The 272,481-nt window shown below is 43.0% G+C and overlaps 1 protein-coding gene across 14 annotated transcripts; it reads left to right on the top strand.

Annotated features, from left to right (window-relative positions):
* The first annotated feature begins 97,132 nt into the window (after positions 1-97,132).
* On the top strand, positions 97,133-268,095 carry SCMH1 (Scm polycomb group protein homolog 1). 14 transcript variants are annotated; one of them, XM_032877443.1, is made up of 15 exons: positions 97,133-97,298; positions 129,848-129,928; positions 147,328-147,396; positions 147,822-147,845; positions 156,853-156,923; positions 166,595-166,829; positions 185,036-185,124; positions 189,447-189,690; positions 225,318-225,550; positions 229,124-229,250; positions 247,379-247,579; positions 249,292-249,483; positions 258,859-259,053; positions 265,815-265,957; positions 266,907-268,095. In XM_032877443.1, exons 2-15 carry the CDS (start codon positions 129,904-129,906, stop codon positions 267,030-267,032), a joined length of 1,974 nt encoding a protein of 657 aa, XP_032733334.1. In that variant the 5' UTR covers positions 97,133-97,298; positions 129,848-129,903; the 3' UTR covers positions 267,033-268,095. The 14 variants fall into 14 exon arrangements, with proteins under 14 accessions (XP_032733334.1, XP_032733335.1, XP_032733336.1 ...); XM_032877444.1 differs by lacking the exon at positions 97,133-97,298 and adding an exon at positions 137,970-138,099 and having other exon boundaries at positions 129,845-129,928; XM_032877445.1 differs by lacking the exons at positions 97,133-97,298; positions 129,848-129,928 and adding exons at positions 131,754-131,807; positions 137,970-138,099.
* Positions 268,096-272,481: the final 4,386 nt, after the last annotated feature.

Raw genomic sequence — 272,481 nt, 5'->3', positions numbered from 1 at the left:
ACCTGTCCTTGGGTTAATACTTTAGTGAATCAGTGCCCCAAAAAGAGTCCAGCTGGAAAGCCCAGTGACTTGGGTCGGTGGGTCCTGCAACTTGCTCACTTTGCCTCCATTGCCCTGGGACAGGCTTGAGGAGCACAGAGGGTGGGAAGTCACAGAGTCTGGTGAGGAGGCCCGTGGGGTAGGTTCCAGGAACCCAGAGAAAGCACAGTTAGGTGAATTGGCCTCCATGGAGGAGGGCTGTGACTGGTGACCCCTCTGGAGACACGGGAGTGGTCCCAGCTGCCTGAGTATCAGTTTCAAGGTCAGGAGGCTGGTCCCCTGGTGGAGTTTGGCCCTGTTCTCCCTGTGGAACTTGAGACAGAGTCATGAGGACAGGACCCCATGCTCTCAGATCAAGAAGGAGCCTTATCAGGCTCATTGCCTGAATAGGAACTGAGTCCCTTGGATGGTATGAGGCACCCAAGTAAGGGTAGAACTGGCCACAACTGAGGCATCACAATTCCGAGTGGGAGATTTTTCAGGTTCCCTGCAAGGCCTCCCAGGGAGGAGGGGAGAGGTAACTAGAAAGGACATGAGACTTAGAGACAGACAGACCTGGTTTTGGACATTGATGCCCACCCTGTGGCACCCTGGAGACTCGAATCTTCCGGGAAATGGAGACCATCCGAAGGGCAATTGTGAAAACTGGTGACAAAGCAAAGAAATAGCCAAAGAGGTCCCCAGGTGAGAGTGGGACTTGACCCATGGTGTTAGGTGGGGGTGGTGATGTCCTTATGAAGAGGAGGGAGTTATGAATGGGGACAAGGGTGGTTGGAGCTTTGGACTCTGGCCCTTGGGGCTGTTGGCCTGATACACCTCAGAGAGGGCTGTCTGCACCCATCCGGGCAAGAAATAGCAGGAGAAGGTCGCAGTCAGATGCAGGTGTGGAGTCAGTACTTGATGCAAATTCCAGTTTCCAGCTTCCTCACTTTTAATCCTGTGACCTTTTTGGCCCTCAGAGTCTTCATCATTATGATGGGGGATAGTAGCACCTACCTCTCAGGCTTGATATGGGGATTAAATAAAGTAATGCATGTAAAGTGCCCAGTACTGTGCCTGGAGCAATTTGGGGTGATAAGGCAGAAGGGCTGAGAGAAAAGGATCTAGAGTTCCTAATGGACCTTAGGTTATGGCTAGAAGAGCCTGTCTGGAGGAGGAGGTGTGTGGCTTTGGCAACTACACTGTGGCGTGGGTGGAGGGGTGCAGCTCTAGAAGGATGCGAGCAGGATGCCAGCATCCCCACTTCCTAGCTGTGTAACTCGAAACAAAGTACTGCGCTTCTCTAGCCTCAGTTTCTCTGTTCAGAATAATGAATTGCTGAGCCAGCCAAGGCTCTCTTTTCACCTCCTACTTCCCTAGCCCCTGTTCCTGCTCATAGTCTCACCAGGAATGGGGCACGGGGCTTAGAGTCTCAGAGTCTTGCCTTTCTACCCCAGAGCATCGCCTGTCACCTGGGTGACTTTGAGCAAAGTACTGCTTTTGACATAATCCTTGTTTCCGTGTCTGGGATCCAGGAGAACCCCCCTTCTCACAAGGCTAGGGGGAGTAACAATTGAGACAATATATGTGAATATGCCTCGCCCAGGACTTGGAGTAAATATTCACTGTAACCAAATCTTCAGTCTTTTTCTGGGTGGATGCCTGCATTTTACAAGTCATTTTAAGGAGAACTTAATCTTACTCTCTTTAAGCAGTCGATCACCTTGAAACTACACATCGAAAGAGCACATGCACAGAGCCTGGCTCGAGCTGTGTGGACTTGGGCAAGTGACTTCCTCTCCCAGAGCCCCAGCTGTCTTAGCTACATAGACTGACACTGCCTTTTTCACAGGCTATCGTGGGGATGATCATGACGATAAGAATCATTATTGTAACTATAACAAGGACAACCAACATGGGGAGGGGCTGTACCCTACCTCACCACAGTCGGTCACAGTGGGCCCGCTCTGGAGAGGCTGATACCTAGACAGATGGAGGAAACCCCTCACAGACCACCACCTTCAGACACACCTGGAAACGTTGCTTTCCCAGGGAAGGAGCACGCTGGGGGCTGCACAGCAACTGCCTCTTGAGGGAAGGTCAAGTTCAGCAGGAAGGAGCTATGGTGAGATACCTCCACACAAGGAAGCAGTCTGGGCTCCCAGTTTGCCAAGCCAGACTCACAGAGAGAGCTGGACCCCTGTGGACGTCTGGGTGGGAACGACCACTGTGCACCTCGGCTTGGCGTGAGATCAGCTGATTTCCTTTATGAATTTAGGCTGTTGAAAGACCAGAGGCTGAAAGAATGAACCAGCACTTGTCAAGGGCCTACTATGTGCCAGGAACATCTGCTACCTTGCCCAGACCTTGTCTGCATCTGGAAAAGGGGGATAATAACAAAATCCTGGTGACCTAGGTGGTTGATGGAGGATCCAGTGAGAGCAGTGGAAGGACCTAGCACGAGCCTGTACTCTGTAAGGCCATGAGAAATAGTAGCCTGTGTTATCAGAAAGCTGGGGGAGGGGCAAATGGGTGGCTCAGTGAGTTAAGCCTCTTCCTTCAGCTCAGGTCATGATCCCAGGATCAAGCCCTGCTCAGCAGGGAGCCGACTTCCCTCTGCCTGCCTCTCTGCCTACTTGTGATCTATCAGACAAATAAATAAAATCTTAAAAAAAAAAAAAGGAAGCTGGGGGAGTCAGGAGGGGTCACTGAGCCAGAAACCCCAAGAGGGGGTGGAGCTACACAGGAGGAGGGTGGACTCTGTTTGGGGTGCTGAGCGGGAGGTGCCTGTGGGAGAACCAGGGAAGACATGCATCCATACACAGCCTGGAGCTCTGGGGAGGGAGCTGCGCAGGACATGGGAATCTGGGAGTCCATGGTGAGGAGCTGGTGAAGCCATGGTCTTGGCCACAGCTAAGACCCCAGAGGAGATGTGGAGAAAGCAGAGTGCCAGAGGGTGTCCTGATTCTCCTACATTAAGGGGAGCAGAGCAAGGTGAGACTGCAAAGGAATCTGGGGAAAATAGCCAGAGTACTAAGAAGGAAAGGGGGTTCATGAAAACCAAGAGAAGAGAGGGTGAAAGAAGGAGGTACTGGGAACAGCGCAGGTGGCACAACCAGGTCAAGGAAAGTCTTCCTTGCGTCAAGGCAAGGTCAAGGCAAGCCTGTGCTACAGGACCCAGTCCCTCTGCAGGGAGGCCCTGCCCAGTCTCTACACAGCTCTGGGCCTCAGCTTCCTCCCCCATGAGAAAGGGACAATACCCAAATACAACATCGGGGCCGGGTAAGAACTGCGTGATGCCGTCTGCAAGGCATTGGTGCACAGAGAATGCTCAACGAGAGTGAGTGCTCTTATTCCTATTTTAATATAAAAACATCCATCTGTGATGACGATCCTGAATCAAGAAAAAGATAAATTCACATCAATTATCCTCATTTGGGGGACACAGGGAAGGGTGCAATATATTTTAGAAAGATTCACAATAGAAGTCACATCTGTCGGGGTGCCTAGGTGGCTAAGCGGGTTAAGCCTCTGCCTTTGGTTCAGGTCATGACCTCAGGGTCCTGGGGTAGAGTCCCGCATCTGGCTTTCTGCTCAGCAGGGAGCCTGCTTCCCTCTTCCCCGCTACCTGCCTCTCTTCCTACTTGTGATCTCTCTCTCTCTCTGTCAGATAAATAAATAAAATCTTAAAAAAAAAAAAAAAAAAGGAAGTCACATCTGTCCGGGGGCACCTGGGTGGCTCAGTCGGTTGAGTGTCTGACTCTTGTGTCCTGGCTCAGGACTTGATCTCATGGTTGTGAGTTTGAGCCCTGCATTGGGCTCCACGCTGGGTGTGGAGACTACCTAAAAAAAAAAAAAAAAAAAAAGTCAATTGTCTTATTTTTGAAGATGGTTGGTCTTGGTGATGAAATGTCCCAGGCATGACCGCCAAGACCCCTCCAGCCCTGGCATCCCATGCTCTCAGCAGAGAGAGTGGTCATCTGTGGGTGATCACTCTCCTCAGAGGACAGTGGGGAGCCTGCCTGCCAGGCTAAGAAGGCTGGCTGGCTAGTGAAAAGGACAAAGCCGTACAGAGCCTTGTAAAGTAGACCAGGCAAGGTCCAGTTTGGAAGAATAAAGCTAAGTCTTCTTAAAATGACAAGCCAATATTCAGTCACAATTAACATTTCCATAAAGTACCCAGCGAGGGCCTTTCACATATATTGACTCAGTCATTACTCTCATCAACCTTGTGAGGAAAGGGAGAGTCTGCCTTATCTCAGACATGGAAGTGAAGATTCTGTCAAGCAAAGTGATTTAGTTGAAGTCACACAGGTGACAGAAGATGGCTCTGGAATTAGAAGACAAGTTGGTGGTCAGGGTGAAGTCAGCCAGCCTCAAGGATTTGGGGAAGAAGCAGATGGAGGGAGGGAGCCTTGAGTGAGTTGATGTCTGATGTGCTCCATACATCCCCATGGAGCAGAAGCAAACATAGGGAGGGGCCAGGACCTGCCCTTAGGCCCCCACTGTGATGGGACAGCGATGGAGAGAGAGAGCAGATCCCTGAGCAGATGGAGCCATTTTCCTCCAGCAGACCTTCACCTGCACACACTGTATCCACCCGGCTGTGCTGCCATCACCCGCTCTTCATCTGTTAATCTGGGAAGGAATCACAATAAGGAAGAGACAGGATTGAGGGCTGCCTGCCTGAAGTAGCCCCACTGGGATCCATGGTGGCCAGGAAGGCAGGAGTGGCCAGTCCCCCCACTGGGTAAATCGGCAAACCCCTAACAGGAGGAAGAGGTCAGATCTCTGAGACTCCATTTCCCCACTTGGGAAACAGAGATAAGAAAACCTACATCATGGGCTGTCCTAAGAAATGCCTAAGAGAACCTACAAAGAGCACCTTCGAGAGAGTTCCTCATATTTGTTAGATGAGGAAACTGGGGTCTGGAGAAGAGCCGTGACGTATCCACAGTCACCAGCAGAATGAGCTGGTAACAGAACCCAGTGTGGGTTCCAGATCTCCCAACAGCCAGATGCCCCAACCCTCCTGAATCAGAGCCACATGTTAGCCACAATACCCAAGCCAGTTCCTACCACACGAACAGAGCCAGAGTCTAGAAGTGCCTCACACCCGGCCAACACTGTAGCCGCTACGTGTGGTCCCTGACCACTTGAAACGTGGCTCATCCCAAAGGCTGTGACGTAAGTGTAAAAACACACCTGATATTGTAGCGGGAAAAAAAAAGTCGGGATTTCTCATTAATGATCTTTGTATTGGTTATATGTCAAAATGATACTATTTCAGATATATTGAGTTAAATACAATATAGTTTGAAGTTCATGTTGCCTATTTTTTAATTTGTATGAATGAAAGGTTACTAGAATATTTAAAAACACACACAGGGCTGGCGTTATCGTGTTGTCAGACAGGGCAGGAGCATGTCCAGAGAGAGTGGGGGCAGTGGGAAAGGGGCTCGGAAGGAGCTCATAGCATCGCAGGACTCCAGGGCACCAGAGCTTCATCCCCAGGACCCCATAAACTATGCCCCGGAAGGGAGCCACGAAGGACCTGGACTGGTTCCACCTGGAGAGAGGCATGGTTGCTGTCTCCAAAGATCAGAGGACAGTCCCAGGGCCCAGGGAGCAGACCCGTTCTGGGCGACCTGAGGGAGAGCTCCAGGGAAGCCAGCTCCCACTCCAGGGCAGGCCTGCACTGTCTCTGTCGGTCCCTCTTCTGGGGGAATGGAGTGTGGTTGGGGCCCCACAGATCTGCCTTACGAAGTGTCACAGGGAAGGAAGAAGTGTTGTTAGATTGTCCGCAGTGGAAAGCTCCTCCCAACCAGATCCTCGGGAACTCCTCTGGATTGGGTGTCTGCCCCAGCGGAGGTTCAGGACGGAGCCGTTCCCTCAGGTTCCAGACTAATGACAATAAAACTGCATGACTGACTTACTGAGCATCTATTATGCACCAGGGGACCGGAGACGTATTATGGCTCTTCCTCCCACCCACCACTACTGCTTCCTCCATTGCTGAGTGGGGCAACTGAGGCTCAGAGAGGAGGCATGGACTGGGAGCCTTGTCCAAGGCTCCCCAGCCAGGATGAGCCGGGATTTGAACCCAGCCTGGCCGAGACCAGAGTCCAGTGGCGTGGGGTGGCCTCCTCAGGGAGCCCGAGGGGCAAGGGCCAGCTGGAGCCCCGGGGACTGGCTTGTTCTTCACGGGAAGCCAGGGCCCCACTGGGCTCTCCAATTAGCGGGAGCAGAGAAATCAGAGGCAGCAACAAGTTCTGCTAATGAGCTGCCACATTAAACAATGAGTCACACTTCCATACGGTGCCGCTCCAGCCCTAACCCGGAACAAACAAGCTGTGAGAAACAGTTTACAAAACAGCGAGGTGTGACTGTCTCCCTGCTGCCGCCCGCCGCTGCCACCGCCACCACCATCGCCACCGCCAAGGCAGCCCCCAGCGTGCCCGCCGCCCACGGGCAGACGCAGGCGCAGAGGCCAGCCGGCCCCGGGTGGGTGGGGGGCTCAGAGCCAGTTAGGGAGAGCCGCCGCCCAGGGATGACCCCCGGTGCCGCCTCCACCACCGCTCTAGCCATCACTTGGGACACGGAGGCTTTGTCATCTGGTCACTCTGTGACCCAGAACAAGTGGCTCAATCTCTCGGAGTCTCAGTTCCCTTGTCTGTATTACAGGGATAATAAGACTATCCGTCCTGTTTTTCAGTGGTGATGACTCAGTGGGATGGTCATGTATAGTGCTTGGTATACAGAAGATCCTGGATCCCTACCTCTGCATCCCCCTGTAGAAGATCCAGCCCAGAGCCAGCCTTGGAGGAGCTCCTGTTAATAGTGACTGTTTTCCTTTTCCTGTCCTCTGTTATACTCATGAGTGTCCCGGCCTCCCCTTCTACCAGGGGCTAGGAACTTACACATGTTCATACATCCAGGCCCAGCACAGGGACGCAGCATGGTGACTGGGGGAGAACAACAGATTTGGGAGACAGAACATGACGACTCTGGCCATTATTAGCCATGGGATCCTGGGCCCTAGGAACCATTTCTTGAACCCTGAGCCAGAAAGCATGACAGGCGCTTCACGTGCATGATCTCATTTCATCCAATGAGGGATATTATTATCCCATCTTACAGAGGAAGAGCTAGATTCTCAGAGCAGATAATTGGTGTGGTGTGACTGTTGTCCCCTCGGCTCAGCTGAACTACATTTCCCAGAATTCCCTTTCCTGCACAGCCATGGCCGGGATCTCCTAGCATTCTGTGTCTCTAACCGAACGCTGACATGGTGAAGGCTTTACAAGAAGTTAGTGGTGGAGCTGGAATTCAAAATGAGCTTCCCTGCCACTCAGCTCTAGGTGTGTCAACTAGTCTACCTTCATAATAATAACTAATACTTACATAGTAACTGTATGCCAGTTACATATTAACTCATTTAATTCTCATAACAACCCTTTATCGGGTAGTTTTTATTATTACAGTTCCACTCATACAGGTGAGGAAACTGAGGCACAGAGAGGTTAAAGAGCTTGTCCAAGGTCACACAACTATAAAATGGGGAATCTGAGAGTCAAATCCAGAGGTTTGGCTACACAATCCATCTTTTTATCTGTTAGATTATTCTGTCTCCCAACACTACTGTAATGTGTTCTTTGAGCCTCAGTTTTCCTCATCTGTAAAATGGGCATAATCATTCCTAATATATAAGATTATAGTAATAATTAAATACAAAAATGCAGCTATGGGGCTTCTGAGAAGTGGAAAATACAGGGAGTCAATTTACCCTCTGTTCCGAGCAACTGAAAACCCACATAAAATACATGAAACAACAGTGTTCAGACATTGAACATCAGGCAGCACAAAATAGCAACCTCTGAGAGGGGAGAAACTAATGAGGTGAGCCCTCTGATTGCTAGCTTCTGCCTGGGGAGAGTTTCCAGGCTGCAGCACAGAGAACGGGATCCCAGCTGCCTCTCCGCATAGAGAAGACGGAGCAGGGAGTCTGGGAAGGCCAAAGCAGCTACAGTTCATAAGGTAGAAAACTGAAGAGAAGAGAGCCTTACAGAGAGATGGCTTCAAAGATCTACAGAGAGTTCTCCTCAAGCCTTCAACTGAATATTGAACAGCCCTTGTATGTGAGGAAACTATCTGAGTTTGAGGAAAGAACATCCCAAAAGAGCAGAGGAAACAATTTGCAAAGTACACACAAACAACGGTTTGTGTCCCTGCCGATCAGAGTGAGAAACCTCATAAGCCATGGGGCACCAGATTGATTCCTTAAAAGGGTATTGCTTCAGTACTGGGGGAAAAAGGTAATGGTTCCACCTAATAAAGTTGAAAAGAAAGTCTCAACAGAATCAAACTCTTTTTCAAGTAAATTGCATCCTAGAACAAAGCTTGAGAATAGTTACAGAAATATTAAAATGGCCAGAACACACAGTAAAAATCACAATGTCTGGAATCCACCAGAAACTAACATGCATGAAAAAAAACAGGAAAATATAGCCCTTAATAAGCCAAAAAGTTATTCAATAGAAACAGACCCCAAAATAACACAGAAGATAGAGTTAGTATATAAGGTTATTAGAACAACATAACTATATTCTATATGCTCAAGAAGCTAAAGTAAAGATTGATCATGTTAAGTGGAGAATGGGGAGTGGGAGGCCAAATTCAACTTCTAGAGTTGAAAAATACAGTGTCTGAGATGAAAAATACATTAATTGGGATTAACAATGGATTTGATGACACAGAAGAAAGGATTAGTAAATTTGAAGACATAGCAATAACAAGATCCCAAATACATAGAGAAAAAAAAAATTTAAACATGGACAAATCATCAATGGGCTGTGAAACAACTCTAACAGGCCTAATATATATGTAATTGGAGTCCCCAAAAGAAGAGGGGAGCAGAAATATTTGAAGAAATAATAGTAAAAATTTTCCATATTTGACAAAAACTAAACCAGGGGTTAAAAAAATCTCAAAGAACATCAAGCACAAGAAACATGAATAAAACTTCACCAAGGCAGTTTATTATTATAACTTTATAATAACAAAATTGCTTAAAACCAGTGATAAAGAGAAAATCAGAAAAACAGCCAGAGAAAAAGATACACATGACATACAAAAAAATAAAGTAAGAATTACAGCAGGCTTCTTATCAGAAACAATTCAAGTCATAAGACAGTGGTGCAGAATGTAAAAAAATAAAACAAAAACCTACCATTAATCTAAAATTCTATACCCACTGAAAATCTATTTCTAAACAAAGGTGAAATAAAGACTTCTTCCAAGATTAAAAAAAAGCTGAAATAATCACTATCAAAACTGCATTATAAGAGGGGCAGCTCGGTAGCTCATTTGGTTAAGAATCTGCCTTTGGCTCAGGTATTGATCCTGGGTCCTGGGATCAAGCCCCATGTTGCACACCCTGCTCAGCAGAGGGCTTGCTTGTTCCTCTCTCTCTGCCTTTCCCCCTGCTTGTGTGCTCTCTCTCTCTCTCTCTCTCATTCTCTCTCCATCAAATAAATAAGTAAAATCTTAAAAGAAAAAAACTGCACTATAATAAATGCTACAGGAAGTCCTTGAGGCAGAAGAAAAAATTATACCAAATAGAACTTTAATCTACACAAAAGAATGAAGACCTCCGGAAATGATAACTATGTGGAAAAATATCAAATACATTTTTTCTTATTTAAAAATATATTTAAAAGAGAATTTATTTGTTAAAGCAAATAAAAAGATAGCAAGTATTCAGGATTCATAACGCATATAGAAGTAAAATGTGTGACAACAATAACATAAAGGCTGGGGAGGGGGGAAGTGAAAGCACATATTATTGTAAGATTCTTATTCCATACATGAGGTGGTTTAATGTTACTTGAAGATAGATGGGGATAAATTAAAGATGTATACTATAAACCCCAAAGTAACCATAAAAAATATATATATAGCTAGTTGAAACAATAAAGGAGGTAAAATGAAATTTTTAAAAAACTCAATCAGAAAAATAGGGAAAAGGGGAAAATGAACACATGGAACAAAATAAAAACAAATAACAAGAAGGTAGATTTAAACCCATTCGTATTGATACTCACATTAACTATAAATGGTCTAAAACCACACTTAGAAGGCCAAGATTGTCAGATTGTTTATCCAAAGCAAGATCCAACTACATATTCCTTGCCTACAAGAAATCCACTTTAAATATAAATTTAAATACTCTCCAAAACTGATAAAATTGTAAGGATAAATGAGAAAATCCCCAATCATAGTTGATGACATTTCAATATCTCTTCTTAATAGTCAATAGAACAGCAGGCAGAAAATCAGGAAGAATAGAGTAGATTTAAACACTATCAACCTACTTGGCCTAATTGACATTTTTAAAACACTTCACTCAACAACAGTGGAGTACACATTATTAATATGCACATAAAACACTGACCAAGACCATAAAACAAGTTTTAATAAATTTAGTATTAGACAAAGTATGTTCTCTGACTATGATGGAATTAAATTAGAAATCAATAATAAAAAGATATCTAGAAAATCCCCTAAATATTTGGAAACTCATGAAGTTACTTCTAAATATCCCATTAGTTAAAGAAGAAATCATAGAGAACATTAGAAGGTATTTTGAACTGAATGAAAATGAAAATACATTATATCAGAATTTGTGGAATGACACTAAAAATGTACTTAGGAAAACATTTATAGAATTAACCATATAAATTAGAAAAGAAGAAAGGTGTCAAATCAGTGTCATCCACTTCTATCTCAAGACCTTGAAAAAGAAGAGTAAATTAAGCCAAAGCCAGCAGAAAAGAAAAAATAACAAAGACTAAAGCATAAATCAATTACATAGAAAATAGAAAAATAATAGAGAAAAATCAATGCAATCAAAAGTTCTTGTTACTGTTTTTAGATCAAATGACTATTGGGAAAACACCAAATGAATAGGATGCAGCAAAGCACGAGTTTTGAAGCCTGACAGGACTGATTTCAATTACATCTTGGGTATTATTTATTGTGTGATATTGGACTATCCATGCCTGAATTTCTGTATAAAATAAAGATAATAGTACCTGCCTTGCACTTTCATATATCACATGTTATGAACCTCATATTAAGAACCCCACAGCCAAATCTGTCAATATGTATCAAATTTTAAATGCATTTACCCTTTTACCCAATAGTTGCAGTCCTACAACCCTACTATCCCAACAGTTTTTTTGAGATATAATTCTGATACCACATAATTCACCTGTAAAACTTAACCTATACAATACAATGACTTTAATTTATTCACAGAGTGGTACAATCTATTTTAAAAGATTTCCATCTTCTCCAAAAGAAATTCCATATCTGTGGCACGTGGGTAGCTCAGTTGTTAAGCATCTGCCTTCAGCTCAGGTCATGATCCCAGGGTCCTGGGATCAAGCCATACATCAGTCTCTCTACTCAGCAGGAAGCCTGCTTCTCCCTCTCCCACTCCCCCTGCTTGTGTTCCCTCCCTCGCTGTCTCTCTCTGTGTCAAATAAATAAATAAAATTAAAGAAAAAAAAAGGAAGTTCCATACCTATTAGCAGTCTCTCTCCTTTTCTACCAATTCCCTAAGCCCTAGACAACGAGTCTAATTTCTCTCTCCATAGATTTGCCTATTCTGGAAATTTCATATAAATGGAATTCATACAATATGTGATCCTTTGTGACTGGCTTCCCTCTCTTTCCCTCTACTTTCTCTCTTCACTATGTTTTCAAGTTTCATCTATATTGTAGTATGGATCAGTACTTCATTGCTTTTATTGCTTAATAATATTCCATTATATGGACATACCGCATGTTTACCCATTCATCAGTTGATAGATATGTGGGTTGTTTCTATTTTTGGCTGTTATGAATAATGCTACCATGAACACACATGTACAAGTTTTTGTGTGGACATATGTTTTCATTTCTTGTAAGTAAGTACCTAGAAATAGAATTTCTGAGTCAAATGATATCTCCATGTTTAACATTTTGAATGACTGTTTTCCAAAGTTGTTGCACCATTTTGCATTCCCACTGACAAGGTATTAGAGTTCCAATTTCTCCATATTCTCAACAGCTATTATGAACTGAAAGTTCTTGTGCCTCCCAAATTCATATGTTGAAACCCTCACCCCCAACATGACTATATTTGGAGATATAGCCATGAGGAGGTGAAAGGTTAAATTAAGTCATAAGGGTGGGGCTCTAATCTGATCACTGCCCTCAGAAGAAGAGACAGGAGAGCACTCTCTTCTCTCTCTGAATGTGCATGAAGAAAAGTCCACTGAGTACACAGTGACATGGCAGCAATCTACAAGCCAGAAGTCTCACAAGTAACAAAATTGGCTAGCTGCCTGGTGGCTCACTTAGTTAAGCATCTGCCTTCAGCTCTGGTCATGGTCCCAGCGTCCTGGGATCAAGTCCCACATCAGTCTTCCTGCACAGTGGAGAGTCCACTTCTCCTTCTGTCTCTGCCATGACCCCTGATCTCTCTCTTTCAAATAAATAAATAAAATCTTTTAAAAAAAAATCCTAGACTTTTCAGACTTCAGAACTAGGAGAAATATATTTCTGTTGTTTAAACCAACCAGTCTGTGGTGTTTCTGTTTTAGTAACCTGAGCAGACTAAGACACTCACACTCCCTATTTTTTGTCTTTTTGACCACCAGCCATCCTGGTGGGTGTGAAGTGGTATCTCATTGTGGTTTGGATTTGCATTTCCCTAATGGCTAATGATGGTGAATATCTTTTTGTGTGTTTATCAGCCATTTATATATCTTCTTTAGAGGAATGTTTATTCACGTACTTTGCCCAGTTTTTTCAATTGAGTTATCATTTTATTATTAAGTCTGAATGTACTCTTGTATCACATAAAAGTATACATATCAAGCATATTTGTTGCAATAGATTGGAAATAACCCCAGTGTGCATCATTAGGAACTGTGTAGTTCATTCCCATGTTGGAATGTTATGCAGCTGTAAAAAAGAAAGAGAAGGATCACAGAGTACTTTATGGAAAATATACCAGAATATATTGTTAAAGGAAAACAGACAAGGTGTAGAAGATATATATATTATAATACTATATGATATAGTGTATGTGTATATATATATATACAGTATTCTTTCTTTTTTTTAAGAAAGAAAGAAAAATAATATACATATTATTTTATTTGTTTATATTGCCATAAAGAACCATTAGAAGGACCCTTAGGAAATGTCTTAAAGTGATTATCCAGGGGCATCTGGGTGGCTCAGTCAATTAAGCATCTGACTCTTTTTTTTTTTTGTCTCAGGTCATGATATCAGGGTTGTGAGATGGAGCCCCACATCGAGCTCTACAATGGGTGTGGAACCTGTTCAAGATTCTCTCTCTCTCTCTGTTCCTCTGTTCCTCCTGGCCCAAAGATAATAGATAGGTAGACAGATAAGGTGCTTATCCATGTGGTGTGGTGGGAGGTAGGTAATGGGCTTGACAGGAGCAGGTATAAAACTGAGCCTTCTTATTGTATAGCTTTCCATATTATTTTGATTTTTGAACAATTTAATTCTGTTACCTATCCAAAATACTAGAAACTGAAATACGAAAAATTTTAAATTTGGGTAAAGAATCTGGCCCACAGTAGGTGTTCCCTCTGTGCCTAAGTTTCACTCTGTCCCCTGCAGAATGAAGACCCTTCACAGCAGGGGTAGAGAGGGGCATGACCACAGCAAGTTTCAGGCTACATCATTCTGGATCCCCGAAGAAATGGAAGTATCTTCTCACCCAGAATTCATCAATGAAAAGCCCAAGGAAGGACTCTAATTGGAGTCTTATGTTCATTCCCGGGGCAAGAAGCAAGAACCATGATTTGATGCCCCATTTTGCATCCACACCAACAAGATATGAGAGTCCCAATTCCTCCACATTCTCATCAACAGTTATGGACTGAATGCTTGTGTTCCCCCTCACCCCCATTCATATCTTGAAGCCCTAACCCCCTGTGTGACTGTATTTGGAGATGGGCCCTGTGAGGATATGAAAGGTTAAAGTGGCCGTAAGGAAGGGGAGGGAGAGTGGGAGGGTCCCTTCTTCCCTGTGAAGAAGATGTTGTTACGAGAGGGACAAAGGATGCTGCCCAGATCAAAACAACAGGCATCTACCCGAGCAAGAGGGACAGGCAATATGAGAGGACAAGTCTTAGGGGCCCTTGGGAGGCACAGTCTGGTTAAATGCCCACTCTTGATTTCGGCTCAGGTCATGATCTTATGGTCCTTAGATCGAGGCCCACGTTGGGCTCTGTGCTCAGTGGGAAATCTGCTTGAGATTCTCTCTCTCCTTCTCCCTCTGCCCCTCCCTTCCACTCGCTAAATAAATAAATATATAAATAAATAAAATCTTTAAAAAAGAAAAGACAATTCTTAGAGTGGGGTGCATGATACGACATGTGTAGGCACATTGTACTGTGGGGGGCCCAGCCAGGAAGGCTTCTTGGAGGTGGTGATGCTCTGGCTGAGTTTTAGATGATGAGTAGGAGGTCGTCAAGGGGAGGGGAGGAGAGGAGGAACAGAGGAATTCTGTCTGTTCCAGGCAGAGAGAAAGGCCACGTGAGCAAACACCCAGATAAGGAAGATAGTATTATTCGGTGAGTTGTGTCCCCCATAAAATTTGTGCATCAGACGACTAAACCCCAATCCCTCAGAAAGTGGTGGTATTTGGAGAGAGGACCTTTAAAGAGGTAATTAGGGTTGAATGATGTCATATGAGTGGGCCTTCAGTGGATCTGACTGGTTTCTTTGTAAGAAGAAGGAATTTGGACACACAAAGACACAGGGATGGGTGCACACATGGAGGAAAGACTGTGTATCTGTAGGCCAAAGAGCGAGGCCTCAGAGAAACCAAATCTGCCAACACTTTTCATCGATCTTGGACTTCCAGCCTCCGGAACTGCGAGAAAATAAATTTCCACTGTGGAACCCCCCAGCCTATAGTCTTTGTTATGGCAGCCTGAGCAGACCTACTTACCAATATAGATAGCAAGACGTGTTCTGAAATTTCTGGTCCAGTCTGCCTGCTCATCTGCAAGGCAGGAGGCACAAGTGACAGGTTCTTGTGCTGGGCGGTTATCAACACTGCGGGTAGTTTAGTGGAAATAAAAATAGCTCGTTTCCTGGGTATCTCTTCTGCCAGATGTTGTCTCAGTTCTTTATGGGAATTCACTGGTTCAAATCTCACCACAATCCTCTTAGTGCCATTACTATTCTCTCCTTCAAGAAAACTGAGGCACAGAGAGGTTAAGTGACTTCCCCAAGATCACACAGCTGACAAGTGATGGAGCAGGATTAGAATCCAGGTCCGTCTGATTCTGGCCACGAGGAGAAAATAGACTCAGAATCTGGGGTCTGCCCGAAGTGGTGTTGGAAGGGGGCCAAGGAGGTTTTGAGCCTGGGTGCCCAGCATGTGGTGGTGCCACACTTCAGAGACCCAGCGGGGTGGACTTGTGGTTGGGGCAGCAGTGAGACTGGAGCCGGTCAGGACATGAGGCTTGGAGCCAAAACCCTGGGTTCAAATCCTGGCACTGCTTCTACAGGAGGCCTTGGACAAGTACATTTGCCTTTTTAAACCTTGATTTTCCCATGCAGGTATAATATTGTATTTCTCTGAAAATACTTGATCAATGATAACTAATATTAGTATTTTTCTGAAAATTGCAATCATTACAATCACGGGCAGGGTGGGAGGATGGAGGTAGGAGTTGATGCTCTTTTGGATGTCCATCTGACCTCCAAACATATTTGCTGGCTCTTCCTGGGGCTCTTCCCTCCAGGCCCCTCCTGGTGGCAATCTCTCCATACTTCAGGGCTCACCCGCTTCCTCCTGGAAGGCCTCCCTACTGCTGTTGCTCAGGATCCTCGGATACTTGTGTAACTCAGCTCTGAGCAGCTGTTCTGCCCCCATGGGTTGGCTGATGCAGAGGAGGGAGAGAGAACTCCATTTACCTCCATGGTTTTCCTCCCTCCTCTTCCCTCTACCCTCCCTTCCTCTTCCCTCCTTCCCTTCTTGCTTGTCATTTTTCCTCTAGAAATCCATGGCATTGGGCGCCTGGGTAGCTCAGTCAGTTAAGCGTCTGCCTTCGGCTCAGCTCATGATCCCGGGGTCCTGGGATTCAGTCCTGCATCGGGCTCCGTGCTCCGCAGGGAGTCTGCTTCTCCCTCTCCCTCTCCTGCTTCCCTTGCTTGTGTGCTTTCTCTGCACCAAATAAATAAATAAAATCTTAAAAAGAAAAGAAAGGGAAAGAAAGGGAAGGGAAGGGAAGGGAAGGGAAAGGAAAAGAAATCCATGGCATTCTTGCCATCAGTCCCCTGCAATGTTACCCTTGGGTGACAAGAGACCATGTCCTCACTTCCAAGCACCTTCACTTACTCAAAATCCAGCATCAAACTGGAGTGAGACAGAGCAATGGGTATCAGCTGTGGGACCTGAGCTTCATACCCTCACGTCGAGCTGCCACATTAGCCATTTCACCTCAGCTCAAATAGCTTCAGCCATGGCTTCTTTCGTTTCTGGGGCCTGGCTCCTGACCCACAAGGGTTCCCCTTTCCCCCATGTAAGGACCAGGCTGAACCAACGTACAGATGTTTCTAGGGTCTGCCTCACCCTCTGCTAAAGAACAGGGCCAGTTAAGCCCCTGCTGAGTGTTGGGCCCAGTGCTAAGCATAGTGGGAGAGAGATGAGAACTAGGTGGTCCTCTGGCCCCTGGGGGAGTCAACCCATCCCTTCGGGCCTAGGGCAGAGTAGGGAGGCAGGCTGGACCCCAGGGAATTGGTTCATCCCCCTGCTGCCTGTCTCCATAGGGCAAGGGACTGAGAGGTAGCTCCCCAGCCTGAGGCCTGGGGTGGCCCCACAGGGTGACATGTGGGAGGGCTCCCAGCCACCCACACCCTCCTCCCTCTCTCACCCTCTCACACGCTGTCACACTTATTAAATGAGATAATCTGAGCGGAGCACTTAGCGTCCTGCCTGGCTAACAGCAGGCACTTGATAAATGGGAGCCTGTGCTCGCACCCCCTCCCCCATGCACTTCCACATGCAGTCTGCCTTGCACACACCTCGCACACCAGTGCCGCCAGCAGGTTTCTGAAATGACGTGCCATTGATCACCGATGCACCTGTCATCCTTCACCTTCCACAGACAGACATGTGCTCTCAGGGTGCCCTCATCACCCCCCAGACACACCTTCCAACCTACCCCACTTTTTCTCTGTGCCGAAGACCCCCTGGCAGGCTCCTGGATATGGGCCAAGAGGCCAAGTGACAAGGGCAAGTCAGCGGGGAAAACTCGCCCCCCACCATGACCCAGCCCCACCACAGAGGCCTGACTCTGGAGAACACTGGAGAAGGGTCCTGAGGGGGGAAAGAAGCCAGGCGATGAGGAGGGCAGCCAGGGTGACTTCCTTCTGCTCACAGGCATAGGGAGCAGTCTGGAGCCCAGCACCAGCCTCTGAGGGAGACACTGAGGTAGGGGATCAGAGGAGGTTGTGAGAAGCCAAGAGAACCTCTACAGGACAGAAACAGGCTGGGAGCGAGGCTTCCGAAGGCCCCCCCAACCCCGTAGACCCGCAAGGCCTCTCCCACCCCAGTACTCTAGCCCGAGTGGTCTCAAGGCTGACAAGGGCCCAGACGAGCAAGAAGGCATGGGATCAAGAATTTGACCTCTCCCAGCTCCCCCTTCAAGTGTCATGTGCAAGAAATAGGCACACATGATGTAGGGTGCAAAGGTACAAACACACAGACACACATGATCTCAGGGACACACACATACACACACACACTTGTGCCCAGACATGCAGACTCTGCTAACCCCACTTGGATAGTGGTGGGGTTCTCCTCCCTTTTCTTCCCACTGCCCTTCCTAATTTCCCTTTCCATCCTGTGTGTCTCTTCAAGACTGACCAGGTCAGGACCCTTCAGTCCTCAATGCTCCTTTCTTCCTGGCCTCCTTTTTTCACCAAGGATTCCTATGCCCATGAACATGCACGTATATGCAGGCCCCACACATACACCCCTGCAGGGTCAAGGGGTGTCCTGGGGAGAAGCCTCAGGCCAGAGTAACTTCCTCTGTCAATTTGGGCACCTGTAAGGCTCAGGTTGGGCATTTCAGCAGGGTGACCACCCTGACCCCAGGACGTGGCCTGATGGTTCCTTGCTCAGCCCCCCTAGAAACCCTGGTCCCCCTGTGTTCCTCCTACTCCTGATACTTCTTTGCTGTTCCAGAGCATACCTTGCTTTTCCCTGCACCTTTGTGCTTGCCCGTGCAACTCCCTCTGCCAAGAATGCCCCCTGCACGCCAGCTGTTAGAGGTTCTCAGATTTTGGAACTACATCAACCAGTGAAAAACTTCAAAAGAAAGTTTGGGGAATGATGGAAGGTTGCCAAGTTTTTATTTCATTAGTAAGGATGTCTAAAATATAACTACTACCCCCTACCCACCACCATTTCATAAAAAGAATGCTTTAATGCCAACAAAGTAGGAAGGACAGAATCTCAGGATAAAGAGTAATCCTTTACATTGAATGTATCTAGCTTCCCCAAACCCCTCACCGCACTGTCCTTTTTCTCCTTTCACCCATAAGCCACTGGAAACTTCATCACAGTGTTTGGAATCAATGAGTCCTCAGCTCACACTGCATCTCCTCCAGGAAGCCTGCCCCAGCCGCTCCCAGCCTCCCCCAGCAATGGTCTCACTACCCATAGGACTCCACAGTCAATGTTGGGTAGCGAGGGCCTATTCGGTCAAGTGCGACCAGAAGCTTAACACAGATGATCTCATTTTATCCTCATAACCCTGAAAGGTGAACATTCTACAGGCGAGAAACCATTAAGTGCCTTCCCCCAGTCCTACACCTCCAGCTGGAGACAACTGGCAGAAGGTCGCAGCATGAGGTTGGTGGAAAGAACTTCCAAGCTGGGTCTGGCTGAAAACCACCAGGCTCTCTGCTTCCTGGTTATATGACTGGGACAAGTCACTTCAATTTGAGCTTCATAAACAATGATACCTACTTCACAAAGTTGTCCTGAGACAGTGCACGTAAATGTCCAAAGATAGCACCTGGTACATAGAGACACTAGTCAATGTGACTTACTTTCCTCCCATGTCTCACATCTCCCTTCTCCTATCCCCATGACTTTCCCTGTACCTCATTCTCCTGATTGTCCTCTTACCTTTCTTTCCAGGATCCTGAGTTAAGCCCTACTGCTTTTCTTCCCTCTAAAGGTAAGAGTGCTCCAGAGAATCATCTTTGGCCCTCCCTCCTTCCTTCTATCTACTTCCTCTCACTGGGTGATCTCATCCAGTCCCATGGCTTTATGTATCATCTCTACACTGACTCCAAAATTTATATTTCATGTCCTTGATCTCTCCCCAGCATCCAAATTTATAAATTTAACAGCCTATTTGACATCTCCCCATATAGGCCTTCTGGGTCTCTTAGATTTAATACATATAAAATAGAAACTCAACACATTTCCTCTTAATCCATTTCTCCACCAATTTTCCCATCTCATTAAGTCATACCAGTAGCACCCAGTTACTCGAGTCAAAAACACATTTGGTTCTTCCCCGTCTGTCACCCCTCACCTACAATCATCTACAAATTTTATTGCCTTGGTCTCCAAAATATAGCCCAAACCTTTCATTTCTCTCCATCTCCTTTATTCTCACCAGAGTCCAAGTTCCCATCTTTTCTTGTCTGGTCCACACTAATAACCAAAAGTGGGTGCACCTTTAAAGGACAACATTTAAAGTATTTTTTTTTAGATCAGCTAGGATGAGTCCTTAAACTTAGCTCTTTTTCAGAATTATCTTGGCTATTTAATTCCTTTGAATATTCCCATAAATTGCTGGGCTTTGATTGAGATTGCTTTGAATCTAAAGATCAATTTAGGCTCAACAGACACCTTAACAATATTGAGTTTTCCCATCCATAAACATGGTCTATCAGTCCATTTAATTAGGTCTTCTTCAATGATTTACAATATTCAGTACAGAGGTTTTTGCTTTTCTTTTTTCCGAAACAATTTTCTAAGTATTTTGTGCTTTTTATGCACAAATATAAAAAACTTATTTATAAGTTTTCTAAATTTCAATTTTCTAATCGCTTACTGTTAGTGCATAGAAATACAATTACTTTTTATATATTGACTTTGTATCTTGCAAACATGTCAAATTCTCTCATTAGTTTTGGTGGTTGTTTTAAAAATCCCTTAGGATCTACAAATAAAAGCAGTTTTACTTCCTCCTTTCCAGTTCTTATACCTTTTATTTCCTTTTCTTGCCTTATTGCACTGGCTAGGATTTCCAGTACAATGATGAATTGAAGAGATGAAAGCCAGTTTCTTTGCTTTGTCCTAAAGTGGAGAAAAGTATTCAATTTTTTCACTAGTAAGTATGTTATTAATTGTAAGTTCATCACAAATGCCCTTTATCTCTTCTATTCCTAGTTCGCTGAGAGGTTTTTTGTTTTTGTTTTTGTTTTTAATCACAAATGGGTGTTGGATTTTGTCAAATGTACCTTTACTGCATCAATTGAGATGATGTTATGCTTTTTCTTCTTTATTCTGTTAATATAATGAATGGAATTGATTTTTTTTATGTTAAACTTTGCATTTCTAGAATAATCATGTTTTCTCTGTTTTATATGTTGTTGGACTTGGTTTAATAGTACTTTGTTAAGAAGTTTTACATCTTTGTTTATGAGTGGTATTGAACTATAATTTCCTTCTCTTGTAATGGTTTTGTCAGGTTTTGTCATCAGGGGTGTGTTTGATTAAAGACTGCCACAAATTCTCTGCTACTTTCCATTGAGAGATGGAGTCTCATTCTCTTTTTTTTTTTAATTTGTGCTGTCTCAAGGACTTGCTTGGTCAACACACGTGTCCTTCCAAAGCTAGGCCATAAGAAGCTTTGCAGCTTCTTCCCAGGCCTCTTGGAATGCTCACACTTAGAGCCCCAACCTGCCATGCAGGAAACGAGACTACCCTGCTGTAGGGGGACCTACACTAACCAAGAGGCCATGGGGAGAGGGAGAGAAAGATTGCTCAGCTGGCTTCCAATTGTTACAGCCTCTAGACATTTGAGTGACCCCAGCCCAGCTGAGGCCCCAGATATTACAGAGCACAGATAAGCCAACCCCAGGGTGGCTGTCTAAATCATGAGATATAATAATAATAATATTGTTCTGAGCCACTACATTTAGGGATAGTTGTACAAAAATAAGTAACCAGTAGAAGAATTGGTGAATGTTCCTTTTTCTTCTAGTTTCTGAAAGAGTTTGTGTACAATTGGTATTATTTATTCCTTAAATATTTGATAGAATTTACCAGTGAAACCATCTGGGTGGGAAATTTTTATATTATAAATTCAATTTCTTTAATAGATATAAAGCTATCCAGATTTTCTATTTTTTTCTTACAGAGCAGTCTATTAAAATGTCAATAAATCATATCATTTCCCTTATGAAAACATCTAATGACTGCTCTTTGCACTAAGAATAAAATCCTAAGTCCCCTCTATAATCTATAAGGCTTTTTGTGATCTTGCTCCTGCGTACTTTTTAGATCTTTTTTTTTTTTTTAAGATTTTATTTATTTATTTGACAGAGAGATCACAAGCAGGCAGAGAGGCAGGCAGAGAGAGAGGAGGAAGCAGGCTCCCTGCTGAGTAGAGAGCCCGATGCGGGGCTCGATCCCAGGATTCTGAGATCATGACCTGAGCCGAAGGCAGCGGCTTAACCCACTGAGCCACCCAGGCACCCCTACTTTTTAGATCTTACCTGGAACCACATTCCTGGTATTTACAAGTATGATTTCTTTCTTTCAACTAACTAACTTTCTTTCTTTTCTTTCTTTTCTTTGTTTCTTTCTTTCTCTCTCTTTCTTTTCTTTTCCTTCCTTCTTTTCTTTTTGTTCCTTCCTTCCTTCCTTCCTTCCTTCCAAGTAATCTCTGCACCAACATGGAGTTCATACTCACAACCCTGAGATCAAGAGTTGCACGCTCCATGGACTGAACCAGTCAGGCACCCCACAAGAATGATTTCTTAGTATTATTTAGATTTTTAGGCCAAGTACCACCTCCTTACAAGGTCTTTTTGACTAACAAGTCAAAATAATCTCAATTGCTCTATGTCATATTATCCACTAAAAAACTTCAAAACATTTATCACTATTTGACATTATCTTCTTATTAGTCGACTCATTATTTCTAGGTGGTTGCCACACTTTCCTAGAATTCCAGGTCTTTGTGGCAGTGACCTTGTTGGTCTCATTCACCGAAGGTGGTAAATATCTACTTACTAAACTGGTGACTTGTTGTCCTGGAACCCCCAGTCTGGACCTGTGTGTAGTTGTTGAGAAAATGTTGGGAAGGAGGGCTTGAAGAGTCTTGGCCTCTGCTCTGATTGGTCCTTGGAGATGACCAGCAGCATCAGGTACAAGAAGAGGTAGTTTCCAGTGGCCACACCTAACCACAACTTTTCTTTCTCCTACGAAGATCTGTCGCCAGCCTGGTGTTCTTTTCCATCACCAGCAGCCAGGAGGTATCTTGAAGTCCACTTAAGAGCAAGGATCCCGGTAGAGCATTTGGGAGCAAAGACGTGGCTACACTGCATAGTTTTGGTTCACAAGCCCCTCAGTCTGTGTGTGTCTTTGAAAAAAAATCACTTCCTCCCTCTGGCTCTCACTGGATGCACCGTAGATGCTCAGTCATTCTTGAATGAAGGTCCATTCTAAGCCTACATTTCTACGGTTCTATCATACCTCCCATACCGTTGTTACAGATGAGGAAACTGAGACACAGAGAGGCTAAGTGACTCCACCGGTGCCGCAGAGTAAGTTACCGGCGGCGCGTGAGCTCATAGATTTTCCCCTCGATTTATGATCCTACCAACAAGGGCATCAATTTCAGAGATTAACAGCTGCAAATGATGGCTTCAAGTCGCCTGCCCCAGCAGCTCTCCAAAGTGCATCTCCAATTCAGGTTTATCTTCATTAAGCAAGTAATTCATTACCGGGCGGTAAGCATTCACATCAGAGCGAGAATATTAAAAAAGTAATTATATTTTTCACAGTGCAGCTTTCTGGGTAAATTGTATGTAAATTACTGTCTAAATCAGGCTGGCAGATCCCATGTAGGTCTTGGTGCTCTTTGGCGGCGATATTTTGGAGGCTGGACTGTCCCCCTCCCCTCATTTCCATGGGTGGCCAGAACAGGGTCTTGCTTTCTGCCAAGGAAGGCTCAAAATAGGAGCAATTATTATCCCTTAACTCCCTCAAGCCTCAGTTTTCTCATCTGTAAAATGGTCTCCTACTAGGACTGAATAAGGGAGTGGAGAGAACAATCTGTACACAGCATCTGTTTGGCACGGATATGGGAGGCATGTGACTTCAGGCTGCAGCAAGACAGCTTCTGGGAGGCCCGTCCAAAGTCCCTGACACCCACAGGTACAGAGAGAGGGTGGGAGCAGCTCTCGGTGGGGGGGGGCTTGAGGGGGCACTGGTGAGGGGTCAGGAGCTTCCTTCTCATCCTAATGCTGCCACCAACTCACGGTATGATCTCAAGTTCACGACCGTCCCCTCTGGTCTATGCTTAATACTCAGCCATAATAAGGATTACCCAACAGGTGCAACAATCCCTAGACTGTACTGACCTCCAGCCTTTAGGACTGAGATGGTCCAGGCTGGAAGAGGACACTTAAAAAGCGAACACATCAATTCTCAGTTTAAGGTGAGAACTGAGGCTCAGGGAAGGGGTGCAAATGATTCGAGGTCACATATCAGGTAAGCGATGGAGTCAGAGCAGTTCCAGTACCTACTGTTAATACCCATCTATCAAATGGGCATTTTAAGGCCTGTGTTGGAAACTGTAAAATATAGTTTGCACATTTGGTATCATCAGCTTTATCTCAGGGTTGGGATATACTCCTGGGATTTGATCTGGGGCAGGGTACCTCTTGTCTGAACTTTAGCTTCTCCGTTTGCCAAATGAGGCCATTGGAGGAGACAGCTCTAGGGAGCCCTCCCGTGAGACCTAGTAGGGAGGATTTTAGTGACATCTTTGCCCTTCCTCCATCTGAGAGAAGCCCCGGGAATGCCCAGGGACTTAGAGGCAAAAGCATCTGCGCCTGCCCAAGGGGTCTTGGTACCAGTTCCCGGCCTACCCGGCCCACACACTGCCCAGGAGATGATGGTGGTTTAGGAAGAACCCCAGTGTCCCTTGGGATGGAGCCCCAGCAGCTCAGAGTCCCAGGCCATAGGGCCAAGGTTCCCTCAGGGACAGTGTCAAGTAGAGCCATGCAATTCCACACAAATGTGGCTACGAGGGGACCCAGGGCTCTGTTAGGGGCCATGGCTATGCCTGGAGCGACATTCACTAAACACACAGCAGCAGCCAAGTACAACTCCGGCTAGCGCACACAGCTGCCCCCATGGGATGCTCAGGCAGGAACAGGTGTCCCTCCTGGCCCAGCCAGCTATGACTGCACCTGCTAACACCTTCACTGTGCCTGAGACACAGCCCGACCAACCTCAGACTGAGCCAGTCAGGCTTTCTGCCTCCTTCGCAGACGCTGGGATTGGGGGTTCAGGGCTGGTCATAGACTTCCAGAGCTTTCTCCGGGCTGCAAAAATCCTCCCAGGCTTTGGGAATCTCCTCTCTGGCCATCCATTCTTTAACTCATCTGTCTGGAAGAAGCTCAAGGTTCCCACGGAAGCCTTTCATGACCAGGCCTGGCAGTGCTGTCCCTTCCCGCCTGCCCCCAGGGTTCAGACATGGTCAAGCCTTGACCCAGGAGCCCATGTTCATAATCTTGACTCCTGTGCTAGCACACTGAGTGACTGTGGGCCTGTCTCATCTTCTCTCTAGACCTCGGTTTCTCCTTCTCCACCATGAGGGGATGGGGCGGGGTAGGATGGAGAGGATAGAATTGAACTTAGCTCAAAAGGCTCCTCCAGTCCCATGTGTCTCCATCTCTGCTCTCCCCAAACTAGGGCTGGTGACTGAGGCATTCGGGACCAGACCCCAGTCTCCTGACACCCGCTCTAGTGTTCCTCCCCACTCTGGGCCCCCAGCCAGGGTAGAGCAAAGCAGTGGAAAGAGCAGGGCCATCTAAAGGAGAGAGAGGTGTGGAAAGACACTGTACTTCAGGAGGGCAGAGATTGCAATCTGTATCTGCTTCTTTTCCTCCAGAGTCTGCCCTGCAGGTCAATCCGATCCACTGCTTCCTCCTCCCTAGTCAGGTAGCCTTGGGGTCTCTGAGCCTCTCTGCCCTCCCCTGCAGGGGGAGGATAACCGCTCGCTCCCGGTCACAGGTGGCATGAGGATTCTGCAAGGTGTTCCACGTGGAGCACCTGGCCCAGCCCCTGACCCAGGGGGGCCCCCACCTGTGAGCACCCCGTCCCCTGCCAGCCTCCGCTCTCACTAAGGAGTGGGACTGCCCCACTTGGGGAGGAGAGGGCCGGCCACAGGAGCAGGACAGGAAGAGCCAGCAGAGGAGCGGCCGTGCACAAGAGCATCCTGGCCAAGGACCCTGGGCTGAGGGGAGCAGCTTGCTTTTTACTCTCGCCTCTGGGAGGGCACCGCAAAGCACTAAGCCCGCCGCTGGGCAGGGGTGCGGTAGGGGAAACAAGGAGAGAAACCCACTCAGCAGCTCACCCACAGGGAGAGGGAATCCTAGCCCCAGAGGCCATTCATTATAAGGCGGCCTCTAGGGAAAAGAAGGCCATTCACTCCAGGCCCAGCAGCCTTGGCTGGGGACGAGCTGCTCACTGCCTCCCAGGGCTGTCCAAGCCGTGGCCCCACACCTGCTAAATGAAGCCAGAAGATTCCCTCCATGGGTCCCAGCTCTGCCCTCCAAGGCCACCCAGGGCATCTCCTCCTCCTGCTTCCTGACAGCTCCAGGACCTGCCAACCAGCCCGGTGCCCCACCCCCACGCTTCACCTTCTAGACCTTCTTCACGGGAGAGACAGCAATTCCGCTTTTGCTTTTACAACATGGATCCGAATCTTCTCACCTGTTCAGACACATCCCTGTGTATGGAGGCACGTGCTCATGTAGGCACACGTGCGCACACTCACATGCACACACACTGCCCCCCCCCAGGATCCAGTCCATCCCCGAAGGGCCCATCACCCTTCCCCCATGCGGGGTACTGCTCCCCTCTTCTTCCATGGCTGCTGGTGCTGGCCTGGAAGATGAGGAGCAGGGAAAGGTGGAGGGACCTGAGAGGACTCCTCTCCCACTGGGAGCCCTTCCTCTTCCCCCACCCCCCTGCCTTCTGCCACTTTCCTATGTCAAGGCCACGCTGATGACACCAGAGAATCCATCAAATGCCACCCCCGTGTCAGGTCATGTCACAACATAATTAAAGCATTAGATCTTCGTGATGAAGCCGTTGCCATCAATTCTGAGAGTGACTGATCCAATCTACAGAAAGGGGAAATTTCTCTCCGCCTGCTGCAACTGCCACACCTGCCTTCCCCTCCCGAGAAGGGCGCCGCGGTGTTTGTGCGAGTTCTGTCTCTGGACTTCAGGCTGAGCCGTGGGGGAGGAGGGCCTGGCCTTGGGGGGTGGGTCCCTCCTGCCTCGGGGAGGGCCGGGGACTCCTCCAGGCTCAGTCACTACAGCTCAGTGCTCCCCAGCTCTGCATTTCAGTGCCCCCCTTCTATGAATGGGATATGGGGAGGGGGGCAGTGAGAGGGAAGGGAGGAAAGGGACTGATCTCTGAGGACCCTAGGGGTGGAAGAAGCAGGAGCACTGGAGTCAGAAGACTTACAGGTTTGAATCTGGACTAGCGATGCAGCATGGTCCAGTGAGTTCTCTCTTCTCCTCCCCCTCCCCCAGAAGAAGGGAAAGTATTCCTCCCTCCTGAGGTTACAGTGGGGATTAAAGGAGACTGGGGAACATGAGAGCCTCAAGCCAAAGATCTTCCAACCCCTCAGCGCCCCTATCTCCATGTTCTTATGTCCAGGATATTGGTCAAGGGACTGGATTGAGACCTAGTCTTCTTTGCCCGGGACTAAGGAGCATGGGCACAAAAGAATATGGGGCCTGAGGTGGTAGAGGGCCAACAGAAAAGATAGAGCAGGAACCAAGGTGCACCGTTAGGTTGCTTCTCAGATGACATTGCCATCCTGAAATTTGACTAGAAGGAAGAGGAGCCAGGGTCTTGGGAACAAGGGGTTGGGATGACACAGGGGAGATGGAGAGGGGTGGAGGGGTCGAGGCCATCACTCTGTGCTTGGCATGTCAGGAGAGGGGTAGGGAAGAACCAAGCAAGGGGCCAGAGCCTCAGGTAGGGGCAAGGGCAGAAGCAGGGAGACCAGAGTGAGGCCCCTGCTGTGATCCGGGCAAGAGATGATGGTGGCTCATACCGAGTCTGAGCAAAAGTTGAGGGATGACTCCAAGGTCTTGAGGCTGAGCAACTGGAAGAGTTATCATTTGTGGGAAAAAAAAAAAAGAGTTATCATTTGTGGACTTCCCATGTATCAAGTTTGAGTAGCCTATGGGGGCAAAAGGTTGGGGGTGGTAATCAGCAGTTTGTTTAAAGTATAAGAGGGACATCCCGGTGGAAGTGTTGAGCAAGCAGGTAGATACGCCTATCTGGAATTGAGGCTTGAGAGCGGTCAACAGATACATGGTATCTAAAGCCTTGAACTTGGAGGAGGTCCCTTGGGAAATGAGATTGGGCAAAAGGAAGAGGCATAAGGATGGAACCTGGGGTTCTGCAACATTAAGAAGTTGGGGAGATGGGGGAAACCAACAATGGAGACAGAGGAGGAGAGTTCAGGATGGGAAGAGAAAAGCCAAGCCAGGGTGGTGCCCCAGAAGGTGAATGAAGGAAACGTCTCAGAGGGAGGATGCGATTGTTGGTGTTAGAGCAATGTCAGCTCCAGTGAGATGAAGACCGAGAACGGACCAATGGTGATGTGGAGGGGATGTTTGCTGGATGAGTAAATGGGGAATAAGCTGAAATTCCATCAATGGAACGGTGATGTTGGATGGGTTCTGGAATAGGACCTGGCCTCGTGAACAGCAAATGACATGATGCCAGTTAAGCATGGCCAACACATCTGAGGGTCAATTGTCCAAAGGCCAGGGCAGGCAGGATTGGTCCTGGGAACTGGAAGGGGACCCACTGCAGTAAGTCAAGTGATGGCAGCTATGTGCCTTGAAGGTCAAGTCCAGACCACAGATTCAGAGGCAGAATTCAAAAGCCATAAAAAGCCTACTGAGAATGTGTTATGTGCCAGACACTATGCAAAGCCATAGGGGAGACCCCAAAGGCATAAAATGTTTTCTTTCCTGGAGAGACTCCCCATCTAATGGGAAAGACACCCAAGTGGGTGGATGGCCAAGGGCATGACAGACAGAGGTAAGTGTCAACTTTTTGTAGCTCCTTTAAGTGCCCAAACAAGCTCCCGGAATCCAGATCCCATCAGGGCCCCTAAAAACTTCACCTTACTTCCAAAGGGCTCCTCTGGGCCATGTGGGTTTTGAGTTTCTGGTTTCTGACCTCACTTCATTCTCTTGTTTTGGGTATCACCTTATAGATATGACCTTGGGGTCTACTTAAACTCTCACTCTTCAAGGCAGCCATCCATGCAGTTCCTAAAGGTGGGCTGCAGACCCCAACAGAGCTCCGGGCCAGAATCCCAGACACCTCTGGCTTGTTCTGAACCTGTTCCTAGGCCAGTCCTGTTGAAGTCCTTATTCCTTTGTACGAGGTCTCTCTGGGCCACAAACCCTACACTTTAAGCAACTTTACCCAACAGACCCCAGTGTACCCAGCCCCTTCAGACTCAGTCTGCAGGCCCCAACTCACACCCTATTTGAATCTGAAAATCATATTCCCAACTATGCCCTTGACTCTACTCTAGGAGGGGCTGGTTCCCCTTCCTAGCTACTAGACCTGTCCACTTAGCCCTGGGGTCCTTCTGCCCCAACCTGCCTTGAGCAGCATGAGCGCTCTGCCTACCGCCGCCCCTCTAGAGGAAGACAGATGGCACGCATTCTAGCACAGGAAAACAATGCCTGGGGGAGGAACAATGGGGGAAGGATTGATTCTAGCCCAGGGCTTCTGAGGTTGCATGATGCAGACAGGTTGAGAGGGTGGGTTTTGGACAAATGCAGGTACCCCTGGGGAGAAGGGGAAGACATCCCAGATGGAGGGGTTAGCATGGGCAAAAGCACAAGGTCTGAGAGACTGGGCCCCCTGGGGGAAAAGATAGAGTGAGATGTCCTGCAGGGTGGAGATGGGTGCCCAGGGAGAGGGGGCTGAAAGAGCAGTAGGTTATAGCCACCAGTTGCAGCCTGGGGGAAGTCCTCAGACTCTTCCAAAGTCTGCCCTGGGACTGATCAGTTGCCTAGTAAAGATCATTCTAGCTGCCCAGGTCTGGTGACCTACCGCTTTCCACCCAGGAAACACCCAGGTCCGTCTCCAAAGGCCCTGCCAGGTCTCTCAGAATCAGATGGAAGCTGAGTCTCTGAATAATGGCTGGCTTACTATGCCAGCATCTATCTGCCCCTGAGCCTAGAGTTAGGGTCTCAGAGGTTTAGGGAAAGAGATTGAAAGCATCAGCTTAAAGATGCTCTTGGAAGAGAAATCATGCAGAAGGAGAAATGGGATGTCAGGACTCCTGGCTTTTCCTGCATGAAGAGTGGAGTGAGGAAGGGGGTCATTGGTGGGGAAGGGGTTAGGGGAAGATGACCCAAAGGACGGTGGGGCACAGAGTTGGGGTTGGGATGGACCTTCCGGGCATCCAGTTCACTCCTGTGCAAGGCAGGAATCCCTCCTCATCACCCTTGCCAAGTGGCTATCCAGCGTCCATGTGCATGCCTCCACTGACAGAGTGCTCACTCCTTCCTAAAGTAGCCATTCCGTTTCACAGCTCTGGGTTTTCCCAAGTCTAAATCTGCAGTTCCACCCAAGGTCAAGTTCTATACTCTGAGACTCCACAGATACAGTTCCATTTCCTCCTTCATGAGACAGCATTGCAGCAATTGGAAAATGGAGAGCCTGCCCCCTGCCCCCTGAAGCCTTTCTTTCTCTGAACCAGCTCAGGGGCCATCCCTTGGGCTTGCAGTAGAGTCTTGCCTCCCAGGTCAGTCTCCGGAGGGATGTGCAGAGCCGCGCCCTTGGATGTGTGTGGCTGTGCCCAGATGTTCTTGTGAATTGTCCTGCATGCACACTTGTGGCTGGGGGTCTGCAGGGATGCAATCTAGCTCTGTGTCTGTGCGTAAGGAAAAGCATGACTTCCTACATGCCTGGGCTGCGGTCATGGGTAAGCACGTGACCATGTGTGTGTGTCTCTGACTATGGCTGTATGTGGGCAGGAGGGCTCCTGAGGTTTTGCCAACAAAGGGCTGCATGTCTGTGACCAACTGTGATCACAGGAGTGAATCTGCCCGTGAAGGGCTTGCTGGGGGCCTGGACGTGGACATGACCTGCCGGGAATGCATGGTTGCCCCTGAGTGTCTGGTTGTGACTGCAGAACGTGTGTGTGATATGTCGCAAATCTCTTGCATATGTGAGACTGTGTCGGTGACAGATTGTTATTTAATGTGTGTGTCAGAGCCTGGCCGAGGCCGTGAGTGTGTGAGAGGTGGTCCCACCTGTGCCTATGCACCTGGGCACGGGGATACGGTTGTGTTCGCACGCTTGGATGCATCGGTGTGGCTGTGCATCAGCGCTGATGGCTGTGTGTGTGGCTGTGGCTCTGGGTGTGATGCCATGTGTGTTTGTGACTCTATTCTGTGTGTGTGTGTGTGTGTGTGTGTGTGTGAATGGCTGTGGCTAAGTATGAATGAAGGTGCCTGTGTGTGAAGGCAGAGGTGGAAAGGGTGAGGACAATGCAGGATAGAAAGGGGACTTGCTCGAAAAGGTCTCCCCAACCCCATTTTAATCAGAAACGGAGCAGCTGTTAGTCTGAATAGACACTGAACAACGGCAGACGTCTTAATCTCTTCTGCATTGTGATTCACTTGGCGAAGCCCTATTACTCAGCTTTTGATAGGAGCTTACTTGTCTCAAGTGTTTTCATTATTGCCCTAATACTATCTATTAACATACTGGAGGGAGCTCGCTGCTGTCTGGAGCTGGCATCACTGGGCTTTTAAAGATTATGGGCCTTGCAAATACATAACATTTTACTGCCTTGCAGACGTAATTCATTGGGAAAAAAAAAAGGCTCACGTAAATAGATAGGTAAATAGATGACCAAGGAAGGGAGAGAGGGCGCTGGAGGGAGAAGGAGAATCTATGATCCAAACAGGGCTGTCATCTCCAGCTCAAATGATTGTCTTTTGGGAGGAAGGGCCAGACAGACATCTGTCTCACTGGGGGGCAACTGGAGCCTCAAATCCTTCATCTCTGGGTCTCCTGCGGTGGGGGTGCTGCCTGGGCCCACAGCAGACGGTAAGACCCTGGGCTTCAGGGAGGGATGCTCCGAAGTACAGATTGGGGCGAGATGCCAGGAAGCGTGTGGTGGAAAGATCGCGGGAGGAGGTGTCAGGAGGCACGGGGTCCAGCCCCAGTTGTGCTGCTGATTTGCCGGGTGACCTTTGTTCCCGCCTCTGTGCCTTGTTTCTGAAACTGCAAAATGAGAACTCAAAACTAGATCATACAAACAGCCAGTTTCAAAGGTCTCCATCCTAGACTCAGCTGGGTCTTGAGCAGAAATGGTCAGCGTGAACTCATCAACCTGGATTCCTGAGGAAGAAGAGCGCCAGCACGATTTCAGAAATAGCAAACAGCAAAACTGTCATCTGGTCCAGCCACCACTTCTCTGCCACGTTCCTGCCGCGTGAGTGCCCACCTCCAGAGATAGGAATCCCACCACTCGTCTTTTCTTCTTACAAAATGAATGCACTTTAAACTCTTTGGCTTTTTCGTGTGGTTCAAAATGACATTTGAAGCACATATGAACCCTTCCCGTCATCAAATTTCACTGAAATAATAGAAAGACACATAAAAAGGACACATTCATATGTGCCCAAGAAAATGAGAAATTATGACTCCAGTAGAAACGAAAAATTTGAAGACTTTCTAGAAGACAAAAAGCAGACAGAATCCAATTTATGGAGAAAACCAGAGTGGTTAAATCAGCACAGTAGAAACTGGCTGAAAAGATGTAAGCTGTTCTCTCCAACAGAACCTTGGGGAGACTCCCAGACAAGCCATGGTGCAAATATTGGGTAAAGAACTGTTGAATAAACAAAGAGCCAACAGCTCCTTTTTCTCTCAATATGTACAACATGATTGGTTGTAGCTTTTGCTCCTGATCTGGAAGCCTGGTGGTCTGCCTCCTACATAAAAGGAAAGATCTACCTGAGAAGGTATGATAAACTGACACAGAGGTGTCAGTGTACCAGCCCTCTTGGTATTCACATCCTGTGGAGTTACCTACACATTGGCTTTGGACTTGGCAAGGTAACCTGCTTTGGCCGGTGGGATATTAGAAAGCCTGCTGTAATTATTGGTGTTTGTCTGCTTAGAACACTACCCCTTGGAATGGGACCATCATTCTGTAAGGAAGTCCACCCTATTCTGGACTAAGAGGTTCTGGGGGATAAAAATCCATGTGAAGAAAGAGCCCACTTGGTGGAGAAACTAGGTGTTTTACAAGACAGTCAGCACCAAGTCCTGAGACATGAACATGAAGGCTTCTTGGGCCTTGCAACACAGCCCAGCTGCCAAATGAATGCAGCAACATGAGTGGGTCCAGCCACTGCCGTGTGGAGTAAAAGAACGAACTCAGGAAATCCATACAACCACAAAAATAACAAATTGCTGTTTTAAGATGTTAAGTCATGGGATGTGTTTTGTTAGGTGGCATTAGGTAACTGATATAGGAGGAAATGACTACGTAGGTATTGAGGCCAATAAAGCAGAACAGAACTAAATGTTTGCAATGGGCACAGTAAGGGGAAAAGAAAGAAAAGACAATGCAGCAGTCCTGCTCAACAAAGAAATATATTAAAGTATTTCACACACAGAATAAACTCTCTCTCACTTCAGCAATCATGACAGTCCCCAGCCTGCCTATGTGTGGTCCCTTCATTCTTTCTAATGGGACTCCTACAGTGAGCAGCTCTTCTGGCTCTCTCCTTGACACAGAGCTGCAGGCAGCCTCCTTTCTGGGAGAAGGTCCATCCTGAAAGTGTACCTACACAGTCACGAAAGAAACTCATACCAGTCCCCTGAATATATTAGTCAACCTAATTTTAAATTTGTAAACCTGAAATGATCATCATGGACCACCTTTGAGGCAAATAAAGAGTATGAGAAAGAATGAGATGAAAAACCCAAATAATTCATCCTATAGCAAATAGAGATAATGTAGGAACAGACAGGAACTTTAAAAGAATTCTAGATTGCATCCCCAGAGAGATCCAAAAGAATTTTGCTTTTTATAAAATAAAAGTAGGGGCACCTGGATGGCTCAGTTGGTTAAGCGTCTGTCTTTGGCTCAGGTCATGACCCCAGGGTCCTGGAATCAAGCCCTGCATTGGGCTCCCTGCTCAGCAGAGAGTCTGCTTCTCCCTCTCCACCTCCCCCACTTCCCCTTCCACTCATGCTCTATCTCTTATTTTCTTTCTCTCTCAAATAAATAAATAAAATCATATATATATATATATATATATATATATATATATATATATATATAAAATAAAGATAGATTTCTATGGAAAAGAAGCAATAAAAAAGGCATTATCCTGGAAAATGAAAAACATGAAGATAAAATCAAAGTAATCCCCTAGAAAATGAAGTGAAAACATGAAGAGATACAAAATATGAGAAAATACATGACCTAATATTTACAACATTCTAGACTGAGATAACAGAGACTAGAGGTGATGAAGTAATTAAAGATATAATTTTAAAGTATTTTCTAGAGCTACAGAAAGAGCTGAGTCCTCAAACTATAAAAAGACCCACCAAATAGTAAGCAGAAAACACCAAAAGTCAGACATCCTGATGGCATTTTTAAATTAAAAAATGAAAAAAATTCTCAGTATTTCCAGATTATTTTGAAACTAAAATTCCATACCAGCCAAACTATCAAGCATGAAAATAAATCCAAGATATTTTCTGATAATAAAGAACAAAGAAAATTTACTATTCATTAACTCTTTCTGAATGAATAATTATGTACTATAGAAAGACCAAAAAAGGAATTCAAAAAGGAGAATGTCATGGATTTTTAAAATGTTTTAAAGAAAAGAAACCAGTAAATGTCTGAGAGTCTAAATAATAAATGAAAATGAATCTATAAGAATTCAATTTTAAAGAAATGATTTATTTTAAAAGTATAGAAATAAAGTAAGATAGTAACAGTTGGAACTGGAGTTTCAATAAAATATGAAAGATAGGAAGAGATTTAAGATACTTGAAAGAAAAAGTGCTTAAATAAGTTTATTAAAAATTTAGAGCACTAGGGGCGCCTGGGTGGTTCAGTTGTTGGGCATCTGCCTTTGGCTCAGGTTGTGATCCTGAGGTCCTGGAATCTGACCCAGCAATAGACTCCCTGCTCAGCGGGAAGAGGGCTTCTCCCTCTCCCACTCCCCTTGCTTGTGTTCTCTCTCTTGCTGTCTCTCTACCTCTGTCAAATAAATAAATAAGATTTTTTTTTTAATTAGAGACTAGAAAAATAGAAATAGTACCTATAACTTGCCAAAAAATAGAAAAAGAAATAAAGGAAACTGATCAATCAAGCAGAAAGTGGAAAGACAGTCAAACATACCAAAATCACAATAATTGTGAATGGGTTATACTCTCTTATTATAAATGACAGAGACTTTCAGTCTGGGTAAAACTATGGGTAAAAGAAATCTCAACGATGTACACACATAAATGTGTATACACATATATCCACACATAATGCAATTATTTTAAAGAGTCACATTTAAAACAATATAATACAAAAAAGATTAAAAATAGAAGAATGGAAAATGAATATATGCAAACAAAACAAAATGAAAGCATAAAAATATTAGTATCAGATCTGAGAGAATTCAAAATAAAAGCACCTATAAAAGCTACAACCTACCAAGAAGATATGACATCAAATATATTTTGTACTAAACAACTGAATATCAATATATAGAAAGAAATAGTTAAAACTACAAAGAGAAATTGTCCAGCTTGTAATGTCATTTGATTTTTACATGCCTCTTCAAAAGCTGACAGATCTGTAAACAAAAAGAAGTAAAGCTGTAGGACAATATGAATAATATAATTTAAAAGTTTGATCTGAGATTTACATAAGAAAATTTACCAAGCTGAGAATACACATTTACATGTCTTTTTTTAATATCTAGAGTACAAACAAAAACTGACCACCCATTTAAGTTGGCTAGAAGAAAAATCTTAATTCCAGAAAGGGGAAGCATATAGGCTATATTTTCTGACTACAATGTTAAAAAAAACTAGAATCAAAAACAAAACGGTAGCAAAACAATGTGACAAAAACTCAGCAACTTGGAAACTTTAAAATAGTATTCTATATAACTCTCAGGTTAAGGACAAACTCAAAATTGAAATGATTATTTAAAAATTAATGACACTGAGAGCACCATATAATGAAATCAATTGTTAAGGCCAATGCAGTATTTATGGAAAAATGTATAGCCTTGAACACATTTATTAGAAAGCAGGAAAGAGAGTTGAGCACAAGCAATTGGGAAAAAGAAAATTAGAGGGGAGAAAACCTTCATAAAAATAAGGAATTAGTAGAGATAAAAAGCAGAAATTAATGAAATGAGAAACAAATGTAGACTTGGTAAATAAAACCAAATGCTGCTTCTTTTATTTATTTATTCCCTTAATGGCTCAAGAAGAGGTAAAAAAAAATGCTAATTAATATACATAGAAGAAATTAGATCATCAAAGATATACTTCGAAAAACAGCATCAGGCCCAGAATGGATTTAACAGTGAGTTATAGCAAACCTTCAAGAACAAATAACTTGTGCTGTTTAAATAGCTATAAAGCAGAAGAAAACAAAGATGGAAAACTTCCCAATCCATTCTGTTGGGCCAGCACTCTCATAGGCATCTGCAGTGTTTGTTCCTCCGTGTTCCATCATCCTTCTAGTAACCACACCCTGATTATCCTCAGAGGGAGCCCTCTCCACCCTCCTCTGTGTCTGTGTTCTTCCAGGGAAGGTGACACCATCCCCGGTTTCAGGGCTGGGCCCCCAAACCTGGTTCAGCTTTGCTGTCTCCCACCAACGGTGTGTGGCTGGGGGATGGGCACATGATCCCGTCAAGAGTGCTGAAACGCAAGAGATTTTTCAGAGACTTCTGGGCTCTAGATCCTGGAGCAGCCATTTGCCTGCCATGTGGAGCCCGAGATGAAAGCAAACACAAGGGAAAAAGCAGAACCAGGAGATGGAGAGAAAATAAGCATGGTTTACAGTATCTGAGCCCTGATGGCAGCCATGCCCTCCCCCCGTACCTTTCAGCTCTCTGAACCACTCTTTAAATCAACGAAGGTAGAATTTGCTGTCATTTTCAACTGAAGCCACTAATCCCAGTCTACCAAAGCTGAACAAAGACAACATGCACAAGAAAGTGGCCCCATCGCAATTACATAGATGCAAAACTCATAAATAAAATGGTAGCAAATTTAATCTAGCTATATAAGACCCATCCACCTTGAGCAAATAGGTTTTGTCCCAAGAATCAAGCCTAGATTCTAACATTACAAACTGATCTTTATTTTTTAAATTCACTATAGTGATACAGTAAAGAAAGAAAACCAAACGACCATCTCTAATAAGATGATAAGAATTTGTAATACACTTCCATGACCCGATAAAGCGTCCTGCAGTGGCCAGTTTTATGTGTCTACTTGGTGAGGCTACAGTCCTGGGTTAAGCACTCCAACACTAATCTAGGCGTTGCTGTGACTGTATTTTGTAGTAAGATTAAAGTCCATGATCAGGTGACTTTAGTTAAGGAAGATTATCCTAGATAAGCTGGGTGTGCCCTGATTCAACGAGATGAAAGGCTTTAAGAGCAGGACTGAGACTTTGCAGAAGAAGAAATTCCACCTGTGGGCCACCACTTTGGCTCCTGTCTGAGTTCCAACCTTCCTGACAGCCTGCCCTATGGATTTGGAACCTGCCTTCCTGGTCCCCACAGTTGCAATAAACCTGTTCATACCTGTTTCCCAGCAGTTCTGTTTCTCTGGTAGAGTCCTGACTGATACAGGTTTCTAACTGCAGGGAACATCACTCATACCTGGGGCTCACAGGAAGTGTTTCCTCTCAGGCGGGGACAAACAAGATGCCCACTATTCCAACACTTTAAAACGATGAAAGGGGAGGGTCTTATGAGGAAGGTGCAGTAGGCAGAAGAATGCCCCTTCCCCCTAAAGATATCCACACCTTAATCCCAGAACTTGTGAATGTGTTAGGTTACAGGGCAAAAGGGACTTAGCTGGTATGATGAAGTTCACGGTCTCGAGGGAGATGTTTCTCGGTTATCCAGGTGGCAGTGATGTACTCACAAGCGTCCTTATTGTGGGGGGGTGTGGGGCGGGGGGGGGGGGGGGGGTGAGAGGGAACACTTCCGGTGAGGCGGGGGGGGGGGGGGGGTGGGGGGGGGGGGGGGGCGGGTAGCAGGAGATTCAGAGTCAGAGAAGGAGAGATGAGAGATGTAGCCATGAGCCAGAAAACCTGGGTGGTCTCTGGAAAGTAGAAAAGGCAAGAAGAAGGATTCTCCCCTAGAACCTCCAGAAAGAATACAGCCCTACCAACATGTTTTGGAATTCTGATCTGCAGAATGGTAGGATACTATACCTGTTGTTGTTTTAAGCCCCTAAGTTTGTGGTCATTTGTTATAGTCACCATAGGAAACACATACAGAAGGTAATATTTGAACAATAACCTGAGCTTGGAAGAGAGGGTGTAAAACAAATGTGTACCTGGGGGAACTGAGTTTTAGATTGAGGGAAAAGCCAGAGCAAAGGCCCTGTGGTAGGCAAGCTACAGTAAGAGCAAAAAGCCAGGGTGTGTTGAGCAGTAGGACTCAGAGGGAAGGGACCCAGAAGATAGAGGCACAGAGGAGTGGTGGGGTACCAGAAGTGATTGTAAGGATTTTTTTTTTTTTAAGCCAAATGAGACTTAGAGCCTTCTGCCTAGCAGAGGGTTCCACAAGGTTATATATTTTACAGGGACCTTTGTATCTTCTGTGGGTGACCACCAGCTTTCTCATAAAGAACTCTGCACTTGCCTTGGTCCCTTCTAAAACTCCAAAAATTCATTCATGTGAGCATACCCTTTATAAACCTTTGCAAAAGTAAGATATTATAACCACACTTGGTTAGGACCACCTGATCTCTTTCTTGGATTTTTCTACCATAGCAGCTCTCAGGGCTAGAATGGCCACAGGCATTTTTGTGGTCCAGCTAGGGAAAATTGTGCTGGGATACCTTTAGTGGGAGTTCAGTGGGATATATTTGGTTCACGGTTCTTTCTATGTTTTTAGAAGTTATTGCCAGTTGTCCTGGAGCAAGGATGGTTTTTAGGAATCCGCCTACCACCCACTGTGCGGTTGCCCAGGACTATGATGAGAGCTTTAACTGAGTGCTGTCAGCTCACAGAATTTTTAAAAATTAGTCACTTCACAAGAAAATTTGAAAGGCCCAGAAATCTTACAGTTCACATATAAAAGGAACTTCACAGAGCTTCCCCAAACTTGACAGTTCTAAAAATTTACCATAACAAGTTGTATAAATGGAGGAAGCTTTTTTAAACTATTAATTAAAAAATTAATCAAGTGCAGTAAAGAAGACTTTTGTATTCTTTCTGTGAAACAACATATGAAAAGGTATGACAAAGAATATGAAGCCCCCCCCAAAAAAATAGGGGAGAAAGTAATGTAGAGGTATGCCAGGCAATTAATTGATAGAAAAGACTGTGTTGTTTCTCTGATTGGTGTCATATATCTGTGGTCTGTACCGGCCTGTTAAAAATTTGTAATTTGGTGGCGCCTGGGTAGCTCAGTCGTTAAGTGTCTGCCTTCGGCTCAGGTCATGATCCTGGGGTCCTGGGATGGAGCCCCACAACGGGCTCTCTGCTCAACAAGAAGCCTCCTTCTCCGTCTCCCACTCCCCCTGCTTGTGTTCCCTCTCTGACTGTGTCTCTCTCTGTCAAATAAATAAATAACATCTTTAAAAAAATTGTAATTTGCTGTGATTACTTTTTTCATCTAAATACTTAATTTCATTCCTAATTTAGTATTTCTCATCTTTTAATTTTTTTTCCCTTAAGTTGCCTCTGCTTTGGGTCCCACAAAACTTGGATCTGTCCTGGGGGTGAATAGACCATGGGGGAGGGAGTGAGCTAGTCCTTGGCATCTTTACCTCAGACCCATTTCTCACTGTCCCCCTGCTCTGCTCTCTCCAGAGGGGGAGTGACCCTGCAGGCTGTTCCCCAGGATCCTGTTGTCAGCTGACTTCCGGGAGGACCCAGCCAATGAGAAGGCCCAGGGGGAGATGAGATGTCCAGGAGGGAGAAGCCAGCCCTTTGTCCTTCTTTTGGAGGCAGCACTAACCTCTGCTCTGTGTTCCTAGCTCCTGCCAAACAGGCCTCCCTCACTCGCAGCTGCTTTCAAAGTAACTCTGACCCCCCGGGTGTGGGTAACACCACCTTTTCCTGTCGCCCCTACAGTCTGCAGGTGGCTGCAGCTGCTGGCTGTTGGTAATCTCCGGGCTGCCTCCCGCTCCTATTTGCCTTCTCAGCTCTCTATTACCTGTGTAAGAAGCTTCTAGTATTACCTTTCCTCAAAGAATGGTTTCCGTTGTCCTGGGTAGATCCTGTCTGAAAGAAGGAGGTCAGAACAGAAACGGGGAGGTCTGCTAGGAGGCGAATGGAATCACCCAGTTGAGGAAGGAAGGTGGCTGGCTCGAGTCATAGCTTTGGAGGTAATGAAAAGTGATAGAGATGAGTGATTTGCTTATAGACAGGTGGGGGAAGTGAAAGGAAAGAAGTCAGCAATTACTGGGAGCTATAGGGCTTGAGCACATAGAAGAACAGGCCATCCCTTTCTGAGGAGATGCAGACTGAGGGGAGGGGAGAGGCAAGGAGACTGGGGGACATCTCGAGTTTGAGATGCCCATTCAACATCCAAGTGAGTAGATCGAGGTGGCATTTGGCTGTGTGGGGCCTCTCGAGAGAGATGAGCAATGAGGATACATTCGGGAGTCGTGAATGTATAGGGAGAAAAAGCTGAGAAACTCATCAGTATGGCAGTGGAGTGAGTGTAGGTAAAGAAGGGCCTCGAACTAACCCCTTGCGGCACCCCAGTGTTTACAGGGAGAGAAGGGGCTGACAAAGGAGTCTGAGATGCATGTGCAGGGAGGTCGGGGAACTGGAAGAGTGGTGCCCTGGGAGTCAGGTGAAGAATGTGTTCCTAAGAGGAGGGTGGTACATGTCCAATCGGCCGACAGGTCAAGGACAATGAGGTCTGAGATGAGCTGCTGCCTCTTGGGGTAAGGATATTACTGATGACACTAACAAGAGCAATTGCAGGAGGATGTTGAGGACAGAGAACTTGGAGAGCATAAACTTTTTTTTTTTTTTAAGTTTTGTTATGAAGAAGAGAAATAGTATAACAGCTGTAAATGACAGTGAGGTCTAGAAAGGAATACATTAATATGTATTTACATGTGTTTATCTACACATACGTACACATGCACCCATGCACATACATATAATAACTTTCCATTAAAGTATAACACACACAGAAAGCAGTGCACAGATCATGAGCTTAAACTCAGCAGGTTTTCACAAGTTCATTTATCCATGTAACTCCTACCTAGATCAGGAAAGAGAACATGGCCAGCACCCCAGAAAGTCTGTCGTGCCCAGTCATGACCTGTTTCTTTGTCCTCAAGGTAGCCACTCTTCTAAACCATAAATTAATTCTGCTGTTTTTGAAAATTACATGGTGGAATCCTAGAGTATGGCTTCTTCGACTCAATATCGCTTGGGAGACATTGACGTAGCAACAGCCCATTCATTTTCTTTGACCTATAGTATACCCTTTATGACTACATCCCGAACTCTGTATCCATTCTATTCTCATGGATGGCCATTTAGATTGTTTACTGTTTTTGCTATTATACTTAACGTTACCATGAATAGGCTTGAGCATGTCTTTTGGTGCACAAGAATGCACATTTATGTTAGGTACATACAGTAGGTGTGAAATTTCTGGTAATAGGGTTAGCCTTTATTCCTCTTTTGTAGACATTATCAAGTAGTTTTCCAAAGTGGTTGTACCAATCTACACTTCCACCAGGAAGGCAATCGGGTGTTCTGTGTCTTTGTCAATACCTGGTGCTGTCATAGGTCTTTTTAATTTGATCCATTCTGATGCATGTGTTATGGTGCCCCACCCAGCTTTTAATTTCCATTCTCCTGATGACTGATAAGGTTGAGCACCTTTTCGTATACTCAGTGCTCATTTGGATATTTTCTTTCTTTTTTTTTTAAGATTTTATTTGTTTATTTGACAGAGAGAGATCACAAGTAGGTAGAGAGGCAGGCAGAGAGAGAGGGGAAGCAGGCTCCCCGCTGAGCGGAGAGCCCGACACAGGGATCGATCCCAGGACCCTGAGATCATGACCTGAGCCAAAGGCAGAGGCTTAACCCACTGAGCCACGAAGGCGCCCCTGGATATTTTCTTTTATGAGGTGACTGTTCAAGTCTTTTGAGGAGGGATGAGAAAGTGTTAAATGAGACAGTAGGAGAGCAAGTGACTTAGGATACTTGCCTTCACCTGCAACACCTAGAGTCCACTTGAGCTTAGTGGCCATGAATTTAAAATGAGATTGGTCAGCATGTCACATTTTTCTCCAGACCCAGAAGCATATGGAGAACAGGGCCTAGCCAGCTGCCCCGGTGAGTAAGGGTCAAGGACATTGAGAGAGTTACAGAGATGAACCATGGGCTCTGGACTGGGCAGGGGCCAGAGTGAGGATGGTGAGAATATAGAAGGGTCAACAGATTGTAGGTCCTGGTGGGCTGAAGAATTATTGGCAGAAGAACAAAAGGAATGAGACAGAAAGGTTAGAAGTGGTATTCAGAGAGTTGCTTAAACTGAGTTATGGGAATGTCACACTGTTATCTGTCATGATTAGTTCTGTGGCTCGAGCGTGGCCATGAGTGGATGAGAAACTAGATCTTAATAGAAATCAAGGAACTGAGAGACCAAGGTATAGGGAAAATGACCTATCTGAATGTTGATGTCACCAAGAATTAGGATAGGATTATGATCGGAGAGAAACCATTCTAATTCACCAGTATTAGCAAATAAATAAATAAATGTACAGAGCAAAGGGTCCAATTAAAATTGAGAAACAGACCTGTTTGTATATGGGAATTTACTATTTATGTCAGATGATAATTTTAAATTAGTTCTGAAAGGATAGATCATACCATAGATAGTGTTGGGACAACTGTCTATCCACTGGGAAAATAGTATCATATTACCCCTGCCTCATGCCATCTATAAGAGTAAGTTTTAAATGGATTAAAAGACCTAAACATTCAGAACTATATAATTACTAGACAAAAATAAAGGAAAATATTCTCATAATATTGGGATAGAGGTTTTCCTAAGAAAGATCTGAGATCCCAAGCAGTGGTAATAGTGCATATTTATTATGTGGTACCCTGTGGTGGTTACCATTCTAAGACCTTTTCATGTGTGTTAATCCATTTAATCCTCACAAGTACCCTGTGCACTATGTACTCTCCGCTTCATTTTACATATTAAAACTGGGGCACAGAAAGGTTAGGTAACGTGCATAAGCCACACAGCCAAGATAACTCCAGAACAGAACATAAATAATTGACACATAAAACTCCTATATGACAAAAAAAAAAGTAAGTAAAGTTTAAAGAAAAAGGACAACTGAGAACAAATATATTGCTAACTAACTGTGTAACTTTCTCTTTTAAACAGCTTTATTGAGGTATGATTGACATACAATAAACTGCACATATTTAAAGTGTACAATTTGATGAGTTTTGACATAAGTATACACCTGTGAAACCATCACCACAATCAAGAATGAACATATCCATCACCCCCAAAAGTTATTTATAACTTTCAAACTGATTATTTCCATATCATACATACACAAGGAGTTCCTACAAATCAATTAAGACAAAAACATATGACCCCATAAAAATGGGCAAAGGATGAAATGAGGAATTCACAGTGCAAGACATAATACAAATAGCTAGTAATCACATGAAAATATGCACAACCTCAGTAATAATGCAGGAAATGCAAATTTAAATGATGAGATAGCATTTTAGCCTGAGTGGTGAAAACTGGCAAGGTTGATGCTATCCAGAATTGGTGAGGGTGTGGACACATGGGCTCTCTCAGAGTGTGGTGACAGTATGAATTTGCATACATCTTTTTGGAATAGGGTAGATATTCTCTACATCTAAAATACATATAACTTCTTTTCCCAACAGCTCAAATTTCTAGAAATCCATCCCTCAGCAATACTAACACATATGTGCCTATGTATAATGCAGCATTTTAAATAAGGAAACACTGAAACATGAGGGGAGGGGGAATCCCTAAATGGCCATTAATGATTAAATAATGCTTAAAAAGGTATAATTATGCTCTGGAATATTACATAGCTATTAAAAAGAATGAGTGAGGTTTCTGTGTACCAATAGGGAAAGGCAGAACCTTATTTTTACTTTTAAAATCTGTGTGTGTAAGACTTTTACCTTGTACTCTATGTACTTTCAAATCATTTCAATTCTTAACAAGTAGTTTAAAAATACATAAAAATGAAAAAGTGATGCATGCTTATAAAAAAAAAAACCAAATTTGTGCAGCATGGAACTAAAGAGGAAGATGTGGACATCCTCCCCATGTTTATTAATTCAGGAAGTGAACCAAGTGGTAGTTATGCAGAGATGAACAGAACATTGCCACTGTCCTCATGGAGCTCAGTTTCTACTGGAGAAGGAAGAACAAGTAAAAGGGGATACCGGATTGAGATGGGAGAGGGGAAAAGGGTCCCTTTGGGAAGTGAGAGTTAGCTGGAAACCGGAAAGATGAGTAAGAGCTCTCCAGGGGATGAGTAGGCAGAAGAATGACCATGAAAAGGCGCAGAGATGGGGGACGGGGGATGTGACGTGTGCGTGTGCGTAGTGCGCAGGTGCACTGGGAACCAGAAACAGCCCCGGGAAGGGCTTGGTGGCTGGTACCCAAAATGGACATGCGGAAGAAAGAGTAGTCTGTGCATTTTCAAACTGTTATCCTCAGGACTGCCTGGTTTGTTTTCAGGAAAATCCATCCTTTTCAGGGACGCAGTTTGACAGATTTTGACAAACACACCCAGTCGTGTAACCACCACCGGGATCAAGTCATAGAACATCTCCGTCATCTCCCAAAGTTCCCTTGTGCCCCTTTGGGTTCGACCTCTTTCTCTTCCTGCCAGCCCCTGGAAAGCACTGGTCTGCTTTCTGTCACTCTAGCTTTGCCTTTTCCACATTATCATAATGGAATCATACAGTGTATAGCCTTTCATGCAGCCTAATGCTGTTGAGATCCATCCATGAAGTTGTGCGTATCAACAATTCATTCTGTTTTATTACTGAGTATGTGGATGTGACACAATTAGTTTATTCAATCACTAATAGAAGAACATTTGGGTTTGGGGGGTTTTTGGTGGGGGGAGTTATTTTTTTTGTTCGTTTTTTTTGTTTGTTTTGTTTTGTTTTGTGTTTTGTTTTGGTTTGGTTTGGTTTTTTCCCTGGCTATTATGGATAAAGCTTCTGGGAACATTCAGGTACAGGTCTGCGTGGAGAGAGCTTTCCATTTCTCTAGGGTAAATTCCCGAGAGTGGAATTGCTGGGTTCGTAGCAATGTCTGAACTTCATAGGAAACTGCCAGACTCTTTTCCAAAGTGTCTGTTTCATTTTGCATTCCCACCAGCCATGTGTGTGAATTCTAGCTGTTCTCAATCTTGCCAGAATTTGATACTATCTGCTTTTTTAAAATGATTATTACTTTAGCCATTCCACTAGGTGTATAGTGATATCTTATTGGGGCTTTTTGTGCATTTCCTAATGATTAACATCGTTGACCACATTTTCATGTGTTCATTCGACATCCGCATCTCTTTGGAAATGCGAGCCTCAGAACTTTTCATTTACATGAACTTCCTTGCAAAAGTCCAAAATATTAACCGATAAATATTAAATATTAAAACTGGGGGTCTGCAGAGGCTTCACTGCTACCTCCCGTGTCCCAAGCCCTGACCTCTGAGAGGGTGCCTCCGAGCCTCATTCCGATCCAGACAAGATCTTGCTAGCTAGTCTCCAACGTCGGCTCCCGAACAAGCCATGACTTCTAGTAGCCAGGCCCCTTGGGAACTCCCCTTCCACACCAAATCACAGCCAGCTCTGTAACCAACAAAATGTAACAAAAGTGATGCCTTCTGAGGTCTCTGGCTAGATCAGAAGAAGCCATAAAGTTCCCACCTCCATCCTTGCGAGTGCTTACTCTGGAAGAAGCCAGCTGCCATGTAAAATGGCTAAATATGCCAAGGAATCCCTAGACTATGAGGAAGCCCAGGGTCAACATGGAAAGAGATTGCATGGAGAGAGAAATGCCTGGCCAGCCCACAGCTATTTCAGCTATTCCAATCCAGGCACCAGACACGGGAGTAAAGAAGCCATTTTAAATGTCCCGTCTGGTCAAGCTTCAGGGTGACTCCTACAGCTGCCCTCTGACTACAACCCTACTGGAGTCCATGAGTTAGGACTCTATATCCAAGTCAACCCTCAGCACCATGGAAGATAACAATAAATTGCTACTTTTTTTTTTTTTTAAGAGTAGGAGAGAAAGATGGGAAGGGGCAGATGGAGAGAGAGAATCTTAAGCAGGTTCCACACCCAGCACAGAGCCTGATGCAGGGCTTGATCTCATGACCCTGAGATCATGACCCAAGCCAAAACCAAAAGTCTGTTGCTTAACTGACTGAGCCACCCAGGCACCCCAATAAATTACTATTTTAAGTCAGTAAGCGTTAGAGTAGTTTGTTACATGGCACTAGCTAACTGGAACATGAATGAGGCTCAGGTCTGGGGTCTGGGGAAGGTGGTGGGGGTCATCCTTAAGTTGGGGAACAACAGAGAGGGCTGCTGGTTGTTGTCACGTTCCTTCCTTTTTCTTCTACATTCTCATTGCCTGGATGTCATCTTATATCCTTATACTGTCAGTGCCAGAAACGTGGGTGGCTACAAGAAAACGGAGACTGAGCAAGAAACAGGAACTGGGAAAGTCGGAGCAGATGCCAGGCCCAGGAATGAGCCCAACTCCAATGAAATAATAAGAACAGTGATTCCTTACAGTCCTTTACAGTTTCTAAAGCACCCTAAAATGTGTTATCTTATTTGACCCTCATGCCAGCTAAGTGAGGGGGGCACTATTACTTCCATTTAACTGGAAGAGGAAACAGAAGCTCAGAAAGGTTAAGCGTGGCAGAGAGGACAGCCCTGGTGCCTCCATGCTGGCAGTTTTTGTTGGGATAAGAAAGAGAACTAGGACAAATTCAGAACTGGCTTGGGATGAGGAATGGGGGCAAGAAATCATTTAGCATAAGAAGTGGGTAAAGGCAAAGTCCAGGCTTTAGTCAGAGCCATTGCTCCCAACATTCACCACTCCAACCTGTCTTGTTTCTGTAATATCATCTCCAATTCACAAGACATGGTTCCATGGCTGGAACCTTATGCCCCGATGAATAGCACAGGGACCTGATTGGCCTCCTTACTCATCCTGTGCACACTGGTGTCGTCACTGTCCTTGAACCCATGGTGGACATGCCATTTCTGTGCTTAGAAATCATCAGGGGCCTCCAGTAGACCAGGCTCCTCACCAATCCCTTACCCCTATCCTAGCCCAAAGCTTAGGTCTACACCTGTTCCTAGTTGTAGGGATTCATTAATTCATTTATTCAAAAATATTTATCAAATGTCTACCATGGGCCAAGCCCTGGGTTAGGGAGGAGAGAATAGTGTATAGTAAGATAGATACCTTCCTTGGCTGCAAGGAGCATATAATCTAGCAGGGTAAATAGACAAGTTCCCTAAGGGCATCCAAGAGATTTGTAGAGAGCTATGGGAATATACAGAAGAGGAGTGACCTAACTGAAGATGAGGTGAAGAAGTAGATAGATAAAATGGGAAAAGTTGAGGGAGAACAGCATGTGCAAAGGCCCTGAGGCAGAAAGGAGCACTATATATGAAAGGAAAGGAGAGGAACTCCAAATGGGGCTTAAAAACCGACTAGATCATGTAGAGTTTTGTAGGTTTTGTGAGGGATTCTGGTTTTGAAGTGGGCATGGGACATGTTGGAGGAGGGACAGTGATAATACATTTATGATTAGTAGCTTGACCTGTCTGCTGATTCCACTTGAACACAGGGCATCATCTTAAACACCTCGTTCCTACGTTTGGTCTCCCAGAGTGAACCTCTTGCCTCAACAACTTCCTGCAGATCTGTCTTGCACCCATCTCTCTGGCACTGGTAGAAAAGAGATAATTTGTTGCCTATTCAACATCCACCCTCCCCCCCCCACCCTGTTCCTAACAGAAATCTGGTTGTGTTCAGGGATCCTCCTTCCTATATGGGGCTTGTGCTTCAGAGCAGCAGCCCCAGCCCCAGGGAGAATCTAGACTGACACCAGTAAGTATTGGCAATCGCCTTCCCCTGCCAGTGATCAGTTTAGGCACAGGCACATAAAGAGGAGCCCAATCCGGGGCTTCTGGGAAAGGTTCCTCAAAGACACCCAAAAGAGAGGGTCTTTTCTTCCACTGGACAGTGTGGAGTCAGGATAGGGTGGCTGAATCTGGGACAGCCCTTTTGTGACCATGGGGAGAGCCATTCTGAGGACAAAATCAACACACTCAGGGTAGCAGCAAAAGACCCAAAGACATCATTGAGCTACCAAATGGGAGCTTCTCCCTTTCTGGAAGGAGTTCCTGTTATGTGAGAGGATACATTTTTTTCATCATTGAAAGCTGCTGAGTTTGAGATCTTCTATTACTTCTGGTCCCAGGCACCCCCACTCACAGCCTATGCCCTTGAGGCTGACCTCAGGCTTTGCGAGTCCCTGTTGCAGCCCTCCTTATACCTGCCAGGACACCTACTTTGTTGATGATCCAATTAGGGTACAATGGCCTCTTTCCCTCTAGCCCCCAGCAGTCCTGTTTTAGACCTCTTACCTTGTCTTGGGCCTTGGATTCCTCAAACACAACTTGTAACCTTGGCATCCATGTCCTTTTATAATAAACACAACCTTCCCAAGTCCTACGCGTTCTCTAGCTGAGCCGCCTGTTGGTGCCCTGGCATATTCAGCAAGCCATCAGACAGAAGCTGGTCCACACATAGAGCTCGGCTAAGTCTGTAACTAGGAACTGAGTCAAGGTCAGAGCTTGGAAAGATCAGGAAGCAATGAGGAGGGAGAATGTAAGGTGGTGGTTTAGGACCAGCAGCTCTGGAAGTAAGTCATGGAGGGAGCGAATGCGGATTAAACACTGGTCCACGGTGTGGCAGCTTGGCCAGGTTGAAGGAGTTGGGCAGGGCTGGACAGCCCCTGGAAGTACCTAACATCCCTGGCCTCCTCCTTTCAGTCCTTACCCAGCATCTCAGGTCAATTTCAAAGTAAACTACCTGGGCTCTCTCTAGTGACAGTGGCTCAGACATTGACTTCAAGTCAACTCAACATAGAGACGACTCACTCCTGCAGAGGTGCTGGAAATGCTGTGATGAGTACACCACAGCCCCTGCCTTCTAGGGGCTTGTTGTCATCAAAATCGTTTGCTATCCCCACCCCAAGTATTGCAGAATCTGTCCCTACCCCCCACCCTCCTAATGCCAGAACATTCATCCTCTTCCCTATGCAATCTCTTTTCCTTTTGATTCCACTGAACATTCACCTCTGCCAGGAAGTTCTCCCTGACTGACACTATTGAGCACAATTTATGCCATTCCAACACCCTTGGAAATTCCTGTTGAACTCTGTCCAGCTGGGATTAACACAGCATGTATCCTTTCAACCTTCAGAGGTGTGTGTGTGTGTGCGCGCACGCACGCACGCCTATTTGCCTCATTCTAGCCAAATGCCACATCCCCGAATGCACTGTCATCTGAATGTATTTGGAAGGCAGCCTGAGCCCAGGCCCTCCTGCCCTTCACTCTCCCCTAAGCCCCAGTCCTGCTTTTCTAGATGTGTCCCCTTTATGTTCTGCCAAGACCTCAGACTGATCACACCCCAAACTGTCCTTCCCAACCTGCTTTCTACCCAATTCCCTATTCTTAGTTGTAGCCACATCAGCTACCCAGACACCCCAGCTGAAGCCCCTCCTACCTGTTCCCCAACAGACACACACACAGAAAACTCATTGACGCCCCCCCTCAACCCAGGTCCACAAGATCTTCACCCTGTGAATAGCTCACTTGGTCCCATGACACAAAACTCACACTCCTACAAAGCTCATGCATGGTCAGTCACACAAAAATAAAATCAGAAGCACACAGATTGCTGTGCAGAAACTCACCCTCCCACGGCATGATGGCAAGTCATACATAATGATAAATACACGTACACACTCACGCAGACACGGTCCTAGGCGACAAGCTTTTCACCAGGAACATTCTGGGGAAATGAAACATGGTAAAGTCCAATCATCTTGAACCCAGACCCAGGCCCTGAACCCATAAATCCTACTGAGGGAGGAGGGCAGGCGTTGCCTTTCCCCTGCTCCTGACAGTCTGTGATTTGTGCCCACTCCGTGGACCCTGGTGCCATAATTCACCCTCAGTGCCCACAAGATTACTGTCCAGCCTGGCGTTTGCCTGCCTTAAGCTTCAGTCTGCCTGTGCCTGTCCTCCTGGCCCCCAATCCAAGCTGTGTCAATAAAGCTGGGGATGAGAGTGTGGGGATGGAGATCACATAAGGCTCTGTCTCACAGGAGAGAGGATCATGAGAGGTATCTATCACCCCATCATCTTTTAGGATCCCCTACTGATCCAGGAACTCCAGGACAAACTCCTCTCTGTGCCCAGAATCAGACCACGTCAAAATCCAAGCTGCTTTCAACAAATTGTCAAAGACAATGCCAGCAGCCAGAACCTGGCTGTGAGCACCAATGGTGAGAACCCAGGCTTCTTGGTGCATTAGCAACCTAGGAGCTCTTGCTCCCATGACCCTATCTTCCCTTTCCCTCACCTGCAAACACATACATACACACAGACTTCCCTGGCTCTGGAGGTGCCTTCCAGAGGACCTGAGCCACCCCTGAGCCATCCCTGGGGCCGATGCTCGCTGGGAGGGCAGAGGCAGTATGGATGAAGAAGACAGGATGAATTACTTCTATGGTAATGTGGTTGTGCAGAGGATCTGGGTGAGTGGCCAGAGTGGATGATGGCGGGGAGGTGACAGGAGGGCGGTCTGACAAAGACCCAAAGTTACAAGGCAATCTGCTATTAAGTCCAAGACAAGGTCAGACTTTCTTCTTAATTGCTGAGAGCTGGGAACGAGGCTGCCCATGTAAAGCCTTCTGGAAAGGGATCTGATAACAATGCAGGTCTGCCTCAATCCCCATCACGTCCTGCCTCTGCCCATTAAGAGCAAACAGGACCGCAGTGAAGAGATTCCACGGAGACCCACTGCCGGAGGACTGGGGAGTCCTGTCCCAACTGCCCTTTCAACCTATTGGCATCCCTTTCTGTCTTGAAATCTTGTTTATTTACCCTTTTCCCCCTCTCTGGTCCTCACTGGGGGAAAGATCGAAAAAAATCAAATGTTGTTGAGGTAATTGACCAACCATTTGGAAAAATACAGCTGGAGTCTTCCCACAAAAATAAATTCAAAAGGGTAAAAACTTGAAGTGTAAAAGGGTGAAACCATACAAATACTAAAGCAAAGTGTAAATATTTATATTGTTTAAAGGAAAAGTGGCTTTTCTAAGCACAACGTGAAACACAAGAGTTCTAAAGGAAAAGCTTGGCAGACTTGACCACACAAAAATCAAGTATTTATGAGAGACAGAAATAAATAAATAAATAAGATTGAAAGTCAGGGTGAAGTAGAAAAACATCAGGAGTATTATCTCTAATATGTAAAAGAGGTCCTGCAAATACAAAAATAAATAAATAAATACAGAAACAAACAAATAAATAAATAAATATTCCAGTAGAGAAAGAAAGAAAGAATATGATCAGGCAAATCAGAAGTGAAATGTGATCGCCCCTTAAGAACCTGGTATATGTTCCCGTTTAATCGTGATCAAAGAAATACAAATAAAAAAGAGGTATCAGTTGTGATTTATCAGGTGGGAAAAAGTTTTTTTTAAAAAACTGACAAGGGTGGGAGCACCTGGGTGGCTCAGTGGGTTAAAGTCTCTGCCCTCGGCTCAGGTCATGATCGCAGGGTCCTGGGATCAAGCCCCGCATCGGGCTCTCCGCTCAGTGGGGAGCTTGCTTCTCCCTCTCTCTCTGCCTACTTGTGATCTCTGTCAAATAAATAAATAAAATCTTAAAAAAAAAAAAAACTGACAAGGGTATCTTCACTGGCAACCGTGTAAGGAAAGGGGCTCTCTCCCACACCTCTCCCACACTGAGAGTTCATGGACTGGAAGGCTCACTATTGTTAAGACATCAATTCTACCCAAAGCAATCTGCAGAGTCTGTGCAATCCCCATCAGAATCATGACTTTTTTTTTTTTTTTTTTTTTTTTTTGCAGAAATAGGAAAAGCCATCCTAAAATACCTGTGGAGTCTCAAAAGACCCTGAATAGCCAAAACTGTCTTAAAAAAAGAACAAAGCTAGAGGACTCATGCTTCCTGATTTCAAAACTGATTACAAAGCTACAGTAATCAAAACAGTGTAATGGTAGCATAGGGACACATGCAGACCAATGGCATAGAAGGGAGAACTCAGATATAAACCCCCAGGGATATGATCAAATGATTCTTGACAATGGTGTCAAGACCACCCAGTGGGGAAAGGACACTCTTTTCAATAAACGGCACTGGGAAAACAGGACATCAACATGCAAAAGAATGAATTTGGGCCCTTACCTAACACTATATACTCAAAAGTTAACTCAGAATGGGTCAAAGACCTCAATGCAAGACTTCAAACTCTGAAACTCTTAAAAGAAAACAGGGGGCAAAAACTTCATGACAGTGGATCTGGCAATGATTTTTTGTATAGGACACCAAAGGCACAGGTGAAAAAAAAATAGATAAATTGGACTTCATGAAAATTTAAACATTTTGTGCATCAAGACACACTACACAGAGTAAAAAAGCATCACATGCAATAGGACAAACTATTTACAAATTTCATATCTGATAAACGGTTAATGTCCAGAATATACAAAGAAACACTACAATTCAATAATAACAACAACAAAACAACCAGATTACAAAATGGGCAAAGGACTTGAACAGCCATGTCTCCAAAGGATATATAAGATGGCCAATAACCACATGAAAAGATGTTCATCACTCTTCGTCAGGGAAATGCAAATCAAAACCACAATGAGATACCACCCGACAGCCTTTAGAATGGCGACTATCAAAAAACCAGAAAATAACAAGCATCGGCAAGAATGTGGAAAAATTGGAAGCCTGGTATCCCATTGGGGAAATGTAAAATGCTGTGGTCACTGCAGAAAACAGTGAAGCATTTCCTCAAAAAAATTAAAAATAGAATTACAGTAGGACCCAGCAATTCCATTTTGGGGTATATATATCCAAAAGAATTGAAAGCAAGGTCTCAAAGAAAACATCCATACCCCTGTGTTCACAGTGGCATTACTCACAACAGCTCAAACGCAAAAGCAAACCAAGTGTCCCTGAAGGATAAATGGGTCTACAAAATGTGGTATATACATACGATGAAATATTGTGCAGCTTTAAAAAGGGAGGAAATTCTGGCGCAGGCTATGGGATGAACCATAAGGGCATGATGCCAAGGGCAATAAGCCAGTGAGAAAAAGGCAACTATGGGATTCCATTTAGATGAGGTGTTTAGTGTCATCAGAATCATAGAGGCAGGAATTAGAATGGTGGTTGGGGGGCTAGGGCCTGGGCGTGGTCAGGGAATGGGAGTTACCTAAACGGGAGTTAGTGTTTAATGGATCCAGAGTTATGGTTTTATAAGATGAAAGGCATTCTGGAGTGGAATGATGCGGATGTTTGCACAAGAATGTCCTAAATGTCATCGACACTTCGAAATGGTTAATATGGTCACTGTTGTATTATATGTATTTTACCACAATTGAAAAGAATGGAGGGAGAAAAGCAAAAGGAAGAAGAGAAAGAAAAAGAAAAGAAAGAAAGAAAGAAAGAAAGAAAGAAAGAAAGAAAGAAAGAAAGAAAGAAAGAAAGAAAGAAAAGAAGGAAGAAAGGGAGGAAGGAAGGGAGGAAGGAAGGGAGGAAGGAAGGGAGGAAGGAAGGGAGGAAGGAAGGAAATTGAAAGGAAATAAACCTGTATTTATCGTTGGCAATGGTGTGAGGAAAGGGGCTCCCTCCCACACGGCCTCAGGGAGAGACTGCCCAGGGCCAGTGTTTCCAGAGGCCAGTGGGCCAGGGTCCCCATAGCAGTTCTAACAGGTACAACCCTAACTGCACGCCAAGCAGTGTTCAAAGGACTCAGCATGTCATAATCCAAACAGTAATCCCACAAAATAAATCCTATTACGATCCCCATTTTACAGATGAGGAAACCCGAGGCCCAGGGAGGTTAACTAATTTGCCCACAGTCCCTTTGCTAGGAAACGATGGAACTGGTATCGAATCCCAGGCATCTGGTTCTGCTATGCCACATTATACCAAAATGTTAATTGTGCAAACCCTTTGTCCTAGAAATTCCACTCCTGGGAATCAATCTTAAGGAGTTAATTAGGCAAATGCATAGATAGATAGAGAGAGAGACACACACACACACACAGGGATGTACCAATGTCCGTCCATAGGACATCCATTGACTGAATTATCTTGGTCCATGAAACAGAATGCCACACAACCATTAAAAAAGTACGAGTATATTTATATTCACTGATACAGAAAGATCTCAACAACATATTGTTCGGTGGAAAAGCAGGTTGCAAAACAGCATGCCTCGTATGATCCCATTTAGGTAAAATTATATATGTATCACTCAAGATCTGAGACGATGCTCACCAAACACTAAAGGTTATTATCTTGAGCTGGTGGGGATTTCAGGGAATCTTTATGTTCTCCTTTCTTCCTTTCTTGTGTTGTTTGGATTTTGTACAGTGAGCATATATTATCTTTGTAAACAGAAAAAGCCATTTAAGAAAAACAAGCCTTCCCGGAACTGGCACCTGCTGGTTTGTACCTCTCCGTGCTCCTTTCAACCACTCTCTGCAGGCGTCCCTACTATGTGCGGGACCTCGGGCTGGGAGGAGAGAGAGAGAAATGGACACTTGGAACGCCTCAGGGGCAGAGACAAGGCCACAGTGGGAAAGATGGGGAGAGAGATGGCCTACACTCTGCTTCACTGAGACAGAAACCAGTCCAGAAGCAGAAAGGCACCCAGAAGATGAGCCAGTGAGGAGGAAAGATGCGAGAAGGTACTTGGTATGGGCGCCCTGTCTCGCTCCCAGGTTGGCTAATGCTGTCCCGTTAATGAAGTGAGTGATTAATAGCCAAGGGGATAGAGAGCTGGTATATGAGATTAATCCCAGTTAATGAATCCATTGTTAACAGCATTAAATGGCAACGGGGGATGGGGAGGCAGCCTCCTCTCCGCACACGCAGGCCCGGCTGTTCCCGCAGACAGCAGAGGGGGAGGCTCTGGCCTGACAGCGAGTGGCAGGGAGAAGGGCCTAGACCACACACCTACTGTGAGGCTGGTGAGGCCTTTTCACATGCTCTTCGTGCCAGTGCCTGCTCAGCCTGAGGCCATGGAAACGGCAGCTTGCCCCCGTCCTTCGATGCTGTCTGTGCTCTCCTCAGCCTGACTCCAGGCCAGGCCATGCTCCCTTTCAGGGGAGGCTGAGTGCCAAGGTCAGGGGAGGGTCCTTCGTGGGAGCAGAGAAATAGTGGACGGCAGAAGTTGCTGGAGGCCAGTAGAATCCAGGGGTGAGGTGGCCTGTCAGTGCCCGGCCTTTCTCCCAAGGGATCCAGGTCTCAGGGCTGCCCTGAGGCCAGTCATCAAAATGGCGGCGTCAGGCTCTCCAGGCTGCTGCTCCCCTGGGTCCAGCTGAAGATGAGCCCCAGTGTTACCCAGGATGTAGAGAAAATAGCTCCTGAGCTCCAGCTTATCTAGACCCCGTGCTCAAAGCTCAGAACCAGCTCATGTGCTTGGCCCTTACCATTACCCCGAGGAATGGGTGTTCTTGTCCCCACTTTACAGGTAAGGATGCTATGGCTCAGGGACGGACACTCTCTTGCCCAAGATCACAGAGCAAGTCAGAGGTAGAGCCTGGAATGGAAACCAGTTCTACCTAGTTCCAAACTCTATGCTTTCGCGGCAGCTGTTCCTTCCCCTAGACCAGTAGCCCTCAAAGGGCAGTCTCCACCCCAGCACCTGCACCCATGGGTGACTACGGGGCCCCACCCCAGACCTGCGGGAGTGAGCCCGCCTCGCGTGTGCCAGCAAGCACGGATGACTCCGGGGATGCCGCTGAGCCTTCTGAGTCCCAGCTCTTTGAGCCCTGCAAACACCGAAGCATCCAGGGACCCTCTCTCTGTCTACACACTCTCTCTCTCTCTCTGGGTGATCTCATCTTAGCCCCTGGCTTTAAACATTCATATGCTGACAACTTCCCAATTTATATCTTCAGTCCTGATGTCGCCCCGTGAACTGCTATCACATATGTCCCATTACCTACCTGACATCTCCATTTAGATGACTCCAGGATCTCAAAATTAAAGTGCATCCTGATTGTCCCCAAACCTGCCTCTCCCCCATCTCTCCCTTCTCAGAAAATGGCACCAACCCTGACCCAGTCGCTCAGGTCCAAAGTCTTGGAGTCACCCTTTCCTCCCCTCTTTATCTGGTGGCTCACATCTAAGCCAACAGGAAACCCTGTTGTTTCGATTTTTAAAATGTATTTCAAATCGGACTCTGTTTATCACCTCTGAATTGCCACTATGGCATAACCCATGTTTCTCTTCTCACCGGGACTCACAGGTGTCCTAATTGACCCTTGCCCTCACAGTCGTGCCCCTACAGTCTTATCTACTCTCAGCTGCCCGAGTGATCCTTTTAAGACCTAGATCTGGTATTATGTCACTTTCCTGGTCAAACCCCTCCAGTTCTCAACACGTGTAGAATTTTAAATCCATAGTCCTCACTTGACCTCCACAGTCTTATATAGTCTACACTCCTACATCCCTCAATCCCCTCCAACCTCATCCACTCTCTCACCACACCTGCCCCTTCACACCACAACCACACCTGCTTCTTACCCATCTTGATTACTATGAGCATGCCCCTGCCTCAGGGCCTTTGCACTTGCTGTCACCACCACTCAGGTGTTGTTATAATTGCCGCATTCCATTCTCTTCTTAAAGTCAGAGCGACCTGCCTACCACCTCCTGATGCTTACTTAGCTTTGTTTTCTGCAGCGCACTCATTGTCACCTGATATCACGTCATAGATTTATTGGTTTTCACGTCCATCTCCCCTACCAGGCCGTAAGCTCCAGGAGGACAGGGACTTTCCATTCACTTAGCAGCTAGAACAGTGTCTGAATGGGAGCCTCTCAATCAATCAGTTCTTGCTGAATGAAGAAATTTCTCTGAACTTCTGTTTCCCCACCCCTAACAATAGGCATCCTTTCCCCCATGAAGTGCCTATGAAGATTGAATAAATATGTGAACTACCTAGCTCAGGATTGACCTATTATAGATTCTCAATCAAGATTTTTGTCATTTTTGGATCTCACCTTCCTTCCCATGCTTAAGAACTCCTGCAGGCTCCCTATTTCCCTCCATACTACAACCCGATCCTCCTTCTCTCGGTGCCCTGGAAGAAACCGACAGTACGTTCACATCTCTCTGATACTTTACACTTGGCCCCACGCTGAGATCAGTCTTCACATCCAGCCGGTGAGGTTCCCAGCACTCGCCCATTTACAGATGAGGACTCTGATGCTGTGAGTGATTCACCTGGGATGGTGGGGAGCTCCAGTGTGCGGCTAAAATGAGACTCACCCCTGGTCATAAAAGGCCAGCCCTCCCACTCTTGTCCCTACTTCAGGATTCCTCTCCCATGGCACATGCCCTCATTTCCAACCTTTCCCTTGTGCCTGGATGGCCCTCATCTCTGCTCCAGTTCCGGGGTCTACTCTCACTCTGAGATCCAGGGGGCCTTCCTCCTCCTCCTCCTCCTGGAATCCTTCCTGACTTTCCCTCTCTCCTCCAAGCTTCTCAAGTACTAGATTCTGTAAGCTCTTGCCCTGTTCTTTGAGTGTCTCTGGGGGATTATGGGGGCGGGGGGTTTCTCTCTTCACCCATAACAATAGTGACACCTAATTTTTAAATTGCATTTGCTGTAAAGGCAAACAGATCAGACAGCTATAGAGGGGAAAAGTCGAAGTTCGCCTTCACGGCGCCTGTTCCATCCCATTCCTCCATGGGGTAACCACTGCCAGCAGTCCGACAGCTCGCAGCCCCTTCCAGGCGTTTACACACCTATACTCGCCCACATGCCAATAGATGGGATTACACTGCCCCTCTTCAACTTGATTTTTGGACTTAGCAATAAGTCTTAGTGATTATACCACATCAGCAAAGACTCCCTTTTGAAGAGCTGCCAGCCCGTGGATGGCCCGTGATTTATTTAACCACTTCTCTCTTGATGGACGCTGGGGTTGTTTCCAGTTTTGCACTATCAGAGAGTGCCCTGCCCCGAGCAGCCCTGTGTCTACGGCCCCCAGAGCAAACGTGCATTTCTGCGGGAGGGGGAACCCAGGGTGGATTGTCAGGGGAGATGCCATCCCCTTCAAAGAGCCTGTGCCTCCCTCCCTACCCTCCACAGAGGCCCACACCTGACCCTGCACTCTTGAATTCACAAAGCACTTCCACCAGCACTATTTTATTCCTCCTCGCAAGAGCCCTGCGAGGTAGTGACATTAGTACCATTTCACAGGCGAAGACTGGAATTCAGCCCATCCTGTTACTCTGCAGAGCTCGTGCTCAGCTCTGGTCCTGTGCAGACAAGACAGGTCCCCAGACCCCAGGAGTGGTGATGGGGCGTGCACTCCAGGAGTCCCAGTGGGGGCGTGGGCGCCCTAGGAGCAAGGGGGTCTGGGTATAGAGGTGAGGTGTTTGGCGGGGGCCCAACAGCCTGAGGAGGGGCTTTCTTCCCACTCCTTGCACGGCTCAGAGGAGCCTGGGCTCAGGCTGAGAAGCAGGGCTGCTAGGTTGCCATGGAAACGGAGGGTTCCTCTCTCCCTCACAGCAGGAATCACGGTGATTGGGGGTGGGGGGTGGGAGGAGGATGTTTCCCTGGTAGCACTGAGGGTTGGGGCTAGGAGGCCGGTCACTCTCCCCCTCCTCCCTCCCTTCCTTTCCCCTCCTCACCCACCCTTGAGGCCAGCAGCCAGCAGGGGGTGCCAATGGGAGTGCTGGTCTAGACCAGGAAGGGGGATTGTCAGTTGCCAGCCCCCTGGGTGAGGTGGGGAATCAGGGGATCCCAAAGGAAGCTATGGATGGTCCCTCCTTTTAGACACCCCAGGTATGAGCCCCCCCCCCAATCTGGGTGCCCTTACAGGACAGAGCTGAGGCTCCTCTCATACCCAGAGAGTCACACAGTCAACCCCACTCACCAGCCCAGCTCACACTGACCCCAAGGCACAGGTGCACATGAACTCCTCACACACACACACACTACTCACAGACACCACTCACACGCAGAGTCATGCACTGCTATGCTCGCACGTTGATGGGTTCTCATGCACACTCATTCATACACAGTCACACCCACACATGCAAACCACAGGCACCTGCTACCTGATGCACACGTGTGATCCCATATTCACGCACACATTTGAACACGCATCCTCTCCGTGCCTCTATGACTGATTGTCAGTCCCAGAAACACCCTCCCTTCTTCATGACATCTCCCGCTCACCAGCCCCCTGCTCTGGCTCTCCCCCTCTCCCCCAACCCTCAGCCTGTCCTTGGCAGGAGCCCTGCCCTCTGGGCTCAGCCCTGGAAGGAGATGCTGTCATTTGCAAGGGAGCAGATTCTCAGACACAGACAGCACTCAGCCTTGAAAAAGCAGGAAGGGCTGGGGGGGAGGGGGTGTGCAGTGTCAAGTTTAATACCCTCCCCCCACCTCCCTCTCCTACCAGATGATACTCCTGCCCGTATCCTGGCTGGATTTAAGAGCAGCAAAAGTTACCCCCTCCCCTAAATAAAACAAACAAAAAACTCAATAAGTTAAATTGTGAATATCCAAATAAACACAGTTAATAATAACAGGCAGCTAAGTGGCTTTTGAAGGCTTGAATACCAAGTACTATGCGAAGTTCATGGTCCCACTTATTCCTCGTATCAACCTCTCAGGCAGGGAATATTGTTTCCATTTCACAGAGAAGGGAGCTAAAGCTTAGAGAGTTTGTGTAACTTCCAAGCGATGAAGCCAGGTCAGCCAGGCTCCAAGCATTCCCCACCAAAGGACTGCTTCCCCAGTTCCTGCACTGTGCAAGGACACTCAGCCAGGAGAGTCAGGCTATCAGCTGGGTGATGGTGCAGGAGAGCAGACACCTGCTTGCTGGATCTGAATGCAAGACTCCCTTCCCCTTAGTTAGGGTCCTTTGGTCATTCTCTGCTTTCCGCTAGGGAACTTGCAGAGTGGGTCTCTAACCACTACACTGGGTCTAGAATTCCTTTCAGCCTCTCCTCTTCAAGTCACTAGCTTGCTCATCTCTCCAAGCCCCCAACTGCAAACCAATTTTTTTGCACAGAATTCTTCTAGTTCCATTTCCGCTCTGGCCTACTCCAGCCAGACCTACAGAGCTATTAGGTAGGAATACAATGGCTCATCAACGTGTTACACTAAACATAACTTAGTTAATTCTTAAGAGGAATTCTGCTCTTGGTTGTTATTTTTTTCTCCCTGCTACATTGTGATTATATCCTCCTAGCTTTTTGAAGGTAAAATGCTGCTTTAAGTATACTTACTCGACAACAGTTAAAGTTGCCAAATTCTATGAGCTCCCCAATTTTTTTTTTTAGATTTTATTTATTTATTTGACAGACAGAGCTCACAGGTAGACAGAGAGGCAGGCAGAGAGAGAGGGAAGCAGGCTCCCTGCTGAGCAGAGAGCCCGACGTGGGGCTCGATCCCAGGACCCCGAGATCACGACCCGAGCCGAAGGCAGAGGGTTTAACCCACTGAGCCACCCAGGCACCCCAATTTTTTTTTAAATAAAGGGGTCTGAGAACCACCGATTGCCTACAGATCTAACCCAGCCCCTTATTTTTCAGACTGCAAATATGAATTCAAGAGAAAAAGCTTGACTTGTCAAAAAAATTATTGGGAGCTGCCCAGACTCTGTGGTCGAAAGATCTGGTTCAGAGACAGCCCAGCCACGTGCGAGCACAAATGGGCAAGTCAGCAGACCGAAGTGAGCCTCAGTGCGAGCACAAATGGGCAAGTCAGCAGACCGAAGTGAGCCTCAGTTTCCTCATCTCTACAATGGACTGATCTGAGAATCCAATAAGACACTACATAGTTCCTTGCATTGACATTCTAACATGCTGTCAAGTGTTAGCCATCCCATAAGCCTTCGGCTGCAAAATGAGCCAGAATGTGGACTTCCTGATTATTACTCCTCCTCTGTTACTCTTCCCGGCCATAGGATGCTCAAGTGAGACAAGGGTGAGCTGCAGAGGCAGAGACCTGGGTCAGACCCCAGCTCCCTCACTCACTAACTGTGCAATGGTTCTTTATCCACTAACAAGGCATTATCATACTTAATCTGTGGGTGACAGGATTCACTGAGTGAATATACAGGAAGGGGCGTCGTCAGTGCCTCCCGAGCTGACAATGAGTGGTGTCTTCTCCCCTCCCCCTCCGATTTTCCTCCAGCTGTCACTCTCTGAATCTCTTCAGTGGTGACCAATCTCTTGCTTCCTTTGAAGGAAGATTTGACTTTGGGAAGATCCCAAGGTCACTGCGGGGCTCATCTGGCCGGGAGGCAGACAGTAATCCAGCCGGGGAAGGAACACCCTTTGGATGTGCAGATGGGTTTCAGCTCTACAAGTGGGAGGAAGAGTGTCTCCTCCAGAGCCTCCGGAAGGAGGCCAGTCGTGCTGGGGCCTGCAGTCCCACTTTGCAGGGCCTCTCCTGGAGGCCATCGGAGGAAGCCAGTCTGCCCCTGCCACGCACTCAGTGTGTACTAGCAGCTCAGAAAGGGTGGCTCTGGCCTCCGAGACTGCCTCTCATCCTCGCCAGGCGGATGCCGGAGCTGGAATGACACATCGTCTAGTCCACTCCCCGTGCTTGTCAGTGAGAGAGCCCAAGCCCTTCCCTCCCCTACCTACTCCCTGATGGACAGAAGCAAAGCCTCAGAATGTCCGAGCTAGAAACTGACTTTGGCAATAGCCAGCCCAACCTGGTCTTTCTTTCCCGCTGTACTTTACAGATAAGGACACAGAAGCAGGGAGGAAAGAGCCATGAGCCAAAGGCACATGATCCCCCAGTGACAAAGCTGCTCATACGCTCGAGTCCCCTGCCCCTCGGCCAGTGTTCTACACACAGAGACCCGCTCTTTAGATGAGGAGCAAATGACTGCTCTCCCAGCCTTTCCAGAGCATCCACAGGGGCAGAGGAAGGAGGGCCAGGCCAGGAAGAAATGCTGGGAGGCAGGAGGGCCACCCAAGGGGATGACACTTCATGCTTTCATCAAGAGCTATGTATTTCATCAGCAGAGGGACAAGTGGGCAGCAGTTCTGTCCCCGAGTTGCAGCGTGACCACGGAAGCTCCCTCCTCCCCAGCCTTCAGCTTCCACAACCAGAAAAGAAAATGAATGCTGCCTTGTTTACACCTCGCTGGGTCTCCCCATGACCCCAAGGGCTGCATGCTTCGGGGGGGGGGGGGGGGGTTGTCTGATAAACGGCCAGAGTGAAACTGTGCGCCCTGCTCCACTAACCCCCATGGTGGGGTCACCGGCTGCAGAATTGAACCTCAAACAGCCACTTTATTGGTTTCCACTATCATCTTTACCCCCACAGTGTCCCTCAAATCTTCGGACCCCCTTTGGCAGCAGCAGCTGTGTTCAGCCTGGGAAAACTGCGCCACCTAGGGGCAGTTAGCCTCCACTGCAGCTTGGTAGGAAGGAAGATTGGATTTGGGGGTTCCTTTCTCTATCTGAGCAGGCTCCTGATCCCTGTCTTCGCAGTCTTCACTACAACCTTGAGAAGGGCAGGTCAGGCATTGGAGGATGAGAAAACTGAGAAGGTTTTCATTTCATTTCATTTCATTTCATTTCATTTCATTTCAGCGGCAATGATGTGGCAGGATCCAAACCAGACGTCCGGCCTCCAGATTCTAGCAAACCACTGTTGCAACAACGATTTGGGGTGGAATGAGGCTGTGGAAATACCATGAGCTGGGATAGACTGGGGCTCTATCAAGGGCTCAGCTGGGCCATCCTGATCCCCCATCTGAGAGAAGTCTGAACTACCTGAAGAGCGGGGTGGACTTTTTTTACTGGGTTCTTGGGAGGATTGGCAAGCATGAGAAACACCAGACATCGACTGGTCTCAGCTAGTTGATCCAATGCACCCCATCCCTCCTGCACCCAGAACCTACCACTGGCCTCCCCACCCAGAGTAAAAGCTAAAGTCCCTACATGACCTTGAGGCCTGTTGGGAGCTGCCTCCACTCACCTCCCTCACCATTACCCTCCCTTTCCACGCCCCACCCCCAACACCCTGGCCTGGCCTCCTCGTGGGCCCTCAACACCTGGTTATGGTGTTTGCTCTTCTTCTGTTTGGAATGACATTGGTGTAACTGCTCCCTCACTGCCCTTGGGTTCTTTTTCAAATGTCAGCTTCCAGAGGGGCCTTCCCTCCCTGAAATTCCAACACGCCTCCCCGCTCCCCCACCACCCATCCCAATCTGTAGGATTCTGGTTTCTCTCCTTTCACATTTGTTACCATCTAACATTATCTATACATAACTCACTTCTCCTGTTTATTGTCTCTCCCGTTCCATGTGTTCACTGCTGCGTTCTTGGCATATCATCAGGGCTCAATAAATATTTGTTAAATGTGTGGGTGTTATTCAAATAATAATTTTTAAGAGTAAGAAAAAAATCAGAACACCCACCCCCCCGTGCCTCTTGGAAACTCAGAAAATAACGAACACGTATAAAACTTTTGTGTCTATACCGTTGTTTCCTATAAAGTTTTGAGCACGACCCCCAGGACACTGTGAGGAGCCGGGGATGTGGTGGCCGTGCCCGACGCGGAAGGTCACGAAGCAGAAGGACCGCAGGCTGGAGCGCTTCTGTCTGGGTCTCAGAGCTGGTGCAGGGCAGAGCCCTGAGTCTCCAGGCTCAGAGGCTGCAGAGTTTTTCTGCTTCCCATGTTCCAGCAGCTTCCGTGGAGCTGGGAACCTGGAAGTGCTTATACACTGAAGGACTTGCCTGAAGGATTGTTCTTAGCATAAGCACAGTACTTAAGTGGCCACCCAGCCAGCTTTCAGAGGGCTATCCCAAGGGACAAGCAGAGCCTTTCTTAACATGCGTGAAAGCTTACTGTGCACCCACTCTATGGTGGCGGCGTGAGACCAGCCCGGGGTGGAGAACGCCAGACTGCTCAGACCAGTGCGGCTGGCTTTCTACAGCAGAAGATGCTTCTGGCGGGGGGAGTCCAGGAAAGCCGATGGATTTGGAGAGAAGCAGTCAGATGTCCAGGAGGGAAGCACTGGAACAGGCCGCAGGGATCCTGGGCCAGAATCCCAGCTCCGCTGGGAATTTACTGTACAATCCAGGCCTTGCCACCATGGGGTCCTGTTTCCCAGAAGCCTCTCCTGTGTTTGGTGCCATAGGGCACCCATGCTCACTGCAAGGCACACTGTACTGATGGGTCAGCCTCCCTCCCTCTCTCAGCCGCTGATTCGAAACCAGGGGGTGTATGTCTCCCAGCACACATTTGGCAATGTCTGGAGACCTCTTTGGTTGTCATAAATGGGGGTGGGGGTGTTGTGACTGGCAAAGAGCAGGCAGAGGCCAAAGATGCCATTCCACACCCTATAAGACACAGCCTCCCTTGAGAGTTATCTGACCCAAGTGTCAGGAGAACCAAGGCAGAGAAAACTTGCTCTAGACTGTGAGTTCCCAGAAGGGTAAGAGGTGTCCTATTCTGCTCTGCACACTCCATGCCCAGCATGTCATGAGTAAGGCCGGGTGGCGTTTGCTGATCACTGAGGGTCAGACAGGAAAACTCTGGGTCCCTGTGACTCTACCCTGCAAGCCCACCCGCCTTCTCCTTGGCCAAGGTTAATAGAGCTGGGGTTGGAGGTCAGGAAGAGTACCCAGGAGAATGGAGCTTGAATCAGCCAGTTCAGGGGTTCACAGCTCCCTGGCTCCCTGGCTCAGTCTTCCCTGTTCCAGAGCCAGCACCAAGCTTTCGAGTCAGTTTTTCAGCTGGAAAGGACACTTCCCAGAGAATCTCTGCTCACAGTGCCCCCAGTCAAACCATGAGCATCTGGGTTGCCCCAGAAGCAGGATCCGGCCCAAATCAGGAACCAGCCAGCCCTAGCAAGATGACTAGAGATGTTGTGCGGGGGTAGGGAAGCAGCCCCTTGAGAATAGGGCCATGTGGACAGTGATCAAGGGCTCGTCCCTGGTGCTCACCCTCCTATGATGTCTGGCACCTGGTAGAACAAATGGATATTTATTTCTACAGCTCCTGATGGAGCCCCTGCTGGGTGTGGTCCCTGTCCTGGCCTTGTAAGCAATCACATTAATCCCCTTAACAGCCCTGCTGGGACGGGGGGGCCTCCACCCCACGTACACACAGGAGCTGAGGTTCCCAGGTGAGCATCATGCCCAGGGCCCCATTGCTCCTCCAGGATTCGAGCTCAAGTTGATCTCTCACCAAAGCCTACCACCTTTCCGCTGAATTGCCCTATATCCCCTCTGCCCAGAAGCTCCTTTGAGATGCAGTTCTAGGACAACACCCTTCCATGCCTGTTGTCCCATGGAGAAAAACCAGGAGCCAGCCAGGATTCTCTCTTCCACCTCCCACACCCAGGCCTACCCAGTATGGGGGAGTCCCTGGAGCTGGGAACGACTTCAGCAAGCACCTGTCACCATTCCTTGCACAGCCCCTGGGATCGAGGCCCAGGAACCCGCCCTTCTCATCAGCAACCTCCGAACCCTATTCCAGAACCTCTGGGATGCACGTAACAAGGCATTCAAGGCCGGCACCTCCATCTGATCTTTCTTATCCCATCGTCTGCCGGTCTCTTTAAACACCCAGTGTTGCACCTCCCAGGACCACGTGCTCTTGCTAGAACCTGCTGGCAGCCCTCAGGCCTCGTGTCTTTGCACGTGTTGCTCTCTCTACCTGGCATTGCCTTTCCCTGTCCTGTTGGCCAAGCAGATTCTTCTCAATCGGGGCTGGTTTCTCCGTTAGGCCTAGCAGGCATCATGCCTCCGGCCTGAAACACTTTCAGCAACCCATGAAAATGGGTTTTTTTTTTTCTTTTAAATTTTTAAATTTTTTAAATTTCTTTTAAAATCAGAAGGAAAAAAATAAACTTTCAGGTCAACGAAAATGTTTAATATGTAATGCTAATAATTTTCCTTTATACTAGGGCAGTCATAAAATAATCCTTTTTAATATATATTTTCTGTTTTTTTAATATACTTTTAAATTCTGTGTGTATCATTCATCCTTCATTTAGTTTTAAGAATGTATATTTGCATGCGTCTGTGTGTGTGCGTGTGTAGGAAGTGACCCATAAAGGCGGAAGTGTCTGGGACCACAAAAATCATCCTGTAATCCTGTCCTTGACTTTCAAACCCATTGATTAAGTCACTTCCTCTAAGAAGTTATACCATGAGCACACCCCCAATAGAACTGTCTCTTCTCTTGAGTCGCCGCTATCCACTTTCCTGCTTAGTATATGATATTATCATCATTTGCTAACCTGTCTTTCCATTAGATGGTGAGGCAAATGTTAACCAAATTCAGCTGAAGCTCCCTTGATACCAGTAAGGAACAAGGGTCTCCCTTCCCTGGGTCACTGACAACATCCACAGCAAAGCTGTCTCTCTAATCATTCTGGGAGGGTCTTTACCCGCAGGACCCTGTCCCAGCAGTCAGAATCAGTCCGCTGTAAAGAAAGCCGTCACGGTCCTACCTTCATAGGGCTTACATCTGATGGCTTCTCCTGCCAGTCTCTACCCCTTAAACTCTGCCAACATTTCCCATCCTGCCCCACTGAGCTAGCCCCAGGCAGAGAGGCAAGGAGAGAAAGCACTGTTACCCACGCCCTTCTTCCCCCACCTGCCCCAGCCCCATCCGGCCCCACTACCTTTCCCAGGGGATTGCATTCCTCCTTCGGGGCCCTCCTGGAAGGTGACTACTCCGCTCCTGCGTGCTCATTAATTTCATGCTCTGTCTCCTGCGTGACTGACCTACTTTCTGCTCTTTCCCCACGTGGCTGCCCAGCAGCGCTGGGGCTCACCACACCTGGGGCTGGGTTTCCCTCAGCCTCTCCCCACTCCCTGCAGCAGGGTGTCCCCGGGCCAGTCCCCCACCCTCCTTACCTACCTCCTTACCCACACCGGGGAGCAGGGAGTGAAGACTTCCGGTCCCTTCCGCCCCCTGGGAATGCAGGCAGCCCTGGATTCAAATCTTAGCTCTGTCCCTCCCTGTCTGTGTCCTGAGCCAGCTGTGGTCCCATCTAGCCCCGCGTCCTCCTCCATGTGTGAATCCACCCCACAGGGCGGTTGCGACAAGACAACAGCTGCAAATGGACCGGCATCACAAGGGAGGATGCAAAACTAGCCTTTGTCCCAGCCCCATCCACGGACCCCTGCCCAGCTGGAATTCCACCCTTTTCTAAAGGTGCCTGGTACATCCCCTCTGTTTCCAGAGGCGCTCAGCCCTTCTTGGCCAAGCCCCCTTACCCGCCCCTGGCCTCCTTCAAGGCCAAGCTGGCTGTGCTCCCTGGTCTCCCCCCTGCCTCCCCGCTGCCACTGCCCCCCACCCTGCAGCAATCCACGCCCCCCTCTGCGACCCACCCTCCCCTACACACCGCGGCCTCTAATTCTTTATACCCACCCCACTCAGGAAAGGATCTGAGGCAGAGCTTTTAATTGGTAATCCTCATTTGGCATTCAACACAGAGACTTACATCTGGGCCTTTCTGGGAGAGCCCCAGCGTCAAATATCCCGCTTTCCCATTCCCATGACCACAGGGTAGAATAATAAAAATAAGAGCTAACATTCACTGTGGGTTACTCCAAGACAGGCCTGCTCTCAGGGCTCTGCACGGGTCAACTTCTTTCTTCCACACCATGACTCTGTAAAGGAGGTACCCCTATTCTGCAATTGAGGAGCCCAAGCCCCAGAGAGGGGAAGAAATTGCCCAAGGTGGTGGAGCTGGGATTAGAACCGAGCAGTCTGGCCCCCGAGCCCAGCAGTTAGCCATTACCAGAGCAGCCAGACCAGATACTGTGGCTCGCATTCAGAACTGGCTTAAAAATCCCTTGGTCAAAAAAAAAAAGAAGGTGCCCAGACAGGATACGTAACTTTCCATGCTGCAGCTGGGACTGACTGTCCTCTCTGAGGTTGTCTTTTCTCAAGCAGGACTTCATGGCAGAGTCCAGGCTTCTAGAACTCTGTGCTCCTTCTAGGACATTGGGCTGGAATCAGGGAGCTCTGGGTTCCATGCCTATGCCTGGAAGGCCAGGGCCAATGCCAGCTCCCAGGAGGCTGGACAGCCGGGTGGCCCCAAGGGAGAGGTGTGTGCTGAGTACCCAGCGGTGGGGGCAGGGGGGCACAGGGATCATTGAATCCACTTGAAGGGCATGAGGACAACCAAGGATGCTGCATCAGGGGAGTGGGACAGTCGCTGGCTTCCGAAACCTGTGCAGACATGTCAGACAGGACCTGCCAGCTCTGCTGCAAACTCCACTTAGAAACACAAGGGGGGTGGGTGGGCAGCCAGCACTCAGGCAGCAGGGGCCTGAGCTCAAGGAAAGGTGCCTGGTCGAGGGTCTGCCCTCCCGGTGGAGAGGAGACGCCCTACCGCACCGCTTGAGTGGAGGGCTACCGAAGTGACTTTTCATCCAGCAGAATTCATTTAGTTTTAATAATGCCTATTTGTTTCTGATTATAAAGATAAAAATGTGCTTATTGCCCACATGAAGAAACAATGGAAAAGTCATCTATAATCCCTCAATCCAGAAATAAGAACTGTTAACACTTGGGTGCCTTTTCTCTAAGCCATTTTTCCCATACTTGGGTATCCTTACATCATGGGGATTCTAACAGTACGTCGTGCCTGTTGTCTTCTTCCGAAAACTCCCCAAACCGTGCTTTTTAATGACTTTCCAGTGTATGACCTGAGAGGACATCTCACGATGTATTTCGCTATTCACTTCTGGTTGGATAGCTGGGTTATTTTCTAAGTACTCCGTTTCAAAACCGCAATGGCCATTGGAGCAAGAAAGCTATGCTTTCCAGTCGTCGAGGACTGAAAGCATCAATGCATGAATAGGGTTGGTCCAGATGTTCAGCCAGAGAGGGGAGTTTGGCCCTGACGCCGTGGTCGCCAAGTGGGGGGAGGGGCTGGAGCTGGCCATCAGAAGGCTATTTGGCCTCTTGGAAGGCAGGTGCTGCCACCCAACCTTGGCCTTCCCGCAGGCTGGGAAAGGGGCACTGCCGCCGCCATCGCCCGGGACTGGCCGAGGGGACAAAGCACTGCGGGAACCCCGGGGAACTTGCCAACCAAGCTTCCTTCCCTGGTGGTGCGGGGCTGAAAGAGGCACTCGCTCTACTTTTCACAACATTCAAAGGCAGAACTGTCAAAAGCTGGCCCCCAAATGCTCATATTATGTGGGAGAAAGTCTTGGGGAGAAAATGAGGAAGGAGGGGAATTATGCAATTGAAAACATGTACGAATCCAGACAGAATAATGAAGCACAGACACAAGATTTTGCACTCAATGGAAATTGCATTTAGCCATGTTTTGTGGTTGGAGAAAAAGAGAGAGACTGACTCAGAGAGACAGATGGAGACACACGGGGCGAGGAGAAAGAGAGGGGGGAAAAAAGAAAAGAGAGATGCAAAGAGAGAGCCCCAGCAGCCTGCTGGAGTGCCACAGAGGGGAGGAGAGGGAGACGTGGGGTCCGGGACAGAGGCTTTTCTTCTTCCTTAGCCAGTCCTCACCTGGGCCCGAAGGAAATCAGAAGGGCTCCCCCTCCAATCTGGGGGACTTGGGATTTTTTTTCCTATATTTTTCTGTATATTTTCTGTAAGTCCAGGTTCTTAAAAAATTGACACCCCGCCCCGGCTCCAGTGGAATATTACTTAACAATAAAAAGGAACCAAGCGTTAATACAGACAATAGCCCGGATAGAGCCAAAGGGCGTTATGCTGAGTGAAAGAAGTCAATCTCAAAATCTCAAAAGGCTACATATGGTATGAATCCAGTTATATGACATTCTAGACATGAAACAATTACAGAAACAAGAGAAGCTTAGTGATCGCCAGGGCTTAGGGAGAGCTGGAGGCAAGTCTGGGAGGTGAGTATCAAGGGAGCTTTGTGGTGATAGGGTGTTCTGTATCTTGGTTACAATGGTTACAATGCATGTGATAAAATGACACAGAAGTATACACCCGTATTGTCCCAATGCAGATTTCCCGGGTTTGATACAGCACCACTGGGGGAGAAGGGATAAAGCGTCACGTGACCTCTGTGAGCTATGTTGGCAACTTCCTAGGTATCTATAATTGTTTTGACCAAAAAGTTACCCTCCAGAAGTTAGCAAAGAACAAATCACATATTATACTTATAATCAGAAAAGGCATCTCACGAGGTTAAGGTGAGGGGCACCTGGGTGGCTCGGTGGTTTGAGCCTCTGCCTTCGGCTCGGGTCATGGTCTCGGGGTCATGGGATGGAGCCCTGCGTCGGGCTCTCTGCTTGGCGGGGAGCCTTCTTTCCCCACCTCCTCTATCTGCCTCTATGCCTGCTTGTGATCTCTGTCTGTCAAATGAATAAATAAAATCTTAAAAAAAAAAAGAGAGGTTAAGGTGAAAGGTAAAATTTGTGACAGTACGTCATCACCTAAGAGTTACAAGCCACACAGAAATTCTTGTTTAAGCAGAAATCCTCCATGAGAAAAGAAGGCCAAACGGAGACCCAGTGGAGGATTTGGAGAGAATGTGGTTGAGAGAGCGTGGCACTCTGTCTCTTCCTGGCTGTGTGATCTTGGGCAACTTGCTTGACCTCTCTAGGCCCAGATTTCTCATCTGTAAAATGGATCCCTACACAGCACTGAAGAAACAGGAATTCTCTTCCTTCCTCAAGGCAGTCACGAGCAATGACAAGCACCGTGGCCTGTATCGACCCAGCCTTCACCTGCTGGGGCCAGAAAGGGAAGTAAGCAGTGAAAGGGCCCTTTGGAGACTCCCTTATACACCACCAGTCACACTCGAAAAACTCGTCTATGCTGCCAGTCATGCTATAAGCCCTATCAAAGTTGGGAAGAAAAAAATATCCATCTTATCTTGAGAAGGTCTTTCTGAGATTCTATTTACCTCTTCAAGTAAATTTTAAGGGCACCACAAATGGGGTAGCAATGAAGGAAAAATGCTATGGCTTTAAAATACAGACAAAGCGGGATACCTGGGTGGCTCAGTGGGTTAAGCCGCTGCCTTCGGCTCAGGTCATGATCTCAGGATCCTGGGATCGAGTTCCGCATCGGGCTCTCTGCTCAGTGGGGAGCCTGCTTCCCTCTCTCTCTCTCTCTCTCTCTGCCTGCCTCTGTCTACTGTGATCTCTCTCTGTCAAATAAATAAAATAAAATCTTTAAAAAAATACAGACAAAGCCAGTAATTCCATTAGTATTTTTAAAATTGTGAAAGATGAAGATAAATCTTACTGCTATGGTAACTGTGAAACATGAAAGATACTGCAGCTTCTGAACACAGTCGCCCTGACAGGTGGGATCACCTCTTCAAAAGGGGTCACACAGGTGGGTGAGCACACCTGGGGTAGACTGAGGGGGCTGAGTTCTAGGGAGCAGAGGGGGAGCCCCTCATGGCCTGGACTCTGAGATTTGCTGGCAGAGACTTTGAGAACCACCACGGTTGAGTCCAATCCCGTCATTCACAGGCGAGACCCCAAAAGGGTGACTGTTGCACCTGATTCTCAGGGGACAGCCCAGGATATGCTTTTGGAATCGCATCCGTGTGGGGAGCGTGGCGGGTTTCAGAACAGTAAGAACATCTTAGTGACACTATTCAGTGTACAGATGCTTTCAGGGAGCCGTTTCCTTTGCTTCTCCCAGAACCCTCCCTCTTGCTTCCAGACTCCCTCCATCCAGGGCCCCGCCGGCGCCCAGGGGAAGGTCAACTGTCCACCGCTTGAGTTCCTCCAGTGACAGCAGCCCATGCCTTGTTGGACAGCTCCTGTCGTCAGAAAGCTCTCCCCGCCAGCCAGGTGTGATGTCTCTGACCCAGCCAATCGACCCCACACACAGCCTGTCATTCCGCCATTTGAATTCCATTCCTGTACATTTTAAAGATGAAAACATCTTTATGAGTCCCTTGTTGAAATTCAAATATGGCCATGAACACCTAAAGCCCCACATCAGTGAAGACCTTTGAGGTGGAGTGTTGGCAGAGAGCCCCTGTGATGGAATGACTTAGGAGAGTTAGGGAGCAATGAACCAGGCGTCTGGGAGGCCAGGAGGCCCCAAAATGCTTTATTCGGGGGGTGGGGGAGCTCTTTGGGTCCTCCAGAGCCTGTGTCTCCTTGGAGAATAAGATAGAAGCTTCCAGAAGGGCAGATTCCTTCCTTTCCCATATCTGTCTGCCTGGCTGCTGGAAACCGTCCTATCACAGGTAGAGGTTGTCCACTCTGGGGAGATCCAAAAGATCCAGAGACTTCTGGCCAAGATGGTACTGTGAGTTCCCATTCTGAATCCCACCTCCATGCACTAAAGTCATAGCAATGATTAAAAAAAAAAAAAAAAAAGATAAATTCAAAACAGGAAAAGCCATCCTCAAATCCGGATAGACATTTTCATGGCCCAGAAATGCAGGAGACACATGAAGGGCTCGTTAGCTAAAGAGGGAAGCTAGAGACGTGGGTGCAGAAGCAGGGGGAAAAGCCAGGAATCTGACTCCCTAGCCGGGTAAGAGGCTTAAGGGGCCCCAGGGGAGGCCAGGGCCAGGCCCCGCTCAAGTTTAGTGACTGGACCTGTGACGTACCCACCAGATTCACAGTATGAGAGCCTCGAGCTAACGGCATGAAACCAGCTATTGGCATGAAACCTGGTTCTGGGTGAGGCCCCAGGAGGCTGGGGTGTCTTTGCTGTAACTTTCATGTTTTCTCTTTATCCTTGATACATTGTAGTTTCACTACAGTGTATCTGGGTGTGACTTTGCTTCTATTTGCTCTGTTCAGCAGGGAGTATGCACTGCGAATTTGAGCTCTCATGTCTATCTTTAATGCTGGAAAATTCTCAGCCCTGATTTCTTTGATCTTGCTTCTTCTGCACTCCCTATGTTCTCCTGGAACTCATATATGGCATTCTCTTAACCTACACTCCGTGTTTCTTAATTGCTTGGGGCATAAAAGGCTAGTTGTACCCCAGTACCTCTTTCCCCCCTTTTCCTTAGAATCTCTGACTTAATTAGGCACATGGCCACTTGGAATAAAGACTGCGCTTCTCTGCCTTCCTTTCACCTACATACAGATAAGTAACTGAGTTCTGCACAATGGACACAAGTATGAGTCTTGTGACACTTCCTTGGAATGTCTTTAAAGCAAAGGAGTGTGCTACTCTCTGACCTTTCTTCCTGCTATCTGGAAAAGGCAGGGATGGCTGGGGCTGATTGAGCCATCATGGGCCACAAAGTTCTTGAATGTAGCACATACTCTTCTACCTCAGGGCCCTTGCACTTGCAAGAACTGAGATAGAAGGAGCCCAGGTCTCAGTGACTCTATGAGGTTGCCCTAAACTTCCCAATGATGGCCCACTACTCCATGAGAGAGAAATGGATCTGTATCTTGTGTAAGCCATGGTAACTTTCCTATCTTAGTTTGGGTTTCCCAAAAACAGATCTTAAGACAAGGATTTGGTGACAAGTAGTTTATTTGGGAAATCATGCCAGGAAGCACAGTGAAGAAATGGGGAAATGAGACAGAGAAAAAATCAAGGATTTGATCAGGGGCAGTTTCCTGTTGGGGTCGACTGAGGTTCTAGCCCACTGTGGGGCCTGTGGGAGACTGTGTGAAACAGCCTGAGTAATTGTCCCACAAAGGGGAAAGGAAGGTGAAGTATTTATCCATGAACTAATGTCCCCTCTTGCCTGAGGGTCTTTCCTGGGGCTAACTCCCCCAGGACTCTGTCCGCCCTCTTTGTAAGCTGAGCATGGTCCTACAGCCAGAGAATGCCCCCAGATAGAAAGGCAGGAAGCTGTTGCCCTGTACAGAACTGTTTTCAGGTAAATGCTGGGATTGGCCAAGGCAATGTGGGCAACCATCAACCCCATCTGCAACCTCTCTGTTGCCTTAGAGCCCCTCCGACTTCTCCACTGCCCTTGATCCCTCGTTGCACCCTGGGTGATGTCCCAGATTCTCTCTTCCAAATAATGAATCCTATCTTCTAGCCTGTCCAGTCCAGATTGATTCTGTCTCCTCAGTTTATTTCGATGACTGTATCTCTCATCCCCAGAGTTTAGAAATGGTTTTTCTCCCTGCCTGTTTTAGATTTATCCTTTATTTTTCTCTTTTTATGGGTGGGTGTTACCTGAAGAGCTTCGACATTGATTTTAAAGTCGTTTTTAGATCATTCTATTGTTTTGCTATTGTCTGTAGTGGAGTCCTTCTGGCAGTTACTGCTTTTGTTGGCATTACCAGCCTTAGCTTTCTTCCTGTGTCTTAGAATTTTAGTTTGTAGGCTTTTTGTAAGTGGAATTAACTTTTCTCTGCATAATCACCCTGTCTTATGGTTTGATGGTTTCTCCTGGAGCCTCTGAGGCCCCACCCAGCACCACATCTCATGCTGATGACTCAAGGCTCCCACCCTGTGATGCTGGTAGTGTTTCACATGTCCAGTCACTGAACCTGAGTGGGGTTGGGCCTTGGCCTCAAGGGGGGGGGGGGGCTCCTTCCATGTAGAAGAAAGACAGTTACTCATTTATTAATACAATAAATATTTATTGAGTGCATTCTTTGAGTCTGGTCTGTTCTAGGGGTGGGAATACCATAATGACCTAGACAATGAAGTATAAAAAGGTCTATCATTTATCAGCAGTTAAGGATTGGTAACCTTGAGAAACATAAAATGGAGTAAGGGAGTAAAAGTGATGGAGGGCAGGGGTTCATCTATATTAGATAAGTTGTTCAGGGAAGACCTCTCTGTAACATTTGAGCAGAGAACTGGATGAAGTCATCAAGTCATGCACAGATCTGGGGGAATAACATTCCAAACAGAGAGAAGAGCAAGTGCAAGGGCCCTGAGGTAGAAGAGTGTTTGCTACATTCAAGAAACAGCAAGAAATCCAGGGACCCAGCAGAGTGAACAGAGGGAGAGGGATAAGACGTTCCTCTGTAGAAGGTGTCTGGGGCCAGTTCCTACATATGGGGCCTTGGTGTAGCAGCATGCTGGACCCAAACTCAAACTAGCTCTAGAACACTTATTGCTCAGTGATGTCATGTTGGAAGCTTGAAATTGACCTTGAAGGGAGAGTGTACATTACAATTAGCAAATGCTACAGATTAGGGCTCCCCACTCTGGAGAGCCCGTTGTTAAGCATTTACCAGCACGCCACTGCTTGTAGGGTTGGTGAGAAATTTGTTCTAATTGGAGTAAGAACCCACTGGAGGGTTTTGAACTGGGGAATAATGCGACGTTTCATTTTAACAAAATCACTTGGAGAAGGGGCTGTCTGGGTTTAAGAATGGGATCAGGGAAATGGATTAGAAAGCTATTGCAGCAGACCAGGTGAAAGGGATGGGGGATTTGTGTAGAAAGATCACAGGTGAGGAGGTGGTTTAAATTTTGCCTTCTATTTCCTGGTGTTCCCTCCCTTAACACCCTGTTGAACCTCTTCCATTAGAGTGATTCCACTGGCTGGTAGCAATGTATCTTCCTAGAAAGAGGGTGGGCTTTGCAAGCAGTGGGCCTCGATTCAAATCCTGAATCCACTTCTTAATTGTATCCCTTGAGGAAATTATTTAATTTCTAGAGTCACAGTGCTTTATGCATAACACTGAGATAATACCTGACAGAGTGGCTCCTAAACACTGTGAAATTCCTATTTATCCTTTTTTTTCCCTGGGGCACAGCACCCTCACCCTCAGCCCAGCACCCAGGGTCCCTCCCTCTATACCCCCGAGTCCTAGAAACAGCAAGAGTGAAAACGCTAGTCACCAGCTTCCCTTCGCCTGCTGGGGTCTCCCAGTTCCCCGGTGGGCCACTAGTGGCACCTAGTGTCCAATCTGGTTCCTGCAGGCCAGCCTTTTCTGTAGGATCTATTCAGCAGGAATCAGCTCAAGGTTAAAGACTCAGGCCAGGCAGAGCCAACAGCCTGTTATTTGTCCTAACATTCATTGTCTGACCTGACCAGCAAGCCTGTTCTCTGCCGTCCCCCAATCCCTCCTAGCATGTTAGTTGCGTCCATACCCAGATTGTGAAGGACAGGACCTGTGTCTTCCGCATCCATTCCCATTTCTTGAGCAATTACTTTGTGCCAAGCACTCAGCTTCAATCCTTAAGGGAATTGTATCTTTATTCTTTATCTGGAGAAATTGAGGCTGAGACATAAATTGACTCCCTTGAGGTCCCTGGGTAAGCAACTGAGGTCAGATTTGATTCCAGGGCTTTTCTCTGCAAAACCAGGGTTTTGTGTTGTTGTTGTTGTTGTTGTTGTTGTTGCTTTCCACAAAAACATCCAGTGTAAGCTGGGCAACCAGAAGAATGCTCAGGAGTCACTTTAATTATCATGCTCTTTAAAAAAAAAAAGATTTTATTTATTATTTGACAGAGAGAGATACAGTGAGTGAGAGAGGGAACACAAGCAGGGGGAGTGGGAGAGGAAGAAGCAGGCTTCCCACTGAGCAGAGAGCCTGATGTGGGGCTTGATCCCAGGACCCTGGGATCATGACCTGAGCTGAAGGCAGATGCTTAACAAGTGAGCCACCCAGGTGCCCCAATTATCACGCTCTTTTAAAGTAGTGAAGCAAAGAGAACACAGAACAGGAGTCCGGCGACCCACGCTAGGTTCAAAGTCTGTCATAAAAAGCATGTTGAGTAAACTTGGGCAGATGGATGTCCCTGTGTGGTCTTCAGCATCTCCATGATTAAAGAAATGGATCAGACTAGATGATCTGGAAGCCTCCCTCAAGCTGATATTCAACACCACTCTCAGTTCAGGTTAACATTCTGGGCGCTGAGGCCACTGCTGGCGTGAGACCCAGCTCTGCAGCTCCATAGCTGTGAGGTCTTGGGTGAGTCACGAATCCCCGCCTCCATGTCCCTGTCCATGGGGTGAGGACGATGAGACCGCTTGCTCCCTGCCTCACGACTGCCGACTTACCTATTAGACCCTCTCAGACAAGGCTTGGTACAGCGTAGGTGGTAAAGTCCTGTGCTTTTAACAAAATATTGATTTTGCCTACTACTCAATTCTTTTCGTTAAGCCATTGAATGAGATCACATAAAAGTCTTGTGCCTCACAAACAAGGTTTTTCCATTGTTTGACTCCTGCAAGTTCCGACACACAGTCGCACACGTACACCACCAATAAAGCAACACTAACGGTCATACTCCTGACATATGGTCTCCTCATAAGATCACTTGGATTACTGCTTAAATAATGCCTAGGACAAAATGAGGTCCTAAGACCATTAAAGTACACTTAGTCTCATCCTTCCAGAGAGCTCGATGAAATTCCCTTTTATGGGCCAGGTGCTATGAGAGGTTTTCACACAGCTTAATCAGAACATAGTGTGTATTGACAAATGTTCTTGGGCTGGGTCATTGTGGGACAGGAGCCAGGGCTGGGCACTGGAATGATATGTCCACTCTATCCTATTCTGGGGGATCTCCTTCTGAACAGGCAGATGGGGAGGCTGGAGAGGTTGCTCTATGACAAGACAGATCCCTTCCCTTCTCAGAATCACAGGCCTCTGGAGCAGCACCAACCAACAGAACTTGCTGACACGAGAGAACTATTCCATACCTGCGCTGTCCGGGATGACGGTCCCTCGCCAACAGTGCATTTTGAGTACTTGAAATGTGGAACTTAATTTTAAATTTGATTTAATTTTAATGAATTTAAATTTAAATAGTACCCTGTGGTGGGGCACCTGGGTGGCTCAGTCGGTTAGGCATCTGCCTTCGGCTCGGATCATGATCCCAGGGTCCTGGGATCGAGCCCTGCATCGGGCTCTCTTTTCAGCGGGAAGCCTGCCTTTCCCACTCCCCCTGCTTGTGTTTCCTCTCTCACCATCTCTCTCTCTGTCAAATAAGTAAATAAAATCTTTAAAAATAAATAAACAGTGCCCTATGGCTCATGGCTACCATATTGGCTAGAGCAGCTCTATAGCCATAAGGCCTATGGCCATCTTCCTGGAGAGAAGAGGAGGTCATTGAGACACAAAGAGACTAAGTGATTTGCTTAAAGGCATCCTGTAACTCCACAACAGCACTGAAACCAGAACCCAAGTTTTTTATTATTCTAGGGCCTTTTTTTCCCTGCATCCCCACTGCGTACCTGGAGACTTCCGCCATGCTTTCCAATGGCTGCACGCCTTCCTGTAGGTTAAGTAGCTACCCATGACTGAGATGCTCTTTTGCCCCACATCCTCTCTCTGAATGGTAAACTCCTACCCATTCTTCAAGATCCAATTCAAACATCGTGACCTTCTCTCCATTTTCTGCCACTTCCTGCTCCCTCCCCATCTTCCTGCAGCATTTTGTCTCCCGAGCTTCCAGAGCACTTATGATGTAAGTAGCTATTTATCTGTCTCCCCACTTGACTAGAATTCCCTAGAGGCACAGGCAGTGTTTTATTCTTCTCCGTGTCTCCAGAATCCAGCACAGGAGACTGCTCACCCAACATGTGTGGGATCAGCATCCTGAATGTGCAACAACTGGCCATCTTCAGATAAAACCCAGACGTTTTCCCAGAAGATAAGGAGGTGGAACTAGGAATCAGGATGCCTGGGTTCAGCTTGTGACTCATGCTCAATTGCGAGGTGACTCCGGGTAAAGCGTGCCCCCCTCTCTGGGCCTGAGGGCGTTGGACTAGTTCATCTCTAGGGCAGGACCCAGTCCTCTCTAAAGGTCTGAGTCTGTGGGACTCTGGGCTCATAACTTGGGCAGAGCTGGAGGGGGTTGTAGGAAGCAGGGGTTGGACCTGGCTGCAGACTCTGGCAGGAGCTGCTGGAAATGAGGGCTGAGGTCAGTGAGGCTGACGGGCTGCCAGGAGACACGGCCATGTCAGCACCTGCTGCTGGGCCACTGGGCTGGGGGAGGACGACAGAACCCTAGACAGGGCAGAGGGAGGACTGGGACAGGAGCAGAGGTTGGAACTGTCCAGACCAGAAAGAGGAGAAAGAACGAAACAAAGCACTGACTGTCGAAAATCCATGTCTGGTCAGTCTCGCCTCCCTCCCTTCCTTCTTTCTTTCCTTCATATCACTCATTTACTCACTGTGAGCTCGGGAGCTCTTAGATCATTAGACAAAGAAGCTGAGGCCCAAGGTCAGGAGGTGACTTATGCCAGATCACATGGGGAATTACTGGTAAGTCTGGGACCAACAGCACAGGTGCCTGACTTCTTAGCTATACCAAACCACTGCAGGACTGACAGCAAATTGTGCACCTCGCTGGCCTGCCCAGGACTCCCTTTGAGCTGTCCCCTCCCTCGTGGGGGACGTGGAGTGCCCGTCAGTCCTACCAGGAACAGCATTCTCTTTCAGGGAGCACAAGAGGACTAGGGTGGTCCTTGGCCTCCTTGGGATCTGTGGAGTGGCTTGATTGGATGAGCCCTTGGACTTGGAGCCAAATGGTTCTGAGTTCAAGTGCCTAGAGATTATCTTTTTTTTTTTTTTTTTCCTGGATAAATTTAGAAAGTCACTCATCTTTCAGAATCAGCTTCTTCATCTATAAAATAGAGATAATTATCCATCCCAGGATTATGTGGTTAGGTTCAAAAGAGATGGTATGTGCCTAAGAGACTGCCTCTGTAAAGGTTCTGTGAATGAAGACAACGAGAAGAGAACTGGCAGCTCGGTCCGCGGCCTGTGGGCTTGGCACTCCCAATGAGGCCGTGGCGTTCTCCTGAACCCCAGCGAGTTCACAGGACACCAACACCAGACAAGGTCACTGTAATCGTGACATGGCAAGGCAAAAATATAGCACTCCATAATCATGTCTGAATACAGACAAAAATAAGAGCACTGTGCAAAATCATAAAAATGACCCACATCCCCCTCTCTCAGGAGCATGAGAGATGGTGGTGGTTTCCTGACCAATTAGAGACTTAGTTCTCCTCCATTCTTCCCTGTCATAGATAAAAAGATACTTAATCCCTGGATTGCCTCTGCCTTCTGACAACACGTTAAGGCAGAGCTAACTCCTGCTTAAGGCCAGCCCTCCTAGCCCCGCCTCCTCTACCCCAACGGTGCCTCCCGGAGTGGGAGCACCGTGTCCTTCAGGCAGCAAGTGACAAACCCAAGCTTGTCTCACTATGTGTGTATTCCTAATGGTCTTTGCTGTGGGGCATTAACAAAGATTTAGGAGTTCAGCCCCCGTGGTAGCACAGTGGAGGGACATATACACACACATACCATGTATGTATATGTTAATATATATACATTATAGATATCAATTTTTTGTCTGAGTGATCTTTCCCTCGAATCATACAGTATGGGTGACTTCCTATTCTGCTTATAAATGAAATTGGCCATTTGATCTAACCAGGCTCTGGTAAAATTTGGAAAATAACCATCATAGGCAAGGGAAGAGACAGAGACAAGGAGAGAGATTAATATTCCTGGAAATCTTGGGATATGCCAGACTTTATCGCAGTTAGTCCTGTGATAGGTATAGTGTTATTTCCTGCAGTCTGCAGATAGGGAAACTAAGACTTACAGAAGCTTGGTAAGTGTTTGGCCAGGATTTAAAGTCCGTGGTCCGTACACCCATCCTGTGAGCTCCTCTACCCTCCCAAGGAAGAAGGGATGAGCAGAGCTGGATCCATTCTGTGCCCTTGTCCCTGAGCGTCCTGGCAAAACAGGCCTCCTAAATCTGGCTTCTCTAAACCCACAGGCCCGAGTAAAACCTAACAATTAGTCATGAGTAAAGCATAATCCATCAGAGATCAGAAGCCCTTCTTGCCTTCTCATTTTATAAGTGGGCAAACTGAGGCCCAGGAAGTAATTCCCCTGCCCTACCTGGGCTTCCTCCCAACAGTTGCTGGAGCTGATTCCTACAAGCTTGCAAGGGGCAATGTCATGTTGTAACTCCTCCCAACTCAACGTCCGGTGACATCCCTTCCGGAGCTCACTATCAGCCCTGTATGAGTATTTACACCGTGGGTATTGGCGAATGCTGTAAATCAGAGTTTCTGTTTGTGTGTTTTTATTCCTTCTGAAGAAAGCCTGTTAAAACATTTACTAGCACACCCCTGGCTTCCTCCCTCCTATAAAGAAAAGGAACTCTGAACAGGAGTGGAGATGTGTTTGGGAACAGCTCCCACCAGAGCTCCCCACTGAACCTCCACCTGGCGTGGCTGTGATTTTATCACTAATATCCACACGCCCCGTGATTTATTTGTGTCAGAATAATCTGAGGGTCTTGATAAGAATGTCTTCTGGTCCCCACTGAGTCAGACGCTGTGGAGGTAGGGCTCTGAGATCTGCATTTCGATAGGTCTCTTCAGGTGACATTTTTGGCTCCTGAGTTTGAGTATCACAGCCCTACATCCTCACTGCTATACCACACCCTGCCTCAGACACACTGGTCAGGGTTTAGGCTCACAAAAATACACAAGTCAGCCTCTATTCTTTTTATTGTTATTTATTATTATTATTATTATTATTATATATTTTATTACATGTTATTATATTATTATTATTTTATTATTATTTCTTCATCAGAGAGTGCACATAAGCAGGGGGAGGGGCAGAGGGAGAAGCAGGCACCCTGCTGAGCAAGGAGCCTGATCATGACCTGAGCTTAACTGAGACTGAGCCACCCAGGCGCCCGTCCCCCCAGCCTCCATCCTTGAATGCTCGCCATGTGCCAGCTGAGAGTGGATGAAGACAGGCCCGGTTCTGCTTCTGGCTCCTTTCCCCTGTCTCTGAGGTAACGTGGAGAGCTCATGGGCATGATGACACTGGAATCAGGCAGAATTCCACTCATATCACCTCCCAGAAAGTTCCACATAAGTCTGCCTGCTGGGAAGTTCCAGTAGAATCTAGAAAATGTATAGCTAATTTTCAATTATCCAGACAATTTGAAGCAGAAGAATTGGGTGAGAGCCCTGGATATGTTCCCCGTTAGGTGTGAGATCTAAGGCAAGTCCCTTAAACTTTCTGGGGTTCAGCTGCCTCCTCTGTAAAACTAGCATCTTCCCTCGAGGTTTATAAGACTCAAATTTCATGGGGTTCCTGTGTGGCTTAGTGGGTTAAGCCTTTGCCTTCAGCTCAGGTCATGATCTCAGGGTCCTGGGATCGAGCCCCGCATCGGGCTCTCTGCTCTGCGGGGAGCCTGCTTCTCTCTCTCTCTGCCTGCCTCTCTGCCTACTTGTGATCTTTCTCTGTCAAATAAATAAATAAAATCTTTTAAAAAAAGACTCAAATTTCGAAATTACTCTGGGAAGGCCGACTCATCCAGACAGTGCTAGACGCACATTTATCTCCTTAGCTCCCTCACCTTTGCAGGTGGCCCCTCCTCCACTCTGGCACCATGGGACTGTCTCCCTCACCAGGCTGTGAGCACCTCAGCGAGGGCCCTGGGCTTCTGTGCATGTCCGTCTGTGCATGTCCTGCACATAATAAATACTTCCTGAAGGTCTGTGATTGAGTATGAATCTATGACTACATGTAGATGTAGACAGATAAAGTCACCCACACACAGATGCACATAGATCCTGGTATGGGATTATTCACAGAGAGGGGACATGGAATTGTAAATAGAGCACAGGGCTTGGGGTCAGGAGTTTCAAGTATTAGGGTGGGAAACTGTATCTACTGCTGTATAATAAATTATCACTGACACAGAGGCTGAAAACCACGTCTTGATGAGCTCACAGATTCTACGGAGCAGGAATCTGGTGTAGCTTAGCTGAGCCCTTTTCCTAGAGTCTCATAGATCTGCAGCCAAGGACCTGGCCAGGGCTGCGGTGTCACCTGAGGCCCGACTAGGGAAGGGTCTGTTTCCACACTGAGGTCATTAACAGAATTCAGTTCCTTGTGGCTGTAAGACTGAGACCCTCACTTTCTTGTGGGCTGTCAGTCAGAGGCGGCCCCAGCAACTAGAGTTGCCCACACACAGTTCCTTGCCACGTGCTCCTCCCAACATAGGCATCCCATAAGATGGCAGCCCGCTTCTTCAGAGCCAACCAGGGACTTAGAGAGAGTTGCTAGCAAGATGGACCCTATAATTTTAAGTCATGTAACCATGTAACCATTTATGTAATAACGTACATACCCTCCTCTATTCCACCACCTTTGTCATACTCGATGTTAGCAGCAAGTCCCAGACTCATTGCACACTCAATGGAAGGACTTAAACAAAGCTGTGAAGGCCAGCACATCTGTCCACTGCAGGGACTCTGACGAACCTCATGAAGGATCTGCCTTGTAAAGCTGGCAGACAGATTTGGGGCATGGTAGAGGTCTGAGGGATCTTCTAACCATTTCACTTTCCACAGGAGAAAGCAGAAGCCCAGAGAGACTGAGTCACCAATCAGTATGTGGCAGAATCAGACAGGACTCTAGACACCCCCCAAACCCAACTTCCAATTTTCACTATACTGCTTCTTTCTCTGCTTATTGTCAGAACTTTGGGGCTAATAGACAAAAATTTAGGTGACACTTTGAAGATGTAGCTCAGTGGACATTGGAAGGTCTTGGAATAGCTACAGAGTTAATCCAAATTCTTCTCATGACATTCAAGGCCATTTGACTGCCTGGTCCAACTAAGCTTTCTTGTCTCAACTTTTACTATCCCCCCCCCCCTGGTATGTTCCATCACAGAGAACTATGTGCAGCTCTTCCACCAGGAATGACTTTCTCTTTCTATGCCTAGAAAATAAACAAACAAAACAAATCAACAAATAAATAAACCTATTTATCCTTTGAGTCCCAGCTCAGATGCTACCATCTCTGTGAAACCCATCTTAATTCTTGTAGGCAGAACTAATTCCTCCCTTCAATCCACTCTCTTGGATTTTGTTCAGTCTCCTGTATACCCCTTTTTATATGTATGATAGTTGCTTTCGAGTTGTTTCTCCTGTGAAACTAGGACCTTAGAGCGGGGTTATTAGAAGGATGTGAAACTAATTTGGTTTAAGCGAGTCTATCCTGCCAACTGGCCTTGTCAAGAGACCACCGCAGCCTCTCCTGCCGAGCTGAGACACCGGGAAGGTTAATGAGAGTGTTTATTTCAAAGTACATGTCTCCCCCAGAAGCTCACTGCAAGTCGAGAAAAGGCTAGCGAGATCCCCACCCAATTACCTTCTCCTCGATAGTTCCCCTAGCCCTTTGTTCTGGTCAGTAAATCTTAACTGACTGATTGAACAGAATTGGACTGTCATTCAACAATCGTAATTGATGTCTATCAAAGGCCAGGCCTGTTCTAAGAGTTCAGGTTACAGAGACAAATAAGACAAGAAAAAAATAATAAAAAATCTAAAGCACATGGGCTTTAGAACCAAAGAAGTTTGATTCAAAGCCAGACTCAGCTACTTAAGAGTTCTATGACCTTGAACAAGTCGTTTAACTTCTCTGACCTCAGATTCCTCAGCTAAACAGGGGATAATGAGGTCCACTTCCTAAACACAGCTTCCTAAACATTGCTGTGTGGGTTACGTGAGAGGATATATGTGCCTGGCCCATGGCAGGTGCTCTGCCCTTGACCCTAGTTAAGAATCACTAGTCACGTGGCAATACCTCTCATCCTCTATGATGAATGCTGTCACAGACAGGAAACACAGGCTGAATGGAGGGACTCCTTCTATCATACAGAAAAGGAGGAAAGGAAAGGCTTCAAACAGGATGTTCAGGAATGGCCAGGAGAACATTCCAGGCAGAGGGACCAGAAAGCATAAAAGCAAGCCATCTTCATACCTAGTCCTTATTTTGTCTGCTTCCTGCTTAGGTAGCATCTAGGCCCTGAGGTTAACAGAGAGATAGGACAGCATCTTCCCTCTGTGGCAGATGACTGACATTTATATTTCTTTGCCATTCTGGAGAAAGCGTCTTCTTTCTCAACCAGAAATATGAAATAATCCAATTTGCAGCTAAGTTAATGCTGAGAATTGAAGTGCACTGGGTTTTGAAATTCTGATTCTAAGAAGAATATGAAGTAAGTCTCATTCCCAATACATGTGATACATTTTAAAATATGTTTTACGGAGCGTGAGGCTATCAAATTGAGACATGTTATGACCTGTGGGTGACAGAGTTGTTGCGGGAGCTCTTAGAACCTTCTAAGATTTTACATCCGTGATTTCATGATCTTAATATCTTCAACTCCCCAAGCCCTAGAATGTTAGCTATGAAAGACCCCACAGAGTTCAACCTCTGCATCTTTCTGATGGAGAAACTGAGGCCAAGACACGGAGAATGAACTGCCTCAGACCATAATTTCTGACCCTGGGAAATAAACCTGTCAACGTCAAGTCCAGGACCCTTTCTGCTGTATGACAGTTACCTAGTCCCAAGGGACTGTTAAAAAGTTTGCTGTGGGTCTTCTCAAATTGTGTACGTCTGTACATTTTGAGGAGGATTCATTTCCTTTGCATCCAATCGGCTGTTCAATACTACAAGATTTATCAAACCTCAGGCTCTTGACCATGCCCTTAGTACTTAGGTCCCAGAGGTGATAGAACCTTAAAGTAGGAAAGGATTTTGGAGGTTTACGTTGTTCATATGTTGTTCCCTTCCACCAGAGAAATATCCTCCCTGAACGTATCCAGTAATGATGCATTCATTTCTCCCAAGGGGATTTAGCCCACCGTGTGGCCAGGACTCCACATCTCAGTGAGCAGAATTGTTTTTCTGTCTACTCCGTCCATTAAGAGAAAAGGAAGGTGGGAAAGTGTGCTAACTTACTGGGCACCATTCAGGTACCAGGCACCTGCGAGGCACTTGGATGTATCACCTCATTTGGTTCTTCAAACATCTCTCTAAAGTGCAAGTGATCATCCCAATATATGACCAGAAAAAAAAACAACAACAACAACAACAAAAAAAACCAGACTCAGAGAGTATCAATAATGTGCTCAAGTTCATCCACAATAAGTGGAAGATTCAAGCCCATGTGTAACTCTTTGGAATGTCCCGCCTCCCCTGCCTTCTGTCTCTCTTTCATAAAGCCTTTCGGCACACCGCACTACAGCATCCTTTCCAAATAAAAAATCCCCCGCTTAAATGCCTATGATGACCCTTCAATGCCCACTCAAGGTAAATAGTCCAAGCTCTTTACCTTAATATCCAAGGCCCTTGACAATCTGGCTCCTGCCGGACTTTGCAGGCTCACTTGCCTCTGCTCTGCCAGGGCATCTGAGGTTTTCCAGGAGGCTGCCTTTCTGTCTGCACCTGCCACACTTGCCGCCTGAATGCCCTTCCTTCTTTTTCTACCCAGAGCTCCAACACGGATGTCACCTCCTCGGTGAGGCCCTCCAGGATCTCTGCAGAACTCATTCTTCTCTGCCTTCCCCCGGCACATCCTACACACCCCCTTTTGCACTGTTCCAGTCCTGCGTAGTCTAAGACCCTCTGGGGGCAGGGACTGCATTTTACTTTGCTTTGCACTCTAAGTTCTTGACTAGTAAATACCATAAATATTTATGGAATAGAACAAAGCTTAATCTTTTTCTGGATGAGAACCCTGCCATTGCTTGAAGACCTCTCTGAGGCCTGCCTATGCCATTCTTTTCCTAGTTATTTCTTCCCCAGGCCAGAGAGTCTCAGCTCCTCCAGCTGTTTCTTCTAAAGTCTGATTTCCAGATTCTCGGGGCACCTGGGTGCCTCAGTCGGTTAAGCATCTGTCTTCAGCTCGGGTCATGATCCTGGGATTGAGCCCCACAGCGGCAGACTCCCTGATCAGTGGGGAGTCTGCTTCCCTTCTCCCTCCGCCCCTCTTGCCCTGCTCCTGCTCACTCTATCTCTCTCTTTCAAATAAATAAAATCTTTAAAAAAAAAGTCTGATTTCAAGATTTTTATCATCTTGGTCATTCGCTTCGGGGTGACAATTTGTCAATATCCCTCTTTTAAAATATGATGCCTAGGATGAAACTTGGGAGCATGGATAAAGTCTGGCTACAGCAGAAGAGAGTTAAGAGGACTCTGCTGCTGTCTGCTACAGAGGTAACATTTTTTTAACCATGTCCGCGTGCCAACCATGTCCGCGTGCCAGGTACCTCTGCCTACTTTGTCTTCTTTCACTCCTGCAACAAACCAGCAAGGTAGGTGCTATTTTTCCTGCCTTATAGATGAGGACACTGGACATCTGGTAAGGTACTTTGAGAGCTAATCAACTTGAAGTCACAGCCCAGGGCACAAAGTGAGCTTGCCGCCAACCAATACCTCAAGCTCATTTTGATGTCAGCAGCCAACCGATACCTAAGCTCATTTTGATGTCAACTGCTGTCAAGTTATTATTTTTTTTTCCTGTTACCAGCTAGTAACAGGCTTAAGAGTAACTAAGGACAAAAAAAAAATAAAAAAAAAAAATCTGTGCCCTTAGAAGGGTGTGGAGCCAGAGCACAAAGAAAAGGCAGGTTGGATTAATGAAAACTTCCTTACAATAATGGCCTTTATCTGGGACCTTAGACAGGGTCTGGAATTTCTCCGCCACATAGGTTCCTGGAACTATTTTTATTTGGTGTTTTACAGAAGGAAAAAGAGCAGAAGTGTCTTAATAAACAGTAAGATTTGGGTTCAGCAACGCTCTGCAAAGCCCTCAGACCATCAGAATCTGAGCAGCCCGTCCAGGCAGGGCCTTGTGAGTTACAGAGTAGGCAAAAAGGAGACTGTCCCTCTTGTCTATGGCCTGGGCCTCCGAGGACCCCACTGCACACATCATCCCATAAATATCTACCGAGCATCACTGTTTCCAGGTATGGAGTGAGGTGCTGGGCACATAAAGAAGATTCTAGAGTCAGTTCCAACCTTCTGGAGCATATCATCAGCTGGAAGACAGTAATGATGAAAGGAAGCGCGCAGGCTGCTAAGGGAGCAAGAGAAAGGACATTTAACCCTTCCTGGCCAAGGCTGGATGACCGAGGGATCCGGGGAAGCTTCATGGATGAGTGAGAGTTAACCTGTTGAGGGTAGGAGGAAGAGACAGAAAAAAGAAGAAATTCCAGGTATGAGCAGAGGCTCATAGGCATCAAGTTCCCATAAAGTGTGGAAAAAATTACAGGCAGTTTGGTACTTAATCACACTTCAAGAGGCTGGGGAGGTAGACAGGATTATCAAGTGTGTTGTGTGTTAGGTGCTGTGATACAACTCACATACAAAACAACTTACTTGAGATCATCAACTCACTGTGTGACCTTGAGTGAGTGATGGCACTTCTCTGGGCCTCATGAGTAAAAGGAGTATGAGATGAATTCCAAGGCCCCACCTAATCTCAGCTCTGGCATAACAGAGGGGAAGGCATTCTCATCTACGGTCTGTCTACCATGTTTACAGGAATGCTAGTCAGAATGATGGAACATCATGGCCCTGCTTCTCCAAGTTACAGGCTGAGTATTCCAGAGGAGGCGAATTCCATTAGACTTGAAAATGTTTACCAAGCATCTAATGTGCGCAGGATTCCAAAAAGACACAGATTAAAATTGCCACCTAGCAGGGTGGGTGATGAGAAATGCCATCGGCAAGGGTGGGATGGTGAGCTGTGGGGAGCTCAGGGTTGGGAGAAATCTGAGCCAGCTTGGAAGACTGGAGCAAGTCTTCCTGGAGGAGAAGCCGTTTGCGATGGGCACAGGCTGCGCAGAATGTCAAGGAAGAGGCTGAGCAGAGGCATTCCAGGCAAAGGAAGCAGCAAGAACCTGGCAAACCAATCCAAAACTGTACTTCTGCTCCCCCGACTTGAGGCCCCACTCCCCTCTGCACGTCCTCTGCTCACCCCACCCTGCCCCCTCTCAGGATTCTTAGCTGACAGCTGAGACTCTCCAGAATTAAGCCTCCTTCTCTCTGCCCAGCTCACTGACCCACGACACTCCTATGCGGACCTCTGCTCCAGCCACACAAAGCTCTTCGCCATTCCTTTCACGCCCCCTCAGTTTTCTGTCCCTATCTCACTCCACCTTCTCCAGACAATGCCCCATTCCCCTGATACTTCCTCTCCCCCCCCCCGCCCCCCGCAACTTTCCTACCCATCATTCAAGGTCCACCTGAAATACCACCTCCTCTATAAATCCCTCCCTGGATCTCTTCCAAACACGGCAACATTTTGACTTCCTTTCCCTCCTGGCACTTAGGACTTCTGCCTTGCATAGGAATACGCTTCCTCATGAGACTGTAAGCTCTGTGAGCAGAATGTCGTGCTACGTGAGCATCTCTCCCAAGGGTCTTGTACGGGGGCCCTCAGTAAAAGAGCAGATGGTCAGCTCCCCCAGTAAACACCAGCCAGAAGCAAAGTTGTCAGAGGGAGAGGGTGAACAAACCCGCCCTTGGACCGTCATGGAAGAAGGGGAGTTCTGTTGTCACCGGCTATCCAGAATCACTGCCCTAAACTCAGGAGAGGCACGGAGCTCACCTCTAGCTCCTGCAGCGCACCCTGTTGGCCCATCCTTATAATTGCTGCTAGGAGGTTCGCGGCTCCTGGCGAATCCAATCACAATATTTCCCACTGTTCTTCTGATGACAAACTTAGTATACAGATGAAATCTGTTCTGGGTGCCTGGGTGGCTCAGTCATTAAGCATCTGCCTTCAGCTCAGGTCATGATCCCAGGGTCCTGGGATTGAGCTCCATATCGGGCTCCCTGCTCAGTGGGAAGCCTGCTTCTCCCTCTCCCATTCCCCCTGCTTCTGTTCCCTCTCTTGCTGTATCTCTCTCTCAAATAAATAAATAAAATCTTAAAAAAAAAAAAAAGAAAGAAAGAAATCTGTTTACACTGCCCATTTAATAATCTTAGGCAGCCTCGAAGCTGAAAAGGAGTCACAAAAGGCCAACAACCAGAAGGAGGTGTGAAAGGACAAATGACCACATCAGGAAGGAGATGAAGGGTGTGAGAAGCTTCAGGGGCCCCACCCCACTGCAGCCTCACTGGTTTTAAGTTCCAGAAGCCATCTTTTCCGTTTCCTACACCAATTCTCCCCTGGGGTCCCTGTCCACCCAAAAGTGAAAATGAAACTTTGGACTATAAAAGTAAACTACAGTTTCCTTGATGATCAGTCCCCAAATAATCATTCTTTCTAGCTGTCCCTTATGGAGGGCTCTGCCAGGTTTATTCCTTAATGTAATATGTAAAACAGCAGGCCTGGGATTTACTGGTATTCCTTATTAAACTTTATTTTTTTTTTTTTGCCTATTTTTTTTCCCTCTCTGTTCCCTCTGCACTTGTGAGCTGCCGTCCCTCTGCAATCCTTTCCAAGGGTTGCTTATACCCCATGTCCACATTCCATGTGCTTCTTGGCTTTAAAACTCCTTATCCCTCCTTTTTAGAAATTCGAGCATTAAACATTGCCATCTAGGATGCCCTGCGCTCTGGGACACTAAGTGGAAGAAACAGGAAGTGCTCTCCTCAAGGTAGAGACAGACTAAGCAAAGATGCTACCATGTGATATACATCATACAGAGATATGTACCAAGTGACAGCCCAGAGGAGGGAGCAAGGAATTCTTCCTAAGAAGTGGCAGAGACTTTCCGACCTGGGGATGAAAGAGAAGCAGGAATTCAAAAGACAATATATACCCTTGTCTATTTTCTTAGCAAACCAGAGGAATACGTCCTTCAGAAGATGCCTTGTCTAAGACATTGGAGCTACAGGTGTGACCAAGGTTCCTGATTCCAAGAAACTTTCAGCCTAGAAAAGAAGTTTAAAAATGTACCCTAATAATGGCAGGGCAACACATAGCGAGCCATGGAGTTACAGAGCAAGAGACTGGGAAAGAGAACGTTTCTCCCTGGGTGTAGTAGGCAGAATTCTAAGAAGGTCCCCAAGATCCCTGGCCCCTCGTCTACGAATCCTGCATAACCCCTGAGACAGTGTAGATGATGAATTTTATTCTTGACATTAGATTTATGTAACATGGTACAGTTGCCCTCGAGGAGGGAGGTTACCTGGCTTGACTGGACCTAATTACAAGTTCTGTAAAAGTTCAGAGTTTTCTCTGACAGTTGAAGAATGGTCTTCAGAAAGATTCAAAGAGTGAGCAGGATTTGATATGAGAGATTCTCCACGGATGAGACAGAAGGCAGGGCATGAGGCAAGGACGTGAAAGTCGTTCCTGATTGATAGCCAGCAAGGCAATGGGGGTCTCAGTCCTAGAACCAAAGAGAAAAGAATTCTTTCAAGAATCTAAAGGAGCTGGGAGCAGACATTTTCCTAGTCATGCCTCCAGATAAGAAGGTAGCTGGCCAACACGTTGACTTCAGCCATCTGATACCCTGGGTGGAGAACCCAGCTGTGCCTTGCCAGACTTCAGACCCACAGAACTAATCAATGGGGGTACTAAATTTGCAGTGATTTGTGGTAATTTGTTACAAAGCAATCAGCACTTGCAACACTGTCCTCTTGTTGGCTGTTAACATACCAACTTCCCCAACTGTGTGCTCCTTGGACTCAGGCCATATCTAATTATCCTCGTAACCTTAGGCCACTCGTAAGACAGGAACTCCCTGAAATTCCATCAAATAAATGTTTAAAGGAGACTCAGGGATGCAGACAAGGACCTGGAAGCAGATCAGGATCTGAATACACTCTGCCCATCTCCGCCTGGCAAAGGCAAGGAGACTGACATGGAGCCCAGTGCTCAGACAAAAGGAGGCGGCCTGGGATCAGTCCAGTGCCCTGAGGCCAATATATTCCACAGACAAAGCAAGTAGCCTGGGCTTAGCGTTCCAGCTGCTGCCCCAAACTTGGCTTAGGTGGACTTGCTTTCAAGGAGCGCTGTTCACAGAGACAATCCTTAATCAAGAGTCCCTGTGTGACCTGAGAATTACCATGTTCTAAATAATACCCATTCCCATCTCAGTAGGGTTCTAGGGATTTATAGGTCATGGAAGATCTTAGCTATGGGTGAAAGCCGAGTGTATTTCAACCAAAGTAAAAGTAAATAAATTCTTGAATCTCATCTATTCATTTCTTGTGAAACATTGTTGTTTCTAATACAAGATTAAAAAAAAAAACAACAACCACAATGAACACGTGTACCCTCCACCTTGCTTGCAAAGAGTTAAAATCCCCTGTGTGCTCTCCCTGATGGCATTCCTACCTCCAGCCCCCTAGAGATAACCACTCCCCTGAACTTGTTGTTTCCATGTTGGTTCTTTATGTTTTCCTACATATGTATGTGTGTCCCAGAACCAAAGTGATAAAGATTTGCTTATTCTTAAACTTTATATAAGTGGCAACATGCTGCTTATCCTTTCTGGTTCAGTGCTACTTCTAAGATATTTTTATGTTATTACTTGTGGCTCTAGATCAGGGTTTGGCAAATTTTTCTATAAATGGCCAGATAGTCAATAATTTAGGCTTTGTAGGTCCTACAGCCCATTGTAACACAAAAGCAGCCATAGATAACCTGACTGGGTTCTAATACAGTTATTTTCATATAAGTTTCATCTGTCATTGAAATATTGTTCTTTTTTTGATTTTTTTTTCAACCCTTTAAAATGTAAAAACCATTCTTAGCTTCTGGTCCATACACAAATGAGAGTTGGGGTAGATGTGTCATAATTTGTCAATCTTGCTTTAGAGCACGTGTTCTTATTGCTGTAGAATATTCTGTTCATTTTACATCCTTTAAAAACATTCCTAAATATTTAAGGGCTCAAGAAATTTAGCTGACACTGTTTTAGATCAGATAATGGTCCTGCTCTTAAGAAATTTACTCTGTAAGTAGACAAGATAAAACATGTTAACCGATAATGACATAGGAAGTGATAAAGACCCGAACAGACATTTGAATGGCCTGCCATGAGAGCTAGGAGGAGTGGAGGCAGGAGAGCTCGTTTCATTTTGGCCCAGTGGTTAAGAAAATGGGCTGTAGAGCCAGGCTACCAGGGTTCCTATTCTGACTCCTCTATTTACTCGCTGTGTGACCTTGGACAAGTTACTTTACCTTCCTGTGCCTTGGTTTCCTCATCTGTAAAATGCAGACCATAGTCATGCTTACTGCATAAATGTTATGAAAATAAAATTATCACAAGAATTAATTAAGATAGTACATGCAAAGAGTGTAGAAAAGTATCTGGTTCAAAGTAAGCATTATATAAACGTTGGTTTTTATTGTTTGATCTGGAAGGAAGATCATGGAAGGCTTTGTGGAGGCAATATGAAATCAGAGTTTTAAAGGATGAGTGGGATTAGGACATATAGAAAGAGAGAAGAAGGAATTCTAGAAGACTCTGGAAAAGCCCAGAGTAGCAAAGGAGAAATGTAGAAAGGTACAAGCGAACCAAGTAAAGGGGAATAGAGAGAAACGAATTTAGAAAGGAAAGTTATGACCAGACCATGGAGAGCCTTGAGTTCAAGACTAAGGTAATGGACTTTGTCCTGTAGGTACTGAGGACTTATTAAGTTTTAGGAACTGGGGACTCTTATGATGCTTTCAGCTCCTGGCAGCTGAGGGAGAAGAGTCAGAATTAGGTTACAAATCCAACAGTCCAGGGAATGGGGCCTGAAAAGGCAGAGTGCTTTGGAAATAGACAAGATGTGGAGGATAGGGAGGCATTTTAAAAAGCACACCATAGGGCACCTGGGTGGCTCAGTGGGTTAAGACTCTGCCTTCAGCTCAGGTCATGATCCCAGGGTCTTGGGATCAAGCCCCACATTGGGCTCTCTGCTCAGCAGGGAGCCTGCCTCCCCCCTCTCTCTGCCTGCCTCTCTGCCTACTTGTGATCTCTCTCTGTCAAATAAATAAAATCTTTAAAAATAAGATAAAAAGCACACCATAGAGTTAAGACTGGGTGACTGGGAGGATGGCAGTGCCATTGTCTGAAATGGGGAACACAGCTAGAAAGAAAAGATTTAGGATGGAAAGTCGTGATTTTGGTTTGTAACACATGAAGTTTAAAGACTCAGCATGGAATTATTTTATGGATTGGAGCTAAGAACAAAAAAGGTTGGGGAGGGGGTTGGTGACCTAGATTACATGCTTCGAGTTAATCCTTTCAACAACTTGATGAGATAGGTATGTGATTAGCCTCCCTCTATTCTAGAGAGGAAGAAACTGAAACCAGAGAAGCCAAGGCTAACCCCACAGCTCATAATCAACCACCCGACTCTACTGCCTCTGCAACTGGCTTCCTTAGGACCTCCCCTAGGACAGTCCTTCAGATCCTTACTCCCATTATCTGACACTCTGGGGAGCTTGGACTATTTACCTTCTTGGCTTTAGCAAGAAGCAGGTGTGAAGGGGATGGGCCTAATGACAGCAAGGTAAATGGCAGCGAACAGCCAGAAACTTGAAGAAACCATCATGAGAACCCCAAGCCATAGCATCCCGAGGACATTTGTTAAAGCGGAATACAGTCCTTCACTCTTCAGCAGCCCGAGAGGATTTCTTCATAATAAAGCCCAATATTGCTACCAGTTCGTATTTATAATGCATCAAGAAAATAATAAATCTATTTCCGGAAGTTCCAGATAGCTTGGAAGTTCCTAATACACCTTTAACAGATTTTCACCTGGTATGGATAATTTCTTATTTTAATGTTAAAGGAACAGACTCTCAGCACTCTGGGGGGAACTTCTCTTTAAAAGCAGCTTTCCAGACAGCAGCGATTTTGAATCCGGTGTTCACCCCTCGCTGCCTGAAGAGCCCCAGAAGGACGTGGAGGCTAGCCTGGGCTGTGTGGCTTCAGAGGACGCTCTGCCAGGACTCCCAGGCCCACTCAGGCTGTCACCAGTAACTTCTTCCCTTCCTCTCATCTGCCTCCTTGACTTGCTTCTCAGAAAAGAGGCAATAAGGGGGAACAGTGTGCTGGGGTCAGAAGAAGAAACAGCACCTACAGCAAACATGGGCACGATCCTGCGTACACGGGGCCCAGTGGAGATAAAGGAATAAAACACTCGCCCTGGTGCTGACCTGTCAGGTGGCCAGGCCACACCAAATTAGAAATAAAAAGACCAACATCATCTGTGTCATAGCTCTGTTGCTTACCTGTCCTGCACCTTCTGGTTTCTACCCCTCTGCCTGGAATGCCAGTGCCTTGTGAACATATCCCTCGTCCTGGTTTGGGTCTTGTGAATCTGATTAAGTTACTCCCCCATTTAACTCTTCAGTAGCTTTTTAATGCCCAAGCAGGTGCATTCATAAATCCTTTTTTTTTTAATTAACATAGAATGTATTATTTGCCCCAGGGGTACAGGTCTGTGAATCATCAGGCTTACACATTTCACAGCACTTACAGTAGCACATACCTTTCCCAATGTCCATCACCGAGCCACCCCATCCCTAACCCCCCACCCCCAGCAACCCTCAGTTTGTTTCCTGAGATTAAGAGTCTCTTATGGTTTGTCTCCCTCCAGATCCCATCTTGTTTCATGTTTTCCTTCCCTACCCACCCCCAACCTTGCCTCTCAAATTCCTCATATCAGAGAGATCATATGATAATTGTCTTCTTCTGATTGACTTATTTCACTTAGCACAATACCCTCTAGTTCCAACCATGTTGTTGCAAATTCATAAACCCTTTGGTCTTAAGACCCCTTTCCATGCAGTTTGTTCCTTCTGTCAATATTTACCATATTAGAAATTAAAAACTGAGAGAGTTCTAAATTTTTATTCATTTAAAATTACGACAATAAACTCATTACATGTTATCATAAATACATCTTCAATGAAAAATATCTGTATTTTCTACAACAAAATGTGAAAGAGTAGCGTTTTATACATTTGTGCAAATCTCTTTAACGCCTGGTATAAGAGAAGACAGCTCGATCCTAAAATCTGTTTCTGTATTTAAGCTGTTGCAATATCATATGTCCTATATTCTATGGAAAAACGTCTCTCTACACTTGTGAGAGAATGGGTTAAAAAAAAAAGCAAACCACGTTTAGCATTATTCTGAAAATAATTCGGAGCTCACTGACCCCTGAAAGGATCGGAGGGACATCCAACAGTCCCAGGACCACTTGATGAAAACCGCTGGCCTACAAGGTGAATTCTAAGGTAGACATACAAGGACATTCAATGTCATTCTAGACCCTACAATACCTCCTCCCAGGTTCTGGCTTCCTTTCCCTGTCTAGCTTCAGCGGCATCATCACCATATCCATATGTCTCCCATACTCCCTCCACACCACTAACGCCAGCCAGCCATAGCGTATCACGTCTTTACGCTTTTGCATCCATCCTTCTCTCTGCCTGAAAGTAGCTTTCCCCTTGCAGGCTCTTTCAAGAGCCAGCTTGAAGGCGTTGGACTCTCGGGTGCCTCCTTTGATCCAGGCTAACAGAGCTGACCGCTCCCTGCAGGCAGAGCCGGGGCTTTGAAGTCAAACAGGCTGGAGATCAATCTTCTCCACTCAGTCATTTCCTGGCTGGGCGACCTTGGACAAGTGGTTTCACCCCTCTGCTGGGGATTATCCGCGGTGGATGGGGCGGTTAATCCAGGGGAGTGCTAGCGAGCACTGAAAGAATGGTCTTGTGTATAGTGCCTGGCACAGAGGGCTCAATGCGTACTTGTTGAATGGGTGAGCCATGAAGGGACCACGGGAGCTTGTACTTAACTGAGCATTTACTTACCTACTCCCTGCACTGTCCCGTCAGCTTTGCAAGCATTAACTTAACCTCACAGTAGTCCCTTGGGTAAAGCACTATCACGTGAGAGAGGAGGGCCCTGGGGGAGAGGAACGAGGTCACTTACTCAAGGTCATCCATCACACAGCTGGTCAGCAGTGGGGCGGGAACTCGAGCCCCAGAGCGCCGGCTCTGAGCCCGAGGCGGCGCCCTGCGTCAGCCGGTCTGCAGGGCCGAGAGCTGACCGCTCTTGGCATCGCTGTCTCGCCCCCCGGTCCCTGCGCCTCCTCGGAGTGGGTGACGGGCGGCGGGACTCGAACCCTAGCCCCCAGCCCTCTCCAGGCCTCAGTTTACCCGTCCGGGAGACGAGGCGCGGAGAGCGGGGCGGAGCGCGGGTCTGGACCCCGGGCGGGAGGCCGTGGGGCTGACACCGCAGGGCCGCTCGGTGGCGCCCTCCCCGCGCAGCCCCGCCCCGCCCCCCGCGCGCGGGCCCAACGGCCGAGGCGCGCGCCACCCCGCGGCGGGAGGAGGAGGAGACCGAGGAGGCCGAGGAGGCGGAGGAGGGGGGGCGGGGCCGAGGAGCCGCCGCTGCCGCTGCCGCTGCCGCCGCCGCCGCCGCCGCCGCCCCCGCTGCCGCCGCGGTCGAGCCCCCCGCCGCCAGCCCCGCCGGCCACCCCGCCCGCCGCCCTCCGGAGCCGCCCCCGCCCGCCCCCTTCGCGCGTCCGCTCGGGCTCCCTGCGCAGCGGAAACATGGCGGCGGGAAGGGAGTGAGCCGCCCCGCGCCGCCGCCAGCCCGCAGGTAAGCGCCTCGGCTGCCGCCTCCACTCCCGGGGCAAGCCCGCGCCCTGAGGGGCCTGGGCCGGCGGGGACCGCCGCAAGCGAGGCGGCGGCGGAGGGACCTGGCCGGCAGCCACCCCCGCCCCTCGGGGCCCGCCGTCCGGCCGTCTGCCGGCTGTCGGGCCGGGGGCCTGTCTGCGGTCCGAGCGCGGCCGCGGCCCTTCGCGGCCGTGTCAGCCCGGCCCCCAGCCCCGGCGGCCCGCTGTGCGTCCGCGGCCGGGCCGGTGCGGCCCAGTGACCGGCGCGCGGCCCTGACGCGATAGGGGCGCCCCGGGGGAAACCTGCGGTGCCGGCCCGAGGGCGGGGGCGCGTCTGGAGGGTCGGCGTCGCGGCGGGTCCGAGCGGCGTCCGCCCTGTCCCGGCCGGCGGGGCTGGGGGCGGCCGGGAGGGTGGGCTTGGCGCGGAGGGCGGGGAGTCGGAGCCGCTGTCAGTGTGCGGCGAGTCTGTAGCTCCGCTCGGACGCGAGAACTGAGGGATGCCTGCGGGTCGGGGGCGGTTCGGGGGGGCGGGCGTGCGGAGGGCCCGGAGCTGTCAGCCGCGGTCCTCCGGCTGGCTCCGGCGGCGAGAGCTGCGCCGGGACCACTCACGTGGGCCGCGGGAAACGGGCGGGGAGAGCCGCTTTCAAACCTCGGAGCCGCCGGGCACCGCGGAGGGCAAGCGGCCAGGCTGGAGCCCGAGGCACAGCTGAGCGCCAGCCGGAGAGGAGTAAAAGGGGCTTCCGGGAGACGGACGAACCCCAGAACATCTCCAGACTGGAAGGGAATTTAAAGTCATCGAGGGCGCCTTTCTCCCACCGCACACCGAAGTCCCTTTGAAAATCCCCAAATCCACCCTAATCATTTGAACTAATCCGTCTGAACACGTCCTCCAGTGATGGGAAACCCATTTCTCCCCAAGGAAAACACATTCTGTTCCTGGACGGCTTTGGTTTTTAGAAACCGCTGCTTCCCATTCTTCCTGGTTACGGACAGCTGTTGAGATATCTGAAGATAGTAATCATGTCCCCAGAGTCTTGTCATCTCCTCGCTAATTCCAGTTCCTTCAGTTGTTTCTTGCATGCTGAAGTTCTCTGATCCCTTCTCAGAATGAGCTTGCCCATATCCTCTTTAAAGGAGAGCTTCTTAATCTATTAAGTTTCTCCAAGAAGTTCCTTGGTCCCAAAGATTGACCTGCTTAAATGAAAAGTATTCCCCTCCTCCTTTCTGTGCTGTATTTTGAACTTTAAAAAAAAAGTCCAATACTGCGTTCAAACGAACTAAGAGAGATCCTGTTTCGTGAAGATGTTTGGGTTTCCCCTCATTAAAAAAAAAAAAAAAGTCTATAAACACGTAATCAGCTGAGCTGATGTATATCATAGTGTGGCAATGCACCATGCAAATAGAAGAGCTTATTATTTTTACTCTGAAAAAGGATTGAGACTCAGTTTGGGGCCGACTGCAATTTAATATTTAGCTGGAGAGGGAAATGCTTATTATATTGAACTCTTTGCTCTAACTGCCAGCAGAAGGCTCAAAGTTACTATGAAAAAGAACACTTTTTGTTGCTTACTTACCAGCATTATTTTTTGCTTGCTTTTTCATCACTTAGCCTTGGTATGTGAGGATTGAATTTTTAAAAAGTCTTTTTTACCAACATCCTAAACTACCCTAAGCAACCCTGCAGGTTAGTAATTTTTAAGCCCAGCAGAGATGGCGATGGCCTTATAGATAAAATGCCAAATTTTTGTATCTGGGACCCTGTTCAAATTCTAAGCAAAGTTTCACAGCTTTTATAACATAGGCAAGCACATTGCCAGCAGTCAAAATTGGTTCTTTATCTTTGTTCTTGTGTCTTTACTTTTCAAAGTGGTCAGTGGTTTTGAAGTTAGCAGCACACATGTCAAATTTTGATTTCTGGTTTGTTTGTGCAAATGCTATTTCCCTTTTACATAAGTTGGGTAAAAATTTGTATAGAACCATTCTGTGCAGACCTGTACAGGCTCAGGAAAGGCTCTGGTTCCTTCCCTTCAAAGAACTTGAAGTTAATGATTGGAAATACTGAAAACTGTGAGAAAGAACTGGTGTGATTATACCACTGCAGATTTAAACTCAGCATGTTCTAAGCTTTACTTTAAGCCTATCCATCTCCTTTTTGTCAGGCACTATGCTTACGTACTGTGTTTAGCTGGGTATACAGAGATGAATAAGATACATTTTCAGTCCTTGTGGAGCTGGTAAATTAAATGCCCAAATAAGTCATCTCAGAATAAAAGGTGAGAGGGATGCAGTTGATGCTGTGGTTGTCTCAAGGTAGGGCGTTTAGACTAGCCGAGGACTTGAGGGAAGGCTTTGGGAAGAGGTGACAACTGACCCAAATAATAAATGGTAAGAAGAAGACAGTCAAGCAGAGAATGGTAATAAGTGTGTTTCCAACAGAGAAAACAGCTCAAGGAAAGGCATCGATGTGAGAGAAGGAATGGCTTGCATAAAAAATCACAAGTGGGGGACACCTGAGTGGCTTAGTTGGTTAAGTGTCTGCCTTCAGCTCAGGTCATGATGTCAGGGTCCTGGGATCGAGTCCCACATCAGACATCTTGCTCAGCCAGGAGCTTGCTTCTCTTTCTGCCTGCTGCTCTCTCTTTCTCCCTGACAATAAAAGTCTTAAAAAAAGAAAAGAAAAGAAAAAGAAAACCACAGGCAGTTTGAAACTGCAAAGAATATAACAATAAAGACATAGGGTACCTGAGTGGCTCAGTCACCTAAGGGTCTGCTTTCAGCTCAGATCATGATCCCAGCGTCCTGGGATGGAGTCCCAGCTCAGGCTTTCTGCTCAGTGGGGAGTCTGCTCCTCCTTTTCATTCTCCCTCTTTGTTCTTCCTCTCTCTGTCTCTATCAACTAAATAAAATCTCTTTAAAAAAAGACATAAATGTGAAGTTGTAAGACTGCAAATATAGGCAGAGACCATATCATAGTAGACCTTGTACTTGAAATTAATTCAGTGGGTGATTTTTTTTACTCACTGAAAAGTTTTTATCAGACATGATGGAAACATTTTTAAAATGTGGTCATAGGGATGAGAAGAAAGGGATAAAGTTGCGAGAGTCTGGATGTGGAGCTTTATGATTGATTGGATGTGCAGATGAGATGGCCAGGAGTCCAGCATGACACTCAGATTTTTGGTTTGGGTGACTAGAGGGATGGCGGTGACATTAACAGAGACAGGGAACACTGGATGATGAATTTGGTTTTGGACTTGAAGATTTTTCAGTAGCTTGAGTTAAATCAATAAACAAATGTAGTGGAAGTAAGCTAGAAAAGAGGGAGATTGTGCTCAGAAAGTGGAATATTGGAATTAACTTGTGTGGTATGGAGCTCTTCTAGGTGATAAGTAGGCCTCTGTGTGTGGGTAGCTGAGGTGCCGCAGAGGTGAAGGTCAGTGAAGCTGAGTGTGACAGAACTTTGAGGCTGTATTGAATGGGCCATCTGTGTGGATAGAGAAGTGATTTAGGATGCTTGGGTGTGGGGAAGAGAGGATGATTGTGACCCAGGTGTGGCTAGTGGAGGGGATTAATCGGAAGGTTGGCAGATGACAGATGAGGAGGAGGGGTAGAGAGTGACATAGCCAGATGGCAGACACCTCAAAGAAGGAGTAGTTTTAAATGGAAGAGTGGAAAAGTAGTGTTTTGTTTTGTTTTTGTTTTGTTTTTTTACTTTTCCTTCTTGGGAGCAGGGTTCTGATCTCGTCCTCTTTATTCAGGACTCATAGTAATCACTTTTGGCTCTGGAGAGTCTGTTCTTTCTTGAAAAGTGGGAGGGCAGGGGTGCCTGGGTGGCTCAGTAGGTTAAAGCCTCTGCCTTCGGCTCAGGTCATGCTAACCCCCTCTCTCTGCCTGCCTCTCTGCCTACTTGTGATCTCTGTCAAATAAATAAATAAAATCTTTAAAAAAAAAAAAAGTAGGAGGGCAAGTATTGTCTATCACATCCTTTCTGCTGATATTTAACAAAGAAAAGTCAATGGAGGTTTCCCCACTGATGATTAGTAGGTGGATCTGAAACAATCAGATAAAGCAGTGAGGTTATACCCATGGTTTCTGGGAAGAGCCTACATTTTGAGCTACAAAGACCAAGATTCAAATTTAGGCTCTGTCGCTGACTAACCTTAGGACTATAAGCAATTTATCTAACTAGTGTGATTTTCGGTGTCCTTACCTGTAAAAAATAAATTCCTTTTACATAGAGTGTCACAAAGATTACATGAAATTATGTGTATAAAATCACTAGGAAAGGAATTTAAAAGAAATGTTAGTTCTCTTTCAGCTACTTCTAAGGGACTTAAGCTCTGCTGGCTGAACTTTTCTCATGCTTACTTAAATTATAAGGCAATAAGTACTCTTAAGAGAGGAAAAGCAAAGGGATGCAGAGTTCAGAGGAGGGAGCCATCGTTTTTCAATATTTGGAAGCAAGGTTAGACTTCACACTCAAAATAAGTTTTATTTGGGCCTTGGAGAACAAATTTCAGTACATTAAATAATTTTGGTGGAGATACAAAGGGAGAAAAGTATAGGGTATGTTTGTTAAAAATGTGTAATTGCCAGGGTCTGAGTATTATGTAAGTCAGCAGTGAGCGATATGGCCAGAGAAATGGGCTAGGGCCATGGTATTAAAGACCTGGAACTATGGAGTTTGGACTTGATGCTAGATAGACTAGGGAACCATCGATTGTATATCCTCTTTCCCTACCTCAGTTTCCTATGTAGAATTTATAGTTTGAGAACTTGGGGTTTTTGTTTGAAGTAAACCAAGTAAGAAATTCCACGTTTGAAAACAAGGCCAGTTTTAGCTTAAAACAAAATAAAACAACAAAAAAACCCCAACTGTTAAGATTTGTTTTATAGTTGTAGTTTAATCTCTGAGATAACCTTGTTTGGTAGATAAGAAACTTATAAGATCTTACTGGTAGAAAGTGACTAAAGATGCTCTGATTTCAAAATCTGTCTTTTTTATACTAAATGTCATTAAATATTAATTGTACAAGCCTAAGCTGGTCACTTTGCCTCGCTGGTCCTCAGTTCCCTCATTTTTGTTAGGTGTAAGGTTTAACTAAGATAGGAAGTATGAAGTACCTTACATAATGTCAGTTACATAATAGGCACTCAGATCTTGCCCCTCCCCTCAAACCATTGCCAAGGCCTTAGTGCTAACTCTCTAGCCACCAGGGCACTGCTAGAACTAATTATTTTGATAACCTTATGGCCATATAAAAGCCAGCAAGTCTTATCATCTTTCATCTTTGTCCTATCCCTTCCACTTAACTGTCTTCTGTACTGCTTTTCCCATGCTGACTTGGCTTCTACGTCCTCTCTGCCAACCCTGCTTGTTTGTTCCCTCTCATACCTTTCCATTTGCTCTCTGAAACCCGTATTTCATACCCTGTTAACCATCTTACTATCTTTTTGTGTGTGTTCTGGCCTTAAATGGAAGTCAGGCTCTCACCTGAGGAGTAATGGAGAGCACTATCACTTGCTCTGTAGTTCTTTTAAATGGGGGCATCCCATTCTCCCACAGTCTGTGCAAAATGAGAGAGACGAGGATGACCATGACTTTCTGTGCACCACGATTTCCAGACCATTACTTGTTCATCTTCTTAAAATTGCTGTGTTTGGTGGTGCAGGGGCTATACCACTCTTGTCTTCTTGTATGTAGATCTTCTCCATCACTTAGGACCTAGTATGTACACTCTTCCTTTCTACCTCGGTTTCTGTCCTCACTGTTAGTAACTTCAGTATTCACACAGATGATTGTTTCAACAACACAATAGCTTCTTCAACTCAAGTGATCATAATAGTCATACCATAGGTCTTATCCCCCAGAGATGGCCTGCCTCTGGAATTGTAAATGAAGACAGGCAGCATTGTTCAGAGTGTCTTCTACCTGATCTTTGACAGTCCTCATCAGCTCTGTTGTGTGATCTCATTGAAGCCTGTCTTCACTTCCTTCCCTATCCAGCTTAGTTTCCTTAGTCTATAATTTATTTCATTCACTCTCTTGCCATTACCCTTTATCCCCTTGCTCCACTGTTCTTTTGTCCTTGTCTGGGCAAAATCTCAAACCTTGCTGAATCAAACCTGTTTCTTCTTGGTGGTAGTAGCTCTGAGCCTTGCTGGAGAAAATCATACACTTACACAGATTACTGCCATTGAACGTTTAGTAGCTAATCATTTCTTTGCCCTAGTCTCTATGAGGTCTTATGTCAAACCTGTTTCTTAAAACAATACCTATATTTTCTTGTTTCTTCTTCTTTCCCAAGGCTACATCTCTGACCTCCATCTTTTCATTGCCTTCAACCTCTTTCTCTCTTCCATCTCCTTTTTTTATTTAAATCTGCTTAGAAGTCTCCTATCTTTAAGTAAATCTCATAAATAAAATCTTAAGTCCATGTTTTCCTCCAGGTACCATCTAGTCTCCTACACTTTACTCAAACTTCTTGAGTTCTATACATTTTGTATATAAACTTTCTCATTCTTACCTCTACATTGCATCCTGGTTTTAGTCTCCAACGCTTAATAAGTTTCAGTTTCCTTATCTGAAGATAAGAATGATAATAGTCCCTATTAAGTACTATCGTACCTTAAGATTTTTGTGATTTTGTGTGTGTGATTTTTTTTAAGTGAGGGAACCTGTATGAAAGAGCCCTGCACAGTGTCCAGCACATTGTAACAATGCTGTGTCTGTTATGTTCATCTATGTTCCTTTTGTTACTGCTTTTTATTTAATCTTCCGAACACTCATGAGGAGATAAGTCTCCTAATTTTGCAAAGAAAGGAAACTGAAATTTAAAATTTTTTTTTTAAGATTTTATTTATTTATTTGACAGAGAGAGATCACAAGTAGATGGAGAGGCAGGCAGAGAGAGAGAGAGAGGGAAACAGGCTCCCTGCTGAGCAGAGAGCCCGATGTGGGACTCGATCCCAGGACCCTGAGATCATGACCTGAGCCGAAGGCAGCGGCTTAACCCACTGAGCCACCCAGGCGCCCCGGAAACTGAAATTTAAAGCTTCATCCCAAGTGTTTTTTGAATGAGAGCTTTCCTTCTCTTACCTGCCTCTGTACATTCCCTTAGCAATCTCATCCACTTACTTGGCTTACAATAACACCTATATGCTCATGACTCAAATTTGTATTACAGTCAAGAGAATCTCTTCTGAGCGTTAGAACTATGTATTTAGCTACCTATAGTCAGCTTTACAAGTAGCTAGGTACCATATTTACTTTAAAATCAGTATATCCCATCACTCCAGGTCCCAATATACTATGCGAAAACCTTCTGAAATTGAAATGGACCTAATAAAAAGATATTCCGTAAGAGATCTTTCTTTTTTTTTTTTTAAAGATTTATTTATTTATTTGACAGAGAGAGATCACAAGTAGACAGAGAGGCAGGCAGAGAGAGAGAGGGAAGCAGGCTCCCTGCTGAGCAGAGAGCCCGATGCGGGACTCGATCCCAGGACCCTGAGATCATGACCTGAGCCGAAGGCAGCGGCTTAACCCACTGAGCCACCCAGGCGCCCGTAAGAGATCTTTCTTAAAACAAAGTTAATATGTCCCAAACTGGGAGATCAGTGGCAAGATCCTTGCCACTTTTCTTGCCCCACTTCCTTGGTTTAAGAAAATTTCTCTTCCTCAAGAGTGATTCTGGTTTAGAGAAATTTATGTTCATTCATATTTAAACATATTTTATTCATTTAAACATATCAATATTATGTTTATTCAGTAAATAGTGATTGTTGGTCACTCAGAGATATTTAAGGCATAGTCGTTTCTCTCAGGGAGCTCACTGTTTATGAGGGGAAGGTAAGACATATACTTAGCTACCTCTAATATGTAACTCTGTAAACACCCCAGTGGAGTTGAGGAGAGGTCACTGACTTCTGCGGTGGTCATATAAAGTCTCCAGGTTCATTACTTAAGGAAAGCTGAGCACATGTAATCCAAGAATAGAACCTGCGATGGAAGGGATGAGAATAGGGGAACAGAGTTGTTTTTAGAAAGATAAAAGTGAAAAATTTGTTCTTTCTCTTAAATCATTTGTCCTGTTACAAATTCCATTAAAAAAAAATTCTCATAGGATAGATTAGTTCTAATTGTTCCTTCACAGAAAGTATCATAGGTTCAGTTATCAGCAGTTTATTGAAGCATTCTATTGAACATATACTCTGTGTTAGACACTTGAAAGATACAGATTAATAAGAAATACTCAAGGGTTGGGGTGCCTGGGTGGCTCAGTGGGTTAAGCCTCTGCCTTTGGCTCAGGTCATGATCTCAGGGTCCTGGGATTGAGTCCTGCATTGGGCTCTCTGCTCAGCAGGGAGCCTGCTTCCCCCCCTCTCTCTGCCCGCCTCTCTGCCTACTTGTGATCTCTCTCTCTGTCAAATAAATAAAATCTTTAAAAAATATATATATATGTATATTTAAGAAATACTCAAGGACAACTGGGTGGCTCAGTGGTTGAGCATCTGACTCTTGATTTTGGCTCAGGTTATGATCCCAGGGTCATGAAATCAAGCCCTACATTGGGCTCTGCCCTCAGGGAAAGTCTACTTCTCTCTCTCCCTCTGCTTCCCCCCCCCCCAATAAATAAATAAACAAAATCTTTTTTAAAAAGAAATATGCTGTGCAAGCATTCATAGTCCACTAGAGGAGACAAAAATGATAATTATATTACAGTACAGTAAGTGCTAAAGTAGTGGCAGATACGGTATGGTAGGATTTCTTATATCTCTGTTGGGCTGAATTATGTCGCTTATTCCCCTCCTCCTCAAAATTGTATTTGAAGTCCTAACCCCCAGTATTTCAGAATGTTACTGTATTTGGAGATAGGGGCTTTAAAGGTAATTAAGATAAAATGAGGTCATATGTATGGGCCCTCATCCGTTATGACTTGTGGCATAGTTTAAGAGGAGGTTAGGACACAGATACACACAAAGGAAAGACTGTGAAGAGAGAAGGAGAAAACAGCTATTTATATAAGCAGGTGAGAGGCTTCAGAAGAAATCAACCCTGCTGACACCTTGATCTTGAACTTCTAGCCTGTGAAACCCCGAGGAAATGCATTTCTTGTTGTTTCAGCCATCCAGTCTGTGGTCTTTGTTATGGCAGCCTGAGCACACAAATTTACAATATCCATTCTGGAGGACTTTATATCTCCTTCTGCCTGGGAGTTTCAGGGATGATATAGATGATGCTGGGATGATGGGGAGGTGAGGAAGGATGGATAATGACTGTTGCATATTATTGAGGGATGTTACACACATTTTCTTACTTAATTTGAAATACATAATAACCCTGTTAGGTAGGATTCTGGATCATTATAAACTCTATATACTGATAAAAAACTGAGGTGTACGTGGAATAAATGATGTGCCCAATATCAAACAGCTAGTCAATGTCAGAACAAGTCAAAACTACGTCTTCTTACTACAGATTTTTGTACTGTGTCCAGAATGATCCATTCCCTCCTGTGACCTCCTTTTTAAGACCCTCTGCTGTCTGAGCTTCTTACTGTTCCTATTGCAAGTCATCATGTATTAATTTCTGTATATTTGGAAACATATAAAGGCTGCTGCATTGTTTTTTCCCTCTACATTTACTGTAAATGTTATAATTGTTAGCTTTCAAAATTAAAGCATATGCATATTGTATATTCATTTTAATAGGTATGTCTGTTGCTCATTGGCATATTATAGCATATTTCCAAGTGTTTTCTTACTTAATTGTTTTACATTCTTGCTTATGTAGACTTTTCTCTGGGGCATTCAATCATGATGGAAATAAAGGCTATTTTAGTCATTATGTCCTGTAAAGTATAATGGAAAACACAAGAGCCAGTATACTTGTTCTTGGAGAGATTTAAGAATAGAGCAGACAACCATTTCACTTAGATGATGTAGAATTTTAGACTTCCAACCTTGATATTTTGGTGTTCTGTCTTATCTCCAGTGACCTCCAGTTATCAGAAAGTCTTCAAACCAGATTAATTTTTTTTCTTTAAAAATAAATGAATTTTAAAGATGAATTTGGGATTGTAAAAGTTTTTTTTTTTTTTAAGATTTTATTATTTGAGAGAGAGTGAGAGAGCATGAGTGGGGTTGGAGAGGGTCAGAGGGAGAGGTAGAAACAGACCTCCTGCTGAGCAGGGAGCCCTACAGAGGGCTCATTCCCAGGGCCTGGAAATCATTACCCAAGCCGAAGGCAGACACTTAACTGACTGAGCCACCCAAGTGTCCTGGGAGTATAAAAGTTTACAAGGCCTAACAAGCATAGAGTCATAATTCCAAGTTAAGGAAATATGGTTAAAACATATTATTTCTTTATGTATTTGTTCAATTTTTCATTCATTGATTCAACAAATATTTATTAATGTCTACTGACATTAATGTCAGTATTAATGTGCACTGACTGTGCTACATACAGTGACAAAGATGAATGCCATCATTTTTCTTAATATCATAATTTTTAAAATGCAAAGGCAAGCCACAGAATTAAACAATATATATGTGGTACATGTATCAGCTAAATATCCTATCTGTAATAATAAAGGATTCCTACAAATAGGTTAGAAAAAGATAAGTTCATAGAAAAATAACGAAGCTTAAAGGAGGCAATCTAAATATTTATTAGTCATCGACCAATAATTAAAGGCAAATTACAGCTCTAATGAGATGTCATTTCAAACCTATTAGATTGGCAAACTTTAAGAAGTCTGATAATATCAAATATTGTTAGGATGTGGAGTTAAGGGAATTCTTGGACACTATTGATGAGAATAGAAATTGTACAATCATGGCGAAGAACAATTTGGCAATATCTATTAAAACTAAAGTACATATAACCTATAGTCCAACAATTCTAGGTCCAGAGTCATAAAACTGGAATCTCATTCTTTTGAGTCTTGGCCCAAGAAGTCTGTGGAGGAATCACTAACATTTGAGTGGCTTCTCTATGTCAGGCACTGAATAGGTACCTGAAAAAACATGAAGGCATGTGAAATTGTTTCAGAATTTATTTATCCAATATAAAAGTAACAACCACAATCAACATCTTCTGTGTTTCTTTATACATATCCCACTTTTTTCCAGAATGTATTTAAAGCATACCAACCCTGTGTCACATACCACACTAATAAAGGGAATAACTCTTTTCGAGTATCTTTCAGACACATTGCAACATGCAGATGTGTTGTTCTCACCCACCTGCAAAAAGGTATTACTAGTTCCTCTTTATGCATAAGCAAATGGAGACTGAAAGATATCTGGCCAAAATCATACAGTTTATAAGTGATAGGACTCCATTTCAAACCCAGACCAGTCTGACTTCAACCTTAGACCCCTTCACATGTCACCTTATGCACTCCCCACAAGCAGTGTTACAGAGTTCTGAGACTCTGTACAGCAGGAGGCAAGGTTAACTTGTAAGAATTGGGTTTGTTTGTTTGTTTGTTTGTTTGGTTTTTTTTTTGGGAATTGAAACCCCGGTTAAGGGAGGACTACTGTATATTTTAAGCCTCCTGTGTTCACTTCCAGGATTATTTCCAGTCTTTCCTCCCTCACCTTCGGAGATGCCACTATCCATATAAACTTTTTCACCTCAGTGCCTCACATATGTAGATGACAAAAATATGCCAAATGCTACTCAAAAGGACCTAGACAAATGTAAAAGATTCATACAACTTAATATTGCATGTTAACTGAAAGCATGATGCCATTATCTGGTAGGATTTTTATAGCCAAGTTCTCATATTTGCTTCTGAACAGAAGTGATGCCATTTATACAGAAATGTTATTTTAGGGGCGCCTTTGTGGCTGAGTGGGTTAAGCCTCTGCCTTCGGCTCAGGTCATGATCTCAGGGTCCTGGAATCTAGCCCCACATCGGGCTCTCTGCTCAGCAGGGAGCCTGTTTCCTCCTCCCTCTCTGCCTACCTCTCTGCCAAATAAATAAAATCTTAAAAAAATATATATAAAAAATGTTATTTTAGATGAGCTACTTGTGTGACACTAAAATAGTGCTAATACCTATTGCCATTACATATGAGTTGCTTACTTATATTTTCTGCAAATGCTTTATAAGGTTGATATGATTCTTGGCATGATGCTAATTTAGTAGTCCTGGACTGAGTTTTTAAGAAAAAACTTTTTGGGAAGTCTCTTAATCACGGAGTTTATAGTTCATCTACTAAGTATATTTTCATCGTCAGTTGTAGTTGTACCTACATTTAAAGGAAACCGTTCTTTGAAATCTATCTTCAAAGACATATTCTATGAATAATTATTAATGACCCTAGATATCCTCTCTCTATATGGAAATCTTTGAAAATATTACTGAACAAATACCAGCAGAGCCAGCAGTTCTCTTGCTTCTATCTTGCTCCAGAACTTACTCTCCAAATGATCCAGCTGTTACCCCTCTGACTTAATTACTTAATACAACTTTACCTAGTGAATAAACAAGGATAGTTTGGTAGGGTTGAATATGATTCAGTGCCTTAACATAAATGAGTAGATTTTTTTTATGCTGACCTGAACACTTAGGTGTCAAAGTTGTCTTTTTGAGAACTGCTATTTGAATTTGGTAAAATCTTAAGTAATGTTTTTGTTGACTTCTTTATTCTCAACACTAACAATTTTCTTTTGATATGTTAAACTCCTTAATGATGGTATTTAAATAAACCAGTAGGCTGAAAAGAGAAATGTCAATTCTGACAATTTACTATTTTGCTGGTGTTTCTGAATATTAGTCACCAACGAAAACCCATATTTAGGTGCCCAATACGCTAAATGTTTACATAGTAAGTGCTCAAATACATGTCGGTTAAATCCAAATTTGAATTAATGGGCTATTTTCATGATATATATTTTTTTCTTTTTTGTGCTCCTTCACCTTATATTAAGAGGGAAATGTATTTTACACTGATGGTATTTTGGAAATAGATTTGTTGTCTGATGGAAAGGGATTTAAATCTTAGGTCTTTCACACCTAACGTACCATAATGGTACTCAGTTTATTCCATTGACTCCGGATGTATTTGTAGGTCTTGCCTTTTCCATGAATTAAAGGCCACAAGATCCTGGTAGGCAAGGCAGTGTCTTACACTGTCCATGCCCTGCTATATGCCTACTTTGGTGGATTCTGATATGGTGGTGGGCTCTTGGTATGTTTTCAATAAATATTGTTATAATTTTTTCCTCTGTATTGCTGGGAAATAACAATTTCCTCTTCATCGGCATGGGAGGAGACAACCAGACTTTTCCAGTTTTCCCAGTTTGCTTGACCCTCTGGAACACACACTGAGAATAAGATACCTGGACTTGGAGATTCAATTTTAATAGATTTGGGGTAGTGCCTCTGGTGATCCTTTTGGAAAAAAAACCAGAGCTCTAGCTTTTTTAAAATGTTGGTAGTGTATTAACACTTTTTGGTTGTAAAGAACAGAAGCCCAGCATAAATGGATTGAAGCAAAAAAGGAATGTATTGGCTCACTTAATTTGAAATAGGGCCTGGTGAAGGGAGTTATTAGTAAACTTCTTGCTTCTAGATTGTATCCCAACTTTATCAGGCAAGGAGTGCATAACAGAGGTGCTTAAAAGGACCCTAGCAGAATAAAGACTCTGTTATGTCTGTCTTATCCATGGTTGTAGGTCCTGCCTTTCTGCTTTTACTTGTATCATTTTAGCCCTGGGTAATTTTTCAGTTCAGCAAGCCGCCTGTGCAGGCTCTAGGCAGCATGAAACTTCTTTAGAAAAGCTATTTCCTACCCAGTGTTTTCAGATTGACCAGCTTAACTCAGGAGTTTATATTCTCCATTATGCACTGGTATGGCCTTACAGGTTATTCAGTATTTTTAATATCTGCCCTATTTCATATTAAGCAATTTCTTTTGTATAGGAACTGATTGAAGTCCACCTATGTAGGCAATACACATCACATCCTGCATTTTCCTTACCATGGCTCTGCAGTGTACCTCAGTAGTAGTGAGTTCTAATACAAAACAGACCACAGTGGGATCAGCTTTCTCATACCACATGTGGATGGCCAACCTCTCAGCATGAGTTAGAGGTCTGCACTCTTCTGTTCCTAACCTAAATCCAGTCAATTCTACATTTTAGGGACCCTTCTTCCAAATACCAGTTTCAGTATCATATGGATACTTGGGGTTGCAAGCAGTAGAAACCAACTCTGGTTAACTTTGTCTATAGCGGTGACTCCCAACCCTTACTGATTATCAAAAATACCTGGAGAGATTTTTAAATAAAAAATCCCATGGACACCAACCCACCCCCTCAAAAAAATTAAATTAGGTTATCCAAGGGAATGGAACACAGAAATTAGTATTTTTAAAAAGTCCTCCAGGTGACTATGATGCCCACTGTTACCTATTTCAGTGAACAACCTCCAAATTCATCTATTTGTCTTGGCCTAAAAACTTGATTTTTTTTTTTTTTCCATTTTCGGTCCATTACTAATACCCATTAGGTCTGTATCCTAAATACCTAATGAGTCTTTCCACCTATATCTTTTGTTCTAGCCTAAGGCATCATAATTCTTTTGGACTGTCATATTAACCCCTACATGGTTTTCCTGCTTCTACTTTTGCATGTTACCCTCCCCCTTCACCACCATCAATATAGTCAGATCCTGCCACATCTTTGCCTAAAATCTTTCAGTGGCTTCCCCTTGTGCTGACAATACAAACAATATTTGTCCTGTGGTCTGCATGATACGGAGCCTGCTCTCTTTGCCTGTCTCACATGGTGTTTCCATCCCCTGGCTACCCTCCAGTCACACTGGTACCCTTTTTGTTCCTTAAATATGTGAAGCTCTTTCCTGTCTCTGAGACTTTGCACACACTGTTCTCTCTGCCTGGGAAGTCTTCTCCTGATGCTTTGTTAGCTCTTTCTCAGCTTGAAATCACATCCCCATAGAGGTCTTCCTGACGCCCTGTTAAATAAACAGTCACTGTTTATTTGTTTTAGCACTGAATCACAAAAGGTAATTATTTATTTATTTGCTTGTAAGTTCCATGGGGATGGAATTTTGCCAGTCTTTTATATTCAACATCTATCACAGTGCTTGGCGTATAATAGCGTTCATTAAATATTTGTTGAATGTACAAGTGAATCTTCATTGCTACCATCCTGGTCCAAGCTTCTGTCCTCTTTCTCCTGAATTATTACAGTTGCATCCTAACTACTCTGCCTACAGCTGTGCTGGCTCCCTTTAATACATTTTCCATGTTGTTTTCTAGGGTTAACTTTTTAAAGACTTGAAGTCTGAAAAAAAAAGTCTCGATTATACTAAAAATTTTCACATGCTTCCTGTTGATCTTAATGTAGCTTATAGAACTTTAAAAAATAATATTTTGAAAATTGTGGTAAGGTATACATACCAAAAATTATCATTTTAACCATTTTTAAGTGTACAGTTCATTGGCATTAAGTATATTCAGACTCTGTGACCTTTACCACCATCCATCTCCAGAACTTTTTTCATCTGGCAGAACTGAAACCCGGTATCCATTAAAGAATAACTGCCCACTTCTCCCTCTCTCCTGCCCCTCCAACTACCATTCTGCTTTCTATCTCTGTGACATCACATATTTTGACTCTTCCATGTGCCTCGTATGAGTGAAATACAGTCCTTTTGTGACTGGCTTATTTCTTAGCATGATGTCTTTAAGATTCATCTATGTTCTTGCTTATAGAACTTTCAGTGACCTAGCCCATCTATCTTTGTGGCCTCTCTTCACTTTGCTCCTTGGTTTCTGTGCATTAGTGATACTTCCTTTCTTTCTGTTCTGTGGGCTGTCAACGCCCCATCTCACCTCACAATTTTTTCTCATGCCTTTTCCCTCTGCCATGAATGCTCTTCTCCCTCCCTTGACTGGTTAATTTACACTGATTCTTCAGAGTTCAACTAAGATTTCACTTCTTTAGGGTATATTGCCTTCATTTCCCAGAATCTCTTTAATCTCTTATGTTACAAGATTTCATAGTGCCTCGTGACTTTTCTTTGTACTACTTATAATAGTTTGTTTTGTTTTGTTTTGAGAGAGAGAGCATGCAAGTGGGGGGAGGGATGAAGGGCAGAGGAGAGGGCAAGAGAGAATCCCAAGTAGGCGCCACACTCAGCACCAAGCCATGTGGGACTCAGTCTCACAATCCTGAGATCATGACCTGAGCCAAAATCAAGTTAGATGCTTAACCAACTGAGTCACCCAGGCAACTCTGTTGTACTTATAATAGTTTCAAATGACACATCAGTTTGTATGTTTTGGTGGACTAATGTCTGTCATGATGGGCTTGCAAGCAGTAGAAACCAACTCTGGTTAACTTTGTCTACAGCAGTGACTCCCAACCCTTACTTATGTTAAGTAATGTATCCCCAGCACCTAGTATCTAGTAGGTGTTTCAGTAGACATATAGATGTGTAATAAGGAATATTAAAATCATTGACTTAATGAATTTAAGTCTGGAAATTGATGGCTTAAGGCCTCTAAAAATCTACTACCATGTCTAAGCCTTCCTTGACTACTATAGCTTGCAGAGATCTTCCTTTTCTGTGAACTTAAATGTCCTTATTCATTTGCCAGATGCTTGACATTTACACAGGTAATCCTGGGTAATCATCTGGGCTGTTTTGTTTTGTTTTATATTTATTTATGCTTTATATTTACCAGTTGATCTTCCTCTTCTAAACAGCCATTGGAGTTTTTTTTTTCTTTCTCAGTTACCGAGCTGGTAAGTTGTGGAACCTCTAGGGCATGCTTCTTAAACTACACGTATTGAAGGAGCCATCTTTTTTTTTTTTTTCAACTTTTTATTTAAATTCCAGCTAGTTGGGATGCCTGGGTGGCTCAGTCAGGTAAGCGTGGGACTCTTGATTTCAGCTCAGGTCATGGTCTCAGGTTTGTGAGATGGAGCCCCAGTGTGGAGGGGTGGAGCCCTCCCTCCTCAGGGCTCTGCTCTCTGTAGGGGGTCTGCTTCCCTCCCTCTTCCCCTGCCCCTTCCCCAGCTGGCACACTTGTGGGCACACTCTCTCTCTCAAGTAAATCTTTTAAAAATAAATAAAAAATAAATAAATTCCAGTTAGTTAACATACAGGATAATATTAGCTTCAAGTATATAATTTAGAGATTCAACATTTACATACAACACCCTGATACAACACAGACAATAACTGAAGGAGCAGTATTTTTCATTCATCTTAGACTAATAATTTTATAAATAAAAATAGATTATTAGATAAAAATTTTTGAAGTCCAAGTATGAACTTCAAAATTTTATTAGGTTGAATAACATAAAATTATTCTGTTAAATTGTAGTACAAAGTTTCAGAGTGCTTACTCTCAATTTCTTTGCTTACTACAAACTGGGAACCTTTTGCTGATGAGGACTATACACTGAATACTAACTAGCACCACTTCAGGTCTCTCTGATGGGGTGTCAAGGTAAGGCAGAATGTGTAGACTAATTCCTTGCTTCCCTTCTATCTGATAAGCTCTGTAGTTATTATATATTGTTGTGTTTTGCATAAAAAATGTGTCTGAAGATAGTTCTTTGACTAAAAAGGGTCTGAAAACTTCTAGGCTGCAGAATATAGTCCTGGATCTTTATCTAATTCTAACCTGGTTTTCTAATTAAGTCACTGCCTTATATCAATCCTCTGCTTGAGCTACCTATCATTTTCCACAGGACATCATACAAGCCCTTTGACTACTTACTACTTTTCTACTTCTCTTTGCTTAGTTAGAATTTCCTAAACTTCCTTCTCTGCCTGGAATAAGATGCATTCTCCAAATTCTCGTTCAGAAGTCACTTCTTCTATGAAGACTTCTATGAAGTCTTTCAATGCCTTTAGAGAAAATTGGTCTCTACTTCCACATACCCATAATAACTACGTTACATTCCTTTGTAATGCATTTTGCTTATCTCTCTCCACTTCTAAATTAACATGGTTCAAGTCTTACCCATCCTTATATCCCTAGCCCAGGGACTGATAGAGTATTCAGTAAGTATTGATTGGATAAATTGGGAAAGTCGTCAATATTTGGTACATAAGTTAGATAGAGAAGCTTTTTATTTGGTCTTGGACAAGCTGGATGATTTTCTTCTCACTAGAGAACCTATCCTGTATGTTGAGTATGACATATATAATAAAGGTTGAAATATGTGTCTTAGAAAATACACTTGATCTCAGCTCAGGTCTTGATCTCAGGGTGATGAGTTGAAGCTCTGCGTTGGGCTCCACCACCTAAAAAAACAAACAAAAAAAAGATACAAATAAAAACCTCCTGGCCAGATATCCTGTATGGATATGCCTTGAATCCCCAGGGCAGAATGTGGGAGGTGTACAGAGGAGGAGGTTGTAGCTGAATTAGCCTTGAAATTGGTTTAATTGAAAAGTTTGGAATCTGACTTTTTAAATGGCACTCTTGTTTTATTTTATCTTAATTGTGTTTGTCTGTTCTTACAGTTTTATGAGTGACATTTAAGTGATCTCTTACTGGCAAGAAAGACTGGCCTGTGGAAAAAGTACAAGATTTGAAGTCACGTGACTTAGATATTGTAATCCTGGATTTTGCAATTACTAGCTATGTAACTGTCACCAGTTATTTAAACTCTCTAAGTCTTGTTTTCATTTCTAATGTACAGATAGTAGTATTTTCCATTTGTACCTCACAAGCTTTTAAGGACCAAATGAGGCAGACAGTATGAAAGTGCAGGTAAACCCCAGCACATTTGCTGTTTGTTATGAGCTTCTTGACTTCAGGGAAGTTAAAATCTTTGTACCTCAAAACCTACTGACTGAGGTATGGGACCCCTATAAAATGAAACCCAATGACAGAGGTATGGGTCACAGTTAATACCATAACTCACTTATGGTATTCTGTTTTAACCCAATTCTTCTGACACCAGCTGGTATAATCCAATTCAATTCTGACACCAGCCACCCAGCGCTAGTGTCAGGTTGCATAGGTTTAAGGGAACACAGTTCCCAAACAGACTGTCCCAACTTCACATGCCAGCTTCAATGAGGTCCTCAGGCCATCTACACTTCTAACTGACTGGCTACAAATTTGATGGTTCCTATGACCTCCCTGTCAGGTTCAGTAATTCACTAGCACGACTTAGAACTCAGGAAACCACCATATTTACGATTACAGATGTATTATAAATGATACAAATGTGTGGTTTTGCCCTTCCTTCCTTTTATATATCTTTGTTCCCTTCAGTCCAGACCAACAGCACTTCTGTTGGTATGAAATTCTCAAAAACTTCATCAGTCTTTCATGTCGTTCTTGGGAATCCAGACCTTATGACAAGAGGCTCCAAATCTTTCTGGATAACCATATCTCTATTCCTAGCTTCTGAGATGGTTGACTGTATCCATGAGTCACAGGCAAACGATTGTCCAGCCACACCCTTGGCCCTATTTCCAGAGCATGTAGTCTGGTTAGGCAGCGAATTTTCCAAATCATCAAGTGCTGATTCCTTCTTGCTTAACAGTTCATTCCTCAATTTATCTCTGCTCATATTTTACTGTAAGCACCACGGAGAAACTAGGCCAGACTTCAACACTTTGGAAATTTTTTCAGCTGAATATGCAAGTTCACCCAATGACCAAACACAATTCAGACAAGTTTTCTGCCACTTTATGACAAGAATTGCTTTTTCTCCAGTGTCTAATAATGTGTTCATTGTTTCCTTCTAATACCTCACCAGAAACATCTTTAAGGTTCCTTTTTATACCAAACATCTCTTCAGGGCAATCTAGGTTTTTTAGATTAAGCCTCTACCCACTATCCAATTCCAAAGGCACTTCCCCATTTTTAACTATTTGTTAGAGCAGCACCCCACTCCCATCAGTACCAAAATCTATTGGTTTCCTGAGGCTACCAGAAACTGAAAGAGGCAGGTTCAGAGAGAGCATTGACTCTGCCGAAACCCTGATTTCAGACATCTAGCCACTAGAACTGTGAGAGAGTAAATTTCCTTTGTTTATTACATCCAGTTGGTGGTACTCTGTTGTAGCAGGTTAAGAAGCCAAAACAGGGGCATTACTTGGCGGTATCATAGTCATTAGTGAAAGACAGTGAGTGAGTAGTATCTGCCTGTATCCACAAGATTTCTTGCTATTTCCTTCTCCTTTTTAAACCATATTTATGTCTAGTTGCACTTAAAGTTTACTTTTATATGTTAATGGCTTAAGATTTGCCTTTGTTTTGCCTCAGGAGAGCAACTTCAAATCATTGGTAGGAATGCTGTGATACCAAGAAGCCTTCAAACTTTTGGAGGAGTGGTAGCTTTAGTTTTACAGACCTGCCTTCTGCCAGAATGCCTAGTACCAGTTCTTGGCTCTCATGCATACTGCCTCCATCAAGGTGGAGAAAGAGGAACCCCTTTTAATCCAGTTAACCCTTGGATAGGTAATTGACCCTTTAAAGTGATGAATTACATAATGAGTCCTTTACCATCACTCTAATGAGCATCTGTGTTTTTCAGTTTTGAGTTATTTTTCCGAAACATTTTTTGCCTATGGTAATAAGGACCGATACTTTTTTTGGATTCCCCTTAGTACCAATCACAGTGTTTGTAGGTTTCTTAGAAGATACTCTGTAATTGTTTTGCATTGAAGAAGACTTATCTATGGCACTGCTACTGAGAGACTAGCTCCAGTGATAAATAAGAGATGTTAGTTGCCAGGGCTGTCATTTCAATTTGTCTTGCTAGTGTTGAGCTCATTAATAAATTGCCACAGTGATAATATGAAAGTAATGAACCTTCTGGAGGCCCAGCTGGGGCACAGAGTGCTAGCAGGGACCTTCAGGGCAATTGCCATTATTATACACAATTCTATTAAAGAGTTTCAGGCTCTTTTTTTCCTTTGAAACATTTATATTTTGGGAAATCCAAATCCTGTTTTAACACTTTTAAACTTTCTAAGTAAGTTTATTTGAATTCAACTCAACAAACTTATATGTATCTGGTGCCTGCTACTTTCAGGCACTGTATTAGACCCTAGGGAAGGGTAAAGAAGTAAAGATGACCAAGACATCCCTTAGGGCTTTGCTGTCAAACAAGCAGGAGAGGTATGCAAACAAATAATTGTAATACAGTATTGAAATGCCGTAAGTATGAACCAGATATAAACATAGAATAGAATAGGAAAAGAGCTAAGAGGGCTGAGGAAGAGGAAATTCATTGATTTCTGAGTTAAATTTTGAAGGATGAGTTAACTTGACAAGTTGAGTGCCTTATGGGAAGAGGAACTTACAGATGAGTTGAGGGAGTACAGCTCATTTAGAATAAGTTAAGGAAAGAGGCTAAAGAAAAGAAGATGGGTAGATGAGGCTAGAGAAGTAGTCAAATCTCAAAGAATTTTGGCTTTGAGGGGCGATGTATGCAATGCCAAGGACTTTGGTAGATTTCATACCACAGGCTACATGGATCCATTAAAGGATTTTTTTTTTAAAGATTTTATTTATTTATTTGACAGAGGGAGATCAGTAGGCAGAGAGGCAGGCAGAGAGAGATGGAGAAGCAGGCTTCTTGCTTCTTGCATCAGGGCTCGATCCCAGGACCCTGAGATCATGACCTGAGCCGAAGGCAGAGGCTTAACCCACTGAGCCACCCAGGCACCCCCATTAAAGGATTTTAAGCAGAGAAGCAACATGATGGAATTTTTATTTTAGAAGGATTATTCCAGTTGCCATACACATGATAGAGTGAAGTGGAGAGAAACCATTTAGAAGGCCATTGACTAGTTGCGTGCAAGCAAATAACAACATAGGATACTGCAAAGAGCGTGACTGAAGTTGTTTTAAATCCCAGTTCAACTACCTACTAAGTCTCCCAGCTCTGAAAGTTCCTCATCGGTGAAATGAGAATAATAGAAATCTCTCACTGAGTATTACGGAAAATCATATGAAATAACCTGTATACGTGGAATTGGTGCGAAGAGCTAAGTATGAATGTTAGCTGTTCTATATCAGCTTCTGGTTTTGTTGAGTTTTAGGTAACCTGTAACAAAGTTTAGGATTTTCAAGAAGCATTTTCATTTTCTTTCATCACTCTCCTAATAGAAAGAAATCAAGAGGTTTACAAACCTTTTTATTTACATTAGGATCCATCTTTCAGGATTTCTCAAGCATTTAAAAAAATAACATAACTAAAGCTTTTTCCTTTGGATACTCTGCCAGACTCTGAGTTGGAGAATCAGGCTTAATGTCCTTTTTGAGTCAGTGGTGCAATAGGAAAAGACTGGAGCCCTAGTTCAAGAAGTGAGCTTTTTCACGAAGAAATAGCATCAGAGTTTACTCTGCCTCTGTTTCTTCAAGTATTTAATATGTGAACAGATGTCCTAGCTACCTTGTATATCTATTATGAAGATCATGTTTACTTCCTTTCCATAGGTAAACATTCACTAACTACTTGTATCTAATACAAGATGCTATTACAAAGAATGTAGAAATGAATCAGATATGGATCCTAATTTCGAGGAAATTATAGCATTAAAAGGACTCCAAAAGATATTTACAAATGACTTTAATACAAAGAAGATAATATGTGAGTCAGTTAGCCTTGAACATTAAAAAGGATTTTGAAACTAGAAGTCATATTTTATATAATACATTGTAAGAAGTACTATTTTAAAAAGTACATTTTATGTGTTCTCACTATTTGTAAAGTGCTTCTCCAAGCAAAGGTCACTTTCTTGGAAACCTGTGGAAAATAAATGATAAGGGATCGATTAAGATTTTAGGTAGGTTTTTAAGCGTATGTGTATATTTTGATATTCACGGATAATCCAAATAACTTTGTTAAAGTACTCTTTGAGCCTCGGGTGTTTGTGTGTGTGTGTGTAGTGTGTAGTGTGTGTAATGGAGATAATGTCATGTACCTCTCAGGTTTGTTGTGACGAATGATCATTATATGTAAGAGTTCTAAAAAAACAACATTCATTCCTTCCATTACATTACCCATCTTTTCACTATTGCCTGCTGTTAAGCTTTCAGACAGCAGTTTCTTTGGGATATTTTCAAGTTTATTTTTACTTACGAAAAATTTCAAACATAGAACAAAATCAGAAAGGTTTTTGCAATGAAAAGCCTCATGTCCACCACCTAAATTTTGCCATTACTTGTAAATGTCACATATCTATTTATCTGTCCCTCCACCCACCTAGCTATATTGACGTTTCTCTGGTGATTCTTTAGGACTTTTCTGAAGGAGGTTTTTTAAACGAGGTATTTTAACTAATTTGGAAGCCAGGAGTACAAATACATTTCAGATATTTTTAATTAAATTACAGTTTTCTTATTTATATTGTTTTGCCCCTGTGAAGAATTTTATTTAGTGAGTTATTCGTTATTTGAATCTCTCTGTACTATTTGTGCTCCTACATTATCGGTTCCAACCTTACATAGTCCCATGGCATTTTCTAGAGAATGCCTTTTGTTAATCTTCTTCTCAGTGTCTGATTTAGAGTAGGCTCTTTGAAGTCCTCCTTGTTGTCTCTCTCCCTTTGAAAGTATCTTTAAAAATTTGTTAGAAACAATAGCATGCATTTAGTGCCTTTAGAAGCTTCTTTGCATGGAGTGGGGTGCCTGCGCAGATCTACAGAGTTCGGGTATCTCAGAACTTCCCATCAAACTCCCACATTTTGTTTAAAAGCATGGGCTTTTTCACAGGACAGTTGGTCTATTTAGCGTGCCCTGCCAGGAAATACCCTTTACCTGTGTTGGTTATAGGCTCTCGGCATTGATTGATTTTCTCCATTATGCAGCTGTATTTAGATTATATATGACAGAAACTCCTCAAAGTTTCTGATGCTCTGATGGTACTTTTACCTATTTTCCAGTGCTGCCAAGTGTTAGATGGATTTCCTTAATGAGCTCTGAGGACTGTATTCAGAAAAGTCTTTGAAAAGCTAAGTTGTATTCACAACTATGTCTCTCAACTCCTTTCAGCCTCTCATTACTTGTTTGTAATGATCCTGTCAGATTTGAGACTGACTTATTGTACTGAAGGACCCAGCTTGTTTTGTTCCATTTTGAGAGATTTGTCTTAAACTCTCATAAATCACCTGTAAGTTCTACTTACAAATCACCCACATATTTTTTAAATTCAGAAAGTAGTCACCATGTTCTGCTTATGTAATTTTTAAAATTATATGCCTTTTTTTTCCCTCAATGATTAGGACTCATTCATTTCATTCAAAAATACTTACTGAGTGCCTCTTCCGTACAGGCACCATTCCAAGGATGACTGTACATGATGCTAACTGTTGGGCAGAACTCAGAGCAGTATCATAGAGGGTGTCTGGGTGACTACTTTAGATAGAGTGGTCAGGAAAGGGTGCTCTGGGGAGGGGATATTTAAGCTGGGACCCAAATGATAAGAAGTGAGCCATATGAATATGGGGTGGAACATTCTCAGCAGTGCAGGGGCCTCAGGTAGTGAGGAGTTTGGCCTGCATCTGGAGGAAAAGAGGAAGCATGGCTGGAGCGCGGGAATGACAAGGGCTGTAGGAGAGGAGGGGTCAGATCATGGAGGCTGAGTGGGTAAGGGTGATAAAGGACTTGGATTTAATTGTAAGAGCTATGGGAGCCTTTGGAAGATTTTAAGGAGGGGAGGGACATTATCTAACTTAACAAATAACCAGGATAGGGCCATATGATGGAGAAAATCACCCAGTGCTGGGAGCCTCTAACCAGAGGCAGAAGATTGTGTTTACTCCTAGGGCATACTAGTCTAGTTTTCCTGGAAAAAACCCCAAACCTCAGAGGCAAGAGATCAGCCAAATTACCTTGCTCTGAATCCCAGCTCCACCATTTACTAACTGTGTAATTTTGGGCAAATTCTAAGACAGCTCCCTGTATGGATTTTCTCTATATCTTCATATAGATATAATAATAGTACCCACCTGGGGTGCCTGGGTGGCTTAGTTGGTTAAGCATCTGACTCTTGATTTTGGCTCAGGTCATGATCTCAGGGTCATGGGATCAAATCCAGCATGAGCTGAGTGCAGAGCCTGTTTGAGATTCTCTCTCTCCCTCTCCCCCTACCTCCTGCTCACGTGCTTTCTCTCAATAAATAAATTAATAAAATACTAAATACAATAATAGTACCTGCCTTACTGGGCTGTGAGAATTGAACAACTTAATGCAAGTAAAGTAATTAGAACACATTAAGTACTTACTATTTAAATTTATAATTTATTTCCTCTAGATATGGATGGTCTAACATATAGCCATGTGGTTAGTGAACTAAAATACTGAACTGTAAATTTTAATTAATCTTAATTACATGTAATTTTTTTTTTCTTAGAGAGAGTGAGGGAGTGTGGTGGGGAGAGGGAGAGGAAGAAATAGAATCTTTTTCTTTTTTTTTTTTAAGATTTTATTTATTTATTTGACAGAGAAAGAGATCACAAGTAGGCAGAGAGAGAGGCAGAAGCAGGCTCCTTGCGGAGCAGAGATCCCGATGCGGGGCTCAATCCCAGAACCCTGAGACTATGACCTGAGCCAAAGGCAGAGGCCTAACCCACTGAGCCACCCAGGCACCCCAAGGAGAAAGAGAATCTTAAACAGGCTCCACACTCACTGAGCCAAAATCAAGAGTTTGACTCTTAGCTACCTGAACCACCCAGGCTCCCCTTGAATTATGTTTCTTTTGGGCGACACTGCTCTAGACTATCTGTCAGAGGGGGGAGGGTGGTAGAAGCAGCATGTGGACTGAGGGAGGTGCTTTTCTTAATTACACCAATACCCTTGGAGATTCCAAAACACCTTCATCCCATGGAGCTTCTCTCCCCATCAGATAAGTCCGCTGTCCTACCCTGTTCTGGAAAACCAGTGTGTTTAATGAGCTTCTGTCACTGATAGCGTTTTGTATTCTTCAGGTGTGTCAGAATGGGAAAAAAAAATAACGAATCACTGCCCTGTATTAGAGTGTTGTGCAGGCTTTACATCTGTCAGTGATTTTGATGAAATAAATTTCTGGGGTTCTCTGAACTAGTATCACCATATAAAATTGTTCTCTGAAATAAAATCCACCACAAATCCTGGCCCAGTGAACCCCAGAGACTTAGAATGAAGAAAAATTAAAGTAGATCTTAATTAAGGAATGAATTGCTGGGTCAAAAGATGAGGAAGTTGAGAAAGGCATCTTGTGTCCCCAAAGCTAAATTTCCAGGATTTAAAAAAACAAAACAAAACAAAACAAAACAAAAAAACACTCAAAAAGCTAAGCAAGCAGAAACTTATCTCTGAAGTGAAACTGGACATAAATTTTTTTCTTCTCATGCCTCTTGGTTCCTGCTGGCTCTCTGATTCTGTAGAAAGGTTTTCTGATTTGTTACCATAAAGAAGGTTCCTAGTAAATATGGAATGACTTAGCAAATGGCACCATTCTTCTGCCTTTGCTGTTTGGAATGTTTATATTCTTCATCATACTCAAATAATTTTTAAAAATTTATGATATGAAAAAAAATCTATGATATGCCTAAGCTTAATACCACATCTCAAATATTATCCATGCCCTCTCAGTCATCTTCTAGAGAAGAGAGCCCTTTCTTGAGATTGCTGTACTGTTTCAGATTCACACGGGACACATTTCACTGGAAGCCTCTTGGTCGTCTCTGGCCTGCCTGATGCAGAGAAGAAGGAGGTAGTCTCAAAGACTGCCAACCAGAAATAGGTGTCAGGGCAATTGCCTGAGTAGCTTGCAAGAAGACAACTGATACCACTTGATAAAGTTCCCATATTTCAATAACAGTAGGATTTTCCATGAAGCCATAAAATCAGACACTTGTGGAGGTGTATGATGAGGAAACAGGCATGCAGCTTGTTTCTAGTAAACATGGGACCTTCCTAGAAATGCACTATAGAGTTCTCACCTCCTAGTTTTCTGGAGAAGAATTTGAAGCCCTGAGGAAATGACTCTTCGGTGACCTGGAATGAACTAGCCCAAGTTTAGGCCTAAGTTGCAGCTCAGTTTCTTCTTATAAAGAAACCATAATTACCCCAAGTTTGTAATTCTGTTAAGATTCATGCAGGACCCTGGATAATGCCAGGGAGTCATAACTCACTTCTTTTAGGCTAAGAACCCGAGACTTGGGAGGATTTATAGAATGGTTTCTAGATGCCACTCTGTCGATGAGCCCAAATTACTTTATGTACCTATTGTAGTGACTTAAGCCCATGAGGATTTAATCTACTCTCAGGGCTCTATGTCTGAGGAGGTAGTTTTCTATACAGGACTCCATCTTATTAGATTCTAATTTTACTAACTTGGTTCTAAGTTGATCTTGAGATCTCTGGTACCTGGTAGCATAGACATTTTTCAAAGGTCTGCTTGTGCAGTCTGAACAGATAAAAGGTGGTAAATGGGTTAATAGTCTTATTGGTCCCCAAAGCCATATGAGGCTGACCTCAGATTTTAATTCTGTCACCATGAAAAGCTTTTATTAAGTGGTTCCTGTCTGCAGATGGTGACATGCATTCAAATCTTCACTCCAGGAAACCTTGGGGAAATAAGTCACTCTTAGAAGCTTAATGTTCTGGGTAACTGCAGGTTTGTTCGATTATACATTAAATCTTTATTTTTAAGAATCGTTTTAGTTGGAAATTACTCTAAAATGAATTGTGCTGCCCTTCTTCTTTTTAATTTAGTTTGTTGAGCCTAATTTAACCTTTTCTTAATGACCCAAATCCTTATGGGTGTGTGTGTGTGTGTGTGTGTGTGTGTGTAAAGGATACAAAGTTCTATAAGCTTTTTAGTCTATTCCTAACTCTGTTTTTCCCCCAAGACCATTTTTAGTGCATAATTTTTACAACGTGCAAGGTTTTCAGGAGTGCATATCGTTGTATATAAACGTCTGGCGTCGAGTCTGTGGGTCACAGTCATAAAAGTTTTAAAAGCCATTGCACTAGGTAATTCTTTCCTCCTGCTAACAATACTTTCTTAATTTGCATGGTCTTTGACTGTTTGCCAAGCCTCTACACATAAACCAGGAAAGGGATTAATTTTTTGTTGTTTTAAAATACAGTAAGCAAGCATAATGGAACCAGAAAGAGGATGGACTTTCAAATTAGACAGTCTTTAATTTTAGCCTTTCTATTTAGTAGCTATGTGACCTTGAATGCCTTAATTAATCTCTCTCAGTTAATGTCAGAATCTTAGCTTTTTTTTTTTTGTTGTTAAACTAAATGGGAGTAAAGCTTGAAATCAGAACACACAGACTCCCCCGCTGCAATCTCCACTGAGCGCTGCAATCTCCACTGAGCACTGCAGCCTCCCACAGACGGTGCGCACTCCCAGCCACCGTGTCAGTAGTCGCCCGAGGTCCCCGCTTGTCTCTGCACCCCTGAGCCAAAGGCAGATGTTTAACTGACTGAGCCACCCAGGCTCCCCAGTTTCTGCATCTTTAATGTGGGAATAATAGTGTCTACTCCAAAGGGTTTGTGAGCGTTGAATAGCATTATCTATTTTAATGAATGGATATAAGTAAGTATGTGATAGGTAAGGGGTTCTCCTCCCACCTCCTTAGCTTTTTGTCACAGTACTAATCCCTAACAACGTCGGTCAGGTCCTCTTCGCTTCACTGGCATTCACACAATCACCACCACAGCTCTCTGTGGATTAAAGGCCTTCCTAGTATCTCTGTCAGAAACCTTCTCTTTCAAAGTCCAAGTCCAAGTCTTCTCTCCAAAACCAACAACATTCAAAAGACCAAAAGTAAATGTAGAAAAATTCATTTTCTGCCTTGATCACAAATCTCTCCTACAGGAAATCTATCCTCCCTGAGGACAGAGACTGTCATAGGCTTATTTTATATCCCACACATTGCCTGTATTAGAAAAAAATAAATGAGTTTTTTTTAATTGGCTTTTCAACAAGTCTAAGTCTTTTATAACAGGACCTTGCATAAATTTCCAAGTACCTAAGTTCTGTTTTTATACTTGTAGTACAAAGCAATAAGGTAAAAACAAAAAAAAACCTACGGTTCTCCTTCAGTGATGAGAACCCAAGCAAAATATATGAGGTGTCACAGGGTGTGACCATTACTATTTCAAAGCCTACTATACTAAAACTGGCGTGTATTAAAAGTGCCAGCAATAAGAGAATAGGTCCAATGTTCCACCATTAAAAAACTCAATAATGAAGTTGATCTGAAATCAGGCAAAATTTAAAAATCCACTTAATCGCCACTTAAAAAGCAAAACATCAAATCAAGTAATCGTCAGAGAATAACACCAAATCAGAATTCGTATTGCTGATTTACTCCTAAATCAGTGGTAAGACATTGAATTTTACCTTATCTGACTGATCTGAACTCCTTCAGCTACACCAATTGGCATTACCACCATATATATTTATTAAACATGCCCAGGTATAAGACTGGAACCAGGAGACAGAGAACCGTAACAGAAAAAAAGAAACTGAGAGGTTACAAAGAAAAGAGGCTAGAATCGTTTTGTTAAATATCTAAATAGACTTTCATACTGTTAACTTATGAAACCATGATAGGGGAAGGGAATCAACTATGTGCTAGTTTCTGTGCTATGCACTTTAAAAATGACTTTGTAATAAAGTATGACATACTGAAAAGTGCACAAATCCTAAGTACAAAGCTCAATGAGCTTTTACAATGTGTCTCTAAACCAAGAAAGACATTGTTACCAGCACCCAAAGAAGCACTCCTTTGTGTCCTCTCCCAGTCACCACTCCACCCATGAGTAAACACTGTCTTGACTTCTGTCATTGTAGAACAGTTTTGCTTGTTTGGAACTTCATATAAACAAAATTTACCTCATGTACTCTTTCATGTCTGCTTCCCTCCACTCAAAGTTTTGTTTGTGCGGTTCATCCATGTTGCCCCTAGCCCACTTCTACCTTCATTACTCGATTTAAAGAACCCAACAATTCTAGTATCACAACAGCTGCCAGGATCAGGCTTCCCCCAACCAACATCACTTGCAGGTCATGATCCCAGGGTCCTGGGATCAAGTCCCACATCAGGCTCCTTGCTCAAAAAGGGGCTGCTTCTCCCTCTGCCTGCCGCTCCCCCTGCTTGTGCTCTTTCTCTGATAAATAAATAAAATCTTTAAAAAAAAAAAAAGATACAGGAACTGTGGCTCAGAGACATTTAGTAACTTGTCTAAGTTTACAAAGCTAGTGACAGAATTGGTATTCAGACTCAAAGCCCATCTGTACCACATGCTTTATATAGATAATAATGTTATCCAAAGAAAGGATGTATTTATCAGAGGACAGCTTGGAAGCCTGCAGAATGGGACGTCGTAGAGAAAATTGATAGCTGGTTTCATCTAGGATTACTCAAGAAAGAGAATGTTATAACTCCAGAACTTAGTTTCTTTTAAATCCCTATGAAGCTTTGTCTGTTTCTCTTGTGAGATGGTTGAATGGGACTGTGATGCAGACCCACCTATTACCTGTTCTTTTCTCTTTCTTTCTTTCTTTCTTTTTTTTTTTTTGGTGGTAAAATATATATAATGTAAAATTTACCATTTTAACTACTTAAAGGCGTTAAGTACATTTACAGTGTTGCATAGCCTTACTATTATCTCCAGAACTTTTTCATCATCCCAAGCAGAAACTCTGTACCTATTAAATCATAACTCTCCATTCCCTCCTCTGCCCTGCCCCTAGTACTTCTAATTTCCATCTCTTGAGTTTGCTTATTCTAGTTACCGAGTATAAGTGGAATCATACAATATTTGTCCTTTTGTGTTTGGCTTATTTCATTTAGAGTAATGTTTTCAAGATGTGTCGCTGTTGTAGCAAGTATCAGAATTGTATTCCTTTTTATGGAATAAATATTCTATTGTGTGTATAAAGGACATTTATTTATCCATTCAATTACTGATAGACACTCGGATTGTTCCTCTCCTTTGGCTATTATGAATGATGTTGCTATGAAAATTAGTGTATAAGTATCTGTTTTAGTCCCTGCTTTCAGTTCTTTTGGATATATACCCAGGAGTGGAGTTGCTGGATCATATGGTAATTTTGTGTTTATGATTTTGAGATTATCCACAGCAGCTGCATCACTTCTCATTCCTACTACCTCTTCGCAAGGATTCTAATTTCTTCACATCATGGCAACACTTGTTTTTTTGTTTGTTTGTTTTCTTTTTTTATGATAGCTATTTGAATGGGTGTGATGTCTCATTCTCATGTTGATTTGCATTTCTGTTATTGATTAATGATGCTGAGTAGCTTTTCATGTGCTTATTGGTATCTGTATAGATAAACAGAGAAATGTCTATTCAGGTCCCTTGCCTGTTTTTTAATTGAGTTGTTTGAGGGTTTTTTGTTGTTGAATTGTTGGAGTTCTTTATATATTCTAGATATTAATCCCTTGTTGGATATATAATTTGGCAGTATTTTCTCCTACTCTGTATAGGTTGTCTTTCATACTCAGATAGTGTCCTCTGATACACAAATGTAATCTAATTTATCTGTTTTTCTTTCATTGCCTGTGGTTTAGATGTTATATGCAAGAATTATTGTCAAATCCAGTGTCACGAAGATTTTCCTTTGTGTTTTCTTGTAAGAGTTTTATAATCTTAGCTCTTATGTTTAGGTCTTTGATGCATTTTGAATTAATTTTTGTATATAGTATAAGGTAAAAGTTCAACTTTATTCTTTTGCATATGGGTATTCAGTTTTCCCAACATTACTTGTTGAAAAGAATATCCTTTTTCTATGAATGGTCTTGGCACCTTTCCCAAAAATCATCTGACCATATATAGTAGGGTTTATTTCTGGGCCCTCAACTCTGTTCCATTGGGGTGTGTGTCTGTCCTTACACCAGTACAACACTGCTCTGATTACTCTAGCTTTGTAGTAAGTTTTGAAATCAGGAAGTGTGAATCTTCCAACTTTAGACTTGATTTTCAAGATCGTCTAAGCTCTTTGGGGTTCTTTGAAATTCCATATGAATTTTAGGATGACTTTTTATATTTCTGCAAAAGACATCATTGGGATTTTGAGAGGGATTGCATTGAGTCTGTAAATCTCTTTGGGTAGTATTGTCCCCTTAACAGTGTTAGTCTTCCAATTCATGAGCACAGAATGTCTTTTCCATTTATGTCTTTTTAAATTTCTTTCAGCAGTATTTTGTAGTTTTCAGCAGATAGTGTTTTACGTCACATGATTATTATATTTCTCACAATAAATTAATAAGTTAACATTCTTATTTATCCATCATTGTTTGATGATCTGTAGAACTACCCTCAAGAATATATTCTGTTTTTAACAGAATCAGTGTTCTGAACCCACAAAACTGAGGGAAGGATCCTGGAAATCGAAAACTTACCTGAATCGCTGCCCTTGGGAACCCCGTTTGGGTGTCCAGACTGTTGGCTTCCTCTGATAAAAGACTAATTTCACTGCAGTCTTCTTCTACAGTAGTTCGTGTTTCTAATTTTTTCTGTCCTTTGCTTCCAGATTTCTCCATCTTGCTAAGGAGGAACGCTTTCTTCTTTGATATAGCTGATGGTACCATGCAAAAATCGGATCCTCGAAAAGGTCAGAACCTGTATTTATATGTAATAGAAATAGAGAATCTTCCTCTATTAGGTTGTATATGAATCTGTGTCAGAAAAAGCGATTAGAATGAATAAAAGAATCTCACCGTCTCATGCCAACTTAACCCTGCAATTTTAACAAATCTTGAGTGTCGTTTATACAGCTCTTTATAGTTTGCGAAGTACTCTTCACATAATTGTCTTACCTCGTTTTTACAGTAGTCTTGTGGAGTAGGTACAGTTGCTATTCCTGTTTTATGACAGCAATGAGGGTTAAGAGACTTACTCAGAATCATGTACTATGTGCTGTGCAATTTAATTCTAGATCTTTTGCCTTTAAATCTTTTTCTTCTCACTGTATCACAAGTTGATCAGTATCAGAATTTAGAAGTCATGTAAGTATTAAATATGGCAGCTGTATGAACATTGGAAATTATGTAAAAGTCTGTTAAAATGCTAAAATCCCTTTATGGATATAAAATATTAATGTCAGATCTTGATATTGAACATAATCTTTGAGATGATACCAATTGCCTCAATATGTAATATACCATTGTCTTGGTGTGGCAAATGAGGCTCTTTATTCGCAGCTTACCTACTTTTCTCATCTCCCTTGATCTCTATAGCTTATCCTACGCTTTCCTATCTATAATAAACTGCTGGCTGTTGTCTTCATGTCTTAGTACCTTTGTACTATATTCCCTTTGCCTTAGTACCTTTGTACTATATTCCCTTTGCCTAAAATGTCTATTTATCTTTCTTCTGACAGTCCTAGCTCAGCTTCATCTCTGCGAAGCTTTCCTCACTTCCCCAAATATAGTTAATTATTCCTTTCTGTTTTCCCAGAGCACTTTGTATAGGAAATCTCTGTGAGAGCAAAAATCACATTATGTTATGATTTTCTATTTGAATTGCTGTCTGTCGTACTAATCTATGAGTTCTTTGTGAGCACAGGCTAGGACTTTGTCTTTGTGTCCTTAATGCCCCACATTACTCCTAGGCTTAGATACATTCATTTAAAGAATTCAAGACTAGCTCTCCTTAAAGGATGTGTACACCAATCTTAGTAGGAGACTGACCATATACAGATACTTAGAAGCTTGTGAATAAATATGGTACATGCTTGAAGTAGAACAGAGGGATGGTCATACCCAAGCAGAATTTAGGGAAGAATTCCTCTATATCAGGGATTAACAAACTGTGGCTGGTGGGTCAAATCCTGTTGGCTGCCTGTTTTGTAAATAAAGGTGTTTTGGAACAAAGCCATGTTTATTGTTAATGTGTTACCTATGGCTTCTTTCATGCTGCAGTGGTGGAATTGTTGCAACAGAAACTGTGTGTCCCATAAAACTGAAATTATTTACTCTCTGGCTTTTTACAGAGGTTTTCCAAACCATGTTTTAGGAGATGGGTTTTGAATAGAGGTATGAAAAAAAAAAAAGGAACGTGAATTGGTGAGATGTGAGTGTGTATCATAACGTAATGAAAAAAGGCTGTAGTAGTGGGTACGCTAAGTGACTTGGTTTCACTTCAAACAGGTTTGTCAGAGGGAGCTATGTTGGAGTGTCAAGAATGTTTCGGATTGATAAAGAGGGAACATAAAAATTCAATAGAAATGACCAAGTAAACGCTTTGAGTGTGTAGTAAGACAGTTTCCTAATTAATAGCAGGGCATGAGGATGATGATGACAGAGAAGGAATCAACAATGCACATTAACATTGATTGAGTATCTACAATGGCCAGGTACTGGTCTAAGTGCTTCCTGTGTATCCTATTTATTCTCCTAGCACCTCAGCTAATTGCTGTTATTGTCTTTATTTTGCAGATGAGAAAACCAAAGCAAAGAGGCTTAAGTTACTTGGCCAAGGTTATACAACTAGTAAGTGATAGAACCAGATCCAAACCCTGGCAGTATTGCTGCAGGATCTTCATAATAGAAGAGAGAAATCTAGGGATATTTGGTAAAAATACCCTTGAGCTTGGACTAAGATAATTAGTCTGAATAATTAGGACGTGTGCTAACCCATCACCAACCAAGAGAAAATAACCAGATCTTAGAGGTGTAATGTTGGAAGGCAGAGTGTCCAGTCAGAAGAGTATACTATGGATTAGGTGGAATGGGAGGGAATAAGAAGCAGATACATTTTACAGTGAGACATGTTACATAGTCATTGAGTTTCACCTTGATAAGACCAGAAAGCAGCTAACTTTCCCTGCACACATGAAAGCTGCCCCCAAATGCCTAAAGAGCAGGCATACTCAATTGAGGTAGAGATGAACAGTGATTTTCAAGGAGCTAGGTGACATTCAGCACCCACCCCTCCCACCCTGAAGTATGTTAGAGTCAGTGGAGGTGTCACATCAAACACATGCCATTCTCTCCCTTTCTGTGTTGTTTCCCTGAGGGACCTTGTTCCTCTGTAACTCCCTGCCACTGCTGTGATAAACATTTACTGCGTTGGACCACTTTCTTTTTAATGTATGTATGTGTTAAAATTATTTATATGCACTGTGAAAAATTTGGCAACAGAAGTATACCGAATAAAAAGGGAAGGTATCTTGCTGTCTTAAGATATCTCTTTTAGGGGCGCCTGGGTGGCTCAGTGGGTTAAAGCCTCTGCCTTCGGCTCAGGTCTTGATCCCAGGGTCCTGGGATCAAGCCCTACATTGGGCTCTCTGCTCAGCAGGAAGCCTGCTTCCCTTCCTCTCTCTCTGCCTGCCTCTCTGCCTACTTGTGATCTCTGTCTGTCAAATAAATAAATAAAATCTTTAAAAACAAACAAACAAAAAAAGATATCTCTTTTAAAAGTTCAATTGTAGGTGAAACTACTGTTACTAATGGATGTATGATGGGATTCCCTCGTGGTTATTGAGATGGAAAAAATACTGAGAATCACTTTCCTAAGGCCAAGACCCACAGCCAAGAATGGAAGGAACTTCCTAGGGAGGTGCAGGATCTTCATCAGTGGACGTCTAAGACGGGACTCTGTAGGGATGCTAGAAAGAAGATTCAGACTCTGGCTGGGGTTGGTGGAATTGGAGGCAGGGAAAGAGGAGACATTGAACTAAATGGCTTTTACTGTGTCTTCTAAACCTGTAGTTCTGTGTTATAACTTCTGACCCAATTACCAACCACAAAGGAGAAGATGCCGATTTGACTGGCATGGATCACTTGAGTGGACAACAAAATAATATAAGAGAAAAATCCAATGTATAAAATCCAAATTTATAGAACAGGTTACTTTGCAGTAAAACATTGAACTTATTTTAATAAAGGTTTCTTTAACCATCTTGGTGTGCTCAAAATAGACTTCATTTTTTAATTAAAAATTCCACATACACTAAATTTTGTATTTATTGCATAAAATAAAAGCATCACACATTGTTCATTATTTCTTATCTTTTCTTTCTTTTTTTTAAAAAATTTATTTGACAGCAAGAGAGGAAACACAAGCAGGGGGGAGTGGGAGAGGGAGAAGCAGGCTTCCCACTAAGCAGGGAGCCCGACATGGGGCTCTATCCCAGGACCCTGGGATCATGACCTGAGCCAAAGGCAGCTGCGTAATGACTGAGCCACCCAAGCGCCCCTTTGTTCATTACTTCAAAGAAAGAAGTTATCCCACCTGGTTTTAAGTTGTAATGGATAAGGAGGAAATAACTGGCCTGGTACCTTGATGTTGCTTCCCATAGACTCACAATGTGATAGAACTTAAAAGGGATCTTACAGATCATGAATGAAGTTCAGCCTCTTTATTTTACAAATGAGGAAAGTAAAAACCAAAGATGATGTGTTCCTGGCTCAGTCTCACGGTAGCCTAGTTGGAACTTGCCTCTCAAAGATTAGTGAGAAGGTATGTAAAGTGCCTTTAGTGGTGCCAGTTCACAATAGTTGCAGAAATAGAAGGGAAAGATGATGCTGCTGTTATTTCTTCTGCTCACATCACATTTCTGCAAGCCTTCAGAGGAAAAGTCGGTATTGTAGAAATATATGCCGTCCGTGCTGTAAACCTAAAGTTGTGCAGTGTTGAAATGATGAAATCAGGAGGTCCATACCCCAATAAAATTGCAGGATATCATATTTGGAGCCTTTTAAGGTTACCTAGTCCAACTTCCCTCTTCCTTCTCATGATTTAATACTTTCACCAAGAATTTATCTTACCTTTGCTTCCATACCCTCCATGATGGCAGATTCATACTTTTCCTTCTCAGAGTTTATCTGATGGTTGGATACCTCTGACTGCCAGAAGGTTCTTCTAGTAATGAGCTGAAGCCTGTCTACCTGTAGCTTCCACCCACTAGTCCCTAGTTCTGTCCCTCAGCATACTATTGAACAAGTACAGTGAGTCTCATCTCTCCTCTACATGAGGACATGCTGGGTATTTGCAAACAACTCTCCTGTTTCCCGAGTCGTCTTTTCTTCTGGTTAAGCCTCCACAGTTTCTTGAACCTTTACTCTCCTCATTGCTTTCCTTTTAATAGATTGTGTGCCTATATCTCATTCAGAGTGTAAGATCTAGACTTGAACATAAAACTCCACCTCCAAAGTGTTCTGACTGGCAGAGTAGATCAGCCAGTACTGTTAGGTCCTTTTCTCTGGATCGTGACAGGAATGATGGTGCATTACTTAGTTCATGACATCAGATCCATGTAAGTCTGCCAGGAAGTATGATGTGATACCACTGGTTCACTAAACGTCTTCCCTGTTCAGGAAACAGGAGCCAGAAGATTTGTAGAAAGCATTAGCCTCGCTTATGCTCTGGATCCCACCTCTGTAAGCCTCTGGAAAGGGTACACATTATACATAGTTGAAGTCTTCTAGGACTGCCTGCAAGACAAAGGGAGTTATAGCCTTTCTGCATTTTCATTAGCCATTGCGTGCTGCTTTGCTTAAAGGAAATACTGATGTTATGTGGGGGTTCTTCTCTCTGTGTGCACGTGCAGAGATGGATAATTGCTACAGAGGGAGTGGGGGAGGGATGATTGCCAAGGAGAGATCTGTTCCATCTTCTTTGTTCACATCTGCTGCATGCACAAGACAGGATTTATTGCTCTCTTCGAGAAGGGGATTGCCTAGCTTGCTTCCCCTTCCCCCTCTTCTGGCAGATCATCCCAGAGGAATATTACCTTCTCAACACATCTCTCTCTGAATAGAGTAAAAGTCAATGAAGGAGAACTGGAGGCAGAGAATCAGCTAAAAGGCACTAGGAATAGTTGCTAATAAGAGAGAGTGGCTAATCAGTGGTACATTCCAGACTAGTCCCTTGTCCTGCCTCCTCTGTAGGTTGTCCTCCATGGCCACAGTGGGGCAGGTGTTCTCCTCCCAGCTTTTCCTTTTTGATCTCTGTGCTTATCAGCATAGGATTGTGGTTTATTAAAATCACAACTGCTATCTAACATTGAAAGAGTTCTGTCTCAGTGGGTTTTCAGAAGTACATTTGATGTGTCTTTTTTCTATTTTCCAGTTTCTGAGAAAAACATCCCTTCTCTTCTGTCCCTTCTTCCCTTCTTCCTCACCCCCTCCCCTCTCTCATTGATATGTGCATGTAAGCCTGCATTACTTCTTTTGTGTTTTCCAAGCTCTATGAATATTTAAAACATGGTACCTTTGGACATCCTCCATTTAATCTAGTTTTGCCTCATTAAATCCCAGACTGTGCTTAATATTAATTTGGTTGTCCAGATCAAGCTAATAAGCCTCAGTGCTTCAGTTTTTACCTTAGTAAAGTGGGTAGAATATCTAAGTTGGGCTATTTTATGTTAGAAGCATTCGTAAGATTTCTTTCTTGTATTTTTGTCTTTTTTTTTTTTTTTTTTTTTTTTTTTTTTTAGAGAGAGGCAGTGTAGTTAAGAGCATAGTTTAGTTTCAGATACTGGCTTTTCTACTCAGTATACCCTTTTAGAATGTTACTCAGCCTTTCTGGGTATTATTTCCTCATTAGGTAAAAAGGAATAATGATACCATACTAAGTGGTATCACACTGGTGATGACTTAACAAGACGATTTTATTGAAATAATTAGCACAATATCTGGTACATAGTAAATACTTAAAAATAATAGTTATATAATGTTAATAATAATTATTGTTACTATATAAGTAATAATTTATAACTAAATTTTTTTCTTAACATATGAAGAATTTCTTTTACTTTTCCTTGCTTCAGGGGATGGCCTATTATGATTGTTTTGCCATGTGTTGAAAGGATACTTCCATAGACTTGTAAATTTTCTGCTACATATTTTTTTTCTCTCAAGGGTTTCCAGAAATACCAGAATCTTTACATCCTCTAGATCTTGTATTATCCACTATAGTCACCACCAGTCACATATGTTCATTTAAATTTAATAAAAATTAAATACAAACAAAAATGGAAGTGTTCAGACACACTGGCCACATTTGAGGTGCGGAAGAGCCACATGTGGCTAATGGCTGCGCATTAGATGATACAGAACATTTCTGGCATCAAAGAAAGTTCTATGGGAAAGCACTGCTTTATTTTACTGGTCTGTTATGTTGTAGTCTTTTCTCAGAAATCAAAGAGGCTATATCTTTTAGGATGTTCCACAGATTTCCCTCTTAATGTTTCAGGGCTCCAGACATGCGTTTTGAGGATTCAGGTTACCCTTCTTATTCCAGAGCCTTTTAATGTTATTACAGTCTTTTGGAATAAATAAATACACTTCTACTTCCCCCAAGAAGATTGCATTATGGTAATTTTTTAAAGGTTCCAGTCCACAGTATGAGGAAGCCAGGGGGAGAAAAGGAAAAGTAGAAGTAATTCTAGCAGATATTCCTTAGAGTCAATACTCAAAAACTAAGTATTTGAATCCTTAGAGACTAACTAGTAATAGTACTAACTAGTAATAGGCTCTAATGTCCTGTGTCCTCTTTGTAAATACATTGTATGACTTCAGGATCTTAGTTTACCCTCTGAGAAAGCTAGCAAACAGCAAGTTTTTCCTTAATGCCTATTAACTGTATTATGTGCTTTTAAAGCCATTTTTTTTTTTCATTTATTCTTCACAAAAACCTAATAAAGCAAGTAGTTGGGATTATCATCCCTATTTTACTGGTAAGAAAACTGAGGCTCTGTGCAATTACGTTAGTTGCCTAAACTTTTTAAGAGAACATAGTCTTTAAGGGAAAATCCATTTGACATTCAAAACAGGATAGAATTTTAACTTCCAATTTGGTATTTGTTTTGTTTTGTTTTTATTTTGTTTTGCTTTATTTTACTACCAGTCAGACTATGGTAAAAGAAAGAGTAAAGATTCTTTAGGGCAACGTGGAAACTGAATAGTGTCACATGAAGCAGGCCCTAAAAGAATGACGAAAGCCTCATTTGTCCTATGACTGTGTGTGTGTTAAGGCTGGGTAGCTTAAACAACAGAAATTAATTTTCTCACAGTTTCTAGTCTGGAAGTCCAAGATCAAGATGCTAGCAGGGTTTGTTTCTGGTCAGGCCTCTTCTCAGCTTACGGACAAGCACTTTTTCAGCCACGTCCTCACCTGGCCTTTTACTCTGTGGAGAGAGCAGGAGAGGGAGGAAAGAAAGAGATCTCTGATGTCTCTTTCTCATCTTATAAGGACAGGTTAGGGCCCCACCCTTATGACCTCATTTAACCTTAGTTACCTCCTTGCAAGTCCTATCTCCAAATACAGTCTCATTGGGAGTTAGGACTTTAACATAGGAATTGTGGGGGAGCACATTCAGTCCATAATACCATGTTAATGGATTTTTAGTATCTTTTGAGTTTTTGGCTTAACCTAGTTAGTTGGAAATTATATTTATATGCAGTGTTTGCATGGGACCAAATGTAGCAGATATCTGTATTTTTGGCTTCTGTGAATATTGGGGCTTAGTTAAATTAAACCAGTGGTCCTTGCTATAAGGTACTGTCCAACCCTGAGATACTCTAATAACCAAGTAAGATTTATCTAAATGTCCTACTTTTTAAATAATGTAGCCAGTTTTTAACACTTACGTCTCAGTACTTTAAGGGGTAATAAGTGTCCTCCTTCCTCCCACCCCCATTTTACAGATGGAGAAATTAACATACAGAGAAACTGACTTGTCAGAGGTCAGAGTAAGGTATTGGTGGATCCAGGGATAAATCCAAAACTTCTTAATTCCCTGACCAGTTTTAAGTCCATTGACTATGCAGCCTAGTGGTAAGTATCTTTTTACCCTATTCTGGAATTAAGAGGGATTAAGAGATTTAGTAAAGACTGATTCTAAGGAATTCCTCACTACTAATTATATCATTCATTATCCATTTCTTTTAGCCACGATGTCTTTTGTCATTTTGTCATCAATTTTTCAGGTCATAGAAGGAAGTGAAGTTTTGCGTTTTAAATTCCTAAGGATACTCCTGTAACAGCTCAGCCACACATGAGATTATTAAGAAAATAAAGAAAACTATTATTTAATGAATTTGTTCTCTACATTAGGCACCATGTTAGACACTTTGTCTAGCGTTTAAGTATTTAAATGTCATTAAAACTTAACAACCATTTCACGAAGGTACGTATTCTTGCTATTTTTATAGTGATAGTTTTAATAGTATTAGTTAATAAATTTAATTTAATAAAAATAATTTAATAAAAACAACTTATAAATTTCAGAGTTTAGATTCTAAAGAAAATTTAGAAGAAACTAAGAACCTTATCGAGAATCTTTAAATATAGAAACTAAGAACTTATCAAGAATCTTTAAATATAAAAATCTCTATTTTAGGCATAGGTTTCTGTTTTATTATGTCTTATCCCTTTTTTGTCCTTTGCTTGGGATTTTCTGAGGTGGGATGATTTGTCTTATCTGAGATTAAGTTAAATTTGCTCTTCTACTCGCCACTAAAATCACAAGAGTTTCTCTAAAGCCTTTTCTTCTATCCCTACATCTAAATAGTTAGGATTCTTTTAATTACTAGAGAGTTTGAACAACTAAGCCATGTGAAAAGCAAGGGTGTATTGAGCCTTCAGAGCTAAGATCCCATAAGCCATTAGTATATTCTCTCCTCTGTTGCTCACCTCTACTTCTCTGCCCGTTGGCTTCTTTTTGCTCATTGTAGATCTACTTTCTCTATTATAGTAAAAAAAAAAAAATACAGTCACTGACATTGACCACATTTTACTTTTCTTAGCATATCCCCCAACATGCCTTCCGCTCCAGCCACATTGGACTACAGTTGCCCAGCATGGCACTGTCCAACAGAAATAGAACGCAAGTCACATATGTAATTCTAAATTTTCTAGTCGCCACATTGAAAAAGGTAAAGAAGAAACAGAGAAGTTAATTTTAATAATATACTTTATTTAACTTAGTGTATCCAAAATACTATTTTGACACATAACCAATATAAAAATACTTGATGAGCTATTCTACATTCCTTTTTTTCATACTCAGTCTTCAGAATCTGGTATATGTTTTGCAGTTATAGCACATCTCAATTTGGACATCAAGTTATGTCAGAAATACTTGATCTGCATTTAGATTTCAACAATTTTCAATTGAAAAAGTAGATACTCATACCCAGTTTTATTCCAGACAAGGTAGGGGGTGGGGTAACTGGGTGATGGGCATTAAGGAGGGCACGTGATATAATGAGCGCTAGGTGTTATATGCAGCTGATGAATCACTAAATTCTACCTATGAAACTAATAAAAAAAAACTTCCCTATAACTGTATTGAGTGTCAGTTATGAATTTAAATTAATAAAAAATGAAAACAAAATTAAATATTCACTTCCTTAGTCATACTAACTACATTCAGGTGCTGCGTATGGCTAGTGGCTACCATATTGGACAGAGCAGATCTAACATAATGCTTCATTGCGCCATTTCTTTCTTTACATTATTCCCTCTCTGTGATATACTTTTCTTATTACTCCATCCCTAAGACTCAGTTCCTTTTCCATGGCCTTAATTTCTTCTCCCACCCTCTCCCCAGATAGAACTGGCTCCTCCCCTCTCCTTTACCTTCTTAGCCCCTGTATACTTTTAATGTAGCACCTATAATTCTTTATCACACTTCCTTAGGTATCTTTCTCCCTCTTCTAGACTGAAGGGAGAGTACCTTGTTATTTTTTGAATCCCCTATTACCTGGCACAGGGCTGGAACCTATGTGTAGTCAAAGAGTTTTTGTTTAAAGAGTGAATGAATATAATTTCAATCTGGAAGTAGGAAAGGCCTTAGAGGGTTATTTTAAAAATAGCAAATTGGAGGGGCACCTGGTTGGCTCAGTCAGTGAAGCATATGCCTTTGGCTCAGGTCGTCATCCCAGGGTTCTGGGATCAAGCCCTGCACTGTCAGGTTCCCTGCTCAGCAGGGAGCCTTCTTCTCCCTCTCCCTCACTTGTGTTTTCTCTCTCTCTCTCTCTAATAAATAAATAAAATCTTAAAAAAATAAAATAGTAAATTGGAAATAGAATTTAAATGTCAAATTGAACAAGATTTAATTGGAAGCAATTCACTGTCTTTTAAACCTATGACATTACATTCATTCATTTCATGGACTGAAACATATGAGATGTAAAGGAGAATGAGACGTAATTTATACTGCTAAATAGTTCATAGTTGGGATGTTTGCATGTGCTCAAACACACGTACACAAGGTGTGGATGCATTGCTGTCTCATAATATTGTTTGTTGCTTAGTGAAATAGAACTCCAAGATTGAATAGGATCTTAGAAGTTTATGTAATTAATCCCTTTCCAACCCATAAATTCCTTCTCAGCTTGGAAAAGTTTCAGCATCTTTGGTGATAAGTGGCCATTTAGCCTTCTGCCTATACTCTTTAGAGAATGAGTAACTCGTCCTCTGCAGGATAGTTCTCACTGCCAGGAAGTCTCATTCTGAAATCTGCTTCCCTGCAATGAATACTGTTTCAGATGCCTCCAGTCAAAAGATCACATTTTTGGAACCTCTGGTTTAGAATGTCAACTTCATGAGTAGGAGGAGTTTTTATCTGTTTAGTGATCTATCTTTGGTGCCTACAATAGTGCCTGACAAGTAACAGATAATACATGTTTGTTGAATTAATAAGTTTATAGAAACAGGATTCAGGCATTAATTCAATTCACTTTTTTATCTGTGAACTATTATTGCGTATCTTTCATTGCTGTTGCCTGACCAACCATTGCCCCCCGTGGCACTGTTAAACTTTCTGAACCCCAGAGTCTTATTCTTCACCTGCAAATAGATACTGCTAATACATGAGATGATCTGTATGAAAATGCCTGGTGCTGGGCCTCATATGTGGTAATGATAGGTGTTAGTTGAATCTGAGATGGATTTGGTATGGCAGCCTCTGAGCCTCCTGACATCCCAGAAATGCAAGTCCATTTTTTTATTAATTGAGTTTTTAAAATTGTGATAAAAAGGGCACCTGGGTGGCTCAGTCAGTTAAGCATCTGCCTTCAGCTCAGAGCATGACCCCGGGGTCCTGGGATCGAGCCCCACTTTGCAGGCTCCCTGCTTAATGCGGCTGGAGATCTGCTTCTCCCTCTCCCTCTGCCGCTCCCTACCATTCATGCTCTCTCTCTTGCTCTTTTTATCTCTCTCAAATAAATAAATAAAATCTTTTTAAAAATTGTGATAGAAGACATAAACTTGAAATATACCATTTTAACCATTTTTAATTGTAGTGGAATTGAGTACATTCACATAGTTGTGCAGCCGTTTCCACCACCCATCTGCAGAACTTCTTTCATCCTGCAACACTGAAACTGAAACTCTGTACTCATTTAATGATAACAAACACATTTTTAATATTAGCCTAGGTATTGAAATAGTACATCTATATGGAAAAAATTCCAAAATCAATATGTAAATGACTACTCTATTATCTGAAATTTTCAATGATCTATTTTAAATTATTCTTTATTTAGTATAAATAATTGATATCTAATTATAATGAATTCTGTATCTAAGTATCCATTTATGTGTCAAAATTGTCTTGGTGAAAGCGTGCATTTAAACATTGACTTCTTAATATGTGTGATTTTCTCACATTGCATAACTGTTTCTGAGTTTGGTAAAAAGATACTGTTCTTTTCCTGTTGTTGTTGTTTTTCCCCCCCTTTTTCTTTTTTTTGAGTGCTTGCTGTGTACCAAGCCCCAGGAATACTGACTAGGTTAGTAGCATTTAGCTCTGACACTGTGGAGCAGGTATAGAAGTGGGAGATAGAGATGGTGCTCTGCTTAGGGATGTTGCCAGAAAGCCATTATGAAGTAACATTTATCCTGGACCATGGTGAATAAATAGGAATCTTCCAAGTAGAGAAGTGGGGTGGGGGGTAAAGTCCAGATACAGAAAGTGGTATGGCATGTCTGTTATGGAGACAGTTTGGGGTTTGATCTTTGAAGACTTTTAAAGGAGTAGTGACAAGTTTAATCTGTATTTTAGAAAATGAGTGCTTGAGTATGGATTAGAGAGGGATGGGGTCCCACATGGGACTGAAGCAATTGTTTCTGTCAGGCAGGTGAAAGAGAATGAAATCTTAAACTCAGAATAGGAGCAGAGGATACGATAACTTCAGAAGGAGAACTGACAAATTTTGATAGCTGGTTGGATCCAGAGGACGAGAGAAGACAATTAAGGAGGACTCCAGGTTTCTGATTTGTCACTGTTAACTGGGAGAAGGACGACCAGAGAAGAAATAAGAGAGAGCATATGCCTGAGGAGAGAGAATAAAATAAAACTGGTTATTTAAAAATAGTAGCTGCATATCATAATGTATTTTGAAACATGGCCATTAATCTTAAAATGTTTTGGGGGAAAAAAAATGAGCTCCTTTTCTTTTATGTGTGGAATTCTATCAGAGGCAGCATTCTGTTCATTTAAGAATTTCATTCATTTAAGAATTGATTGAAGAATTGAATTTAAGAATTGATCGATTCATTTAATTCATTTAAGAATTGATACAGGAATGATTGCCTAATCTACTGAGTAATTTATGGTGATGCTTAAAAATTAAGTCATTTGTAATGAATGTAGTTTGTTGTCTCCTTTTCTTCTCTGGGGGACTGCTTTCCAGGTTCCACTTGTTTGTGTGAGGAGTTTCAAATATTTTTTCTCAGAAGTTCCTTTTTCATTGTCTTGTGGGGCCTTATTTGATGCCTTTATGCCAGTTAAGTTTTTTAATTATTCTGTTCATTTTGCTTCATCATTGAGTCTGGTTTTTTTTTTTCTCTTTACTAGAATGTTTTTTTCCTAAATTGTATTGGTTGCTTTTGAATTGTTTTATTAGTTTTATTAGTGATCTTGTAACCTGCTTTCTATTTATTGTGGCTCCTAAATCTGTTTTGTGTATACCAGTAGCTCATCTTTACATAAGGAATAGAAGAGTGAAAACTTGTACATAAATGAAATATATATTGTATATTTAATTTTTAAGACTATGTTCTAATTATTAAAATAATTTTTGAAAATTTAAATATAAATTCAGTTATACCCTAATATCTTTTGTCTCTGTCAGCAATTTTTTAGCCTGATCAAGTTTGCAATCTTTATTCATGATTTAGAGAACAAATGTGGCAGTTACTAGAAAGGGGACATCCAACTAGGAGAGAAGGCAAACACTTAGGGTGGAACACTAGCCAGTGTTACTGGAGTGTAGTGGAAAAGGGAAAAGTCATATGGGGCAAGATCAGCCAAATACTGCATAGCTGGGCAAGGCACCCTTAACTCATTGGGGAGCTGTTGGGAAGCCATGCTTAAGCAGATGTTTTGTGTTTTAAAATGCTCACTCTGGGGCGCCTGGGTGGCTCAGTGGGTTAAGCCTCTGCCTTCGGCTCACGTCATGATCTCAGGGTCCTGGGATCGAGTCCCGCATCGGGCTCTGCTCAGCAGGGAGTCTGCTTCCTCCTCTCTCTCTTGCCTGCCTCTCTGCCTACTTGTGATCTCTCTCTCTGTCAAATAAATAAATAAAAATCTTAAAAAAATAATGCTCACTCTGGGGGGACCTGGGTGACTCAGTCCATTAAGCATATGACTTGATTTTGGCTCCTCATGACGTCAGGGTCCTGAGATCGAGCCTTCCCTCCCCCTCCCAACTGGACTCCGCACTCAGTGGGGAGTCTGCTTGAGGTTCTCTCCCACTTCTTCTCCCCCTCCCTTCACTCTCTCTCTAAAATAAATAAATAAATCTTTAAAGATAAATAAATAATATGTTCACTCTGAGTCCTGTATGGTGAATAGGTTGGAGTAGGCCAAGAGTGGAAGCAGGAATTCTAGTTAGCAGGCTGTCCTAATGGTCCAGGTAAGAGGGACAGTGCCCAGAACTGGAATGTGAGCCATGGGATGAGAGTGGTAAATGGGTTGGGGACATGGTCCAGCAGAGCTTACTGAGTGTGAAGGAAGTAGAGGCATCAAGGATAACTTCAGGGATTTTTGGCTTGAGCAACTCAGTGATGGAGATGCTGTTCACTGGTTTGGAGAAAACAAAAAGAGGAGCAGTCTTCCCCAAACCAATAAATGGCATCTCCAGCACATATAATTTCACTCATATGTGGAATTTAAGAAACAAAACAAATAAGCAAAAGGAAAAAAAGAGAGAGAGACAAACCAATAACAGACTCTTAAATGTAGAGAACAAGGTGATGGTTACCAGAGGGGAGGTAGGTGGGGGATGGGTGAAAAAGATGATGGGGGTTTAGGAAGACACTTGGGATAAGCACTGCGTGATGTATGGAAGAGTTGAATCACTATACTGCATACCTGAAATTAATGTTACACTGTATGTTAACTAACTGGAATCTAAATAAAAACTAAAGAAAAAAGAAGAACAGATTGGCAAGAGATAGCATTCTGTTTTAGCCACGTTAAGTTTGAAGTGTCTGATTTGATAACCTTGTTGAGACAGCCTATAGGTGGTCATATACGTAAGCATGGAATTCCAAGAGGAGGCCAATATATGAATGATCTCAGTGGAGTAGTAAACAGAAAAACCCTGTTTGAATGAGGAGATAACGTGAGGAAGTGAGGAAGCAATGAATATAGACAAATCTTCAAATAAATTTCCCTGAGAAATTGAAGGATATAACAGGAGGGATATATGTGGGATTAAGAGAGGGGAGGTGTTCTTTTGTTTTGTGTGTTTGTCTGGTTTTTGTTTTGTTTTGTTTTTTGTTTTTATTTTTTATTATGTCTAATTAGCCAACATATAGTACATCATTAGTTTTTGATGTAGCGTTTAACGATTCATTAGTTGTGTGTAACCCCCAGTACTCATCACTTCACGTGCCCTCCTTAATACGCATTCCTGGTTGCCCCATACCCGTACCCCACTCCCTTCTGTAACCCTCAATTTTTTTCACGGAGTCCAGAGTCTCTCATGATTTGTCTCCGTCTCCATTCAGCCTTCCCTCCCTTCCCCTGTGGTCCTCTGCACTATTCCTTATATTCCACATGGGAGTGAAACCATATAGTGATTGTCTTTCTCTGCTTGACTTATTTCACTTAGCATGATACTCTTCAGTTTGTCTATAGATGATGGAGCAGTAAGGATGCAGGTGCAAATGGTCTATTAGAAAAGAAATACTTACAAAGCCCTTGAGAGGATGAGAGGAAATGAGAACTGGAGCATTCCCTTTTGATAAAAACTAGGCACTTCATCCACAGCAGTAGGAGAGCAGTCAGATAGAATGATGGTGAGCAGATTCATTCATTCACTAAACACTAACTGAGGACCTGCTCCTATATGGTACACGGGGGATATAGGACTAAACATGATCAGGTCTGTACCTTCCTGAAAATAGTGGCATATAGAAGGTTCCTATCCCTTATTTCTGTTTTCTCAATGAACACTGAATTAACATCATCCCTAAGAGTAAAGGTGAGGGAGGGAATATTTGGAGTATGAGGCGAGGGAAAAATATATGAATTTTTTTTGAAGGTGGAAAAGCAAACACAGTAGGGAAACGTGGTATGATTTCTAGATGGTGTTAAGTGGCATTTGAGAATTATGGCCATGAGTTTAAAGTGAGATCAGCAAGCTTGCATTTGTTTGTCTTTAGTACTTGTGAGCAGTCAGGGTAGGCATGGTATTATATAGGTGGATAAGTGGCTTTAATCAGAGTTAAGACTGAGGCTTTGCTAGGCAAATATGACCCCCCCCCCAAAAAAAAAAGAAGTAGTGGAAGGGAGTTAAGAGTGTTTGCCCAGGAGTGTTTTTAATGAGGGACGATGGGATCTGAGTTGGTTAAGAAGGGAAGTAAAAACGTGATAGGTAATTGATGGTGAGAAAGTGGTAGGGTCAGTAGATTAAAGTTTCAAACAAGGAAAATGTATTTACATTATATAGGTAACTTAACCTCTTTATAGAAAATGCAAAAATAAATGAGATTAGAGGATGGAGGGGGAAACAGGACCATCCCCTAACGATAACCAGATGTTTATATTTGCTATGTTTGCTTCTTTTTTTTTTTTTTCTAGTGATAACTTTGTAGGGTTGTATTAATTTGCTAGGGCTGCAAAGATTACAGACCTGGTGATTTAAACAGAAATTTATTTTCTCATGATTCTGGAGGCTAGAAGTCAGAGATGAAGTTATAGGCAGGATTGTTTTTTTCTGAGGCCTCTCTCCTTGGTTTGTAGATGTCAGTCTTCTCCCTGTCTTCACATGGTCTTTTCTTTGTCCCTGTATGTGTCCAAATTTCCTCTTCTTTTAAGGACACTAGTTTTATCAGATCAGGGCTCATCCCAATGATCTCATTTTAATGTAATTACTTTTTTATCGGCTCTGTCTCTAAATACAGTTACATTAGAATGTCGAGGGGTGGTTGGACACAATTCAGTCCATAGCAGGGGTGTACTTTGTTTTCATAATTATGATTATTTCATGAATATAATTTTTGACCTGATATTTTATCAGATAACATCATATCTTAAACATTTTCCTGTTTTGTTATGTCGCCTTTGTAAAAATTTAATAGCTGCAAAATATTTTTTTTTAAAGCTTTTATTTATTTATTTGACAGAGAGAGAGATCACAAGTAGGCAGAGAGACAGAGAGGGGAGGGGAAGCAGGCTCCCTGCTGAGCAGAGAGCCCAATGTGGGACTCGATCCCAGGACTCTGGGATCATGACCTGAGCTGAAGGCAGAGGCTTAACCCGCTGAGCCACCCAGGCGCCCAATAGCTGCAAAATATTTTGTCATGTGATTGATGTGATATCTTAATCAGTCTTCTGAACATTTAGTTGCCCCTCTTTTTGTTATTACTAAACAAAAATGAAGCTTTATAAATAAAACCTTTTTTCTATATTTTGGAGCATTTTCTTAGTATACAATCTCCGAAGTGGATTACTTTATCAAAAACTATGAATACCTACTCTTAACTTAAGAGAATTATTGAATCTTGCATTTCCTTTTCACATGACTGTCTTCTCTCTTCCTGCAGAAATAGATTGGAATGATGTTAGAAAACACAAATATGGTCACCTTTCAGAGTCTGCATCCCAATATCAAGGTAAGGAAACAAAAACCTCTGTGTAGCATGGAAAAATTTAATCTGACATCTCTTACCATGAAACCTTTGTTGTTAGAGGTGTGGTACAGAACACTCACTGGCTAACACACAAGCAATTATTATAGTTTGTAGAGGTATCTGCCCAAAGCAGTTTGCTTTGTTTTAAACCAGAAGTCAGGAAACTTAGACTCTGAGTACAGATAATTCCAAATTATCTAAGACTTTAGCCTTGGGAGTGAGGCAGAATTGGGTGATATATTCCACAACTACTGTAACTCACTAATAACACACTCAGTATCTTTTAAAATGGGAGGGTTGGATTACACAAACTCTCAAGTCTTCATTTTACCCCAGAACGTCACCTTTTTATCCTTTTGGTATGTTTGTCACAATGACTTACGCTGTAACGTTTTTTTCTTTAATAGAAGCTACTGACGTCTTGGAACTAGGTAAGATTTCTTTCTTGTATTTCTGTTGAATATGGGTACTAACCAAACCAGAGATTAGAGTGTGACTAGGAAAAGAATGCGGTGCTGTCTGTCTCTTGGGCTAACGAGACCTCTGCTCGGCTGCCTCTAGAGCCCATGCAGCCAGTCCTCTCAGCTGTCAGGCCAAACCCTCCTTATCAGGAGGCGCAGACCAAGCTAACAAAGATGGGGAGGGGAGAGTAGTCAATTACACAGAGTCCAAGGAGGCCCATACGGGAAGCTTCTCTTCACTCACCAAATCCACAGCTAATGCAAACCGTGACTGTCTGTAAATTGGAACTTGGAGGGATTTTCCCAAGAGAAATTATTCATGAGATATATTGCACTGAACTTTAACTTAAAGATTTTCTAAATTTTTTAACTAAATACAATCAGAAATATTAATAGTTGAAATAACAAGAGTCAAACTGCTACTACATTTAATTTCATCCCTACAGGGTGTACCTCAGGACTAGGATTTGAGAAATAATGTTAATCATTCTTAATCTGCCTTCAGGATTTCTGCATAAACAAATGTCGGTCTTCTTAGTCCCTTAAAGTCTTTCTATATGTAACATAAGTATGACTATCCTAATGCCTTTATTGGTTTTTGTTCAGATATTTTTGTATGTTTTGTTACTGCAACTTCACATGTTCAGCTCTATTATTATCAGTGTCTTTATGCTCCCTCTTGCCTTTTCTTCCAAGAACATTACTTTTATTGCCCACTGACAAAGAAGATAACACAGAACACTAGACTAGGAGTGAGAACTCCTGGATTCTTTGAAAGCCAGCTGCACTTTGGAACTTTGTGATGTTCATCCTTAGTTTTCTAGCTTGGAAAATGGGGATAATAATCCCATTCTCCCTACTTCACAGGGTTTTTAAGAAGATTACGTGAGCTAATGGATGTGAAAGCATCTTAAAATACTCTCAAATACTTTCCAACTTTGGAGGATTGTTATTTTCATTCTGTTGAGGGATTAGCCTCAGATATAACTCTAAGTCAAATCTTGGAATATTCTTTGAAGTGAAGCATTCTATGAATATGAGCTGAAGAAATGAATGAAATTAAATAATGCAGGTAAAGGGCTTAGCACTTCATAAGCAATAAATGAGAATCACTTTTTAAAGACTTCAAACTTGCCTCAAGCTTTCTGAGGCACTGGTGTGTGGTAAAAAAAAGCATAGACATGAGAATAAGATAGACCTTGGTTCAAATCCCTATTCCCCACTTATCAATTTTGTGACTTTGAAAAATTAGTCTTTCTGAGCCTATTTCTTTGTCTTTAAACTGGGAATAAAACCTACTTTTCAGTTTATAATGAACGTGAGAGATAGTGAACACTGTATGGCATGGTATAGGCATATGAAAGGTACTCAGTGAAAGCTGCCGCTGGTTTGGGTTCTGTTGCTAATATGAATGGTGACAGTTCCATATGGTTCAGTGACAGGGGATGCTGTGAACAGTCTCTTTTGTTGATAGGGGATTGTGAAAAGTGGATACTCATAAAATTTCAAAGTATATTTTTCCTTGTGCAAGGAGTAGAGGCTGTGCTAACATAGCATAGGCGTAGGTAGGCATAGCTGCTGTCGAGTTAATCCTGCATATTTCATTTCCCCATCAAGCATGGAGAGCAACCCCAAATATCAAATTGAAATGAAATTCAGTAGATTTCTAGAATTTCAGAGATTGGAAGAGGCCTCAAAATAATCTAACTTGGCTCAGCATTTCAAAATTGGACATTTTGAGTATCTTATAAAAATGCCTTGTCTCGAACTCCTCAAATTTGTTGGGGACTTATAGCCTCCTCAGGAACTTGCTTCATATTCAGAAAAATATTTATTGGGCCAAAATCTGTTTCTTTGTAAATTCTGTCTATCATACTTACAACTTTTAGGGCAATATATAATAGTTTAGCCAATTTTTTACTCACCAGCCTCTAATTATTAGAAAGTGTTAGGGACTGCCTTCTCCCTGCCATTCTTACCTTCCTAGTTGAAGTACCACCATCTCATACTTAGATTATTAGAATAGCTTCCTAACTAGTCTTCCTGCCTCCAGCCTTGTCTCCCTCTAATCCGTCCTTCACACTGCAGACAGAATGCCTCCTCCCCCAGACCTTCTGTGCTTCCTCTTCTCATTAATGTGGTGTAGGAGGTTCTCTGGTCCCTGAACACCACTTTGATCTAAAGCCTCTTTTCTAAACTACTGTTTTTTTAACTCTACCCATTAGCCATACTAAAATACTCAGTTTTTAAAACTACCTTTCCTTACTTCTGGCCCTTTATACATGCTTTTCTTTTAGTCTGAAAAAAAATTCTTTTTTTTTTTTTTAATATTCCCTCAGGGTGCCTGGGTGGCTCAGTCAGTGATAAGTTGGGGTGCTTGGGTGGCTCAGTCAGTTAAGTATCTACCTTCCGCTCAGGTGATGAGCTCAGGGTCGTGAGATTGAGTCCCACAGCAAGCTCCTTGCTCAGTGGAGAGTCTGCTTCTCTCTCTGCCCCTATCCCCTGCTTGTGTTCTTTCTCTCTCTCTCTCTCTCTCTCAAATAAGTAAATAAATAAATCTTAAAAAAAAAAAAAAAGAAAGAATTTTCTTTCTCCTTGACTGACTTCTGCTTATCCTTCTACACTTTAACTTAGAAGAGGAGAGGTTACTTCCTCTGGGGATCCTTCCACAAGTCCTCCTGTAGCACCCTCCTAGCCAACCACAGCAGCACTTAGCATAATTTATTACAGTTGGCAGTTTAGTCTCTGCCCCTCACTGTAGCTCTGTGAGGGCAAGAACAATACTTTGATCACAGTTGTATCTCTAGCACCCGGCACAGTGCTTTGATACACACGATAAATATATTTGCTGGATGGATAGATGAAAAAAATGGCTCCAAGACTTTGCTTTTTTTCTTCATGCTGAATGATCATCATTCTTTCAGCTGCTCCTCAGGTGATGGGGTTTTGTGTCCCTTCACCACTTAGGTCACCATTTAGGGTTTGGTTTATTCTGTCCTCTCAAAGTATAGCTCCCAGAACTAAATGTAATATCCCGGGTATGATTTCACTAGTCTAGAACAGAGTAGCACTGTGGCATACCTCCTTCTTCTTTTCACTCACTTTATTCACTGTACTTTTATGGAGCCTGTGTTAAGTGTCAGGCACTAATGAATCAGTGAAGATTTAAAAAACAATAATAAATTGTTTATATAAACAGCTGCTGTTTATGTAAACAGCTGCTATCTGTAAAGAACTTAAATAAATAATAATGATGGTATGATGTGAAGAGTATGAAAATAAAAGGTGTGAATAGGATGTTACAGGAGCTGGGAAATGGTGGGACTTGTTCTGAGAAACAGGGAGAGTCAGCGTTTTTGTTTGTTTGTTTGTTTGTTTGTTTGGCTTGGTGTTTTATCCTTAGTTGATTCATTAAAAATTATCAAATTCCTGATCTAAAAGGCTTATGGACACTGTTTTGATAATGAACAGCACTGTGTATCTCATAAACTTAAACTTTGGACATTTTAAAATAACTGGGTTTTGTTAGTGCTGGCTATGCCATAACTTATTAATCATTTGAAAGTGCCAAGAAAGCATGGTTGAGGGTATGCCTTATGAAAAGTACTTGCTCTGTTTAGATTGGTTTTGAAATTATGTGAAACAAAGTGCTCCTCATGTTGGAATGGACTGATGAGAGGGACAGAACACAAATGTATATAAGAAATCAATATGCGATCAAAGTGACATTTCAAATCAGTGGGGAGAAGGTGATTCAATAAATGGTGGTGAGCACATTTATTGAATAGAGGTGAAAAGGAAATCAACATCTTTGTCTTATCTGTCTCACAAACTAAATTCAAAATAGAACAAACATTTAAATGAAACCTGAGAAACCCTAGAAGAAAACCTGGGTTAATATTTCTTATAAATTGAAGTAAAGAAAGCATGATATGAAAGCCAGAAGTCATAAAGAACAAGACTGAGAAATTGAAGGGCAAATCCTAGCAGACTGAGACAAATGTCTGCAACATACGTGACAGGCAAAGGACTAATACCTTTAATCTACCTGGAACTTTTAGAATCTGAGAAAACTAAAGAATACCTCAGTGAAAAATGATTAAATAAAATACAAATAGACTAATAAGCCTAAAAAGATCTTTAACTTTATTAGTAATCAAAGAAATGCATATAGAAATATAACAGAATTTTTTTTTCTTCTCTGGTAAGGTTTATCACAAGTGTAGAGAATGTTAAAGCAGTTTTAGCAAGAATGTAAGAAACAGGGGCACCTGGGTGGCTCAGTCGGTTAAGCATTTGCCTTTAGCTTAGGTCGTGATCCCAGGGTCCTGGGATCAAGCCCTGCCTTGGGCTTCCTGCTTGGCAGGAAGCCTGCTTCTCCTTCTCCCTCTGCCTACTTGTACTCTCTGTCAAGTAAATTAAAAAAAAAAAAATTAAAGAAAAAGACTATAAGAAACATATTCTTATGCACTACTGGTAGGAATTATATTGTATCAAAATATGTCTGCTCTTTGTTCATTAATCCCCCCTTAGGAATTTGCCCTAAAGTGGTAATCTTAAAAGTGTTAAAAGATGTGTGTACAAAAATACTCATCAAAAATTAGAAAACACTCAAATAACCATTGAGATTATTTAACAAATATTTTTGTTAACTAATGTGAATTATGGCACATATAAACAATGGAACAGTTTTCAGACAGTAATCTTGTAGTAGGATTTCTGATCTAAAGACTATGATTGTCTTTATTTCTCTTAGGAATTTGGGTTCTGCACTTAAGGTGGAATGGGGTGGAGTTATTGTAGAGAAATGTGGCCAGATAGTAGCCAGCGTGGGTGAAGGTGCCTCATGTAACCAGATCAGATCAGCAGCATTTGAGGGGTTTGGGACGTCTTTAGAAAGAGAGATTGTACGTATCATGCCCAGGACCAATGGGTAGAGGTTAGAAGAAGGCAGACTTCGCCCAACTATAAAGGGTAAAGTCTTTCCATTTGTACTGTTGAATAATAACTGAGTAAGGGGGTTTTCAGCCTTGGAAGTATTCAAGCAAAGGCTGGAGGGAGCTTCAGGTCTCAACTTTTATATCGCTTCATCAAGATGCCTTTCTTAACCATCTGCCTAAAATAGTACACACACCCCTATTGGCACTCTTTCCCTCTTACCTTGCTTTCTTCTTTATTTGAAAAAGGCCACATAAAAAGTATTTCTGTTGCCCTCTCAACCAACTGACATATATTTATTTGTTTATTTATTGTTTTTCTTCCCCCTTAGAGAGTAAGCTCCCTGTGGACAGAGACTTTGGCTATTTTATTCTTTGCTATATATCACCAGTGCCTGGAACTAGGGTTGGTACATGGTAGGTGTGCAATAACTATTTGTTGAATGAATAAGTATTAGAGAAGAGGATTAATGCATTCACCTTGGTGGATCGTTGTGCTTTACATTTTGGGGAATTTCAATTTTGGGGAATTTTACTTCTCTATAGTGTGTAATTCTCTTCACGGCAGGGATTTTACTTCCTAATAATAACTATCAAGTGGTACAGATTAGAGTTTAAAGAAAACTTTCATAAACATTATTCAGTAATATAAATGAGATGACTGGCTTTTTCTTACCTGTAACGTTTCAGTTCCATTGTTTCCTGTGTAGAGCATCTGTCCATAACTTCACCATTTAAGATAGTTACCAGCCTCTGTGTAGTACTATTTCTTTCAAATACTTATTACTTTATTTATTTGGTTATATGTTAATTGTGCCTCATCATGCACCAGAATGTAAATTCCATAAGGGCAGGAACCTCCTATCTTACCCCAGCACTGAGAATACTGCCTGGCACATAGAGAAATATTCAAACATCAATTGAATGAATAATTGAAATCACTCTGTAAACGATAAAACATTATACTTAAATGAGTTAATAATATTAATCTTCATAGTAATCCTTGACCCCTGTAGCAGATTAGATTTTTCCCATTCTGCATTCTCAAGGCAACCTGTACCACCTCATTAACTTACATTGATCATAATTGCACCAGATTATTTGTGTTATTATTTATTTAATATTGCTGCTTATTACTAAACTGCAAGCTTTATGAATTTAGGAGCCATGTCTATCTTGTTCCTCTTACATTTAACACAGTGCCTTTGTACTTGGAAGTTTAATAAATATTTATTGAATGAATGAGTGAGTACGTGTACAATTTTGCATGATAGATATTATCTCCATCCTGATGAGTAAACTAATGCTTGGAAGGATTAAATAACTTATCCAAGATGGTTATAGAAATAAGACTTTAGGGGCGCCTGGGTGGCTCAGTTGGTTAAGTGTCTACCTTCAGCTCAGGTCATGCGTGATCCTGGGGTTCTGGTGTCTAGCCTTGCATTGGGCTCCCTGCTCAGCAGGGGTCTGCTTCTCCCTCTTCTTCTGCCCCTCCTCCCTGCTTATGTTTTCTCTTTCTCTCTCTCTCTCACCTGTAAATAAATAAGGTCTTAAAAAAAAAAAATACAAGACTTTATCCAGCATCTTCTGACTCTGAATATTACATACTTCTAACTACACCAGTAATCTCGAGACACAGATGTGAATCAGAATTACTTAGGGAACCTTTGAAAATACAGATTTTTCAGACCACACTCAAAAGCCTACTGAATGAGAACCTCTGAAGCTGGGGCCTAAAACTCTATTTAAAGAAATGAGAAAAATTATTTAGGAGAGTCTGATGATAAGTAACATTTGGGAATCAATAATAATATGCCAGGGGTTGGCGAATCCAGCCCACTGCCTATTTTTATAAATAAAGTATTAGTGTACACAACCCTGTTCATTGGGGAATTTCAATTTTGGGGAATTTTCAGGCTACAGTACACAGTTGAGTATTTATGACAGAGACTGTGTGGCCCAACAAAAGTAACATTTTTACTGTCTTGTCCTTTACTGAAAGTTTGCCAACCCCTCCCTGATTTGCACCTTGCTGCCCGTCCTGTTTGTGTGTTGTGTGTGTATAGTTGGAGATGTGGTAGATATGATGGCATTATGGGCATTACAGCAGGTGCTCAGGCATTCTTATTGTGTCAGAAAAAGTCAATTTATCTCAATTTACCTGAAATTAAGATACAAAGCCTTAGGATGCCTAAGCAGTAAAATTTAAGAAAAATGCTAATCTAGGTATGGTTCAATCACAGTGGGTGAACTGCTTTTAACAAGGAGATTCCTTTTCATTCTGTTGGTAATAGGGTGTTCTCTATAGGGAGAAAGATGTGAGGTTTCTTGCCTATATAACAGGGATTGATTACCATAATTGATGTGTAATAGAGAACTGTATTTAATATCCTAATTATTTTGGTACCCCTGATGCTGCCATTAATTTTTAAAACCAAAGTCTCTTGGGTGCTTGCGGTCAAAATTCAAGCTACTACAAGTAATTACCCAAGACTGACCAAATCTCTAGACCTGCACTAATACAGTAGCTGTTACTCAGATGTAGGAATTTAAATTAAATCAAATTAATTTAAACTTAAATTCCTCATTCACATTTCAAGTGTTCAGTAGTTACATGTGGCCAGTGGCTGCCTTAACTGGACAAAACAGACACAAAACATTTCTATCATTATAGGAAGTTTTAGTGGACAGTGTTGCCATAGATGCTGGACTTTCAAGAATTACAGTTCACTCAAATCCCAGACTTGCTATTGGACTTAATCCTTTATTTGTAAGCATGGAATAGTAATTTGTAGTGTTTTACTTTTCCTAACAGCAAATAGTAATGAACTGTATTCATTCCTTGCTTTATGGATGTTTCAGCTAAGAGCATACTCTTTATTACATTCTGATAAGCTCCTCAAATCTTGATTCCAGGGAATATCCATCTCATTTACCCTGTGGACTCTATATTTTAGATAGTTAATCACCGGCGAGTTCATGAGGTGGTTCAGAATTGACTGTGATCCAGCCAAATCTGTTGGGCTTGCTTAAGGATGGCGGGAAAGCGACCAGTTTTAAGATAGAAGCTATAAAGTCAATAGAGTATGAAGTTGTGGCAGCATCTTTGAAGTGATTTAGATTTCATCATTCAGCGAATCATTTTTATTCCCAGCATCTAGTGCTTTTTGTATGTTCCAAAGTGGCCCTGTGCTGCTCCACTGCAGAGGAAACTTCAAGAAATGTTGGTTTGCTGTGGTGTTTTAGCTTGTGAGAGTCTCTGGGATCTTCCCTGCACCATCATGGGGTCACCTCTAGGTGGGTATTAGTGTTCCTCAAACTTTGGGAGGCTCTAAAGCCCACTTCAAGAGGCTAAAATATCCTGTAGACTCCCTTACTTATTCTTAGTTACTCTCAGAAATGCTACAAGGACCTACTTTTCTGTAAATTACCCCATCTTTGTCATTTTGCCGCTCAGAGCAGTGCAGTTGTGGCAAGAATGGGAGTGGTTTAGGGGTGCGTGAGAGACAGCGAGGATTCAAGTATATTCTCACTCATTCCAGTTTTTGCTGCCATCAAACCATCTTACCTTATATCTCTCCTCCATTCTCTCTAAGCCGAGAGAGTGGGATCCAACCGTACTGGGTGTTAAAAGCTATCATTTGATGGTATTAAGGGATCTCTTCAACAGGAGACAGGGTGTTCAGAAGGATTCTCCTCACCCACTCTCTGTGTCTTCTGTTCAGCTGTCCAAAGCTTCCTGGACACTTGTGTGAGATATTGGTATATCTCACTCTGGCATTTTGGATCCCTTTAGGGACTAACATGAAAACCGTGTGAAGGTCATCTTCAGACCATGATTTTAAAACGTTGATCTAAAATGATCCACTCAGGTTACCTAGATTTCTACCCCTAATACTCTTTTGAGCCCAATAGGGGAAAATAACTTTTTTCTTACACTCAGAGCAAGTCCAAAAATGGCCTAATGTTTAGAGTAGATTACATCCCAAAAGCACTTTTTAGGAAGTTGACTGTGATAGAGATTTCTATTTCCTTTACAGGTCATTTTACCTGGGACAAATACCTAAAAGAAACATGTTCAGTCCCAGCGCCTGTCCATTGCTTCAAGCAGGTAATTGATTCTCAACATCTTTAGTAGGTGGGAGGCAAGTAGGTTTGTTCTGATCCTGAAACAAGCAAAACAAGCCCTTGGACTTCTCACCTGAAGGCCCCAGAATAACCTTCTGTGAGAAGAATACAGCTCAAGGCTCAAAATTCATGAATTTTGGCAGTAGACAGTCTCTCCAAGTTCATCCCAAGTAACACCTTTTCCTTTCTTAACCTCTTTGAAGCTATGTTTTGTTCCTGGAAACAATACCTAATTTTTATGAAAGCTCTTAATTCAGACAGATAGGAAGCAGAGTTATAGCCTGTAGACAGTGCTTGAAAGTGGAGCAATATTCATTTCTCTTTATGCAACACCCCGGTCACAGTCTTCCCTTCCCATAAGAATACTGGTACAAGTTCCATTGGAGAGTATGTTAGGACCTTATTAGAGGTTTCTCAGACCTTCCCATATAGGGGTAAGTGTCCCACAGAATGCACAGATAATGTTGCCTATCTCAGCACATGATAAGCTGGTAAACAAAGTATACTGGTGCTAGGCAGAGCTAAACATCAGGAAGTTATTTATACCTTTCTTCCTTTGTTAGTCAAGTGTTTATTTCCTCAAGTTGTCAGCATTTCACTTTGAATTGTGTCTGTGTTCTAAATAAAAATACAAATCCAGGACTTCTGCTCATTTGAAATAACAGGGACTAAATTCATATTTCCACCAGAAATAATGATAAAAGACAATATATTATACAGTAGTTTTCAAGTTACTGAAGATCAGGCAGCCAAGTACAGTGATATCTGAGCAATGAAAAACAATGAGTTAAGCCCCTTATGACTTCCCAGCTTACGGCCTTAAGAGAGTTTTGAGACTGTGGCCCATAGAAGAGGAGCCCAGGTTGGGCCAGTGGTTCCCTAATTTGAAGAGACAGAACTGAGAGGAGAAACCAAGAATTCTAGAGGACAGAGTGCCTAAGAGGAGAGAGCTGCACAGAAAGAAAAGCACAGAGATCTGCAGAAAACCCTCTTGAAGTGTTCAGCAAAGTGATGTTGTTTCATGTATGCAGATGAGGAAACTACCCAAAGCCAAGAGAAAAACCATCTGACAGGATTGGTATTGTAAGGAATGGAGCCTCACACTCCCACAGGACTGGGGATAATACCTGATTCCACCGGCTAGACTGGAAAACCTCATAATTCATGTGTCATGGGTCAGAAAACTTGGAACAGTCGTACTCCGCAGTGGGAAATAATTAGCCTTAGAATGAGCACTTCTCTGGACCTGCCTAACAAATCATAAAAGCAAGACTCAAAGTGATCAAAGTGTTTTCAGGTAACTGAAGTGCACTTAAGAACAGAGCACAAGAAGAAATGCAAAAATAACCAGCAACCAACAGGTAAAAGTCAAATGTCAGAGGCAGGAAAACATAATCAGTCATGAGCAGAATAATGTATCAGCCAATTGAAACAGACCCAGAATCTATATAGATCTTAGAATAGCAGACAAAAACATTAAAACATGTATTTTAATTGTATTCCATGTGTTTGAAAGTTAAGCAGAGACATGAAAAATATATAAAGACTCATATCGAACTGTTAAGTGCAAATGAAAAGTATACTGGATGGGAGTAATGGCAGAGGAGATCAGTAAACTTGAAGGCATAGCAGTAGAAACTATCCAAAATGAAACACAAAGAGAGAAAAGAATCTTAAAAAGGTGAAAAATAACATCAGTGAGCCAAAGGATGACTTCAGTTTCCGTGGGGTAACTTCATAGGCCATGTAATTAAAGTGCCCAAAGGAGAAGAGATGAGAGACAGAAAAAATATTTGAAGATAAAATGGCTAGAAAATTTCCAAAATTGAGGAAAACTGTAAATGCACAGATTGAAGAAGCTCTATGAATCCCCCCCAAATAAAAGACAAGAAGAAAACTACATTAATTCATATCATAAATGTTCAAAGTTAGCAATTGAGAACATCTTAAAAGCAGCCAGAGAAAAAAAGACACTTTATATAAAGGATAACTAAGATAAGAATAACATTATATTTTCTTGTCAGAAACAATGCAATCAAGGAAGTTGAGTAACATGTTCAAAGTACCAAAAGCAAAAACTCTCAACCTGGAATTCTATACCCAGTCAAAAGACCTTACAAAAATAATACCTGGTGGAATTACAGATCTGTAAAAAAGAATGAGAGTCCCTGGTAATTGTTATTACAAGGGCAAATACATCAGGTGTTTATCCTTATTATTTAAATCTCTACAAAGATAATCATGTGAATAGTAATAATCATATTGTATTGTACAGGTGATAACAGATGAATAAGTAAAATGTATAACATAAATGCCCAGGAGAGGAGACATCTTAAAGATACTGTTGTAAGATTCTTGTAAGATTCTTATTATACTTTTTACTTGACGATAGACTGATAAGTTAAACTTGTTTACTATAAACAGCAGAGCAACCACTAAAATAATAGAAAATAAATAACAGATGTTAGACTTAAATCCAGTCATATCAGTAATCAAATTAATTATAAATGGTCTAAATGCCCTAGCTAAAAGGTTGAGATTGTCACATTAAATAAAAAAACAAAATTTAATTTCTTGCAAGAAATTATGCTTTAACTATGAAGACACAAACATGTTAAAAGTAAATGGATAGAAAATGGTATACCTTGCTGACATTAGCCACAATAAACTAAAATGACAATGTTAATATCAAAGTTTATTTCAGAGTAGAGAATACTGCCAAAGATAAAAAAAGGTAATTTCATCATGAAAATGTTTCAGACATTTTTTTTTAAGATTTTTTTACTTATTTATTTGACAGACAGAGATCTCAAGTAGGCAGAGAGGCAGGCAGAGAGAGAGGAAGGGAGTCAGGCTCCCTGCCAAGCAGAGAGCCCTTGCGGGGCTCGATCCCAGGACCCCGGGATCATGACCTGAGCCGAAGGCAGAGGCTTTAACCCACTGAGCCACCCAGGCGCCCCTGTTTCAGACATTTTTACATGAAGCAAAAAATGATAGAAATGTAAGGAGAGGGGCGCCTGGGTGGCTCAGAGGGTTAAGCCACTGCCTTTGGCTTAGGTCATGATCTCAGGGTCCTGGGATCAAGTACCACATTGGGCTCTCTGCTCAGCAGGGAGCCTGCTTCCCCTCTCTCTCTGCCTGCCTCTCTGCCTACTTGTGATCTCTCTCTGTGTCAAATAAATAAATTAAATCTTTTTCTAAAAGTTAAAAAAAAAAGGAAATGTAAGGAGAAATGAATAAACCTAAATTTATTTATGGATGGGGTTCTAATACTCCCGTCTATAAGTAAAGAACACATAGTAGGACATCAGCAAGTGAACAGTAGACGTTAACAACACTATCAACCAGCTGGACCTAACTGACATGTATAGAGCACCCTCAGCAACAGTAGAATGTACATTCTTACCAAGTACACACAGAATATTTGCCAAGTTAGACCACATTCTGGACCATAAAGTAAGTTTTGATAAATTTAAAAGGATATAAGTAATAAAAAGTGTGTTCTTGGGTTATACTGAATATAAATTAAAAATTAATAGCAAAAAGTTACTTGGAAAAATTAAAAATAGAGCTACCCTATGATCCTGCATTTGCACTGCTGGGTATTTCCCCAAAGATACAGATGTAGTGAAAAGAAGGGCTATGTGCACTCCAATGTTCATAGCAGCAATGTCCACAATCACCAAACTGTGGAAAGAGCCAAGATGCCCTTCAGCGGACGAATGGATAAAGAAGATATGCTCCATATATACAATGGAATATTACTCAGCCATCAGAAAGGATGAATACCCAACTTTTGTATGAACATGGGCGGGACTGGAGGAGATTATGGTGAGTGAAATAAGTCAAGCAGAGAGAGTCAATTATCATATGTTTCACTTACTTGTGGAGCATAAGGAGTAACATGGAGGACATTAGGAGAAGGAAAGGAAAAGTGAGTTGGGGAAATCGGAGGGGGAGATGAACCATGAGAGACTGTGGACTTTGAGAAACAAACTGGGTTTTAGAGGGGAAGGGGGTGGGGGGATGGGTGAGCCTGGTGATGGGTATTAAAGAGGGCACATATTGCGTGGAGCACTGGGTATAGTACATAAACAACGAATCTTGGAACACTGAAAAAATAAAATATATCTAATAATAATCTAATCTAATAATAATCTAATCTAATAATAATTACATTTCTAAATACCCCTTGGGTATGGAGAAATAAAAAGGGACATTAGAAAATATTTTCAACTAAATGGAAATGAAAATTTCAAAATTGTGGATTGCTGCTAAGCAGTCCTTACAATGAACTTACAGCACTAAACACTGATACCAAAAAGAATTTCATCTAGTGACCTCAGCTTCCATTTTAAATAATGAAGGGGAGAAAAAGGGCACATTAACCCTAAAGTAAGCAGAGGAAAGGAAATAATAAAGATCAGAGCATAAAACAATAATAGAAGAAACAGAAAAATAATAGAGAAAATCATTGAGGCCAAAAGCTGATTCTTTGCAAATATCAATAGAAATGATAAACCTCTAACCAGATTAATCAATAATAAAAGAGAGAAAACACAGATTACTAATGTCAGAACTGGAAGGGGTAACATCACTATTGATACAAATACTTAAAGACTAATAAAGGAATATTATGAACAAATTTATGCCTTTAAATTTGACAACTTCATTGAAATGGATAATTTTCATGAATAACACAGATTACCAAAGTTCTGAATAACACTATTGCTGTTACAGAAGTTGAATTCATAGCTAAGAAATTTCTCATAAAATTTCAGGCCTGGATGACTTCACTGGTGAATTATTGCAAATGTTTAAGGAAAAGGTAATTCAAGTTCTACACAGACTCTTCCAGAAAGTTTAAGGGAAGGGAATACATTCCAGCTTATTCTATGAGGCAAATTCTATGATTTTGATACCAAAATCAGGTAAAGATACTGCAAAAAAAGAACCACAAGGCAACATCTCACATGAAAATACTTGTAAAAATTCTAAGGAAAATTCTAGGAAATTGATTCTAGCAATATGTAATCATGACCAGGTGGAACTTAATTCCAAGAATGCTAGGTTGATTAAACATTCAAAAGTCAATCAGTGTTTTACCATATGAACACACTAATGAAGAAAAACTGAGATCATCTCAGTAGATGAAAAAAAGCATTGACAAAATCCAATGTCCATTACTAATAAAAACTCTCAACAAACAAGAAATGGAAGGAAGGGCATTTGGGTGCCTGGGTGGCTCAGTTATTAAGCGTCTGGCTTTGGCTCAGGTCACGATCCCAGAGTCCTGGGATCCAGCCCCGCCTCAGGCTCCCTGCTCAGCAGGAAGCCTGCTTCTCCCTCTCCCACTCCCCCTGCTTGTGGAATCCCTCTCTTGCTGTGTCTTTCTCTGTCAAATAGATAAATAAAATTTTAAAAAGAAAGAAAGAAAGAAGGGCATTTCCTAAATCCTAACCCCTAAAAGGCAGCTATGTAAATCTTAAAGCTATATACTTAATGGTAAAAGTTTAAATGCTTTTCCCTCAATGTCAGGAACAAGACAAGGATGTCTGTTCTTGCCATTTCCATTCAACATTGTACTACCAATGTGACCAAGCCAAAAAAAAAAGGGGGGGGGGGTGAAGGAGGAAGGGAGGCTTTCAGGGAGGGAAGAAGGAAAAGGATTCAGATTGAAAGATTAGAGCAACCACCAAAGAAAATATGTGGGTGACAAATAAGTACATGAATTGATGGTTAACATTGTTTCATTATGGAAATACAAAGTAAAATGATAATGAGATATCTCTATCCATTTATTTAAATGTCTCTGACAAAAAGGACTCACCAAACTTAATAGTGGCAAGGATGTGGAGTAAATGGAACTTTCATAAGCTACTGGTGAAAACATAAAATGATTCAATTACTTTAAAATATAGTTTGGCAAAAAACGTCAACAAACTACTCTGCCAAAAAAAATCACTAAATTAGGAATTGAATAATACATCTTTAACTTGGAAAAAAATGTTTTTATATCTCAGTACTATGGTTAAAAGTAACTCAATAGAAGACAAAATAGAAGAGAAACTCTCATTTACAATACCAGCAATATATGTATATTTTCCATACAAAGATTCATACATGGGTGTTCATAGATTAATTTGTAATAATCAAAAACTAGAAACACACCAAATGTTTATCAACATGAACTCAGCAATAAAAAGAAATGAATTATTGATTAATTCAACAATATGGATAAATATCAAGATAGTTATGCAGACTGATAATTTCTACAAAAATCCTATAGCAAACATCATACTTAATGGTGAGAAATGAGAAGCTTTCCTGCTAAGATCAGGAACAAGACAAGGACATCTCCTCTCACCACTCCTTTTCAATATCATAGTGGAAGTTTTGGATACTGTAATAAGACAAGAAAATTAAAGATATACAGATTGGGAGGGAAAAAATAAAACTCTCTTTGTTTTCAGATGACATAATTGTCTCTGTAGCAAACTTGAATTGACAAAAAACCCTCCTAGAACTAATAAGCAGTTATAGCAAGTTCATAAGATACAAGGTTAATATATAAAAGTCAATTACTTTCCTTTATTGTATAATGAACAAGTAGAATTTGCAATTAAAAACACAATTCCACTTAGCACCTCCAAAAATGAAATACTTAGCTATTTATCTAACAGAATATATACAATATTTGTATGAGGAAAACTACAAAACTCTGGTAAATGAAATAAAAAAAACTTAAAAAAAAAATGGAGCAATAGTGATATTCAAGAATAGGAAGGCTTGGTGTACCTGGGTGGCTCAGTTAGTTAAGCATCTGACTCTTGATTTTGGCTCATGTCATAAACTCAGGGTCATGTGATTGAACCCCACATTAGGTAGGCTCCACGGCTCAGTGTGGAGTCTGCTTGAGATTCTCTCTCTCCACCTGCCCATCCTCCTGCTTGCATGTGCTCTCTCTCTCTCTCAAATAAATAAAATCTTTTTAAAAAAAGGATAGGTGTTAGTTTTATTACCAAGATGACAGTTCTTCCCAATGTGATATATAGATTCAGTCCAAGCCTAATCAAAATTTCAGCCAGTTATTTTGTGGAAAAAAATTGATTGTAAAGTTTATATAGCAAGACGAGATCTAGTATAGCCAACATAATATTGAAGGAGAACAGAGTTGGAAGATTGATTCTACCCAACTTAAAGGCTCGCTATAAAGAAACAGGAGTCAAGACAGTGTGGTATTTGCAAAAGAAGAGCCAGATGAATCAGTGGAACAGAAAAGAGAGCCAAGAAATAGTCCCTCAAAATAAAGGCAACTGATCTTTGACAAAGGAGCAAAGGCAATACAATGGAGCTAAGATAGTTTTTTTTTTTTTTCCAATGGATAGTGCTTAAACAACAATAGCCACACACATGAAAAAAAGGAATCTAGACAGAAACCTTACACCCTTCACAAAAATTAATTCAAAGCAGATCACAGACTAAATATATAACTTAAAACTATAAACTCCTAGAAGATAACATAGGATAAAAACAAGATGACCTTGGGTGTGGTGATGACTGTTTAAATATAACACCAAAGGCATGATCCATGAAGGAAATAATGGAGAAGCTGGACTTCATTAAAATTAAAACCTTCTGCTCTGGGAATGACACTGTCAGAAGAATAAGGAGACAAGCCACATACTGGGAGAATATATTTGCAAAAGGCATATCTGATAAAGGAATGTAGTCTAAAATATACAAAGAACACTTAAAAGTCTCAAAAATAAGAAAGAAGACAACTTGATTAAAAAAAATGGGCCAAAGATGTCAATAAACACCTCACCAAAGAAGACATACAGATGACAAAAAAGCATGTGAAAAGATGTCCCACATCGTGTATCATCAGAGAAATAGGAATTAACAGTAGTGAGATACCACAACACACTAATTAGAATGGCCAAAATCCAGAAGAGTGACATAACCAAAAGCTGACGAGGATGTAGAACGAAAGAAACTCTCATTCATTGCTGGGGGTAATGCAAAATTATATGGCCATATTGTAGGATAGTTTGTCGATTTCTTACAAAACTGAACATACTCTTTCTATACAATCTAGCAATCATATTCCTTGGTATTTACCCAAAGGATTTTAAAACTTACATCTGCACAAAAACCTGTGCATAGAAGTTTATTGCACTTCTATTCATAACTGCCAAAACTTGGAAGCAAAAAAGATGCCCTTCGGTGGGTAAATGAAAAAACTGTGGTGTAGCCAATAAATGGGACATAATCCAGCTGTAAAAAGAAATGAGCTATTGAGCCATGAACAGACACGGAGGAAACTTCACTTGCATATACTGAGGGGAAGAAGCCAGTCTGAAAAGGCTGCATACTATATGATTCCACCTATATGACATCCTGGAAAAGGCAAAACTATGGAGACCCTAAAAAGATCAGTGGTTGAGTGGGTGAGAGATGAATAGGTAGAGCACAGAGAATTTTTAAGGCAGTTAAACTATTTTGTGTGATCCTATAATCATGAATACCTGTCATTATACATTTGATGGAAACCACAAAACGTACACCGAGAGAGAACCCTAGTGTAAAATGTGGACTTTGGGTAATTATTGTGTGTCCAGATAGGTTCGTCAGTTGTAACAAATGTACTGCTGTGGTGGGAGATGTTGGTAATAGGGGAGACTGCACATGTGTTTGGGGCAGGGTGTATATGGGAGACCTCTTCATCTTCTGATCAGTTTTCTTCTGAACCTAAAACTGCTGTAAAGAACAAGATTCTTAGAAAAAAGAAATGAATTATTGATATATCCAACAATATGGGTGACTATCAGATTATGCTGAGTGAAAGGAGCTAGACACACACAAAAAGAGTTTATTCTCTGTGACTCCACTTAGAACTGGAAAATGCAGCCAATCAGTGCACAGTGATAGGTGATCAGTGTTTACCTGGGAGCAGGGGTCTGGGAAGGGCTAGACAGAGGGATTATAAAGGGATCTGAGAAAACTTTGGGAATGTGTCCATGTTCATTATCTTTATTGTGGTTATGGCTCCTAGGGTGTTGTGCTGTGTATGGTGTCATGGGTATATATATATATATATATATATGTCAAGATTTAACAAAGAGTATAGTTTATAGTATGTCAACTTAAAATTGTTTTTAAATATGAATTGATTTGTAAGTTAATGTCAAAATAAGAAAACTTTTAATCCCCAATAGTGTGTGTGGTGAATATACAAACCAATACACTGAAATGCTCCATGAAGAGACACTGAGGATATGCAAGTTTAATAGGATGATTTCTAAGAAGAAAATGTTATGAATACCTGGAGATTTAGGATGTTGGAGAAGACAGGATAAGCAAGCATTTAAATCAGGACCATTTGAGACACTGCTGTGCTTTTCTTACTGGTGTGAGTCAATATTTGATGCCTCTGTGGAAAGTAATTTTATCCCCTTCATCTTACCTTCCAACGTTTCTTTTATATGAAACCCTTCCTAAGAATTAGGGAGTAGTTCAAGGCAGTTGTCTTAGGCCCAGCTATAACCAATTTCAGTCCAAAGCATAAATTGTCAGGTTCCAGCTCAACATCCGTACAGAAAATGCCATTCACTCTTAGTCTTCCTAATCCCCATGGCTTGTTTTTCTCAGTCCTACACACCTCCAAGCAACGAGTTCAAGATCAGCATGAAATTGGAAGCGCAGGACCCCAGGAACACCACATCCACATGTATTGCCACAGTGGTTGGACTGACAGGTGCCCGCCTCCGCCTTCGCCTTGATGGCAGCGACAACAAGAATGACTTCTGGCGGCTGGTTGACTCAGCTGAAATCCAGCCTATTGGGAACTGTGAGAAGAATGGGGGTATGCTGCAGCCCCCTCTGGGTGAGTAACTAGACCTAAGCTCTCCTTAGCCAATTAGTTATCTTTCCAAAATTGTACATCCTATTATGGGAAAGCCTAGGGTCCCCTGCCTATTCCTTCTTTTTCATATGGCTAAAAGAAAGGGCCCACCCAAAATGAAATGAGCTGTAAAATCTGGACAGATCTGCCTCTCCATTGACTTATAATATCCAGGCTTCTCTTAAGGTCTCTTTTTTCTAACTAGAAACCACACCTTTCATCCTTCCTTGTCAGTTTTCATTTACCCTGAAAGAGAGAATAGAAGGAGATCTTATCATTTAATCTGCCTCAAAAACCACAGAGCTTTTACCAAATCCTACAATGGTAACAAGAGGTGAGAGAAAATTTCCCAGTGGAAGTATGACTGTTGTAGGGATTCCTTCTTTCCTTTCTCCTGAATTCTCACCTGGTCCTTGTAATTTTCTCACTTTGAATTAATTTGCATTATTTTATTTAAACTAATAACCCCATTACATTTTTCTTCTCAAGATCAGACTTACCTTTTTTCTTCCCCCCTCGGTATTCCTCGGTGATGTAGCCCATCTCGTCAATAGCTGTTAGTCACTGTTGCAGTGAGTCTCAACAGAGAAGAGAGACAGGTTATGAGCTCTGGGCTGTGTTCCCCTCAGAAGATTATACTGAATTGACTGAGCATTACATAACAGGTATCATTTGCAAGAGATCCAAAAGTGGTTACTGAACATTATCCTCCAACTAAAAACTTTATTTGTAATGTAAAATTCCAAACATATATAAAAGTAGAAGGAATAGCACAGTTGAGGTCCTTGTATTCTTCATCCTTGATAATTACCAACACATAGTCAGTGTTGTTTTATTTGTTATCCGCATGTACTCCCTGCCCCATCCTGCCCAACTGCCCAAACATTATGTCATTCTATCCTTAAATATGTAGTATCTATGTCGCATAGGTAATATTTTTAAAACAAAATCATAATAACGTTATCACATATAAATTAATGATAATTCATTAATATCAACAAATATTTACTCAGTGTTTAAATTTTCCCTGTTGTCTGTCTATTTGTTTCTCTCTCTGTGTTAGTTTCTTTGAATCAGGATCCAAATATCCACATATTGCAGTTGGTTGATATGTCCTTTAAGTCTCTTTGAACCTGTGGGTTCTCCTCTCTTATTTTTGTCTTACAATTTATTTGTTGAAAAACCTAAATAATTTGTCTTTAATATCCCCCACAATTAGATTTTGCCAATTGTATCTCTGTGGTATCATTTGACAGGTTTCTCTGTTCTCTCTCTCCTAGAAATTGGCAGCTAGGTCTAGAGGCTTGATCAGGTTCAGGTTCAGTTTTTTATAAGAATATCTCATAGATGATGGTGTTTACTTCTATTAGGACGCAGATATGTTCTCGTTGTCTCTTGTTTTATAACGTAGCAGCCATTACTGCTTGTGGCCTAGATCAAAGGTTGACAGATTTTCTTAAAGGGTTAGACAGCAAAACTTTCAGGCTTATTGGCCATACATTCTCGGTTACAACTAGTCAGCTTTGTCATTGTAATACAGAAGCAGCCAGAGACAATACATAAACAAATGAGCAATGCTGTGTTCCAATAAAATCTTATATCTATAAAAACAGATGACCAGCTTGCTGGCTATAATTTGCTGACCCCTGATTTAGATCAATCAATTCATTATGGTTGCAGAATGGGAAATTTTAATCTTATAAATAATTCTATCCACATAAATTAAATGGAATATGTCTATTAAAATAAACTTCCATAAATTATTTGGCTATTGTGAGGATATCATTCATGGAAGAAAGCTTAAATGCTTGATTCTTTTCTTTATTTACCAATTTACAAAATGATGAATTGGTTTACTACCATCCTCCAAAAATATTTAAGGATAGTTTTTTTTTGTTACTGTAGTTTACTGTCGTAAACCCAGGAATTCGTACATACTTGACATGTTTCATTCCATTGCATTAATTATCCTTATTGATTCCTAATTTGTCCATTCATTGGCTATATAGGAGCCGCATCAATGGTCTCTTGACTCTTTATTGCTTGATAGCTCTCTTGGACTTTTGAAATTTCAAAATGTTCCAGGTTTATCTTATATATTATCTGCCCCAAATACGACTTCAGCTATTTCTTTTAGGTGCGTGGGTTCCTTTTAGTGGGAAATGATAGAGACTATAATCTGAACGCTAGAGCGCTCAGAGCTTCTGGGTTGGTTGTTCTTTCTATGTCTTTTTGGCAGAAATAGGAACTGCCTTACTACTATTATTAAAGATAAAATTGTTAGTTCTTATTGATACTTCCTACTAAAATTCAGGACAAATGGTGTTTTTATTTACTTTATCTTTGCTATCTTAAATTTGTATTTCCTTTGTACTACAACAAAACCCTAGTTCTCCATATCACTAACAAAATAACTCATTTGTTCTATTGTGTAGACACATACAATAGTCTCAGAATAACTGTAACACTTTACCACCATCCTCATTACTGACAGTGTTTGAGTTACTTGCATCTCTTTTTTTCTTACCCTCAAGTGAAGGATAGTCAATAATATGATATAAGGTTGTTTGTGTTAGTTTCTCTCTGGGTTGTAGTGCCACCAACTTGATATAAACTTAGGTTCATTTGTTGTATTTTTTTAAAGATTTATTTATTTATTTATTTATTTGAGAGAGAGGGAGAGAGAGAGAATGTATATGAATGGGGGGAGGGGCAGAGGGAGAGGGAGAGAATCCTCAAGCAGACTCCCTGCTGAGCCCAGTATGGGGCTCAATCCCAGGACCCTGAGATCACAGCCTGAGCCAAAATCAGGAGTCAGATGCTCAATTGACTGAGCCACCCAGGCACCCCTGTATTTTTTTTTTAATTTTTAGAGATTGCTTTTTAGAAATGTTCCTTTTTAAATATATATGTGATACAAATCATTCTTAAAGTCAAATCTATAGAGCAAAGTATATTCAGAGAAATTCCCTTCACCTTATTGCTTTCTTCTGCCATAGGTGCTGCTTTCTTTTAATTTTATAGTTTGTACTTCATTTTTTAAAAATACAAATATATTTGTGTGTGTGTGTGTGTCTATGTACATATATACATATGTATTTCCCACTTTCTTATATAAATGACAGCATACTATGCATAGTTGTCTTAACCTTGCTTTTTTCCATTTAATGAAAGATCCTAAAGTTGATTTCTTAGTAGTACGGAGATATTTCTCATTCCTTTTTATAGCTGCATTAAATGGTGTAGTTCTCAACCTACTTTATGAATCACTATTTAGAATCATCTTGATAGGCTATTAAAAAGCACAATTGACCCTTGAACAACCCAGGTTTGCACTGCATAGCTCCATTGTACACAGATTTATTTCAATAAGTACAGTACACTATTATAAATGTATTTTCCCTTCCTTATTTTCTTAATAACATTTTCTTTGTTTTTTTAAAGATTTTTTATATTTCTTTGATAGCGAGAGCACAAGTAGAGCAGCAGACAGAGGGGCAGGCAGAGGGAGAGGAGAGGCAGTCTCCACGCTGAGCAGAGAGCCCGATGTGAGACTTGATCCCAGGACCCTGGGATCATGACCTAAGTCAAAAGCAGAAGTTTAACTGACTGAGCCACCCAGGCACCCCTTAATAACATTTTCTTTTGTCTAGCCTATTTTAAGAATACTCTATATAATACATAAAACATACAAAATATGTGTTAATCAGGTCTTTACGTTATCATTAAGGTTTCAGGTCAACAGTAGGTTATTAGTAGTTAAGTTTTGAGGGAGTCAAAAGTTACACACAATTTTTTGAGTGCATGTGGTTGGGGGGGGTTCGTACCCCCAACCTCTGCATCATTCAGGGCTCAACTATATAAGGTCCCAAGGATAATGGTGACAATTTAAATCACAGTCTTTCAATAAATTCTCTAGAAACGTGTGGATCAAAAAGGAAACCAAACCAATTTAAACATTACTGGGAGTCCAGAATTCCACAGATTTCAATCACATATTGTCTACATGTTCAGGTATAAAGATCTGAAATCATTAGAGCTAGTACATGACCCCCTGACCCAAACCAGAATGAATAGTTTTATGTAGGTAGAAATGGAATTTAGAAAGGTGAGGGCAGTGGGGGCCTAACACAGTCAAAATCACCTCCAGGAAAAGAGAGTTCAATTTAGAGTGGGAAATACTGAGAACAGAGCTAAGATCTACTTGATTAGAACATTGGCTACTGGGGAATCCAAAGGAAGAGAGTGGATTGAAAGTGTGAGGGACTAGAGATAGCACTCTTGAGAAGATAACTACCTTTGGGGGAGGACAGACATATGTTGAAGGAAAAGAAAGAAGCAGGGGTGTTGTAATTCAGAAATATACAGAAACAGAAGAGAATCAGTCAAAAGACACACCAGTCTTCCCATTCCATCCCAACAGTCTCATCTACTAAAGAAACTGTGTTTCACTATGTCAACAGAAATTCATAACCCAAGATTCCTGCCAAAACAGAACCTCCTGTATTTGTTGGTACAGGAAAATATAAGATGTTTCACATGATTAAGAAATAGCAGTCAGTATCTACAAAAAGTTTCTAAATGATGAGAAACCAAAGAGGAGGATAAAACCATTTTAACTACTGAAAATTCTGCCAAAATCAGTGACTAACCAGAAGAAAACTATTACACAACAGCACAACTTGAATTAAACAAGTATTGACAGATATGAAAAAAAAAAACCTTTAATCATAAATTTTAAAAGTCAGACTAGAAATGCGGAAGAGACAGGAAGGTGTGAAAATAGAATTGTCCAAACTCAAGAAAAAAAAATTGAAGAAAAACAAAATAATCGCAATTGCAGACTGAATTCCAGGGTGCCCAATGGATAATAGGCTTAACCGAAAATATAATAAGGAATATTGAGAAGAGAAAACAGCCAAGAGAATAAAAGTAAATATTAGGAAAGGTTAAAAAGTATCATAAAGGAACCATTAGATATAGAACATAATCAATAAAGATTGAATGTGTATATATAAATATATGTATGCATGTATAATTGGAGTCCCTGAAGAAGATGAACAAAATAATGAAACAGTTGATACTTAAAATTATAAGAAAGTTTTCCAAAAATTAAAGAAGACATGAACCTACATATTGAAGAGGGCTTTTTCTTGGAAAGATTGTTTCAGATTGGTTACGCTAAGATGTATCCTAGTAAAACTATTACACTCTAAGAATAAAGAAAAATCCCTCTAAGCCTTCAGAAAAAAAGGCCAAGTTATTTACAAGGGAAGGAAAGTGAACTTTGCATCATACTTCTCTACAGCAAAGTACAAAGAAATAAAATAAGAACGGAGTATTTTATATCTATACAAGCTGTTTTTTCAGGTTCTGAGCCTGTACTGAAACCGTGTTCAGTGTGCAAGAACTCGGGGAGTACTATAACCCAAGCCCTACCTGAGGAATCAGTTACAGAAAGAGCTTCGTCCAAACAAGGAATGATCAATGATCAAGCTAAGAAAACACAGGTGGAGATAAGAGTAGAATAATATGGTATCAGTATGGATCCCGTGAAGGGAAAGAACCCACACAGTAATTTGAACACAGAAAGTGTAATATAATTATTAGCTGTAACACAGGATTGAGGGATTGGCTAATCAAAAGGAAAGAACTTTAAAGAATATAAGAGCAGACTTAAGGAGAAGTCTCTACACTGGAGCTGAGATAGAGACCCCAAGGAAGGACCTCCCCTCCCCCACCCTCAGGGCAGAGAAGTCAATCTTGATGGAGGGGGCACAGCTGTGGCTCACTGGATGAGAGAAGTCACTGTGGTGCTACAGCAGGGAACTTGCTAGAAATTTGCCTTTTAGGGTACCTCTAAGGAAAGCGGTTCACGGAGAGCTATCTCTCTGGAGTGCTACAAAACCATCTGGGGGAGGGTGGTGGCAGCGCTGACTATTGATACTGCTGGCTGTCGGGCACTGCAGGATATGGGCAATGGAGAAGGTGGGTGTACCGCAGGAACCCGCCACGCAAACACGCTGTAACCAGGAAGCAAACCCCCTTCCTCCCGTAATATCCTTAGATGAGATCAAAGGATATCACCTGAAACTGATAAGCCAAATAGTAGAAACCAAAATGAGGAAAAGGTAAATTAAGGACATTAGAAAATATGTTAGTATAAAGGTAACCACAAAAACAAAATTCCAAAATTTCCTGCATAACAAAGGAACAAAAAGATCAAGGAAGAGACCATACAGAGAAAGAGATGAACTAAATGTGGAAAGCACTGTAAACAAAACATAATGTGAGAGAGTTGAGACCAAATGTGTAATTTACATCAATAAATGTAAATGGTTTTAATTCACCTATTGAAAAAAAAAATTTCAGATTGGTGCTTAAAGTCAAGCCCAGCTTTATACTGTATACGGGAGACATACCTATAGTAAAGTGAAGGAGAAAGACCAAAAACAAAAGGATGGGCAAGGGTATACAAAGGAAAGTCAAACAATATAATACCGGAGATTGCAGTTTTGATATTAGACAAGGTAGAATTCAGACCAAGATGCATTAAACAAGAGAAGCCACTTTGTAATGCTTAATGGTGACACAATTCACAATGAAAATATAATAGTTAAAAATATTTCAGAACCAGATCACAAAGCATCTGTCTTCACAAAATAGAAATGATGGTGGGTGCAAAGACGTAGAGAGACAAACACACTAATAGATTTAACACACCTCTCAGGGCAAGGCAGCCCAAGAGGACAAAAAGTAAAGGTATTAAAGACTTTCTTTTCTATAAGTTGTAACAAAACATCTACTTCTTTCATTTGTACCATTCCTCCAAATAAAGTAATTTGGTACCAAAAAAATAAATAAATAGAAATACTTTAATGAATAAGGCAGATCATATATGTATATGCATATGAAACTTTATACCTGCTAAATGCCCTTCTACACTGAAATCTAAAACTCTAAACAGCTCTTATTTGAAATATAAACTAAAATTGCAAAATTTCTAAAAAGTAATGATAATAAACATCACATATCAGAATTTTGAGACCAATTAAAGCAGTAATTGGAAGAAAACTGATAGCCTTAACTGCTTGACATCAACAAAAATGAAAAGGGTAAAAATTAAGAATTTAAATTCCCAATTCAAAAGACTAGAAAAAAAGTCACAGTACAAAGAAGATAAAAAGGAAGAAGAAGGGGCTCCTGGGTGGCTCAGTGGGTTAAAGCCTCTGCCTTCGGCTCAGGTCATGATCTCAGGGTCCTGGGATCGAGCCCCGCATCAGGCTCTCTGCTCAGCAGTGAGCCTGCTTCCCCCTCCCTCTCTCTCTCTGTCTACTTGTAATCTCTGTCTGTCAAATAAATAAATAAAATCTTAAAAAAAAAAAGGGGGAAGAAGAAAAATAAAGATAAAACAGAAGCTAATGAGGTAGAAAGTAAAAAAGCAATAAATCAAAATACTGGTCTTTGGGGAGAAAAGTACACAAAGTACACAAACCACTAGTTAGCCTATGAAAGAAAAAAAAGGAGTAAGTGCAGATACACATAGAGATGACAAAGGGAGGAAATAACTCTATGTAAATAAAATAGAAAAGTGAGATGAAATAAGAAAATACTATTGTCAAAATTGACCCGAATAACATTGTAATATATAAATAGTTACATAGAAAACATATAAAAGATTTCAACAAATTGTACCTATAGCAAAGTACTATGTGCAGGTTATTTAACAGGAATCCTGCAAAACCCCTAAGACCAGATTTTCTCCTTCTACTTAAGGTGTTGTAAAGTCAGTGATAGCCAAAAGAGCTTTCTGTGATGATGTTAATGTTTTGCATCTGTGCTCTCCAGTGTGGTAGTCAGCAGCCATATGTGGTTACAGAATACTTGAAATGTGGCTACTACAACTAAAGACCTAAATGTTTAATTTTGCTTAATTATAGTTTAAAGTTAAAAAGCCTGTGTGGCTGGTGGCTACTCTACTGGACAGTGCAGTTCTAGATCATAGAAAAGTAGGAAAACATGCAGGTTCTTTTTATGAAGCAGGTAGAATTTGGATACCTAAGCCTGATTTATATTACACACACACACAATTTCATGTATGAATATTGTTATAAAAATCTTAAAATATTAGGAATTAGAATTCAACATATTTAAAACAATAATTTGTCAAAGCAAAGTAATGTTTGTTTTTTTTTCTGGGAGTGAAAAGATTTAACTTTAGAAAAATCACTAGTGAAATTCATCATATTACCATAGCTAAGGAAGAAAGTCATCTGACCTTTGACAAAAATTAGCATTCTACCTAGGACTCACATTTTCTGATTTCACAACTTATTATACAGCAACAAAACTCAAGACATGTGTTACTGGTATAAAGATAGACATAGTTCAGTGGATTCCCAACAGTTGGTGCAGGGCCAACTGGGTATGCACATACAGAAGAATGACGCCGGACCTTACCTCCACACTAGGTACAAAAATTAACTCCAACCAGATGATAGTCCTAAATGTAGAAGCTATAAGTATAAAACTCCTAGGAGAAAATATAGGGGGAAAGCTTCATGACATTGGAATTGGCAATGATTTCTTGGAAATGACACCAAAAGCACATGCAACAAAAAGAAAGAAAAAGTTAAATTGAACGACATCACATTAAAAACTTTTGTTCATCAATGGACAATATCAGCAGAGTGAAAAGGGAACTCACAGGATGGGAGAAAATATTTGCAAATCCTGTATCTGATAAGAGGTTAATATCCAGAATATTTTAAAAAATTGCTTCAATTCAAAAACAATAAAAAACAACCAACCTGATTTAAAAATGAGCAAAGGACTTGAATAGACATTTTTCTAAATAGGCAGTAAGCACATGAAAAGATGCCCAGCCTCACTAATCATTAGGAAAATACAAATCAAAACCACACTGAGATAATATTTCACACCTATTAAGATGGCTATTATCAAAAAGAAAGAAAAAAAAAGATGGCTATTATCAAGTAGAAAAAAGTGTTGGTGACGATGTGGAGAAATTGGAATCTTTGTGCACTACTGATGAAGATATAAAATGGTGCAGCCACTCTGGAAAACAATATGGTGTTTCTTCAAAAAATGGAACATAGAATTACCATATGATTTAGCACTTCCACTTCTGGCTATATAGAAAAAACAATTAAAAGCAGGGACTCAAGCAGATACTTGTATACCTATGTTTAGAAGCATTATTCACAGTAGCCAAAAGGTCAGAGACACCAAAATGCATGTCAGTAGAAGAAAGGCTAACCAAAATATGGCATATTATACAATGGATTGTTATTGAACTTTAAAAAGGAAAGAGATTCTGACCCATGCTACAATAAGGATGTTGTGGTAAGTGAAATAAGCCAGTCACAAAAGGACAAATACTGTATGATCCCAGTGAGACAAGATACCTAATTTAGGTAAATTCAGAGACAGAAAATAGAATGGTGGTTGCTAGGAGCTGGTGGGGAGGAAAGAATTGCAAATTATTGATTAATGGCTACAGAGTTCCCTTGGGGAAGGTGAAGTTCTGGAGATGCATGGTGGTGATGGTTGCACAGCAGTGTGAATGTGCTTAATGCCTCTTTTGAGAAAGAGAAGGGGAAATACGTATACACACGTGCACATTTTATGCACAAAATTCCATATTTCGTATACTTTTATAAGAAGAAACATGGGAGTGTTAAACCAGAAAAAATGAAAAGGTCACCTACTGGGAGTATCTGAGAATAGGGTAGAAAGTATAGCAATGGGAGTGAGACTTCTCTGAGAATACTCTTATATACTCTGAACTTTTGTGTTATGTAACTATTTTACTCAAATAAAATGAAACCAGAAAAAAAGAACAAATCGTAACCTAAAATTGATTACAAACAAACAAACTGAACTGTGTATCAAATGGATATCATAACAACCTTGAAAAAAAGTTAATTCAAATAACTTCAACACAGAACCTTCACAGTATACCCTTAATGGGACATATTTCAAAGAAAAAAAAATGGAACTTCAAATAAATTCTGACGTTTTCTTAATCTTAGTGGTTTTACCTTAATCATCTGAAGCTATTTTACATGCCTTGAAGATAGAGCCATTGAGTAAATAAGATACAAATATGGGACGGGGGAAGATGAAGAACCCTGTAGTACAGAATTTGAGTTACAGGTATCTATATGAACTGTTAATTCAAAAAAATTTATATAATTTTATATATACTTGTACCATAATTCTATAAGCTCTGTTCATTGAAAAGGTCTAGAAGGAAACACACCTCAGTAGCAATGTGGTTTCTAAATCCCATTCTTCACAAGAAGGAATCATGGCTCCGTGGAGAAATGGCTGATTTCAAGGCTGAGCAGAAGAGAAAACATGTAAGGTGAATTTGGAACATTCTGCCATTCCAGAAAGAAAAGAATTCTCAAAAGAATGATAGGGACCTATCAGAAGGACACAGGAGCCAGCTGGAAGGGGCTCTGACTTGCCAAAATTAGAGTAATATGATCAGAAAGAATAATGAAAACAAAAGAACAATGGTATTGGCTTCCATGGGTCCCTAGTGTACAAAAACAAAGAAATTTTACATTTGCAGGAAAAGGCCTAATTACAGAATGCCAGCTAATAAATATAGAAAGAATGATAGAAAATTACCATTTTGCAACCACCATTTTAATTGATTCAGTCAGGGATAATCAATGAATGCTGAAACGATTGAGTAAAAAAAAAAAGCTTATTGGAGAATAGGATATTCAAATACTCTCAGTGTTTTTCCCCACTGATTACCTATTAATTACAAAGGGAAATTATAATGAAGAAATCTGTCAGTCACTCCTTTACAAGTGATCAAATTTAGTATCATCAGTGATTAGATAAACAGACATTATGTGCTTCTTAAAGTAATGAAGTGAGAGGTATTCAACATCACTTGTATTTTTATCAAAACTGGTTAGTATGAGTGTAATCATAAGGAAACAATCAGAAATCCAAGTTGCGGGGTATTCTATTAAACAGCTAGCCCACACTTTTCAAAAACATGTTTCATGGAAAACAAAGGCAATAGGACTGTTCTAGATTAAAGGAGACTAAAGGAACATGACAACTAAATGCAATATGTAATTCTCGATCAGTTCTTGTATTTAAAAATTAAACAGCTATAAAGGACATTTTGGGGACAATTAATATTTTTAATTAAATTTCTTGGGTATGACAGTATTGCAGTTTTAAAGGAGAGTGTCCTTGTTCTAAGGACAAGTGTACTGATGTATTTAGGGGTGAAATGTCACTGTGTCTCTGACTTTCTCATAGTTCAGAGGAAAAAGTGTGTGTAGATAGATGGAAAGCAAATATAGTGAAATGTTGCTAGTTGTTGAATCTAGGTAAAGGGTATGTAGTTGTTCATGTACTGTTTTGCTCCTTTAATCTAGGTTTAAGATTTTTCAAAATAAAAAAGTTTTAAATAAATTATGTTTATAATTATACATATATATGTGTGTGTGTTCATGTTCCCCAGGCCTCCTCTGGACTTCTCCCCAGAGTTGCTGAATCAGAATCTCTAGGTAATGGGGCTTGGGATTCTGCATGGTAAAATGACTCTCCCGAGACTCTACCGAAATTGCTCTTTATTTGGGAAACATTGCTCTAGAAGAGCATTCTTCTCCTGTAAAATCTTGTATGATTTGTGTGTGTATATGTGTGTGTTCTGTTCACAAAGGAAATATTCATACTCCCTTGCAGAGTCCTCCAGAGGAAAGGTGGAAAGGTAGAATGATCCTCAGGTGACACTATTAAGTCAATGCTGCCAACCTTTTCCTCACACTCCCTTGTTTCACTGACCCATTCTACTACTCAGAACTGTGATTATTTCTTACAAACAGGACTGCTTGGATCACTAGTTCTCAAACTTGGCTGCCAGTTAGAATCACCCAGAGAGCTCTTAAGAATTTCAGTGCCTAGGCCTTACCTCAGATCAGTTAAATCAGAATTTCTGATTCTGGGTGAGACCAGTGTAATCTTTAATGCTCCCTCAGGGGATTCCAATGTCTACTTTTGAGAATCTAAAACAGAAGCTGGCTTCTGGTGAGGCCCCTAGTCGAGTATGTCAGGATCCCAGTACAAAGTGCCTAGTCAGCAAACTTAGTCACATGGCCTGGGGTATATGTAGGTACCTTGACTTGAAAGGAACCCTTTGTATATTCCTGTCACTGATCAGTCTTTCCACTTGCTATAGCTTCCCGGGCCTGTCAATAGAAAGGAGGTTTTAAAAAGATACACATCTCATTTTGTGATCACAGAATTTGAACTCTATAAAAACCTCTGGGGGTGGTCAACCCCAAAATTTGGAAGTCACTTTAACCATGGTGTCTTAAAAATATTCACTAAACTCCCTCTTCTCTACAGCAAGGACCCTGCCAGACCCAGGTATACCTATACTTATCTCAAGATAAGTCACGACCTCCACCCCCAATTAAATCAATCTGAGGTAACTTGTATTTGTAAGTGTGTATGGGAATGGAACGGCGATGTGGGGATAGAGTCCTATCAGAACTAAAAGGAATACAGTCTTCCCAAATAGGCCGGATATTCACTTCTTCCTCAGGGAAGACAGTGCGGTTGACATTTCTCTGCCAGTTTCACTTCTCCTTTCTTTCATGCGTGGGGTAAAATTGAGCTCATCCACTCAACTCAGTTTGGAAACATGGTTTTAGTTCTGTGTCATCATCTGACAAATACAGAAACAGGGAAAGGGAAGTAAGTTGTCCAGGGTTGTACATTGAGTTAGTGGCATCTTTCTGTACATGAATTTGTAGATGTACATGTATGTAAAGCTCCTCTTGGAGAAGAAAAGGAGTTGGGAATCGTCTTGACAGCCATAGAGTCTAATAACTTCACAAAGCTTGGAATTATTAGATGGGACCATGGCTGGGTAGGGAGAGGAGCCCACTACAAGGTGGTTCCTGGTGTGCATGCGGTTCTGTTACTCGCCACCAGAGGGCATTAACTTTGGTTAAATCCTAGACCTGCTGATCCGCATCTAAGTCCAGAGCTTCCTCAGGTTAAGGTTCGTTTAAACAGCTGAATCCTAACTTATTCAGTAGTCCCACTGTCTTGGGAATATCAGGAAGCTCCTTATAATCGGTTCTTTATAAATATTTTTTAAAAAGAAATCCTAGGTAAGCACAGAACACTTGCAGCATACCTGTGTTTAGAATTAAAGAGACCTGGCTTTGTCATATTAGCTCAGCTACTTAAAAGCTTAGTTATGTGGGCACTGGTGAGTTCCTCTTCCTTGACTTTTAACCTTGAATTTCAATTGCCTCACCTGCCAGATCGTTTCTAAACTCTGCCATACCTGGTTTTTGTAAGTAGTTAATGGGATAACATGATAAAGTGTCCATCGATTCTTGGTACCTGTTTACTAAGTGGAGATTTTTCCTTTGTCCAGTAAAAACTCATGGAGTTTATATCATAGTTGGAAAAGACATACATATTACAAGGAAAAAAGAAAGAAAATTCAGACAATGATAAGGGCTAAGGACCAAAACGAGCAGGATTTAAGAAGCTGTTTTAAGTAAGATGGCCTAGGAATGCCTCTCTGAGGAGATTATAGTTTGGCAAAGAATTAATAAAGATTTGAGAAAGGGAAGGGTGTTTGAGGAAGAAGGATACAGCTTGGTGTGTCTGAGAAACAGAAAGATCAGTGAAAGGGGGCAGAGGAGTAATAGGAGGTGAGTTATGAGAAATAAGCAAGTTCCAGACCATGTAAGCCTTGTTAACATACCTGAAGACCATAAATTTATTTTGTGTTATGGGATATAAGCATAACAGTAATGTGATCTGATTTATATTTAAAAACACACACACAAACATACCATTCTGGCTGTTATGTGGAGCAGTAGGGAGGCAAAAGTAGAGGCAGGGAGTCTAGGTAGAAAGCTGACGGAGCATTCTAGGTAGAGTGTGACTGGGCCTTAGATTGGGGCAGTCATTGGTGGGTGAGAAATCTTGAATGGCGAGAAATGCACATGCTGTCAAGCCTTGCTGACTAAATGTATTTGAGGGGTGCTAGAAGGAAGGCATCAGAGGTGACTTTTAGGCCTTTTGGCCTGAGCCAACTGGGTTTAAATAAATGGTACCAGTGAGCTGAGATGACTGGACAAGTTGGGGGCAGGCAGCAAATCCAGAGTTCTGCTTGAAACTTACTCATTTTGAGACCAAGCATCCAAGTAGACTTACAGAACAAGTTGGAAATAGACTTACAGAACAAGTTGGCATGAAACTCGGGGCACAGGTTTGAGCTGGGGATATAAATTGGCAGTCCTATTTTCCAGGAGGAGACGAGATCAAGAAGAGGACGAGTGGCCGAGCGCTAAGGTGCTCCCACTTTCAGAGGTTGGGATTTCTGACCCACCTGTTCTTTTCTTCATAAGCACCCCAGGCCATCGTTTAATTCGAGGAGATCCTCAAATTACTATTTTTATTCTTCTTCTCTTCCCTTTTATACAAATTCATAACCCAAACTCCTTTTACCAGTAAAAACATTACGATAGGGCTGAGTGATGAAATATTTGAAGACATTAATATTTGAAGATAATGAAGGTTCTGGAGACAGAGGAATTGGGCTGAAGTCCTGCCTCTGCTATTGACTAGTTAGTGTAGTTCCCTCAGATTGTACTTCATTTCCCTAAGCTCAGTCTTTCCATCTGTAATGGCCAGCATTTATCTAACACCAGTCATATACCAGACTGAGTTTTAAGTCCTTCACTTGTCTTAACCTACTTTAATCCTTAGAACAACCCACTAAGGTGGTTACCATTTCTATTCCACTTTATTGTTAAAGAAACCAAAGCCAGAGAGAGTTTTTGTAATTTGCCATAGGTTACGCATCAGGTAAATGGCAGAGCCAGATTTGAATCGAAGCACCTGGTTCCTGAACCAGTGCTACTTTTCTCATACCTAATTCACAGAGTTGTAGTGATTAAACCCACTTAGAGTGCACAGCACATAGAGCCTAGCATTTCATATGTGCATAATATATGTTCTCTTTGGAAGGTGGCATAATATGAAAGAGAACTTTCATGGACGAGAACCTAGATGAAGGGTCCTAGGGCTCCAGGCTCATTCTACAAGAGCAATTTGTGTGACCACAGTTAAGTTTTGTAGCCTCCCTGGACTTCAGTTTTAGACTTCAGTTCAACCTGCAACATAAAATCTTTGTACTGTATGGTCTCTGGGGGCCCTTTCCATGGTAAAATGCTATCTGTGACTGCCCAAGACAGAATTGGGATACCTTTGAATTTGGAGGGGGGTCCCACGTCACCGTAAGCACTGGGGAATAAGGTACCTCGGTAATTCCTTGGGTTGGTAACATTTCTGTGTTACTTGTGTGCTGTTCTTGAAGGAGCTTGCTAGGAGGTCGCGAAACAGAATAGTTAAGAGCCCGAGGTCTAGATTGGGGCCATCATATATGGCAATCTTCATCACTTACTACCCTGGACAAGATACTTATTTTGAGTTTCCATTTCATCGTCTACAAACTAAGGGTAGTAACAGTGCATACCTTGTGGTATTATTCCAGATATCCAGAAGGAAATTGCATGTGAAGAATTTTATGCATAATAAGCAATCAATATGAATTAGCTATTATAATATTATTATAGTGTTCCCAGAGCTGAGAGGACTTTTTTTTTGGGGGGGGGGGGGTTCAAGTTCCAGGTGAGCTAGGAGCTCCAGAGTAACCTATTTCTAAAAAAATGGAATTGGTAATTAAATGGCAAGGCACTCCTTGGGAACTGAGGACATGAATCTGAATGTTCTGAGCATGCAGTCATTCCTCCTACTCCTCTTTTATCAAGGTATAGCAAGCATCTCCCTAGAACAGTTGTGCCTTGCCTCGCCTTGCCCAGAAGTGTGGTGAACAATCCACGGCACATCTGCTCTAAGTTTGACTTGCCTCAGCCCTTGCCTGACCTGAGGAGAGTTGTTTTTCTCACACACAGACCAGGCCCGAATTTCTGAAGAAATTTATTTATTTTACTCTGATCAAAGGAAAAGTGTAGTCAAGGCTCCTTTGACTGTGAGTAACAAAACTCCACTCAAACCAGGTGAAAGGAGGAAGCAGGAATTACCGACTCTGTATGACCAAGAAGTTAAGGCCTGAAGCCGAGTGTATTTGGACACAGGGTTTTAAACACTCTAATGGCTCCCCATCTCTTGCTCTACCATGGCTTTATTCTCAGTTATGTTCTCCATGTAGCAGTGCCAAACCTATAGACATCCTTCTAGCCATGATCTCAGGGAAAGACAGACACTCCTCCAACATGCCTATCCTGTCAGAACACAGTTGACCCAACTTGGGACATACATACGCATTCTCAGTGGGGGGAGTCTGATGCCTTCACCTGGCATTATTTTCTGTTCCATAGCCAGGTTGGTACCGTCATGTGATAGGCATCCCCACCAAATCACACAGAATTTTTCCAGAAGGAAAAAAGACTAGGCAGGCAAAAAAGTAAACAGTAGCAGTTCTGGACAAAGGGATAGGAACATCCGCATCGCTGTCACCACTGCTGATATAAATGAGCGGCCTCAAGACCTTGCCTGACCTGGGGGAGCTTGGCTTAGCCCAGCCAGCTTTGAGACGAAACGTTTACATCATGTGGGGCGGTAACTCTCTAATCTCCACATTCTTCTCTCTTTTCACTTCCTCCCCCTTAACTACAGTTATTAATTAATACTTAATCCCCAGGGGTGCCTGGGTGGCTCGGTGGGTTAAAGCCTCTGCCTTCAGCTCAGGTCATGATCTCAGGGTCCTGGGATCGAGCCCTGCGGGCTCTCTGCTCAGCGCGGAGCCTGCTTCCCCCTCTCTCTGCCTGCCTCTCTGCCTGCCTCTCTGCCTACTTGTGATCCCTGCCTGTCAAATAAATAAATAAAATCTTTAGAAAAAAAATACTTAATCCCCAAATTTGATTCTTTGTTTTTCATTTTGCTTGCGCATTGATAGTCTAGCATACGTAGTCCACAGTGTGGGCTGAAGGGTCCTACTGCCTGGGTTTCAATTCTGTCCTTCTCATTTGCTCACTTTGAGATCTTAAGTTTACTTTTTACCTCTCTTCTCCTCTATAAAATGGAGATAATACCTACCTCCCTGGGTTGTCTTGAGTAGTACATGGTCTATGGAAAGCGATCGGCACAGTGTCACATACACAGTAAAGTTCTCAATAATAACAGTTGATATTTCCAGCTCTGCAGCTTTGATGCAGTCTGTCTCTTTTGTGAGGAATGGGAAAGCTGAGGTCGATGGGAAGACTTATCAAAAAGCACTAGTTTTTAATATCTCAGGTTAGAGAGTTGAAGCCAAATAAAGGGAAACATTCAGAGTTCTATTTGGAAGACCTAACTACAATAACAATCTTATTTTTACAATTTATTAATTAAGTGGCACATTTTTTCTGCTTTTACTTGCTGAATGACAATGGACAATTAATCTCTCTAGGCTTCTTTTTACTCTCTGGGGAAAATGTGTATTTTGGGATAGGATTATCCCTTCTATCTTCATCATTGTCTCATCCTTAATTGTTTAAGGAAAAATGAGTATCAGAAAGTGTTTTGTACTGTGTGTGTGTGTGTGTGTGTGTGTGTGTGTGTGTGAAAAGAAGAGAAAGTGAGACACAGAGAGAGAAATGAGTTAGTTTAATATGGAAAGAAACCAGAAAGATTTATGTGTATATTGGGTGTATCAGTTGACATATTTGGTTTCTTCTTAAGAGATTATCCTATCCCCTTTCACACTCTGCTGTCTAGATCATTTCTAAGAATTGGTTAATCCTATCACACATCTATTTTGGACTTTTCAAGGAAAGCTTTTTAAACACTATAATATGTATTTTCTAATACTTGTCACAGAGTCAGAAAAGGTGGTTGGGGACTTTGTTCCACTTCTTACTCTGCAACATTACCTTGGGCAAGTTCCGTGCCCTCTCCCATGCCTCATTTCCTCAGCTTCTAATGAGGCATTTCTTCTATTTCACCTTTAAGTCCTTCCCTAACAGCCTGTGGTTCTATAACTGTCACAGCATATAGGTTGTGGCAGGAGTAGCTGGATTCCCAAGGGAAAACTTGATCTCACCACTCCCTTTTGAAACACATTTTTTATCTGTTGCCCATTATGTTTGCTGCAGGATTTCGGCTGAATGCCTCCTCTTGGCCCATGTTCCTTTTGAAGACACTAAATGGAGCAGAGATGGCTCCCATCAGGATTTTCCACAAGGTATGGTGTCCTTCAGATATCACCACTTGCCTAAGGTCAGATGCTCACGTTCTTTCATTTACTAAGCCCCTAGTGTCTACTTTATGACGTGAGGGTGCCTTCTCAGAAACTGGTTCAGAGGGAGGATTTTTTTAGTACCTTAGGAAGCAGCGCCTGTCCCTGGAGGAAATTTCACTCTAAGTCAGGATTCCTAGGTTTGGGGTCCCCACTCTGCTAATAATAAGTACTGTCCTTTTGTCCTTATCTGTAAGTGGGGTTCTGTCTCACAGGGTTGTTAAGTTAAAATGTGTTTAACAGTAAAACACATAAAATATATTATAAATCTAAAGGAGCTGTTGTCATCCTAGATCTTGGAATTCCCGAAGGTCCATATGCTAAACAAAGAGAAAGGAAGAAGACCTTTTTTTGAATGTCTGCAGTGTGTTTGGAGTTGCTATACACCATCTCATTTAATATCCACAGTTAACTTTCTGAAGCAAGAATTACAATTTCCATTTCATAGTTAAGGAAACAAATACTTTTGAATAAAGAACTTGCCCAAGATCACATGGCTAGTAAGTGGTGGAAAAGGGATGTAAAACCTGTACCCATTCTTACTTGTTTCTTAAGGCAGGAAGCTATCAGTCTGTGCTCAGCTGAATTCTTTAATGAGGTAAAGGAGACTAAATTAGTTTTGCCTATCCTGCTAGTTAAGTCTAAACCCAAAGAGCACTATATGGTTCCCAGAATATAGTGTACTGGGCAACTTAAAAACCCTTTCACTACAGCATATATCAAAATGGTGGGGTGGTGGGGAGGGAGACCAACAAATATTCTTTTACAGGCTTTGCCGAGCTACCAGAAAGTTAGAAACTCTGCAGAGGCCAGAATGAGGAAGGAGAACCAGTGGCAAGTGTATATGGTGCACCTGTAGATGCCTTAAGGGGCATTCCCAGTCTTACTTTATAAGGACCTTATGTTTTAACAGCCACAGTAGGATAGATGAGCACTTGTGGGCTTGTGCAAGGCAGGGAAACAGGCCTGAGACTGCAATGTAGATGACCAGATCAGCTGGTTACTCCTTTGTGGAAAGGCTGTTAACGCTGATAAGGAAAAACTCTGTGTGGGTTCTAGGGAGGGGTGAAAATGGAGTCACTTCCTCCGATAAAGCGGTCTTGACCCCTGCAGGCCCACGGTTCAGATAGAGTGCCTGGAGATATTTCTGAATGCCTGCAGAGGCAAACCCAAAGCCTTTCCAGGTGGTTTGGTTGCTTTCAATCCAAGGTCATAGACGTCCCAAAAGTGAAGCACCATTGAAGATGAGTGTTTGTTTCAGAATTCCAGAGTCCTCAAAAATTCTCAAAACAAATCCAACATGATGGGACATCGGTAGATCCAACAAACAGGCTATACACCAAGGGCTTTCAGATAATAGAAACACCAGATAGAGATTATAAATGAAGTATTTAAAAATGATTAAAGAATGAAAAGAAGGACTTTAAAAATTGAGAGGATACAAAACCCTATTTCTAAAAATATTTGAAAAAAACAAGCTGAACATTCAGAAATGAAACTTAATGATTAAAAGAACAAATTACTGGGTAGGTATATAAGAAACTAGGACTTATAGAATTAACTGAAAGACATATCTAAGGACTGTCCCCAGAACACAGTGCAAAGAGATAAAGAAATGGAAAATATTAAAGAGAAGAGACAGGAGAATAATATTAAAAGGCCTGATATGTGCTGATCATGAATTTCAGAAAGATTAATTAGAAAGAACAGAGAATAATGGTATTCAGGAAGATATTAACAGAATTTTCCAGAGTGTATAATAAAGACGAAAGAATAGAGAATAAGGGTATCAGGAAGATATTAACAGAATTTTCCAGAGTATATAATAAAGACAAATACTTACCTTAAAATGTCACGATATGACTGAAGCCCAAAGGAGAGATCTGAATAAGTAATCACGCAGAACACCTTCCAAAGGATTACAGGTAGGCCGGCAGCACATTTCCAGACAGCAGCAGTACAAGCCAAAAGACAATAGAACAGTTACCTTCCAAGTATCGAGAAAAAATTGTTGTCCACTTATAATTTTATATCTAGCCATATTATTTTTTCAGAATGAATGTAAAATCAAGACATTTCCAAACAATTTATACAAGTAGTTACCAATATAGACACTGAAAGAACAGCTGAAAATTTATTTCATGAGGGAGAAAACTGAATTCAGAAAGTAAGAATGGAAGAAGTAGTGGTGAGGAAAAATTGTTTAACATGGGGGTAAAGCTAATCAAGCAGTGCCTATAACTATATAAACTAAGTATAATAACAACGTGGAGCTAAATTACCAAACGCCTGTTAACTCAGAAGTAGTAAAACAGTCTAAGGTCCTTATATTGCTTGGGACTGTACATAAAGATGAGTTTAGATTTAATTATGTCAGCTGTACAGTTATAATCTTCAGGAATGATCCACTGGAAGATTATGAAGAAAACGGTTAATATCTGAATCAATGGAGCAGTGGAAAGGGAAGAAAATTCAATTGATTATAAAGGAGAAAAGGAAACCTGGAAAAATCAAGTTACATAGAAAGTCAGCAATATGATAATTGTAATAAATTTAAATACACCAGTTATCACAAAAATGAGCTTAAACTCATCAGTTCAGACATATGATTAGATTGTTTTTAAATTTGACTACATGTTGTTTACAAGAGACACTGCTGAAATATGACACTAAAATATTGTTAAGGAAAAGCAAAGACAATACTAGGCAAATCTTCATCATAATGAAGCCAGCACTAATCATACTGATACTAGGCAAGGAGACTTTGTTGCTGAAAGACATTCTAAAGAGCCCTCTATCTACCAGTAAAAGAGTACACACTACTGAAAAACAGTGCCTCAGATATAAAAGCAAAATTTGACAGAGTTTGGACAAATTGGAAAATCCACAATTGCTATGAGATATTTTAGTACATGTCTCTCAGTAATTGATAAATCAAGCACTCAAGGAAATTGACATATGAATCATCATAAGCTACTCAGTATTAAATCAGCTGATCAGTTTTAAAAAATCAGTTGCATTTCTATTTAATAGCAACAAGTGGCTTGAAAATAAAATTTTAAAAGATAGCACTTACCATAGCAATGAAATTATAATATGCCTAGAAAAGTGTTAGTAAGCATGAGATATTTATAGAGAAAATTTAAAAATTCATATTAGAGAAGGAATCTACATTAAAGAATGCTTAATAAATGGAAAATACTATCATGTTCATGGATGAGAAGGCTAAATATCATTTATACAAAAGTTATTTCTTCCTAAATTAATCTATAAATTCATTGGGATTCCAGTCAAAATCCAAATAGGGGTTTTCTGTGGACTTGAAAAGCTGATTCTATGAAATTAGCTTTCATATGAAAGATCATACAAAATTCATGTGAAAGATCAAGGAGAAAGAACACCCAAAGCCATACCAAAAAATGATAAACTAGGGGACTTTTTCTACCAGATATCCACTTAATAAGATGGTGTTATTGGTGCAGGATCAAAATGTAAGGCCAGGGAAAGAACAGAGTGTACAGCACTTTTTGGGAATTTTATCCTTGCAACTGCATTGCAGATCCACACTGTTGGAGAGAGTGTATGCAATGCTACAACCACTTAGGAGGGCAATTTGAGAGTATTTAATAAAGCATAAGATGCATACATCTCTCCTATAACCCAGAAATTCTACTCTTGCACACGCCCCCAAAAGTAACCCTCCCACATCTGTGCAAAGGAACAGATACAAGAATGGTCATTAAAACTCTTGAAATAGTGGACAGTTAGAAACGATCATAAATGTCTGTCAAAGGGAAATGAGTAAGTAGTGAAATACACATATAATGGAATACTATTAGCACTTGAAATGGGTTGGAGCTGGAGTTATCAATATAGGTAAATTTCAAGAACACAATGTTAATAACAAAATTGTAGAATATGTACAGTATGATATAATTTATATAAAATTTTAAAGTATGCAAGTGGATGTGTGTATATATAGTAAAATACGAAAACATGGAATGGGCACAAAAGGGATTTACCTTTATCTGTTACCTTTTATTTCTTAAAAAAAAAAAAGTCTGAATCAAAAATGGTAAAATGTTAGGACTTAAGAAGTAATACTTTGGTACCCTTTGAAATTCATTTAAAACAAAGACTAAATCTTCCATTTAAATCTTATAGAGCAGCCGGTCACTTTGTCATCATCCAAATTTGGTAGCGGTCTTTTGGCGCACAGATGCCTCTGTCTTTGCATCTAGGTCTGCATATTTCTGTTTCTCATCTAGGAACCACCATCACCTTCCCACAACTTCTTCAAAATGGGAATGAAGCTAGAAGCTGTGGACAGGAAGAACCCTCATTTCATTTGCCCAGCCACTATTGGGGAGGTGCGGGGCTCAGAGGTGCTTGTCACCTTTGACGGGTGGCGAGGGGCCTTTGACTACTGGTGCCGCTTCGACTCCCGGGACATCTTCCCTGTGGGCTGGTGCTCCTTGACTGGAGACAACCTACAGCCACCTGGCACAAAAGGTAAAGGCTCATCTGTGAGCTCTTGAACTCAGGGCCCAAGTCGGGAAGGGGCATTGCTTATCCCCCATGGGCGGCGTCTCTTCACTCAGCCTCACTAGGAGGCGACTGAGATGAAGACCAAGGTCTACCTGAGAGTAATCAGAAGCAAGAATCAAATGTCAAAGGGAGCTAGATGCAGAGGTTGGTATAAAGTAAAATTTCCTCACTCCAAATATCCTGGTTTATCCTCAGCACCTAGCCTCTCCTCTCTGTCAGTTTGGTTCCTGGCCTGTTTCAGAGTTTGAGGGGTATCTGTCGGGATGCACCTCTGTCTCAGGACTCGGGCTTTGCACGTGAGCCGGAATAGCACCGTTGTCACCGGAGCAGTGGAGACGCGCTGTAGCGCAATGGGAAGAGCGTGAGCTCTACAGCAAGACAGACATAGGCTTGAGTCCCAGCTCTGCCTCTTTTACCAGCCACGTGGCTTTGGGCAGTTAGTTCACCTTTCTGAATCCCAAATTCCTCGTCCGTAAGAGAACACCTGCTTCATAAAGTTATTGTGAGGAATAAATGAGATGACGTGGGTTAAATGCTTCCCTTATATGTGCTTATATGTGCACTTCCCTTTAGTATGTGCTAAATACCCAGTGCTAAACAAGTGTTTTTTTTCCTATTACTGCTGCTATTATTATAGTTATTATATGCTATTACCGTATTTGTTACAATTACTATATAATGTATATTATGCCATATACTTATGATTGTGCTGTTATTATAAAAATAACCACTCCCGGTGGAAGAGTATATATAAAATACTGGAAGAGTACCACAGAGCAGTTGAACAATAAATTATATTTCTAATGACGATGATCTTGGGTATCACCCAGGAATAGAGTTTGAGATAGCTGTGTCTCATCCCTGAAGTCTAAAAGTACTAGTGAATCTGAGGGAATAGAAAGCCGCCCTTCCTGTTGTCTGTCAGTCTCTCCTAAGCCTCCGTCAATTTCACTCATTCAGGGCGCCCGATATTTATTGAGCACTTAATCGTCAGCTAAGCTGAGGATACAGCAGTTACAAAGATGAAAAACATTTCTGCCCTCCTGGAACTATTGTTCTAGTGGGATGAGATGGTTGATAAGCACCAAAATCAAGAAATTAACAAGGTGGCTTCAGATTGTCAGTTTCTCCTCAGGAATAAAGTATGATGAGGCAGTGGCAGTGGAGGAGTGATCGTGAAGGGAGTTTTTGCTTAACAGCTTTATCGAAGTGTAACTGAAGTGAAACAAATGGCACATACTTAAAGTATGCCATTTGGAAAGTTTTGACACATAATGTATGTACAGGAAACCATAGCCATAGTCTAGATAATGAACATATCCATCATGGCCAAAAGTTTCCTTGTTCCTCTTGGTGGAGAGGGGAGATTCTTTAGATACAATTTCTTTTCAGAAAAATATGTCTGAAAAGTGACATCCAAATTGAATGACAAGAAAGAGAATTCCAAGCAGGGAGGGGACATACATGTCCTGGGACTGACACACGAATGAGCATGTGTTTCAGGGGCAGAGAGAAGCCTGCTTCTACTGGAATGCACTGTGCAAGGAGGAAAGTGGCAAAACCTGCTAGGACCCCAAAAGCCAGAGTGAGAATTTGGACTTTATTCTAAACATAGTGGGGAGTCATTAGAGGGCACTGTCTGTAGGGGAGTGACAAGATCTGGTTTACTTTTAAAAAGTCACTTGGACACTTCTATCCAGAATTCAACTCAACAATGAAAAAGATGACCCAGTTAAAAAATGGGCAAAGAGTTTGAATAGACATTTCTCCAAAAAGGATACATATAAAAGGCCAATAAGCACTTGAAAAGATACTCTACATCATTAGCCATTAGAGAAATGCAAATCGAAGCCACAAGGAGATACCATTCACACCCGTGGGTATATCATCAAAAGGCAGTAACAAGTGTTGGTGAGAGTGTGGAGGAATTAGAGCTCACATTTCTAGTGAGATGGTGAAATGGTGCAGCCCCTTTGGAAACAGTTTGGAAGTTACTCAAAATGTTAAACATGGTGTTACCTGTGACCTAGCAATACCGCTCGTGGGTATACACCCAAGAGAGCAGAAAGCCTTTCCGCACAAAACCGTGTCATGAATGTTCATGGCAGCATTATTCACAGTAGCCAAAAAAGTCGAAGTAGTCCATGTGTCCACCATGTGCCCAGCAGACAAATAAAATGTGTTATCTCCGTATGAAATACAGTTTGGCATTAAAAAGGAATGAAGTCCCAAAATATGCTGCACCACAGATGTACCCTGAAAAACCTTATTCTAAGAGAAAACAAGCCAGTCACAAAAAACCACACACAGCATGACTGCATCCGTATGGGGTGTCCAGAAGAGGCGGAATCACAGAGACAAAAGTCAGGTAGTGGTTGCCAGCGGCCTGGGGGAGAGGCGAAATGGGACGTGCCTTTGATGAGTGCAGGGATGATAAAGATGCTCTAAAATTAGATAGGGATGATGTTTACCATTCTGTGTATCTACTAAAAACACTGAATTGTGCTCTTTAAAAGGGCGAATCTTATGGTATGTGAAGTACCTATCGATAAAGCTGTTCTTTAAAAAAAAAAAATCACGCGGGCCGCTTATGGAGAATGGGTGGCGCTGGGGTAACTGACATGGAAGAGGTAAGGGTTGTTGGGATGAGGTGGGTGGCACTGAGGTGGAGAGCCCTTGAGATGGGGGCAGGGCAGCAGGGAGACACACACACTTCCTGCCTCAGGAAAGTGCTCCTCCTCTCTGCTTCAAGGAACAAGTGCCGGGCAGTTGCTGTGAGAAATCCATCTCTATGCGCGCTGTTAGCCCCGTGAGGCAATTATCTCTGGGGAGGCAGCAGGAAGAGATGTGCGGCGGAGGTGGTAGCAGAGTCATTTTTATTTATTTGAGACGAACAAGGTAACCCTCGGTGCTCCCGGCTGTGTTCAGTGAGTAGGCTGATTTTCTCACTTTCTTGCCTAGAGAATTGTGTTGTTTGGATTGGTAAATCTCTTAGAGCCGTTAGGCCGTTCTCAAGAGCCAGGAGAGCTGGGAGTCTTCGTGCCCAGGAGTCGCAGGGCGGGTGTTCCTTTCTGACTGTGCACCCTGCGGATAAGAAATATGACTCACTCTGTGGTTCTTCCAGAGGTGTTTGCTGACTGTTTTTCATGCCCTTCAGCATGTCCATGGATAGCTTCGATTTGTAACAGAAGATGACCAGAAGGACCAGGCTCAGAAGGTAGAGAGAGACCTTCTTCCAGTTGGCATTTCCAGAGCAGGTCATTCGGTTACCATTCCAACAGCCAGTGCTCCTCCAGTGACTCCCTTGCCCCCCTCCTCATACCCTCAGTAGGTTCTATAGTGTAGCTCTCAGAAATAGCAGAACGTCAGCCACCTCAGTGTCCTGGCTAGGGAGCAAGTGATCCAATGTGGAAAAAATGCAGTTACTCAATTCATTTCTCAAAACAAGATGTTCTCTCTGTGTAAGCCTGTTCTCTTTCTAATCGTACTGTCTCCTCCTCCCTTCCTACCTTCTTGGTAGGATAAGTTTTCTTGCTCACAATGAGTAGGAAAAGAAAAATAACAATTTTATTTAACGTTCTTTTATGTGCATTTATTTCATTTTATATTCCTGGTAACTCTGAACTAGGTATAATTATTCTCGGATACATTTTATTTATGAGAAAAGTGAGTCCAGAGGGTTAAGTGACTTAGTTTTCTTGATATCTGAGTCTAGGGGGCGAAGTCATGGAGATCTTCCAGGAGGGCCAGCTGTCAGGGCCATTTCGAGCCATATTGCCTTCACATGTCTCCCCTGTACTCTCCCCGTTCTTCTTCAGGCTTTCCTTCAATGCTTCATTTGGGACCCTGGATTTTGGCTTCTGGATCCGGATATGAAATAGGAAAGAAGCCATGTTGTATACAATGAGAGCTTTGAAATGGGGCCTTGTCACATCTGGGCCACAAACTTGTTTTATGTCTTTGAGCAAGTGATTCCTAACGTGAGAGGTTGAACAGGTGACCTTTGAGGGCCCTCCCACTGTGATATTGTCTCTTCCTCTTCTTGGGGATGGGTAACAAGTGACTTCTGTGACTGTCTCCGGCTTGATTCCTGGTCCAGCTCACCACCTTGCTGTGCCCTCCTACCTGCCTAGGGCTGTATCTCTCTCAGACTCCTGCATGCCGGTGTTTCTCCTTTGCTAAGAAGTAGTAGAGCTAAGGAGTAGTGCTCCTGAACTCCTGGGGTCCAGCCAACTTTCATAAGCAGCAAATCCAGCTTGCAACTAATCCAGGGTACTTGGTTATAAAAGATAGAAGCTTTTTTTTTTTAAACTCATTGCTTTTGTGTTTGTGTGTGACTTAACATAAAACTGAAATAAAGGCAAGCTTTACTTTTTAAGTTTTAAAAAAAAACAAAGAGTGCAGTCCACTCCTCATGACAATAATGCTTAATTGGGCTTTTCACCATCATAACCATCCACCTAACTCCGCCTTGCCCTGATTTCAGGCTGGGTGAGCCCATTTTAGATTATAGGCTATCTTCCTATGCAGTTTTACAATAGGAAGAGAACATGAGATACAAGCTGTTTCATCTTTACATTTTTATCATAAATTAATGTATTGCTATCTGGATTATATTTCAGTCTGTTGTGACTTCACAGACTGTAAACCGGGTCTGGCTGTTCTCTATACGCTGATACTGATACGGGAGTCCAGGAGAGGTGCTGCCTTTGAGCACACCTGTTGGAGTAAAAGGTCAGCCAGGCCCCTTCTGCCCTTTCATCCCACCCTTTCTACCTGTGGCATCATACAAAGAGAAAACTTTAAAAGCTGACTCAGGGCTGGGGTTGAGGTGCAGGAATATTACTCTGGTCTAGAGAGTAAGAATTTGATGCTTAAAAACAAAGCTTTCAGAATGTCTCTTCCAGTTGTTTCTGTGAAACATTTAAAAGTATTTCCCATACTTCATAGATGGCGTCTTCCTCTTGTAAAACTATGTTGGAAACTATACTATAGTCACTTTAGGATTCTGGGTCAGAAAAGGGGTTGGTTACATTGTAATCCTAAACTATGCAGGGAAAAACTAGGGTAGAGGCAGGAATAACACAACCCAGGCCAGACTGTTGGTCACAGGATGTAGGTCCGCTGATAGGCTGGTTTTCTTCAGCCATCCATCCATTCATTCAAGCTCTTCCAGGTCACAGCTGAGTGCTGGTCTGTGGCCTGATGGAGCTGCTCCCTTTAGAGTTTACAGTTTGGGGAGCATACAAACAAATAGAGAATTATAGCTTTTAAGTAATAAAGTATGGAAGGGCCTATAACCTAGTTTGGAGGATGGAAGGTAGAGGCCAGAAGAGGCTTCCAAAGGAGGTGACATCTGAGCTGAAACTGGAAGAGTGGGGAGATGGAGGGAAAATTCTAGCTAGCAGTAGGGGAGGCCCAAGACTGGAGAAAAAAAAAAAAAAAGGTAATTAAAAAATTTTAAATACAGTGTGCTGAGGACCTAAAAAATGTTTACACAACTAGATTGCAGAGTGTAAAGAGAGGACTAGAAAGAGGAAAGGCTGGGCAAGTAACACAGGAAGTACACAGCTCCCCTTTTACACTGTTTTAAAGATCGAGGTAGTTGTCCTAAAAGCAATGAGAGCCATTGAATGGGCTTTCATTGGGAGATTACAGGTCAGATTTGTGTTTTAGAAGAATCATTCTGGTAGCAGTGAGAGGACTGGTGGCTTCCAGAAGCTGGAGGCAGAGATGTCTGTTAACAAGATGTTATAATATTCCAGTGAAAGAATTGAAGGAGTGACATTGTGGTGAAAAGGACAGAAAGATTGGGGGGGCATATTCTTCGAATAAAGAAGCCAAAATATGAGTTCTTACAGTTCAACACCTATTTTATTTATGTAATGAATAATTACTCCTGCAATATGTAAAATATCACTAGTTTTTCAGTATAAGCATTAGTGAGAGAGCTAAAATTTTTCTTTTTGTCTAGGAAGTTAGGATTCATTACTGCCTAGAGTCCTGGAGTTCCAAAATTATTTGGAACTAATTTATAATTTCATCTTTATATCCCCAGCACTTGACTCGGTAATAATTTGTTGAGTGAAATAGGTCATGCTATGTTTTCTGATTCAATTTCTATTCATCAACTATAAAGCTACTATTCACTTAATTACAAAAGTGAGAGTACTACTCTCATTTTAACAGCAGACTAAAATCTATTTAAACTAATGTTCTGTTTTTTAAATTTGGGAAACTTTATGACCAAAAGTGAGAGTGGCAAGGGGCAGCTCAGTCAGTTAAGCGACCAGCTCTTGATTTCAGCTCAGGTCATGATCTCAGGGTCACGGGATGGAGCCCCCTATCAGGCTCTGCGCTGGGTGTGGAACCTGCTTAAGATTCTCTCTCTCCCTCTCTCCCTCCCTGCCCCCACTTGCTCACTCTCTCTGTCTCTCTAAAAAAAAAAAATAAATAAGAGTGGCAAAAGGCACTCATCTCCAGAAACATTTGTACGGCTGTTCACCTGCCCTTCTGGCCAACTTCTTTTGCTACTAAGCCACAGCAAACAGGAGAATGTCCTCTCTCTAGAAATTTCTGGCAACTAATATGCCCTGCTTGTCCCCTGAGAAGGTGTATTCACTAACCATGTCAGAAAAGTTACAGGCACACAGATTAATAAGCGAAACAAATTCTTTGGTACCTTTAATGAGGACAGCCTCTTGGCTTTTTGGCTATTTTCCTTTTTACCCTCTCAGATATCGTAGTTCCAGGCCTTGCCTTTCTTTAATATACCATTTCCTCCCTAACACACTCACATGCATGTACACATAATTTCTCATTATTCCAGCTTTGGCCTTGTACTCGACTCACACCGGGCTCTGGCCTGTCTCCATCCATGTGTCTGACACTTGTCGAGCGGCCTCCTCTCAGTAATGCTAGGCTCAGTAGAGGTGATAGAGAAGTGCCCACTTCCCAGTTTGATAGAGTAATTGAAATGAGACAATGGGTGTGCACTCACACAGCACCGAGCAGGACATGGCAGATGCCCACTGGATGTTAATTCTATCTGAATTGAGATGCCTGGACATCCCAAGAAAGGGGAGCTATGCACAGAAGCCTTTAAATGCTCTATTTTGGTCAGAAAAGATACACATACTTAGGAGATGAGGTTTGTGCAATGAACCAGTACTCCCATAACTGGCTTTCTCGTGATTGTATGTTTACAGTACGCAAATAGAAATAGGCAAAGGGGGAAATGACTTGAGTGACACTAGATTAGGAAGGGGGGATCTGGGTTTTTCCTCTGATTCTCATTAGATCTGCCTAAGGGACAGAAAAGTCCTGTCCCATATCCCTCTTCCAGCTTCCTGGAGCTGCCCCTTGGCCTGCCCACTTCCCTGGCCTTCAGCAGCCGCAGATGCCTGGGAATGGTAGCAGTGTCTGGCACATGCAGTGAAACAGCTGGAGTCCCTCAAACTCCTGGAAAAAATGAGATGTGACTTAAGCGGTTCATAGATTTGACCACACCTGCTGTTGTCTTCAGATTTCTTAGACCCATGTAGTTTTCTCTGGCTTTTATGACAGCACCTGCTGTGTGCCAGCATCAGTACACATCAGCTTGCAGAAGCCCCTCTTCTAAATCAGTGTCTGTGGTTTTTAGGAAAGCCATACTGGAAACCAGTAATATGAACATGAACTCTCTCTAGTTACATTCTCTCCCTTAATTAAAGAAATGATTTTTTGAGGAAATATTATAGTTATAATCTCACTAATGACTTACTAAGTAGGAAAAGCATAAACATTTACGTATACGAAGGAGATGAGGAAAGCTTGGAAAACTCTTATACAGAGCAAAGAAAAACAAGATTTTGAGGGTGCAACAGCAAGGAGGCAGGAGTTTGACGGTAAGCTCTTGGGACTCATTGTCTCACACTAAGAACAGCTGGAATATGCTAGCGCGACCGCGTGGCTGAGCGGCGTCTGCTTCAGCACAGTGCACTCTCACGCTGCTTCCCGGAGGGCCCTGGCTTTCACCAGACCCATTCACAGGTCATCTTCTCAAAACACACAGCCCTCCACTCACAGAAACTGCTCCCAAATCCCTTTACCTGCTGCCCTACACACCTAAGTTCAGTCACTCCTTTGAATATCAGTAGTAGAAGGTTTTTAAATTTGGCTTGTGGTCCCACCGTGCATGATTTTGTTATCCTCTCTTTTCCCCACTCTATAGATTTATCAGCCCAAAAGGTCCCCAAGAAAACACGGAAACTCATTATAGTTGCAGAGGTCTTCTGTCCATGCTATAGGAGTTAGAGTCAGGAGGGAGACAAGGAGCTAGAGCTGAAGAACTGGAAGTGTTAACTGAGCTAGATCAGAGCAAGAGGCAACTCATGCTTTATTAAGTGAACTTGAATTTAGAGGAGTGGAGTTTTAGCCTTGGCATCAACCCAGCTGGCAGCACACAGCTCAACCCAGCCAAGTTGAGCAAAGCTAATAAAGAACACATCCTCTAAGTAACTGTGCCAAGGCCAATGACAGACTGCAGTGAATGAAAACAAGATCCCAGGCTAGGAAACTGATAAACCAAATGGGTTTCCCCCTGTTCCTTTTTTCTTTTCGATTGTTCCTGTCCTATGTCATGTAGACACACATACCCACACACACAAGCAAGCTGGACTTACTTACATTTTACAGATCAGGTTCCAATTCCATATAGTACATTTTGTTGGAGGGAGAAGAGATCTGATAATGAATTCTTTTGGGCAGCTAAGACTCCTTACTAAGGATCATTGGAGAAACCTAGAAATCACCAAGACTCCGATGCCCTTCATTATTATAACTCGGCATGTTTTGTTCATTATCCTCTGTCCTTTCTTTGGGGATACACTCTTGTTTTGTTTATTGGTTCCAGGGTAAAATAGTAGAAGACCATGAACTTTAAAAACCAAAAGATCTACATTCAAATCCTAGCTTTAGCGGTATGTGTTCTGGCAACTTCTGTGAGTTCAGTTTCTCCCACTTTAAGATATCCAGGTGTAATGGTTGTCTCAGGAAGAGGCACTTGTGGGCTTGTTTGAGCTGCAAGCTCAAGTAGCCACTTTTTCACGGAACATCATCTTTAATTAAAAGAACAACTGACTTGTGCATTTGGCAGGCTCTTTCTCCCAAATTAAGTGAGCTGGTCACTTCAAGGAAGACCACCTGTAAGCATTTGCTGTAAATGAGAAATTTAAACTTCCAAGTGAAAATCAGATTTGGAAGAAACTTGTAGCCACCAACATGAGCTTATCTTCCTAATATGTGAAGACTTCACAGTCACCCTCACAGGAAGTAAAAAGGCATAGAATCCTAGGATCGCAGGATTAGAGGGAATTCAGAAGTCATAACTCAACTTCCACCTGATTCAGGATTCAAGATCATCCCCTGTAACTATGTATCTAACCCTTACTTCAGTTCTTCCAGATACAGGGAAATTGTAACCTCCCAGAGAGGAACCTTTTCTATTTGTGATAGCTCTCATGACTAAAATAATTTTTTTTTTTAAATTTTGAACTGAAATCTGCTTTTCCCCAATATCTATCTTTTGGTCCTAATTTTATTTCTTATTTCACCTGAAGCCTTTTTCAGATAGCTCTTGATACTCTTTTTTTTTTTTTTTAAGATTTTATTTATTTATCTGACAGAGATCACAAGTAGGCAGAGAGGCAGGCAGAGAGAGAGGAAGAAGCAGGCTCAGAGCAGAGAGCCCGACGCGGGGCTCGATCCCAGGATCCCGGGATCATGACCTGAGCCGAAGGCAGAGGCTTTAACCCACTGAGCCACCCAGGTGCCCCAGCTCTTGATACTCTTGTTCTTCCAGGCCTTTTTTCTCCAGATATCTCTGAAATTGGATAGTTTTTAAGCCCCTCATCAGCTTGGAGTTCCTTCTGAACCCATTTCGGCTTACATTGTTGTGCTCAGAGCCAGCTCTACATATCAGGAATGATCTGACTAGTGCAAAATGGAGTGGTACTCTCAGTTCCCTTAAAGGAGGACTATACTGTCTAGCTTCTTGAAGATAAGGGCTTGCATTGTCTTTCTTTTTATGTTCTTAAAATGGCTATAGTCAGTGCTTAATGTTACTCCTTATCTAGTCTGAGTACAAGTTGAAGCAAACTTCAGGACACAATGGCCATCTTGCAGAAGGGGATTTTCTTGTAGTTTGGTTTTTGTCTTTTTTTTTTTTTCTTTACCACTAAAGGATAAGGATGGTAAGATTTGGAATGTGCTTTTATAATTCTTTTTTATCACACTATCCAGGTTGTGATATACCCAAGTATTTTCCTCAGGAAAAGTTTCCATCAATTAAAAGGATTTCACTTCTTTCCCAAGGAGAACTTTTCTTCTTTCAAACCAGTAGGGATCATGGAGTATCAGCTGTGTAGAAACATGGAAGCCAGCCTTAGAGCTGAATTCACTCATGTACCCATGGCCAATAGAATATACTTTAAAGCAGTCTTATTTGTAACTTTCCATGGAAAAGAATGTAGATCACAAAAATGCTTAACTTTTTGTGCATCTGCTATTTTAGTACTCCATTAAACTAACCACCTTTTTAATGTTGCTTGGAAGAATATTTAGTGAGCACCATTTTAATAAGAAAGAAAATTAACAGGGCACCTCGGTGGCTCAGTGGGTTAAGCCTCTGCCTTTGGCTCAGGTCATGATCTCAAGGTCCTGGGATCCAGCCCCGTATCCAGCTCTCTGCTCAGCAGGGAGTCTGCTTCCCCCTCTCTCTGCCTGCTTCTCTGCCTACTTGTGATCTCTCTCTCTCTGTCAAATAAATAAAATCTTTAAAAAAAAAAAAGGAAATTAACCTTTTCAGCACCCCATACAAAGTCCCCATTACAGCCAACACTTTGCTACATTATCTTGGTAAATCCCCCAAAGCCCCTCCCCTTGCAGGATTTATATAGTACGGTAGTCCCCACCTTGTCCGCAAGGAGTATGTTCCAAGACTCCCAGTGGATGCCTGAAGCCTCAGGTGATACTGATCACTGTATTTAATGCTTTTCCTTTACATACATATCTATGATAAAGTTTAATTTATATGTTAAACACAGTAAGAGATTAACAGTCACTAGTAATGAAATAGAATCATTTTAACACTGTACTGTAATAAAAGTTATATGAGTGTAGTATCTCTCTCTAAGTATATTATTGTTCTGTACTCACCCTGCTTGTCATGATGTGAGATGATAAAATGCCTACACAATGAGATAAAGTGAGGGGAACGAGGTGGGCATTGTGATGTTGTGTTAGCTAGTGGACTTTCTGATGGTACATCAGGAGGATCATTTGCTTCCAGACTGCATGGGTAGCTTTTAAAGCAAAACCTGTGGATAAAGGGTGTGTTTAACATTGTTTTACATATGGAGAAACTGAGCCTCAGAAAGTTTACCAGCAAGAAGAAGTGAAATTTGTTAAGTCCCTCGGTCATCTGAGACGCAGTGCTTCTCATATCCATGTCCTCAAGCTTTATCTCAGTTAAACTTCATAATAACCCATAGCTCGGAGGGGTTAAATGATTTGCAAGGACCAGGACCTAGTTCCATGGATTTCTAACTTCAAAGTCCATGTTCTTTCTACTATACCACACTTCTCTATGCCTCAGATGAGGTTTAAAGATACCCATTAGTAAACAAGTCTGAGATAATTGTAAATAAGATTGAGTTTATGAATGTTGAAGTAATTTGAGAACTGTGAACCGTGGTTCTCATGTGAGAGGTTTCCATCAGTGATTTTGGAAATGCATGGTGAAATCAACCAGAAACTCTAGGGCCCTTTTACACCCCAGGAGCTGGGGTGGGGATGAGTTTGAAGTGTGTGTTGAGGGTAGAATGGGAGGGAACAAGAGTGGAGCTAGGACCCTTCAAAGCATCAATAGCTAGTTACTGTATGTCTGGACAAGAGAAGGCCATTTTCCAGGCCAGTGTAGACCAACTGTTCAGCTCTCACAAGGGAAATCACTTGTTTTTGAGTAGAGCCACATGTATATATTATATAGTTGTGCAGATATGCCAGTTGAGATATTCCTAGGAAATTTAACATTCATGGAAGTAAAAGGGAAGGAGAAAGCAATCTAAGGACACTGGGTAGGATCTCCCAAGGATATTTTGAGTACATGCAAGTTTCTCTGCTTCCTTTTCCCACTCTTGCTATAACTGTCGGTAGTCTGTTTCTGCTTTATGTGACGTGGAATCCTGTTTGGATAGGGGCTGATGGTGACTGTCTAATTACTTGTACTTTTTAATGACAGTGTATTACAATTTCTCTTCTTTTTGCTTTCATTTATTTATGCACATCTTTGTTTTGAGAATTATGTTAACATATCTCAAATAAAATAATATTCTCATCTTGATTAACTTGGCAGGAGCTCACCCCCAACCCCATCGGAATCTTTAAAAAGTGTTAATTTTATTTTCCACATTAACGTTGAGGAGTTTCTTTATCTTAGGATTTTCTTTATCTTATCTTTCCCAGTAATGTCTGTTGACTTGTTGATGGCTTTTAGTGTAATACGTGATGGAAAATTCAGTAATTCAAAAGTATTTATTGGGTTCCTACTGTGTTTTGGCCCATATACTAGGTATAACAGGGAATATAATTTCATTAGGGAGGATGAGATTTAGATAAATAGAATATGAAGTAGAAACAACTGTTGCTCATTTGACTTTCTTCTGCATTCAGTTTATTTTTTTCTTTTTCTTTTTTTTAAGATTTTATTTACTTCTTGGAAAGAGAAAAAGCACACAGGCAGGGGAAGTGGCCGTCAGAGGGAGAAGCAGGCTCTCTGCTCAGCAAGAAGCCCGATGCAGGACTCGATCCCAGGATCCTGGGATCATGACCTGAGCTAAAGGTAGACGTCTAACTGACTGAGCCACCCAGGCGTCTCTGCATTCAGTTTAGACATGAGTATTTTTTAGAACCATGGAATTCTCCTCGAACTTTCAAAATGGAAGGGCCTTTTTAGTGATTTACTTGGTGTGTGACTTTGAACAAGTTATTTAAGTTCTCTTAGCCTTAGTTTCCTCATCTATGAATTGGTGACAGTAGTAGTTCCTACTCACAGCATTGTTGTAAGGAGTTAAATGAGCTCATATGTTAGAACAATGGCTAGCTACACGATGATATGTGTCTTCCCTATGATGATAAATAAGGTGAGTCTTTCATGGGCCATATTAAAAATTTCAGTTTACGTGTCTTACGTAAATACTTGTAAGTTACATGTTACATAAGCACTCGTAAAATAGTTGTCAAAAATAGAATGAAATATTTAAGAGTTACCCAGAAATAAATGAAGTTCAAAATCATATCATTCAGATTGAATCAGTGAAAAGAGGGAAGTTGGAGAGGGACTCTTGGGATTTGTGTCATTTGGTGAAGGACACCTAGAATTGACAACCACCAACAGAAGCTCTTGGGAGGTGCATTTGAGGGGAACTCAACGTGTACAAGACGCAAGCTAAGACCCTTCTTAGGTTGCGTCTTGTACACGTTGAGTTCCCCTCAATGTATATGTATATCATAAAATGAAATGTATATCAGAAAATGAAAATCTAATGAGGTAAGGTGATAAGCAGAGCCTGCTCAAGGGGCTTGACCCAGAAAATAAAAAGAGACCATTGGAGGATTCTAACCGAAGGAGTGACATGATTCTATTCATGCTGTAGACTGCTCTCTATGACCTGTCATGTAAGGGATGGAGATAATGATGGGAACACATGAGAAAGAAGCAGGGAAACCAGTGAGCTGGCTGTTTCAGTGATTAAGACAAGAGATGATGAGCATGTGATTTAAGGTAGTGTCAGGTGGGATTGGAGTGAAAGAAATGCATTTGAAACATTCAGGGAACCGTTTCTCTGGGAAAAGCCATGCTCTTTTCGAGCCACATTCCTTCACTCTCTCAGTGCTACAGAATCTTAGAACTAGAAGCAGTCTAAGATAAGATGCTGGGAAATCATGCACTTGATGACAAACTAAGTAAATAGAATAAATGCTGAGGTAGACCATGTTATCAGCAGAATATGCCAGATCTAAGCATAGGCAGATAGAAAAACTAGAAAACTGAAACTGAAATCAGGCAACAGTTGCAAATCAAGAAGACCGGTTGTTCAGATGAATTTGTGATGAAAGATACAATGTCTCCTAACCTTAAAGGCACAGTACTCTCAGCCAGCTCCTGAGAAGCTAACTTGATTTCTAGACAATCTTTTTATTTCAAAGACACTAAAATAACGACTGTACATCCATTGTTTCAGGTGAGGTATACTTGCCCTTTCCTGTACTTAGATGTACTACACATTGCCAGAGTTGGAGCAGAATTCAAAGTTCCCGGAGTGATTAAAAACTAACATGTGAAGAAATGGCATTTCTTTGAACCAGGTTAAAAGGGTGGAGATTGCTGCTAATGTGTGCATCCCCTAAAGCAGCTGGTCCCAGGGACTGCCCAAATTACTCTCTGTGAAGTAGAAAGCATTAGAATGGTTTCATGCTAATTATCAGCATAAGGGGAATAAGCACAGAAAGCAGGGGAGAGGGAGCCAGGACACAGGCCCATCATCCTCATCAGCCTTGAGTGGGCCCACTTTGGTCTCAGGACAGGACTCCCACTGACTGTATCTTCTGCTCTATCAGTGATGCGGGGTCCCACAACCGTCAGGACCACAAGTACTGTTCTGCCAGCGGTGCCCCTTAGATGATTTCCTCTTTTCCTTTCTCTGTACAGCCCTCCCCAACCTGCTCTGCCCCTCTACCCACTGTGAAGCAGCATAATAACGTAACGGTTCACTAGAATCAGAGAGGAAAGAGGCTAATATTTATGGAATACCATGTCTCCAGCACTGTAGTGGTCTCATTTCATGTGACCTTGACAGTAGCCCCTTAGGTGAGTACTACTGTCTGTTTTACAAATGAGGAAACCACAGTGCAAAGAAGTGACTTCCTCAAAATCACACATCGTGTTCACGTGTCCCTGGTTCCACTCCAGTGTTGCCATTAACATCCTGGGAGATTTTAAGCAAGTATTTTTTCCTCTATAATCTTTAGTTTCTCCTTCTTTAAAAGAAAAAAAAAAAGATTAAACTACATGATATGTAAACTCCCTCCCAGCTCTCGATACTCTAAGACTCAGTTTTGCATAAATCATCCAGTTAGGAATTAGAATAAGGCATAATAGATTAGTGCCTGTTTGTTCGCATAATTGTGTTTGTTATTGAACCTGGTCTGCTCATCTGAGCTTCCCATCTTCCTCCTCTCTTTTCCCATTGTTAACAACTCATATATTTTATTCTGATTTTATTCTTTATAAATAATTTTTTGAAATACAGTTCAATCACATTTGAATATTAGATTTTAGAGTTTTTCACTTAACATGTCATCTGCCTGGTTCTGTTATTACACAATCTTTATAGCCATCATTTTTTTTAAAGATTTTATTTATTTGACAGAAAGATACACAGTGAGAAAGGGAACACAAGCAGGGAGAGTGGGGGAAGCAGGCTTTCCCGCCGAGCAGAGAGCCTGATGCAGGACTCTGATGCAGGACTCTGATGCAGGACTCGATCCCAGGATGCTGGGATCATGACCTGAGCCAAAGACAGAGGCTTAATGAGCTACCCAGGTGCCCCTATAGCCATCATTTTTAATGATTACATAATTTGAATGGATATGCAGCTGTTTGCTTAATTATTCCCCTAGTTTGATGGTCCAAATTTTCTTTTACAATAATGCTTTGATAAACATATAAGCATTTTTTTCAGTGTTGCAGAACATATCCTTAAGTCAGCTTCCCAGAAATACAAGATTAAATCAAAGAATGAAACTATGTTTAAGGATCTTGGCTGCAAAGTCAAGTGTGCTCATTTTAAAAATAAACCTTTGCATGTTAAATCAAGAACCTTCTGCTTGAAAACAGCATCAGAATGGCAGTTTTTTTCCTGCTTCCCACATGTTTCGGAGTAGGAAACACAGAGCCAGTGAGCTGAGGTCATCATTGCTATATACCAATTACAGTGTTTCCACAATAGAAATTGTTGCAAATCAGAAATAGGTAGATAAAATTTTTGGCCAAATTTTCTGCCATTGCACATGTGTACTGGCTATACCCAGAGTCGACTGTGGGACTACAGATATTCTTGAGGGAAGAGAATACACATAGCATGTCAAAGACAAGTGCCAGAAGCTTTGGGGACTGGAATACTCTGTTCTTGGAGTTTGTATTCTGCTAGGGAAATAAGATATGAACCACTGAAAAAGCAATCTAAGCAAGCCAAAATCCTAGTATCAAATGCTGGATATGAGTTACATTAATTGCTCAACTAAGATTTACTAAGTACCTGCCAAGTATAAAGGATGATTCCAGGAGGTGGCAATAACAGCATTGCCCTTAGAAATTTCTGCGCTTGGGAGAGACAAAATAAATAGCAAGTGATATTTTCCCTGTAGAAAGTTAGAGAAAAGGGAAGGAGGGAAATCGAGTGTGCAAGGGGGCTGGAGGGCAGGGAGAGGCAGGGGGCGAGTGGAGGTATTATTTTATATAGGATGATCAGGGAAAACCTCACTGAAAGGTGCCTTATGGATAACTGTGCAAAAGAAATTCTTTCCAGGCCAAGGGAGCTGCAAAATTAAGTGCACAAAAGCAATAGAGTATTTAGTGCCACAGTTCTCAAACTGTGGTCCTTGGGGCCTTAGCATCCCTAAGATGCTTTCATGGGATCTGAGGTCTGAAGTATTTTCATAGTAATACTGACACTTTTTTGCCCTTGTCACTGGGTTGATATTTGCATTGACAGTGCAAACACAACGGTGAGTGAGAGTACAACTGCTGGCACCTTGGCACAAATTATGGCAATGGCCCCCCATGGGGGCAGGGCGGAGAAGCCAGGCTCACTAAGAGTGTTCTCGATGAAGCAGTAAAATTTGTTTATTTTATCAGGTTACGGTCTGTGAGTACATATCTTTTTAATATTCTCTATGGGGAAAGGGGAAGTGTGAAGAAAGCAGATGCACTGCACACCAGAGTACTTGGTTGCCTCTAGGAAAAGCACTTGCAAAATTGAGCTATCAGCTGAATTATTTACTCTTTTTATGGAGTACTATTTTTCCTTGAAAGAATGACTAACAGGCAAACTGTGGTTATTCAGATTTGGTATTTGGCAGACATTTTCTCAAAAATGAACTAAGGGAGCTTGCCACTTCAGATGACTAAATAGCATTTGTTGACAGTGATAAAACTCAAGCTTTCAAGTGTAAATTTAAATTTTGGAAAACCCGTGTCTGCCACCATGATCTTGACAGCATCCCAATACTTAATACAGATTTTTCTAGAGAATTAGAATGATGGGGTGCCTGGGTGGCTCAGTTGGTTAAGTGACTGCCTTTGGCTCAGGTCATGATCCTGGAGTCCCGGGATCGAGTCCCCCATCAGGCTCCCTGCTCGGTAGGGAGTCTGCTTCTCCCTCTGACCTTCCCCCTTCTCATACTCTTTCTCTCTCTCTCATTCACTCTTTCCCTCAAATAAATAAATAAAATCTTTTAAAGAAAAGAATTATGATGTCAAGTATTATGAATTTTTGATATTTGCATAATAAATGTGCCAACATTGGGAAATCTGCATAACTCAGTGAAACAGTATTTACCAAATGACCAATGCATGACGTTACAAAATCATGCATGCATACTTCAGATGGAAGACCCATTCAAAGTATAAGTTTGACCAGTGGATTTTAACATTACCAGAATATGAAAAATTCATCAGTAAGGTTTCAGATTCCATGTTTCAACTAACATTTAAGAAACTACCACTTGTTGACTTTTGGTATAATATTAAAGGAGAATATCCACAATTAACTGAAAATTCTAAAAAATAAAAATATAAAAAACACATTTCCCTTTTCCAACTACATATCTCTGTGAATCTATATTTTTTTCATATACTACACATACTTCAGCCAAAAGGATATACAGCAACAAATGAATGCAGAACTGGAGAATACAGCTGTCTTCCATATTCAGTTAGACTTTAAAGAGATTTTCAGGGTGCCTGGGTGGCTCAGTGGGTTAAGCCTCTGCCTTTGGCTCATGTCATGATCTCAGGGTCCTGGGATCGAGTCCCGCATCCTGCTCTCTGCTTGGCGGGGAGCGTGCTTCCTCCCCTATCTCTTTCTCTGCCTACTTGTGATGTCTCTCTGTCAAATAAATAAATAAAATCTTTAAAAAATAATAATACATAAAAAATAAAGAGATTTTCAAAAATGTAAAACAATGCCATTCTCACTAAATTCTTTTCTTTCGGAAGACATTAATTTTCATAAAAATATATTGTTTAAATGTGTTTTGTTAAGTTAAAATTAATATGTTTAGAATGTCTCTGTTTTAATTTCCAATATGATAGATATAACCCACATAAGCAAAAGTTCTTTGCAATCCTCCAAAATTTTAAGCATGTTAAGGGGTCCCAAGACCAAACAGTTTGCAGATCTCTAGCTTAGAGTAGAATAATTGAGGGAGGGTAGTAGGAAATTAGGTGAGAGAAGTAATGAGGAATCAGGTCATGGGTTCAGTAGGTCTGCGTAAGGACTTGGCTTTAACTCTGGGCAAGACAGGAAGCTACTGGAGGTTTTGAACACAGGAATGCTGATACCTCAGATATGTTTTAAAGAGGGGCAGGGACAGACTATTGCAATAGGTTAGAGGTGATGATGACTTAAACTGAGGAAATAGAGGGAGTGGTGAGCAATGGCCCAAATTTGGACATCTTTTAAAGTTACGGCTGATGGGATTTGCTGCTGATGGGACATGGAATATGAGAAGGAGAAAGGAGTCAAGGATAATGGCAAGGGTTTTAGCCTGAGCCATTTGAGAAGATGGAATGAGGTGGAAAAAACTGAGAGGAACAGTTTGAAGGCAAGAGATGGGGGAATCAGGAGCCTAGCTATGGACATATGCTCCAAATGCTTAATAGATTTTCAGATGATTGTGTTGTTTACATCTTCTTTATCCTTACATATATTTTGTCCTCTCGACCTGTCTTATTCTGAAAATGGTGTGTTAAAGTATTTTATTATTAGTGTTACTCTGTCTCTTCTTGCATTTTCTATAGTTTCTTCTCACTATTTTGGCGGGGGTATAGAACTACTTATAACTCAGTGTGACAACTTTATTATGCTTATGTAGAATAGTACCCTTCCCTTATCCTGAAGAGAGACATATTAAAGGAATAGCAAACCATAAAAATGGAGCACATTGAAATTTGCCAAAGTGGTAGAACACATTAGTTTCAGAATTATGTTTGCTGTGTCCTGGGCCACTGTTCTTTATACTGCCCCACAGTTCATTGGAATGTGAATGCTGGGGATTTATTTTATTCCTTCCTTCCCTAATTTCTTTTCATCTTTTGGTTTGGGTTCTTCTAGAATAGTGGCCTTATGTAATAGTTTTCCTTAGGCCCCAGCTCTCTCGGTCTTTTTCTCCAATATATTTGGCTTTATTTAATGTGTTGGTTATATAATACTAAAGAGAGCCATCACGTGTTTCCATGGAAACAGCTATAGGCTTTCATTCCTTGTGTCTTATTCCTCAGGCAAGTGTTTGCGATTAGTTTTCCAGTTTCTGGACCAGTTTTAGGCTGATTCACACACTGACTTTACACATTGTCCTATTGCTGAGAGGCTGGGCAACCTTCACTTTAATGTATACACCTCTCTTCCTCCCCATCACCACCAATCTGATACATTTTAATGAACTACTAATATGTGTTTGGCAAAATTCAGGGTGCTAGGATACATGCCATGTAACTTTGGCCATAGGAACCTTTTGGGATATCAACATAACCAAGAGAGTTGTACAACTGAAAACAAAATACAGGTCAAAATCAGACCCTAAGAACTCTAGGCCAGTCACCAAAGCTGTGTTGAAGAGTAGGTCAGAAAGCAAGCCAAGTGCATGAATCAGGCATCAGCAAGGCCTAGAATCCAAGGGCTAATGACAAATTTCAAAGAATATGTAAAACATGGAGGAAGTACAGATAATACTGTTCTTTTGCTATGGGTCCAGTGGGCCTGCTATTGCAGATTTGAAATGGGTGGTGGTGCTTCTGGCACTAAAATAGTATGCTCTGGTTAAATTATATAGCTAGTTGGAGAGAGAAGACTTAGTGAAATAGTGAAAGTAATTAGAGAATGAACAGCTCTTCTATTCCCCCAAGATGTGAAGTTATGTTAATGTAGTATTTAGCCAAAATACTATTAGATTAATGAGGCCATCATGCAAATTAAAGTTGGGAACAGTTAAAGTTTGATTGATAAGAAACAGCTGGGAAGTTAAAAAAAAAAGTAGAGTAGATTTAGACCCAATATACCAAAGAAGAAATATGTGCGTGCGTGTGTGTGTGTGTGTGTGTGTGTGTGCCCACATGTGAGTGGGAAAAGAGTATTGGATAAGGAATCAAGAGACCTGAATTATCTACTCCTGCCATTTCTTCCCTCCTCCTAGAGGAAATGCCTAGTACTTCCAATTAAAAAAAAAAAAAAAAAAGACAAAACACCAACTTGATTTTCATTAGAAGTCCAGGACCTCAAGAGAAAATAAATGAGAACATGTATATGTTTGTTCAGTTGCCCCAAGGGTTGAGAATCTTAGCTTCTAGAGGCTTCTTACATCCCCTGGCTTGTGGCCCCTTTCATCTTCAAAGTCAAAACAGAGGTTTGAGTCCTTTGCCCACTTTGAATCACTCTGATCTCCCCCCCACTTCTGCCTCATCTCCCTGCTTCTAGCTGGAGAATGTCCTCAGCTTGTAAGAATTCTTCATGTGATTAGACTGGACCCACTTGAATAATATATGATAATCTCCCTATTTTAAGAGTTCAACCTTAATTATACCTATACAATTTCTTTTGCCATGCAACACAGTTACAGTTTCCAAAATTAAGGTATGGAGTTACCGGAGGGCCATTCTGCCTACTACACATAGTAAAACTTCAGAAGGACAGTAGGAAGGAAGGAAGGAAGGAAGGAAGGAAGGAAGGAAGGAAGGAAGGAAGGAAGAAGAAAAAAAAGAAAACAGATCTATAATCACTCTATTTCTATCTCCCATTAGTTTCTCAACCCTTTCCAATTGCTCTTCAGTCGTCACTGTTCTAGTGTACTGCTCTTACCAAGAACACATTGATCTCCATGTTGACAAAGCCTTCTCTGACTTTGTTTTACACAGTGTCTCTGTAACTTCCAGCACAAGTGATCAGTCCCTCCTTTCTCGGGGCACCTGTGGCTGAGTCGGTTAAGCATCTGCCTTGGGGCTTGGGTCATGATCTCAGGGGTCCTGGGATCGAGCCCCGAGTCAGGCTCCCTGCTCAGAGGGGAGTCTGCTTCTCCTCCTCTCTCTGACTCTCCCCCTTGCTCATGCTCTCTCTCTCTCTCTCTCTCTCCTCTCAAAAGAATAAATAAAATCTTCAAAAATCTTTTTTAATTAATAAAAAGACTCCCTCCTTCTTGAACACTATCTTCTCTAGGCTCCTGGGATATTACACTCTCTAGATTTTCAATTCCTATCCCACTCACTATGCCCTGTCAGTCTCCTTTGGCTGGCCTTTTCCACTTTTCAGCCTCTAGATGGTGAAGGGCTCCAGGGCTCAGTTCTAGGCCCTCTCCTGTACTATTTTATATACTCTATTTATTCTATAGTGTATCTCCTCCCAAGTGATTTCAGTCAATACCCTGTCTTTATATACTGTCTATATGCTAATTAGTACCAAAATTATCTCTACCCTTGACCTTTCTGTAGAACTCCAGACTCATTTCTTTGACTACCTACTTGTTATCTTTACTATCAAAGTCATTTAGCACAAGATACCACCAGAACAGATTCTCAAGTCCCAATCTGCCTCCCAAACCTCCAACTCCTTTCATCTTCCCTGGTTGGTAAATGATCAAATACCTAAAATTCATCTTGAGCCATTCTTTCCCTCCCCCCGTTCCATCTTTCAGGTCTGCTTACAAAACCTATCTTGTATTATCTACTTCTTTGTACCTTCACAGTTAACACATTTATCTCCACCACTGTTAACCTCTTGCATGGACTTCTACAGTCAACATCCTAACTGATGTCTCTTCCATATTTGCCTCCCCATAATCCATTCTCCACAGAGCATCAGGGAGATCTTTCAGAAGTAAATTGGTCCTGTTCTTACCATGACCCAAAAGGCCCTGCATGGTGTGACCCCATCTGTTTTCTGACACCCTCTTGTGCCATTATTTCCTCTATTCATCCTGCCAGAGTCTCTCTGGCCCTCTTTTTGTTTTTTAAACAAGTCAAGCTCATTATTTTCATAGGGCCTTTACACCTACTGTCTGACTCCTCTGCTGGAACACTCTGCCCTAGATCCTCACATGCCTGATTCCTACGTGCCTGATTCCTTCTAGTCATGCCAGACTCAGGTCAAATGTCACCTTCTGTTACATTGTTTTTTCTTCATAACACTTACCACCATCTGAGATTAATTTGTTCACTTACACTCCTGGTTCATGCTGTGGAGCCTACCACATAATCTATTCTTGATACAGAATGTTTGCTGGATGAGTGAATGGTATGATGGAAAGCTGTGTGGTATGATGGAAAATGCAAGGATTTTAGAGTTAGACATTCTGGACTTGAATTCCAGCCTTGCCTTTACTTATGTGGCCTTGGCCAAGTTACTCAAGTTTCAGTAGCCTCATGCATTGACTAGAAATAATAATAATAATAATAATAGAATTATTATTATTATTATTATTACTTCATAGGCAAGGCTTCGCAGCCCATTGTTTTAACTGCCAGTATGTACTGGGTCATATACACCCTAGTAAATGTTTTGGAGGATGATGGCTATCTGCATTGCCGTACTGCATCTTTCACAGTAAGTGCCCAAAAAATAAATGCCAGTTCCTTTTAAGCAAATTTAACTCCATCATTAAGGGACACCCATTTGTAAACTACTTTTATTCATTCGTGGTCTTAACAGTTTGCCTTTTAGCAACATTATTAGTCATGATTATTGCCAAGGGAAGAAGGACTAGATACACACATATGCACACAGATCAAAAGAAGTTTATCAAGGAGGGGAGACCAGTTCTACACAACTTTACGTACTACCATCCTGCCTTAGATGTGCTTTTGCCTTTGCAATGAACCTCACCCTTACCTTTGCCATATGGAGGGCCATAGGACCCACCCTGTGTCTGTTGGCAGAGTCTTTGTATGTTAGACCTCCTTAAATGTCATATGGACTCTTCTCAAGCTGGCTTCAGCATCTCTCTCTAACCTTATCTGTTTCTCCTTCTGGACTTCAGCCACACACAACTGCCCACGGGTCTTCATGTAACCATGCTTTTTTACCACTCTGTGCCTTTCTCTGTACTGTCTCCTCTGTTTGCAGTACCCTTGCTCACCCTCCACTTTTGCCCTTTTCCCAATGCAAGATCTATTTATTCTTCAAAGATTTGTTAAAATGTCACCTTGAAATCTTGCCTGACAAGTCTCACCTGCCTGTCTCCCTTGCACCCTCTCCCCTCCTTGAAGAGTCAGTCACTCCTTCATCCAGGTTCTTATAACCCCTGCGTACATGTACATTTTCATACCACACTTATGAATCTCTTGTAAAACTTTGACCTAATTGCAGCCTTACAGAAAAATTATAACAGGAGTACAAAGAATTCTCTGAACATTAACATTGATCACATTTGCATTAGTAGTCTCTCTCAATAAATACATATTTTTTTCTGAACCATTTGACACATGACTTGTATACATAATGTCCCTTTACTATTAAAGACTTTAGTGTATATTTTCCAAAAATAAGGACATGCTCTTCTGTAAGCATAGTACCATTATTATAATCAGAAAATTAGGGGCACCTGGCTGGATCAGTGGGTAGAATGTAGAACTCTTGATCTCCGGGTTGTGAGTTCCAGCCCTGCAGTGGATGTAGGGATTAGTTAATATCTTTTTAAAAATCAGAAAATTAATATTAATATATTATTTAGAGCTAATCTGTAGACCTTCTAATGTTATTAAAACTAGAAAATTAGTATCAATACAATACCAGTAGCTAATCTATAAACCTTACTCATATTTTGCCAACTGTCCCATTAATGACCTTTTGGGATAAGAAAATTCAGGTTCATGAGCTGTACTTAATTGTCATGTCTTCTTAGTCCTGGAGCAGTTTTTCTATCATTCTTCCTTATCTCTCATGACCTCAATATTTCTTTATAAATATTTGTCCAGTTATCTTATAGACTGGGTCTCAAATGGGTTTGTCTGATGTTACCTCATGATCAGATTCAGGTCATACATTTTTGACATTAATGTTCTAGAAGTGACTTTCTTCTCAAAGCATCACATTTGGAGACACGTGATATCTGTTTGTCCCATTACTGGAGTAACTTTGGTTACTTGGTCCCGGCGGTATTTACTAAGTTTCTTCACCTCGTTCTTTTGTAATTAATTAAACATCTTTTGGAGAAATATTTTGAGACAGTAAATATCCTGTGTCTCACCAAATTTTCACCCCATAGTTTTAGCATCTGTTGATGAGTCTCACCTGTATCAGTAGCCAAATGGCTACTTTCTAGTTCCCTCACTTCTTCCATGTTTGTCAGTTGGGGTTCTACTATAAGCAACAACTTTCCCTTCTCTGTGTTTTTTAATTTATGCATTAGTTAATCAGTAGGATCGCACACTTTTTTGATTCATTAATAATTTCTTATTACCATTATTTGTTTAGATGTTCAAACTTCCCCAGATTTGGCCAGTGGAAGCCCCTTGAAGTTGATTCCCGTGCCCTCTTGACATGTCTCCATCACTCCTTGAGCATCCCCATTACTTTCTGACCACTATGTTCCGGTTTCATCTTGTACCGTCCCTACCTGAGTCCACACCCACTAAATTGTGATTGATTGTGTAGCGGTTACTAACCTTCTCAACATTGTGCTTTTTTTAGGACAACAGTGGTGTTGGGTTTTCACCATGATAACTGGCAAACCTTGATACTTAGCATTGACTTAATTTTCAACTCATGGTCAAACAAATTAACATAAGAGTCCCCCTTCTGGCTCCTGAAGAAAGAGCGTTTGCTTCCGTCCTCCTAGGCTACGTGACAGAATGTGTGCCCTGAAGACAACAGAGACTAGAATCTTGCCTAGCTCTGCCACCATCACGTCTCTGAGGCTTGCTCTCCTTAATTGTCAAAGGAGGATGATATGTCACCTTCACGGGTTTGTTACAAAGGCCACATGAATGTACAAGAATTTTGTCAAAGGCTTGTTGATTAAGAGTGTAATTCTGTCACACTTACTAGTGTCAAAATGTGTTGGAGAATATTCTGATCTTTCTCTCTGAAGTAGGACAGTCATTAAATTTTTTAATTATTTACATTTGGAAAAATAAGAAAAGATTGTGTTTAAATGACAGACTCAAGGTCACACCATAAGGGACAGAACTAGAATTAGATCCCCAGTCCCCTGACATCACTCCAATTTTTTTTCCCCAACTAGGATAATTAAGTTAGAATGTGGCAAAATAGGGCGTCCTGGTGGGAAGAACTTCCAAATCCTGGAATCCCTCAGGATAGCTTAAGAAATCCATTATTAAAAAGCTTTTAAATTAGTATGAAGCTTTAATCTCAGTGCTAGCTTTTCACACATGACCTGCATGCTCTGATTTTTTTGAACTATTAAATGTAACTTGTGAGTAGTTAGTTCTTCTGTCCAGATCTTTCAGGCCAGAGAGGTCAACCTCTTTGACAGTTGGCAACATGGATATTTTTGTCTAGCTTTAAGAGAAAAGAGAAGTAGGAGGAAAAACTATGTTCTGACTGTTGGAAGACCATGTAAAGACCTGTTCAGCTCATCTCTTATATCTGTTTTCTTTTTTTCTACAGACATGTGCTGGGTCTCTGCTAGGAACTTGGCACTTCATCATGTGATGGCAGGAACTCCAAAGTAAATCCCTTACTTAGTTCAATTCCTGGTCTTACTAGAGATACAGGGGGCAATCTTAAGGTTTAGAGTAATCAATTTAAGTATTTGGCATGTTCAGTCACTCAGATTTGGGTGTGGAATAGGTAGAGAATTAAGTGGTTCTTTTCTGTAAGCATGTTAGGAAAAACAGGGCAAGGAAGTGATTATAATTATAGGTCAATGGTTGTCAAACCCTTTGGTATCAGGAAACTTTGGTATCCTTAAAGACCCCAAAGAGATTTTATTTATGGAGGTTCTTCATATCACTGTATTAGAAATAAAAACTTAGAATTTTTTAAAACATAAGAATATACAAGTACACATCCATTAGCTGTCAGAGTGATGATATCACATAGTCTCTGGAAAACTCCACTGTGAGAGAATGAGAGTGGAAAGAGGAGATAATGTTTTAGTAGCATGAAAATAGTTTTCATCTTACAGACACACAAAAGGATTTCAAGGTCCCGAAGAGGTTCCCAGATCATACTTTGAAAACTACATTTTTTAAGTGCATTTTATTAATAATGAACATTAGATCATTTCAAGTTTTCAGTTATCACAAGTGACATGTATGAGCATACATTTACACATATCTGAGATATACATGTTCAAGAGTTTCTCTGGAGTTTATACCTAAGGTTGGAATTGCTGAATCACAGATTATGTACATCTTCAGACTTTTTTTTTATTATTAATTTTTTATTTTTTCAGCGTAACAGTATTCATTATTTTTGCACCACACCCAGTGCTCCATGCAATCCGTGCCCTCTCCAATACCCACCACCTGGATCCCCCAACCTCCCACCCCCCGCCTCTTCAAAACCCTCAGATTGTTTTTCAGAGTCCATAGTCTCTCATGGTTCACATCCCCTTCCAATTTCCCTCAACTCCCTTCTCCTCTCCATCTCCCCTTGTCCTCCGTGCTATTTGTCATGCTCCACAAATAAGTGAAACCATATGATAATTGACTTTCTTTGCATCTTCAGACTTTTAGATAATGCCTGCGATGTCTCCCAGGGAGTCTTCTGAAAAATGCTGCTGTGAACATTCTAGTACATGTCTTTTGGTGGTCATGCCCCTCATTCTTCTTGGGTATATGCCCAGGTGTGGAATTGCTGGGTGAGAGTGTAAAGCTAAGTGTCTTCTCAAAGTGATTTACATTCCCATCAGCAATGCACAAGAGTTCTGGTTGTTCCATATTCCTCGCCACTACAGGTGCTGTCGGTCCTTTAATGTTCGCAGTTTGGTGGAGATACAGTGTCTTGTAGTTTTAAATTTTCATTTTGCTGATAACTAGTAACTTTCCATATCCTTATCTGCTATTTGTACATTCAGTTCTGTGACCTAGTTCTTCAAGTCTCATCTTTTGAAAATTGGATTGTCAGTCTTTTTATTACGTATTTTAGAAATTTTTTATATTTTCTGGATATTACTTCTCTGACATATGTTTTGTGTATCCTTTCCCACTTTCTAGATTTTTTTCTTTTTCATTTTCCTAATGTTGTCTTTTGATGAACAGAATTTATTTTACTGATGTCATATATGTCAGTCTTTTTATAATTAATGCTTTGTGTGACCTGTTTGTTTAATCTTGCTTACCCTAGAGTTTTGAAGATAGTACCTTCTATGTTCTTGGAAAAGTTGGATGTTTTAGACTTCATGTTAATTGTTGTATCTGATATGAAATGCAGGGTTAAAGTCTCGTTTTTTTCCATATGGATATCTGTTTGACTCACCACAGTTTTATTGTAGAAGTGATCCCTTCCTCGACCACCACCACAGAATTACAGGGGCACCTTTATTATAAATAAGATGACTGTGTATCTGTAGGTCTATCTCTGGACTCTGTTTTAGTCCCTTGATCCCTTTGACTACCCTGGACACCAATATCACATGTCTTAAGTACTCTATCTTTATAATGAGCCTTGATATCTAATGTTGCAAACACTTCCTCCAGCTTTGCTGTTATTTATCAAGATTGACTTGGCTATTCTAGATCCTTTGCAATTCCTAATAAAATTTAGAATTAACTTGTCAGTTTGGACATACGCACATTAAAGAAAAACTGCTGGGATTTTGATTGGAATTTCATTGACTCTTTAAGTCAGTTTGATGAGAATTGAGAGCATAACTTGAGTCTTCTGATCCATGAGTGTGATGATAAGTGGTATCTAGATCTTCTTTAATTTCTCTTAGAATGTGCTACAGTTTTTAGTGTGGATGTATTGCGTGTCTTTCACTGAATATTTGATTTGGGGTTTTCATTTTCTAATTGTTATATATAGAAATAGAATAAATTTTTGCATATTGAATTACATCTAGTGACCTTCCTAGATTCATTTTTTTATTTTACTAGATTTTGTAGACGGAAAAGGGTACAGTTGATGTAAAAAGTCATGTCATGTGCAAATAATGCTTGTTTTTTACAACCTGTATTTGTAGCTTTCTTTTCTTTTTCATTCCTTGTTACATTGACCTTCCATACAATGTTGAATAGAAGTGGTGATGGTGAATATTTTTATTTTTTTCCATAATTCAGTAAGAAAGTGTTTAATATTTCACCATTAAGTATGCTGGCCTCTACTGTTTTTTTTTAATAAATTACCTTTTCTATAAGGAAATTCCAAATTTGCTGATTTTTTTATGATGAGTATTGAAGTTTGTCAAATGCTTTTTTTCTGTATCTATTGAGATGTTACGTGGGTTTTCTCCTTTATTTTGTTTATGTGGTAAGTTTAGATGATTTTTTTTCTATTGTTAAGCAATCTTTGTATTTCTGGGATAGATTCCACTTAGTCAAGATATGTTATCCTTTTTATAAATTGCCAGATTGAATTTGCTAATATTTTGTTAAAGATTGTGCATCTGTGTTCATGAGCGATATTAGTTTATAGTTTTGCTTTCTTGTAATATCTTTGTCATGTTTTGGCATGAGGATTATGTTGGCCTCATAAAATGAGTTGGGGAGTGTTCCCTCTTCCATTTATCTGAACAGGTTTTGTACAATCAGGCATCTGAGCCTGGAATTCTTTTTTTTTTTTTTTTTTTTTTTTGCAGAAAAGTTTTTCATTGCAATTGCAATTTCTTTATTATGTATACAACTCTTTATATTTTGTTTGGTCTTCTGTCCATTTTAATAAGCCAATTTTTCAAGGAAGTTGTGCATTCCGTCTAAATTTTCAGTTGTAGTTGCATAAAGTTATATATGATGTCCTGTTACTATCTTTTTAATACCTGAATCCTCTATAATGAAATCCATTCTTTCCTTCTTGATATTTATCTTCTTATATTTCTTAATCAGACTTGTTAAAAGGTTATCTTTTCAAAGAACCAACCTTTGTTGATTTTCTCTGTAGTATGTCTGCTTTCTTTTTTCCATTGACTTATCCACTCATCTCTATAATTCCCTTACACTACTTTTTTTTAGTTTTCTGTTCATTTCCTAGCTTTTTGAAATAGAAGCTTAGATCATTGATATTTAACCTTTCTCCCCTTCTAATACAAACATTTAAAGCTATATGTTTTCCTCTGAGCACTATTTTAACTAAATCTCACACATTTGGATCTGTCATATTTTCATGAATTTTAAGTTCAAAGAATTTTTTTATTTCTATTTTTATTTCTTTGGTATTTGAGTAATTTACAAGTATATATTACTTAGTTTCTTAGCATTTGGGGTTTTTCTAATTAATTTTCTGGTACCGGTTCCTATTTAAATTCCACTATGGTTAGGTAAGTGGGAGTGGGAGGTGCAGGCTTCCATTTATGGAATAAATAAGTCATAAGAATAAAAGCTACTGCATAGGGAGTATAGTCAATGATAATATAATAGTGTTGTATGGTGAGAGATGTTAGCTACACATTTTGGGAGTATAGCATAACATGTAGAGATGTTGAATCACTGTGTTGTACATCTGAAACCAATGTAATACTGTGTGCCAACTATACTCAAATAAAAACTTAAAAAAAAAAAAGCCTCAAGATATCAAAGCAAAAAAAAATGTTAAGATTCTTCCTTTTGGAGTTGGGTGGCTCAGTGGGTTAAAGCCTCTGCCTTTGGCTCAGGTCATGATCCCAGGGTCCTGGGATCGAGCCCCGCATCCGACTCTCTGCTCAGCGGGGAGCCTACCTGCCTCTGCCTACTTGTGATCTCTCTCTGTCAAATAAATAAATAAAATCTTTAAAAAAGGAAAAGAAAAAAAAGATTCTTCCTTCTGACACTTTGTATTCTCTTATAAGACAGACACATAGCGGGGCACCTGGGTGGCTCAGTCGTCAAGCATCTGCCTTCAGCCCAGGTCATGATCCCAAGGTCCTAGGATCCTTTCAGGCTCCCTGCTCCTCCAGGAGCCTACTTCTCCCTCTTCCACTCCCTCTGCTTGTGTTCCCTCTCTCGCTGTATGTCTCTCTGTCAAATAAATAAATAAAATCTTTAAAAAAAAAAAGCCACACATAGTTTATGCTTGACTATATTAACGTAGAGTTTTTAAGCAGTGATTAGAATAAGTAAATGAATGCAGATGTGTAAATTGAATCAGCTGGCACAAAAGAATCTTCAAATTCTTAAGTTCCTGCCTGCAGATCTTTGTTTTCAGAGCTATAAATATTTCTGTGTTACTGGTAGTGGAGCTGAACACACTAACTTGTTTATCTTCCTGCTGGATTAGAATTTATGAATATAGAGTGATTATAAAAGTTTTTTTAAAAACACCAAAGCAATAGAATTTTCTAAAAAATGTTGAAGATTGTGGCTGAGACTAAACAAATAAATTAATAAATAAACTCCACTGTGGTTAGACAACATGTTCTGTATGATTTCAGTTCTTCAAACTTTTTTCAGGATTGCTTTTTCACTCAGCATATTGCATAAGCATTTGAAAAGAAAATGCATTCTATACTTATTGAGTATAGTGTTCTATAGATGTCAATTAAGTTGATTGGTTAATTGGTTATTTATGTTATTAGTCAGTTAACTGAGTTATTCAAATCTTTCCTACCCTTACTGATTTTTTTTCAACTTCTTAACCTCTCAGTTACTGAGAGAGATATGTTAAAATCTCCAAATCATAATTTGGATTTGTTGGTTTGTCCTCTTTGTTATCTAAACTTTTGCTTTATATGTTTTGTGTTATTAGGTCTATGTAAAATTAACTATAATCTTGATGAAATATTCCTTTTTAGTCTAGTCATACTTCTTGCCTTAAAGATTGACTTGTCTGATATTAATATAGTCACATGAGCTTTATTTTGGTTAATGTTTATAGAGTATATGTTTTTCCATCTGTTTGTTTTTATCTTTTTATCTGTGTTATATTTCAGGTGTCCTTATATGTCAAGGCCCTCCTATAAACAGATATAATTGAGTACTGGGGGGCAGGGTTGGTGCAGAATGTTAACTTTCCTATTAATTGTTTTATTTAATCCACTTTTATTTAATATAATTATTAATTTGGATTTAGCTGTTTTGCATTTTGCTTTTTGTTTTCTCTTTGTGTGAGTTCTTCTCATTTCTCTATCCTTCCTTTCTTGCCTTTTGGATTGGTCAGGTATATTTATTACCCCATTTCTCTCTCCTTAGCTTTTAGGGATACGTTCTTATGTAATTTTTTTTTTTTAAGATTTTATTTATTTATTTGACAGAGAGAGATCACAAGTAGGCAGAGAGGCAGGCAGAGAGAGAGGAAGAAGCAGGCTCCCTGCCGAGCAGAGAGCCCAATGCGGGACTTGATCCCAGGACTCTGGGATCATGACCTGAGCCTAAGGCAGAGACTCAACCCCCGAGCCACCCAGGTGCCGTTATGTAATTCTTTAGCTAGTTATCCTGTGCAAATATGTATCCTGGACTTACCAAAGTCTTCTTTAAATAAGTACTTTGTAACCACTCCCCAAGTAATGCAAAATTCTTAAAAAAGTTTGGCTGCATTTGTCTCCTCCTTTCATCCTCTGTGCTGTTGCTTTCATATAATTTACTAATACATACATTATAAACTCTACAAATCATTGTACAAGTTTTTGTTCTAGTCAGTTCTTGTTCTAAATTCTTTTGTATCTAGCACTTTTTTATTTTCCCTTTCTTATGCTCTTCATTTCTTTCAGTTGCATCCGTCTGCCTGGGATTACTTTTCCTTCAGCCAGAAGAACTTCCTTTTTATTTCCTGTAGTTTAGATTTGCTAGTGACAAATTCTCTCAGTTTTGATTTGTCTGAAAATATTATTTCACCTTCATTTTTGAAGGATTCTTTTCCACTGGGTATAGAACTCTAGGTTGGCAGTTTGTATGTATTAGCCCCTTAAATATATCTCTGCTGCTTCCAACTTCTATAGTATCTGTTAGGATGTCAGCCATCAGTCTTATTGATACTCCTGTAAGAGTAATGCTTCTTTTCTCTGATGAAAAAAAAAAAAAAAAAAAAAAAAAACTCTGTTTTTCATTTCATTTATACTTTATCTTTTATTTTCAGCAGTTTAACAGTTATGTGTCTTGGTTTAGTTTGAGGGACTTTTTTGGAGGGGGGGAGTTTTGCTGCTTGTAGATTGCTGAGCTCTTCTTTCATTGGTTTCTAAATATTACATTTGCCTAATTCTGTCTTCTCCTGGGATTATAGTTATGCATATTTTGGATCCATTAACTATGCCCACATGTCTCTAATGCCCAAATCTGGGGGTTTTTTCCCTATATTTTTGCTTCACTTTGGATGTTTTCTATTGATTTTTCTTCAGGTTCGTTAATCCTTTCTTCTGATGGATCTTGTCTTCCCTTAAATCCATCCAATGAGTTCTTAATTTCTCATGTTACATTTTTAATTCCAGGATGTTCATTTAATTTTTTATATAGATTCCAGTTTTCTGTGGGTGTTATCTTCTCTTACATTTTGTTTATCTTTTCCTCTACTTTCTTTAACATATTAACTATGTTGTTTTTTTTTTTTTAATTTAACTATGACTATTTTAAAGTCTCTGTTCCATTATCTGGATCATATATGAATCACCTTCTATTGTCTGTATTTTCTCTTGATTACCAATCACTTTTTCTGCCTCTTTTTACATCTAATATTTTTTGTGATATACTGGATATTTTATATAAAAGAACTGTTGAGGTTCCAGCTAGTATCTTCCATTAGAAAGAATTCTTCCTTTCCTCTGTTAGCTAATAGTATAAGGGCCTATTCCTCTCAATCTAATCATGGATTGAGCTAGTCCAGGTCTGGATTATATCTGTGGCTTATACCTGTTTCTTGGGTGTGGGCCTCCGGGGCTCTTGATTGAGAATCTAATAGGTCTCTCTGTTTTCTCAGACCTGAAAAATTGCAAGAGATTGTCCTACCTTTAGAGGTTAGGGGTTTAGTTCTTTAACCTTTTACTCCTTAACAATTTCAAAATACAGCATTTGTCTTGAAGAGGGGATATGTGTTTGAGGTAGACCTCCTCCATCTAGTGGGACCTTATTTATCCCTATAACCACAAGATTAAAGGAGATTTCATTCTACCTTGTAGAAGCTCTCAGCCTAGCTTCGTATATCCAATGTGCAGGCTCAGAATTTAGCAAGTGTCCCATGGGGAAAATTGGCCACACATATGGAGCTCAAGTTCCAATCTGTCACAACAACTTGTTGGATTTCTCTCTCCTCCAGTAGAGGTCTTCTGCACAGACCACACCTGATCCTCAGTTCATGCCCCAAATTGGCAAATGTCCTCAGGAAAGAAAACAGTGTCAGCTACCTCAGAAGCATTCCCCACTCATGTCTGGAATTCCAGTTCATCTAGTCCTTGTGATTTCTACAACACTGCAGTGTCTCTTCAAAGAATGTATCTGACTTTTCCTAACTGTTGCATTAGCAACACTGCATTGCCATAATCTATTACATCCTGCCTAGGCGCATAAGCAGCATTACCCTCTCCACACTGTGATTAGTTTATAAGCCAGTCTCCCTAGTTCTTCTCACGCAGCTTCCCTTCATACTTAGAATAATATCAGATTCATTTTCACCGTCTGCAGAGTCCTACCCAATCTTACTGCTACTCCTTTTTTTTAAGATTTTATTTATTTATTTATTTGACAGAGATCACGAGTAGGCAGAGAGGTAGGCAGAGAGAGAGGGAAGCAGGCTCCCCACTGAGCAGAGAGCCCGACGAGGGACTCAATCCCAGGACCCTGAGATCATGACCTGAGCCGAAGGCAGAGGCATTAACCCACTGAACCACCCAGGCACCCCTGCTACTCCTTTTCTAACCTGATCCCCTGCCACTCCTTTCTACTCACTCACTTCTAGCTAAACTGACCTCCTTACCATTTCTCAACCCCCCTGACATGTTCCCATCTCAGAATCTTTGCACTTGTTATGTACCCTCTACTTGAGAGGCACTTTTCTCAGGTTTTCATTAGGCTTTGCCTTTATTTCATTTGGGACCTCTGTGTAAATGTCACCTCCTCAAAGAGAACTTTCCTCACCCCTCTCTCTCCTTACCCTCCTTTAGTTTTCATCATAACACTTACCTGGTATTATACTGTGTATTTATTTGTCTGTTTTCTGTCTCCCCAACTAGGAGGTAAGCTCCATCACAGTGGAAACTATGTTTTGTTAACCTATAGTAAGTGCTCAGTAACTATTTGTGGAATGAATTAGATGTGCTTACCTTGAAGCATTCTCAATTTAAGGAGAAGATGAATGGTTGGGAGTAAAATTGAAAGTACCCTAACATAGATGTCTCCAGAATGCTTTGGAGGTAGGGTGGTACTGACTTTGTTGGGGAATGGTCAGACAAGACATCAGTAAGGAGGTGACCCTGGAACTGAGAGTTGGAATCTGAGTATTGATGTTTTCTTGACGAAGAAGAATAGGGAACTCAATATACATGAATGAATTGGTGTTCAGAAAACAAGTGGGCTAGAACACAGTGGAGGTGTGTGTCAGGAAATGACATCAGGCATAACTGCAGAGTAAGGCAGGGATTAGGTACCAAAAGTCCTTGGATATCAGGATAAAGAATTTGGACTTTACATTAAAGGTCATATGGAGCAAAGATTTTTGAACTAGGGAGAGATGCTGTCAGATATATGTATTTCCATGTGTTTCACTATCATTGCAATAATCACATGAAAATTTTAAGTAGATTGGTGTAGAAAATGCCTAACTTGCTTGTCAGGGCCCAGTGTCAAAACATAAGTCCTTATCCCAGTTCACTGTATAACCCGGAGAAGGCATCATTTCCTCTGCTAAGCCTTGGATCTGCATTCTTAGCAGGAAGGGATTGTAGGCTTCTAAAGTCATTCTGTCTCTGAGCCTATGATTCTGTTTATATGCTTTAACTAGATGCCTTGGGGAGAAAAAATTAATATTTTCTCTGCATCTGCCAGAAATAATTAAAACTTCCAATTCTAACCAATATAAATTCAGTTCTCCTCTGAGATTTTCTAACATTTAGGTCAGATACCAGGAAACCAGCTTCTTGGGATAAAACTACCCAAGCAGAAGTAACAAGTCTTCCCCACCCCCCCCACCCCACCCCACCCCCACTGTTTGGGATGGGAATGCAGGTGGGAGGAGGGGGTGATAGAATGAGTCTTTTTCTTGCAGTTGTGATTCCAAAGAATCCCTATCCTGCATCTGATGTGAACACTGAGAAGCCCAGCCTCCACAGCAGCACCAAAACTGTCTTGGACCATCAACCAGGGCAGAGGGGGCGTAAACCAGGAAAGAAGCGGGGCCGGACACCCAAGCCCCTAATTCCCCACCCCATCTCTACCCCATCCAAGTCAGCTGAACCTTTGAAATTCCCAAAGAAGAGGGGTCCCAAACCTGGCAGTAAGGTAGGTAAAAATGTGGGTTTCCTAGAAAGGGATAAAGGGTTATAAAGGGGTAATGCACCCGTATCCATCCATCTTGGAAAGGGACATGTCTGGCCCTATTTTCCACCTTGTGTATGCTTTTAACAGGAATTTCCTAAATTGTCATCTCTACTTATCTACTTAACTGGGAGTTGGTAATACTAGAGATAGGATGGTGTGGATAAGAAGCAAATTTTGACTTTGAAAGCTACTCACATTTGAGGGAATTCTGGTCTAATGTCTTCCCTAGATGGAAGACCCTGCTCCTAATTGTTAACCTCTCCAGAGTAGATGCCCAGGTGCAGGAACAGAAACAGAAACCTGACTCTATAAATGTATTTCTTTTTCTATGCCTGCCCCTTCTTTTAAAAAGAAAGAAAATTACCGAGTACCTAGTAAGTATCAGGCTCTGTATCAGACACCTTTACGTACATATCACATGATGATCACAAAACTGTAGGAGATGGGTAGTGTTAATGTTATCTATTAGTTAAGTAATTTAAGACTTAGAGATATTAAATGACTTCCCTAAGGTCACATAGCTAATAAACAACAAAGGCTCCAGAGATGGGACTCCAGATGTTCTAGTTCCAAGGTCACTGCTGCCCTGCCATGGGTACCACAGGCACTCTCCCACATTTCCTGAAGGAGATAACCCTTACCTCTCATGCAGGAAAAGACTGCTGAGTCAAGCTTCACTGAGCACTGTTAACTGCAAGTACCACCTTTTAGTCATGACCAGTTCTTCATTCATGTCTTCCCTAGGGAAACCATTGATAAAAAATTTCCTCAGCTATTTCTCTATGGCTTCCTTTAGCATCACCTTCTCCACTCACTTTTTGTTAAGGGATTTCTTTGCAACTCCTTCCTGAACTAGACTACCTGAGTTTCAGTATGGAAATGATACCTAGTTCTCCCTGGGCCCCCCTTTTTGATGCCATAAGTTCTTCCGTAAGTTTGATTGGTTGGTTGGTTAGTTGGTTGGTTGGTTAATTGGTTTTGTTCTGTTTATTAATTTCAGCTGACTTCAGTTCTTCTAGAATATAAACTCCTCAAGGTCAAGAAGCTAATCTTGATCTTCTCTTTTTCTCCTGTAGTGCCTTCCATCTCAATCTCTTTGGAGATGTTCAATAAATGCAGGATGGATGGATGATTTTAGTTATGATGTTCTAATTGAGATTATCTCTTGTTTATCGGCTTTGAATTCTTGGTGTCACATCCTGATCTTTCTATGTAACACATATGCTCCTGATCTAACCCTTAACCCAGGTCCTGGTTCATTTTTATCTCCACTACTCTCTTCTTATTCTTCTGCTATGGAGAGAGACTGAAAGCTCTAAAGATTCCAGCTTTAAAGCTCTAAAGGCCAAAGAGGCCAGGCTTTTGATAATGTGAAGACATTTTAAGGACATCCAATTAAAGAGGAAAAAAACTTGTAAAGTTTCAAAGACAAAACCAGAACCAAAAAGTAGAAACTCAAGTAGACAGGCTTTGTCTCAACGTAAAAGGAACAGTTAAATCTATCACAAAACGGATGTAGTGATCTGTCAAAAGAAAGATAGAAAGGAATGGAGGGAGGAAGGAAGAAAGGGAAGGAGGGAAGGTAGTGATCTGTCAATACCATCATTAGAGGCATTTTGTCAGGGGCTGGATGACTCATATGGGATGGATGTTTTCAGGAAGAGGGAAGTAGGAAAGGGATGGTTGGATTAAGTGGCCTTTAAGATCCTTCAAAACCTAAACACTATGATTCTACGATTGCCTCTGTTCTGCTTCCTCAGGCAGTCCTAAACATAGTAATAACCCAAATCCCCTTTCTTTCCAACCCTCTTGAAAACAATAATTCTCATGATATCCTATATTTTATGGGCTGGCATTTGGCTCACTAATTCTCCCTCCTGTACTTTTGCCTACTTCTATAAATGTCTATGCCTTCCACTTAACTCTGACCCTTCTGTTCCTTTCTGGAGTAAAGTGGTCTCATGATGAGAGCAGAGGCTTCAAAGCTAGACAAACAGGTTTATATCTCATCTCCATTTGTTACCACTTGTGTGACTGTGGGAAACTTTGAATAAGGCTCTGAGCCCCAGTTTTCTCGCCAATAAAATAGAGATGAGGTAATATATGAAGAGATATAATACATGTAAATGCACCTATCTCAAACAGAAATGCCTTCCTTCTCTCTGCTTTCTGCTACAATATTTGGGAACCAAACTCACCAGGCTTGTTCCTTCAGGGACCCCATGGAATCCTACCACCAACTCTGTGAAGTTGAACTGCTGTTTCCTTTCTTCCCTGACTCCTTGCTTATTTAGACTTTGACTTATAGCAGTATCAAAAAAATTTTAAAATGAGGAAGTGTCCCTGTCCCATGTATGCTTTGAATGTTTCATAAGTGTTTGCATGATAACTTCCACAGACCAGGCCATTGTATCTATGCCTGCTGTCACTGGTGCTATTGCTTTAGATAATACTCTCCTAGAAGCCAGACAGGTTTATATAGCTCCCAGCAGTGGCCCCTACATGGGACATTTAGTAAAAAAGGGATTTCTGGATCTCAGTGATAATTACATTTTCCTTGCTTTCAGAATGGCTTTTAGAAAACTATTTCTTGAGAAGAACCTTCTGAGATCTTTCTCCCCTAGAGACTGCCCTGAACAGCATAGAGAAGATGTTAGATCTTTCTCAAATCATTTTTATTACTTCCCTCAATATTGGTATTCTGTACTGCGTGCTTCATTGGAAATATTTATTGAGATTTATCATATGGCAATTGCCATGCTAGGAGCGGTACTCAGAATCAGACCCTCAAGGAGCTCCAGGCTAATAGAGGGCACCAGTATGTAAATATTTATGACAATACATTGTGACAGATGCAACACAAAGTACAGACATAGCACAAAAGAGACCAACTGGAGGAAATCTAGAAAATTTTCCTGGATAAATAGATATTAATAAAGTTAAAATGGGGGGCATTCCAGGCAGAAGGGACAGTTTATTACTCTAAAGGAATGGCACAGGTAAAGCTGCAGGGTTTTTAGAGAAGTAATTTAGTTAGAGATTTAGACCTTAGAGTATAAAGTTTAAGATGAAAAATGGCAGTTGATGAGATGAAGAGGTAGGTAGAAGAATGAGTCTGCAGTTAGGGGAAGGGACGTTTCCCTTTTTTAAGAGAGAAGCAAAGTACAAAATAATGTCAAAGTAGGCTTAAGCCTCAGCATTTTTTTTTCCTTTTTTGCTTTTGTCTGCCCAAATGATAAAGAACCTGGTATTTCAAATGATAATATTGAATCTAGTATAAAAGATATAAAAGACTGTGAGTTAAGCTCTGGCTCAATAGGAACCCAGAATCTTATACGCAGATTCAGAAAATATTTACTAAGCATCTACTATAGGTAAAGCTCTAGGCAAGATTCTGTGTGGAAAACAAAGATACAAGAGCCCCATCCACAGAGATATTTCCATCTCATGGGTGAATTGAGAGCTAGGAAGAGAGGAATCAGAAGACAAGTTACCTGTCACAGGTAGCAAACTTCTCCCCATCCGTTTTGACAGAGGAAGCCTCGGACTTTGCTGAACCCACCACCCACCTCACCAACAACCAGCACCCCTGAACCGGATACCAGCACTGTACCCCAAGATGCTGCCACCATCCCCAGCTCAGCCATGCAGGCCCCCACAGGTAAGAGCAGATCATGTATTAGCTGCCACAAGCCCCAGCCCCCCCATCTCCTTTCTCTTGTCTTACACTAGTAGTTAGCAACCCCCCCACCAAACCCATCCATTTGTAAACCTAAATCCAATCTTTAAACAAATGTTTTATCTCTGGCATTTGAAATAGTTTCAGAGAAACCTTCATCATTTCAAAACAATGGAAGGAACTTGGGTAGATGTCCTATGACCTCAGAGTTGGGGAACTGGGACATGGGGGTGGGGTGGAGGTGGGGCCATCACCAGGAACCTCCATCCTCCAGTTAGTATCAATGTGCATCCTTTCCAGTTCCGGGTGCTCCCTTTTTACTGATCCCTTCCAGAATCCTTCCAGCATCACAATAATCCTGCCACCACTCAAATACGTGTGCAACTGCTCTGATTTTTTTTTTTTCTCGTGAAAATAGTCTTTACCGGATATTTAGGAAACAGGATTGTCAGAGTTATTTCTCCTTAAGAACCTTCCCACAGGGCTGCTCACTCAGACAGCACAACTGTAAGCCAATAAGCTGCCCAGGAAGACCTTAGCAATTTAAAATCATTGAGATACTTTATAGTTAGACTTTTTTCTGTAAGTCCTAATTCGAAGTAGAGCTTACTCTTCTGACTGTTAAAGAAGTAGCACAAAATTACGCTAACCAGCTTGGCTTTTTGTGTTTCTTTTCTTTCCTTCCTGGGGGGGATTTCAGCCTTTCTACAGCCACTTGAGTTTCACAGAGCTCTTAGTCAAGGGCACACAGCTCTTCGTTGGAGAAACCAGGGCTGTGAGCCGCTTCACCGCCTGGGGCTCCCCGCTGACCCTCAAGGGCGCACACTTCAGTTAGCGCAGACTGGGAAAAGAGCTCCTGCTGTGGCAAGAACAGGACGCTCTAGGGGTTTTGTCTGCAGAGCCAGCTTTTGAGGTATTCATTTGATGTGGTTTTTTTTCCTTAAAGGAGTCCTTTTTCCTGTAGTGTAACTGCCCCCATTGTCACCAGTCATTGTCTTCCTAGCTTGGCCCCCCTTCCCCTTCCCAGCCTTCAGACTCTCCCTCAGTAGTTTCTGCTGCAGCAGATTTTGAGGAAAACTGCATCAGTGGTGAAACATCATCCTTGGGAACCATCATCTCTGCCCTCAGTTCAGGTAAAATAAAAATAGTCGCTACAGGCTTCATTTCTGAGATCATATCAACAAGCCAGTCCAAGTTGGGATCTTGCAATGGCTTCTTTTTTACTTGAACTGGTAAACTCTCCTAAACCCAGTTCTAATGGAACCTTAAGCCTCCTTCCTTGTGACACTTTTGGTGGCTTGGTTTGGTCTGGCTCATCCCCACTTTGTACAAGACTGGTCTTTAGAGGTAGGCTTGATTTCAAAGGCTTGGACTCTTCAGTGAGTGGAAGCAGAGTGGGAATGGCCTTTTGCTCCCTGAGGTAACAGGTCTTAGAGCCGTGGTTCCACCTCCAGGTTTATCTCAGAATTTTAGCTGCTGGGCTTTAGATCTCTTCCTCAGCATCAGTTAGTGAGCAGGGACTTGACAGCAGCGCAGGCTTCTATAGGACAAATAGGTACATTGACGGTTTGGTTACAGACTCTTTTGGCTAGTAAGGTCGCTCTTCAGCCTTTTTAGACCTTAATGGGAAGTTTTCACTGTCTTCTGAGGTCCCTTTTACATATGAGATTCCATTCGTGGGAAATTTACCAAGTCGAGATCATCAGTCACCTTCTGAGAAAGGGTCTGTACTTTCCGTAGAACTTGAGGCAGGCAGTGCGTTCGAAGCTGCTGGTTCTTTCTCCTCCCACCATCACCTCTGGTCCCAGGAGAGAGCCCAGCGCTCTTAGGCTGTGAAGAGTAACCAGCACAAGGGAAATGCTGGTACCGTGCTGGCTGGGTGATGCCTGAGGCAAGGTGACTTTCTTCAGCCACTCCTGAGTGAAGTGCTCCAGGGAGGCCTGGAGGTGAGACAGGAGCACCTTCCACATGTGCTCGCTGTGAACCTCAAACCTCTCGAGCAGCACATGATCGGAACAGGGCCAGCGAGAGCAGGCGAGGGCTTCTGGGTTTCTCCCTGTGCATTGTTTTCAAGGGACCAAGAAGATGAGGAAGAAAACTCTTAAAGGCTACTGGCCCTGCACACAGCAACTGATGAAGCAGGAGAGGCGCTGACCATGGCGCTGTTCAGTCCTCTCACGAGCAGCTGAAATCGGAAGAATTTCATTTTTTTCATCTTTTCTCTTCAATGTTAAACTTTTCAAGAAATTCACAACTTCTAGAAAATCATTCCTGAAGAAGTCATGGGACAGTAAGGTGCAGAGTGCTGGCTGACATTTTAGAATGGAAATCAGCAAGATCTGTTGAAAGCTGGAGGGAGCATCCACCAAAACTGAAATCCAGAGTTACCATTAGTTCCCAGTGAGTGCCGCCTTCTTTTCAGGACCTCTGTGGCTGGAGATTGATGAGAGCAAAAACTAACCTATAAAATCCCAAACAAAGCCCTGGCTGATTTTTTTTTTTTTAACATGATCAGTGGTGGCAAACCTTATTAATATGAGAGTGAACTTGATTTTGGAGACCAACCAATGAACATGTGATTCAAGGTACAATGTGGTAGCTGCGGTGGGCAGGTAGTCAACCGGGGCCATGCGTGTCTGCTTCCATTTCATAAACCAGATATCTGCGAAGATAACTTAAGAAGAGCTACACCACTGGAATAGATACACAGTCTCCTCGGGAATACTAGAAAGAACAGTGCTCATTTCTTATCTGAAAAGTAGAGATACATGTGTGAAACCTTACTCTGATTACTCTGCAGGTCTTCCACCTTGTTTAGAGAAGTTGAAGGTATGGAAATGATCCCCAGGGAAGTTAGCATAGTCTTTTCCGTAGGACTTAAGTATGTTTCCACCCAAATTCTAGAACGCTAGAGCTTGAAGGGAAGGCCAACTCTAGTGTCTTCGCCACATAACCTATGAAAGACCACATATAGCCTGCCTGTGGTATTTATGTCAGCTCTAGTAAGGGTCCTACTACATGATTTCTCCAGGTACATCATCTACATCTAGCTCCAGCCAATTCCGGGGTTTGCCTAGTCCCAGAGTGTCATTAGGTTAATGAACAGTGGCCTTTGCCCCAAAGCTCTGTGGACGAGGAAGAAAAAAACAAATACACACCTTGGTAGGAATATTCTGTCTGTCTTCCCACTTCATGGCATACCCCCCAAATGCCTGTCTATTTGCTCAGGTCTCCCACATCATTCTAGATACGACTACGGTACCTGTGTGCCTTTTCAGCAGAACCTGGAAGACCCACAGCAATGGGTGTGTCATGAGTGTGCCACACCATTCCATTTAAATGTTGTACATCCCATTTACATCTGGCGGCCACTGAGCTGGTATGCCTCCCTCAGCCTGAATCTCAGAGCCTAGGAAAAGTGGAAACTTACTTCGTGTCTCTGTTTCCTGCTCCTGGCCAGACTATGGCAGTTTTATTGACTTTTTATTGCGTGGCCATCCTCTGCCTGGGCCTTGGCTCATTTTGTGTGACCTTGATCTCACTTTGCTTTCTGAGCCTCAGTTTCCACACTTAATTCAATGGAAGGATTAGTTGAAGTTGCCTTTTACAGACCCTTCAAATGGTAACAGTAAAAGCTATCATGGATTGAAAGCTGCGTGCCACACTGTGTCCTTCATACCTCCCTTGCATTTTTTTTACCTGCACAATACTTTTTAAGAGTTAATTTTATTTTTTATCAGTTATCTATATCCTCATAATTTAAAGGAACGACAGGTTTTTAAGAATTATGATGCAAAAGACAAAACAAACTGGCTCCCTTTTCCCCTGTCATTTACTTCGTACCACATGCAATCACTTTTTTTTTTAAGACTTCATTTATTTATTTGACAGAGATCACAAGTAGGCAGAGAGGCAGGCAGAGAGAGATAGGAAGGGAAGCAGGCTCCCCGACGAACAGAGAGCCCGATGCGGGGCTCGATCCCAGGACCCTGAGATCATGACCTGAGCCGAAGGCAGAGGCTTTAACCTACCGAGCCACCCAGGTGCCCCTGCAATCATTTTTAATTCAACCGATTGTCTTATTTACCTCCAAACGTTGTTTTTATGCTTACATTTTATGTGTATTGTTTTTATGCTTCAGGCATTTTTTAACTGACAACCTACTTTAGAAGTTAACTCTTATTAATCTCCTTGTCCCTTACCCACCCATATATACTTCCCTATCTTAATACCATGGTATTATCATTTTGATTAGAGTGAAATTTAGTATTTTGTCATTGAAATTTATAGAATGCTATTTTCAGTTGAGCCAAGTAGTGTATTATGATTACTTTTCCTTTGTTGCACATTTTGTTTTCAGAGTAAATCTTGTTGATTTCTTTATGTGTTAATTTTGCTAGTACTTAATAATTCAACTTAAGCTCTGTTACTACTATGTACATCTCTGTGTTCAAGCACAATATATATTCTATCCATTTCAAACTCTCAAAAAGAAGTCTTCCGAAGCCTTCTGAGTTCCTTGACATCTTCTTCACCTCCCTTTTGTATTATTCCCAGTTTGCTCCTTCCCAGTCTTTGTCTTCCCATGTAAATCTTAAGATTTCATGTTTAATTTTATATGAAACCTGTTTGGGTTTTTGTGCTGGTTTTTTTTTTTTTTAAGATTTTATTTATTTATTTGAGAGAGAGAGAGAAAGAGATAACATGAACAGGGATGGGGGAGGGCAGAGGAAGAGGGAGAAGCAGACTCCCCGCTGAGCAGAGAGCGCATACGGGGCTTGATTCCAGGACCCTGAGATCATGACCGAAGCCGAGGGCAGAGGCTCAACTGACTGATCACCCAGGTGCCTCCTGTTTGTTTTCTTTGAAGCTTCTCTTCATCCCTACTGTTCTACAGTCTTAGCTAGGATGAGACACTGCCATGCAGGACCCTGTATGTGCCCATCCATTTTTTAGTTTCTTGAAATTTTTAAAAATTCTTTCATCAGTGGTTTTCTCCCACTTCTTTGTGTCTCTGCACTCCTTCTGGTGCACATTATTCAGATGCTGGACCTCTTGAACTCATCCAGTTATATTTTTTTTTTAAGATTTTATTTATTTTATGACAGAGAGAGATCACAAGCAGGCAGAGAGGCAGGCAGAGAAAGAGAGAGGGAGGGAAGCAGGCTCACCGCTGAGCAGAGAGCCCGATGTGGGATTCAGTCCCAGGACCCCGAGATCATGACCTGAGCCAAAGGCAGAGGCTTAACCCACTGAGCCACCCAGGCGCTCCCATCCTGTTACATTCTTAAGCCTCTTTATTCTTCTCCCTATTCTTGTTGACTTTTTGTTCAACTTTCTTCAAAACTTCCTGAAGTCTATCTTCCAGACTTTGTATTGGGCTTCTCATGTCTAACATCTTACTTTTAAAGTATCATTATTCATTACTCCAGTGGCATTTCCCAAAGGGTGTTTGGTGGAAAACCAGCCCTGCAAAATGATCAGCATTAAAGAATTTTACATACATTTAGGAAAGGCTTATACTGTACTTCCCCACTCTTGGATATTTGCGACTGTAATGAAGTGCTCTTTTTTGTTTTCTGAATTTTTTTACTAGACTTTTTTTAGGTTCACAGCAAAATCAAGCAGAAGGTCCAGAGATATTCCATATACCCCTGCCTCTACACATTCATGGGCTTCTCCATTATCAACATCCCCCACCAGAGTAAGAAGTACGTTTGTTTCAAGTAATGAACCTCCATTGAAACATCATTAATGCCCAAGGTCCATAGTTTACATTAGGATTCTCTCTTGGGGTTGTACATTCTCTGGGTTTTCACAAATGTACAATGACATGTATCCACCATTAGTGGATATACAAAATAGTTTAACTGCCCTAAAAATTGCTGCCCTAAAATTCCTCTTCAACTGTTTTTGACCCCTAACTCATGGCAACCACTCATCTTTTTACTATCTCTTCAATTTGGCCTTTTCCAGAATGTCATTTAGTTGAAACCATGCAGTGTGTAGCCTTTTCACATTGGCCTTTTTACTTAGTGATATGCATTTAAATTTTCTTCATGTCTTTTTCATGCTCATTTCTTTTTAGGGCTGAATGATATACCATTGTCTGACTATACCACAGTTTATCTATTCACCTACTGAAGGACATCTTGATTCCTTCCAAGTTTGGGTAATCATGAATTAAATGGCTATAAACATCCATGTGTAGTTTTTGTGTGAACATAAATTTTAAATTCCTTTGGGTAAATACCAAGGAATGAGATCGCTGGATCGTATGATAAGAGCGTGTTTAGGTTTTTAAGGTTTTGACAGTTTAGGTTTTGACAGTTCAAACTGTCTTCCAAAGTGGCTGTACTGTTTTGCACTCCCACCAGCAATGAATGAGAGTTCCTTTTTCCACATCCTCACCAGCATTTGATAGTGTTTGTGTTCTGGATTTTGGCCATTCTAATAGGTGGGTAGTGGTGTTTCATTGTTTTAATCTGCATATTCCTGATGACATACAGGAAAAAGCATCTTGTCATGTGCTTATGTGCTATTTGTGTATCCTCCTTGGCAATGTGTCTATTTAACAGAATTGGCCCAGTTTTTAACTAAGTTGTTCATTTTCTTACTGTTGAGTTTTTTCAATTCTTTGTATATTTTAGAAAATAGTTCTTTATCATGTGTGCCTTTTGCAGATATTTCTTCCCACTCTATAGCTTTTCTTCTCATTATATGGATTGTGTCTTTCACAGAACAGAACATTTTAACTTTCATAAGTCCAGCTTATCGATTATTTCTTCCATAGATCGTGCCTTTGGTGTTGTATCTAAAAAAGTCATTACCGGGGTTCCTGGGCAGCTGCTCAGTCAATTAAGCAGCTGCCTTCAGCTCAGGTCATGATCCCAGGGTCCTGGGATCAAGCCCCAATGTTGGGCTCCCTGCTCAGCAGAGAGCCTACTTCTACCTTTCCATCTGCCTTCCGCTCTGCCTACTTGTGCTCTCTCCTTCTCTGTCTAATAAATAAATAAAGTCTTTAAAAATTAAAAAAATAAAGAAAAGTCATTGCCAACCTAAGGTCATCTTGTTTTTCTCCTATTTTATTTTCTAGGAGTCTTACAGTTTTGAATTTTACATTTAGGTCTGTGAAATATTTTAAGTTGATTTTTGTGAAGGGTGTAAGATCTGTGTCTAGATCCTTTTTTTTATTTTTGCATGTGGCTGTCCAGTTGTTTCAGCACCACTTTTGAAATGACTATGTTTTTCTCTATTGTTTTGTCTTTGTTCCTTTGTCAGAGATCAGTTAGCTATGTCAATGTGGGCCTGCTTCTCAACTTTCTATCTGTGCCATTGATTTGTCTGTTCTTTCATACTCTCTTGATTACTGCAGCTTTATAGTGAGTCTTGAGGTTGGGTCCTCCAAACTTGTTCTTCTCCTTCAATATTGTGTTGACTATTCAGAGTGGGTTTTTTTGCCTCTCCATATAAACTTAAGACTCAGTTTGTCAGTAGCCACAAAATAACCTGCTGGGAGATTGGAATTGAATTGAATCTGTAGATCAAGTTGGAAAAAACTGACATCTTGACAATATTGAGTCTTCCTATCCATGAGAATGAGCTGTCTCTCCATTTATTTAGTTTTCTCTTTCTTTTTATTTTATTTTATTTTATCATAAGTGTACTCTTTAATCCCCTCACTTACTTAACCCTTCTCCCCACCCCTCTCCCCTCTGGAACCAAACTCAGTCTGTTCTCTATAGTTAAGAGTCTGTATGTTAAGAGGTTTTTTTATTATTTCATTCATCAGTGTTTGTACTTCTCCTTATATAAGTCCTGTACATACTTTGTTACAGTTATACCTAAGTATTTCATCTTTGGAAGTACTAATGTAAATAGTATTGTGTTTTTAATTTCAAATTTCACTCATTTCTTACTGTTATATAGGAAAGCATTGACTTTTCTATGTTAACCTTGTATCTTGCAACCTTATTATAATTGCTTATTAGTTCCAGGAATTTTTTTTGTCAATTTTTTCACATTCTCTACATAGACATTTGTGTCATCTGTGAACAGAGAGTGTTTTATTTCTTCCTTCCCAATCTGTATATGTTTTATTTCCTTTTCTTATCTTATTACATTAGGACTTCTAGTATAATGATGGAAAGTTGTGGTGATATACTTGGGTGGCTCAGTCAGTTAAGCATCCAACTCTTGGTTTCAGCTCAAGTCATGATCTCAGGGTCATGAGATCAAGCCCTGCATGAGGCTCCGCATTCAGTCTGGAGTCTGTTTGAGATTCTTTCTCTCCCCCCTCCCAACTCCCCCACCCCTGCTCACTCTCTCTGTCATAAATAAATAAATAAATAAATAAATAAATAAAATCAATCTTTAAAAAAAAAAAAAAAGGAAAAGTTGTGGTGAGAGGAAACATGCTTACTTTGCTGCTGATCTTAGTGGGAAAGCTTCTAGTTTCCTACCATTAAGTGTGATGTTACCTGAAGTTTTTTTTCTAGATATTTATCAAGCTGAGGAAGTTCCCCCCTATTCCTCATTTGCTGAGAGTTTTTATCATGAATGGGTCTTGGATTTTGTTAGATGTTTTTCTGCATTTATTAATATGATTATGTCATAGTTTTTCTTTAGCCTGCTCATGTGACAAATTGTGTTAATTGATTTTTAAATGTTTTGAACCAGCCTTGAATACCTGGGATAAATCTCATTTAATTGTAGTGTATAATTCTATTTATATATTGTTGGATTTGATATGCTAATATTTCATTGAGAATTTTTGCCTCTAATGTTTATGAGAGACATTGATTGGTCTATAATTTCTTTGTAATGTTTTTGTCTGGTTTTGGTATTAGGATAATGCCAGCCTCCTAGAATGAGTTGAGAAGTATTCTCTCTGCTTCTATTTTCTTTTTTTTTTTTTTAAGATTTTATTTATTTGTCAGAGAGAAGGAGAAAGAGAGAGAGTACACAAGCAGGCAGAGAGGCAGGCAGAGGTGGAGAGAGAAGCAGGTTCCCTGCCGAGCAAGAAGCCCGATGTGGGGCTCGATCCCAGGACTCTGGGATCATAACCTGAGCCAAAGGCAGTGGCCCAACCCACTGAGCCACCCAGGCGTCCCCTCTGCTTCTATTTTCTAAAAGAGTTTCTAAACAGTTTATTGGGAAAAGTTTCTTTCTTTTTTTTTTTAAGATTTTATTTATTTATTTGACAGAGATCACAAGTAGGCAGAGAGGCAGGCAGAGAGAGTGGTGGGGGGGACAGGCTCCCTGCTAAGCAGACAGCCTAATGTGGAACTCGATCCCAGGACCCTGAGATCATGACCTGAGCCGAAGGCAGAGGCTTAACCCATGAGCCACCAGGCTCCCCACAGGAAAAATTTATTTCTTAAATGCTTAGCAGACTTCACCAGTGAATTCATTTGAATCTGGTGCTTACTATTTTTGGAAGATTATGAATTATTGATTCAATTTCTTTAATAGATATAGGCCTATTCAGATTATATTTTTCTTCTTGTATGTTTTGACAGATTGTAGATTCCATGGATTGGTCCATTTCATCTAGATTATCAAATCTGTGGGCCGAGAATTCTTCATAGTTTTCCTATGTTATCCTTTTAATGACCATGGATCCATAGTGGTATGCCCTCTTTTATTTCTGGTATTAGTAATTTGTGTCATCTTTTTCAAAAATTTAGCCTGTATAAAGGTTTATTAATGTTAATTGTTTCAAAGAACCAAATTTTGGTTTCATTGATAATTTTTTGACTTGTTTTCAGTGTCACTGATTTCTGCTCTAATTTTTATTATTTCTTTTCTTATGCTTACTTTAGATTTAATTGGCTCTTTTTTCCTAAAGTAGAAGCTTAGATTATTGATTTCAGATCTTTTTTCTTTTCTAATATGTTACATTCAGTGCTGTATACTTCCCTCTATCCACGGCTTTTGCTGCATCCCAGAAATTTTGATAAGTTGTATTTTTATTTTCATTTAGTTCAAAATATATTTAAATTTCTCTGGATATTTGTTCTTTGGCCCATGTGTTATTTATAAATAAGTTGTATAACCTCCAAGTATTGGGGGATTTTCCATCTACCTTTCTGTTACTGATTTTTTTATTTAGTTCTGTTGTGGACTAAGAGCAAACACCGTATGATTTCTATTCCCCATAAATTTGTTAAGGTATGTTTTATAGCCCAGTGTATGGTTTGTCTTCATGAATGTTTCATATGAGCTTGAGAAGACTGTATGTTCTGTTATTGAGTGATGTAACCTGTAGCTATCAATTATATCCAATTGATTGATGATACTGTTGTATTCAACTACATCCTTACTGATTTTTCTGCCTGCTGGATCTGTCCATTTCTGAGAGAGTGATGGTGAAGTCTCCAATTATAATATTCTTGGAATTCTGTTAATTTTTACCTCTCATATTTGATTGTCTGTTGTTAGGTGCATATATGGTAAGAATTGATATGTCTTCTTGGGTAAATGACCTCTATATCATTATGTAATGCCCCTCCTTATCTACAGTGACTTTCTCTACCCCTTTACTTCTTATCTATATGTCTCTTCATATTTAAAGTGGGTTTCTTGTAGGCAACATGTAGTTGGGTCTTGTTTTTTGATCCACTTTCAGAATCTCTTTTATTTTTTTTGAAGATTATTGATTGATTGGTTGATTTGAGGAAGAGAGCAGAGCAAGCAAGAAATCGATTAGGGGACAGGGGCAGAGGGAGAGGGAGAATGATGCAGGGCTTGATCCAAGGACCTTAGGATCATGGCCCCAGCTGAAGGCAGACACATAACTAACTGAGCCACCCAGGCACCCAAGAAATCTGTCTTTTAATTGGTATATTTAGACCATTGATATTTAAAGTGATTATTAATATAGTTAGATAAATATCTACCATATTTGTTCAGTCTTCTATTTGTTGCCTTTATTCTTTGTGCCTATTTTTGTCTTCTACTTTTTCTCTGCCTTGGTGGTTTTAATTGAGTGTTTTATGATTACAGTTTTTTCTCCTTTTTTAGCATATGTTATACTTTTTTATTTTTTAGTGATTACCTTAGAGTTTATAGTATATACATTTATGACTAACCCAAGTCTGCTTTCAAAATCACTGTGTCACTTCACAGATAAAATAACAAGTAATCCTAATTCCTCCTCTCCATCCCTCGTATGATTGCCGTCATTCATTTCATTTACACATAAGTGTAAATAACCATGTGTATATATCCATAAGCATACACAATCAAATACATTGCCATTATTTTTATTTTGAAAAAACTGTTATCTGTTAGATCAGTTAAGAATAAGAAAATTAAGTTTCTATTTTGCTTTCATCTATTCCTTCTCTAGTGCTCTTCCTTTCTTTAGGTAGGTTTTAGTTTCTGATCTATATTGTTTTCCTTCTCTCCAAGGAATTTCTTGAACCTTGCTTGCAACGTAATCTACTAGCAACAAACTTTTTTCCTTTTTTTTTTTTGGTCTGAGGAAGTCTTTATTTCTCCTTCACTTTTGAAGGATAATTTTTGCAAGGTACAGAAGTCTAGGTTAGTGGGTATTTTCCTTTAACATCTTAAGTATTTCACTTCAGTCTCTTCCTGCTCACGTGGCTTCTAAAGATGTAATTTTTAGTGTTGCTCCTATGTAGGCAAGGGGGATTTTGCCTCTGATTTTTTTCTAGATTTTTCTTTGTTTTTGATTTTCTGTATTTTTATGTAATACAAAATTATATAAATATAATTTAAATTATATAATACAATTTTATATATAAATAATTTAAATTATATAATTTATATATTATATAAATATATATATTATATATATTATATAAATATATATTATATATATAAATTATATAATTTAAATTATATAATATAAAATTATATAAATGTAATTTTTATGTAGTTGTAGGGGGTTTCTTGGTGTTCTCTGATCTTCCTGAGATCTGCGGTTTGGTGTCTGATATTAATTTGGGGAAAATCTCTGTCATTGTGTCTTCAAAAATTTCTTTTGTTCCTTGCTTTCTTCTCCCAGTAGTCCTACTGTGTGTAGTGTTCCCACAGTTCCTAGATAGTCTTTCGGCATTTGTTTCAGTCATGTTTGTCCTTGCTTTTCAGTTTGGGAAATTTCTATTAATATATCACCAAAGTCAGTGATTCTTTTCTCAGCCATGTCCACTAATGAGCCTACTAATGAGTCCATCAAAAGTGTTCGTTTCTATTACAGTGTTTTTGATCTCGAGCATTTCTTTTTTATTCTCTCTTAGAATTTCCATCTGTCTGCTTACATTGCACATCTGTTTTGCATGCTGTCTACTTTACCTTTAGAGCCCTTAGCATATTAATCATAGTTCTAAACTCCCAGTCTAATAATTCCAACATCTCTGCCATGTCTGAATCTAAGTTCTTACACTTTCCAGTCTGAGGCTAGTTTCTTTTGTGTGTGCTTTAGTCTTGTGCTCTGTCTCTTAAAACTGCAGTTTTTGCCTTTTGGTATACCTTGTAATTTTCCTCTTGATAGCCAGACGTGATGTACTAGGTAAACGGAATTGTTATAAATAGGCCTTTAGTAATGTGATGGTAAGGTGCTGGGGGAGGAAAAATATTCTGTAATCCTATGATTAAATCTCAGTCTTTTGGGGGGGGCTCGGATCCCTAGATGGTGAACTTCACCAGTATTTCTTATCCTCCCTGCCCTTAGGTGGGACAGGATGGCTGGAGAGGTCTGGAATTGGGTATTTCTCTTCTCCCAGATAGATTAGGCTCTGATCAAATCCTGGCAGGATTTGGTAAAATAGCTGTGGTAAAAACAGTTTTTCCTGAGGGCAGACTTTGTTAAGAAGAGTAGAACACTCTGGCATGTTTTTAAATGGTTCCTTTCCCGCACTTGCTGCTGGAGGCATGAGGGGATTTTTCTCCAGTATTCACTATGAGAACATAGGCTAAGGTTCTGAAGGTAACTGACAAAACTGTGGGACTCCCCTCCTCCACGATGGAGTCCCCCTGGAGTCTCTAACTCTCAGACTAAACTTGCAGCGATTCATCAGTTGCCGTTTAGATTTTCCTACCCTGGCACTGGTTACTATGGAGATTTGTGCTTATGGGTTTCTGCTTAGTAAAATGTGATTTTCAGTATTCACCTATCTCTCCAAACTTAGGGGCGGCAGCACTTTACCCTGTGACCTCACTTCTCTGAAGGATCTAAAAAGGATTGTTAATCTTTCCGTTTGTTCAGCTTTTCACTTGTAATTAGGATGGAGTGACCATACTTCTAAGTTCCTTAAATACTGAATCCTTCTCTGATGTTTTGTTTTGTTTACAACCTTTGATTTCATGGCTGCAGTACAAAACTGAAACATGACAGTTATAAATATCTTTACAATCTTAAGATTAGGAAGAATTTTTAAAACAAGACAAAAGCATGAACTATTAAAAAAAGGTATATAACCTTTTATATGCCAGAAAAGGGCAATATCAATATTTTCAACTGTTAATTTTAACATTAAGACAGCTCATCTCTCTTCCACGTGGCATCATTTGGGGTGGTTCAGTTGGGGCTGGAGGATCCAATTCCAAGATTCACTCACATGGTAGCAAAATTGGTGCTGGCTGTTGGCCTCTCCAAAGGGTAGCTTGGGCTTCCCCACACCATGGTTGCTGCATTCCAAGAGCAAGTGTCCCAAGAGACAGGAAGTGGAAACTTCCATTTTCATAAAACTTAAGCCCCAAAATTAGCATAGCATCATTTTCACCATATTCTACTGACTAAGCAGTCACAGAGCTCAGATTCAAGAAAACAGACCCTACTCCTCTATGAGAAGAGGGTCAAAGAATTATGGAACATTTTAAAACCACTTCACTCTACTCCCTGGACATAAATTATTACATTTTTCCTACTTGGGAAATTTACTCTTCTTGCAAGATTCTTTATTAAAGTTCCATCCCCTTATAACTCTTGATCCTAGGATTGCATTATCTAAATCAGATCCAGGAGCAAATGAAACCTCTCGGGTGCAGATTCTCGAGTGTAATAGCTCCTTGAGTATAATTCTTCTCAATCTGAAGGTCTGTGAACTAACAAACAACATTGTCTACTTCCCACATACCCAGCATACAATGGTGGGACAGGCATCGGATAACTTATAGATAAACACTCGTTTAAGAGGGAGCAGTTGCTGGTCTATAGAAATTCTGAAATCCAGCTGGGCACATGTTGCCAGTTCCTTAACTAGATCCAGTACTGCTTTCCTGGGATGGTTTTCCATGGGTCTTAGTTTTATCTTCTGAGTCATCCTTCCTTTTCTGTAAGAAAACTGAGATTGCTTTCTTGGTCTTCATCCCATCTTTGAAAGGTTTGGGTCTTACAGGACTCTTTTCATTTTGTGCCATTTCTGTCCCTTTTAGTCTGAGCTGGCAGTGCTTCCACCAGAATGATTCTCTTAGAAACTTGAGGGGTTTTCTATGAATATTGTTGAGATTTCCTTCATTAGACAAAAGCCACACCTCAGATCTTTTGAAGATAAGCCCTTCTCTACTTCAGGCTTCCTATATGGCTGCTATGAGACAATGCACTTGAGATTCTTAAACTTACCGTTTAAGGGAAAGAATCTGCAAAACTGGCCCTTAAGATTCTTAAAGGGCCTTTTGGTCAGAAAGAGTATGAAGCATAGTCTTAATCATTCTGGCCCCTTTAAATATTTTATTGCCCCATTCTGGATTTGACCCTTTCTTAATTTAGAACTGTTTGTCTTCTGGAAGGACTGGAAATGAGAAGCACATGTGGACTCTTGAGTCCTGGGCTTTTTTATTTTTAATGTGTTTTTTTTTCTTAAGCTTATCTCTCTCATTTTGCATTTTTTTTCATAGGCAGTCAGAAGCCACCTGGCACTTTCATTACTTTGTCTGGAAATCTCTAGCTTTTTTTCTGAGTCCTCCAGCTGCATTTACTTCCTGGTTCCAGGTTACTGAATGTGACAGTGTTGTCAGACTCTAACTCACTACCTAGCAAGTGTCTCCCGTCCTCCATCTTCCAATAAGGTTTTCCCACTTGCCTTAAGCTCTCACTGGCAGCCTCCCCAAAACCTGTAGGCGTCCATTCTCACATTTCTAAGAGAATCATTCTGGTGGAAGCGTTGTCAGGGTAGACTAATGGGGATAGAGATGGTGCAAAAGGAAAAGAATCCTTTGACCCCCCAACCCTTTATAGGCTTCTCTTCAAGCCCCTTTATGCTTTCACTCATACCCTTTCTGGGGCCTTTATTGCTTCTTCCTGCTTCGCCAGTGCCATGTATGTTGGGCTTTTGTTAATGCGGCACCCTTTTTCTGGTATCACAACCCTTTCCAGTAATCTTTTGCTCCATGGCAAACCACCACCAAACTTCATGGCTTAAAACAACAGTGTGGGCTAGGTGGCAGTCACTTGTATCTTTTCCATGGCTTGACTAGGATTGGAGGACCCCCTTACACCGTGTGGCTGACAAGTGGGTTTTGGCTGTTGATTTATCTCCACATAGGCCTCTCCACAGGGTGGCTTTGCCTCTTCACACATGGTAGTTGGGTTCTGAGAGTGGATGTCTAAAGAAAGAGGACATGGAAACTGTCAGCTTCTTAGTTAAACCTGGGCCCAGAAACTGGCACAGTGTCATTTCTACATAGTCTGTTGGTCAAGTGCCACAGAGTTTGATGAAAGAGTTGTCAAAGGTTTGGGAGCCATGTCTTTATTTATTAATTTATTTAATTGGTGGTGGTGGTGGTGGAGGGAGCCACATTTTTAAACTGCCACGGTCTTCTAAAGGTTTTATAGTTCAGGGGTGTCTGGGTGGCTCAGTCAGTAAAGTGTCTGCCTTCAGCTCAGGTCATGATCTTGGAGTCATGGGATTGAACCCCACAAAAGTCCGGCTCCCTGACCAGTGGGGAGTCTGCTGGAGGTTCTCTCTCCCTCTGCCCCTTCCCCCCACTCATGCTCGCTCACTCTCACCCTGTCTCTCTCAAATAAGTCTTTAAAGAAAATAAAGGTTTTATAGATTGTCTTTTATATTTCACCCTTTAATCCATGTAGAATTTCTTTTTTATAGTCATCACTGGACTGGTTTTAATTTTTCCTTTTCATGTGTTTTAATTAAGTAAAATTTACATGCAGTGAAATGTACATATCTTAATGTATAATTAGATGAGTTTTAATCTGTGTAAGCACCATGTAAACACAACCCCAGTCAAGATAAAAGTCATTTCTACCCCCCACCCCCAGAAGTTACATCATGCCTCCTTATGGTCAGTCTTCTTTCCTAACTTTATTCTGATTTCTATCCCTGGAGATTGGATTTTCCTATTCTTGAACTTAATATATGAATGGAATTATACTATATGTACCTTTTGTATCTGGTTTCTTCCACTAAAATTAACATTTTGAGAAGCACGCTATCAATAGTTCACTCTTTAGTACCGCTCTGCTATTTCCATAAATGAATATACCATAATTTGTATATGTGTCCTCTTGTTGATGGACATTTGGGGTGATTCTAGTTTTAGGCTGTTACGACTAAGCTGCTATGAACATTCTTATGGCTACGAACATTCTTTTTGTAGATCTAGGTCTTCGTTTATTTTCACTACTCTTCTTAGCTCTTTGAGTTCCTACATTTTTACTTGTTCTGTTTTCAGTGAAGGAGTTATGTCATGACATGCAAGTCCTAGCTATTACTTAACAGAGGTCACCCAGTCCTTCTTTCATTAGATCTGCCTTCACACCCACCTCCAGGGACAAATGCCCATTCTTGGGCCTTTTGTGAATTAGAAGATGACACAGCTGGTTTCTCATCTTTGTCCATTCTTAGTTAAGGATTTGACTTTCTTGGGTCTGCTTGGCCAATTGCTACTTTGCTTATCTGCTCTCTAGCTTCCAAAATTTTAAGCTGACTCCTTTATTGTCTGGCTCATTTTGGAGAGTTTTAGGAGAAAACGGAGTTGAAGGCGTGTTTCAGTTCATCTTGCTTACCCTCTACTCTTTCCCTTTCTCACCTTCCACACCCTGCCTTTCTTACTATTTTCCATTTCCTTCTCTCCATCTTGCTTTCCCTTCGAAAGAGGTGAGGAGTCCTCAGACAGCATGTGGCTCAGCGCCCTCACTTTACAGAGGCTAAAGCCGTGGCCCCATGGACGAGGACGGCCGTCCGTCACCAGCCAACACAGCTCCCGCTCTTAACTCTTTTGCCTTTAGTAGCAAGAAAGACCTTTTGCCCACCTGTTCCTCTTTCAGTTAGTGATCCATGGCAGTGTGAGAAAGCAGAGTGCCCTGCTCGAGTGGGGCCTGGAAGGCCCATCAGAAGAGAGAATGTCATGGCTGACCAGGCTGCCATGGGTCCTCTCCAGAGAACAAAGCAGCAGCTCTGTGGCAGACTGCCTCTCACTCCTGAGCCCCCTCTGCTCCCTACCTAGCCCCGTGCCAGGAAGAGGGCTGCAGTAGGAGAGCGCCCAGCTGGTGTGACGGGAGGAACTACTAAAGCAAACGGCACTGTCTAACTGGGCCCCTCAGGCTCTTTCTGTGCTTTTCTTCATTGCCATATTGGTCTGTTTTACTACATTCTTTGGGCTTGAGTGTTAATAAAGAAGAGAACAAAGCAACTCCAAGGCCCAGAACAGAAACCAAGGCAGGTGACCTGTGGTGTGACCACTCTAAGTGCAAGGCCAAAGACACACCAGCACGCTCTGGCTGACAGTGCCATGGACCCGACCTCTCCTTACACAACATGAGAGATCCAAGGAATGTGTGAGGTGACTGAGTCCTGAAAATGAAAGGATGTACATCTGGGGAATTGTTTAGGTGCCCTGTTCAGCACAAGGAAGACAAAGTACAAGTTCTGTGCCTTGGCTTTTGGTCTGGGCTGTCCTTCCAGCAGGCTGTGTTCCCAGAGCCTTTGGTCATGCAACTTGGGCTGGTTGCAGCTGGACACAGCCACCCTCTGTCCCCCTCCCCGCAGTGTTTCACCAGCCTGGCAGCTGGGAATCCTGCTAGGGAGCAGAGCCCAGAGTGTGCGAGACAGAAGAGAGCACTGTTACATCACTTCTGTACCCCGGGCGCTTTCTAAGCAGCTTTGACTCTTTGTCTCCTGCAGTTTGTATTTACTTGAACAAGAATGGCAGCCCCGGCCCCCACTTAGATAAGAAGAAGGTCCAACTGCTCCCCGACCATTTTGGGCCGGCCCGCGCCTCCGTGGTGCTGCAGCAGGCCGTCCAGGCTTGCATTGACTGTGCGTACCACCAGAAAACCGTCTTCAGCTTCCTCAAACAGGGCCACGGTGGCGAAGTAATCTCAGGTAAGCCCCCTGGGGCTGGTGCGGCCACCTGGCCAAGGGGGGCAGGCCTTCTCCAGGGGGAGATTTTTGGCAAGGCCTCCTCGTTCCTACTTCATGCCTGTAGGCTCTGGAGACATGGGAAGGGATTCCATTCCTCCAGGAGTCCTCCTTTTCGACTCCCAGAACCCCTCTGAGCCTTATGCACGCCTGTGCCAAGTAGAATACCTCCTGTCCTGTCTCCCGGCTCGGCCTCTGCATACAGGAAGTAGATGTGTATTGCTGTAAAGGCATTCCAGAAGAATCCAGAGGGGCTGCACTGTGGCAACAGGAGCTTCTCCAGACTGCCACAGCCTCCCACCTGGCCTCCGGGGACCATGGGACTCTTGTCATGTTCTTGGACTCTTTAGCCGTCCTGTCCTATGCCAGCCCTGTTACAAGGAAGTTGAATCCCAGGGAAGAGTGGGAAACACCATTCCCTCTGTCTCTCCTGCTCTGTCTGATTCAACTGCACTGTGGTTTTTGTTTCCACTGAGAATATCCACTTTTCCTGCTGTGTCCTGGTTCTGTTTCAATGTTGCCAGTCCAGAACCTCACTCCTTACCCGCCAAACCTATGAAGACTTGACCTGCAGCCCTTCAGTCTCAAGTGCATGACACTGCATGGTCTCCCACCCCTCCCCGCTAACAAGGTGTAGCATCCGGCCTCAGGAGCCCCACTGACATGGAAGAGCCCAGGAGTCCCTGCATTCTTGTAGAAGACCCCATAAATAACTATTTTGTTAGCACACCTTCAGTGAGCCTTTATTATATGCTAGAGGCCGTTGCCAGGCCCTGGCCAGGGGAGGGGGAGGAGAGATGACAGGTGAGAGGTGTTCTGATGTGTGAGAAATGTGTACAGGTGGTGTGGGAACGCAGGCAAGGGAGCAGTTGGCTGTGTGGAGGATGAGGGCAGGCATGGAAGGCATTGTGCTAGAAGGCTGAGGACTGCTGGGAAATCAAGCCTGCCTTTCCTTGTGAGGCCAAGGCTTCTGTGCGGTAGTCTGCAGGGACCCGGCCTCCTCTGCTGCCTCTGTGGAGTTGCTGTTATACCCACACCTTCTCTAGGGTTCTTCTTCTGCCCCAAAACTGGTTCCTGGGAATGGCCTATCTCCCCATTTCCTTGCTGCCCTCAGAGACAAATGCGAAGGCCTTCTGCTTTGTAAGGATTATACAGATACTTCTTGAATAGAAATAGATAAGGAGTAAAATAAAACCAAGCGTGGAATGGTTCCAAATGTTGCTGAAACTCTAGTGCCCTCCTAAAGATCAGATCGTGCACCTAAACCATTGCTGGCAACAGCTGTATTCTGCTCGTCTGCCTAGCTTCTCTGTTCCTGGGCAGTTCTTATGGAAAGAAAACCCGAAATGAGCAGATTTCCTGGAGGAGGCCCTGCCAACTGATGGAGCAGATAGAGTTATGTTCACAGTTGTTTTCGCAAGTTGAGTAAAATCACTTCAGAGCCCCAGTGCAACAGACCTGGCCTGGCCACACCCATTACAGCAAGCCCTTTGGAATTGGAGGCAAAAATCAAACCCTTGAGGGAGGGAGGGGAGGGGAGGGAGGGACAACCTGGGCACTGATTGCTTTGTGTAACAAGGTAAGCTGGAGGCAAACGGTGGGCTGGGCTCCTCCTGCCCTGCGCTGCCCTGCACTGCCAGGCTGACGTGCTCAGCCCTGTTTCCTTAATTCCACAGCCGTGTTTGACCGTGAACAGCACACTCTCAACCTCCCAGCAGTCAACAGCATCACCTACGTCCTGCGCTTCCTGGAGAAACTCTGCCACAACCTTCGCAGTGACAATCTGTTTGGCAACCAGCCCTTTACACAGACCCACTTGCCACTCACCACCACCGAGTACGGCCACAGCCGCGACAGGTACCTACCAGGTAGGAGCTGGGATGGGGCCTGGGCTAGGAACGGGGCACAGGGCTGGTCACCGCGCCAGCCAGGGCCCAGGGCCGGCCCTTACGCCTGCCAGCACGGGACTCGACTCCTCCATCTCTTCCCAACTCTGCTCTCTCCAGGGTTTTGTCTCCTCTCTCTAGGGTTAACCTTCTGTCCTCTGGATTTTTATCCCTAGAAAACAGTGGTTCACAGTTCCCTTTCTGAGCCCCACTCGGCCTGTGGAGCCACCCTGAAGTCACAGCACCCCTCCCCGTGTGAAGCCTGCAGCCAAGGCCTGAGGGAGCTCCCCCTTGCCAACAGGAAGGTTTAGTCTCAGGCTACAGATTGAGAAATGTGCTCCCCAGTGATTGGCCGTCTGCTCTTTCCTTTGGCGCGTGGCCCTAGCTCCGCCAGCACTGCCTGTCTAGCAAGTCATTTCAAGTTCCTGCCATCACGACCCGAGCTGGAAAATAGCTCTCCCAGTTAGCAGAGCGGACCCGCAGCGGGAAAGCGGCGGCCACGTGGCCAGGGCCAGATCAGTGACTAAGCACTTCCGAGAGGGGTACGGAGGGAAGGGAACCAAGCATCACTCATCTGGAGGCCGGGACCCAGCACGACAGGGAGGGGAGCCGAGCTCAGCCCCGCACATAGCGAGGTAGGTGGTTGTGGAGAGAGGGAGCAAAGGCCCTTAAGACGAGTCCCAGGGACTTTTCCTGGGCGGAGGAGCAGAGAGCTGGTGCACTCAGTGCTGGGGCCATGCTGCCTGTTGGTGAGGGAGCCGAAGTCTGAAGGGTGTCCCCTCTGAGTCTTGTTCCCACACTGCCTCCTCCAGTGTCTTTTTATCATTGTCTTAACTCATTCCTTCTAGAAGTGCCACTTCTCGAGAGCATGCCTGGGGAAGTAACTGCTCACCCAGCTCCCCCGCATGGCCACTATCTAGACCTCTGCACCCCCATGAGCACTGCTCTTATGACTTGGTGCAGGGCAAAAAGATAACCTGAATTTCAAATACTCCTTGAGAGGGCCACACCGGTCTGGTCCCGCAGATGTGTCTGTGTCCCCCTCACTGCTCCATTTCTTGGGAGGCAATTTCTGTAATCTGCTCTCCTGCTTGCTCTCATATCAGAATCTGAGAACAGAATAATACATTCTTAGCGTGTTGCACTGGGGGTCAGGGCTGGGCATGGCGGCAGTGGGGACAAAGGCAGGTGGCCTTCAGGAACTCTGAGCTGCACTCAGGAATAAAAGTGAGGCCTCCCTGAGCTTCTGGAAGAATGGATACACAAGAGGGGGTAGTGTACACTAAGGCTAGCTGCTAGTCTACAGACAGATTTCTCCAAGACCCAGGACCCCAGAATTCTTCAGTGGAGTGGCAGCATTAAGAACGAAAAGAATCGTACTGGTAGCAGTGTGCCGAGACCGGCAGGGCTGTACCCACTGGGCCTGCAGTCATGGAGGGAGTTTGGAATTGAAGCCTGAGGTTTCCTGGGAATTCTGTTGCAGCTTGCATCTCTCTGATTCAGCTACCAGATAGGAGGAAGCAAGCTTTAGCCACTCTGTCCTCTTACCTCACCAACTAAGAGACAAAGACCAGGTTATCACATTCCACCATTGGCTGCCCCTCTCCCTGCCCTCATTTTCAGACCGATTCAGCCAACTTTCTGGGCCTTCCTGTGCTCACTCTCTCTCAACTTCTGTGTCCCATCCTGGGTACTAGCAACTTGGCTGCCCTCCCCCCAGTTTCTGTTTGCTTCCCTGAAGTGAGTGTTCTCATTGTGCTCAGACAAGCCAGAGCTTTGCCTAGATTTCTCACTCCTCTGTGCTCCTTAGCCTGTCTTTCCCACCTGCCTGCCTGGCTGCCTTCCTGACCCTTTGCTCTAGCTCTGATCATCTATCAATTCCTGTGCTTTCCTGATGACTTACCCCCGCCTCTGCCAAAGAGCCTGATCTGCACAGGGCCCTCTTTTGCTTTGTCCCTTGGATCTGGGGTCTGTCACTCCCACTCTTCTGCCCGGCTACACAGTTCTGCTAGTTCAGTATCCAAAGCTGCCTCTTCTCTTATCTGGATACTTACGGGAGAGGAGAGAGGGAGAGCCTCCCTCTCCCCTGCCCTGCAGCTTGTCTCCACACTTCCCAGGCCCTAGGGTCATGCACTTCTGGTATAGCAGATAGTGACTAAAGGCAGAGCCCATTAGACCTCCTCACCTAAGGTGAGATTGGACTTTTTCCTCCAGTGTTTTATTTTTAAAAACTTCAACCCTACAAAAAAGGGGTACAAATAATGGTGAGCAGCCATGCACTCTTCATCTAGAGTTACCACTTCCCTTTTTGCAATATTTACCATACCTGTTCTCTAAGTCTGCGTATTCTTATTTATTGAACCATTTGAGAGTTACCTGCAGATGAGAGACTCGACCCTTAATAAACTTGCCTGTGTATCTCCTAGGAGCAGGGAACACAATAACTTTCTCGCACTCAAGAAATTTAACATCGGGGCGCCTGGGTGGCTCAGTCGGTTAAGCCTCTGCCTTCGGCTCAGGTCATGTTCCCAGGGTCCTGGGTTTGAGCCCCGCATTGGGCTCCCTGCTCAGTGGGGAGTCTCCTGCTTCTTCTCCTTCTGCTGCTCCCCCTGCTTGTGCACTTACTGTCAATCTCTCTCTCTCTCTCAAATAAATGAATACAATTTTTGAAAAAAGAAATTTAATAAAATCTACCAGTTGATATATATAGTCCTATAGGTTTGCCCAGTTGTCCGAATAATGTCATTTTAGCTGTTTTCCCTCTAATCCAAGATCCAGTGAAGGACCATCCACTACATGCAGTTGTTCTCTTTACTTCCCTTTTATCTGCAGCAGTTTTCCAGACTCTGTTTTCTACCTTCCGTGACGTGACATGGGCATTTGGAAAGTGCAGGCCAGCTGTCAGATACTCCGTGCCAGCTGCTGTGCCGGCCTCTGGGGAGCCGGAGGCGCAACCGACTCCCTGCCCGCTCCGAAAGTGCGTCTGCAGGGAGAGGGGTACCGGGTGCCGTGCGTGTGCTGTGAGCCAGGAGGGACGATGAGCAGGGTGAAAGAAGAGGTCTAGCAGTGTTCCTGGGGGACACGGTGTCAGATTAGGGTCGTTTCTTCAGAGCTCCCCGCAGGGCCGTGTCAGCTGAGAGGCCCCTGAGGGTTGGGCGAGAGCGCGCTCCTTCCGGCCCTCAGAACTGACAGCGGGAGACGAGACGGCTCATTTCGCTGGTCCCAGGGACTCTTCTCTCGGCTGTAACTGAGACCACCCGGCTCGCCCCTCCAGGTCTGCTGCCTGGGGCCTGCCCACATTCCTCTCCGCCGGAGGAACGGGCCCATTCAGCCCATGGCGGTGAGTTCCGCAGCCGTGTCGTTCTGGTTGCCAGCCGGGTCTTCTGCGCATATAAACTGGTTCTCCCGCCCAAATCCCAAAATTCACAGGATTCAAGCCAAATAACAGTGAGGTCTGTTAGGATGCCCCCTCTTCCCCATGCCGGGTTTCCTGGTAGAACGGTCAGTTCTAAGATGACAGATGTTCGTAATAATAGATGTTCATGAGTCCTTTATTCAGTCAGTCAGTCAACCCAGAATTTATTGGCTGCATGACACCAAGCTCTGGTTTACGCACAGAGGGTCCATAGTAAAGTAGGAGTCCAGGTCCTTCCATGCAGACTTTACAGCCCGGTGAAGAGGAGCAAATAAGCAAACAGCTCATTTGTGGTGATACGTACTTTCACAGGACGAGTTCAGAAGTTCAAACCAGATGTCAGGGAAGACTTTCCAGGAGAAAGTCTTGGACCTGAAGGAGCAGGATAACCAGGTGCAGATGCCACAGACCCAATGGAGGGGTGGGGTGTGACGAAGGATGGAGGGAGGGGTGTGACGAAGGATGCGCCGGCTGACTGAAGAGCCTGTGAGACCGGGAGGGACGAGGGGAGCACGCCCCGGGCCAGAGGAACCGGAGGCTCGTGGGAGACGGGGCTGCAGCGCAAGCAGCAGCCCAGTGGGAAAAGCTAACTGACCACATTAGTGGCTTTGTAGCACTGAGCACTGAGGACCCAGGGAAGGGCCATAGCCAGGCCTGTGCTTCTGAGAGGTGGCTCAGGGTCCCGTGCGGGAGAATGGATGGGTGTGGAGCGACCCAGTAGGCAGGGAGACCAGCTGGAGGTTTGTGTGGGACTCTGTGAGTCCTCTTAGATTTGGGGATAGTCCTTTCCTCAGTAGCCACATCTAAATAACAAAATGAATTCCTACCCCACATAATTCAGACTAGGTTTCCTGCTCTGACTCCGTTCTTATTCCCTCTTTCCCTGACCACTCTCCTAGCTGACCATCTCTCCCTAAGCTGCTTTACCCCAAACATTTGATCTGGTTCCCTGGCCTTCATTTCCCTAAGGAGAAACGAATACAAGGCTATCGACTGTGATAAACTTATACTGAAGTTTGGGCGGGGGGAGGAATTGCCACAAAGAACAGTAAGCATTTTAACGTTTTTGTTTTATCTTAATATTTGTCAGTGGGGCGCCTCTGCAGCTCAGTTGCTGAAGCTGTTCACTCTTGATTTCGGCTCAAGTCGTGATCCCAGGTCATGGGATCCAGCCCTGCATCAGGCTCTACGCTCAGCGGGGAGTCTGCTTGAGATTCTCCCTCTCCCCCCTCCAAGTTGTGCACACTCTCTTGCTCTCTCGCTCTCTCTCTCTCTCTTAAAAAAAAAAAAAACAAACAAAACTTTGTGTTAATTCTTATAAGCTGTTACAGGATATATCTTACCAGCCTCTTTCACCTTGGACCTCAGCCTGCTGCCATTTCTGGGACCCACTCTGGGTTCGGGGCATTTTCTCCTCTGTTCTCTATTCCTTTCATCCCATACCTCCTCCTTTTCCAGCTACCAGCAGATAACTCCAAATTACTTTATCCTGTATAATAATTGTGTTCCCTTTGGTCTCAGCTTTCCCTGACCTTGTCTTTCATAATCAAAATTATGTAAATATAACAATGTAATTATATAAATGAAGGAACCAGATCTATACTTTCAGCAACTCAGAGAACAAAGACAAAAGCTATTGGTAGAGAGATTTATTCCATCTTTCCTCTGTTCTCTTTTTTTCTGCCTTCCTATGGATTAATCCAGTTTTTTTTACGATTTTGTTCTATTTCCTTGCTGGCTTATAAGCTATAACTCCTTTATTTTAGTGATTGTTTTAGTTTATGTTATACATTTTTTACATATCACAACCTACCTTAAAGCCGTAATCCTATCCCTTTACATATTGTGTAAGAATCTTATACCAGTGTACTTTCACTATCCACCTCCTGGCCTTTGTACTGTTGTCACTGTACATTTTACTGTTCCACATTTTGTAAAACCCATTCTACATTGTTATTATTTTACTTTAAATAGATAATTAACTTTTGGGTGGGGGAGGAGAGAGGTAGGGAGGGGGCAGGAGAAGAGGGAGAGAGAATCTCAGTGTAGGGCTTGATCTCACGACCCTAAGACCACAACCCAAACTGAAATCAAGAGTCAGTCACCTGGCCAACTAAGTCACCCACGTGCCCCAATAAGTAATTAATTATCTTTTAAAGACTTTTTTTTTAACATACAAGAAAAAACATTCTCAATATAAAAGAAAAGATTTTTTTTTTTAATTTACCCTTTCATAGTTACCATTTCTGGTACTCTTCATGTTTTCAGTGTAGAGCCAGAGTTTCAGATCCTCTTCCTGCCTGAAGGACTTCCCTTCACATTTCTCCTTTTTATGGCTCTACTGGACACAAAGTCTTTGAGCTTTTGTGTCTCTGAAAAAGTCTTTTTTTAACCTTTGCTTTTGAAAGATACTTTTGCTGAGTTTAGAATTGACTTTTTTGTTGTTCAGCACTTTCTTTAAAAGATGTCACCCCATTGTTTTCTGGTTTGCATTGTCTCTGATGAGAAGTCTGCTGTCATTCTTCTCTTTGATTACGTGGGTCCCCCATCCCCACCCCACGGATGCTTTTAAGGTCTTCTGTTTATTATTGGTTTTTAGCAATTTGATTATGCTATGCTTTGGTGAGGTTTTCTTCATGCCTGTTGTGCTTGCAGTCCACTCAGCTTCTTGGACATGTGGGCTTGCAGTTTTTATCAAATTTGAAAAAATGTCTACTATTCTTTCTCCATGTATATTTTCTGTTACCTCTGTTTTGGAGACTCCAATTAAATATATATGAATTTTCTTGAAGTTTTCCCACAGTAATAATGTTTTTTTAAAAAAATTTAGCCTTGGGGCGCCTGGGTGGCTCAGTGGGTTAAAGCCTCTGCCTTTGGCTCAGGTCATGATCCCAGGGTCCTGGGATCGAGCCCCACATCAGGCTCTATCCCAGGGTCCTGGGATCGAGCCCCACATCGGGCTCTCTGCTCAGCAGGGAGCCTGCTTCCTCCTCTCTCTGCCTGCCTCTCTGCCTACTTGTAATCTCTGTCTGTCAAATAAATAAAATCTTTAAAAAAGATTTTTAGACTTTTTTTCTGTTTTGATAAATTCTGTAGCTATGTTTAAGTTAGCTAATCTTTTCTTCTGTATTGTCTGATCTACTCTTAATCTGTCTCAATGTATTCATCTCAGACATTGTGTTTTCATGGACACTTCTGATGGTTAAAATGCCCTCCCTTTTGAACCAAAATCTGTCTTCTTGTAATTCCTGCCCTGTGTTTTACTCTCTGCTTTTCAAAAGACCCAGTCTACGGCCCAATTCTCTTCCTTTTCCATGACTGCCCTTGGGGTATTTGTCTCCCCTGACTTTTCTGTGGACTGCACATTCCCAGGCTCTTTCTCCTTTGCATAATTTCTAGACTTCTCCCCACCAGTTTTGCCATCCTCCCCTGGGAACTCTAGTTTTTAAGGTAGCTTTGCAAGGTGATAGAGAAAAATCTGTTTCTCACTGAAAATCAGTGCGTTAGGAAAGGTCCTTACCTGTCTCCTTCTGCGTACCCCTCCCTAGCATAGCAGCTAGTACATGAACGTGTGTTCAGTGAAGGAATGAGCTCCCTTTCATGCTGACTCTTCTCATATGTCTAGCACATCCACAGCAAATTTCATTTAAATTGATGTTTAATAAATGTGAAGTTAAGCATCTTGCTGCAGATAGCCAACCTGAATCCCGGAAAAAAGGCAGTGATCACTGACCAGTGGTCATGCCAGAAATAGAACTCAAGTCTTTTAGCTCTAAGTTCTGACCCTTGGGCCAGTGGTTGCCAGGTTTCTTTTGTTTTAGCAGCAGAACTCCTTGTTGCAAAGATAAGATTATATGAAAACTCTGGGGCATAAAAGTTAAAACCAGAGCTCTTGTGCTTGCAGCTGGGATGAGGCCCAGAGCCCTACTCACTTGGCTTCCCTGCGGAGGCCCTCGGGGCACCATGGAGCACAGCATGAAGGCACTGAAGTCTCCTCCACTGCCCTCGTCTCACTGAGGCAGCTGGGCCCTCATTTCATCGGCCTTAAGGGGACTGGGACCTGCCATAGCAGTGGCATGATGCTGCATCTCTGTGGGAGAGATGTGATGACATTGCCGGTCCAGGTGCCACCCGTCCTGATTGCCAGGCCCCTCCACTCAGACTCCAGGTCTCAGCTGCCTTTCCTAGCATCGCTGAGAGCAAGACAGGCTGACTTGCATCAGCAGCCGGGGAGCCCCGGTACTATCGTGATTCTTCACATCTGTGACTTCAGGTGAGGTGAGCGGTACTATCCCCAGTGTTTGCCAGGTAAAACGAGGTCTAGAAAGGTGAGGTTGCCCTGCCAGCACACACACAAACTAGATCTCAGCTTTTCCTTGAGCTATTGCAGAGGACTTGGGTTTGCCCTCTAACTCTGAGTGAAGAAGAAATCAAATGACAGCTCCCCACCTTGGTAAACCCATCTTTTTTTTTTTTTTAATTTTATTTAATTTTTTGACAGAGAGAGATCACAAGTAGGCAGAGGCAGGCAGAGAGAGAGAGAGAGGGAAGCAGGTTCCCTGCTGAGCAGAGAGCCTGATGCGGGACTCGATCCCAGGACCCTGAGATCATGACCTGAGCCGAAGGCAGTGGCTTAACCCACTGAGCCACCCAGGTGCCCCGGTAAACCCATCTTCTCATTTGATTTCTCAGCAGGACAGAGGGTGATTTTCCCCCTATTTTACAGATGAGGAAGCTGGTGCTGAGAAAACAGACAACTTGCCTGGGATCAAATACTAGTGAAAGGCAGGAGCCCAGGCCTAGAATACAGGCCTCCTGTCGGCTGACTTGAGTGCTTGTTCTTGTCTCAAATGTGGGACCCTGCTGCGGTCATCTTTCCTGGAAAACAGGAATCTGAAAGCTCATCGGCAAAAAGGGGTGGGCTGTGGTTCAGGTGCCCAGAGTTCTCCCTTCAGAACCCTTCCTGGGGAAGGGCTTCACCAGTCCCACTCCCTGAGAGAAGGGCCAGTAGCTGTCTCCTGCTCTACTTGCTTTATGCCCCTGGTTACCAGGCAAGTTAAGTTCAGGTGAGTATTAGAAACTAGTCCCAAAATCCTAAGCCATCTTGCCACAGAGGTCTTACTGTGTGCCAGACAATGTTCTTGACCATAGTGTTGGATCACTTGACCACAGTGAGTCCTAAGCATGACCTAAACAGCCGGCCTCTAAGAAAAACCTCAATGCATGCTGGTGTGGCCCAGGCCCCAAGATGCCCTCCATAGGCAGAGACGCTGTGACCAGGGCTGAAGAACTGACCCGATGTGGGTAGAGCCCAGCCATGAGAGGGAGCCTGCTTCAGGTTCTGGAGCGCTGTATTAGCTCCATGGCCCCGCTCTCACCACTGTACGAGCCCGGCTTCCTTGGGGCATTTCTCTTGAATGAGACAAATACCAAAGGAGGGAGAGAACATAGGAGCAGACCCTTCACTTACAGGCCTTTAGTCAGGCATTGAAGAGCATTTCTGAAATGTCCTGCTGGCTGAGAGGGTCACCTTCTAAAGTGCCCTCACGCAAGCAAGTGTATCACTTCTCCAGAGTCTCTGTCCCCTGCGCTGGCATCTTGTATATAGGGAGGCGCCCTCTTCCTAAAATAATTCTATTTGTTTTAAGGTTCGCCTTATCCAGAAAAAGCATAAGACATCCAGACCAGAAGAAACTCCAAAGACCATCTAGTCTGAAAGGAAGAGTCTCTAAGGAGACCCAAGCCCAGAGAGTGGCACTGGCCTTGACCAAGGCCACCTAGTGAGAGCCAGAACCATGACTAGTATACAGGCCTCCTGAGACATAGCCGAGGGCTCTGTCCGGCTGCCTCTCGCTCCATCCAGACAGGTACCTGGGAGGCCAGTGCCCTGGAAGTCGTTCCAGGCTAGTTCCTGCTCTAACTCTGGTTTTCCTGTTTTCCAGGTGAGAGCTTTGTCCTGGGGAAGAGTCTGACCCGGTCTTTGGAGCCACACTCAGACTCAATGGACTCTACCTTGAATCCCACCAACCTTGTCAGCAGCTCCCAAAACCTTCGAACCCATGGGTACCGGCCTTTGGTTCCATCCTGCGGCCTCCCGCTGGGTACTGCCTCAGCTGTGCGCCGGCTCTGCTCCAGGGGTAGGCTTACCTGGGATCTCCCACCCTCCTTCCCTCCTTCCCTCCTTCCTCAGCGAGCTCTGCTTGCCCCCCACCTGGGAATGGGAGTTTGGCTGGGCTCTAGACTTACATTTGTGCCTGGCTAGGTACCCAGAAGGCAAATGAAGCTCTGGGATTGGCTTGAGAATGGAAGCTGAGAGCCAAAGGCCTAGAGCCAAAAGGGCAGGGAAGGACACACCCATTCTTTATTAGCCATTGATTTGAACACCACCTGCCTTTGGCACGGGTAGCAAAAATCAATCAGTTCTTGTCCTCAAGGAGCTCAGTCTTACGGGAGAGAGAAACTCTTTCACACATAATTGTAACCATCGTCTTGAGTACAGACAGAGATATGACTTGGGTGGTAGGAAAAGGTGGCAAGAAGGAACACCTAACCCAAGCTGGGGCTCCAGGGGAAGCTTCCTTGAGAAAGTGACACCGTGCCTGCGATTTAAAAGCTTGGCCATGTGAGTGGTGTTCAGGGGTAGTCGGGGAGGGAGAGCTATCCAGGAAGAGCACATGGCAGGAACTAGAGCACAGGTAAGAACTGGTACGGATGGTCTGCATGGAACTCCACGCATTGTGCCATTGCTGAGCATAAAATGCCATAGTGGGACATCAAACAGAAAAGCCTGGAAAGGTCAGGGCTACTTCACAGAGGACCCAAATGCCATGGTAGAGTTTGGAGTGGATCCTGCAGGCAATGTGAAGCTGCTGAAAGGTTTTGATTAGAGGTGAGACCTAAGCAGGTATGTGTTTTGAGTAGCTACCTGACGACTGCGTTGAGGATGCATCCGAGGAAGGACAGCTCAGAGAGACCAGTTAGGGGGTGTAGAGTGGGCCAGACCAGAACAGACGAAGGCCTGGGTTGGGATAGTGGTAGAAGGTTTGTAGAAGAGTGAAGCAATTAAAAAACTATTCACGAGGTAGATTTAATCAGATTTGAGGATTGTGAGAAAGAAGGGAGCAGGAATATCTCCTCAGGTTCTAGATGGGGTGGCGGGGAGATGGTAGTGCATTCACTGAGAGAGGGAACCAACCTTAGAAGAGAAAGAAGGGCAAGGAGACCATGGGCCATCTAGGTGATCTCCAGCAGGCACTGGCTCTGCAGGGCTGATTCTCAGGGACTAGGGCTGAGCTGAAGATAAACACTGGGGAGTCATCAACATATAGATGGTAGTTGAGGCTGTAGGGTAAATGACCAGGAGTGTATGTGTAGAAGGAAAAGAACAAATGACCAAAGATGGCATCCTGGGGACCAGCAAAGTTCAGGAAGTGGGAATAGGAAGAGGATCCCAGAAGGAGACCAAGGAGTCGTCAAATGTGAGGAGAAACAGAATCTGATATTGTGGTGGCCAGGATCAGAGAGAGTATTTTAAGGAGAGAGCAGCACAACAGAGATTTGGTGAGACGAGGACTGTCAGCTGTCCGTGGGATGTGGTGATGAGTGGGTGACTAACGACCCCAGCAGGAGCAGCTTCAGTGGCGGTGGAAGGCAATGAGGACAGATTGCACGGTGGGGTGTGAGGGAGGGTTTGAGAAAAAGAAAACTAGAGACCTTCCAAGGGAGGTCTTCAAGAGAAGGAGCACACTGGGCGTGTTTATCAGCAGACAAGTTGAGCCTTCCAAGGAGAAATGAAGCCTACCAGAGAGAGGAGAGAGTAAGGTGTGGCTGTGGGAAGGCTTAGGGATCAAGGGCACAGAGAGATGGGTCAGTCTGAAGCCGTGTTCTCTGAGACCGGAGGGAAGACTGTTGGTGGCCATGAGTGAAAGGAGAGAGGGCCACGTAGGGAAGAGCTTAGGGGTGCTCGCAGAGTGGACTGGTCCAGAGAAGATGGGGGAGTGGAGTGAGAAGAAGGGAATGGTCTGCGGGAAACTCTGAAGCCCAGCTGTGTTCGAAGACTAGTTTGCCATTTTGCAAGAGATGTGGTTTTCTTCTTTGGTTCTTGGTAACCTAGATGTGGGGTGAGAAAAGACCGAGAATTAAAGTTTTCTGTTGAGCTAGATGGGCAAGAGGGCCTGGGTGGGGGAGCATGGGAAAGAGCGATGGAGCTGCGGGGACAGCTGTTTAGGTCATGGGCACTGGAGCTGGGCAGGCTGGGCTAGGAGCGCCGCTGGGGCAAGGCTGAAGGATGGGGGAGACTGCAAGTCAGTCTGATGTGCTAAACCTCTCTGCAGTGATGGGTTTAGTGGACTGACGTCCAGGGCCGGTGCCCAGATGGGAGGTTGGGGTCAGAGAAAGGGATGTTTAAATGTCTGAAATGGATTTGTTCCAAGTGATGACAAGAAGCAGACAGCGGCCTTGGCAGGAGGTATTTGAAGTAGAGTGGAGGTGAAGGTCACTGGAGGCAAGGTGGCTGACTGGCGTGTGCCTCTCAGGGTGATGACGGGACCTGGCTGGAGCGCAAGGCAGTGACCAGTGTACCAGACGGTCTTCATTTAACAAGGGGTAAAAGCCCAGAGATCTGTAGGTGCAGTGATCAGGAAGAGCAGATGGCTGGGGACTCATCTGGCTTCTGAAGAACATGAGCTTTCATAGGAGAATGGCCTAAAAGCAGCCTTGGAGAGACAGGAAAATGCCACCTCCACACCCATGCTGTGGCCTGCCCCTGCCCCAGGTTATGGAAGGGTAAGAAGATTCCTTTGACAAGGCCTGCATTGGAGAGAGTGGTCTCAGGAGACACAATTTTCAGAGAGACTGAGCAGGAGGAGAGGGTGGGAAGAGGCCGGGATACCCCTCCCAGGCCTCACCCCAGCAAGGCAGCATGGGGCATGGGAAGCTCTACAGTCCAGGCAGAGCTGTGAGTTGATTCCCTGCCTCGAGTCTTGAAGGAGTCCTCTCGCCTCTCAGGCCCCCACCTTCCCCTTGTGTACTAGGGACGTGGTGACAGTGGCCTGGTGTTTTCACAGGAGCGTGACAAGGCTCAGTTGGAAGCAGGGATGTGGGATTATATGGGAAGCTGAATCAATCCCCAGTGAGGACATTACTGTCCTCTCTTGTTAGGACTGCTTCTTGACTGCTGCCTTGTGAGGACTCAGAGCCACTATTGTCCTCAGGGCACTTCTGCTATCTCTCTGGAATATGGGAGTCTGTTGGCCAGGTCATGGTCTAGATCTCTTTTGATCCTGAAGAACCTCATAAGGCTATGAAAGATTCTTTCTGTTTGGTACTGGAAGTGTTCTCTCAAAGCATTCAGCTGTTGAGTCTGTCTGCTCCTGTTTCATTCATGGAGGAGATGAGTAGGCACCAGTTTGTGAGTCTGGCCTCCTGCCTTAGCCGTGCCGCTCCTGTCTTAGTCACTCTCAGACTGAGACCCTTGCCTTCCTTGAGGAGCAATGACCAGCTGCACTCATCCTGCATGAGGGAGAGTCCTGGTGCAGACTGTGCAGAAACCAGGATAGGAAAAGCCAGACTTGGGGCACTGACTTGTCATCTTCCTAGCTGTGTGGTCTTGGGAAAGTCACTTCACTTCTCTGGGCCTCGGTTCCCTCATCTCTAAAGTGAAGATGATGCTGCCTCCTCCAAGGGCTTTTTAAATTTTTTTATAAACATATAATGTATTATTAGCTTCAAGGGCTATTTTAAGGGGCAAACAAGCTGCCAGTGGGAGGGTTTCCTTATAATGTTCACATGCCAGACCCCCTTCCCCACACTCACTGCTGCCACCTGGGGTGGGCCACAGCCGTCTCTTCTTTGGACAGAGCGCGCGGCAGACTGGTCTCCCTTCTGCCCTTGCCCAGAGTCTGCGTCTGTTTCCAGCACGGACTGAGAGTGCTTTCTTCCCTTGTAAGCCGGTTCAAGACACTCCTCTGCCCTCTGCTCCATGACCCACTACACAGGAAGTCAGTTGTTTTTCAGTGGTACACAAGGTCCTCTGTGACCCGCACCACCATGCCCCCCCGCACCCCCACACACACCCTCTCAGATATTATCCCCTACCCCTCTCTCTTCTTTTGCTCCCTCTGGCCTGCTGGCCTCCTGGCCACTCTCATGCCTCAGGGTCTTTGCTCAAGGGTCCCCATCTCAGAGATGTCTCTCCCAACCCACCACCTGCCCTCCTAGAGTATGTGTTCTAACAGAAGAAGGCTGACAAACTCATTAAATATTTATGTATAAATATGTATAAATGTATATATTTTATTTTATTTTTATAATTTTTAATAATTTTATATTTTATTTTTATTTTTACATATTTTATTTATATATATTTATATATATAAATAATATAATATTTATACATCTACATAGATCTGTATACATAGATCTAGATACATAATAGATACATAAATACAGATATCTAAAACATTATGGTGCGTGTGTTTGATTCATAGCTCCCCTGGGTGGAGGAAGTGTCTGAGATGGGCCGAGACACACCCAAGAGTGTATCTTCTCTCTGCTCCCCACCATCCCTGCCGCTGCTTTCTCTGGGCACGTCACGGTGGACGGTTAGGGCCTGGAGAAGTGGCTGGCTCATAGAGCCCTCTCCCACTTCCCGTCGCCACCGCCCCTAAAAAGCCATCAGAATTTCTGTGGCTGTAAGCACCCTGCTTGTTCCAGCATCCCCCCCCCCATCTGTCGGTGCCAGCTCTGAGTCTGAAATGTGATATGCTGGAGTTACTTCCCCAGGGAGCAGGGCCGGGCCAAGGCAAGCGTGCTTCGACCTTTAGAGCTGGGACCCAGAGTGAAGGGAAATGGAGGAGGCTTTGCAAGAGACAGTTGAAGAGTACGCCTTGCTGCTTTTGTAGGCATGGCTCAGCTCACCGCTCAGCTGTCCACCTGGCATCTCCTGAGTGGGGAGCATACAGACAAGAGCAAGGCAAGGTCCCTGACTCAAGGCAGACGTAGTCCGGCCAGGGAGACAGCAAAGTGCACAAGTAGCTATTATGTGTGTGACCCTCCACTTAGTGAGCAAACCTGTTGGAACACCTCCCGTGGCAGACCAGGCATCCTTTGCACGTTGGGGACTGTGAAGGAGCAACCTGCCCCCTCCCGCTACTCAACAGGACCTCACCCCGACACCAGACAGTTGGTGTCTCCACACACCCAGCAGTTGTGCCACACCCCCTGGGGGGCTGACAGCTTAACTCCATCCTGAACCCATCTGGAGACAGCATCATATCCCACCAGCCTGCCCCCAACCCCATGCCACTTCAGATGGGACAGTCTGTCACCTGGGCTTCTGACTGACTGGCAGGCAGGGGTTCCCACCATATCCTCCTCGGGTGCACTCAGGAAAATGGGTACTTACTAGGTTACCAGCTTTTTATGAAAGGATACAAGTCAGGAACGGCCAGTGGAAGAGCTGCCCAGACCAAGGTCTGTGGGAGGGGGCACGCCATGTCTAGGGGTGCCATGCCCCCCCACACCTCTGAGTGTTCACCAGTGGGGTGCTCTCCAAACCCCATCCTTCTGTTTGTTTGTTTTTTTTTATGGAAACTTCATTACACAGGCACAATTGATGAAGTCATTGACGACTCTCCTTCCCAGGAAGATTGGCAACCAGCCCCCATCCTTAGGGGCTTTCCAGAAGTCACCTCCTGAACATACTCAGGTGTGGCTGAAAAGGGTTTGTTATAAATAACAAAAGACCCCTTTATTTCTCTCACCATTTAGGAAATTCCAAGAATTTGGGGAGCTCTGTGCCAGAAACAGGACAAAGACTACATATGTATGTTTCTTATTAAAAACCATGATATCACAAGGAAATAGCAGGACAGAAAATAGGGTAATACAGACAATAAACATAAATACATGAAATTATTTTAGATAGTGGTATGTGATGGGTAAAGGGGAGAGTAATTAGACTGAGAGTAGCTCTGTGGAGAATGGAGTACTTTTACTAGGAGGTCAGTGAAGGTTTCTGAGGAATTGATATTTGAGATAAATATTGAGAAGGAATCAGATATGCAAAGCCCTGGGGAAAGAACGGAGGAGATTGAAGGTCAAAGAATAAGGCATAGCTTGTTCACGAAGCAGAAAGAAAGCTAGTGTGTCTGGAGCATGGCGAGAAAGGGATGGGGTTAGGGGGTTAAGATGCCGTCAAAGGTAAAAAAGGCCGGATGATGGGAGAACCTTCTAGATCATGCATGGTAAGGAGTTCAGATTTCAGAGAGCCCAGATCGCACAGAGGAAATGGGAGGAACTGGATTTGAGCCAAGAATGAGATAAAAGCTCTAAGCCAAGCCCTGAATTAACACTGAGATTCCTGGCAGCCCAGGCAAAACTGTTTTCTGCCTCTATGCATTATCAGGCTGTCCCAAGGTTAGCTACTCCCCAGGCCTTGGATGAGACACAGGGTATCATCCACCACTTCTTTTCTCCTTCGACCCCAAGGATTTGGCTCTAATCTTGCCCATCTCCCAAAGTCTCTCCAGAAATGGTCCCCAGGGCCAAGGCAAAAGCAGCCTTACCCCCCAGGTCCCCACTGAACCCATGACATCCCCTTACTCGTTGTTACTGCTGACTCAGGTCCAGGCAGAACCACAGCCTTACTGTAAAATTCCTTCTGACCCTCTCCAGAATCAGATCTACTCCTAAAGAACAAAGATTTGCCTTCAGAACAGTCTCAGACCCGCATCCCTTTGTGGAAGAATGCTTCCCTCCCTCAGCCACTGCCAGTTCTCTGCTCTGCCCCGGCAGTGCCATTAGCTTCCCCCTAGGGCCCTGGGGACATGCCAAGGAGAGTGGTAGGCATGACAAACCAGTCCCCACCCGTTATGGCAGGTTCCCTCCTGTCCTGCAGGCTCTGACCGCTACCTGGAAAGCCGGGATGCCTCTCGACTGACTGGCCGGGACCCCTCCTCATGGACAGTGGAGGACGTGATGCAGTTTGTGCGGGAAGCCGACCCTCAGCTTGGACCCCACGCTGACCTCTTTCGCAAACACGTAGGTGCCCCTGCATGACCTCTCCTGTGTCCACTGGGAGTCTTGCTTCCACAACTTGTAAACTCTTAGAGGTCCGTTTAAACTGAGCACAGGAGACACCCTGAAAACAGAGACAGAATCTTGGGTCTCAAGCAGCCCTCGTTGGGCACCAAATTCAGCCCACTCCTGTAGCATAGGCCTGACTTGGTCACATGCCTGCTGGGTGCATGGCCAGTGAGCTCAGGCCCAGGGGAAGGACTCTCCTCTTTTCCTAGAAGCTCTTGTTCTCCCATTGGCCTGCCTTGGCCTAAGAATCAGGGACCTCAGCCCAACTTGGAGTCTCCGGCCAGGGGGCTTCCACTTCCCAGCCGTGTCAGCCCCCGTTTTGTCCTTGCTCTTCTGTGAACCTCCAGCATCTCTTCAAGTGACCGTTTGGCTGGGTGACCAGACACTGCTTCCGACCCCCCTGCAATGACCATACTCCTGATTTGGGGTGCAAACCCATTTCCCTCTAGCCCCTACTACTTGGTACTGTTCTGCCCTTTGGGTGCTAAGGCTGCCTTTCAAGGATCATTTCAGTCTTTCATGCTGGTGGGTTTGAGGGTGCCCTTGGGTCAAGCCTAAAGATCTCACAGCTGCTCTGAGCCTAGCTCACACAGAGGGGCCCTGACCACTCAGAAAGGAAGACAACTCACAGAGTAACAGTTGATGAGGGCCGGGGTTGGGGGTGCTTACTGGAAGAGATGGAAGGGAGCTGGACCTCAGCGATTGGAGGGTGGGGCCGCGGCGTCAGGCAGCAGGGACAGGAAAGCAGAGGAGCACTGGGAAGGAGCACCTGCTGGGCTCGGTAGTAGGTGTGGGGGTGGGAGGGGCGGAGGCCACAGAAGCTGTGGGGAGCGGGTCGGCTTTAGTGGTGCAGAACTTGCTGGCTGAATCAGCCAGGCCTCTGACAGCCCTCCCTGCCCTCCAGGAGATCGATGGCAAGGCCCTGCTCCTGCTGCGCAGTGACATGATGATGAAGTACATGGGGCTGAAGCTGGGGCCCGCTCTCAAGCTCTCCTTCCACATTGACCGGCTGAAGCAGGGCAAGTTCTGAACCGGGAGAGGCAGCCTGGACACCTGTGGGGTCCGCCAGAGGGGGTCAGCATTCTCCCTGGAACAGGGAGCCAAGCAGCCCCCAGCTAGCGCCTCCGTGGACTTCAGGGCCGCCTCAGGACTCCGGAGGCTGTGTGAGCCACTGCTGCTCCCCCTCCCTGCCATGATACGTCCTTCCATGAAGGACTGAGGAGGGGAAAGTGTGTGGCCCGGGGCTGGCGCTGCTCTTCCCCTCAGCCCGGCCTCGCCTCTGAGGTCCCTCCGTATTTATTTCTCAAGCCTGGTTGGCCTCTCGCTGGGCGTTTAGACTGAACACCTTTCAGGTGATGGAGGAAGGGGCTGACCCCTGAGGCCTCAGAAGATAGGGCCCTGAACTGACACTTGGGCCCAGGCCCCCAGCCACCTGCTGGGCCCGGTGCAGCACCCCACTGCCCCCCAGCACCTGCCACCTCCTCACAAGAGCTTCAGACTCCAAACTCGTGGTGCAAACCTCTACCTTTTTTAAAAAAAGATCTTTTCTTATTGTTTAAATTTATTGTTTCTAGCACTAGGGCAAGCCCCCCAGTACATACTCCTCTCTCTCCAGACACTGGGTTTCGGGAGGAGAGAGTCTGTGCTGCCCTGGTCCCAGAGACGTGTAGGCCCTTTACAAGGACATCACCCGAAGGCACTTTCTCTGTGAGGTGGACAGATCCTTCAAGCCTTGACCATATCACTCAGCATAGGGAGGACAGAGTTCCTGTCATGTTCCCCTCTTCCTCCGCTGGGCCTTTTGCCACCGCGGGCCTCGTCTGTGGGAATGGGAGTCCCCTGTCCCACGCTGCCCCCTACCACAGCTCCTTGCCTGGGCCGGGACTGCTGCCGAAGAAGGTTACACCCCGTGATTCTTGGCCACGAGGCTATAAGGTGGATGGGAGGAAAGGGTTTGCAGGCTGGAATCTGGTTGTACCCTCACCTGTCCAAACGCTTCCTTTATAAGCAAGTCAGCAGCACAGCTGCCCCCGCTGCCATCTGGACTTCTTTTATGTCAGTTTGTTTATAAATAAAAACCAATTTAGATGCCAGTGTGGTTTGAATCAGTCAACAGAGCACTGAACCTCCAGTGGCAGATCACTCCCCTTTCTTGGCCCTAGTTTCCTCATCCTTAAAGGAGGCATGTAGACAGGGTGATCCCCAGGGGTTCTTCTGATTCCAGCAAACCCTAAAAAGCAGGCTGGCTGCCAGATGCCCACTGGGAAGGCGGTGTGGAGTCTGTTCTCTGCCCTCAGGGGGCAGCGCTATGGTGCAGCGAGACGGAGCGCGAAAGCTGCGTGAAGCCTGAGCAGGAAGCAGTTTTTGGGTCAGCAGCCTCGAGAGCCACCATGGCTGGGTTCATCCTCACCGCCGTCGTCATGGGGTGAGGAGAGACACGGGCTTGCCCAGCTTGCGCCTACCTGGAGCCAGACATGCCTGGCCAGGGCCCCCAGACTCGTCTCTGCTGGGGGAGGTGTGGGGACAGCAGCGGCGTGCAGGAAAATCTGTAATAACAGGCACTCTTGGGTCACTGTGGGCCCCATGAACTACTCCACAGGTATTAGAATCAGCCCATTAAATCTTCACAGCAAACCCATTTGATGGATGAGGACATGTAAGGTCATGGAAGACCTCACAGGAAGCAAAAAAGCAGGCGTTTGAAGCCAAGTGCTCTGACACCAAAGCCGAGGTGGAAGTTCTAGTTAGACTATTTATGGTGAGGCTTTGGATGGGTCACTTCCCTTCTTTGGGCCCATGTGGCTCAGAGGGTTTCAGATGAGGAGACTTCTGAGCGTCCCGCCAGCTCTCCCCGGGCTGCTGCCACCATGGTGACTAAGGGGCAACGTCTTTTGCACATGACCCCTGTGAGGTTCTCACCACGGTGCCCGCGATGCGGTCTGGGTCAGGGCTGCCCAGCCAGAGCAGGGCTTGGTTCTCCACAGATTCCCGGACACTGGGCTGTGATGGGCTGTGCCCATCATCACAGGACTCCCAAAGAGGGCCTTATGGAACCCTGACAATAAACCTCCGGATGTGATCCTTACCCAAGACACAGACGCAGGGCCTGAAGGACCAGCACGCGGGGGCAGCCAGACCTGCAGCAGGGCTGCGCCTGTGGAGCCGCCCGCATCCCCCTCAGCCACGCCCTCGTCACCAAGAGCATACACTTGGCCAGCTTGCTTGTGCCGAGTTGTTTATGCGCATTTTCTCAGGCCAGCCTCACCCTAGTGGGAGAACTAAAGCTGGGAGAGAGTTGAGGTACTTGGCCCCAAACTCCATAGCTAAACCAGGGTGCCTGCAACACCCCCAGGGGGCCTGCTCCCAGATCCTGCTGGCCGTTCAGACTCAAGACTTCCGCAGGCTACGGGGGCGGGGGGGGGGGACACATTCACCTCGACGGCTGTCAGACAGAAACCCCTGCCCAGCGGATAGCATGAAAAGCCCCCCTCTTTGGTGGGGTAGACCCTGCAGAGCCCACCGCCATCCACGGGACAGCTCGGGTGCAAGGGGATGGGACATACCAGGGAGCAGTGGGCTTCACCTTGGCTTCGCAGCAGCATGCCGTGAGGGAGCAATAACTCCCTGGTTCGTAGGCGTGACGACTCCGTAGGCGTTGCTTCCGGGTCCCTACAAGGGCCACGCCCCGTGGAGCCTGCGCACTAAGGAGGCCCGGAGCTGTGGCTTTCAAGCTCTGTTCCTAGTCCTGATGATTCGCAGCTCGGCTTCACCGTCACCCGAAGCAACATTGCCTTGAGACACGTGACATTCCACTTTCATCTGTTTTCCAACGGAGCAGAGCTAGAAAGGTAACCCAGTGTCAGATTCTGTAGGAGGGGAAAGGATTCGTTACCCCTTCACTCTTACTGCCCTGACTCTTGGGGTCAGAACTGAGTGTCTTCTCCGGACGGGGAAAACAAACTTTTGAAATTACTTCCCACAGCCAAGCCTTCTCACAGTGACCCACAGTCATCCAGAGAAGCTGAAGGGGCCTCTGGCAGGCCCGAGAGCACTGGCCGCGGCGCAGGGGAGACCACTCTGTGAACCCCCACAGTCCAGCCCCCACAAAATGGGAAGGCATCTGGGACTGGGGGACAGACACCCCCCGGCACCAGCTTCACATGCCCCACCCCCAGTACTGTGACAAGGAGAGGACATTGACTCCAGCGCTGAGAAACATCAGGGAAGCCCGCGTGCTTGAGGAGATGACAGAAGAATCCTGGTTCTACTTAGGTGCCACCGGCGATCTCTGCAGGCTGTGGCTCTGATGGTCCAGGTGGACATGGTGTCTGTCCTCACACCGATGCCACCATCCCTCCTCAGGAAGAGCTGGAAGTCGGCCTCCGCCTCCTCCCCACAACCAAAACTAAAAACTTGGAGAACCTTCGTGCCTTAGCGAGCCCAGACACCCGTCTCCTCACCATCCCTCACCTTTTTGCAGCCTCCTTACCCCGACACCCCAATCACCCCATTCATCAGGGAGGCTCCGCAGCTGGAAACCTGCAGTCCAGGGACCATGACCACCAAGGGTCACAACTCCATTTATGCCCCGCCTGCAACACGAAAGCCACTGAGGGTGCTTCCAGGAGCCCACAGCTGACAAGTCCCAGTGTAAAGACACTAACTAGGCCCAAGACCCCTGTGGGTGGCTGGGACTAGACCCTGGCAGAGGTCGGTGGGAATCAACAGGCAGATGCCCATAGGCCAGGGGTGGGCTCAAGACAGGGAGGAGCGCCATGGGGCCCAAATGGCAAAGGCAGCGTCCACACCACTTAGCCCCCAAGTTCCAGAGTTTGCCCTCCTGACCCCTCCCACACGAGGTCTGAGCTCAGTCCCCACCTCTGCCCCACCGCTCTGCTCCTCAGCTGGCCTCCCAGTGCAATTCTCGCAGACATCCATCCTTGACGTGGTTTCAGGGATTGTGGCCACGTGAGGCCACAAAGTGGACATCCCTCTCCTCCCTCCTCTTTGGGTTCGCCTCACATTCTTAACTTTAAGTTCGAGAGTTGTTTCCCTCTGGTGCAAAGCAGGGTTTGTCAGGAAGGTCATGGACATCCAGTGAGGGGATAAAGGGACTGCTTACCCCGTAACACTGAGCCTGTGTCTGCCCCTGCCCAGCAGCCTGTTAGAAAGCCCGATGCCCTAAATAACCCAGTTACACTGCAGTACATTTCAGTATTTGAAATATTATTGTGTAAATGTATTTGGTGCCTTCCAGTGACCGTTTCCACCCCTCCCCACAGAAGGAAGGGGAACTAACGTACATTTCAACATGTGTTGGTTATAGGTCCCAGGGACACATGCATTTCGGGGGTTTGAGGACACCCCCAATAGGAGTGGGAGGAGTGTGGGCGGTCAGATCAGCGTGGAAAGCCTGGTGCACAAGGCGGCCGGACAGCAAGGCCTTAAGAAGGGAGTCCTGTTCTCTGGGGGTGCTTACATGCCTGGTCTGTCGGGGCCCCTCTCCTGACCGGCCATTTCGGGGCAACTCAGCCCAACTGCACTCCACCTGTCTTCTTGGGCAGCTACAGCCCCCGCCTTGGGGTAGTCCTGAGAGCGGCCCGTGATGGCCAGGGCTGGACAGGCCTGAAGAGGGGTGGGGGGAATGCATGGGGAGCTCGCAGCCCTCCTCCTCCTCACTGCCTCTCCCAGAGCTGCACACCCCAGTCCAGGCTCTCTCTGCCTCGTCCCTAAGGGCAACAAAACTCCCTTGGCCTCTGCAGGTTGGCTGCCCAGAGGAGGGGGCAGCCCCCACGGCCCAGCAGCTTCCCCAGCCTGAAGCATCTGCCTCTGCCCTTCCCTCCTCCCTCCCCGCCTCAGGACTTCCAGAAGGACCCGAGCTCCCTGCGTCTGCCTAAGGAAAGCATTTCTCCAAGCCCCCTCCCCCACCCAAGAACGGATTTCTGTGTTAACAAAGGCTGTGTATCACCCATGTGCCCGTCCCTGTCAAACAGCAGGCGACAGCCCTCTCCTTGAAAAGGGATGGCAGCTCTTGCCTGAGCGCTCAGGGCTCCCCTGGCCGGCAACTTCCGTCGCGGGCACAGAGCCAGGTCTGCTGCCCGGGGCAGCCCCGAGTCCAGCCGTGTGTGCTCAGATTCATCCTGGGAGTGTCCAGACTGTCAGTACTCAGCGGAGCCTGGGTTTGGTGACCAAAGGGGAAGGCGGGGATTTGTGGCACCAGAGGCCTTTCGTGGCCACGGGGGCCAGGAGAGACATTACAGAAGGAGGAAGTGTGTCCTTGGCCCCTGGACTCCGGAGCAGCCCCGAGGGAGCCACACAGCCAAGCTGTAGTGTGTGTCTCTGCCTTGGGGTAGGAATAGGAATAGGATTGACTTCCCAGCCCTGGGCCTCAGCCCAGCCAAGAGGGCATTGTTGACTCCCGTGAGATCACAGAGGTGGTTGCACAGGCCCCGCCCACTTCTCCTTCAGCTTCTGTTCTC

The sequence above is a fragment of the Lontra canadensis genome, unplaced genomic scaffold (assembly GCF_010015895.1).
Source record: "Lontra canadensis isolate GAN:19392208 unplaced genomic scaffold, GSC_riverotter_1.0 scaffold60, whole genome shotgun sequence".
Lineage (NCBI taxonomy): Eukaryota > Metazoa > Chordata > Mammalia > Carnivora > Mustelidae > Lontra > Lontra canadensis.
The sequence above is the reverse complement of the archived record's forward strand: the minus strand, read 5'-3'. Positions and strand labels throughout refer to the sequence as shown.

Excerpts from the sequence above, each read along its gene's own strand:
- SCMH1 (XM_032877443.1), top strand. The coding sequence starts at position 129,904 with ATGCAAAAATCGGATCCTCGAAAAG. Across the intron at positions 147,397-147,821 it reads GTCTGCATCCCAATATCAAG|AAGCTACTGACGTCTTGGAA; the intron begins GTAAGGAAACAA and ends TTTCTTTAATAG. Across the intron at positions 147,846-156,852 it reads TACTGACGTCTTGGAACTAG|GTCATTTTACCTGGGACAAA; the intron begins GTAAGATTTCTT and ends TTTCCTTTACAG.